We start from the raw sequence: 209,234 nt of genomic DNA, 5'->3' as shown, positions 1-209,234 counted from the left end.
GAACTAGAGACCTGAGACCCGGTAAGAAGAAAACAGAGCCTAGTGCCTTGAAAGTTGATTCTCTCACTCAAACCCTAGAAATTTGGATTCAACAAGCAGATAAAAAATTTTTGATGTTTGGGGAGTAGTGGGTCATACTCAGAAACTAGAGGCTCATTTTTATTTTTTTTATTATTTTTTAATCAATTTATTTCTTTTCTTTTCTTTATTTTTGGCTGAGTTGTGCCTTTGTTACTGCACGCGGGCTTTCTCTAGTTGCAGCGAGCGGGGGCTACTCTTTGTTGTGGTGCGCGGGCTTCACATTGCGGTGGCTTCTCTTGTCGCGGAGCATGGGCTCTACGCGTGCAAGCTTCATTAGTTGTGGCTCGTGGGCTCTAAAGCACATCCTCAGTAGTTGTGGCACACAGGCTTAGTTGCTCTGCAGCATGTGGGATCTTCTCCGACCAGGGCTCGAACCCATGTCTCCTGCATTGGCGGGTGGATTCTTAACCACTGTGCCACCAGGGAAGCCCTAGAGGCTTTTATTTTTTTTTAATTTATTTTATTTTTGGCTGCATTGGGTCTTCGTTGCTGCGCGCGGGCTCTCTCCAGTTGCGGCGAGCAGGGGCTACTCCCCGTTGCGGTGCGCAGGCCTCTCATTGTGGTGGCTTCTCTTGTTGCAGAGCATAGGATCTAGGCCCGCGGGCTTCAGTAGTTGTGGTTTGCAGGCTCTAGAGCACAGACTCAGCAGCTGTGGCGCACGGGCCCAGTTGCTCCGCAGCATGTGGGAATCTTCCCGGACCAGGGCTCGAACCCGTGTCCCCTGCATTGGCAGGTGGACTCCTAACCATTGCGCCACCAGGGAAGCCCCGAGGCTCATTTTTAATAAGGGTATTTGACCAGGTCTTTGTGCCCCAGGAGTATTCTCCCAAACTTGAATAGAGACCTGAGATTCAGTACAGAGGAGACAAGGTCCTGTTACCCATGATTGGTTCCTAAACACCAGATATCCAACAAGCAGAATAGAATAGGCTTTGCTGAGTTGAGAGAAGTAGCCCATATTGGAAACTTAAAGTCCTTCTACCGAAGAACAGACAAGGCCTTAGTCTTAGAATAGTTGCCAATACTTGAAGCCTAGAGGCATGAGATCCAACAAGCAGAGGTGACCAGTCTTTGTGTATTCTGGTTTGTCCCTCCACTGTGAACCTAGACTTTGGTGCCAATAAGAGAGGAGGTCAGCCCTGGGCACCCAGTGAGTAGTTGTCTATGCTTTGAACCTAGAGACTTTAAATCCAGCAAGTATAGATAATTATACTTGAAATCTTGACCGACATCTTGTTCTGTGGCGGCTCCATCAATCTATAGTGATGCTATTAGCTGGGAATGCCTGGGGCACTCACCTGGGCCCATACCGCTTGGGGCAGCCCCACAGACATTTCCCTGATGATATAGTTGGACTGGCCCTTGTGGTTTTTATTACAATCGCAAGATGCACCTCAGCAACAAACACCAGAAAACTTTGAAAAAGCTAGTTTTATTACTCATAGGTCCTGGAGGGTACACTGCATGCCTGGGGCCATATAGCAAGGTTACAGATAGAGAGAAAGTACATACACATGTGGGGTTCTGCCCAGGGTTTCATGGGTTCACTATCGGTGAATTTAAAACATAAGAGCAAGGATTAAAGTGCAAGAAGGGAAAATCAGGGTTGGTCAGTTATCTAGGTCACCATGGGCTTTCTATAATGGGAACTTCATGGGTGGGCTGGCTCTTTATCGAGTTCGGTAGCTGGCAATATGTTTATTCAAGATGGACGTCTTTGAAATGGATGACTGCAATCAAAAGCTTAATATCAGGCACTTACATTACATTCAAAAAAGCTGATTGTCAGGCACTTACACTACACATCTGGGATCTAACAAGCAGTGGAAACAAGCTTTAAAGCTCTGAAAATAAGTGTACATACTGGGAACCCAGAGATGTTTATCCAAAAAGCAGTGGCCTTGCTGACCTGGGAGTAGTTTCCTATACTCGGAAGCAAAACCTGGGATCCAACAAGCAGAAGACACAAGGAGAAGTGGTCGTATTTGGAACACAGAGAACTGTTATGCAATAATCAGTGCCTTGGGTGCCCTGAAGGGAGTGGCCTCCCTGCATCTCACAGTCACAGGAAATGAGGTCTTAGTGCCTGGGGGATTAGTTTCATACTTGAATCCTAACAATTTAGGATCTGACAAACTGTGAAGATATGGCTTTGGAACCCCTGAAATAGGCATACATACTTAGAACCTAGAGATGTATCGATATAAGCCAACAAAGAAGGAATAACGCCCACTTGGAACCTAGAGATCTTGAATATAAAAGTAGAGAGATGAGGCCTTGTTGCTTTGGGAGTTTCATGTTTCACTTCTTCATGTTCTGGAGACCTTTGAATAGTGAAGCAGTAAGGAAAAGGCCAGGGTAACTGGAAGTAATTGCCCATTCTCACAGTATATATCTTTGTTTTCTACCCAGCACAGGATTTAATGTCTTGGTGTCCTGGGTGAGGTTGCCCATTGCCAGAACCTAGACCCTCTGGATCTATCGCAAAGAGGAAATAAGGCTTTCTTGCCTAAGGAATGCTGGTCCAGAAGTGGACCCCAGTGATTTCAAGAAGAGCAGAAGTGGTACTGGAGCCCTAGCTGTTTGCTATAGATTGAATATTTGCATCCCCCACCCCAAATTCATGTGTTGAAATGAATTCAAATCTCTAGGTTTTGAGAAAACGCAGTTACTCCTGGATCATAAAGGCCTTGTTTCCTCTGGGTGTTTAATCTCAGGTTATAGGTTCTGAGTATGAGAAACTATCCCCATTGCCCAGTGTGATGTTACTAGCATATGGGGCCTTTGGGAGGTGCTTGGGTTATGGGGTTGGAGCCCTCATGAATGAGATTAGTACTTTAATGAAAGAGACCCCACAGAGCTCCCTAACCCCTCCCCCCATATAAGGATACAGCAGAAAGAGAGCCAGCTGACTTAGAGGAGGTGGACCGTCACCTGACACCCAATCTGCCAGCACCCTGGTCTTGGACTTCTACCCTCCAGACTGTGAGAAATGAAAATCTGACAACTATAAGCCATCCAGTTTATACTAGCAGAGGATGTTTGCTACAGTAGGCTGAACGGAGTAAGACACATTATTGCCCATATTCAGAACCTAGGAAACTTGGATCCAAGAAGCAAAGGCAACAAAGCCATGACGCTGCGGCAGTAATTGCTCTTCCTCAGAACCTAGAAATATTGGATCCAACAAAAGAGGAGACAAGGCTCTGTTGTCCAGAGAAGAGTTGCCAATAGTTGGATCCTGGACATTAGATAAATAACAAGCAAAGAAGACAAGATTTGGTGTCCTGGGAACACTTGCTCACACTCACAACCTATAACTTGGGGTTCAATAAACAGAAGAAACAAGCCCGTTATGTCTTGGGAGTAATTGCCCATACTCAAAACCCAGAGGATTGAAATAGCACAAGCAGAGGAAAAATGGTTTTCTTGTCCATTACAGAGAGTAGTATTCAAACTCTGAACCTAGAGATCTGGATTCCAAGAAGCAGAGGAGTCAACGCCTTCTTGCTCTATAGTAGCTGCTCTTTCTTAGAACCTGGAGACCTGGAAACCAAAAGGGAGAAGAGACAACGTCGTAGTGCTTTGAGTAGTTTCTCCTGCTTGGAACCTAGAAAACTAGGAGCCAAGAAGCCTTTATCTCTTGGAGTAATTGCTCATACATGTAACCTGGAAACTGAGATGCAAACAACTAAGAAAGGGTCTATGCAACCTGCAGAAGTGGAATTTAGACAACCCCCTGCACACGCACACAGGAAACCACATTTTTTTGTAGGGATTTGAGACTTGTAGACTAGAAAAATTCTGCCTGGTGCAGAAAAAAAAAAAAACTGTTTTAGCATTTAATGAAAAAAAAGTTTAAAATCTCATCTAAGAATTTTTAAATATAGAACTACATAGTTTTGAGGTTTGAAACTGACACTGTCTTCATGGCCTGGAAAACTGAAAGTCAGGCACTTGTCCCATATAAACAGCACCTTTGGGAGGCTGGCGGAGCCAAACCTAAGTCCTCTGTGGAGGAACACATACTATGAATTCATTCATTCATGAATTCATTCATCCTCCACAGAAAATATGGAGGATAGAGGAACAAATAAAATTTTATCACAAAGAAACTAGCGAACTTCATTAGTTATCTATTGCTGCATAACAAATTACCACAAACTTAGAGGCTTAAAAAATGTTTATTATCTCAGAGTTTCTGTAGGTAAAGACTCAATGTGGCTTAGCTGGGTCCTCTGCTTAGGGTCTCACAAGGCTGAAATCAAGATGTTGATTGAGGCTCTTTTTAACATTAAAAAACTCATCTACTTGGAATATATTTGGCTATACGTTATGATAAATGGATCCAATTTAATGTTTTCTATATGGTCACCCAGTTGTCCTCAACCTATCTATTAACATTTTCCACCAGACAATAGTTTAGGCAGTTCTGATCAAGTTTACAGCTTGCCAGTTCTGTGTGTAAAATGAGTAAATAGTTTTTCTGAGTGAGACTTGAGTTCCTCCTGCTTTTAAAATTAGATATTTAGTTTATCTATTCAAGTACCTTTTTTGAGTCTACTTCCCTGACTTTAGTTGATTTCTGGTATGGGAGAGGCTATTACTGCAAACACACAAGAGAAAAAAAAAGAAAGAGGAAAGAAAGAAAAGAAAGAAAGAAAGAAAGGAAGAAAGGAAGGAAGGAAGGAGAAAAGAAAAAGACATACAGGAAGATATATAGATAGAAATAGATGATAGATGACAGATAGATAGATAGATAGATAAAGAAACTGTCCTGAGAGATGCCTGCTTGCAAAGTTTTCCCTTGGCTGGCCTCTGGGAACTTGGATTTAGTCAGGCCTCTCACAACTCCATTATTATCTTTTTCCCTGATAAGAGTGGTTCACCATGCCTAAACTGTACAAACAATATGGTTCATGCTGAACACTTGCTTTTCTGTAGGGAGTCTTGAATTTTGGTGTGTAACTGACCACAGAGAAAACCTCTGGACTCCTAGGCTCAGGCAAGTTTTCCTGGCAGATAGCATTTCATACATATTGTCACAGCTTATTGAAGGAATTAAGCACATGCTGTGTGACTTCTTTAGAAAAGAACTCTTGGAAGCTCACTCCTGGTTTCCTCCAGACCTCGACCCATGTACCTTTTCCCTTTGCTGATTTTGTTTTGCATTCTTTCAAAGTCATCAGTATGACTATATGTTGAGTCCTATGAATCTTCCTAGTGAATCATCAAACCTCTGAGTGGCCTTGGGAACCCCTGACACAGATGCTTAATAAGAATATAGAATCAATGAAAGAAGAACTCAGATGTTGGATAACAAGACAACAGATACAATGAAAAAGAAAGTTTCAGAGCTAAGGAAATAAACAGAACATCATCTATTAGTGGTTTTAGACATAGATGATATATAGTGAGATAATTAAGAAAACAACAGATAAAATACTATTCAGCATAAGGATAATTGGTGTCTTTAAAATAGAGAATTTACCTGATGGAACCTAAGAAGAGAAGGGGTAGTTAGGGGATATTTAAAAACACAGTGGTAGAAAATTGCCTGAAAGAAGGAAAAACAATCTACAAAAAAAGGATATACTGTGGACTAGGAAGGATGATATAGATTGAGCAATTCTGTAGTATGTCCTGATTGTGTTATTGAGCTTCAAGGATAAATAATTCTGGAGGCACCAAGCAGAAGAAAGAGAGGTGAAATAAAAGAGAGCCTCTACTACTACCTATTTACTTAAAACATTTGAAGCAAACAGCAAAATAATAGGATTAGATAGAGTTGGAAGAATGAATGCATGGATTTTTAAAAAATATTATTCTCTGTACTTTTATGTACATTTGAAATACTTTATGATGAAGAAAAACAACAGATTTTTCAATCTTTCTTGATTTTTCATTTGCATTTCTCGTTTGCATCACTGACCATGAGGGACCAATGCCCCCGCCTGAAGCTGAGCTCGCTCTGCCTCTCCTGTATGTGAGTAAAGTGTTCCATCCAGTGCCTGTGTGAGTCGTGTCTCTCTTGGCAACCCTGATATCTACAAACCATGGAGAGAGTAGACATCCTGAGACTGCTACTCTTGGTGGCAGGCATTCTTATGCTATTTGCTATCCTCCATGCAGTAGGACTTTTCCCCGGGAGTGGTAACAGGTGTCATTTGCTTGACAAATCCATTTCCACACATGCTCACACACTCACGTTTTTTTCCTTGTGAAATTAAAAAAATCAAATCTGCAACATAATTATTTCTCCTGTAAACACATTAGTAGTTGTCTGTAATAGATAAAGATATTAATGTAATCACAATTACATTATATAATGTAATACCATGCCCAACAAAATTAACAGTCATTCCTCAACATTATTTATACCCTATTTGTTTTCAATTTCCCCTGACTGTGGCCTCAGACTTTTAAATAACATTGAATGTCAGAAGACAATGGGACAATGCCTGCAAAGTTTTAGGAAAATAAAGTATGGTCTGGAAATATTAGACTTGTCCATTTTGTACTTCAGGCAAACTTTCTATAAATAAAAAAAGCTCAAAGATTATAGCACCCATGGTTGTTTTTTATTTATTTATTTATTAATTAATTTATTTTTGGCTGTGTTGGGTCTTACTTTCTGTGCAAGGACTTTCTCTAGTTGCGGCGAGCGGGGGCCACTCTTCATCGCGGTGTGCGGGCCTATCACTATCGCAGCCTCTCTTGCTGTGGAGCACAGGCTCTAGATGCGCAGGCTCAGTAGTTGTGGCTCACGGGCCCAGTTGCTCCACGGCATGTGGGATCTTCCCAGACCAGGGCTCGAACCCGTGTCCCCTGCATTGGCAGGCAGATTCTCAACCACTGCGCCACCAGGGACGCCCTGGTTGTTTATTTTTAATATACACTCATTGAAAAATTTCCAGTGAATTAAAGATGAATGGGAAAACTTGGTAAAAGGATGATATGAAGAACAAACCCACTTTTCATATGTGTTTAAGATAACACAAATATAGAGGCATGAATACAGAGTAGTCTCTAAATGTTATATGCCTCGACATATAAAACATTTTCAAGGCACTGGAAAGTAAGCTGATTTCCTCACTTCTCATTGCAGGGAGTCACCTGATACTGTCTAAATTTGAAACATGGAGTTAAGAGAAACGTAATAACTCCCACCTCTTAATGTTTTTTACTTACTTTAATTATAGTGGCATCATTTAGGAACTAATATCTCATGGTAAAATTGTAGTTATCTCAGCTTTGGTAGTTAGTTTCATTTCAGTTTTTTATATGTTATATCCAAGTAATATATATGTGCCTTCCCATCTGATAAAATGTCTATCCTCTTACCCATATACCCATTTACTGGAAAAATGTCTGGAGTGGAGTTCTTAATGGTAATAATAATTACTTTAGTGTGATGAAATTTGGGGTGATGTCTTATATTCTTTGGCATTTACTGAATTTATTGTGTTTTTTAAAAAAACTGAGCATACCTTTTTTGCCAAAAGCACTTTAGTCTTTTTTTTAATTTTTTTACTAGCATTATTAGAAAAGTAAAACATTATGATTATGTTGGCAATGCTGTTGCTGCTGTGTCCACCTGCTTGCTTCTGCTGAGGTTTATGATAGAAGTTATTGCTTATGTTTCCAGAAAACATCATTGATGTTCATAAGTATATTTAAAAAGAATAAGCAACCGTTTCACACCTACTAGGATGGCTATTAAAAAAAGACAAGGGGAAAATAACAAGTATTGGTGAGAATTTGGAGAAATTGGAACCCTCGTGTATTACTGGTGAGAACATAAAATGGTGCAGTGGCTGTGGAAAAGTTTGGCAGTTCCTCAAAATCTAAACATAGAATTTACCATATGACTCAGCAATTCCACTCTTAGGTCTATATCCCAAAGAATTTAAGTCAGAGCCTCCAATAGATACTTTCACACCAACGGTCATTGCAACATTCGCAACAGACAAAAGGTGGAAACTGGGCTTCCCTGGTGGCGCAGTGGTTGGGAGTCCGCTTGCGGGTGCGGGGGACGCGGGTTCGTGCCCCGGTCCGGGAAGATCCCACATGCCGCAGAGCGGCTGGGCCCGTGGGCTATGGCCGCTGGGCCTGCGCGTCCGAAGCCTGCGCGTCCGGAGCCTGTGCTCCGCAACGGGAGAGGCCACAGCGGTGAGGGGCCCGCGTACAGCAAAAAAAAAAAAAAAAAAAAAAAAATGGTGGGAACTACATAAGTGTCCATTAAAAGATGCCTAGATAAAAAAAATGTTGGAGAGAGACCTTCAAGATGGCGGAGAAGTAAAACGTTGGGCTCACCTTCCTCCTCACAAATACATCAGAAATGAATCTACATGTGGAACAACTCCTACAGAACACCTACTGAATGCTGGGAGAAGACCTCAGACTTTCCAAAAGGCAAGAAAATCTCCACGTACCTGGGTTGGGCAAAAGAAAAAAGGAAAAACAGAGACAAAAGAATAGGGACAGGACCTGCACCAGAGGGAGGGAGCTGTGAAGGAGGAAAAGTTTCCACACACTAGGAAGCCCCTTCACTGGTGGGGTGAAGTGGGGGAAAGCTTCAGAGCCACAGAGGAAAGCGCAGCAACAGGGGTGCGGGGGGCAAAGCAGAGAGATTCCCGCACAGAGGATCGGTGCCAACCAGCACTCACCAGCCTGAGAGGCTCGTCTGCTCACCCGCCGGGGCGGGTGGGGGCTGGGAGCTGAGGCTCGGGCTTTGGAGGTCAGATCCCAGGGAGAGGACTGGGGTTGGCTGCTTGAACACAGCCTGAAGGGGGATAGTGCGCCACAGCCAGCTGGGAGAGAGTCCGGGAACAAGTCTGGACCTGCCTAAGAGGCAAGAGGCCATTGTTTCGGGGTGTGCAAGGAAAGGAGATCCCTTCCCCACGTGCCCACAGAAGGTAGAGCACCGCCTAAGCGAGCTCCAGAGACAGGTGCAAGCCACGGCTATTAGCTCAGACCCCAAAGACGGGCATGAACTGTTAACGCTGCTGCCACTGCCACCGAGAATTCTGTGTGCAAGCACAGGTCACTATCCACACCCACCCTAGGAGCCTGTGCAGCCCGCCACTGCCAGGGTCCTGTGATCCACGGACAAGTTCCCCGGGAGAACACAGGGCACGCCTCAGGCTGTTGCAATGTCGCACTGGCCTCTGCCACTCCAGGCTCAACCCACATTCCAATTATGACTACTGTACCCCTCCCTCTCCCTGGCCTGAGTGCGCAAGAGAGCCCTAATCAGCTGCTAATTCCCTGTCTCGGCAGGGAACAGACTCCTGAGGGTGGCCTACATGCAGAGGCAGGGCCAAATCCAAAACTGAAACCCAGGAGTTGTGTGAACAGAGAAGAGAAAGGGAAATTTCTCTGTGCAGACTCAGGAGCAGCAGATTATATCCCCACAATCAACTCCATAAACCCTGCATCTGAAGAATACCTGAATAGACAATGAATCATCCCAAAACTGAGGCAGTGGACTTTGGGAGCAACTGTAGACTTGGGGTTTGCTTTCTGTGTCTCATTGGTTTCTGGTTTTATGTTTATCTTAGTTTAGTTTTTAGCGTTTATTATCATTGGTGGATTTGTTTATTGGTTTGGTTGCCCTCCTCTTTTTTTTTATGTTTAATTGTAATTTTTTTTTGAGTTTTTTTCCCTTTTTCTCTTTTTGTGAGCGTGTACGTGTATGCTTCTTTGTGTGATTTTGTCTGTTTAGGTTTGCTTTTACCATTTATCCTAGGGTTCTCCGTTTTTTTTGTTTTCTTCCTTTTCTTCTGAGCTGTGTGGCTGGCAGGGTCTTGGTGATCTGGCCAAGTGTTAAGCCTGAGCCTCTGAGGTAGGAGTGCCAAGTCTAGGACGTTGGACCACCAGAAACCTCCTGGCCCCACGTAATATCAATCGGCGAGAGCTCTCCCAGAGATCATTGGCTCAACGTTAAGACCCAGCTGCACCCAACGGTCAGCAAGCTCCAGTACTGGATACCTCATGGCAAACAACTAGCAAGACAGGAATACAACCCCACTCATTAGTAGAGAGGGCGCCTAAAATTATACTGAGTTCACAGACACCCCAAAACACACCACCGGGTGTGGTCCTGCCCACCAGAAAGACAAGATCCAGCCCCACCCACCAGAACACAGGTACCAGTCCCCTCCACCAGGAAGCCTACACAAGACACTGAATCAATCTCATCCACTGGAGGCAGACACCAAAAATAACAGGAACTATGAACATGCAGCCTTCAAAAAGGAGACCCCAAACACAGTAAGTTAAACAAAATGAGATGACAGAAATATGCAACAGATGAAGGAGCAAGGTAAAAACCACCAGACCAAACAAATGAAGAGGAAACAGGCTGTCTACCTGAAAAAGAATTCAGAATAATGACAGTAAAGATGATCCAAAGTCTTGGAAATAGAATGGAGATAATACAAGAAACCTTTAACAAGGACCTAGAAGAAATAAAGAGCAAACAAACAATGATGAACAACACAATAAATGAAATAAAAAATACTCTAGAAGGAATCAATAACAGAAAAACTGAGGCAGAAGAATGGATAAGTAACCTGGAAGATAAAATAGTGGAAATAACTGCTGCAGAGCAGAATAAAGAAAAAAGAATGAAAAGAATTGGGGACAGTCTCAGAGACCACTGGGACAACATTAAACACACCAACATTCAAATTATAGGGGTCCCAGAAAAAGAAGAGAAAAAGAAAGGGTCTGAGAAATATTTGAAGAGATTATGGTTGAAAACTTCTCTAACATGGGAAAGGAAATAGTCAATGAAGCCCAGGAAGCACAGAGAGTCCCATACAGGATAAATCCAAGGAGCAACACGTCAAGCCACATATTAATCAAACTATCAAAAATTAAATACAAAGAAAAAATATTAAAAGCAGCAAAGGGAAAGCAACAAATAACATAGAAGGGAAACCCCATAAGGTTAACAGCTGATCTTTCAGCAGAAACTCTGCAAGCCAGAAGGAAGTGGCAGGACATATTTAAAGTGACAAAAGGGAAAAACCTACAACAAAGATTACTCTACCCAGAAAGGATCTCATTCAGATTTGATGGAGAAATTAAAACCTTTACAGACAAGCAAAAGTTAAGAGAATTCAGCACCACCAAACCAGCCTTACAACAAATGGTAAAGGAACTTCTCTAGGCAGGAAACACAAGAGAAGGAAAAGACCTACCATAACAAACCCAAAACAAGTAAGAAAATGGTAATAGGAACACACATATGGATAATCACCTTAAATGTAGATGGATTAATTGCTCCAACCAAAAGACACAGACTCGCTAAATGGATAAAAAAACAAGACCACTATATACGCTGTCTACAAGAGACCAAACTCAGACCTAGGGACACATACAGACCGAAAGTGAGGGGATGGAAAAAGATATTCCATGCAAATGGAAATCAAAAGAAAGCTGGAGTAGCAATTCTCATATCAGACAAAATAGACTTTAAAATAAAGACTATTACAAGAGACAAAGAAGGACACAACATAATGATCAAGACGAAGATATAACAATTGTAAATATTTATGCACCCAACCAAGGAGCACCTCAATACATAAAGCAAAAGCTAACAGCCATGAAAGGGGAAATCAACAGTAACACAATAATGGTAGGGGACTTTCAACCCCACTTTCACCAACGGACAGATCATTCAAAATGAAAATAAATAAGGAAACACAAGCTTTAAAAGACACATTAGACCAGATAGACTTAATTGATATTTATAGGACATTCCATCCAAAAACAACAGAATACACTTTCTTCTCAAGTGCTCCTGGAACATTCTCCAGGATAGACCATATCTTGGGTCACAAATCAAGTGTTGGTAAATTGAAGAATATTGAAATCGTATCAAGTATCTTTTTCGACCACAGTGCTATGAGACTGGATATCAATTACAGGAAAAAAAATTGTAAAAACTACAAACACATGGACACTAAACAATACGCTATCAAATAACCAAGAGATCACTGAAGAAATCAAAGAGGAAATCAAAAAATACCTGGAAACAAATGACAATGAAAACACGGGGACCCAAAACCTATGGGATGCAGCAAAAGCAGTTCTAAGAGGGAGGTTTATAGCAATACAATCCTACCTCAAGAAACAAGAAAAATCTCAAATAAACAGCCTAACCTTACACCTGAAGCAATTAGAGAAAGAACAACAAAAAAAAAACCCCAAAGTTAGCAGAAGGAAAGAAATCATAAAGATCAGATAAGAATAAATGAAAAAGAAATGAAGGAAACAATAGCAAAGATCAATAAAAGTAAAAGCTGGTTCTTTGAGAAGATAAACAAAACTGATAAACCATTAGCCAGACTCATCAAGAAAAAAAGGGAGAAGATTCAAATCAATAGAATAAGAAATGAAAAAGGAGAAGTAACAACTGACACTGCAGAAATGCAAAGGATCATGAGAGATTACTACAAGCAACTCTATGCCAATAAAATGGACACCCTGGAAGAAATGGACAAATTCTTAGAAAAGCACAACCTTCCAAGACTGAACCAGGAAGAAATAGAAAATATGAACAGAAAATACGACAAGGACTAAAATAGAAACTGTGATGAAAAATCTTACAACAGGGCTTCCCTGGTGGTGCAGTGGTTGAGAGTCCGCCTGCCGATGCAGGGGACACGGGTTCATGCCCCGGTCCGGGAAGATCCCACATGCCACGGAGCGGCTGGGCCCGTGAGCCATGGCCGCTGAGCCTGTGCGTCCAGAGCCTGTGCTCCTCAACGGGAGAGGCCACAACAGTTAGAGGTCCGTGTACCGCGAAAAAAAAAAATAATAATAAATGACTGTTTAAAAATCTTACAACAAAGAAAAGCCCAGGACCAGATGGCTTCACAGGTGAATTCTGTCAAACATTTAGAGAAGATCTAACACCTATCCTTCTCAAACTCTTCCAAAGTATAGCAGAGAGAGGAACACTCCCAAACTCATTCTACGAGACCACCATCACTCTGATACCAAAACCAAAGATGTCACAAAAAAAGAAGACTACAGGCCAATATCACTGATAAACATAGATGCAAAAATCCTCAACAAAATACTAGCCAACAGAATCCAACAGAACATTAAAAGGATCATACACCATGATCAAGTGGGGTTTATCCCAGGTATCCAAGGATTCTTCAATATATGCAAATCAATCAATGTGATACACCATATTAACAAACTGAAGGATAAAAACCATATGATAATCTCAATAGATGCAGAAAAAGCTTTTGACAAAATTCAACACCGCTTTATGATAAAAAGTCTCCAGAAAGTGGGCATAGAGGGAAACTACCTCAACATAAGGAAGGCCATATATGACAAACCCACAGCCAACATTGTTCTCGATGGTGAAAAACTGAAACCATTTCCCCTAAGATCAGGAAGATGACAAGGTTGCCCACTTTCACCACTATTATTCAACATAGTTTTGGAAGTTTTAGCCACGGCAATCGGAGAAGAAAAAGAAATAAAAGGAATCCAAATTGGAAAAGAAGGAGTAAAACTGTCACTGTTTGCAAATGACATGATACTATACATAGAGAATCCTAAAGATGCTACCAGAAAACTACTAGAGCTAACCAATGAATCTGATAAAGTAGCAGGATATAAAATTAATGCACAGAAATCTCTTTCATTCTTATACACTAACAATGAAAAATCTGAAAGAGAAATTAAGGAATCACTCCCATTTACAACTGCAACAAAAAGAATAAAATACCTAGGAATAAACCTTCCTAAGGAGACAAAAGACCTGTATGCAGAAAACTATAAAACACTGATGAAAGAAATTAAAGACGATACAGACAGATGGAGAGATATACCATGTTCTTGGATTGGAAGAATCAACATTGTGAAAATGACTATACTACCCACAGCAATCCACAGATTCAATGCAATCCCTATCAAACTACCAATGGCATTTTTCACAGAACTACAACAAAAAATTTTACAATTTGCATGGAAACAGAAACGACCCCAAATAGCCAAAGCCACCTTGAGAAAGAAAAACAGAGCTGGAGGAATCAGCCTCCCTGACTTCAGACTATACAACAAATCTACAGTAATCAAGACAGTACGGTACTGGCACAAAAACAAAAATATAGATCGATGGAACAGGATAGAAAGCCCAGAGATAAACCCACGCACATATGGTCACCTTATCTCTGACAAAGGAGGCAAGAATATACAATGGAGAAAAGACAGCCTCTTCAATAAGTGGTGCTGAGAAAACTGGACAGCTACATGTAAAGAATGAAATTAGAACACTTCCTAACACCATACACAAAAATAAACTCAAAATGGATTAAAGACCTAAATGTAAGGCCAGATACTATAAAACTCTTAGAGGAAAACATAGGCAGAACACTCTATGACATAAATCACAGCAAGATCCTTTTTGACCCACCTCCTAGAGAAATGGAAATAAGAACAAAAATAAACAAATGGGACCTAATGAAACTTCAAAGCTTTTGCACAGCAAAGGAAACCATAAACAAGACCAAAAGACAACCCTCAGAATGGGAGAAAATATTTGCAAATGAAGCAACGGACAAAGGATTAATCTCCACAATTTACAAGCAGCTCATGCAGCTCAATATCAAAAAAACAAACAACCCAATGCAAAAATGGGCAGAAGACCTAAATAGACATTTCTCCAAAGAAGATATACAGATTGCCAACAGACACATGAAAGGATGCTCAACATCATTAATTAGTAGAGAAATACAAAGAAAAACCACAATGAGGTATCACCTCACACTGGTCAGAATGGCCATCATCAAAAAATCTAAAAACAATAAATGCTGGAGAGGGTGTGGAGAAAAGGGAACCCTCTTGCACTGTTGGTGGGAATGTAAATTGATACAGCCACTATGGAGAACAGTATGGAAGTTCCTTAAAAAACTAACAATAGAATTACCATATGACCCAGCAATCCCACTAATGGGCATATACCCTGAGAAAACCATAATTCAAAAAGAGTCATGTACCAAAATGTTCACTGCAGCTCTATTTACAATAGCCAGGACATGGAACACCCTAAGTGTCCACTGACAGATGAATGGATAAAGAAGATGTGGCACATATATACAGTGGAATATTACTCTGCCATGAAAAGAAATGAAATTGAGATTTGCAGTGAGGTGGATAGACCTAGAGTCTGTCATACAGAGTGAAGTCAGAAAGAGAAAAACAAATACCATATGCTGACACATATATATGGAATCTAAAAAAACAAAATGGTTGTGATGAACCTAGGGGCAGGACAGGAATAAAGATGCAGATGTAGAGAATGGACTTGAGGACACAGGGAGGGGGAAGGGTAAGCAGGGATGAAGTCAGAGAGTAACACTGACATATATACACTGGCAAATGAAAAATAGCTAGCTAGTGGGAAGTAGCTGCCTAGCGCAGGGAGATCAGCTCGGTGCTTTGTGACCACCTAGAGGGGTGGGATAGGGAGGATGGGAGGGAGATGCAAGAGGGAGGAGATATGGGGATATATGTATACATATAGCTGATTCTTTTTGTGCTACAGCAGAAACTAACACAACATTGTAAAGCAGTTATACTCCAATAAAGTTGTTTTTTAAAAAAAAATATCGTACATTAGTCCTCCTTTATCTGCAGGCCATACCCTCCAAGAGCTCCAGTGGATGCCTGAAACCTCAAATAGTACAGAACTCTATATATAGTATTTTTTTTCCTATACATACAGATGAACATATATACCTATGACAATGTTTAATTTGTAAATTAGGCACAGCGAGAGATTAATAACAACACTGATAGAATAGAACAGTTATGACAATATAGTGTAATATAAGTTATGTGAATGTAGTCTCTCTCTAAATATCTTATTGTAAAAATTTAATGCCTCTTTCATCTTAACTAAGCACTTATCATGCACTGTGGCCATAACTTTTGCAGTCTGAGGTGTGACAGCGAAACTAGCACAAATCTTTTTTTCCTTCTTCACAGTTTATGGATAGAAGATTCTAAGTGTAGATCTTATTGACCTCAGAATACAATTTTTTTCTTTCCTTTCCTTATTAAGTTCAAAACTTTCACCTTTTCACTTAAAAGAAGCATTTTACAGCTTCTCCTTGGCATATCCAAATTGTCAGCATCACTACTCTTGTGCTTTGGGGCTGTTATTAAATAAAATAAGGGTTGCATGAACCCAAGCCCTGCGATAGCCAGTAGTCGATGTGATAACTGAGTTGCTACTAAGTGAATAAATGGACAGTATACAATGGGCAAAGGGATGATTCATGTCCCGGGCAGGATGGAATGAGATTTCATCATACTACTCAGAACAGCATGCAATTTAGTTTATGAATTGCTTATTTCTGGAATTTTCTATTAACATTTTTGAACCACATTGACTTTGGGTAACTGAAAACAAGGAAAGTGAAACCTTGCATAAAGGGGACTACTATATTTACATATAATGGAATATTACTGAACCATAAAAAGGAATGATGTTCTGACATACGCTACAATATGGATGAAGCTTGAAACATCATACTAAGTGACACGAGCCAGTCACAGAAGGACAAATATTGTGCAATTTCATTTATATGAAATATCTAGAATAGGCAAATTCATAGAGGCAGAAAGTAGGTTAGTGATTAGCAGAGACTAAGGGGTAGGAAAAATGGGAGATAACTGCTTTATGGGTATAGAGTTTCTGTTTGGAGTGATGGAATAGTTGTGGAAATAGACAGTGGTGAGGGTTGCACAACACTGTTAATGTAATTAATGCCACTGAATTGTACATTTAAAAATGGCTAAAATGGCAAGTTTTGTTATATATATGCTACCACAACAAAAAGAGAATAAGCAAAGGACTAGATTCATTCAGCATAAAAGTTTTCATACAGAAATAGTATTTGATTTTATATTGCTTCACAAACAGTGATGCATATAGGTATAGGTTGATATTCTTTAGTTTTTTCAAAATTTACGAAGATGTTCATCACGGCATCACTTATAATAGAAAAAAAAAAAAACTGGGAGCAACCTAACATCCAACGACAGCTGAACAGTTAGACAAATTACGGTAATTAACTTTATGGGAAATTACACCGTCATTAAAATAATCATTATGTAGCAACGTAAAAACTGATTATGATATATTAAATAAAAAGGATATTTTGTATATTGTCATTGCAATTGTACTTTAGGTGGGAAAACAATAACTATTAGGCTAGGGCTGTGGGATTGAGTAATTTTAAAATATTGTCCCATGTTTTCTGTAATTTCGGTATATTTTATTAAAAATAAATCAGTAAATTGGACGGGGCGATCACGAGCTCACTGCCCCGGTGCGGAGACAGATGACTTCCCTTCCTTCAGCGGTCCCATTCGAGTTTCCACAGCTGACGTGTCTTGGTTTCAGGCCCCAGGGGCGGCTGTCTGCGGGCCCCCGAACAGCTTTGTGAGGGACCATTATCCCAGAGAACGCTGCGTCTTGCTAGCGCTCTTCCAGTCCTAAATATCGCATGGGACACCCACCAAAACCCATCTGTTTACCTGAGAAGCAAACTTAACTGGGGGCCCTGTATTTGCACCGCCAAGCCTGCAGCTCGGCCTCTGCGCCCACCCACCTGCCACCTCACCCCACTCCTCGCCGCCGCCGCCTCTCCTAACGCGCTCCTCCCCCTCCTCCCCCCTCCCCCCCTCCCGGAGCCGGGGCTCCACCCCGCCCCTGCAGAACCCCGGTCCCCCGCACCCCAGTGGCTCTGGGCCGCGGAGCCGGCCCCCGCCTCCAGGCCCGGCGGGCGAGCGCGCAGGCGCGGAGGGCGGGAGCCGGCGGAATGGGGACTGCAGCGGCTGCAGCGGCGGCGGCCGGGGAGGGGGCGCGCAGCCCGAGCCCCGCCGCCGTGTCGCTCGGCCTGGGCGTGGCCGTGGTGTCGAGCCTGGTGAACGGGTCTACGTTCGTGCTGCAGAAGAAGGGCATCGTGCGCGCCAAGCGGCGAGGTAGGGCGGGCCGCGGCCCTGCTCGGGGTGGGGGCGGAGGCGTGGAGGGAGCAGCCGCCGGCCGTGGGGAGGGGAGCAGCCGCGGGGTGGGGTGTTCCGGTCGTCGCCGGAGTGGGGTCCGGAGACGGGGCGGGGCACCTCGGAGGGCCAGCTGCGCGGGCGCGAGGCCCCTAGACCACCCGCAGCGCAGGCGCGGACGCGGTCCTGTGCGCCAGAAGCGGCGCCACCGCGGCCGAGCCTAGTCCTCCAGCAGCTCCGGAGGCGGCCGGTGCGCCCTAAGCGGTGGTAGTTGTGTCGCCGCCACGGTTTTTCTCCCTTCCCAGCGCTGGCGAAGGCTTCTTCAGTTTTATAAGGTTTCTCCCGCTGACTTCTTTCCTCCCTCCCAGACCCAATCGCTTTGCAGCCGTGCATCCCACCGACCTCTGGTTGGCGCCCAGGCGTCCCTGTCACCCGCACCCACCGGCTGCTAGGGAAAGCTTCCTGTTTGCAGTATCCCCCGAATGGTCGGAGCCCAGTGCCTGCTCAGAAGGAGCGACGGGCCTCCCGCCTTTGCTGTGACTCTGGCCTGGGGTGCACTTGGAGGGCAGGACCTGCTGACTTCTCGCCCTGCAGTGGCCACACCAGTGCAGAAGTAAGAGCTGTGTGCTAGGCAGGCCGGGGTGGGACCTGCGGGCCAAGGAGGCGGTCGCTCTCAGGGTTGAGCGAGAGTTCTGACCTTTCCTGTGGCTTCTGTTCCTGGGGTCCTTATGACTACAAGTGATCTTCGGTGTGAAGAACACTCAAGGAAGATTAAAACCACCAAAAATGGGCCAACTGAGTATTCCCTGGGTGGATAAGCCACCAAACACCACTGCTTATCAATGTGGAAAGTGTTAAGATGTAGCAGAGTTCTTTGCCAGTGTTCTTCTGTAATAAGAGAGGCCTGAGACAGTTTACTGAACGCAAGATGTAGCATGCTTTGAAACTGAAAATCAACGTGTCCAGAAGGACTGAGAGAGTCTTGTGGTCGTTCTACAAGAATAGTGTTAGGGCTTCCCTGGTGGCGCAATGGTTGAGAGTCCGCCTGCCGACGCAGGGGACACGGGTTCGTGCCCCGGTCCGGGAAGATCCCACATGCCGCTGAGCGGCTGGGCCCGTGAGCCATGGCCACTGAGCCGGCACGTCCGGGACCTGTGCTCCGCAACGGGAGAGGCCACAACAGTGAGAGAGGCCCGCGTACCGCAAAAAAAAAAAAAAAAGGAGGAAACCGCCAGGTCATGGGTTTAAGATAAGTAAACTTATTTAATAGTTCAGATTCTATAATGCAAGTGAAACTCTCTTGAGTGTCCTGGATGATCAACCAGGAGTGAACTGAGGAAAGAGATAAAGGGGCCTACAATATTGAGTGAAAATATAAAATCATAGATATTTGTTAAAGAATTCAACTTCGAAGTGAAAACATTGCTGTCTGTACATAAAATCTAAATAAAACCAAGCGTGGTTTCCCTAGGATGCAGATGTATCTCTAAGGTAACAAATGGACATCTGGCAGTAGAGCACTTTTCAGGGAGCACATGTCAGTTTGAGGGGCTCCAGGGGTGGGTGACATGTTCGTCATGATTCAAAAATAAACAACACACGTGCCCTTGATAGGATAGGTACATGATCTCCAAAACCCATGACCCCAGTCTAACCATGAGAAAAACAGCACACAAACCTGAATTCAGGAACAGCCTACAAAATACCTGACCAGTCCTCCTGTCAAGGTCGTAAAGTCTGACAGACTGTCGTAGCCAGGAGGAGCCTGAGGACACATGGCCATAAGACATTAGGTAAAATCTAAGGAAACCTGAATATAGACTTCAGTTACCAGAAAACAATAATTATTGAGTAAAACTAAATTATTTCAGCTCAGCTTATGCGTTCAAGGGAATTAGTGACTAAGAAAATAAAAAACACAGCAACCTGAAAAAAAAAACATTATTCATGCTTTTATTTATACCTGCATACTATGTCCTTAAATAAATGAGTGAAAATGTGATATTCGCTGATTTCATACTTCTCCAGTTACTACCCACCACTACTAATTCAAGCTACCTGGCTTACTCATAATGGTGGAAGACAGACATACAGTCTTGTTTTGATAAATTTAGTTTTGATTTGTTCAACAGATATTCACAAAACTCTTATTATGTGCCAGGCACTGTTGTAGGTATTGAGGATGCATAGTTTTAGCATCTACTCCCCCGAAACCTTTTTCTACCTCTGCTAATAAGCAGCATAGTTGGCCGTTGTAAAATGACTGAAATGGGGGAGATCGGAGGAAAGAGGGGGTGGCTAAAAACTGGGGAGTCAAGTTCTTGTGCTAAGGGAGACCTGATGGTCTTACACTGTAAAAAGCTGTCTCACTGAAAGTTTCAGCTTTATTGCACTGCCATGCACCAGCATTTCTTTCAAGTCTCAGCTTCAGGAGAGCCAAGTTCTGGTCACAGCCCTTCCTTTGTGGGGGAGGAGTTGGGGTGCAGCTTTCTCTGTTACCAGCTTTCACTCTTGAAAGGACCTTCCCAATGAATGGAATATCATTCATGGAATGGAATGGATAGGCTAGGAGCACCATCCACAACACAGGCTCAAGGTGAACTGCCTCACTCCTGGTGTGGCTTTGAAAGACCCTGAAGATGGGAAGAGGGCAGGGGACACCTGGGGCCACAGGTCATTGATAGTATGTTTAGTGTTAGAGCCCACTTGAAGCAGAGCTTAGAAGAGAGAAACAAGGTGACCATCAAGTCTGAAGATAATTTGTTGAAAGCCAGTTGCAACATTAGAATTCTGTGCTGGTGAATAGGTGAGGATGTCCTGGGAGCCTCTTAACTGGGGGGGATGATGTCCTGCCCTCAGACAGACATTGCGGAGACAGCCTCAGGAAAGTCATAGAATTGCATAGATGAGTGACTCTATGTAGAATGTCCTAGGCCAGGAAGAACCACGATCTTTTTAAAATCCCTTTCATCAAAACTGGGAGATACCACCTAACACACATTAGGATGGCTATTGTTTAAAAAAAAAAAAAAGAAAAGAACAAGCATTGGTGAGGATGTTGAGAAATTGGAACCCTTGTGCACTGTTGGTGGGAATGTAAAATGGTGCAGCTGCTATGAAAAACAGTAGGGAGGTTCTTCAAAAAATTAAATGTAGAATTACCATATGGCCCAGCAATTCCACTTCTGAGTATGTATATCCAGAAGAAATGAAAGCAGGGACATGAACAGATATTGGCACACCCATGTTCATAGCAGCATTATTCACAGTAGAGAAAATGTGGAACAAATTGTGGTATATACGTTCAAAGGAATATTACTTAGTGTTAAAAAGGAAGGAAATTCTGACACATGCTACAACATGGATGAGCCTTGAGGACATTATGCTAAGTGAAATAAACCAGTCACAAAAGGACAAAGCTTGTATGATTCCACTCATATGAGGTACCTAGAATAGTCAAATTCACAGAGACAGAGAGTAGAATGGTGTTGCAGGGGGCTGTGAGGAGGGGGGATGGGAAGTTAGTGTTTAGTGGGCACAGAGTGTCTGTTTTGGAGGATGGGTTAGTTCTGGAGATGGATGGTGGTGATGATTGCACAGCAAGGTGAATGTACTTAATGCCATGGAACTGTACACTTAAAAATGGTTAAAATACTAAATATTATGATATATATTTTAACACCATAAAAAAAGTCCTTTTCAGATTTCATAGTCTCCTTCCTGAGAGGAGTACAGCCTAGTGGTGTAGTCACACTGTTAAGATGCTCGGAAGGTGAGTGAGTTGTCTTGTGAGAGTGGAAACTGGGATCCAAGCATCCCACCTGCCAGTCTCAAGCCTTCTGTACTGATTTTGAAGGGCATGTGCTCTCTGGTCATGGAATGTACATGTTTTCTCCTTGCCTCTCTTGCCGTTCCCAGGCACACACCTAGGTGCATGTACCCCCAAACCCAGAGCTGAGGCACACACATGTTATCTTCACCCCTGCAGCCCTTTGACTCTGTGGTTAGTTCCTCCAGCTTCTGTAAACCCTCCAGACCCTGACAGATGGGGTCAGCTTCCTCTCCTGCCGTGTGTCTTCTTGGTGCCTGTCTTCAACCCCTTCCTGCCCCTGAAACCTGTGGTATGATGGCTTGTTCACTTGTCTGTGCTCCGCCTGGATCCTGGCTCTTCAAGGCAGGGCACATGTCCTGTCCACTGGGAGGCATGTGGTGGACACTCAGTAATGCTATCTAATTGGCCATGAGTAACCCTGGAGTAAAGAGGGTAAAACCAAACCTCGTATTTTATTTCTGAGCTTTCTTCAAATTATTCAGAGCTGACCTCATTTACCTGTGGCCTCTACTAAGTAATAGAATCCAGAGTTACTGCTAGATCTGAAAATCTGTAACCCTGATATCTATCTAGCTCCAAGGGGAGATCGTTGATAAGGAACATGGTGAGAATAGGGTGAGTGTTAAGAGCATTTGAATGGCTCCACAGCCTGTACATATCTGGTTTACTTGATAGTATTTCCATGAGAAGAGAACATAAAGAAGGCTGCTACTTACAGAAGACTTAAGATATCCCTGACTCATGCATCTGTCATGTTCCATGGGCTGACTGGACTCAGATGGGCCCTGCTTCCTTGGGGTCTCCAGTGGGTTGCGGTCAGATGGTGGCTGGGGCTAGAGTCATCTCAGATGACTTCTTCATCACTTGTCTGGGATAGCTGAGACAGCAAGATGGTTCCTGAGCTGCCTCCCCCCACCACCTCTTTTCATCCCTCCATATACTCTCTTCACACGTGGCTACCGTGGGCTTCCTTACACCGTAGTGGTCTCAGGGAAGTCAGACCCCTTACATGGTGGATAGCTTCCCCTAGACCAAACCTTCCAAAGACTAAGGTGAGCGCCGAATGGATCCCTGTGCCCTAGCCTTGGAGGTCTGGCAATACCACTTCTGCCACATTCTGTTGGTGTACTCAGGGCCAGCCCAGGTCAACTGTGGGAGGGGATGGCATAGGGACATGGATCCCAGGAGGTGTGATACAGGAGAGGAAGTTGAGGCATGCACCCAATACAGGACTGGTTGCACTAGGATTTGAACCCAGCTTGGGCTGACTTTGAAGGTGGTTTTTCTCTGCTGCTCCCAGTGGGAAAGGTGGGGGGGAAGATACATAAATTCACCTATAGATAAGACTTTTCTAATGAGGGGCTTCACAGTCTATGTGGAAAAAGCTGGTACTCCGATACTGTTTTATGATAAATAAGTATAATAATACCCCAAACATTAAGTATAAATAATACCCCGAAACTAAGGCAAATAAGAATTTCTTATCATTTTCATGTGACAAATGTGGGAATAGATCACTAATATAAATTCCTACATGAAATACCTTTGGTGTTGATGAATTTCTGTTGGACAGAGTATATTTTTTCTTCAAAAATATTTATACATAAATAGTATAAACTATAATGTAATTTATATTTCCAGCCCTTTAAGTCCTTAATGAGTAACCAACCAGGCCTTTTTTTTAATTTTTTTTTTTGCGGTACGCGGGCCTCTCACTGTTGGGGCCTCTCCCGTGGCGGAGCACAGGCTCTGGATGCGCAGGCTCAGCGGCCATGGCTCACGGGCCCAGCCGCTCGGTGGCATGTGGGATCTTCCCGGACCGGGGCACGAACCCGTGTCCCCTGCATTGGCAGGCAGACTCTCAACCACTGCGCCACCAGGGAAGCCCCAGTCCTTTTTTTTAAAGAAAAATGTAGCCATGAGCGGCTAAAAAAGACCACTTTTCAAGAAGAATATGCTCAATCCCACACTCCCTAACCCCACACTCCCTAATGTTTCTGGGCCAGGAACCTGTGACAGTAAACTGACCCCTTTTAGATATTGCCTGGATCAGCCAGGGAGGGTGGGCAGGCAGAGGGTTTACCTTGCATGTTCATGCCCAGTCAGAGCTCTTTGGTATGATGTGGTTACTCAGCAGAGTATATCATGAATTCACAGAACCTGGGCATAGTCATGCTTTTAAAAGAGCATCTTCTTCTTGGTTATAGAAATATGGTCATTGTTTAAAATCTGGGAAGTACATACAATTACGAATAGGAAAATAAAAAGCATTCATCTCCTCACCTTCAGGTAACCACTGTTACAATTAGGGTGTATTTCTTCCTAGTCACATTCAATACTTATATTTCAAAATTGAATTTAAATGAATAAATCCTGTGTGCAAAAAATATATAACACATATGTAGGGTATAGAGAATAATAAAATAAATATCAAGGGTTTTTTTGTTTTGTTTATTTATTTATGGCTGTGTTGGGTCTTCGTTTCTGTGCGAGGGCTTTCTCTAGTTGCGGCAAGCGGGGGCCACTCTTCATCGCGGTGCGCGGGCCTCTCACTGTCGCGGCCTCTCTTGTTGCGGAGCACAGGCTCCAGATGCGCAGGCTCAGTAGTTGTGGCTCACGGGCCCAGTTGCTCTGCGGCACGTGGGATCTTCCCAGACCATGGCTCGAACCCGTGTCCCCTGCATTGGCAGGCAGACTCTCAACCACTGCACCACCAGGGAAGCCCTGGTGATTATTTATTTTATTATTTATTTTATTTTTGGCTGCGTCGGGTCTTAGTTGCCGCACGCCAGATCTTCGTTGCCGTGTGTGGGCTTCTCTTTAGTTGTGGCGTGAGGGTTTTCTCTCTCTAGTTATGGCACACACACTCCAGAGCACGTGGGCTCTGTAGTTTGTGTCACGCAGGCTCTCCAGTTGAGGTGCGCTGGCTCAATAGCTGTGGCACGAGGGCTTAATTGCCCTGTGGCATGTGGGATCTTAGTTCCCTTACCAGGGATTGAACCCACGTCCGTGGCCTTGGGAGGTAGATTCTTTACCACTGGACCACTGGGAAAGTCCCAGTTTGGTGAGTTTTGATAAATAAATATACCTGTGTAACCAACACCTCGGTGAAGAAATTGATTATTGCTGTCATCCTAGAAAGTTCTCTCGTGTTCTTTTTCATTCTGTCCTCCCTACACCAGAGGGTCTGCTTTCCTAGTATCCATCTGCATAGATTGAATTAGTTTTGCCTGTTCTTGAACTTCATATAAATGGAATCATATAGTATGTATTCTCTTATGTCTACTCTTCTTTCTTTCTTTCATCATGGTTTGAATATTCATCGTGATATATGTATCAGTCGTACTTACATTGCTAAGTAGTGTTCCATTGTTTGAATATACCACAATTTGCTTATCTATTCTGAAAATTTGGTTGTTTCCAAATTTTGACTGTTTGAGGAAAGCTGCAATGACAATTCTTACATAATTCTTTTTTGACTTAAAGTCTTCTTATCTTTGGGGTAAATACGTTGGAGCATTGCTGGATCATGCAGTGCTGGATCATGCAGTAGGTATATAATTAAATTTTAAGAAACTGCTGAACACTTTCTGACTACAGGTGTACCATTTTACCCTCCCATCAGGAATGAATGAGTGTTCCAGGTGCTCTATGTTCTCTCCAACATTTGGTGTTGTCATCTGTTTAATTTTAGCCATTCTGGTGAGTGTACAGTGGTATCTCATTGTGATTTTAATTTACATTCCCCTGATACCTAATGATATTGAGCATCTTTTGATGAGTTTATTGGCCATTTGTATACAGTCTTTTTGAGGTGTCTTTTCAAGACTTTTGCCCGTATTTTAGTGGATTATATCTTTTTATTATTGATAGTGTGCATTATATGTAACATGTATGTATAATCTGGATACAAGTCCTTTGGCAGATTTAGGAATTGCAAATATTTTCTCTGAGGCTTGTCTTTTCATTTTCTTAATGTTTCCTCTTGAAGAGCAGAAATTTTTAATTTTGATGAAGTCTAACTTATCATTTTTTTCCTTCTATGTGGTTAGTACTTTTTGATTTCTGCCAAAATAAAATCTTTGTTTCTCCTCAGGTCACAGTGGCATCCTCCTGTGTTTTCCTCTAGGAGTTTTATAGCTTTCGCTTTTACCTTTAGGTCTGTAAGCCATCTTGAGTTAATTTTTGTATATGAGTGAGGTATGAATCAAGGTTCAGTATTTTCCCTACTGGTATCCATTTGGTTCAGCATCGCTTGTTGAGGAAATTTCCCTACTGAATTATACTGTTGCTTTAGTCCATGATCTGACTGTACATGTGTGAGTCTATTTCTGAACTCTATTCTGTTTTATTGTATATGTCTATCCTTACACCAGTCTGTATTGATGATGTAGTTTTAAATCTTTTTTAAAAATCTTAAAAAATCTAATTTTTAAATCTTAAAATCAGATAGTATAAGTCATACAGTTTTGTTCTTCTTTTTCAAGATTGCCCAACTATTTCTTTAGGAAAATAAGTTCAGCATATCTAATAGCCAACATACAAAAGAACTTCAAGTACTAAATTCATTCATAAATTGGTGAATACCAAGTGCTCAGATTGAGTCTAATTAATGCCCTCATCTAGCTGTGTTGGTGTCAGGAAAGAAGTTTTCTTGATAGTTCTTTTTTAAGAACTCTGTAAAAACTATGTAGCATCTTTTTACACATTTTTTAAAGTTAAGGCATTAATTAATTTGTAAAGGACTTAGTGATCCACTCTTGCTTTGCTGTTAGGAGCAATTCTGTTGTTGCTGTACAGAGCACACACGAGTGGAAGCAGTTTTGCTGTGGTATAATCAGCAAGTAAATAAACTAGATGACTGCCTCTATTTTTGTGCTAGAAAGTCATATTTTAAGGACATTTCTGATACACATTTAAACCTAAATGGAAGGTTTTCAAAGCCACGAGTCCATGGTTGGACAACATCAATGCCAATTGATATTATCATCCTGACAAGTCTCTTTTGTATTTGCACAACACTTCTTTGTCTTGTAGTTCAGCTGTTATAAACAACCGTTCAACTCTCATCCAAGGTTTCCAGTATGAGGGGGAAAAAAATTCTAGACTTTAGATATTGCTACCTTTGCAACCCACACCTAGGAGTGGAGGGGAGGAGGCATGAGTATAGTCAAATAAACAAACAGAAAACCAGTGTTCTACAATTCTGAGGTTCCTTGTTCTTGCTAAGGCCAGAGAACTTGAAAAGTCCCAGGCATCAGCTGGGAAGAGGATGAGCATGGCCATAGGCTTGAACAGGTGCCTCCTGAGGGTGTCAGGTGAGTAACTTTAGGATTTTTAGGGACAGTGATGAAGGTGAAACTGTGAAGAAACCAAGTCATTTTAGGACATAAGAAAATAATATCTATGACAGGGCCAATGGCTAACATGGAATGCAGGTTCCTAGGAATTTCTGGCTGCAGGAGGATGGAACCTGGGGCAGCCAGCTCAGTGAAGATGCTAGGCACAGGTGGATGGGCAAGAAGAGCCATAGGCTACTTCCATGGGCACTGGGGATATTGCTGAGCTGGAGCCCTTGGGGGCCATGGAGAGCAGTATCACTTTGATCTACAGTTAGGGGTGTGGGGCAAGTATCCCGACAGAAAATCTTAACTTACGTAATGTCCATGGAAGCAGAAAAATTTTGCCTAATATTGGCTTAAAAGGTGAGGGTGATCGCAATACCTTTGGATTTCAGCAAACACAAACTCCTCCTGGGGAGTATGAGTGGGAGGACCCTAAACACTTGGAACTAACCTGTACCTTTTGACTAAAGGGAGACCAAAGGCTTGTTATTTCTCTAGCCCTGGCTACGAGGTATCCCAGGTTCTTCCCCATTTTAGTGACAGTCCATTTCAGACTGTCAAAAGCACGTGCTGTGTGGTAGTTAATGGTGTGGGGGAAACTATAGCAGTGAAAGAGGAGAGCTTCAGTGGGTCCCATTGTGCTGGCATCCTTGGACAAGCTTTCACTGCCCGAGTGTTGCCCACATTCTAGCTGCTGCTGTAGCAGTGATCCCGTGACTGCGTAAGCACTCACGACAAAACTGTATTCATCACAGTAAAAGGAATTGGCCTTTCCCTGCCCCCAGCATAGACCCCCAACAGAAAAGATTGTGACTGATTCCTTGATCTCAGAGTCCCTAAAATCTTTCGAATATTATATATAGAATTTTTGAAAAGCTGTTGAGTAAATTATTGTGTGCATCTGCTATAAAAACAAGCTTCAAGATCTAGAATGAAATGTGTTCACAGTTATTTTAAATAATAAGCAATAATATTTACTTATACACAAAAGAGAGCAGGAGTGGCCATGCTAGTATGAAACAGAACAGACTTTAAGGCAAAAATTGTTACTGTAGCCAAAGAAGGACATTTTTTTTTGGCTGCATTGTGTCTTCTTTGCTGCACGCGGGCTTTCTTTAGTTGTGGAGAGCGGGGACCACTCCTCGTTGCGGTGCACGGGCTTCTCATTGCTGTGGCTTCTCTTGTTGTGGAACACGGGCTCTAGGCATGCGGGCTTCAGTAGTTGTGGCTCGTGGGCTCTAGAGCGCAAGCTCAGTAGTTGTGGCACACGGGCTTAGTTGCTCCACAGCATGTGGGATCTTCCCGGACCAGGGCTCGAACCCGTGTCCCCTGCATTGGCAGGAAGATTCTCAACCACTGCGCCACCAAGGAAGCCCAAGAAGGACATTTTATAACAATGAAAAGGTCTACTATAAGTTTATACTTGATTTCCTTTGTTTTCTAAGCTTCTTTAGAATATAAAATAACAAAGTTAACATCTTTATTATAAGTTACAACAATATATTGTTGGGTTTGTAACATAAAAAATGTAACATATGTAACAATAATTAAATAAAGACCACTGATCTGTTCTTTGTATCTATAAATTTGGTTTTGTTGAAAATTTTTTTAATTGAAATATAGTTGATTTGCAATATTAGTTTCAGGTGTTCAGCAAAGTGATTCAGTTATTTATATGTATTTTTTCAGATTATTTTCCATCATAGGTTATTACAAGATATTGAATATTGTTCTCTGTGTTATACAGTAGATTCTTGTTGCTTTTCTATTTTATATATAGTAATGTGTATCTGTTAACCCCATACTCCTTATTTATCTGCCCCTCCCTTTCCCCTTTGGTAACCATAATTTTGTTTTCTGTGTCTGTGAGTCTTTTTCTGTTTTGTATATAGATTCATTTGCATTATTTTTAGAGTCCACATGTAAGTGTTATCATATAATGTTCGTCTTTGACTTAACTTCACTTAGTATGATATTCTCTAGGTCTATCTACATTGTTACAAATGGCAATATTTCATTCTTTTTAATGGCTGAGTAATGTTCCATTTTGTGTGTGTGTGTGTGTGTGTACACATACACGCACACACCCCATATCTTCTTTATCTGTTCATCTGTTGATAGACACTTAGGTTGCTTCCGTGTCTTGGTTATTGTAAATCATGCTGCTGTGAACATCAGGCTGCATGTATCTTTTCAGATTAGAGTTTTCATCTTTTCCCAAGATATAACCAAGAGTGGGATTGCTGGATCATATGATAGCTCTATTTTTAGTTCTTTAAGGAACCTCCATACTGTTTTCCATAGTGGCTGCACCAATTTATATCCCTACCAACAGTGTAGGAGAGTTCCCTTTTCTCCACACCCTCTCCAGTATTTATTATTTGTATACTTTTTGATGATAGCCATTCTGACAGGTGTGAGGCTCATTGTGGTTTTGATTTGCATTTCTCTAATAATTAGCAATGTTGAGTATCTTTTCATGTGTCTGTTGGCCACCTTTATGTCTTCTTTGGAGAAATGTCTATATAGATCTTCTGCCCATTTTTTGATTGGGTTGTTTGTTTTTTTGATATTGAGTTGCATAAGCTGTTTGTATATTTTGGAAATTAAGCCCTTGTTGGTTGTGTCATTTGCAAATATTTTCTCCCATTCCGTAGGTTGTCTTTTTGTTTCTTTGATGGTTTCCTTTGCTGTGCAAAAGTTTTTAAGTTTGATTAGGTACCATTTGTTTATTTTTGCTTTTATTTCTTTTGCCTTGGGAGTCTGATCTAAGAAAATATTGCTATGATTTATGTCAGAGAATGTTTTGCCTATGTTCTCTTTTAGGAGTTTTATGTCTTATATTTAGGTCTTTATGTCATTTTGAGTTTATGTTTGAACATGGTGTGAGGGAGTGTTTTAATTTCATTGATTTACGTGACGCTGTCCAGCTTTCCCAACACCACTTGCTGAAGAGAATGTCTTCTCCATTGTATATTCTTGCCTCCTTTGTTGAAGATTGATTGACCATAGGTATATAGGTTTATTTCTGGGCTGTCTATCTTGTTCCATTGATCTGTCTGTTTTTGTGCCAGTACCATGCTGTCTTAATTACTGTAGCTTTATAGTATTGTCTGAAGTCTGGGAGGATTATGCCTCCAGCTTAGTTCTTTTTCATCAGGATTGCTTTGACAATTCTGTGTCTTTTTTTTTTTTTTCAGATTCCACATGTAAGTAAAAGACATGCTCTAAAATAGCCACAGTGTGATTTAGCACATTTGGGAAATTGAACAAGGATTCTATACTAATAGTTGATCATTGTTCTGCAGTGTTCACTGCAGGGCATTCTTCAGCTCAGCTCTACTTTCTGATATGTAGGACATCATGGGCCACATTTGTATCAGACACACTCAGAGGGACATGGGACAGGAGCCACAGCCAGTGTCAGGCCCTCTCTGTTGGAGCCTGGTAGCAGAGGCAGAGCATGGTTTAGGGTCCCAGAGGCAGAACTGCAGCAGACAGTGTCACAGCTGCCCAGCCTTACAAGCCTCATGCCCTCCAGTATAAAGTCATAGAGGCAGGAATCCCGGTCCCTGAAAGAGCTGTTCCTATTCTCAGAGGTATTGCACTAGGGGAGCCCAACCTCCAGTCAGATGCCATTTGCCCATCAGAGGTCATTTTTACCTTACGTGCTGTCCCCTGGCCACATGGCTGTCAGCTTTATAGTCGCATTCTCATGCAGAAAGTGAAGGGGTTTTGTTACTCAATTATCTACAACAATCCATATTGAAGTTTTGCCAGTTGCCCCAATGTTGTCCTTTATAGCAGCCTTTTTTCCCATCTAACGTCATGTGTTTAGTCACATCTCTTTAGTTTCCTGTCATTTGCAACAGTACCTTTGTCTTTCATGACCTTGCCGATTTTGAAGCGTACAGGCCAGCTGATATGTGGACCATTTCACAATTTCCTCATGATTAGATTCAGGTGATGCAGTCTGGCAGGAGTACTGCAGATGTGATGTTGTGCCTTTCTCAATGCGCCCTCAGGAGGTGCAGGATTTGGTTTGTCCCACTGCTGATGGTGTCAACTTTGACCACTTAGCTAAGGTGATGTCCGTCAGGGTCTTAGAGTACTGTAAAGATAACTTTTTCTCTTTGTGATTAATAAAAAAACTGGTGGAGGTGATTCATGGAGGTTACGTGGCAATCCTGTCCCTCAACAAACTTTCATTCACTTATTTTAGTCTCGTTTGATGGTTCTTGCCTGAATCAGTTTTTACTGTGATGTTACCAAATGGTGCTATTTGAACTAGACCATTCCTTCCACTCTATCATTACTTATTGGTCTCATTTTCTTAAAAGTACTTTTTAAATACCTGTAGCTCTGCTCCTCAAAGAAGCAGCCTGGCTTCCTATGTTCATTATACCAAATTATTGCGAATTAAAACATCCAAATAGATTAGGTGTTTTAGTCTGAAGTGAAAAAATCCTGTTAGACTAGGAGCATTTTGACATACCTGCAGAAGGACAAAAGGAGAGATGGATGTGACGAAGAGACCTGCTCCCATCTCTGCCTGCCCTGGCATGCATTGGGGCATAAGAGGGTAATCCAAGAGAGTAAAAGGGAAACCACTGTGTACAATGTCCAATCATTGAGTGAGTGTAAGGGTCTGCTTTCAACCATTTTCACATGGTTGCAAAAAGAGCCATGTCACAAAGGTTCTACATTATGAACCTGTTTAAGTAGCAAGTCACAGAACCCTGTACTAGAAAAATTATCATATAAATGGGTTTCAGTAAATGCATGAGAGAATTGGACTTTGAAGGTCAAATCTCATTTGAAATCAACATATAAAAAGTTACTCCAAAGAATATTTGTCTCTAGATGATGTGTTGAGCCCCCCTCCCAAATAAAGTACAATTTATAAAGATTTTATTTGCTTGGGTCAGCTTGTGTTGATTGCAGAAAGTATTTTGCCACTTTTAATTGTTTCTCATGCTGCTCTTTATAGACTACTTTAAAGTTTCTTTGTAGGGTGAATAAAAGTATGGCATTCATTCTTTTCAATTTTAGTTTTATTTAAAAATTCCTCTTTTAAGTGTGTAGCTTGTAAACCTCTTGGTTTGTACTTTCCTGATGTTTTTGTCTCACTCTTTTACAGGTACCTCCTATTTAACAGACATTGTGTGGTGGGCAGGAACAATTGCAAGTAAGTACTCTTTGTGGTGAAGAGCTTGGTCTCCTTTTGTAAGATCAGTCATTTGTCTGTCAGGGTTGGATGGAGGGGGTGGGATGAGCTTAGCTTGTTCTTTGGAATAAGGACCGGGATGGTGGGAGACAGTGGAGGGTGAAGGCAGAGGATCCTGCTGCCTGCTGTTGGCCCTGAATTTTGTCCAGGTCAGACTGTCCTGGGTCTGAAGAAATTAAGCAGCTCCTGCTTCCTCATCTGTAGTTGGGCTGTGGGCATTTGGTGAGCTTGTGCCCCACACAACTAGTTTTACAAAGGAGTTTCTTCACTCAGCCTTAAATACCAGATCAGAGGTCATGTGTTATAATATAAAAATAATAAAATTAGAGTTCAGACCTTTACATATATAAAGAAAAATTCTGTTAGATATTTCAGATATATCTTGAGGTCTTTTTGTCACACATTGTCTTTTAGGCAAGAAATTTTCTAGTAGACATTGATTCATCGAAGAACTCATTTTTAAGCTCTGTCTGTCTATCTATCTGTCTGTCTATCTGTCTATCTCAGTGCAGCCCCAGGCACAGCCCTGTACAGGCAGTAGTGTTTCCACTTGATGTGCCAGCAGTCTGTCACTGGAATAGATCCCAGGCCACTTGAATGGACATGGAAAGCTCTACATGATCTATCTTAAAACAGGGATGTGTTAAGAAGAAAGTGGAAATATACTCTTGTACCCACTGTCAGTCACTGCTGGTTAGACTGGGAATTTCCATAGAGGGTTGAAACTAATTGGGCCAGTGATACTATGGGGCCTGCTCTCCTCTGCCCTCAGGACTCTTAATCATGCAAATGATGCCCCATATTTCCTTCCTCACCAGTAATGAGAAAGAAGTAGCCCTTTCAGAGCACAGTCTTGCAAAATTCAACTCTGTGATGAATGCTCAAAGAGATTTTTGTAATTGCAGTGATACCCTTGTGATTCTCTTGACAGTGGCTGTTGGCCAGATTGGAAACTTCCTGGCTTACACGGCGGTCCCCACAGTCCTGGTGACTCCTCTTGGTGCCCTTGGAGTGCCATTTGGGTGAGAGCTGGGATTCTGTGTTTTGCTTTTTAATGTGTAGTTTAGGTATAAGAAAACTTTTCATTTTAAATGTTTCTGTTAAAATAATAAAAGTAGAAGTGTAACTGAAGATATGTCTTCAGTATTGCATTCCATATGGTTTAATTTTTATCCCTTCAGATTTAGTTGTATGAATTATTAACCCTGTCTTAGACATTTGCTTCAGTATATTTCAAATCCTTACTTATTCATGGATACCAACATGATGTCATCACTCTCCTGGTCTTTGCTCTGGAAGACTTCCTAGAGACTGGAGTCTTCCTAGCTCCTTGGCAAGTGATTCTGAGAAATCAATAAGCAAAACTAGTCAGTTGGTGTTTTATTTGGGTCCCTAGCATCCCCTGCTGGATGCTGGGCAGTCCCCTATCTCAGGAGATTATGGAGGTTGGGACAAATGACACATGGGCTCCAGTGGGTTGTGTAAAAGGATTCACGACTCACAACAGTCAATAGCAAATGTATCACCCGAGGAGAATAGCTCTGGTTTGGTCTGGAGTAGAACAGGAGCAACGCGGGGCCTTGAGTTTTTATTGCAGTTACGAAGTGAGCCAGGTGGAGGTTCCCATGCTCAGTCTGAGGCTTACATGGTTTGAAATTTTAGTGCCAAGGGCCTGAGGGTGTGAGCTGTCCTTCTTATCAGGTTACCCGGATATGGGGCAAAAGGGAAAAGAGAGGACTGGGGACACGAAAGCAGCCAGCTACCACAAATGAGGTCTTTCTCTTTATTACACTTGGCTTACCTATGAAAATGATTTTATGAGACATTTATTAAATATATTAACACATAGCCTCTTGTGAACCTATTTATATTATTTTACCTTTGAAGAAATCATTAATAAACAGAGATAGAATAGAAGCGAAATAGCATCCAGGTTTCTAATTCATTGATCTATTGGTATTCTGCTATATTCCAGACAGAGCTCCAGATCCTTGCAGAGAAGTGTGTCTATGGTAGATGTATTTAATTGCGTACCTTAATGTCGCTTAGGCTTTAAGGTTCTGTGGCCTAAAAAGCACAAAAGCGTTTTCCACATGTGAACCTTTGAAAATGTGTTTGTAGTACATTGTTCTAATCCAAACATATGCTTAGTATCACGTGTGGCTTAACATCACTTTGCATTTTGGATGGCCCTGAAAAGCTTAGATTACATGAGTGGGGCTCTCATTGGGGAATCACCACTTCAGCTTCTCAGAGCCCAGCCTCACTCACCGTTTCCTGAAAAATAATCAGGCAAATAAACAACCCAACCATATGATGTTTGCACTTTAATGCACACATATTAAAATGCCTTGCTTCATTAATTTCCAAAGAACTGTCAATTCTTAAGGACTTTGATAATTCAAAGACTCCTCACTAGAAATGTTCACTGCTCTAGGTCTTCAGGAGACGTTTCCCAAAGAACCGTGTGAGATGGCATTCTGGATTAAAAAAATGCTTTCAACTCAGGATCCCAATAAGATGTTTTTTTAAAAATAAGAAAACAAATTAATTTGGAAAAAGTAAAGATATCAATATGTAGGTACATAGGTATATGTATATTTAAAAGAAGTTCTTTTTTTGTTAATGGGATGAGGTTGCTAGAATTACATAGAAACAGAAATGAAAAGAATGTGGCACTGGGAAAAAAGATGTCTAATATCAGTGAAATAGAATAGAGAGTTCCCAAATAGGTCCACTTTTCACTGCAGTGGTTTAATGTATGATAAAGTAATCATCACAACAAAGTACTTTTAAAAAGGCTTTTAAAAATGTTTTATTTGGAATTAATTTCCAAATTACAGAAAAATTATAAGGTTAAGAAAAATTAAAACAGCATCCACATACACCTCACCCAGATACATCGATTGTTGATGTTCTATCCCACTTGCTCCATCATTTCCTTTCTCTGTATCAGGGTTTTCCAACCTTGATGCTATCACCATTTGGGGCCAGATAATTCTTTGTTTTGGGGGGCTGGCCTGTGCTTTGTAGGGTGTTTAGCAGCATCCCTGGCCTCCACCCATCAGATACTGGTAGCTCCCTCTCCCCAAAATGTCTCTGGACATAAGCAAATGTCCCCTTGTGGGGCAAATCACCTTTGTTTGAGAAGCACTTTTCTATTATGAATGTGGTGCTTGTTTTGTTTTTTGGATTTTTTTTTTTGATCCATGTGACAATAGTTACATATATCATGATCCTTTACCCTTAAACACTTTGACTTGTATTTCCTAAGACGAGAGACATCCTTTCCATAACAATAGTATAATCATCAATTTTGATAAATTTAACATTATTATAATAAATGTATCTTTCTAATCTGCCTTCCCCATTCCAATTTTGTTAAGTGAACCATTATACCATTATTCTATACCATTATCCTTATACTGCCATCCTTTATATCATTATTTTTCCTTCTAGTGCAAGATGTAGTCTAGTATCTGCATTTAGTTGTCATATCTCCAGTTTAAAACAGAGGGTTTCTTTTCTTTTTTTTTTTTAATAAATAGTTTTGGGAAAACTGGTAAACAATTTTTAGGAACATCAGTTTAAATCCTAATCATAGCACCATCAAAATGTGATCTAAGTGAATTAAGCATTATGTACAGGATGGCCATCCAAGTGTGAAATAGAAACAAATACAACATTGAATCGTTTGTTGATATTACATTCAGTGCCTGATTTGTGTAATGACATTATTTGATATGTTGAGGTGTGTTATCTCACTCAGCAGTGCAGAGTATGCTATGTAAAGCTGAAGTGAACCCAGTGTGTTAACTGGCATCTCCACTAATACCTACCTGAGTATCTGTGGCATGTAGCTACAGATAGTTTATGTCTCTGATATTCATTGAACAAACCCGCATCTCTAGCACAAACCAGAGTAAGTCATACAGAGATTTTATCTGTAAAAAAGGAGAAAAAAAAGTTTAGCTATGTACCTAGAGTTTATGGTCCATGTGTAGGAAAACTTTTAATGTGTTTCAGATCTTAGAAGGTTAAGAAGTTTCAAACATTGGAAGCAATAAAAATGAAAAGGTTAATTTTCTACACTAAAAGATAAAATAAGAAGGATGTTTCTGTGTAATTCTAGCAACCTCATCCCATTAACAATGCAGGGTACACGGGTTCAAGCCCTGGTCTGGGAAGATCCCACATGCCGCAGAGCAACTAAGCCCGTGCGCCACAACTACTGAGCCTGCACTCCAGAGCCCACGAGCCACAACTCCTGAAGGCTGGGTGCCTAGAGCCCATGCTCTGCAACAAGAGAAGCCACCGCAATGAGAAGCCCACGCACCGCAACGAAGGGTAGCCCCCACTCACAACTAGAGAAAGCCCGCACACAGCAACAAAGACCTAACACAGCTAAAAATAAATAAATTAAATAAATAAATTTTTTAAATGTATATATATTAAAAAAAAGAATTTCTTAAATTGACCAAAATAATATGAAAACCCCAATAGATAAAATGACAAAGGGCAAAAAGTGTCACTTTATACATAGGAAAATAAATTTATTCCACTAATGTTAAACCTCATTTTCAATAAAATGCACATAAGCAAACAGATTTAATAAACACCATATGTGTGTGTGTGTGTGTATATACACACACACACACACACACACACACAAAGGAGGAAGAGGAAATAGAACTATATAAGAGTAACATTATTGTATCTCGCTGTAGTTAAGTTAGTATCAATTTGAAATGTATTCTCATAAGCCTTAGAGAAACCACAAGGAAAATAACTTAAAACAAGTATAGTGAAAAAAACATTAAGGGAATTAAAATGCCACACTGTAAAGATTCACTTAATGCAGAAGAAAGCAGTGAGAAATAGGGAAGAAGAAAAAGACGTGAAGCATAGAAAACAAAAAGTAAGACGGCAAACATAATCTAACTATATCAATAAAAACATTAAATGTCAGTGGATTAAACAATCCAATTAAAAGGCAAAGATTGTCAGGCAGGATGAAAAACAAGATCTAGCTATATTCTTTCTACTTCAGACATACTTGAGATTCAGAGATACAAATAGATTAAATGTAAAAGGAAGGAAAAACATATATTATGCAAATAGTAACCATAAGAAAGTTGGAGAGACTATGTATCAGACAAAATAGACTGTAAAACAAAACAAAACAAAAGTTACTAGAGATGAAGAGAGACATTTTATAATGACAAAAGGGGCAGTCCGTTAGGAAGACATAACAATTATAAACAAATAGGTACCTAAAAACAGAGATCCAAAATATATAAAAGAAAACCTGACAGAATGGAGAAATAGAAAGTTCAACAATAATAGTCACAGCCTTCAGTACCCCCCTTTCAATAATGGATAGAAAAGCTAGGCAAATGATCATGAAGGAAATAGAAGACTTGAATGACACTATATCCAAGTAGATAAAATAGACATCTTTAGAACACTCCACCTAACAATAGCAGAATTCATCTTCTTCCCAAGTGTACGTAGAACATACTTCAGGATAGACCATGTGGTAGGCCGTTAAAATCATCAATAAAGTTGAAAGGGTTGAAATCATTCTCTGACCACAGTGGAATGAAATTAGAAAGTAAAATCAGTGAACTTGGTGAAATTCACGAATATATGGAAATTAAATAACTTACTACTGAATGATCAATGATCTGAAAAGAAATCATGGGACTTCCCTGGTGGTCCAGTGGTTAAGAATTGGTCTTGCAATGCAGGGGACACCAGATCGATCCGTGGTTGGGGAACTAAGATCCCACGTGCCATGGGGCAACTAAGCCCACATGCTGCAACTAGAGAGTCCACGTGCCACAACTAGGGAGCCTGTGTGCTGCCACTACTGAGTCCGTGCACTCTGGAGCCTGTGTGCCACAACTAGAGAGCCCATGTGCCGCAACTAATGAGCCCGCATGCTCTGGAGCCCATGCACCACAACTAGAGAGAAGCCTCCATGTCAGAAGTAGAGAGAAGCCCACGCACCGCAACAAAGAGCCCGCGTGCTGCAACTAAGACCTGACACAACCAAAAAATAAATATTTAAAAAAAAAATCACAAGGGAAATTAGAAAATACTTTGAGATGAATAAAACTGAAGAAACAGCATGCCAAAGCATTTAGGATTCAGCTAAAGCAGTACACAGAGAGAAATTTATATTTTAAATGCCTACATTGAAAAAAAAAAGGAAAGATCTCAAAATAAACAACTTAACCTTCCATCTTAAGACACTGGAAAAAGAGGACAAACTCAAATAGAAGGAAGGAAATAATAAAGATTAGCACATAAATTAATGAAATAGAGAATAGAAAAACAATAGAGAAAATCAATAAAAGCAGTTAGTCCCTTGAAAATATCATCCAAAGTGATAAGACTTTAGCTGGACTGACAAAGCAAAAAAGAGAGAAAACTAAAAATACTAAAATCAGAAATGAAAGAGGAATATTACTACCAACTGTACAGAAATGAAAAGAATTATAGGCAAATATTATAAACAACTGTATGCCAACAAGTTAGATAATGTAGGTGAAATGGACACATTCCTAGAAAGACACAAACTAACAAAACTGTTTTGAGAAGAAATAGAAAATCTGAAAAGACCTATAACAAGTAAATAGATTGAATTAGTAAATAAAAAAATCTACATCAGGGAAAAGCTTAAGTAAAACTGGTGAATTCTACCAAACATTTAAAGAAGAATTAATAGCAATTCTTCACAAAGTCTTCCAAAAAATAGGAAGGGAGGGATTTCTTCTCAGCTCACTCTATGAAGTCAATGTTACCCTGGTAAGAAAACAAAACAGCGCGCAAGAAAACTACAAACCAGTTCTCTTACGAATATAGATGGATAAATCATCAACAAAATACTCTAATTGAATCCAGCAATATATAAAAGGGGTTATATACCATGGCCAAGTGGGATTTATCTTAGGAATGCAAGGTGTATTTAACATCAAAAATAAAATAATGTAATACACCACATCAATAGAATAAAGGGTGAACACTGCATCTCAACAGACACAGAACAATTATTTTATAAAATTCAACACCCCTTCATGGTGAAAACAGTCAATATGCTAGGAATAGAAGGTAACTTCCTAATCTTGCAAAGGATCTCTATGGAAAAGCCCCAGCTAACATCATACTTACTGGTTAAAGACGAGATGCTTTCCCCCTAAGATTAGGAACAAGACAAGATGTCCAATTTTTGCCACTTCTGTTCATAATGGTACTGGAGGTTCTACACAAAGCAGTTAGTCAAGCAAATGCATTAAAAGGCATCCAGATTGGAAAGGAAGAACTCAGCCTCCATCTCCCCACAATAATTAACAATTAGCTATCCATTAATGAAAACAGCTCTGGGAGAGCTCCGGAGTCCACTTGAGAAAATTTAGTGCTACAGTGGAACCAAAAACCTGAGAATAACTGCAAGAAAAAGAAGGAAGAAGACAGCTTCATTTTGACTGCATTATCCCTTCCCCCAAGTTGGGGTTGCTCAGTGCCATGAGGGAACTTCCCAGATAGGAAGAGTTCCCCTGGCCAGGAAAGGAAGAATGGAGGAAGTGACCAGTTTCCCCAAGACTTTCAGAGCACCACACGAAGCTCCCACCCAGATTGGCAAAACTGAAGTGTATTGAAATGGCTAGGAGCAAGGAAGAAAAGCAGGGGATACCAGTGGCAGCCATGCAGTGGGAGTGAGTGTGGTTCTCAGTGACCTGCTCTGCAGAAAAACTTAGCAGATTTCACCACCGTGGACCCCTGCATATTTCAGCAACTTTTGCCCTATAGGTATTCACGTTCACTGATGCCAGAAGCCCGAGTCCTTCCTTGCTCCGTTTCCCCACTCTCCGCCCCCTGCACTTGGGGAGCCTGGGAACCGCACGGGCAGCAAGCAGCCCTCTGTGGCCATGTGAGTGCAAGACAGCAGCCTACACCTCCACAGCTGACCCCGCCACAATGTGCTTCCTTGCAGCTAGTGCCTCCAGCTGTGCCTTTCCACACTGCAGGCCTCCACTGCAATGTGCAGTTTGGGAGCGGGTATCCTGGCAGCCACAGGAGAGCACTCCGGCCGCCAGCCTCCACAGCTACATGTTGGTCTGGATCAGGCCCTGTCTTCTGTCACTAGCCTGCCCTGCTGCATTGACCTGCCGCCAGCCACTTGAGCTATGCACTTGCACACCCCTGGCCCAACCCCTGTCACCAGCCTCCATTACACTGTGCATGGCTTGTGGGGCTGGGAAGTGTGCAGCTACCGCAGGGCCATGGTAGGAATCCCACAGCTGCTAGTGAGCTTATAGTTGGTCCCAGCCCTTGCTGCTTGCCTTGGCCCCTACCGCTGTCTGTGTGTCTGCAACTGGCAGGCACCATATAGGCACTTGAAACTATATAGGCACCTGCAGTTGGCCCTCAGAGCTGAGTGTGGCACATCATTGGCTCTGGCCACCATCTCTGCCTATCCTGGTGTCTAGCCACTTGACCCCAAGTGATACTATGGACCCCAGTACCCCTTGCGGCCACTATGGACCCTCAGCAGTACTCACCATGGAGCACACAGTTGATGACGATGTAGACCCTAGCAGCCTGAGCCAAAAGACATGCCCCACCGGACCTGGTGCCACCGTATGCGCCTGCTCTTGGTGCCCCGCACCACTGACCGAGGGCCACAGCGCACTCCAGCATGACCCCACCCCTAGGTGAAAGTCTTCCCTTACCCGTAAAGTCTGGAAAAGGTGACTGCTTCTTCAAATGTGCAGACATGCAAAGCTATAGGAATCATGAAGAATCAGGGAAACATGACTCCACCAAAAGAACCTCCAGTAACGCCCAAAGAAATAAAGATCCTGAATTTCCTGATAAAGAATTCATAATAACTGTTCCAAAGACTCTTAGCTACAAAAGAACACAGATAAACAATTTAATGATATCAGGAAGACAACATAAGACCAAAATGAGAAGTTTAATGAAGAGATAGAAGATGTAAAAAAAGAACCAAACAAATTTTGGAGCTGAAGAATGAAATGACAGAACTGAAGAATTCAGCACAGAGCTTTAACAGCAGACGACCAAACAGAAGAATCAGTGAGCTTGAAGGCAGATCAATTGAAAATATCCAATGTGAGGAACAAAAAGAAAAAAGAATGAAAAGGAATGAAGAAAGCTGGTGGGACTTTCATGACACCATTAAGAGAAACAATGTAGGCATCATTGGAATCCCAGGAGAAGAAGAGAGGAAGAAAGGAGTAGAAAGCTTATGTAAAGGAAATAATAGCTGAGAACCTGTCAAACCAGGGGAGAGATTTGGACATCCAAGTTCATGAAGCTCATAGGTTACCCTAAAATTTCAGTCCAAAATGATCTTGTCCAATACCCATTATAATAAAACTGTCTAAAATCAAAGACAGAGAATTTTAAAAGCAGCAAGAGAGAAAAAAATCATAGAAGGAAACACCCATAAGGCTATCAATGGATTTCTGAACAGAGACTTTGCAGTCCAGGAGAAAAGGGGATGATATGTTTGAAGTGCTGAATGGAAGAAACTACCAAGAATACTATACCCCGCAAAGTTGCCCTTCAGAAATGAAGGCAAGAAAAAGACTTTCCCATGGGCTTCCCTGGTGGCGCAGTGGTTGAGAGTCCACCTGCTGATGTGGGGGACATGGGTTCGTGCCCTGGTCCGGGAGGATCCCACATGCCACGGAGCAGCTGGGACCATGAGCCATGGCCACTGGGCCTGCACGTCTGGAGCCTGTGCTCTGCAACGGGAGAGGCCACAACAGTGAGAGGCCCGCGTACCGCAAAAAAAAAAAAAAAAAAAAAGATTCCGGTGACATTTTTTCACAGAAATAGAACAAACAATCCTGAAATTTGTATGGATCCATAAAAGACAAAGATAGACAAAGCAATCTGGAGAAAGAACAAAGCTAGAGGCATCAAGCTTCCTGAGTTCAAACTATATTGTAAGCTATAGTAATCCAAACGGTATTTATTTATTTATTTATATATGGCTGTGTTGGGTCTTCGTTGCTGCATGCTGGCTTTCTCTAGTTGCGGCGAGCGGGGGCTACTCTTCATTGCGGTGCGTGGGCTTCTCATTGCGGTGGTTTCTCTTGCTGCTGAGCACAGGCTCTAGAAGGTAGGCTCAGTAGTTGTGGTGCACAGGCTTCGTTTCTCTGCAGCATGTGGGATCTTCCCGGACCAGGGATCGAACCAGTGTCCTCTGCATTGGCAGGCAGTTTCTTAACCACTGCGCCACCAGGGAAGTCCCAACAGTATGATATTGGCATAAAATCAGACACGTAGATGAATGGAGCAGAATAGAGAACCCAGAAACAAACCCACACATATATGGTCAATTAATTTAAGACAAAAGTGTCAAGAATATAATGGAGAAACGATAGTCTGTTCCATAAAACTGGTCAGGCCACATGTAAAAGAGTGAAGCTGGATCACTATCTTACACTGTACACAAAAATCAACTCAAAACAGATTAAAGACTTGAACATAAGACCTGAAACTAGGGCTTCCCTGGTGGTGCAGTGGTTGAGAGTTCGCCTGCCGATGCAGGGAACACGGGTTCGTGCCCCGGTCCGGGAAGATCCCACATGCCACGGAGCGGCTGGGCCTGTGAGCCATGGCCGCTGAGCCTGCGCGTCCGGAGCCTGTGCTCCGCAAGGGGAGAGGCCACAACAATGAGAGGCCTGCGTACCGCAAAAAAAAAAAAAAAAAAAAAAAAAAGACCTGAAACAATAAAACTCCTAGAAGATAAACATAAGGAGTAAGCTCTTTGATATTGGTCTTGGCAATTTTTTTGATCTGACATCAAAAACAAAGGCAACAAATGCAAAAATAAATAAGTGGGACTACATCAGACCAAAAAGCTTCTACACAGGGACTTCCCTGGTGGTCCAGTGGTTAAGACTTTACCTTCCAATGCAGAAAGTGTGGGTTCAATCCCTGGTCAGGGAGCTAGGGTCCCACATACCTCACAGCCAAAAAACCAAAACATAAAACAGAAGTAATATTGTAGCAAATTCAATAAAGACTTTAAAATAAAAAAAAATCTTTAAAAAAATCAATAAAAACCTTCTGCACAGCAATGGAAACCACCAACAAAATACAAGGACAATTTATAGGATGAGAAAAATATGTACAAATCATAGATCTGGTAAGGGGTTAATCTCCAAATTATATAAAAAAATCTTACAACTCAATAGCAAAAAAAATCACAATCTGATTAAAACATGGACAGAGGAACTGAAGAAACGTTTTTCCAAAGAAGACATACAGGTGCCCAATAGGTACATGAAAAGACGCACAACATCATTAGTCATGGGGGAAATTCATATCAAAACCACAATGAGATATCACCTCGTACCTGTTAGAATGGCTGTCATAAAAAATAAACAAGAGATAAGTGTTGGCAAGGGTGTGGAGAAAAGGGAACCCTTGTGCACTCCTTGTGTACTGTTTCCTTCTTCATCTGTCAGTGGACACTTGAGTTGCCTCCACAGTTTAGCTATTGTGCATCATGCTGCTGTGAACTTGAGTATACAAATTTCTCTTCAAGACCTTGCTGTCAATTCTGCAGCGCATTTTTTGTTTGTTTACTATTACTATAAGTTTATTAAGATAGTCTATTGACTCTCTCTTGGCATTAAATTTCTTTCCCCCTCTTTCCATTGCCTTTTATCACGCTGCTTCTCACCCCACCCTCCCACCTCTGCTGTACCCCCAACCCCTCCAGTGAGGATGCTGCTCCTCTGTGCTGTCGTGGCCCTGATGCCGACATGTAACTTGTGCCTCCACCTCAGGCCAACTCTCCAGATAGATGTGCGATTAGTTCTGTAGATCATTTAACTTAGGGGGTGGCCACCTTTTTCTGTAAAGGGCCAGATGGTAAATATTTTAGGCTTTGTGGGCCATGCGGCCTCTGTTGCAGCTGCTCGCCTCTACCATCATAGTGGAAAGTAGCCAGAGACCAGACTAACTGTGTGGACACGGCTGTGCTCCAGTAAGATGTTATTCACAGAAACAGGTGAAGGGCTGGATTGGGCCTTCAGCCATAGTCTGTGGACTCCTGATTTAACTCAAAGAGATTTTATATGCTTTTCGTTTAATCTCAGATCAGAAGGTAGCAGGCTTTAGTTACTGCAGCCCAGGAAAAGTGAGAGGAGAAAGGTTTTGAGCCTAGACAGCTGGTGGATTTCCTGCTGGGGAAGCCTGTTAGGTAGATGGCCCCTATTCCAGCCGCCCGGGGGTCATCCATTCTCAGCCACAGAGGGGAGGCAAGGACTAGTTCTCCATGAGGAACATACTCAGGAGGTAAGCGGTTGCCCATGTCTTTATCTGGTGTGTCCTTAAATGACATGGCACTCTATTGACCATGTGTCTAGCGTCTCTAAACTGGATGCCCTAACATCTGCCCTGCATGCCTGTGCCGCACACGCCTCGTTCTGGACAGTCCGGTCCCGAGTCACCTTGCCTTGGCTCACGTGTCCGCTGGCATGCGCACCTCTCTCCTCGGGAGTTTTCCTGCTCAGGCATGCGTTTCAAACCTAAACCAACCGATCCAGAGCTCACATCCCAACCACCTCCTTTTTTGGACTCTCACACTCCTGCCCACTACCCACCTGCGCTGATCCCCCAGGACCAAGTCATAGACAGCTAGGGACAGCCCGTGCCCAAGCGCCACTGAGCTCTTCCCTCTGGCCAGTGCTAAACTGCTTGCACTGCCTTACACACCCCTTCCCCCGGAGACCACAGTGAAGTGAAGGCTCTTGCTACAGCCCTCCGCAACCCGCCAGCGCCTCCTGACCAACGCTAGCGCTTCCCTGTGCCGTCCTGCGTAAGACGCTACGGCCCTCAGCTCGGAGACCTTGAGCAATAAACTGTCTTTTTCAATGGCAGTTGTTTCCTGATCTATTGGCCTTAGCATCCCTCAAGTTTTCTGTTACACACTGTTTTATAGCAGGGCTGTTTAATTTGTACTCTAGTATAAGACCAAGAGTGCAATAAGAGGTGAGTTGGCCTCGCGGTGCGGGATTACCCTGCCCCTTTCTTCCATATTTGTGGCAGCCCTCTCCCCCGGCATAGGCCCACCCGTTGTTCCTGGCTGACTCCAGCCCACCTCTTATTCTCGGAGCCGCCCACTCCTTTGTTGCCACCTCTCCGTGCAGCTGTGTGGAGCCCCCCAGTTTAACATCCAGTTCTGTATTATTATATCCTGTATGGTTTCTTTCAGGCATGTTGCTTATTTTCCCAGCTACACTGATGGGTCTCCTTGGGGACCAGGCTATCCAGGGCCAGGGACACAAAGCGCTGTAAGGGAAAGATGGAAGCTTTGACCTCTCCATGGCTTCACCTCTTGTTAGCTTTGTGGCCTTGGTTTCAGTGCTGATCTTTTCTGAGGTTTGGTTTCCTTATCTGTGAAATGAGGATGAATGGAAATAGTCCTGTATATATATATTGGTATCTGGGTCTGGTGTGCCCTCCCCGTACCAGTCTTAAGATTACAGATGTTTTATGAGGAATGCTTTTTTTTTTTTTGCATTAAATAAGTAATGTGACCACATTTTAAAAGTTTCCATATTAGAGAAGAGAAAAGTAATCACCCATACTCCTTGTACCATAATTCAATTACTATTAGCATTTTGATTTTTTCTTATTTGTGCATTTTCTCACTTAATTTATTTTAACTTAAGTGTTCTGATCATGAATTACTTGTAATTATTTATTTTAACGATGTTCATATCCTGCTTTCCTACTTAACATAGTTTTTTTGGACTGTGTACTTTTAAAAATATGGAGGCAATATTTTAATTTTTGATCAATCATAAAACTTAGTTTCCTACCCTGGTATATTTCATATCTACTGAAATAATAGAGTGGTATGAGTTAATAGTATCATTATGTACTGGCTCTGCATGGAATTGGCATGACGATCCTATTTGTACTGAAATAGCAACTTCAATAAATTCCTAATCTTTGTACACTTAAAAACTAATTTGAAAATAAAATGTGACGGTAAAGAAGATGTAGCTTTAATAACATGTGCAGTTAGAAGAAACAGGTCGGTCAGATAGTTTGATTTAATCATATCTTATTTTAAAATTGAAGGTCCATTTTAGCTTCTTACCTTCTGAAAGAAAAGCTCAACATCTTGGGCAAGTTGGGGTGTCTACTAAGCTGTGCGGGTTCTGTCGTGCTGATTATCCACTCCCCGAAATCTGAGAGTGTGACCACTCAGGCCGAGCTGGAGGAGAAGCTGACCAACCCAGGTAACTCAGAGCTGTGGTGCCAGAGAGCTTGCCGCCTCCGGCGCGGTTCTCCCGGCTGGAGCTGTACCCTCCGCCCCGCTGTGGTCTGTCCTCTAGGCCCTTGATTCCTCTTTGCTCACCACTGTCTGCTGCTGCCCCCCAGGGCTGCCCTGCTGCCGTGGCCCCTTTGCTGCATCCTGGGATCTGGACCTTGTGCATGGACGCCGTCCCCCACCCCGCATCTGTGCGCCCATTCTGCGGGATCGGCCCCAGGCTGCTCCTCTCAGGACCACCATGTGTCCAGGCCTCCATGCTTCCCTCTGAACTGAAGCTCTCAGAGAGCCGAGGTCTGATTTAATTCATCTTTAGAGCCCCCGCAGAGCCCTGTACTTTTTTTTTTTTTTGGTATCTACTTTTGACATAATTTCTTTTTTTTTCATAACTGCAATCACCACCACCCCTTCCCCCCTGATGAGAGAAAACCCAAAGTACTGCACACTCAGGCCCAGCTGCTTTTTCTTTTCTTCTTCTTCTTCTTTTTTTTTTTTATTAATTAATTAATTTATTTTTGCCTGTGTTGGGTCTTCGTTTCTGTGCAAGGGCTTTCTCTAGTTGCGGCAAGCGGGGGCCACTCTTCATCGCGGTGCGCGGGCCTCTCACTGTCGCGGAGCACAGGCTCCAGACGCGCAGGCTCAGTAGTTGTGGCTCACGGGCCCAGTTGCTCTGCAGCATGTGGGATCTTCCCAGACCATGGCTCGAACCCGTGTCCCCTGCATTGGCAGGCAGACTCTCAACCACTGTGCCCCCAGCTGCTTTTTATGAAATAAAGCCTGCGCACTTGCGTTCAAGCTACTTCTGATTTTTCCGCAAACACAGCGCACACTTTGGCAGTATTTTATGTTTGCGCATGCTGCTCTCTGCCCTCCACTACCCCTTGCCCAGTTTATAGGTCAGGCTCCCAGGCAGCTTTCAGCTGTAGTATCTTCCTGAATCTTCCCTTGCAGCAGAGCTCCATAGTCTTTTTCTTATCCTTGAGGAACAGGGGCTCCCACCACCTGCTTGCTGATACACATGTCCAGGCTGTTCCCAGCCCTCAGGCCCAGTGCCTGGCACCCCCTTTACAATCTGGAAATGAAGTTCATGGAAAATACAACTCCTTGTACATATAATAGCAGTCAACATAATGCCCTAAGAACAGTACTTTGGAATAAAATGGAATGCTCAGGTACAACTATAGGAGAAGACATATTAAAGCCCGCAGACACCACACCGTGTGTGCTGTGAATCTGGCAGGTGCAAAACAGACCGATGTGGAGGTGTTGTGTTATTGACTCAAACACTAAGGATTTTGCCATCAGCAATGGGATCTTCTTTTTTGTTTTTGTTTTTTTTTTTTTTGGCTATGCCAGGTGGCCTGCCAGATCTCAGTTCCCTGACCAGAGATTGAACCTGGGCCCCGCCAGCAAAAGCCCGGAATCCTAACCACTAGACCACCAGGGAACTCCCAGCAATGGGATCTTCTGAAATGGAGTATAACTCTTGAAGTTCTGAAAAATTCAATGTATATTAAGTCCTTGCCAAATTACTCTGTTTTACACATAAAACAGGTTCTAGCTCTGATTATTATAAATATTTTCCACTTTCCTGTCCAAGGTGACATTCCGAAGTCATCAGGAGAACAGGATGATTTTTCATTGTGTGGGGCCGTCTGCACATCGCAGGACCCCTGGCCTCTGCCCACTGTGTGCAACCCCCAGTCACTGCAACAGCCAGAAACACCCCTACAGCTTCCCTGTGTGTCCTTTGAGACCCTGCGTGACTCTCTTTCTCTCCCACCCCACACGTAGGAGCACTCTCTGCCTAGGGTTTGTTGAGTTGACCATCTTGTGAAATGGTTTTAAAAAAATTCTCAGGACTTCCCTGACAGTCCAGTGGTTGGAGCTCTGCACTTCTGCTGCCGGGGCACGGCTTCGATCCCTGGTAGGGGAAGTTCTGCGTGCCGGACAGTGTGGCCGAAAAAAAAATCTCAAAGCATCTGTGTAGACTTTTATTGTTATTAAAATGTTACTAATAGAGAGAAGACTTATTTACTGACATGTAATATATAGGAGCTATGAATGTTTGAATGGTGAAAGTGATGATGGGAATAACTTTTGTGGAGTGAGCTCAGGGGCTGTGGTAAAGCACATCCGGAGCGGTAGGGTGACAGCGGGGGCGGGGGCAGGTGGCGGAGCATGTGGCGAGGGCTGCTCTGCTTCGCCCCCGGGGTCACCGTGCGCCCTCTCGTTTCCAGTGTTCGTAGGCTATCTGTGCATCGTGCTGCTCATGCTGCTGCTGCTGATCTTCTGGATCGCACCGGCCCACGGGCCCACCAACATCATGGTCTACATCAGCATCTGCTCCTTGCTGGGGAGTTTCACCGTGCCTTCCACTAAGGGCATTGGGCTGGCAGCCCAAGACATCTTCCACAACAATCCGTCTAGTCGGCGTGCCCTCTGCCTGTGCCTGGTGCTCCTGGCCGTGCTTGGCTGCAGCATCATCATCCAGTTCAGGTACATCAACAAGGCCCTCGAGTGCTTCGACTCCTCTGTGTTTGGGGCCATCTACTACGTTGTGTTCACCACACTGGTCTTGCTGGCCTCGGCCATCCTCTTCCGGGAGTGGAGCAACGTGGGTCTGGTGGACTTCCTGGGCATGGCCTGCGGGTTCACCACTGTCTCCGTTGGGATTGTCCTTATACAGGTGTTCAAAGAGTTCAACTTCAACCTTGGGGAGATGAACAAATCTAATATGAAAACAGACTAGGATGTAACAGGGGGTTGGATGGCTTGAGGAACAGGAAATGGATGTGGCTTCTGGTCCTGATTTGTCGTGAAGTAGAAGAGACCGTAAATTGCTGGTGTTGGAGTTGCCTGTATATTAATGGATGGGCTGGTGGAGAGTGAGGATGTGTTGCTCAGCACTGGGGTGGGGGCCCAGCCTTCTGTACTCTGAAGTTGCTCAGTGGTTGCCTGGATGTCATCTCTCTCTGATGAGAGGAATCTTATGTTCATTGCCATTAACCTGGAAGCTTTCATGAATACTCTTTGCTTTTAAAACACGTCATCATTATTTAAATAGAATGGGCCTTTTCTGATTAGTCTTTGCAGGGGAACAGATATTCTTACTTAGAAGCTTACTTTGGAAATGGGAGAAATTGTTGTCTTGAAGTCTGACTCTACAGTAAATGTGTCTGTAGTTTTTTTAATTTTGCATTAAGCATGTATAACATTCAGGTGTCAGATCCAAATCAGAGGCATATACATTTAATTGGTTTTAATCCTCTGATGTGTTGACCCTCCTACCCCCAACTCCTAGACATTTTAATTGCAAACAGAGAGAGAAGAGTGAATGGAAATTATATACTGTTCCATTTGCAGGATGATTTTCAATAGCTCAAATCAATTTCAGTGCCTTTATTACTTGAACTATTCACTTAATTTGACTATTACTGTGTGTATGTTCTCTTAGATTAGAGTAATGCAGCCTCCTTGATTATACTTTAATATTTCACTCTTCAAAACATAAATGTTGAAAGCAGTTAGAAATTATAGTATATTCATTCACTGGAAGAGAGTCAAGACTAAGGGCACATTGGAGTAAATCAACCCTTTCAGCATGTAGTTATAGTTCAATTAAAGACAATTGACTTAAGTAGCATGAGGTATTTTATTTGCATTCAGTCTAATGTAACTGGGATCCAGTATTAAATATATTCATGTTCTCTTTCAGCAAGCATTGTGGCCATTAAGAAGAAATAAATTATTTAACTTGATAATAAGGCTGTTAAATGAGAGAGTAACTGTTCAATAGCACATATGAGTTCCCTGTAATTCAGGAACAAGTTAAAGGACACAATTAAGCTTAGGCTATATTCTACAAACTGGAACACACATAGTTTTCAAAAGAATTTCTAGCAAAAATGAAAACAATTTGTAGCCATCTCCCTGTTGTTTGAGATGGCAGAGCACCCTACAATTCCTCAGTCAAACTTCTGAAATGCAAAATATCCATTAATTATTCCAGTATTTGGATCAAAGAGGTCATTTGGCTATCTATAGTAACCTTGCATGTGTATTAAGTGGGAACAAAGCACAGAGTGATGCAGATATTCATCACGATATCATGTACTTCATTTGCAGTGGTTCTCCCACCCCTGCACCATGCGGCATGACGGATCTTAGTTCCCTGACCAGGGATCGAACCAGTGCCCACTGCAGTGGAAGCTTGGAGTCTTAACCACTGGACCACCAGGGAAGTCCCATGTGTACCGTTTTATCTAAATAGGAAGCTATGCCAAGTTGAAAGATGGGATTGGGTAAGGTAGATTTGGTGATACCCAATTAAATAATACCCAATTTAAATTACTAAGGAATGTCAATAGGAAAAAAAAAAGTGTTTTTTCGGACAAAAAGAACATTTCTAAAGACCTAAGGAATAGTTCCCTAAAGTGTTGAACAAAGAGACTAAACTAAATGAGGATAGTTTAACATAGAGAAAAAAACACCTTTATGAATTAAAAGTACATGTGATGATCATGGGTTGTCAAGTGATCTGTGAACTAACAGCAGCAAGAATATTTAAAAATTTTTAAAAATCTTATAGTAACTGATAGTTAATAAATGCTCAAAAAATGCATTACTCTTTTTATCAGCTCGTGAAGGTTTGTTTTTTATCATCAGTATTTTTAGGAATGCAGGCCTTAATTTATTGAACTGAACTTTCTGAAAGTATAATGCAGAAGTATAAATATACTTTTAGGCATAAAAATCATTTCTAGGTAAGGAGTATGAGATATTCAGAGAATACATGTGGCTATACAAGTATAATGAGAAAGTCCATGTGTCATATGGAAATTACCATTTTTTTGTTTACAGTTTACATGTGAAGCTTAGTTTATTTAAATTCATCTGTTGATGTTCCTGATTACAGTTAATCCATGATTATTCCATAGATACTTAGAGGTGATATTTTCTGGATTATCTCCCTATGATTTTTTTTAGAGTAAAATAGAATCTCAAAGTAGTAATAGTTTGTCTCCTCTTGAAGGTGGTAAGTCCCAGAACAGTTAGACTCTCCCAAGTTTACATCTGTTCAGCAAATTACCTTGGTAGGATACACAACTTCCCTTCCAGTGGAACACAGTTCATATCATCCATTGTATTCCAAAAGTGTGACTCTAGCCTGGAAGTCATTGACATGACCAGCAGTCTAACAGCCTAATTTTCAAGTTTAACATAGAGCGTTTAATATCTGACTTATAGTATTTATTTTACAGATTCATGTTTTTATAATTTGGAATTACAAAAAAAGATTTAAAAAGTAAAGCTTTGAAGGGTAGGGCCCAGAATGGGGATAGGTCTTATATTGGTCTTTCCAAAAGTAAATACATATAAAACATTTTCATTATTATGGTATTCTTTGGGTTTTATCTTCAATTAAAGCAAGCCTCCTCTAAAATCATATGTTTGTGATATGATATCCAGGCTTGCTCTGGATAGATACTTAAATAGGCCATTTCTCTCCTGTCTTACTTGGACAATGCCTTGTTTTCTCATCTGAATCTTTGCATTTAAAAAGATTGCTTCCTGTTCTGCTCAGTGATCAAGTGTAGGGCCTATTAAGGATTCTAACCCAAACCCAGCACGAAGACCACCCTGGGTGTTTTGCTGTTCTGCAGGACTGCTCCAACTCTGCAAAGAAGGATCCGGAGAGAAGGGCAGTCTGCTCCCTGTCACATGGGGAGCAAGAACTGCCCACGGCTGGACCTTCAGGGGGAATCATCACTCAGATGTTATTATGGTCTTTTCACATTAGAAAATTAGTGAAATACACTTTGCTGCTCTTGGTTCAGCAATAAGAAATATTCCTTCAAGTCCTACTTCTCAGGCCAATTTGATTTATGCAGTTTTATTTCCAGAGGTTCATTCCAGCTGTAGTAGATTGGTCTTCGGGTTTTTCTTTGGGTTCCACGTCTGATAGAAGAGAGCACTGTTGAAGTATGCAGTCACCTCTCACCTTCCTTCTTCGTCGACTGCTCAGCTCTTTGTAAATACTGCGCTCCCTTCTAGAGGCCAGTTTCTAGACATCCATAAAGTGCTCAAGATGCACTGTCTACACGCGTGGATGAGTCCACAGAGACTGAGGTGTTGATCACAGGCCACTGTCGTGCTGCCTAATTCTTGTTGGGAGATGACACCTCTCGTTTCTAAGCTGCTCAACTAACCCAGAAGAGCAGTTTACAGAGCTATGCCCATCACTCTTCTTTGATGCCTACTTGATCCTGACTTAGACTTCCTGGGACTGAGTAGGAACTTGGAAAGAGAAGAAGCTTTAGTTTAGATCTGTTCATTGACTGTCTGATTGGCTTCAGTGGTCTGAAGAAGTTGTCCTTAACTGTGTCTGACATCGCCGAAGTAGTTCACCTATCAAGCAGGATTAGATGGAAACTTGGTGTTCCACCTTCTCAGGGACCAAAAACGTAACATTAACTCCTTGGCATTGACCTTCCTCCCAAGGACATATCTGTGTTAGTTTTTCATATGTTTTACTCATATTCATAGCTAGAGGTCTGTTAGCTTGAGTTAGGAAGAGAAAAGATCAGTTTGCACACCAGTCACACCATAAAACAGTTTATCATATAAAATACCTCAACTATATGTATTCCTCACTTCCGCCTCACAGTTGAACTGGTGATGAATTTTAAGGTGATTTTTCACATCTGGCCAGATTCTTATACCTCCATCATATACTTGAAAAGATTAAGAATTTTAGGAATGGGAACAAGAATTTGGCCCAATATCTACTCATTTATTTTCGTACACATTTCTCACATGCTATTAAATGCAACAAAGAATTATATTTTAAGAAAATGTAACTCTGTGTTACATCAAAAACATATTGTCTAGTGAAAAGTTGATATTCAGTAGAACAATGATCATGTAAATAAGCATCTATTTCAAATGTACCCAATGTGATAAAAAGCATAGTCTAGGGCCCAGTGCATGAGCCGGGGAGGATTTATTTGTTCTTTTCTCTGTTTTTCCTGAATTGTGCAACTATAGGTGAGTCACTTAACCTTTCTGTGCCTCAGTTTCTCTACCTCTAAATGGTGGGATGGGTCTCCAAATCTGTGTTAGAGCACTCACATGTTTAGTTTGTGCTGGTAGCCTCAGACCAGAGCGCATGTGCAGGACTCCTTTGGAGCGATGCACCATGCATCCTGTCTGCTCAGGACCATGCTGTAGACACACAGCTTCGAGCACTGAGTAAGCAAAGGAAGCACTGGGTGTAAAGTCTGCATGATTCCATGAAGCTTTAATTTTCTTTTTTTTTTGTTTTAAAAGGCAGGGTTTTATATTTTCTGTTGTAAAATATGGAAATTAAGCAAGGACTTTAAAAACCTGCACTGAGAGATCACATTCTGATGGTGTGATGAGCTTCTCTGACATTCTGCAAAGGTTTATGTTCTGCAGAAGAATCAATGACTTGTGAACCAGATTGATTCTGTTGCGTTGAATTTGTAATGAATGATGCTGAACTTCCTGCTTCCAAGCGGCTCAACGCTGACCATGAACTACCTGACACCAGGTAAATGTCAGGAACTCCCAAACCACTAGTGCCAAAGGGTCACATTGAAAAGTACAGAATATTTCTTTTATTTGTCAGACTATAATAATTTGCTCCCCCCTGCCATGTCAGTGTTTTTGCAGTTTGGAAAAATTTAAGGGTACTGTTTTTCCAGTAGCATTCCTGAGTGTTTTTGCCTTTTTAAATGATAACTATTACTGTCTTGTAAAATGGAATATAATTGTGAAAGAGAGGAAGAAGACTAGATAAAAAAATGTAAAATGTTTGATTGGTTGCATAAAATTTTTTTCATGTAAATGTATCAGGGAAGCTTCCAATTAGCACACACACCCATTTGTCAATGACTAAGACTTGCTTATATTTTGCTTTATAGAAGTAGTCATAGCATGTTGTAATTGCCTTATGTAAATAAAAATGCTATTTATTAAGTTTTCCAATAATATTTATTAATCTGTATGTGTTTTAAAATAAAATAACTTATTTCTAGCTGAACACTCGTTGCTTTTTTGCCCTTTACATGAAATGCTTGTGTGGTCTCAGGTTCCATATCACCCTAATGCCTCAATCAAATGCTTCACATTTTCTTTGTAGAAACAAATAGCCCAGGTCTCCATCACAATGTAGAAAATGTCTACCCGAGCATATATTAGGGAGCAAATCTATGATGTGTGAAGGATTCACCATCCAGTGATTACCTTCTGATACAATGAAATGATGGTATTAAAGAAAACCAGCTATATTTTAATAACTTGTACATGTTTTTGAGGTGTATAACATGTTTTAAACACATGGAAAATATGAGAATCATAACACATTTTAATACTCCAAGTGTCATGAGAAATCTTGTCATTAATCTTTATTAGTGTCCTATAAGTAATTTTATTAAATGAAAAAAATATTTCATTTGAGAAAAAATATTTTTCCTTAGGCTCTATCCAAAAAGATTTGATGACTCACATTTTGATCAAAGTATACCTGTATAGAAGTCAGGAACAAACATTTTAAGAAACCACTAAATGTTTCTATGGATAACCCTTTCCACACAGGTTTCTGGGGTCATGAAATGTATAAGTGCCAAATTCTACAAAAACCTGCCTGGGTTGGTTACTATTAACAAAACTGTTAGTTGTATCTGCTAGCCAATCACAATACTGTTGAACCTGAGCTCTACATCTGGATCTGAGGAGTATAGAAAATCAGGCATGCTCCCTACCCTTTACTTCCTTTGTTGATGGGTCATGTCCCTGTCAGGTGGCCCTTAGGCATGACATTGTCAGCATCTTTGATGTAATATTAATCATACCATATTTTGAACCTCATATGGTAGGTAGTTTCAAAAAGGCTTTTTGTGTTGGAGAGCTGAGGCACAGTCAAGAAATAAAGAGAGGGCTTCCCTGGTGGCGCAGTGGTTGAGAGTCTGCCTGCCGATGCAGGGGACGCGGGTTCGTGCCCCTGTCCGGGAAGATCCCACATGCTGTGGAGCGGCTAGGCCTGTGAGCCATGGCTGCTGAGGCTGCGCGTCCGGAGCCTGTGCTCCGCAACGGGAGAGGCCACAACAGTGAGAGGCCCACATACCGAAAAAAAAAAAAAAAGAGTGACTTAATACAAGATTCCTTTATTCTTTCTCGTATGTCTATGGGTCAACAGCACAATTTTGTGGACCTCAACCAGCTTGGCCCAATGTCTGGTCTCTGAGTCAACTAGGTGGCTTTGTAAGTTGCTCTGCTCCACCTGGTCTCCTCCTCCAGCAAACTAGTCCAGGCTTCTTCTCATCATGATTTAGGCTGGGAACCACCACATTTTCTTGGCCAAAGGCAGTCCCAAGGCCAAGGCCAAGGCCAAGGCTGGAGTGGAACTGCAAAGCCACTCTGCAAAATGGGTGGGCACATGGATGAGTAGAGAATCAGAGCCATTTTTATCAATCTACCACATCATCAGAGACCAGCTTGCCAGCTATCAATAGTCAATGTAATTCCTTATTTGACCATGTCATCTAGCTAGAATTCAGCTGAGACCAAAAAAGTAAGCAAAAAAGTTCCTCCGGAGCCAGTTCTAAAAAGCACATCTGTCTGGTTGCCAAACTTACAGATTAAATTAGAAGCTGTATAGTTACCAAAACCAGACTGGTCAGGGGCTGTGCAGTCTAGAACGTTAACAGTCCAGTTTGAAAGGAGCAAATTATATCTGGCATTTTCTGGCTAAATAAACATAGACTTCATTTTAGAAAGATTCCCACCCAAAATGATTTAAATTTGGTATAATAGTGTTTCTGTATCTAGTCAAAAACTGGAAGAATATCCCCAGAGGACTTTTGCACCTGTAACAAAGGTATTACTGATTTATTAGCAGGTCTCACTGCAGATGTAGCTAGTTGCGCTTTCCGTTTCTAATAAATGAGCCCTCTGTCTTGGTCCTTTTTCGAGGAAATCATGATGATGGGTCCCAGGAACTTGCCACGTTCCAGAAGCAGCCAAGGCAGGACAGCTTAACAGTGGGTTTTCTGTGCATCTCATGAAAAATAAATCTCTGCTCCAAGTGTCGGGAGACCGGCTTTAACCAAACCACAAACTCTTCCAAAGAACTTAATCTATTCCCCGATTCGGTTAGTTAACGTTTGGGAAGAGAGGGCCTAACCCTGAGCCGAGCCCCGCCCCGCCCCCATCTCTTGGTCTCGCGCCTCCGCGTCCGCCAACCCGCCCCGGTCTACCGGCCTCGCTCTAGTCCCGCCCCTTGTCCTCTTGGAGCACCTTTCCCTAGGGGCTCTTAGGGACACCGCTTAAACTGCAGCTTCACATGTTAACCGCGCGTGGGAATTCACGGTACAAGGTACTTTGGCTTTGATCATTTGGTTGCCCAACAATACGTGGCAAAACGCTACCTCCTAAACCTTCTCTCTTTGGCCCGCCCCGCCGCCCTCCGCCAACCAGGACTTGGAAAACAGACTGGAACACAACCGGAAAGCGAGACGGGGGCGGAGCGTTTGCCGCGCCGCAGTGCGCGCGCGCGCGGCATCTCTTGCGTCACTCTGCCGCGCCCAGGTTCTTCTCGGCCGTGCCCCCTGGACCTGGTGGCGGAGGTGGAGGCCGGAGGTCGTCCGGAGCAAGTTCCCCTGGGCGCTCCCCCATGGAGGAAGAGGTGCGCACGGCTGCAGCCCCGGATGCTCGCACTTCCCACTGGACGGCGACGAAGGCGGTGGCCGCGCGTGCTCTGGAGGGGGTGGCCCGTGCGGCCTGTACGGGGGTGTGAGCGGAGGTGACCGTGGCCGGATAGTGGAGGGCAAGCCGCGCGCGGGGCGGGCCGGCCACCGGCGGTGAGGTCGCCACTTTCTTCCTTTCAGGCAAGCGCGAAGGGGCTGGGGGCAAGCCTGCCCATCTTGGGTCGGGAAGGACTCTTCAGGGGCGCCTTTCTTTTCCCTGGGGACCCCGAGCCGCGCGTGGTCTGAGATGGGGTTTCCCCCGTAACCTGCATCGAGGAATACCACCGTGCTTTGGATTGCCAGTAAATCCCACGGAAACCGGCCTGGCCCTGTCTGGGGCGCGTGTTCATTAAGTTCATTAAGATAGTTTCCTATTGTTGTGAGTTGGAAGATTGTTTCAGCTACTGCGGAGATATTAACTGACAGTTGAACAAGCCTTAGATGTCGCTGTAACGGTTTGAACATGGCTTGTTTAATTTCCTAACTTTTATAAACTCAGAGATTCCGCTCTCCCTCTCCATACAGCTGAACAAAACTCAGTATACCTTTGGTTTTGTGTTTGTCTCTTGAATCTCTTTACTAGATTTTTCATTTCATTTACTATAGACCGTGCTTTAGTTCTGTTTTTAGAAATTCTCTATATACTGCGAGTCCAGTTAGTACTTTTATTTTTTGTTAAAGTACTGTCAGTAAATGTGAGGGAATAGAGATCTTTGTTTCATACCAGTAAGCTGTCCGTTGAAGCAGTATGTTATGATCGGTTGAGTTGGTATTATGTTAGTTGGTAAGTAAAACGAGTATGGAGGGTAGTAGTCAAATTTTAAAAGTGTTCAGTAACTATTCATTCCTTTTGCCTATTTCTGTATTTTCTTCGTTCCAGGCTGGAGCTACTCTGCCAGGGCTTAAAACTTTAAATGAGAATAAAGGGTATTATTTACGAGGAAATGAGAGTGAATAAGTCATCTCTAACCTCTTCCAGCCTTGTTTTCATAAGAGAGACCATATTAAACGTACATGTAAGTTAAAGTTTTAATTTATAACTAATGTTGGAAATAGGGTTGGAAATTTAGGTTCTGTAGTATTTATAACTACTACTATTAGAAATAATTAGCCAAATGAGAGGTTGGAAAAAATTAAAGCAGTGTAAACCAAGTAGAAGTAAAGACTGAGAACTCTTAAGGTTTTATTATGATGTGGGCAGTCTATATAGAAGTTGAGTCCAGTGGACACTTAGGTTCCAGTTCAGGCTGTTTAACTTTCTGTGTGATCCTCCACATGTGATTTAACCTCAGAGAGGTTTGGTTTCTTTACCTGCAAGGTGGGGGTAATGATACCTTTTTCTTATTATTGTGTAGATTAGAATTAATGTGTTTCAATCACCAGGAGCAGTGCCTCTGTAGGCATTCAATAAGTGGTAGCTATTACTATTAGGGAGACATAATAATAAAAAACAATTACACTAGTTTTCAGGAAATTTCCATTGTATAAAAATACTCTGCTGTGGTATCCCACCTACCCTGGTTCAGTTAGTGTCAGCCACAGTGGCCTTTCTTTTCCAAGGAAACTGCATACTTGCTCATGCCTCAGTGCCTTTGCACTTCTTTCTCTGCTTTGTTCTTTTACTGTCTCTTTCAAGCCTTTACTCAGTGTTACCTTCTGCACTAGACCTCCTAACCAACTTAGTTAAAATAGAAGCCCCCCAACCCAACTCCCCAATGCCTTTAACGTGCTTTACTTTTCACCATAGCATTCACCGCCTTCCAATATTGTGTCCTTATTTACCAACAGAAGGTAAACTCCATGAGGGCAGGGTTTTGGTCTGTTGTATTCACTGCTGTATCCCTGTTCCTAGAACATAGTGTGTATTCATGTAAATATTTTTTGATTGAGTAAATGAGATAAGCATACCACTTGTCCATAGGGGGATATGAGTCATGTACATTAGTAATCATAATAAGGGCTAGAAAAGTGTCGAAAGAGAGGTTCAGATTAAAGGCTAGGGAATTCAGAAAAGATTGGCTTATGGAATTCAAGCAGGGCTTCATTGTGGAGGTGCTTTTTTGAAGCAGGTCCTTAAAGATGAAAGGGATAATGTAATAAAGTTATAGAGGAGTGAAAGGAATAGGTAAGAATGGCAGCAGTATGTTGGCTTAGGGTGGAACCAGGGTATGTGAAATACAGTATCGGGAAGTTAAGATTGAAAAGACAGGTTTGCAACAAATGGTGAAAGGTCTTAGTTACTGGCTTACAAAATTTGGAATTCTTTCTGTAAATAGTTGGGTAGCCATTCTAAGTTTGTAAGCAGGAGAATGAGACGACAGAGATGTGTTTTATAGAGCAGTGTGGTAGCATGATGTTTTTAAACTGGATTAGGGTCAGAAGAGACATGGAGATGCCAGGCCACATTTCAAAGGTAGAATCCATCTGGCATCCTTGGCCCTTGTATGCAGTTTGGGTAATGAAAATGGTGAAGCTGCAGTCAGAACATAAGGAGAGGCAGATTGGGTGTGAAGACAGTGACCTACACTGAGAGCCTGGTTTGAGCTGCCCCTTGCTTGTATTCCAGCTCGGGGACTAAAAGGAGACTCCAGTGGGAAAGGCTAAAGGCTGAGGAGACCTGGATTCTAGTCCTGGGTCTCCTACCCACCAACTGCATGAGAAGTTACTTAACATCTCTGTGCCTGTTTTCTCATCATGAGGCTCTTATCACATTTCTTTTCAAGCTTTTTCGAAAATGAAATGTCAGGAGTGCTGTGACAAGTTTAAAGCTGTAAATGTACTTCAGTTAGTATAATTTTTAAAGTTAGCTAACTTTGGTGATTGATGATAAGTCATTTTGCAAAGCAAAATTTTTTTGGGTTTTTTTTTTTTTTTTTTTTTTTTGGCCGTGCTGTGTGGCTTGTGGGGTCTTTCCCCTGCCAGGTATTGAACACAGGGCCATGGCAGGGAGAGCACCAAGTCCTAACCACTGGACCACCAGGGAACTTTGTTTTGGAACTCTAACTCCCAAGACAAATCTTAATTTAGGCCTTTTGTATAGGTGTTAGAATGCTAGTCCATGTTTTCCTGTTCCTTAAATTATGTGTTCTCCACGTTTTAGAAGGAGGTAGACCAATTTCATAATTATTTTCTTTGAGCTATATTAATTTCATTTTTGACATAATTGCATTTAATGGAAGTTAACAGTATAAGTATTCATAGATATTGGTGAAATCAGTAGTGAAAATTAAGTGTGTTAAAGTTTAGAAAGAACAAGCTGAAAATTCTAAGAGTCTGAGTGTGTTTAAAATTTGAATAGTTTATTTTCAGAATTCTCCCTTAGCTGTGGAATTCTTAAGGACAGGAACTTCTGGTCATCTTTATAACTCCAATGCCTGGCACATCGTAGCTACTCAGTGTATGTTTCTTGAACAGATGGCCACATATAAATAAACAGTAACAGCCAGGGGTAGGGGATTGGGACCTTCCACCTGAGACCCTTTAAGAGGTAACATGGGCAGGTTACCACCTGGAGCTCGTCATATCTGGTTTGGGAACCTAGATGAAGTGAAACTTAGCAAGTTTTCTTTTTTAGCTGTCTTTAAACCTGGCCCTGCCTCATAGCTAATCCTTAAGAAATAAAAAATAGTCTCTGTTTCAGGCTCTCTTGGCTATGATTGACCTTCAGTTACACAGAGTAGGAATAGAACATTACCAGGTCAGCGAATAGTGAAGCAACTATTCCTTTCAGGACATTCACACTGATGTCCTATTTTCTTTCCTTTTTTTTTTTTAATTGAACAAAAAGTAATATCTTTATATAAACTATTAATAGATCTCTAAATACAATATGGTTTTTAAAATGAAATTATGTATATATAGTTGTATTCATGAAGTACACTAATCAAAAGCTATACAACAACATTAACAGCAAATCCAAATACAAATGAAGATAGTCCTCAGAATATCATGTTTCACCGAGCATCAAAAACCACCCATCTTTTAGTCCTTTTCTTGTGCATTATTCTGTATCCACATTCTCTGCCTCAGACTGGATCCTGTAATTTTATTTCATTTTCTGTGTGACATTCTCCACAGGTATATATCACTGGCTGCTGCTTTGGGGGTTGAACGTCCTTCTGTGTGTCCATTGTTGTCCCCACATAGTGCGGAGGAACTTCTCTGCACTTCCAAGCAGATTCCGACTTGCCGCTGTGTCCACGGACGTCCTGTTTTCAAACTGTAAGTGAAATGAGATGATTCATTTACTTAGTTTAGTGGCTGAAGGCTGCTTTATAACTTGATGGCATGTAACTTTTATGTTACTTGGCACCCTTCCCCACCCACGTACACATCATTGTAGTTCAGTAAGTGAACGAACAAGCACAACAAGTAACCTTAATTCTAGAAAAGCTTATAAATCGTATTTGCCACTATAAATGAGTGCCTTTTGTGGAGAAACCACTACAAAGAACCAGTCATTGTCTTTAAGAAACTTAGAATTTATCTTTGAACATAGAACAGTAATTAAGAAATAAATTTTATGAAGCTGTCTGTAAATAAAATGAGTGCAAAGGAGAGAAAATGCCTGTGGGCTCTAGCTACTCGAGAAGTCTTTGTAGCATAGCTTGAAGTGTGACCTGGCCTGGAGTGAAGAGCAGCCTCTAAGTAGTGGAAAGGAGGATGGGAGGGCTGTAGTGTGGCTGGGCACTGATGACTTGTCTCAAGGGAGCCATGATCCTGTGTTGGGAAATGAAGTGGGCACGAGGGGTACAGCTCTCCAAAGCCACATGCATAATAAATGATTGAACCAACTGCTCAAAAAAGGCCTTCTGTCTACTTTTGTGTGTTTGAAATTTTCCACAATAAGTCAATAGCAATAAAAAAAAAGAGGGAAAAAGATTTTAAATAGCATCATGCAACTTTATGTAACAAGTGGAAAAAATTTATATGTAGACATAGTAAAGTTAAGAATAGTGAACTTTCAGTGATCTTTGGATAAAATGAGTAAGATTACATTATAAGGTATTGGTTTAATCACCTCTTCTTCACTTTGTTGGTTGGGGGTAGGGTGTGGATTCCCTCCCTTTGACACTGGACATGTGAGAGCAGTTTATTAGACAGCAGTTTATTAGTCACTTTTACTCATCGAGGAGGAGGACACCGCATACCACACAGGGCCACACGGGGGCTGCAGAGAAAGAACCAGGGAATGTGGAGGCAGGCTTTGTAGTGCAAGAGGTTGAGGGGCCCCTTGGTTCCTGCAGGAGGATGTGATTAGCTGGTTTTAATAATTCTGCAGTCTGTCAAGGCAGTGAAGCCCACTACTCAAGGATAAGCAGGAAATGTGCCTGGTCCCCATGATAAGTAGAGTTGTTTGGCTTCGGGACCTAGCCATGAAAGCAGAGTGGGGGAGGGCAGGAACTTGTGGTCAGGTCATCCCAGTTTTACCAGGTGTCAAGGCAGCACAATATATTGGGTCTTAATTTTAGACCTTACACCACTAACTTGCATTTAGTGAAATTTAACATTAAATGTTAGTAAATATTAGTAAATTAGTAGTTACACATTTGGCATTTGAAGGTCAGGTTTATATAATTAAAGTCTGAATTTGTATTTGTGAGGCTATCATTATACTGGGATTGGAATTACAGATAAACCTGACTTGTTTCTGGATATCATCCTTGCAGATAACAAAGTTCCATCTTATTGATTCCAGAACATTCAGACTATAATTTGGCTTGTTCTGTTCAGACCTTCAAAAGGGAGATTTTTGAAGATTTAAGTAGTTATTTCCTCAGTAGAACTTGTATGAATCATAATTACGAACATTGTTCCATGAACGTAACGGTTGAAGGAGGAGGTTTCATTAAAGTTAGGTGACTCTTGCTCATTAGAAGGATATACCTGCCAAGTGGGCTGACGTGTTTGGTAGCCAGGTTTCTTTACTCCCATTTTCCAGCCGTTATTACTATTATCTTTGCATGTTCACTTGTATGTGGTACTATGACTTCCCAGTATACTTTGACAACTTTTTACAGTTCTTCAGTTTATAGTCTATAAGATAGTGGTTACATTTTAGGATGCTGATATGAGTGATGCAGTGGTTTTCTGTCTACTAATGACCACTCATGAATAGCCAACTTTATTTTTTAGGACCAATTATATGATTCCAAACATGTATTGAGACATGAGACTGCCAGATAGCTGAGTACACAGGATAAAAAAAGGTGACTCGTGCAGGAGCCCAGGAGCTGGCATTCTGCTGAGGGTGACTGGGCCATAAACGTGGATAAACCAGTTGTTCACGGTGTGGTGGGAACCTGTAAGCACTTATTTTTGTTATAATTTTTTTTTTCTTTTGGTGATAGAGCAGTTTAATTGTAGATTTGAAATTTATCTTTCATTTTTGTACTTTTACTTATTGATAAGAAGTAGAAGTAAAGGAATTGATTCAAACTAAGCCACCAGATTTGAAAAACTATAGCATATTTGCAGAGAGCTTCATTCCTTTGTGTTTAAGTATATTGTCAAATCTTTGGTATTCAATTACAGTAAGTACCGTTTTTAAGATGTTTTTTCATACCTGGAAGTTTAGTGTCAAAAGTTTTGTTCGTTTGTTTTGAGGTATAATTAACCTGTAACACTATGTTAGTTCTGAGTGTACAACATAGTGATTTGATATTTCTATATGTTACAGAAATGATCACCATAATAAGCCTAATTACCATCTATCACCGTGCAAAGATATTACATTGTTATTGACTGTATTCCCCATAGTGTACCTTTCATCCCGGTTTCATTTATTTTGTAACTGGAAGTTTGTACCCCTTAATCTCCCTCACCTATTTCTCTTATCCCCCAACCCCCTGTTATAATCTGTCGCTTGTCTGTCTCCCCATTGAAGTCTAAAAGCTATTACCATTTTATCCAGAGAGCTTATCATAATGCTTAGTGCACATAGTATATGTTCAGTAAAAGCTGTTTGAGTGGATGGATAAGGTAATTGAGGGGCTAGGTAGATAGGAAGTTAAGTTCCTTTTATGAAAAGCCTGAGTCCCATAACCTGAAGAATGGAAACATTTGGCTAGTTAGTGAGGGTTAATGACTAAGGATCCTGACTGAGTTGCAGATTAGTTCTGGGATTCAGTTGTTGAATTGTGGGACTAAAAATCTCAGGACATACCAGAAAGTTGGACTGGCAGTTAGTTATAACCAATCATAAATCTTGCAGCTAAGTAAATGTTTTTACCTCCACTTTCTACACTTTGCTTTAGTTTGTTTGTCAGCAGAGTTCTGAGTTTTGGCTATTTGGAAAAAGAATTGCAGTCTTTGGTATGCCACTGCATCCTTTCTGGCCTTATGACTCAAGTCCTCTAGGTCCCATGGCCCTCATGTTCTCTAAAAAGTCCACCAGTACTATACATACACCCTGGCAAACATTTGTCTGTTAGAATCATCATCCTCTGCTCACAAAATAATGTGACATCTGCCTTCTCCTTACACACCCCCAAATAGGCTAAATAAGAAATAAATTACCAAATACTTATGTCTACATAGATTTCTAAGAAGAAAATATATGAGTGAGAAAATTTTTTCTCTGTATAGATTATTCAAAAAGGACACATTTGTGAAATTGGTAAATGTATTTGCAGACTAGATTTGTATGTTTTTATGCCTGACTTTCATTCTGTAGAAGTTTTTTTTCTTTTTTGGTGAAACTAACTTTTAAAATATGTATTTATTTATTTATTTATTTTACTTATTTAACTTTTGGCCACACTGCGCTGCATGCAGAATCTTAGTTCCCCGACCAGGGATTGAACCTGTACCCCCTGCAGTGGGAGCACAGAGTCATAACCACTGGACTGGCAGGGAAGTCCCTAGAAGGTTTTGTCTTAAAAGCAAAGTTTTGTTACTATGGACTATCCAGCTAAGACTGGAAACATTTTAAAAATATGAAACCACAGTTTATAAAATCAATTTAAATGTTTTATTTTTAATTTTTTCCCCAGTTTTATTGTTATAGCTGATATGTAACACTGTATTAGTTTAAGGTGTACCAGATAATGTATATATTACAAAATGATTACCACATTAAGTTTGGTTAACATTCATTACCACACAAGAGTTACACATTTTTTTTCTTGTGATGAGAACTTTTAAGATCTACTGCCTTAGCCATGTTCGAATATACAATACGGTATTATTAACTATGTTACTGTGCTGTACATTACATCCCCATGACTTATTTATCTTGTAACTGGAAGGTTGTACCTTTTAACCACCTTCACTCCTACCCCCTACCTGCTAACTCTGGGAGCTCTCTGTTTCTATTAGTTCAGTTTTTGTTTTGGTTTTTTTTTGGTCACACCGCATGGCATGTGGGATCTTAATTCCCCAACCAGGGATCAAACCCTCTCCCCCTGCAGTGGAAGTTTGGAGTCTTAACCACTGAACCGCTAGGGAAGTCCCTGTGAGTTCAGTTTTTAAGTATGGTTTTATATCAAGATCCCATCTTTCGCCATAATTGGAAGAAATATAATTAGATTAGCACTAAATACAAATGGTAAATATATTGATGTTAATTAATAGTACCAATAGAAATGTTATTATTTTATGAAAAGAGAAGGAGTAAAATTTTGAATTGTATATGGTCATGCATCCTGTCATTCTGTGAAAAATCTCATTTTCTTTTGCATCATTTAGATTTGAAGACTGCATCATCCTGCCTCCAGCACCAGCAGTTTCTCTGTTCTTGATCAATGTGATTCACAGGAATTTTTAAAGTAACAAACGAAATGAGCCAGGGCCGTGGAAAATATGACTTTTATATTGGTCTGGGATTGGCTATGAGCTCCAGCATTTTCATTGGAGGGAGTTTCATTTTGAAAAAAAAAGGCCTTCTGCGACTTGCCAGAAAAGGCTCCATGAGAGCAGGTAGGTTATTTATGCCCTATGTGACTTTGAAATGACATCAGTGTATGCTTATGTACTTGGGTTCTTTGACTGTAGAAGACCATATCTTCATTCCTAGTGACTATATTTAAAACTTTGAACTGTGCAAGAGTTGTAAATGTTTATAGAGAATCATTTTTGTAATGAGAAAAATAAAAAGTAAGAAGATGTCAAAATAAGTTAACTACTCGCTCTTGGAGTTATTATCAAAGTGGGAGTAGGGACCAATGCCCAATTAGCATCCAGCCTTTCCTTTAAATTTTGATCTGACTGCAGAGAAGGAAATGAAGGTATGTGGATAGAATCAGAATCCTATTGAAGGCTAGGATCTTTTGTCTATGATAGTAAAAGTTTAACTTTTCCTTAGACATTTTTTCTGATGATCTCCAGTTGGCAGGAAGGAAAGAGAGGGCTTCCTAAGGTTGAAGTGTACTCAGTTGCGTGAAATTCTGATGGGTGGTGTAGGTTGATCCCCAGAAATTACTGATAAGTCACGAGACCCTGGGGGATGCCCAGTGTGATTGAACCCCCCTGACTTCGTCTGGTGCATCATAACAGCTCTCAGAATTATTTTGCATTCTGGTCATGTTCTGTCATTCAGCCTCTGCCCCAGTTCTGACCTCATAGGAAAACCTGCTTTGGCAGTAAAAAATGTTACCTCTTCTTTTCTGTGCCATCTCTATGGCCAAACCTAATTAAACTCTCTTAAAACATTGGCCTCTATTAGATTTAGTGCAGAGAGGAGAAAGTATTGGCATATGCTGCTTGAACAAGTGTATCCTCATTCCTAAGGCAGGTACTCATTGCCCATGTGGATACGCTTGTCGAGGGGTTCATTCACTTTGGCTTTTTCTTTTGAACAACGGCTTAAGTACTGATTGCTTTCGGATCTTATTAGTTTAGACTGGAGGAAAGTCAAGTAAAAAGGCAGCATGAGCATCCTGGAAGCCCCACACTGTGAGCAGTGCTCAGTCTTTTTATGTCTGGTCAATATAGGACCCCTTTCTCCAAGGTTACTACCTCATAAGTGGGGCTCACCCACACCTAAGTGGCTTGTCCACTATCTGATTCATTTGAAGTTGGGCTACTTCTTATAGGTTCAGTTTCTTTATTTATTGAAACTGAGTTCACAAAACAAAAGAATGAAGTATGAACTGAATTTGCGTCACTCACATTCACATCCTCACATTCCCTTTTCTAAGATAATCATAAAAATATTATCTAAGAAATCCTGTATGTAATCATGATGAAATCTTTATTCAATGTAGTAATAATTAGCAAATGATACTTTAAAATCTGTCATTACTAATAGTTGTCATAAATTTATTGAAGTCTGGCACTCTTCCAAAGAGGTGAAATATGTTTTCATTCACAGGTCAAGGTGGCCATGCATATCTTAAAGAATGGTTGTGGTGGGCTGGACTGCTATCAAGTATGTATAGAGGACATTTCAAGAAAATATTATAGCTGTATATTGAAATATTTACATATACTATTACAGCCTCATATTACCAGCAGTTTTAAAACTTTAAATAAATTCTGTTTTTGTAAATGAACAAAACACAAAATATGTAAAATTTAAGCCTGTAAAAGTCATTTTGCAGTTTAATAGCTTATTTAATTTGAATGAGAAGACATTTACTTAATTTGAATGAGAAGACATTTACTTGATTAAAACATGTCTGATATATATATGTATTTTTTAAAATTATGCTCAGTTTAAAAAGGTAATTTTGAAAGTGAAAGATCATAGAACACATCCTGTTTTTAATTCCTGTCCCTCCATTAATTTTCATTCTAAATTGGAAATGAGATATGCATTTGAGAAGACTGTCCATGCTTATTTTGATGATTACCTTTTAAAGGGTACATGGAAAAAGTGATCCTTAAGACACTAAGCCTTCAAAGTATTCAAGATTAAATTATGTAAACTTTTTTCTAAGTTTAAGGGCAGTTGAAATAAGAAAGAGACTGATTTGACTATTCATTCAGCAAATATTTCTTGATCAGTTTTTGTATGCCAGTTGTTCTAGGTGCTGGAGATATAGCAAACAGAATACACAAACAAAAAAATTCTTAACCACATGAGACTTTACATTCTACATGGACAACAAAATAAACAAGATAAAATGTGTATTAGTGATAAATGTTAACACTTGCTAGAAGTAAAGTAGGGAAGGGATGTAATAAAGTGAAGGATGGATAGGTTTAGATTTTAGTTAGGGGGCCAGGGCAGCCCTCCCTGGAAAGATAATATTTGAGTAAAAGACATAAAGGAATTGAGGAAGCTGGCCATATGGATATTTGGGGGAAGAACATTTTAAGCAGGAGGAAGTAATAAATATGAAGGCCATGAGGCAGGACCATGCCTGGCCTTTTAAAGTGTGGTAGGCAGAATCCAAGATAGCCCACAAAGATCCTCATCCCCTGGTGGTCACATCTTTCTATGATCCCCTTTCACATTGAATTAGTGCTGACCTGGTGTGATCAAAGAATACAATGGAATTGATGATGTGACTGAGTTATCAGAGGCGTTAAGGTTTGCCTTGATGATTGTATTGGTCATTCTGAAGCCAGCTACTGTGCTGGGGGACAGTCAGGCAGCCTGAGGAGAGGTCCCCAGTCTATAACCAGTTACTGACTTACCAGTCATGTGAGTAAGTTATCTTGGAACTGGGTCCTCCAGATTGTAGCAAGGTACAGGTTGCAGATCGTATCTTGACTGCAACCTCTTGAAAAACCCTGAGTGGGAAGTACCTACTGATCAACAGAAACTATGAGAAACCGTTAAGTCTTGACCAACAGAAAACATGGCTTTTGTTGTTTTAAGCTGCCAGTTTTGGGGGGTGCTTTGTTATACAGTACTGGATTACTAAAACCTCAGGAAACATTAAAGAGGCAAGAATAGTAAGGGAGTGGATATGCAGGGAAGCAGTAGGGGTAAGTTTAGAGAAGTAATAAGGGCCTAGATCATGTGGGGCTTTGTAGGTTATAGAAAGGACTTTGACTTTTATGTTTGATGGGGAGTCATTGGAGGCTTGAGTTAAGAGGTAACCTGATCGGACTCAGGTTTTAATAGGAACTCTCAGGCTGCTGTGTTGAGGCACAGACTGCATAGGTGCAAAAGCAGAGAAACCTTGTAAGAAGCTATTGAAATAATTAGGTAAGAGGTTGTGATGGCATGGACCCAGAGTAATAGCAGTGAGTATGGTGAGAAGTGGTAGAATTCTGGATGTGTTTTGAAGCTAAAACTAATAAGATTTGCTGAAAATAAGTTAAAAGTCTGGACAGGATATAAAAAAGCATCCTCTTAAAAGCATTAAAGAGCTAACATGTTAGTGAAGAATTAGCTAGCCTAGATCAGGGAAAAGCATAGAGCTCAGGATAAGCTGGAGATACTTCTGCCCTAGAGGTAATCGCAGACTCCAGAGCAGGCAGTTGAAAGAGAGAACTTGTGAACTGGACTAATAAGGGTCAGTTAGGTGATGCCACCTGGGGAGTCTGGGTGGTGGATATATAGCTGTCATTTATATTTTATTCTGTTTTTCTGAAAATTTGAAGTGTTGTATTATTCTTTAAACTTTTGAAAAAATCTTTTAAAATGGGTGGTATATTTAAATCCAGATATATCAATAACTACTGTACACGAAATGCCCCAGTTAAAAGGCAAAGATTATTCTACTGGAATTATAAAAACAAATAACAAACAAAAACAACTACATGCCTTTTACAAGGGCCACTGAAAAACATGAGATACAGAACGGCTGAAAGGGAAGGATGGGAAAACATCCCTGAAAAAAGTTGAGATTTCTGTTATTGATATTAGAAAAAGTATAATTCAAAGCAAAAAACAATACTAGAGACAGAGGATTATTTCTTAAGACAAAGGGTTCAACTCAGGAAGTTTAACAGTTCTAACTTTATTTAATAATATGGCCTTACATACAAAGCAGCAGTTGACAGAATAGCAAGGAGAAATAGACAAATCCAAAATCATACAGTGAGATTTTAATGTAACACTCTGAGCAGTTGATGGGGAAAGCAGAGTAAAATCTTAAGGTGATAGAAAATTTGAACAGCAGATTTAACACACTTAAGTCACTGAACTCAGCAACTTAAGATCTACATTCTTTTTAAGTGCATATGGAATATTGATGCACATGGACTGTTTGCAGGACCATAAAGCCAGTCTTTAATTTTTCAAAGGATTTGATGAAGTCTTTTCACAGATCATTATATTAGAAATAGTAACAAAAAGATATTGTGAAAAACACGTGTGGAAACTTAGAAATATGCTTTATGTAACCCATGGTTCAAAGAAGTCAGAATGGAAATTAGAAAATATTTTTAAAATATGTTTAATTTAGAAAATACTTCAATATGTTGATACAAAGTACAGAATATCATAATTTGTGGAATATAACTGAAGTAATTAGAGTAAAATTTATGGTTTCAAATAAATATAATTGAAAATGAGAAAGGTGAGGCATCTAGTTCAAGAAAATAGAAAAAGAATGGCAGAATAAACCCCAAAATGTAGAAGGAAATAAAGAGAAAAGCTGAAATTATTTAAATAGAAAACAGGGCATTAAAGCAAATATTTGGGTCTGTGATCAGGATAATGAACTTGGTAAACCTTGAAACTGATCAAGAAAAGGAGAAGGTAGAATAGCTAGGTGATGTAATTAGGGTTTTCTAGGTATTAACAGGATGTTATGAAAAATTTATTCCAGTTGATAAAAAAACGTAGACAGAATATCTTGAAAAGTAAAATTTATCAACACTCATGAGGAAATAGAAAACTGGAATACTCCTCTAACTTAACACAGTTGAATCTATAATTTTAAAACCTACGCATATGGGACTTCCCTGGTGGTCCAGTGGTAAAGAATCCGCCTTCCAAAGCAGGGGATGTGGGTTTGATCCCTGGTCAGGGAACTAAGATCCCACATGCCACGGGGCAACTAAGCCTGTGCACCTCAACTACTGAGCCTGCACGCCTCAACTAGGAGCCTGCGTGCCACGACTATAGAACCCACATGCCACAGCTAGAGAGAAAACCTGCATGTCACAACTAGAGAGCCCACACACTGCAATGAAAGATCCCGCATGCCACAACTAAGACCAAACGCAGCCAAAAAAAATACCTTTGCATATACTAAACCTTGGGCCCAGATGGTTTCATTGGTAAATTTTTCAGTCATTTAAAGAAGAAATGATTGTAGTCTTGAGAAATTTCCTAATAATAGAAAAAGCAGTATATATTCCTTCACTCTTCTTAAAAAGCTAGCATAATTCTAATGCCAAAAGCTGATTAGGACAGGATAAGAAAGGAAAAATCAAGTCTAGTCTCATTCACGAACATATATGTAAAAATTACAAATAAAATGGTATAGCATGAACAAGTTAGATTTATTCTGTTGATGCAAAGTTGGCATAGTACTGGAAAACCAATCACTGTAATTTACCATGTTAAATTGAAGGAGAAAAATTATTTCAGTAAAATTCAGCTATTCATGACTATAAAGAAACCACTTCAAATTAATAATTTAAGTGAATTTCCTTAATATGATATAGGATTTCTAAGACAAAACCCCAAAAAAAAAAAAAAAAAAACGCTAACAAAAGAAAGCCAAAACCAACAATTGCCCAGTAAACACAAAAATGGGGAAATATTGAAGACTTAACTTTTTGGAACTGGGAACAAGCAAATAACCTCTCATCACTTTTTCAATATTTTACTGGAATTTCTAGCCAATGCAGAAAGTCAAGGGGAGAAAATAGGATTAGAAAGGAACATATAAACTGTTGTTATTTGCTGATTATATGATTGTGGGTATAAGAATTCCAAAGAACATACAGATGAGTTGTAAATTTAAAATTTAGCAAGGTTGTTGGATACAAAGTTAGTATACAAAACTTAGCTGTGTTTCTATATATCAGCAACAATTAGAAAATGAAATGTTAAAATGTTACCATCAGCATATAATTTTAAGAAACAGGAATTAGTTATAAATCTAACAAAAGATGGTAAAGATTCCCACAGAGGAAATGAAAACATTACTGAGACGAATAGTAGAGGGATATGTCATTTTCATGGATTGAAAGATTCAACAATACAACAATAGTTTTGTATTTGTATTCAACAAATACAACAATAGTTGTAAGTGTAAAATTGTCGTTTCTCTCCATGCTCATATATGGATTAATGCTATTCCATTTGAAACTAGGTTGTTAGGTGGTACATGATAATTGATTTTAAATTTTGTGTGGAAATACAGAAGTCTAAGAAAAGCAAAGATACTCTTTAAGAAGAAAAGGTGAAAGGACTTGTTCTATTGGATATCAAGACTTAATGAAGTTACACTAATTAAGTCAGGATGGTATTATAACAAGATAGATACATGAGCCAATAGAATAGGTCCATGGGCAGTATATTTATGACAGAGGTGGTATTGAAATAGGGAAGTGTACTTTTCAGTAAATATTGCTGTAACAATCCATCTGGAAAAGAAAATAGGGTTCCTACTTCACTCTGTATAAAGATCAACTCCAGGTGGTTTATAAGCTTAAACATGAAAGCAGAACACTAAAGGATTTAGAGGATAAAGAATTTTGAGACAGATTTCTTGTACAAGTTGTATGAAGCACTAACCATAAAGGAAGATATTTTAAAATTTGACATTGAAATTAAGAACTTTTTTAAAAAAATAAATTTATTTATTTATTTTTGGCTGCGTTGGGTCTTCGTTGCTGTGCGCAGGCTTTCTCTAGTGCGGCGAGCGGGGGCTGCTCTTCATTGTGGTGCACAGGCTTCTCGTTGCGGTGGCTTCTCTTGTGGAGCACAGGCTCTAGGCGAGTGGGCTTCAGTCGTTGTGGCACGTGGGCTGAGTAGTTGGGGCGCGCGAGCTCAGTAGTCAGGGTGCACGGGCTTAGTTGCTCCATGGCATGGGGAATCTTCCTGGACCAGGGCTTTGAACCCGTGTCCCCTGCACTGGCAGGTGGATTCTTAACCACTGCGCCACCAGGGAAGCCCCAAGATCTTTTTTCTTTTCTTTTTTTTAAATAAATTTATTTTATTATTTTATTTTTTGGCTGTGTTGGGTTTTTGTTGCTGCGTGCAGGCTTTTCTCTGGTTGCGGTGAGCGGGGGCTACTCTTTGTTGCAGTGCGCAGGCTTCTCATCGTGGTGGCTTCTCTTGTTGCGGAGCATGGGCTCTAGGCGCATGGGCTTCAGTAGTTGTGGTGCGTGGGCTTCAGTAGTTGTGGCACACGGGCTCTAGAGCGCAGGCTCAGTAGTTGTGGCGCACGGGCTTAGTTGCTCCATGGCATGTGGGATCTTCCCAGACCAGGGCTCGAACTCGTGTCCGCTGGATTGGCAGGTGGATTCTTAACCACTGTGCCACCAGGGAAGCCCCCAAGAACTTTTTTGATTACAAGAGTTTAAGAGAATAAAAAAAAGCAGGTCATGGTATAAAAAAAAAATGCTTTTAACCAACAAAAGATTTGTGTTCAAAATATATAAAGAATTACCTAGAATCAATAAGAGAAAACAAATAGCTTAATAGACAGGGAAAAACCTTGAACAGCTACTTCACTAAAAGATTTCACTTGGCCAATAAATATGAAAAGGGAAAATGCAAATTGAAAGCATAATAAAATAATCCCATTTCCCATTAACAGATTAGCCAACTTTAAAATCTGACAATACTAAATGTTGGGGAGAGTGAGAGACAAAGGATATTTGGCATAACCATTTTGAAAATAGTAGCCAAGAGTGATCGTTTTATGAGATCACATGTCCCTCTCCTGCTAAAATTCCCCAGTGGCTTTTCAGCTCAGTTAAAATCCATTGTGAGACTCTCCCTGGCTTCTCTCCCCCTGGCTCACTTTGCTGGAGCCACCCTGGCTTCCTTGCTGTTCAGACATGCCAGACATTGTCTTGAGTCAAAGTTCTGTACTTGCTCTTCTCCCTGCTTGGGATGTCTGTCCCCCTTCCCCATACCCATAGCTGCTGGTAAATCCCTCACTCCATATCAGATTGGTCAGAATTACCTATCAGAGCATCTTTGCCTGGCACCATGTCCTGCCCGTCACCAGCTCTCCATTCCTTTCCCTTGCTTTGTTTTCTTCATAGCACACTTAAATACTTGACATATGTGTTTTGTCTGTTTTCCCTCACTAAAATGTAACTCTTAGGAGGGTGGTATCTTTATTTTGCTCTCTGATGTATTTCCTGATGCTAGAACAGCATCTGGCACATAGTAGGAACCTAAGAATACCTTTTGAATGTAAGAGTTGGGTTTTAAAAAAGAAAAGAGCTAGTGAAAAAGACTTGGGAGAAGTGCTTTCGTATCATTTTTAGCTGATTTGTGTTTGTTGTCATAGGATGTAAATATCTATTAAAATTTTTAATTTAAACACCTATATAAACATAAATTAGATGTCTTCCATTGAAATTATAGATTTGTATTGTTTCTAATGGGTTTGAACTCTATTCTAATGTTGCTAATTTACAGGAGAACCCTTGTGAATAGATGGGAGAAAATACAGAAATTACTAGATATGATTCAAATAGTATGTTAAAAAATAAATGTAAATAAAATGCAGGCATTTCCGTTTTGACTAGATATGTTCCTATCTGAGAGTTTTCTCTTGTTGTCTGTCTCCAAGTGGGAGCTGGCGAGGTGGCCAACTTTGCTGCGTATGCCTTTGCACCAGCCACCCTAGTGACTCCGTTAGGGGCACTCAGTGTCCTAGTGAGGTAAGGACCCTACTCATCACATGTAGAAACAACAGCTAGGGTTTCAGCCTTCAGCCTGTGAAGTTTTCAGTACCATCTAACCACACATGGTCTGCATAATTTATGTTTAAGCAACGTGGAGAACTTTTTATGCTGCGTAGTAATTTGCTTTTGAAATGTTACCCTCTGTGCGGAGGCAAGCTATCAAGTTGTGGGAGAAGATGCTTTTATTCTGTGTCTTGCTTGTGTTCAAAGTCAGCACTAGTTCTACTTTAATTTCAGTTTTTTAAAACTCCAAGTTGCACTTGTTACAATATTTATCATTTGATACATGTATACTTTGGTAGGTGGTGGTTGGTGATGAATAGATTGTACCTTCTACAGAAAATCATTGATTGGGGCATGGTTGAAGACTGGCCCAGGATCCTTGTTTGGAAGGAGCAGTACAAGACTTGTCCTGTTTCTGTTATTTTAATCATTAGCGCAAACAGCTAAGCCCATATTGAAGTCTGGATTTTGGCTACTATTCCCAAAGTTGGTTGGTTGATAGGTATTTTTATTTTTAAAGATAGTACTTTATAAATCAATGTAGTATGCAAATTATATAATTTTCAAGATACTATATATTATACATAATATATAAAGATATAAGATGTTATGTATTATATATAATAAATAAAGATATATTATGGCATGTGTCTTTTATCCTTAATTTTTGTATATTATGCCATTATTATATTTATAGGTTTATATTTTTTAAAGATTTTGATAAAACTAGTTATAAATTATTAAAACTTGATAATATAATAGGCAAATTACATAGAATTAAATGAAAATGTACAAAGGATGCATCAACCAGTAGGGATAAATTAAAGTTGAGCAAATATTAAGCATTGGTTTGGACATAGATTCTTAAATAGAATATACATTTGTACCATAGCTCTGTTTATTATAAATTTCACATTGATGTACTACAGTAGAAAGATGGTAACTATACTGGTTTAGTGTATGATGAAACAGGTGGTTCCCAGAAACTTTCGTTTTATGATTGAATTTGCATTTTCTTTACTTTGGCTGAAAGCCAGAATCTTTATACGCTCACAGTGTTTTAGTTTGAGTTCATTAGTTTAAATTCTGAGTTGTGTTGATATTTAAAAATGAGAAAAGTAGCTGATTATTTTAATATTCTCCACCTTCTCCCCATTTTAGTGCTATTCTTTCTTCATACTTTCTAAATGAAAGACTTAACCTTCATGGAAAAATTGGATGTTTGCTGAGTATTCTGGGATCTACAGTTATGGTTATTCATGCTCCAAAAGAAGAGGAGATTGAGACTTTAAATGAAATGTCTCACAAGCTAGGAGATCCAGGTAAAAAAAAAGAAAAGCTTTATTGGTCTTACTGTATTTTACTTTTCAACATAGTTTTTATTGAATCAAAATTTTATGTGCATATGAAGAGGCCAGTTGTCCTACAAGGCTTATCAGGGAAATTGCAGTCATTTTCTTCCCCTGGCAGCCCCTCCGCCCTTGTTTCTTTTGTTCTTTAACTTGGTATCTCTAAATCAGGGGTCCCCAACCCCCAGGCCGTGGACTGGTACCAGGCCGAGGCCTGTTAGGAACTGGGCCGCCCGGTAGGAGGTGAGCAGCAAATGAGCAAAGCTTCACCTGCCCCTGCCGCCGCCCATTGCTTGCATTACTGCCTGAACCATCCCCCACCCCCACCACCAGTCTTCCACAAAACCAGCCTCTGGTGCCAAAAGGGTCGGGGACTGCTGCTCTAAATAACATGCTATATTGCTACTACTTCCTTGCCTTTAGGCATTATTATATCTATTACCAGTTGTATCTATTTAGTTTTGTTTAAATGATTTGTTTTACATTATTGTCACTACATAACTTTTATTCTCAGCTTGGACATACAGTACATTATGATTACTTTTCCCTTCCTTTCTTGTGACTTCTGATTTTCCTGAACTAATAATGATCTTATTTGCTTAGTTTTCTACAAATTTATCAGTCCATTCTGAAATTTTTCCCCTGTGATCTAATTCTACTCTCAGTAATTTCAGACATATTTGGTGTTCCTGCAGTGTCATCTCTTATGGAACTCTCTCTCTAAGAGCCTTGTTTGGCCTCAATTTAGACTGATGTCTTGAGGCCACTAGCAGAGTCAACATCCTGGGTTCCTTCACCAGCATCCTGGGGGATCCCTTTCACTTTTGCTTTTTCGTGGATCTCTTATCTCCCAAATCCTGGGTTTGCACCCTCATTTTGCTGGAGCCACTCTTGTAGGAGACAAGAGAGGCACACAAGAGAGACTTTTTGAGACCCTGCATATATCAAGATGTCTTTAATCTACCATGACCTTATTATCTTCTCACTTCCAGTATTGCTGCTGAGAAATCAAACACAATTGATTTTTTTTTTTTATTTTTGGTTACCTGACCAGGGATTGAACCTGGGTCCTTGGCAGTGAAAGCATGGAGTCCTAACCACTGGACCGCCTGGGAATTCCTGATTCTTTATCTTTTATATGAGACTGATCTTTGGAAACATGTAGGGATGTCCTCTTTGCCCTCATTGTCTGACATTTCCCAGTAATGTGCCTAGATGCGGGTTAATTTTTATCCATTGTGTTAGGTACTTGATGTATCTTTTTTAATTTAAAAAATCATGCCTTACGCTAGAAGCAATTGAAATACTTCTTTGATACTCTTCTTTTTGTGAAATTCTTCTTATTCTTCTTGTTGATTGGACCTCCTGAACTAGACCATCAATTTTCTTACATATTTTTTCCCCATTTTGCCTTTTTACTGTCTTTTGGGGAGATTTCCTCAAATCTTCCAACCCTTCTTTTGAGTTTTTAGTTCTGCTATTGTATTTTTAATTCCAAGAGCTTGGCTTTGTACTTTGATTCCTTTTTTTTTTTTTTTTTTTTTGGTGGCAAAAAACACATAACAAATTCACCCTCCCACCAGTTTCCAGATGTACAGTACAGTATTGTCAGCCACATGCATGGTATGGTGCATCAGGTCCCTGGAGAGTCCTAGGTATTTTAAAGTCTTTATCTGAAAATTTTAATATTTGTGGGCCTCTTTCTATGGTCTGTTTTTTCTTTTGTTTTCAGTCATTTAGTTTTGTCTTTGGACAGTTTCAGTTGAATGCTGGCCATAGTGTATTAAAAAGTGTAAAGGCTCTAAATGATGTTTTCTTCCTTCAGAGAGAATTTAAATTTCTTTGGGTAGGCAGATAAGAGTAAGCAGATGACCTTCAACCTGTAAGCTGGGGCTAGTTTTTTTCCATTTTGCCATTATTCTTGGTCAGAGCCCTTCTGGCTCCCAACTGATAGGCTAGGACTCTCCAGCTTGGCGAGCTGTGGATTGCCAGTGCCTTGTCTCGGCAGCCCAAGACAAGGCGGGCCTCTCTGCTAGTCCTTTGGCCTCCTCACCAGGCTGTCCACTTGGCCCCTCTGACTAGGCGTGTACAGCTCTGTGCCCACAGACACCACACAGAAAATTCGCGGGCGCCTCTTCAGTTCCCTCCTTTCTGGAATCTTGGCCTGTTTTGTCCCAGCTACTTAGCCTAAAATTCCCACTTTTTCTTTTTTTTTTACCTCCTCTGCTGAAACATCCATAAGCCCCAGGTTACCACTCTGCTGGCCTTCGTGCCTATCCTCACTCCTGCTCTAGGTTTGGTGTTTGCCCTGAGGGAACAAGCAGAGGTGTTGGTGCAACCTCAGAGTACTTTCTCTCCAGATTTTGACTGCTTTGATTCCTCTCATATTTCATCTTTGTCTGTCTGAGGAAATTAATGGTAGTTTTTATTGATTTGGGGGGGATGGTAATTTGTCTAATTTGAAGTTTCCTTCTAGACAGAATTAGAGGAGTAAAAAGGTTAAATGACTGTTGTCTGTTTCCTCATCTTAAAATGCAGATGACAGCGTCTGTACTGCAGTGTAATTGTCAGTTGAATGAGTTAATCGGTGCAAATTGCTGAGACAAGTGCCTGGCCCATGGTGCTACACAATCATTACTATTATCATGCTGGGTTCAATTCTCCATATCCAACCTGAACCCTGACAGTTATTTTCATGTTCTCTTACTGATTTGTTTTTTACCCCAGTGGTTGTCCCTAGATATTTTTAAAATTTACTCATTTTAGACAAATGTTGTTTAGCATCTATAAATCGTTGAGCATTCAAGGTCATCTCATGATTTCTCTCCACTAGTTTCTGATTCTGTCTTTGGAGTTAGAGCACCCCAGTGGGTGGGAAGTAGTACAATATTCTAGGATAGACAGCTGTGAATCAGCCTGATGCCGTTTTCTGTAAGTTTGACCCTTTAACAACACAAGGGTTAGGAGCACCCGAGAAAACCCACTTATAGTCCATCCTCCACACCTGAGGTTCCACAGCCACAGATTCAGCCCTCAGATTGTGTAGGACTGCAGTATGTATTAGAAAAAAAATCCACATATAATTGGATCCACGCAGCTCAATCCCATGTTGATCAAGGGATATCTGTATAATTATGAGGCCTAAGATGCTACTTTAAAAATGTTACATGCATAGTAATTTGTGAATATGAAGCATAGTTTAATCTTCCAGTGTGTACTTCTAACTAAATTTTTATGAATGTGCTTTTTTGCTGGGGCAGCAAAAGAAAGCTGATTTTTATGTTAAGGCCACTTCTTTCTCCTTCCTATTGAGGACTTAAATATTTGACTTTGCCTCCTCCAGGTTTTGTGGTCTTTGCAACACTTGTGGTCATTGTGTCCTTGATATTAATCTTTGTGGTGGGACCTCGCCATGGACAGACAAACATTCTTGTGTATATCACAATCTGCTCTGTAATTGGAGCGTTTTCAGTCTCCTGTGTTAAGGGCCTGGGCATTGCTATCAAAGAGCTGTTTGCTGGAAAGCCTGTGCTGCGACATCCCCTGGCCTGGATTCTGCTGCTGAGCCTTATAGTCTGTGTGAGCACACAGATTAATTACCTGAACAGGGCCCTGGACATATTCAACACTTCCATCGTGACTCCAATATATTATGTATTCTTTACAACATCGGTTTTAACTTGCTCAGCTATTCTTTTTAAGGAGTGGCAAGATATGCCTGTTGATGATGTCATTGGTACTCTGAGTGGCTTCTTTACAATCATTGTGGGAATATTCTTATTGCATGCCTTTAAAGACGTCAACTTTAGTCTCGCAAGTCTGCCTGTGTCTTTTAGGAAAGATGAAAAAGTAATGAATGGCAGTCTCTGTAATATGTATGAAGTTCTTAATAATAATGAAGAGAGCTTAACCTGTGGAATTGAACAACACACTGCTGAAAATATCTCCCGAAGAAATGGAAATCTGACAGCTTTTTAATAAGAAAGATGTAATTAAAAGGTTAATCTATAATTGTGTTATAAAGTGAACTTGAGTATCAGAATGTGTCTGAAAAAGCATTGTTCTCAAATAATGTTCTCTAGAGACAATCTTTTTTAAGGTTTCACTAATCTGGACCAAGAAATTACTTTTCTTATATTTAAATGATGGTAGCTCACTAAAATGACCTCAGTACATGGCCACTTTCTTTTAACATTGTATTATTATAGAGGCATTTTAAATTTTCCTTCACCAAAATCTAAATGACTAATGACAGTTTTAAGTCTATAAAAATGCTTTATTTTTTCATTGGTGATGAAACTCTGAAATGTGTATTTGTCATGCCCACTCTATCAATTCTTGACCATTTTAAGGCTTTTTGATTTAAAAAAACAAATTAACTCAATACCTTATCCTGTAATTTACCTTACCTGTAAAAATGACTCCCGTTTGATGAATTATTTTAATTTTGAAATGTTAATTTAAGAGACTCCTAGATTATTAAATGAAGGAAACTCTTTTACAACAAAAACAAAAAAGGTAGGAAATCACCACACTGAAATACTTCTCAGGCAGTGAGTTGTCACCGTGAACATCTGATGGCCTTCCTAGATGGCACCTTGTTAATAAACCAGCGTACCCTTTGTCGGACTACAGCCTGGCTGGTTTTATTCTTCAGTTACTCAGTAATCCCTTGATGCCTGGAACCTTGATTACCATTTTTACATCAGCTCTTGTACTTTTCCATATATTTTCATAAGGAGTTATATTGTCATTTAGCTCTTCTAACAACTCTGGGAAATGAAGTCAGAAGACTAGGGTAATTTCTTAAATTTAGCTCATATTGAAATAAAAAGACAAATTGAAACGAAGTTCTTTTCTAAGTCTGAATGCTCAGAATAAACAGGATATTTGTAAAATATGGTTTCCTTGTACCACATATTTTACTTTGCTTTGTTTGGACCACTATATATTTTGGTTTTTTAAAAAATGTCCATAAAAAAAAAGTTTACAGAAAACTTCAAAAATATGCAAAAAAGGTAGAGTACTATAATTAATTCTATGCAGCTTCAAAACCTGTCACTGATTGATTGGCCTCAAAAATACTGACAACTAATTTGGGTCAGTATCTGGGTTGGGCTTGTTTCCATTCTGCTGCTCCTGCCCAAGGCCCCACAGCTTGGCCCACTGTGTAAGTAGCCACCACAGGAGCCTCACTGTTCACTGGCTTTATCAGGGCAAAGCTGACAGTTTTCAAGTTTCATGAAATAAATTCCATTTTCCCAGTATTGTATCATTGACCCTCTAAGGAGCCTTTGTAGACATTTTTTTCTAACTGCCTCTCTCCATGTAATTTTAACACCACAGATATAACTCTATATTTGTTTATGTACTGTATCTATATCTGTGCTTTGTATACAATAGATAAAAACCAATTTTCACTCCCTTGGGTGTGATATTGCCCTCATTGAGAATGCACAGGTTATTAGTAATAAATTCTTAATTATTTAACATCTTACAGCACTTGAAATTTTTATTTGGTTATTAAGTCTTATAAAAAACTCAGTAGTGTAAATTATTTAAATTTACTCATTAAACTTAAGTTTTCATCATATTCTATACTTTCATTACAGGGTGAGCACAGCTGCTACCTCTTAATCTGCAGCAGAATGCTGGCCCCAGGGTTATTATTTCACATTACAGTTATGTTTTATGTAACTCAAGGTTAAGCAGTACAACAGAATAGTTCACAGACTATATTTGGTGCCATGGATGATGCACCTGGACTTTTTGGTATTAACGTTTTTAAAGCCATATGGAAGCATTACTATCAATCATGATCTTGTCCCTTCTCCCAAGGCTGCAGGTAACCTAGACTCCTGGCCTGGTTTGTGCACTCGAGTGAGGAGAGAGAGTACCTTGCCCAAGCCAGGGCTCATAGGGAGGGTCACAGTAAATGAACACAAACAGGTTTCATTAGTTTTATTTCTGTAACCTTTAAATCATACCTCACAAATTAGATTTTGTCACAACTGGATTTAGCAGAAGCAGAGAAATCAAGTTCACTATTTTCTGAAACACTGACACAAAAAGGGGAAAAAAACAAATGACTTAGAAAAGGTTTTCATAAAAAAACTGGAAAAATCCCTAAACAAAAGCTAAATAATCATTAAGTTTAATTCTAATTGGTAATGGGTTTTATCACAATTAGCTGGTAATTAAGGTTCTTGCTTAAGTTCACAAGTCTTTCCCTAAATGTTACGGATCCTTTGTTAAAGGATAAATGGATGAACTCAGCAGCACTTCATAACATAGCTAGCTGTTGGAACATTCCATAGAAAAATGGAAAATAATTTTGTAAGGACATGATGGCAACCCTCAGCAGCCAAATCCTCCGACTTTCCAATTACCAAAAGTATATACAATTTTAGTGTAGAAAAATAAGTCAACTTTATAAAATTAAGCTTTTAGATTGAAAACACCCCCTTTAACAGGCACAGAGATACTGAAAAATAGTTCCTAAAAATCTAACTAGCTTATGGAAAGAAAAACATGCCCTTATAGTTCTTAAATGCAGTCAGTACTGGGACTCTTCAAAAACAGGTGATACACATGCCCTCAGCTGCTGGCCAGAGACTGGTGGATAGGTGGCTGAAAGCAGCGAACGTGTTCCACAGGCGTGCTCTCTCCATCGCCGGACTTCAAGTACTTGTCCAAGATAGTGATAATCTCATCATTTAGAATCTGGAACTTGCGGATTCTCTCCACCATCTTCTTCAAAGGCTACGTACAACAGTTAAAATTAGGATGTTTTACTAATAACAGTTACACATTTATTCTTCATGTGTCAAAATGTCAGAATTTTCATATTTTCTCAGAAAAATTATAGCAAGCTACTGACACGTACCATCTCATTAATGTAACTATTGGACCGATGAATATATTTTGCAACATTTCTCTGTTGGTTTCATGCTACTAACTGTAGATTCATTTGTGAAACTTAAAGACCTATTTATTCAACAAACAGGTATTAAGAACCTATAGGACACCTCCTAAAAGCCAGGAATGTAAAGATGAAGATAATATGGACAATGGGGAAAGACCAGTAAACTAGTAATAACACAAGTTTTAAATATTTCCAGTTATTGTGGACAGGATGCTTTGACAGACCTTCATGCTATAATAGAACCAGATAAAAAAAAACCACAAGCACTGCTGGTTCTGTCTATGCAGGAAGTAAAGCAAAAGCCAGGACTTCCTCAGGGATAGATGCCACCAGCAGCAGTGGGATGAGGAGACAGGCTGGGCAGTAAGCAAGGTGGACTACACCTGGAGACTCTCCACGAAGCCTGGACCTCTCATTAGGCTAAAGTCGTCCCAAGTTGGTAATAATTCTGGGAGATGAACAGTAAATGAAAATCCTAGGGAAAAACCCTATCAAACAAGAGCTGCCAAATAAATAAAATCCAACACACGGGGACTTCCCTGGTGGTCCAGTGGTAAAGAATCTGCCTTCCAATGCAGGGGACGCTGGTTTGATCCCTGGTCAGGGAACTAAGATCCCACATGCAGCGGGACAACTAAGCCCGCACACCACAACTACTACAGAGCCCGCGCACCTCAACTAGAGAGTCTGCATGCCTCAAATTACAGAGCCCATGTGCTCTGGACCCTGCGCGCCACAACTAGGGAGAGAAAACCCACGTGCCACAACTAGAGAGAAATCTGCGTGCCGCAACGAAGAGCCTGTGTGCCGCAGTGAGATCCCGCGTGCTGCAAAGATCCCGCGTGCCGCAACTAAGACCTGATGCAGACAAAAAGAAAAAAAAGTCCAACACTGGAACATTTCAGAGTTTTAGATACCCCTCGAGGCCTCAGATACTAGAACTAAAAAAGAATATAAGATACATGAAATGTGTAAAGAAATAAAAATTGGAAAAAAATTCCATGAAGAAGATAAAATTATCAATTACTACCAAGATTTGAAGAAGAAGCAAATCAACATTTTAAATATAAACTAATGACTTTCAAAAGTAAAAGCACAGCAGGTCAGACTGAGCTGAAGTGAGTTAGTTAAACGAAGACAGTACTCTGGGTACAGCCCAGAGAGCCAAGGAAAAGGAAATGGACACCTCAGTTCTCCAACTGTAAGGAACTGAATTGAGCCAACCACCTGAATGAGTCTGGAAGCAGATCCATGACCAGAGGCTCCAGAAGGGAGCACAGCCCTACAGACACACTGATAGTGGCCTTGTGAAACTGTAAATGGAGGACCCAGCTGAATTGTGCTGTACCCGACTTCTGACCTTGAAAACTGTGAGATATTAAGTGGAGACCAGATAAGTCCATCTGACACGTGTCTAACTGAAGTCCCAAAATGGAAGAAAAACTAAAATATTTGAAAAGATAATGGCAGAGTATTTTCTGGAATTCAATTACAAAGAATCCATAAAACACAAAAAGATCTTTAAAAAAGCCCCAAACACACTTTAACTACAACGAAGGGAGCCAGAAGACTTGAAGGGTATGCCAATAATCTGAAACTGCAGATCTTACAAGGCTCTATAATTTGAAGTAGGTCTACATACCTTGAAAACAGAAGGAAAATGGAACCATTAGTATTTCAGTACCAGACTCTTTTACTTACTAATTCTATTTAGATTCATTTGGGGAGTGAAAAGAATGCTTCAGTTGTCCTGGCGTGAGAAACATTTCCAGAAAAACGACTTACAATAACTAGAAAGTATCTTTTTTTGTGAAACTTCCACATACCACGTTTTTGATAATTTCATCCTTGCCATCATGTTTTTGGACTTTGAGTAGATGGTAGCAAAAATCCAGTACAGCAAAGCGCCGCTGCTGCCCAAGAAGCACAATGATCATACAGCCAGCCCAGTGGAGCCCGTCGCCAAAACACTGCCTGGGGACAAGAAGCAGTAGGTAGGATGAGTGATCAGGTTCCAGCGACCAGACCACCTGCGTGCCCCGCCTGGAATGCTGAGCAGAGGTGTGCCCCCGGTAAACACCTCTTTGGGCTTCCTCTGGCAAACTGTGGCTCCTCCATGAAGAATGAGTTCATGAAGTTGCGGCCCTCCTATCTAGCAAAATGTACACCTGACCTGCACAAGTTTCCATGAGTTCAGAGAACTCCAGAAGCCCCGCCCTGAGGCACTTGCTGGGCCTCAGGCAAGAGCCCCCACTTGAGCAGCTTTATAGCAGCTCAGCAATTTGGGGGTCCGTTTCCAGAGGAAGGTGGTCCCCCGTGTTAGCCCGGCACCAGGTTCTCTCCCCCACCTCGCCCCGAGCACACGCGCTTACTCGACTGTAAACTCGTGTGTTCCCACAGGAATGCAGTAGACAAACTGCATGGCGCTCCACAGTCTGTGAAACTCGACACAGTCATCCACGTGCATGACCCCATTGCTGGGCAGGGGCCCACGCCAGATGGGGTCGTCCAGAAAGGTCCGGATCCGAGTCAGGATGACTTCAAACATAGACAGGCCACAGCAGAGGCGCTCCTTCGTCAGCAAGTCCCCCTCTCTTGCTATTGCAATTTGCTGTAGGAAGGACAAAATGTCACGGGCATGGCAGGAGGCTAGAGTGCTGAAACTGAAGTACTCCAGTTTTGTTTTTGACCCACTGGAAACTGTCCCAGCTTGCAGAAGAGGGTTTTTAGAAATAAGTACCAACAAAATAAATACGTCAGCTATTACCCGTATGTCTTACCACACTAAACGTATTCCAGAGTTGAGAACTGTCCAGTACAGCTGTTCTTAACGGGGAGTGATTTGTCTCCAGAGGACATCTGGCAATGTGTGGAGACATTTTTGGTTGACACAGCTTGGGGTGGGTCTAGTGGCATCTAGTGGGTAGAGGCCAGGGATCCTGCTAAATGTCCTACAATTCATAGGATAGTCCCCACAACACAGAATTATCTCGTCCAAAATGGCGACAGTGCTGAGGTTGAGAGACTCTGATGTAGCTGGTCTAAGTTCACGGAACTCCTCCTTGCTTTCTGTTATTAAAAACCTACGAGAAGGCCTTCTTCGTGAAGGGACGGACAACAAAAACAGCGACGTTTTCTGTGTCTGTCTCACGTGCCAGGTGATGTTCTAAGTCCCTTTCACGTGTTAGCTCATTCAAACTTCCCGGCCACCCTGTGACAAGGTCCTGTTACGAGCCCCACTTGAGACACTGGGGCCTGAGCAGCTGAGCGGGCTCGTCCCCCCTCATGACGCTTCAGGGCTGGGTCTCACCCAGAGCCCGTGCTCTCAAGCCCCAACCCCGGTAGTGGCCTAATGTGTGGGCCCAGCTCACGGCAGTGACAGCAGCCCCAACATGCATTACCTGAGGGGTTCCCAGTCTTTCGATTAGAGGGACAAGATGCAGTGGGGCGTACTTTGATTCTAGTCTTTTCATTTTGGCATCAAGTCTCTCTCCCTCTGCAGTGGAAAAAAATATTTTATACTCTATTCCTTTGTATGAATAACAACTGCACAAGTTTAATTTTGTCAAAACAAACAAACAAAAACCAACCAAATGAAAAATGTTTAACGTTATACATGTAGGTTCTCTTTGAAAATTCTTTTATGGAACTGGCTCATTTGCTATTTTAACTCAGAGAATTGATTTTCTGTTCAATATTCACTTTTAAAAACTTACTGAAAAATCCAAATATAATCAAAAACAGCACAGTACAGTGAATCCTCTGTGCCCATCCGCTGCAACAATCATGAGATGGCACTCTTCTTTCATAGATACCCAACACCTCTCCTTCCGTGCTATTCTGAAGCACATCGAGGACACAGCATTTCAGCCCTAAATACTTCCGTTATTTGATACTCATTTAACAACATTATGTTACCAATTACCCCAGGTTATGACTGAACAGGCACGAAACTCAAACAAAGCTGGCCTGTAACTAAAGAGAACTCTCTGGCCACACAGACATGCATCCCTGCCCTGGTCAGAGGGCTGGCTCACCTTTCACGTGGACTCTTGGTAAGATGTTCTGGAAAGGGGCTGCATGCAGGAGGTCACATACTTCTTCTAAAGACTAGAACAAAGAAAAAGAAGGCTGTGTTATGAAGCTTATCTCACAGCAAAAATGGACAAAGAAATCAGGCGCTGAAAACAAGGCACATCTTTGGCATTTAGTGTAAATTAAACACTGCAAACAGCACTGCCCAACAGGAGTCTGGGATGATGGAAATGTCCCCTAGCTGTGCTGTTAAGGTAGTTACCAGCCACATGTGGCAATTAAGTACTTGGAATGTGGCTAAGGAACTGAATTTTCATTTTTACTTACTTTTGACTAATTTAAACAGAGACATGAGTAAACCCAGCACTGAACATGGCCTTCGTATTTACAGTTTTGCAGCCCTCCGTGCAGAGATAGGAAGGAGGTGCTTCCTGTGTAAACAGCGCAGAAGGCAGAAGGAAGGGGCAGCGTCAGCGATTCCCCACAGAGCCGAAAACAAGGTTCTGAGCAGTCGCTCTGAACCTGTTGTTGGATCACCAACTCCTTTAAAGAGGCAATAAAACCCCACGCTGCGCTTCCCTGGTGGCGCAGTGGTTGAGAGTCTGCCTGCCGATGCAGGGGACACGGGTTCGTGCCCCGGTCTGGGAAGATCCCACATGCTGCGGAGCAGCTAGGCCCGTGAGCCATGGCCGCTGAGCCTGCGCGTCCAGAGCCTGTGCTCCACAACGGGAGAGGCCACGACAATGAGAGTACCGCAAAAAAAAAAAACAAAAAAAACCGCCATGCTACACAAGACCTCCAGAACAATGCAATGCAGGGAGAAAGTTTACTTCCAATGTCACAGGGGTTGCAGAACTCCTAAAAGCCCAGCGTGAACCCAAAGATGGGCAAGAACAGGGCGCCCTTCCCGAGTCCGAGGGCCCTTAAACGAGGGAAAGCGCCTTAGACCGCGGTGCGTTCACCGCAGGGCAAAAAGGCAGAAGACGAGAACGGGCTCTCATGCCTCCTATGCTACACCCATCCTGAAACCTTAATAAAACAAATTGTTAAAGAAATGATTATCAGAGAGTCAAAACATACTAACTGATGAGAGTTTCCCTTCTGAGGATCTCCCCAAAGATGAAAGCAAGGCTAAGACCAAGAGGAGGAAGAGAAGGCTTTCTGTACCCATCAAGTGAGGGTCCCATTGTCACCTAACGTAGGCCCGGTGCAGCAGCCAATCAGCCACCCCTGCTCCTCCAGAACCCCCCAGAAGGAGGCTGACCTCCACCCCGTCTCCTGTGCCCAAGTCCAGCAACAACACGAGTTCTTCACGCAGCACACACGTGACGGGAGCCCCTCTAGGCCAGAGCACACAGGACCTGGTCCCCAGGCCCCCTGCACTAGGAGAAGGCGTGGTGGCCGAAAGAGGACACGCTTAAAGAAGGAAGGCGTCAGACGGCGACGGCACAGCATGCAAACACAGCATGGGGGCAATGTCCGTGGAGTGCCATGCAGCTAAGAGAGGCTGAGGAACGTCACCACTTACTGATGTGGAGTGATCTCCAAAATATATTTACTGTCAAGTGAAAAAAGCCAAGTGGAGACGGGCGATCAGCCCATCTGCACCAAGAGAGGGTTGGAGGGCACCTGTAAGGTGACTAACTGCAAGAAAGTGGCCGGGCCAATGGATGGGGGATGGGAAACTTTGATGAGGGAAGAGAGCTGCTGGGTGGAACGGCTGGGGCAGAGCCACACAGATGGAGGGCTCTATAGGTGGTAAAAGCAGCTGCCTGCTGGCAACACCACTTTTAGAGGGACCACTTGGCTATCAGTACAGCTTCCAGGTGTCACTGACAATGAACTCAAATTTCTGCACCCAAACCAAGCCAGAGAAAGAGGGAGAATGGCTATAAAATCCAGTATTAAAAACAAACAAGCAGGGCTTCCCTGGTGGCACAGTGGTTGAGAATCCGCCTGCCAATGCAGGGGACACAGGTTCGAGCCCTGGTCCAGGAAGATCCCCCATGCTGCGGAGCAATCAAGTCTGTGCGCCACAACTACTGAGCCTGTGCTCTAGAGCCCACAAGCCACAACTACTGAGCCTGTGCTCTAGAGCCCGTGCACCGCAACGAAGAGTAGCCCCCACTCCCTGCAACTAGAGAAAGCCTGCGCGCAGCAATGGAGACCCAACGCAGCCAAAAATAAATAAGTAAATTTATTTTTAAAAACCCCAAAAAACAAGCAATCTAAAACTATTCTGAAACAAAAAGTTCAGTAAACACACACATACACATATAAGCTAAGAAGAATTATATCACCAAAAATTTCAGGTTGGGCTTAAAGAGCAGAATTTAAAGAACAAAACAAAAACCCCTTCTTCAGAAAGGTAGACCTATCTATCCAATGCAGAGGTTCAGAGTAAGATCAACATTGTTGGTTACTGAACCAACTTGGTGCCAGCTGGGGCCACCAATACCCTGGGGGCCTCACCACAGGCTCAGTGCCCCCTGCAGCTGGGTGACGGTTACCCCACTTTTCTAATGTGACAATTTCAAGAACACATCTATGCTTAACATCTCCATTTATATTAATGGGAGTCCACACAAATGCCAAACACAGTTCATTACCACTTTCCTTGGAGACACCAAAACAACCACCAAGGAGAGATCAGTGTCTGGAATCTGGGTTTGATGAGATGGAGTGAGAAAATGCATCTTTCACCTTACAGAGTCCCACCCTGGTACTGGAAAACACCACCCCTTATTTCCAAAAGGACAAACGCAAGACCACAAAATTCCAGTCTGGAGCAGGGCCTGGGAGCAGATTTGCCCAACACAAGGAGTGTGGCTTCTTGCCACTGCCATAAGGTGCACTGACAGGTGAGGGGGGAAGGAGGAAGCAAAGGGTGACAGTGCACAGAGGGCAGGAGGGGGTGGGGACAGAGATTCCTGCAGGTAGAGCCACCGTGTCCAGGGGCCACTCATGGGCCATGGAATCTGCAGTGAAAAGAAAATGGCACTCAACTGAGTTGTAGATGACCTTTTTATTTATTGTTTCAGAAACATCCGTCCACTCATAAGCCAAAGTTTGCTTTAAGATCAACTGACTTAATGTCTTTCCTAGATGCCCAGCACTGTGCTTGTCACTCAAGGGAGCCCAGTACAGGGTGTAAACTTGAGACCCAGGCCCTGGTCTCAGAAGGGAAGAGACACGGGATTTGTGTCACCTGGGTGCCGAGGCCCAGCACTCACCTGGCTCCTGAGACCTGGAAGGTCCAGCCACTGCTGAGGTTGGTCCCCCAGAACTGCAGGGGGCCATCCAGAGTGCTGGACGCCTGAGAAGGGCGGGGGTGTGGTGCTTTGAGAGTGCTGGACGCCTCAGAAGGGCTGCACTGGTGTCCAGGTATAGACAATAGGAATTACTGAAGGGTCTGGGCAGGGAAGGATCACATCAGTTCCAGATTTCTCTTTCCCTAAGTTTCTAACACAGGATCACACTCCTTCCAGAAGCCAACAAATGTCCAAGTGTTCCCTTTATGTGTGTGTTTCAGGAAAAGTCACTCATGAAGGGAATTTTCCTATATTAAATCTTTAAAATTCATGGTGAGTGATTACTATTTAAAGGAATTTTCCCTAACTTATCTGTTTGTTAAAAATTCACATGGAAATACATGTGAAAGATAAAAGATTCGGTTCTCTCTCAGCTGTTCCTAGAGTGAGGCTGCCCTGGACACCAGCTCTTCAGGGAGCCGCCCGCCGGCCCTGCACCACCATTCCTGCTGCAGGGGAGGTGGGCTGGGCTGAGTCACAGCTAGTGGGACAGTGAGGGGCTGGGAGTTGCCCATCTCTGGCACCACATGGAAAGGGTCTCCAGGGAGCAGAGTAGCAGAGGGGAAGCCAGAAGATGCGGGTCCTGACCGGAGGCTGTACCCTGTACCCAACCTTGGGCTCCCTGACATGAGAGCCAACATATTTTCTTTTTTGTGTACCTGGGTGTAAGAGGGCCAGTCCAGTGGCTCAGTCCCTACAGGCCTGGCAGTCTGACTGCCACGCCCTGCACAGTGTACGGGCACCTCAGCCCCGGTCACTGCAAAACACGACCTTGCCTCTGCCAAGCTGCCAGGGCCCCGGAGACAAGAGACTGCTTTAAGAAGTAACAGAGGAGCTCCCCAGACGGAGCCAGAAATGCAAAACAATTCCCATCCAAATGCCAATATGCTTTTTCAATGCATTTGGCAAGCCGATTCTAATACTTTCAGAGCAGAGCAAAGATCCACAAAGAGGGAGCATGTGCTTGAAGAAGAAAAAGGTTAGGAGCACGTCCTGTCAGGTGTCAAGACTTAAGTTACAGCTACCATGAGTAAGACGTTTTAGAAGCCACGGACAGACACACAGACCGGTGGAATGAGGAAGAAAGCCAAGAAACAGACCAGCACATCCACAAAAAGCTGAAGGATGACAGAGTGACACTGCTGACCAGCAAAGAAAGGAGTCTTCCTTCGGCCACTGGAGGAGGGACAACTGGTTACCCCACAGAGGAAAAAAGAACCTCATCCACATCTCACTACACACAAATACCAACTCCAGAAGGATTATAAACTAAAGAGAAGCAACACCTAAAACCTTTAGAAGAAAATATGAAAGAATATTTTTATGACCCCTAGGTAGGAAAGGACTTCTTTGAAGAGATACAAAAAGTGCTAACCATTAGGGAAAAAAAAAAAACAGACTACATTCAAATTAAGAGTATCAGTTTACCAAACATCACCACTGTTAGAGTGGAAAGACAAGCCAAAAACAGGGGGAGGTATTTGCATTTAAGTGTAACATACAGAAGATACACAAATTGTAGTAAAATGGACAAAAGATACAAACGGAGCATTTAACAGGACGGGAAGAGGCCAGCACCAGGGAAGACAGCCGGTTCTCTAGTCCTGAGGGAAAGGCAGAGTGAGGCCACCAAGAGTCCGTGCTACACTCACGAAGGCTCTCAGTGCAGAACTGTCAGGTGACATGGTCTACAGGGGACAGAGGGAGAGGCTAAATGACACCACCAGGAGGCAATCAGTGGAGAAAGTGGGTGTCCCATGTGTGCTTTCCTAGTGGTGGTGGGCTCCTGGTGTTTGCTTTATTATGCTGTCCACTGCAGTAGGCATGGGGCACATGCAACTATTTCAATGTAAAACAAAATTCAGCAAAATTTAAAAATCAGTTCTTCACACGGAGCCACGCTTTGAGGGCTCCGCAGCCTCAGCTGTGGAACTTCCCATCATACACAGTTCCCCTGGGCAGCAGTGCTTTTACCTTATGTGTATATCACATATGTTAATTTAGATGCAGCAAATACTATATAATAAAACATTCTTAAATGATGAACTGCATTGTATTTCTGTTTTCCAGTTGTAGAGAACAAATTCACATTAAAGTCTAAACAGTCATGAGAAAAGATCGGTGCTTTACGATACTTGCTCCCCTTCCGCCACTAAATAACCCCACCGAATCAAGCGTCTAAAGCTCGGCCTGATCTATCACCCGTGGGGAGGGGGGCTTGGCGGGACGTGGGGCGGGGCACTCACCAGGCTCTGCTCTATGAGCAGGCAGAAGAGGATGGCGTTGCCTACCTCCCGTAGGTTCTGGAAGCACACCGTCTTCAGCTCTGCATACTCAACAATGTCCTTTAACTGGTGGTGGAAGAACTCCAGGATGCCTGTGGTGGCATAGAATGAGTGTGGGGCTGGGGGTGGCTGGAGGGGAGGGAGCCCCACAGGGAGCAGCCTGGGGTTCACGGCCGGGAGCACTGAGCATTCTCCCACTGCCATCGTGCCCACAGGGACATGGCCGCACGTCTCCTGACCCCAGCACCTTCCCTGCACTGGTGGTTTGTCCACCACCTGAGTGCGGGGCCTCAGCTCCAAAGCCTCTTTCTCTGTCAACCCTGTCCAGGCATGGCTTGTTTTACTGTGCTTCGCAGATACTGTTTTTTACAAATTGGAGATCTGTGGCAGCCCTGCATCAAGCAAGTCTATAGGTGCCGTTTTCCCAACAGCGTCTCCTCACTTCATGTCTCTGTGTCACATTTTGGTAATTCTTGAAATATTTGAACTTTTTCATTATTATTGTAGTTGTTACAGTGATCTGGGATCAGTGATCTTTGATGTTACTATTGCAAAAAGATCACAACTTGCTAAAGGCTCAGACGATGGTTAGCATTTTTTAGCAATGAAGTGTTTTTAATTAAGATATGTATGTTTCATAAGGCATGGTGTCATTGCACACTTAATAGACTACAGTACAGCGTAAACATAACTTTATATGCACCAGGAAATTAAAAAAATTCATGTGGCTTGCTTTATGGCAATATTCACTTGACTGCGGTTATCTGGAACCAAACCTGCAATATCTCCAAGGTCTGCCTGTATCTTCAGAGGAGGCATCACGTCGCAGTAAATGAGAAAGACCACAGTCATCTCCAGCAGAGGTAGAAAAGGTATTTGGTAAAATTCAGTATCCCTTCACAGGCACAGAAGGGAATGTACTTAGCCTGATAAAGGACATCTACAAAAACCCTGTAGCTAGCTAGTGTCACACTCAGTGGTGAATCTGCACACCTTCTCCCTGAGCTCCAGAGCAAGACACACATTTCACCACTGTCCTGGAGGCCGTGGATGTTGTAATAAGGCCGGAAAAGGCACAAGGCATAAAGTCTGGAAAGAACTCAATCTATCCATTCAATGCTGATACAGTCAAAAATCCCCAAGCTGACTCCAGAACTTATAGTCTCACAGAAGACCTAGAACAGCCTCAACAACCCTGAGGAGAACAAACTCAGAAACTTAAATGACTTCAAACCCCTCATTCCGAGAGGTCAGGCCCCGAATGCCGTTCGGCACAGACCCCACAGCCTTGCCTGCCTGAGAGGCCATCCTTTCCTCTCTGCGGTCCACCCCAAAACGGGCACGAGAGAGCAGGGGTGCTCCCAGCAGCATGGCACTATCCACACGGTGGTGCCAGGCCAGCTGGGCGAGGACGTTCAGAGAGCAGCCCTGAAGTCCACAGCTCTGCCCCAGACCAGCTTTGGATTTGGCCTAAATGGCTTGTCTTTGACATTTAAAATATCCACCTTTAAAATATCCGGCTCTAGTCAGGATCTGAGCAACAGTTTTATTATCCCAATGTTACTCATCTGTTTTCTGAGATCCTCCGAAGCCAGGCCAGACCAACGGTTAGGTCCCTTCCCAGGGGCCAAATGGGTCATCTCACTGTCTCCTTAAACACCAATAGCCCTGGGCGGTGCCAGCGACCTCTGGGGGCTCAGCCACACCAGCCGACTACCCATCAGAACAGTCTCTCATGGGTGACCCACGTGTGGGCCCAAGTCACTTGGTAAGATAGCTGCCCAGCTTTTAAGAAAGTAGTAACGAATATGAGACAAAAGGCAGTTTTGTTACGAGATAAGGGTTCCTGTAGTCCAATTTTATCACGAACGATGCTTTCTGAGGTCACGAAGGCTGTTCACATGGAGAGCCCCAAATCCGCTCTGGTCAGGCCATGCAGGTCTGTCTGGCACCCCAAAGGGCACATCTGCCCGAGGGCCCTACGGTCAGCCAGCCAATGAGACAGGCTCTCAATTAGAGGGAGGCTGCCAGGCAGAAAGACAGACGGGCTGCGCTGTAAGGGGAAGCAGCACCCCTGCATGGGGCTGCCTCTGAGGCCTCTGGGCAGTTGGACCTGGCAGTGGAGCTCCCTGCCCCTCCCTGGTCAGCGATCTTCAAGATCCTGGTGTTGTAGGAGAGCCAAGGTGCACAGGGTTCACAGCCCTCACTCCCCACCCAGCATTCCCACCCCAAATGGCAACTCCTACACACCCTCCTGCACACGTGCTCCTGGTTGAAAGGCTGGCTGGTTTTTTCTGCTGGAAACAATCAGGCTCTGTTGGGCTCCCCACCTCCTCCCACCCGGGGAAGGCAGATCTGATCCTTATCAGTAATTTCCGACTTGATTTCCCTTACTGGGGCCTATGGCTGACACTGTCCCTCCCTGTGCACCCCAGGGAGACGCTGTGCTCACCAGGGGAGCCGTACTCGTGCCGCGGCAGCCGGCAGACCTTGGGCATCACCTCCATCAGCGTCTTCACGTACTGTAGAATTGTGCCTTGCAGCTGTGAGAGATGGGCTGTGTCAGCCACCAGCCACACCACCACGCAGGCTGTGGGTGTGACGGGCACTTCTGAAAAGGAGTCTGTTAGTCAAATGCACAGTAACGACCTGGGACTTTGGCTGGAGGGGAAATCTCACGCATGGAGACTGATGTGAGAGATGGAATGGAAAGCCCCTCCCCACACAGGAATTGTGTGCAGAATCTTTCCCACCACCACCACCCACCCCCCTGCCCGGGGAAGGAAGCCCACCGAGGGAAACATACCAGGCTCTTGACCACCTTCAGCAGCTCTTCCATGACCACTGCGATGCCCTGGTAGCCGAGCAGCCGGCAGATGACCTGGAAGTGTGGAGGCCCCACAAAGTTCCGGTAGCTGCCGTAGATGCTTGAGTAGGCCAGGTTCAAAGCCTGGGGACAGAGAAGGCCAGCGCTTGATGGAAGTTGCAGGGTTTTCAACGTAGCCCCACGCACAGGTGAAGATGAAGAATCCCTACGTAAAGTGCATTAGCACACAGTGCCCTCAGGTGGAGGCATCCAGAGAACCTGTTGGACTGCCCTTTATTGGTATAATCTATGTTTCCAACTTGAAGACATAAAAACCAAGCTTGCTAAAACAGAAAGAAGAATACAAAACCACTTGGTTCTTCAACATTTATTAAACTGCCAGTCCTACAGAAGACATTCTGAGGTTCTGGAATGAGAAATGAATGTATCTCAGGGCCTCACTGCTGCCCCCATGTTACTGCTCCCAGTCTCCTGAGGGAGACACCAAGGATAGACTCTGATGAGGCAGTGGGGTATGCAGGGAGTGGGGGACAGCAGCCCCTGCAGGGGGGGCAGGCGAGAAAGGTAGTCAGGGTGGTTTCTTGTCAGACGGGACCTCCAAGCTTGTCTAAGGACACAGACGTCTGCACACCTATCAGGGAGACTCCCAATGTAAGCATCCAGTGCTACGTGTTTCCCTCTCAGCACTTCTTTAGCTACACCCCGTAAATTTTGATATATTTGCATTTCATTTAGGTCAATGTCTTTTTAAAAACTTTCCCTTGAGACTTCCCCTTGCCCTAAGGATCATTTGAAATGTGTTAATTTCTGATTTTCTTATCTCTTTGTTACTGATTTCTAGCTTGAGATCACTGTGGTCAGATAACACACTCTATAATATATCAGTTCTTTGAATTTTGTTGATGTTGTTTTATGGCCCAGGGTATGATCTATCTTGGAGAATGCTCCATGGGTACTTGAAAAGAATGTATGTTCCGCTGTTGTTGGACGAAGTGTTCTACACACGTCAATAACATCCTATTGGTTGATGGCGTTCATTCTTTTTTGTTGCTGATTTTCTGTGTACTTATTCTTTCGATTACCAAGTGAAAGGAATGTTGACTTCCCCAACTATAACTGTGGAGTTGTTCATTTCTCCTTTCACTTATGTCAGTTTTTGCTTCAAGTATTTTGAAACTCTGTTGTTGGGTGCATAAACATTTAGGATTGCTATATTTTCTTGGTGGCTTGACTTTTTTATCATTATGTAATGTCCCTCCCTCTTTGTCCCTGGTAATATTCTTTGCTCTGAAATCTGCTTTATCCTATACTCAGTCACTCTGCTTTCTTCTGATTGTTTGTGTGATACATCTTTTTCCATCCTTTTACATTTAACCTACATACATCATCGACTTGAAGTGAGTTTCTTATACAGTCATATTTTTTAATCCACTGTCAATCCCTCTGCCTTTTTAACTGTCTTTAGACCACTTACATTTAATACATTTACATGTAATGTAATTATGATTTTTAAGTTAGTCTCTGTTTCATTCTTCCTGTCTTCCTGTGGGTCATTTAAACATTTTTTAGAATTCTGTTGTGATTTAACTGTGGTATTTTTGAAAGTATCTCTTTGCACAGGCCTTTCAGTGATGTTCCCGGTCTTACATTATACGTTATGTAAGTTATCACAACCTACTGTTATCAACATGTTACTACTTTGAGTGAAATGTACCACTCTCACCTGCTTTTAGGTCCCTATAACCTTCCCCCTTCCCCTTTTATAATTGTCTTAAATATTTCCTCTATGTACACAGAGAACCACATCAGGACAGCAAGGATTCTGAAGAACTGGCAGAAGTCTAGTTGCTCAGCTCTGAATGAATATCCTCAGGAGGGCTGCTTGCAATTCCTGGGAACTCAGCCCTTGAAATGTTGCCTATGTTGCTGATTGATACAGTTGTTTTCTACACTTGGGACACTTAACAATGCTGTACGAGCTTGTCTAGGTTGTTTGTACAAATAGTGATTTATGGCAAGCCCCTCCTTTCCTTCTGGGGATTCTGAGGTTGCAGTAACTTGTGGCTGTGTCTATGCCCCTAGCCCTGGACCCAGGTGTTCCTGTGAGCTTCTCTTTCCTGGGCAGGATCACCCTGTACGTCCCATGCGACCCCCATGAGGGACCACTGGAAGCCCGCACCTGCTTCCATAACCACCAGATGCATCTTTCCCCCTTGCTGATCCTGCTTTGTGTCCTTTAGCTGTAATAAACTGCAGCTGTGAATGAATGAATCCTTCTGGAGAATCACCAAGTGTGCAGGTGGTCCTGGGACCATCAACACAGAAAGTCTGAGTCCAAACCAATGATCAAATGCAAGATTCACCAAGGTGGAAACACTGCCAAATGCCTGTCTCACATTCATCCCTACAACCCTATCAGACTTGGAAAGACCATATCTTGATTGTGGGCTCAGACACAACCTGCCCCCTGCCATCCCCCCTCAAAGCACCAACTGTGCTTTATGATTATTTTTTAATCCAGAGAAGGAAGGCCTTATTACTTGTAGCAAGAGAACACTTGCTTTCCCAAAGCAGCGTCCCTAAACTGTGCTTTAAATGCTGGGATTCTGGGACTTCACTGGTGGCACAGTGGTTAAGAATCTGCCTGCCCATGGGTTTGATCCCTGGTCTGGGAAGATCCCACATGCTGCGGAGCAACTAAGCCCATGCACCACAACTATTGAGCCTGCGCTCTAGAGCCCGCAAGCCACAACTACTGAAGCCCATGTGCCTAGAGCCCATGCTCTGCAACAAGAGAAGCCACCACAATGAGAAGCCCACGCACCACAACGAAGAGTAGCCCCTGCTCACTGTAACTAGAGAAAGCCCACACGCAGCAACAAAGACCCAACACAGCCCAAAAAAAAAAAAAAAAAATGCTGGGATTCTGGGTGAGGTTTTTGCTTGATAATAAGTTCTAATGCTTGCAAAACATGAAAATCATTAGTAAAATTAAATGGCCTCATGTTACAAGTGGGAAAATTCACTCCCAAAGCCACCCTCACATGCTCGGGGCCTGGGGCTCAATGACACCTAGTCCCCGGCCCCCCAGTGAGTGTCTGGCTTCCTGGAGACCTCACTCACCCCAAAGATGGCACATCCCAGGGACAACACAACCGGAGCAACATGCCTACTCAGAGGAAGGGGAGGAGGAACTACCTCTGGAGAGGGCAAAATTACAAATCCTACACTATAAAACACGCAGACTCAGACAAGGGGAGCCTCACAGCTCAAGTCAAGAAACACTGCTGACCACGCCTGATGCAGAGACTGGGGCCTCGCCCGGAAACCAGTGGACGAGGGCTCCAGACTCACTAGTCATGTGCCCTGGGTTCTCTAATGCCCTCAACACTGTGCATCTTCAACTGTGAAGTAGGGACAACCTTACTTACCTTATAGGAAAGAGAACATCAGTGATGTACTCAAGAGAGTGTTCACTCGGAATGGTGATACCAGGAACCAACAGGGTAACGCCACAAATGGGCACTCATCTAAGTCGATTTTATTACCATAAGATGCTAGCCCTCACTCATCACTCCTAACAAAAGAATGGATTGGATTTTTGAATCGGATTCCTGTGTATTCCATACTCTCATAGGTACGAACACCCTAACCGCACAGCAGCACACTGAAGTGCAGCTGACACGTCTGAATGCTCACAAGGAACAGGGTGGCTCAACTCTGACAGCACAATGTTCTGGCATTCTGCCTTTCTTTGATCCTCAAAAAAGTATCATATGAGATGAATAGTCAGCATCAGTGTTTCTCACGCAAACTTTTGTTAGACTTCTGTTAGGAGTCCAAATGATCTAACAAAAAAATACTGGTTTAGGTTTTAAGAATAAAAATGACATGAACAATTTCTCAAAGAGGCTGAAATCCATAAGTTTAAGTTCAGTCACAGCTGGTCGCTTTAAAAAGAACAATCTAATCTTTTTTTTCTGAGATGGGCACCTACTTTGCAGATGCAGATGCACCTGCCTCCTTTTTAGCACAGAATGCTTGTCTTTTTTTTTTTTTTTTTTTTTGTGGTACGCGGGCCTCTCACTGTTGTGGCCTCTCCTGTTGAGGAGCACAGGCTCCGGACACGCAGGCTCAGCGGCCATGGCTCACGGGCCCAGCTGCTCCGCGGGGCCCGAACATGTGGGGCACGAACCTGTGTCCCCTGCATCGGCAGGCGGACTCTCAACCACTGCGCCACCAGGGAAGCCCCCGCTTGTCTTTTTCTTATTAAATTGTAAGAGTACTTTAAATACTGACAACACTAACCTTTAGCAATGCCCTTGCTGCTGCACATCCAGCCATGTCAGCCGGGAAACCTGCCTCATCTCATGGGATGGTGGGTGTCCTGTGGTTCCTGGATGTCAGCTGTTTTCCGCATGCCCCTTCCCACCTCAGCTCCTCCCTTTAAGGTGTCACAGCTGGACAGGCCACCCTGCCCCTCCATCACAGATGTGGCCCCCACCCACAAGCCTCTTCCACAAACTTTTCTGGCTTGATATTTTTACACCTTTAAATCTTCCAAGAGTCTCACAGCTGACACCCACCACATGGCCAGAAGGTGTCCCAGCACTACATTACTTTTCAGAAGGGTGCTAACTGAAGGAAACAATAACATTTTATATGTGGCATGATACATTCAAATTATTGAAACTACACTGATTCAAATTAAACTTCAAAATACGCTTCGCTATGAACTTAAAAATCGTAATACAAACACAGAAGAACCTACCTTTGATCCATGCAAATACTGGGGTTGTGCATTTGGCTGTTTATCTCTTTGAAATTCTTGAGAAAATGGTAATACCGTCCGAACAAATCTAAACAAGAAAGATTAAAAAAAAAGAAAGAAAACCAAAAATTTAATGGTAGTTCTTTAAAATTCAGGACTTTTCCATTACTCATCAATTAAATCTTCCTCCCAATTAATCATCACATAGGAAAATTCTGGGAAATCAAAACCCATACTAGGAATGAGCTATAAACACTCTGAAGTATCATAAATGTATCCGAAGTTCAGGAACAGAGTGAGGACACCGGAGGCCCTTCTAGCACATAAAAAGAGTCTCCAAACTTGGCACTAGGACCATTTCATTCAGTCTTTTGAAAAGAGGTGATGCAGGCACTTGGGCCTTGCTGGGCCTCTGGACACAGCAATGATGGCAGGGACAGGAGTGGGAAGGCAGATTCGGACAGTGATGTGGTCACTCAGGTCACTGGGTACAAACTGACAGAAGATGAGTCTGTAAACACACTTGCAGAGCCACGAGACTGTGGCTTCATAACAGATTAAGAGCAACTAAAACTCAAATGCTTGGATCTTAAAGCAGAAATGTCAAAATCGACTCACACTTTCAAATCAGAAGCGTTCATTTAAACATATAAAACTTTTTACAAAGAAGCATGATAAAATTCATGGATTTGCTAATTATTAAATTCAAAAAACTTGATTAACACATATTGCACTTTAATAAATAAAAAAGGATGTAACTGTCAAAACACCACTTGTGCATGAAACAAATGTTTGCATCTGAGGAGAGGACAGCCGCCTGTGGAGCTGATCACATTTACATGGAAACATCACGTTGCTGAGTGGCTGGGTTCTGTCGTTATCCTTTTTTTTTTTTTTTTTTTTTTTTTTGCGGTACACGGGCCTCTCACCGTTGTGGCCTCTCCCATTGCAGAGCACAGGCTCCAGACGCGCAGGCTCAGCGGCCATGGCTCACGGGCCCAGCCGCTCCATGGCATGTGGGATCCTCCCAGACTGGGGCACGAACCCGTGTCCCCTGCATCGGCAGGTGGACTCTCAACCACTGCGCCACCAGGGAAGCCCCAAGGAACCGTTTTTAAAGTCTCAGATTATCTCCCTATATATTACTTATAAATTTCAAACAGAAAAATGGAAACACGCCAGTGGAGAAACTTGGCAGCCACTACCCTAACCAAGGGACGGATGGCCAGTGATGGGAAAACCTTGTGGTACATTGCACTGAGGACATACCCTCCTCAGTGGTCTTCCTGCCAAAGAGGCCCGACTCTGATCCCAACTGCTGGCTTACTTCGAGGGCTATCGCGCTGTCACAATTAGTAGCTGTACAGATTAAATTTAAGTCACAGGCCACCCCATGCGACTTCCCAGAGTCACCAGGCATAAATCACTAATCGGAAATAAGCAGCAAAATAAGTAGATACGCCAAGCAACAAACGGAGTTCTGGTTTCCCCGCAAGCAGCTCTCAGAAAACCCTCAGGCATGGAATTAAGATACTGAGTGGCATAATTTTGTCTGTCTTCTCAGGTTTCCACATGCAACGTGGACATACGAAACGCTACTTTAAAATGTCTTTTCCAGATAATGAAGCTCTAAGGGTTCCACTGAAAGACCTGTTAAAAATACAGGAGCAATGGCTTTTGCCAATGCTATCAAGAGGTGGAGGCCTCCAGCGCTGCTGCTCTGGTGAAGACTGCATCTCGTGCAGCCAGGGCTCCCTCTGAATTGCACCTCAGGTTTCTGGGCCCAAGGAGACTGAGGTCACTTCACGCTGGCCTCTGCCAGCACACGTGCCCGAGGTCACAGCTCCAATGCATGGGAAACTGGGTTCCCGTGCAATCAATCGCACAGCCCGTTGGAGGCAAAGCCACCTACCAGCGCCGTGTGGGCAGTGGGGAGCACGCACTATCAGGCGAGGGCAGCCATCTGCTTGCTGCCCTTCAGGGTGGACCTCGTGCTGGACAGGCTAAGGGGACCCAGGGCAGAGGTGCCTCTCGTCAGTTTACACACCTGATGCCATAGTGTCTGTCAGGCCATGCAAGTGACACGGCCTGGAGGTGTTCCACTCCTGCTAAGGTTGCTGGGCCACACGGCACCAACTTCCTGACCTGAGTCCTGGCAACTTCGTCTCTGACAAGACTCCTGCTGCCAGTAGGACAGGTAGCCTAGGATGGCGGGTTGTTCCCTAGCATCGGCCCCGATCAGGGAAGGGCACCCACGTGAGTCCAGCTTGGCAGGCAGGGCCTCGAAATAGACCTCTTTCCCTAACTGCACACTCACGACTCATCATGCCTGGAGCATCTTTCAGAAAACATAGTGATTCAACAGAAAGGTTTACAGCACATGCTGAGTTTTCATCACCATGTAGATTTCAGCTCCCTCCCACCCCACCCCCCTTGCAGTCCTTCCATGGGGCTCCTGTTGTTTTTGAGCCCTCGACCCACCGGGCTGTCACCAAGATGACCAGAACAGGCAGATGCTGAACACACGCAGTGCAGCTGGCACAAAGGGGGCCCAGGGAGCATCTTCAACTGTTCCTTTTGCAAGATCTCTGAGAATCCCTTAAAGGGCGACAAAATGCTAGATAATCAAAAATGCAACCTAAAATAACACAAGAAAATCACGACTCCTCGTGTTGCCTGATTCTACCACCTCCACAGCCCTGCCCAATGCCCCCCGCCCCCGGAACATATTTTCTCAACTTGCCAATAATGGGGTTCGGCTGCATTTCACCTTTAGAGACGCCAGTTCTAAGCACTAGGCAAAATGATTTAAGGGACATAACAAATTAACTCCAAAAGTTCTAAACGGACCGACCAAAGCACAGAAAATCTTGCCATGACTTAGGTTTTCAGAAACACGACAAGCACGTATGTACACACAGAATGCCCCCATCATGACATATGATGTGAAAAAAGAATGTGTACTTAACAGTATGCCTAACAACATCCATTTCTGCAAAACAAAAAATACACATGTATATTCGACCGTATGGCAAAAACTCTAGAAGATAGACATTTTATAAGGGAAATCTCTAGGGATTTAATTATTTTCCCCATGTACCTATTCCACATATATATATATATATATATATATACACACATACACATCCACACGATTTCTAGCTTTTCTACAATTATGATGCATTACTGATGCAATAAAAATATTTTTTCAGTTAATTCCAACTCTAAAACAACTTGAAAAATACCTGTTTCAAGAACCTGGGCACTTAGAAGGGAGTTTACAGGGATGAGTAGTCTCTAAAGTTTGGTTCCGGTGGATTGTGCCCAGCCAGGCCCAGGGCCCCCTGACCCAAGAAGGGCAACCAGGGCTCCTTCACCTGTGGTTCTTGTGGCCATGGCCATGTACCCTCTGCTGCTGCATGGGGCTGAGCTGATGGGCCTAATGGCACACCTCCATGTACCAGCAACAGGCCTGTATTTCCCACAAGGAAACCAACCCTGGGGTCCCAAACAGACTATGGCAATAGCAGGTATGATCAGGCCACAGGAGGGCCTCCCTTCTGCCCTCGGGGTCGAAGCTCAGCACCCCTGGATCAAGACACAAAAATCTAGGCCTAAAAGACAGTAGTGATCAAGCCAACACATGGTAGGATGTTCAGATGCAGTAGTGAAGCAAAGGAAAAGCAAAAGACATTTACTTTTAAAAGGTGGTCATAGGACTTCCCTGGTGGCACAGTGGTTAAGAATCCGCCTGCCAATGCAGGGGACACAGGTTTGATCCCTGGTCCAGGAAGATCCCACATGCTGTGGAGCAACTAAAGCTGTGCACCACAACTACTGAGCCTGTGCTCTAGAGCCCACGAGCCACAACTACTGAAGCCTGCGTGCCTAGAGCCTGTGCTCTGCAACAAGAGAAGCCACCGCAACTAGAGAAAGCCCGTGCACAGCAACAAAGATCCAACACGGCCAAAAATAAATAAATAAATTTATAAGAAATAAAAATAAAAAGTGGTCATAACACTCACATACACACGGTCTCTCACACACACCCTCATTCATACTCACCCCCATTTCTCACACTCACAAGCACACACACACATTTCCTCTCTGGCATGTGCTGACACAGCAGGAGTGAAGCTCAGCGCAGAGAGGACAGGCCTCAGGCAGGCAGTTGCCAGAGTGTGGAGGTGACACAGAGCCATCCCAGGACCTTGGCTGTACCACAAGACTGCACCACATAACCCTGAAGCCAGCAGCCATGCCACCCTTCCAGCGGGCCACTTTGTGTTGTTCAACATAGTAAAATGGTAGGTGCGTGGAGGGCGGCTAACTGGCAGACCCTCACATGGCCCGACATCCCAGAATGGAAGCATGAAAAGTAGAGTCACCCAGCACATTCCAACGTCAGTAGACATTAAAAGTATGGAGGTGGTACAGACCCAGCAGCTGCTGTCCACAAGTACCAGATTTGGCCCTGAGCCCCAAGGGAGTGCCCTGGATAGGAACCCTGGCCCCGCACTTGGTCTGCACATGAAAGCCATGACCATACACCCAAGGGCTGGCCCAGGGCTGCACTTGCAAATGGAGGAGACCAGGAGGGCCTGAGTATCCTGGACATGGGAAAAGATGGGCCCTGAGACCATCCTGTTTCGATGCCCATTGGAAGGGGCATCCAGAGCCATCTGTGAGGTAGCATGCTCACCGGTTGGTAGAGCCATTGTAGCAGTAGTTGGGCAGGAAGTCGTAGTTGAGCTCCCAGAAGACGTGGAGGGTGATTCTCCCGTAGGGCGCTGACACATTGTGGTTGGCCTCCCGGAACATGGCATCAAAGCTGTCCAGAGTCAGGTACCTGCTCAGCAGCCTGTGGGTCATGCGGTTGATTTCCAAGAGGCCATCCAGCTCCTGTGGGACCACAAAGACAGGGGCGTGAGGACAGAGCTGGGCCTGGCATGGCAGCCTCCATCCTCTACGTGGGTAGCGCCATGGTGGTGGGCCGGGAGCGGGCAGAGGAGGACGTGGACGGCGAGGGGCTGCACTGAGAGGGGGCCAGTGAGCTAGGCCAAGAACGCACGTGGTGGCGGTCTGGCAGGTGACACAAGCTTACTTCTCACACCTAAATTCGTGTCCTCTCCACTGCTCTTAAAATGCCCCTCCTTTCCATGGTTGCCCCCGAATGGCCACTGTCCATTCTCTACTGCAATTACCTCCCACTGTCCGCTGCTGGCCTCCAAACCCCTCACAGGGCAGAGAACACTGGGATGTGTCCACCCCCACCCGACGGCACACAGTGTGTCCTCAGGTGTTAGCCTTAATTAGCTTTCCTAACGCACCTGAAGTTACTCAAAAGCATTGCTGTGCAGCAGAACTGGCAAGCATGTTCAGAGGTGGCCTTCCAGGCTCTCACACTGACTGTTCATAAACCTGCCCAGGTCTGTACTATCCCCTGAGGCAGCCACTGGCCCCATATGGCAACAAGAATGTGGCTGGTCCAAACTGAGATGCGCCATATGTGTGAGATGCACAGATTTCAGAAACTGAACATGAAAACAAATGTAAGATATCCACGTCAATAGAGTTCTTATAATGATTATATGTTGAATTGTTAATTTTTGGATATATTGGGTAAATAAAGTAGATTACTAAAATTAATTCCTCCAATTTCTTTCTCCTTTTCTAATGTGACTACGAGTAAATTTAAAATGGTCTCTGGGCAGAAGCAAGAACTACAATCCTGCAGCCTGTTGAACAAAAAACACATTCACAGAAAGACAGACAAAATGAAAAGGCAGAGGACTATGTACCAGACGAAGGAACAAGATAAAACCCCAGAAAAACAACTAAATGAAGTGGAGATAGGCAACCTTCCAGAAAAAGAATTCAGAATAATGAGAGTAAAGATGATCCAGGACCTCAGAAAAAGAATGGAGGCAAAGATCCAGAAGATGCAAGAAATGTTTAAAAAAGACCTAAGAAGAATTAAAGAACCAACAAATAGAGATGAACAATACAATAACTGAAATGAAAAATACACTAGAAGGCATCAATAGCAGAATAACTGAGGCAGAAGAACGGATAAGTGGCCTGGAAGACAGAATGGTGGAATTCACTGCTGCAGAACAGAATAAAGAAAAAAAAAATGAAAAGAAATGAAGACAGACTAAGAGACCTCTGGGACAACATTAAACGCACCAATATTCACATTATAGGGGTCCCGGAAGGAGAAGAGAGAAAGAGAAAGGAACCGAGAAAATATGTGAAGAAATTATAGTCGAAAAATTCCCTAATGTGGGAAAGGAAATAGCTACCCAAGTCCAAGAAGCGCAGAGAGTCCCAGGCAGGATAAACACAAAGAAAAACATGCCGAGACACACAGTAATCAAATTGACAAAAATTAAAGACAAGGAAAAATTATTAAAAGCAACAAGGGAAAAACGACAAATAGCATAAAAGGGAACTACCATAAGGTTAACAGCTGATTTCTCAGCAGAAACTCTACAAGCCAGAAGGGAGTGGCACGATATATTTAAAGTGATAAAAGGGAAGAACCTACAACCAAGATTACTCTACCCAGCAAGGATCTCATTCAGATTTGACAGAGAAATCAAAAGCTTTACAGACAAGCAAAAGTGAACAGAATTCAGTACCACGAAGCCAGCTCTACAACAAATGCTAAAGGAACTTCTCTAAGTGGTAAACGCAAGAGAAGAAAAGGACCTACAAAAACAAACCCAAAACAATTAAAGAAATTGGTAATAGGAACATACATACTGAAAATTACCTTAAATGTGAATGGGTTAAATGCTCCAAGCAAAAGACACAGGCTTGCTGAATGGATTTAAAAACAAGATCCATATATATGCTGTCTACAAGAGACCCACTTCAGACCTAGGGACACATACAGACTGAAAGTGAGGGGATGGAAAAAGATATTCCATGCAAATGGAAACCAAAAGAAAGCTGGGGTAGCAATACTCAAATCAGATAAAATAGACTTTAAAATAAAGAATGTTACAAGAGACAAGGAAGGACACTACATAATGATCAAGGGATCAATCCAAGAAGAAGATATAACAATTATAAATATTTATGCACCCAACAGAGGAGCACCTCAATACATAAGGCAAATGCTAACAGCTATAGAAGAGGAAATCGACAGTAACACAATAATAGCGGGGGACTTTAACACCTCACTTACACCAATGGACAGATCATCCAGACATAAAGTTAATAAGGAAACATAAGCTTTAAATGACACAACAGACCAGATAGATTTAATTGATATTTATGGGACATTCCATCCAAAAACAGCAGATTACACTTTCTTCTCAAGTGCACATGGAACATTCTCCAGGACAGATCACATCTTGGGTCACAAATCAAGCCTCAGTAAATTTAAGAAAATTGAAATCATATTAAGCATCTTTTCCAACCACAACACTATGAGATTAGAAATAAATTACACGGGAAAAAAACATAAAAAACACAAACACATGGAGGCTAAACAATATGCTACTAAATAACAAAGAGATCACTGAAGAAGTCAAAGAGGAAATCAAAAAATACCTAGAAACAAATGACAACAAAAACACGATAATCCAAAACCTATGGGATGCAGCAAAAGCGTTTCTAAGAGGGAAGTTTGTAGCAATACAACCCTACCTCAAGAAACAAGAAAAATCTCAAATAAACAATCTAATCTCATACCTAAAGGAACTAGAGAAAGAACAAACAAAACCCAAAGTTAGTAGAAGGAAAGAAATCATAAAGATCAGAGCAGAAATAAATGAAATAGAAACAAAGAAAACAATAGCAAAGATCAATAAAACTAAAAGCTAGGGAAAAGAAAAAAAGGTCTCTGGCTTGCATTCTATTTATAGTGGTCAAAACCTCAACCAAATCACATTAAGACCAAGGGCAATGAAACACCATGCCCCAGCCCAAGCCAGGCTGAAGGAAGAGCCACTGTGGGCTCTGTGGCCACAGACAGCCTGGATTCTGAGGCAGGAGAGGTGGGCCCAGCAGACACCTGCCCCCCACCTGCTTCTCTAGGAACAACAGTCTTCCTGAAGTTCTCACAAGCTCATTACCATTTGCCTGCAGCCATTATTCTTGGAAGATAGATTTGGCACGAAATCCTTAAGTTGCATCTCCTTCCCTGCTGGCAAAGGTCTGAGGACAATTGGATTTTCTTTCCCTGATCACTCTGCTTAGATACCCAGAGGGTTTTTCCTTTTCCTTGAAAGTCCAATACTACAATGTTAACTACAGTGTTCTTTGGTGTTGGCCACTTTAGGTCGTCTTCCCATGTATGCAATATTTGCTTCTAATATGTATTTATACTGTTTTTTATTTCATCAAAGTTTTCTTTAAGTAGCTTTTTTTTTTTTTTTTTTTTTTTGCGGTACGCAGGCCTCTCCCGTTGCGGAGCACAGGCTCCGGACGCGCAGGCTCAGCGGCCATGGCTCACAGGCCCAGCCGCTCCGCGGCATGTGGGATCTTACCAGACCGGGGCACGAACCCGTATCCCCTGCATCAGCAGGCGGACTCCCAACCACTGCACCACCAGGGAAGCCCTCAAGTAGCATTTTTAATGTTTGTTCCATCTCATTGCTTTGGTTTTTGTCTTCAGGGGCCTCTATGATATGTATGTTGAATCTTCACCGTCCATCATCTCCATGATCTTCTCTCAAATCCTTTCTGTCTGTCTTCATTTCCTTTTAATTTTTAAAATGTTCCTCCTTTCATTCTTTTGCCATATCTTTTGCCATAGTGAGGTGTAACTATTTGTTCTTTGAAGTCAATTTAGAATTGTGCATATGAAGAGCAGATGCCCAGGTAGGCCCAGCTCAGTGAGTGCACACCTTTTGAGTTCTATGCAAAAAATTAACCTACCATCAGGTCAATTTATCAATAATGACAAAAGTAGAAGTAGCTCCAACCCCCCAAATCTGCTGAGTCTGAGAAAAAGGAGAGCACTTACAACTATTGATGTCAGGTCTTCACTCTCAAATCGCCCTATTGCCAGTTCCAGGGATTTGTACATGGCGGTGGAGACGCGCTGGGTAATCAGACGATTGAGGTCTATGGACCTGCCCAGGAGCTGGGCACAGAGAGTGGAAAGCATGAACATTAAAAAACAACTAAGCAAGAGAATACGGATCTATCCCAGGAAACTGATTCCAAAAGATAAGACAGACAAATAATGTACAAAATTTAGATGACAGTATGATCAAATACCCTACTTTCCTAGAGCTGAAATTCTGTAAGTCAAAGCTATAAAAGGACTCTTATAGTGTACTTACACTTACATCACAGACAGAAAACCCCAAGCCTCCCCAGAGATCCTGGAGAGCCTGGGTCTGGCACTTAGCGTACCCCTTGTAACGGGTTCAGGGCCACCTCCCAGCACAGAGCGGCCTGCATGTGCCTTACCCTCACCGTGTCACAAGGATGAGTAGGAGAAAACTACTCCATCTCTACTGCAGAGTCCTAACAACATGTGCATACCTCAGGATCATTTCAATAACATAAAAATACAGGCAAAACCCTGGTGAAAATGTCCCAAAATGTGAATGGTGGTTATTTGTAGATAGAATTACATGAGATTTCCCTACAGTTTTCTGTATTTTCCTTTTGGTGATGTATATATGTTATTTTTAAAGAAACAAAAAAAAACAAGCACTGTATTATTACTCTCTGTGCTGGCCAAGAAGCAGTTCCTCCCCACCACTCTGAGCTGACTAGAGTCCACATCTTCTTTCTTTTAAGCTCTGTCTTTTGGGCTCCTGGAGAGGAGTTGTGCTTGGGCCAGGCCTCCTGGGAACTGTGCAGGGCAGCCTTCCCTTGTGTGTCAGGTTATGCAAGAGAAACTGCTTATCTTTAAAACCTCAGCTCTTTACATGGATGGTCCCACAGCCACATACATACTGACATCTATTAAAACCTGAGGAGCTCTAAGAAAACCCCACTATTTCCACTGCTGGTTCCATGCCTCACCGTGCCCAGGAAAGGCCTGGCTCACCTGCACGTGCCTCTGCTTGAGCAGCGTCTCATAGCGATTAGATGGCGGGAGATGGATTGTTGCACCCTGATTCTTGCATTCTGATCGTAACCGTTTGTCAAGAAGCAAACTAGCATGGACAGAAGAAAGGACAATTTCTCACGTGCTGTGAATTTTAATGGAAATGTCAGATCAAGTTGCCCAAGATTTTGTACCCAAATTACAAACACATACTCACCTTCCTGCCATAACCTTATAATATGCAAATATCTGGTCAGCCAGCTTATAAACAAATTGGTCAAAGCAGAGATTCACCTAAAGGAAAGGAAAGGAAAGCGTGCATTAAATTTTGCTTCCCTAGGGAATTCCCTGGTGGTCCAGTGGTAAGGACTCTGCACTTTCATTGCCAAGGGCCTGGGTTCAATCCCTGATCAGGGAACTCAGATCCCCCAAGCTGTGTGGTACGGCACGCCCCCCACCCCCCAAAAATGCTTCCCTAAACCAAGATCAAATAACAGAACTTAAAAAAAAATTTTTTTTTTTGATCCAGCAATTCCACTTCTAGGTATTTAAATGGAGACACTAACTCAAAATGATATCTGTACCCCAGGGTTCCTGCAGCACAACAGCCAAGACATGGAAACAACCTGTGTCCACTGATGGTTAAATGGATAAAGAAGGTATCTACACACACACACACACACACACACATACACACACACACATATGGAATATTACTCAGCCATAAAAGAGAAGGAAACCCTGCCATTTTCGACAACATAGATGGACCTTGAGGGTGCTATGCTAAGTGAAATAAGACAAATACTGCACGATCTCACTTATATGTGGAATCTAAAAAAAACCCAAAAACAAACCCATAAATACAAGAACAGATTGGTGGCTGCAGAGGTGGAGCATGGGAGAACTGGGTGAAGGGGGTCAAAAGGTACAAACTTCCAGTTATAAAATAAATAAGTTCTGGGGATTGAATTAAAAAACAAAACAAAACCGCAAAACCCCAACCCTTTGTCAAGGCAACTAAAACAGGCTCTTATGAGAAAACAGAAACATCTTTACTGTCCAACAATAGCAGATTAAATCCATTTCAGTGGGACCAGGAGTGACCACCACACCACCACTGAAAATTATGTCAGAACCTTACTTACTGATGGAGAAAAATGCTCCAATTCTCTTAAATACAATGGAATATAAGAAAGTCTCTGTTCTTCACGTGCTCCCAGGGGCTATCGTGCACTGCATCTGGGGGCAGCTCCTGACTCCAGGCTGTATGTCCCAAGAGCCGCTGCCCGTGGCCTCCTCTGGGCTCCCAACGTCAGTCAGAGTTGCAGGGTGGACACAGTCTGTGACTTCACCCTCAAAACTGTATCCTCACTTGCAAATGAGGCTAGCACGTACCCCCCGGAACTGGGATGAGGATACCCTGTGCTCAGAGCGGAGTTGCTCCAGGACCCACGGGTCTCTGTCCCAGCCCACCCTGCCTCACCCAGGAGCCCACGACATCTCCCCCAAAGAAGCACTTCCTGTGGTTTTTATGAGGATATGGGGAAGGAGACCCAGATGTATAATGTAATCTGCTGAGGTTAAATTCTCTTACATCTTGAGCTAGAAAATAAGATTTTTCTCCTTAGCTGCATGTACACAGACTTAATAATTCCACTTGTAGGAATTTGTCCTCAAGAATAATCCAATACAACTAAAAAGATACGTGCAAGGAAGTTCATCAAAGCATTATTTATAATTAAAAGTAAAAAGCTAAAACTAGAGAAATTAAATAGAGGTTGGTTCAGTGCATCTCTTCTGTACAAGGCCCCTGCTCTAGACTGTGTTCATGAAAGAAACAGGCAAGATATGCAGTGTTCATGCCATGCAGTCACGTGAAAAGGATGTCCCCCAACAGCTGATGTTTTAAGACCGCAATCATCCTGTGTGGATGCACAGAAAAAAGTGCAGATAGAAGGGTTCAACCCAAAATGTTTATTTCAAAGTTCATTCCATTGTTTGAACCTCCTTGTATTAAAAAGAAAGGTTGTTCCCTCTAACACTCAGAGGAAAAAGGAAAATTTTAAAAGTCTATTAAAAGTGCCTGGGCCCTCACCTCTGCCTCGATTTCGTCATAGAGAAACTGCTTGTTGAACCTGGTGAGGGCATAGTGGGCGCTATCGTTGTACAGGTCCAGCGAGTAGAGGACGTACCTGCAGAGTGGGAGAGAGGTCAGGCCAACCGCCCACACGGGGTTTCTCGGCTCTCACACCCTGCCCTCCACGGGAAATGTAACCCTCACTGTCTTCCTCTCTCATGAGGAAAAATAATCTCTTACTTCAAATGCCAAACTCGGCTTCTGTGAGGGCCCTAACAGAGGCCCCAGCAAGCTGGCCAGACCCTTGGCAGGACATGCCTGGCTCAGCCATGCCCAGGGTGCCTGCTGGGTCCACGAGGGCCTCCTGCAACTTCATCTTCTCAGCTATCGCGTTTCAAAGATTTTCACCCCACTCTGCAGTATTTTTAATAACCACAAGAATGAGTCATTTTCTTATTTTTAAGAATAAACTGTCGACTTAAAAAGAAAAACATACAAAGGTCCTGGGCCCCAGAGCTGACCCTGAGCACACCTGGTGTGGCCAAAGCCCCTCTCTCCCTGGACAAATGGTGGTAGCCGACGGTCTCCAGAAGTAAGGTCCCTCTGAGGGCTTGAGGCACGTAAGCAGAGGGCCCAATGTGGCCCTAGAGGCGCACACACGCTCATCAAGGCCTCTAACGCTACGGAACAGACACCACGGCTGCTGCAGAGTGAGGGAAGGCCGCCCTCCTGACGTGCACAGGCAAGGACGGTGGCGGGAGGACCCGCTAGGCAGGGCCCCAATATGCTCACTACACGACACCCCGTTTGCTATTACTTTCCCTCCATGGACTTCATATTTTCAAAATCTCTGGCCCCCTGCCCTGACCCTGAGCTTCAAACTCTAAACAAAGATGTTCAATGAACATTTCCTCTCCCAAATCCATCTGAGTCGGAGGCCACGCCACACACTACATGCCAGGCCACCTCTCCCCTTGCCAAGTTCCCGGGCCTCCCAGCACCTGGACACAGTGGACTTAATTAGCTGTACTGCCTCAGCTCTGGATTCCAGTCTGAAGCCAAGACACCTGTTCCTTGTATTGATATCTTAAGTCTCACCCCAAGAATTACGACTTCAGGGAATTCCCTGGTGGCGCAGTGGTTAAGAATCCACCTGCCAATGCAGGCGACACGGGTTCGATCCCTGGTCCAGGAAGATCCCATGTGCCACAGAGCAACTAAGCCCGTGTGCTGCAACTACTAAGCCTGCGCTCTAGAGCCCACGAGCCACAACTACTGAGCCCACGAGCCACAACTACTGAGCCCGCAAGCCACAACTACTGAAGCCCACGCGCCTAGAGCCCGCATTCTGCAACAAGAGAAGCCACCGCACCACAACGAAGAGTAGACCCCGCTCGTCACAACTAGAGAAAGCCCACGCACAGTGACGGAGACCCAACGTAGCCAAAAATAAATAAATTAAAAAAAAAAAAAAAAAAAGAATTACGACCTCAAATGAAGTGCTGAGAACAGTCACCCCTCCCCCACCTCCCGGCTCCCAAATGCCACCAAGGGCCTCAATCACACAGACAGGAGGCTGGGACAGGCTTCCAGGACACTCACTCCATCATCGATGCTTCCTTGGTCTCCAGGATGTGGTCTGTCAGGATCCAGGGCATGGACATCTCGATGGGGAACTGGATCCTCCTGCCCATGGTCAGCTCCAGGAAGAACTCTCGGAACCACAACTGCGAAAGGTCACAGCACTGCTGGAGCGTCTCTTAAGGAATTCAAATAACACCACATTAATATTACGCAAGCAGAGAAGACTGCACAGGACAATGCGAGGGGGCGCGTGCCAGGCTCTCAGCCCTGAGCTGCGGAGAGTGCACATGAGCAGGGAGGGGTCACGTGTGCCTTGCACAGTGTGGCCACAGGCAAAGCCACCTGGACATGCTGATTCTCACTCACAAACAGAGCAGAGTCAGCGTCCAGCCCCACGGGCCCAGCACGGACACCACCGCCCACCAACGGGAGCTGGTCAACACTGCGTGCCTTCTGGTGGGATTTATTTTATACGGGATACAGACACAGCATTACAGGCACACTTGGTGCAGGTCTATCTAATGCAAAACAGATTGAAAAAAAAATGTTTCCATCCTTTTATGAAGAGAAAAACAAAAGCCTTACTATTACTCTAAACCTGCAGCACTTGCAGCCAAGATAGAGGCCTCCCACCCTGGATAATGGCTGCAGCACAGAAATAAACGTGGACGGCTCCACGATGACAAAGGGCATCCACACGTGCCCCGGTCACCCTAGGACGGGCTGTGCACGTCAGGTCACCTGCCACCTTCCACACATTGCAGTCATGGGCGGCTTCTGATATTTATCACCACCTGCGTCTCGAGCCAGGTGACAGTCACATTGGCCTGCGTTGCTGACCCAGTTCAGGTTACAAAGACTTTGCGTCCAGGTCACTGGGCCAGCCCCGGGCCCACAGGCCTCACCCTTCTAAGGGCCATGCCACATGGAGGGAACCCCCAGCCGGCCGTGCATTTAAAGCAACAGGTGAGGGAATGTCATGAGGGTGGCAACTTGTGTCACTGCCTGGGTGCGTGAAGGGACCACAGCAGGGGCGACCAGGCAGGCGGAAGCATTCTAGATGGTGTTAGTGGTGTTAGAACATGCTGGGCCGGACACTGGTCAGCAGTAGCTCTTACCACTGAAATTTATCAAGTGGGTGTAGAAGAATGACTCGCGATGAAATTTTTCTATGTCCAATATGGTGGGCCCCTCGAGGCTACTTCTCAAGGTTTTCTTGGAACCACTTTTGTCTGCAATGAGGGACTCTAGCATGGTTCTCACCATGTAAAGCTGCATTATCCAAGGAAACATTTGTGGGGGAGAAAATATACATGGCACATTAGTTACGACAAACGCAGATAAACCATGAGGGGGACTGCCCCGTGGACACCGTGCCGGCTCGCAGGGGCGGCGCCCATCCACGAGGCCAAGTCGCTGCTGCTTGGGACAAAGAACTTGGAGCAGAACCCTTCGCCTCGGGCCGTAAATACCAACAAGAAAAACAAACAATGTCTTACCACCAAAGGTTAATAGAGGCGGATAGGTGTAGGACTGCCTCAGAAACGCGTTAACCACATGCAAGAGCCTTTCCGTGCCCACAGACTTGAGCTGCCTGAGCAGCTCAGCAGAGCTCAAGGACTCCGCCATGGTGCGCACCAGGTAGAGCTAGACACGGACAGACGGGAGAGCGGAGACAGCGTTAGTCACACGCAGCACAGGGCAGGGACAGACACGCGGACAAGTGAGGAGGGCGCCAGCGTGCTGGCAGACAGGGGATGGACAGACCCCGGACGGCACCCTCCCTGGGCAGCAATGACTTCCTCCCAGGTACCCCAGAGGTTTCATACAGTCAGCAACATGCTCTGCTGGTAATTCTCTGAAAGACTGACAGAAGCGATTCTAAAAGCCCCCAACACAGAGATGATGAGTAAGAAGTACAACGTCCCAAAACAGGAGGGGAAAAGCCAAAGGGCATAGTAAATCAGGTATAAGGGTCAGAGAAAAGCTGCCTGGGGGCAGGAGGGAGCTGAGTTTGCCAGGAGAGGGCGCAGCAGAGGTAGCTGAAGACCACAGACACACCAAAGCTATGTTTTTAAATTTCCAAAAATTTTATCTTTAGGAATGATCATTTTTAGAGCCAACATAAAAATTATAACCATACATTTAGACACCCACCAGGCAACACAGCATAAATACAGACACACAGACTTTCACCCACATTTTTGGGATAGGAGTCGATGCAGTCAAAGTTCTGCATGCAAATAACCAAACCCAAGAATCACAGGGTGTCTGCACCCCAGAGTCACTTGGGCAAGGAATAAAGGAGCAAAAAAGACACAGGCAGTACTTTATCTGCCCAAGCAGACAGCGGTGAGGTCATTTCACTCCCAGCCCCCCTACCACCCCCCAGCTCAGGGTCAGCCCACTCAGGGGAACAGGCAGTGACAGGGGATCGGGGAACAAGAACCTGGGTGCTAGAGGGTCCCACGGCGCGCCGTGGCACTTTAATGTCAAAGCCGCTCTTGGGGTCCTTCTCGCCCCGCAGGGCCGGGTCGTTGAAGGGCTCGTGCCCTGTCTCCCAGTCACACACGGTCTTCCTGATGGCCTGCAGGACACTAAACCGCCCGTCAAGCTGTCAGGGCAGATGCAGTGCTGACAGGCTCGGCACCTTTACAGTCACAGCATCGCTTCGCCTCTCACACAGACAACTCTCACACATGAATCCCTCCGGAGGCAGCGGGGAGACGTGGTAATGGACCAGTTCAACGTGAAACTTTAAAAATAGATCGTTTTCTTGGGGACATTACTACCCTCAGAGGATCTAATGTATTGCATTTTGTATCAATTAGCCCAGACGTGATGTTTTATTTCCTAAACACTGAGACATACTCAGGGCAGCAAGAGGACAGACCCCAAACATCACCCAGAGCTGAAACTCAACCTCCCTGCGAGTCATCCCATTTTCTAACTTGAATTTGAAGTCACCAGCACAATACTGGGTACTTTGCCCATGTCCCCAACTCACTTGGACATCGGGATGCCCCCACTCCCAACAGGGCTCCACCATTCGGAGTCTTCCACAGCGCCACCCTCAGGGCAGACGCCACACCCACACGCCCATCCTAATCACCTCACGGGGAAAGCTCTAGCTAAATCCAGAGTTACTCTAAGGCTACGCTGCCCATTTCCCACGTGGTGAGGCTCCATCACAGTAAGCGTGAGCAAAACCAAGGCACTACTGAAAATATGAAAACCTTTACTAAGCCCTCCAGGAGACAGAACAAAAACTGGGAAACCTCACAGTGTAAGATCTTATTAATGCTAAAGTCATACCGTATCAGGTGACAATTATATAAAGCAACAAAATGAAATCAGTACATGTGTAAGCCCCTGTGAGCTTCATTTTAGGTAAATGTCTCTGAAAGAAAACTTTATCTAAAAGGCTAAACATTCATAGAAAACTAGCTCAAGATTGCTACAGGAACTCTGCAATATACATGTACTGGGTTGGCCAAAAAGTTCGTTCGGGTTTTTCTGTAGCCTCTTACAGAGAAACCTGAACAAACTTTTTGGCCAATGCAATAGTTTTTGACTCATTTGTAAGACAGGCGAGAAGGAACAGAAGCAAAAATACTGAAGAAATGGGAGATGAGATTCTGGGTTGTGTGTCCCTACAGGCCTGGTGAACAGAACTGCCAGACAGATTTTGAGACACCCCCAGGCCCCAGATAAGCACCCCCTTGTCCCTGGGTCTCCAGACTGCCTGGACCTTCTGTAGTTGATTTATTGTGGGTTGCTCAGGTTAATAATTGGACCCACTGCATTACATTTAGAGGAAATTCACCCAAAGGGTGCCTGGAGGTTGAATATAAATGCACTTTATGAAAATGTTAACTCTACAGCTGTTCAAACCTAAGCTGATCCTTCAGTTTTGGATGACCGTGCAGCGAGTGTGTGCAGCAGCGCTGACCTCTGGATGACGTTTTTCTTCTTCTTGATGGCCTGCCTGAGCGGCTCCCTGAGGGTGACCTGGGAGAAGTCCTGCAGCGCGGCGTAGACAGTGTGGCGGATGGCATGGTTGAACACGCTCTCCATCCTGCCCATCAGCACCTGCAAGCCTTTGATCATGGCGATCACCTGAAGGGGCACGGACACATGATCTTCAGTGTGCTGGAGGGTCACAGCTGAGCTCCATGGGCCTGACACATGCCAGGAGACTGCCTCCCCCAAGCACCGGGCCTCTCCCTGGCCTCCTGTGTTTCTGCTCTGCACCTGCAGCTGTCCCTGTTCCTAGGTCTGATCCCATCAGACCATGAGTGCCTCGAGGGCAGGGACAGATCTGCTTGGCCTGGAGCCAACATGGGGATTTGGTAACTGACTCAAAATACTGCTGAATGCCTTAGGGTGCACCTCTCTGTGAAAGACTTCAACAAAACAGAAAAAGATTCAGGAAAGCAAATTTGTTATTATCTGGACAGGAAGAAAGAAGTTACAAGCTTGTAACCCAAATCCCATCTTTAAACCAGCGGTCCCCAACCTTTTTGGCACCAGGGACCGGTGTCATGGAAGACAGTTTTTCTGAGGATGGGGTGGGGGGGAAGGTTTCGGGATGATTCAAGTGCATTACATTTATTGTGCTCTTTATTTCTATTATTATTACATTGTACTATATAATGAAATAATTATACAACTCACCATAATGCAGAACCAGTGGGAGCCCTGAGCTTGTTTCCCTGCAACTAGATGGTCCCATATGGGGGTGATGGGAGACAGTGATACCCGAACTGTGTTGCTTATGTCCAGTCTACTCCGTAAGATGCAGCTTAATTGTCACTTGCCACTCACTGATAGGGTTTTGATACGTGTCTGCAAGCAATTGATTTATTATGGTCTCTGTGCAGTCAAACCTCTCTGCTAATGATAATCTGTATTTGCAGCTGCTCCCCAGTGCTAGCATCACTGCCTCGGCTCTACCTCAGATCATCAGGCATTAGATTCTCATAATGAGCGCACAACCTAGATCCCTCACATGCACAGTTCACAGTAGGGTCCGCGCTCCTATGAGAATCTAATGCCACCGCTGATCTGACAGGAAGCAGAGCTCAGGCAGGAATGCGAGCGATGGGGAGAGGCTGTAAATACAGATGAAGCTTCGCTCGCTCACCTGCCGCTCACCTCCTGCTGTGTGGCCAGGGGGTTGGGGACCCCTGTGTTAAACAATAATGGCACAGTGAATTAATATGCATAAAAAGGTCAGAAGAAAATGCACTGAACTGCTTAAAGTTCATTTTTGTGATGGCATCAGAGACATGATCCTGTCCTCATCTCACATGTGTGTTTTCTCTGTTTGCTTTGAGGATTTATATGATGAATCTGGGTTGCTTTTCAAATGAGAAAAAAAAGGGAACTTTTCTATTTAAAACAACAAATTCTCCAACTGAAGTTGAATTGAATTCAAATTCACAGCAATCTGAATGAAAATGAAATTACTATATATTCAAACTTATGGGATGTAGGAAAAGGTGTGCTGAAAGGTAAATTTGGAACTTTGGATGCATATATTAGAAAACAGAAAAGCCTAAAGATAATAATAACCTAATACTGATCACCAATTTATAAAAAGGAAAAACAAAATAACCCTCTTCAAAAGTAGAGGGAAATGATTATCTGAAAGCAAACATTAATGAAATAGAAAACAAGCATATAATAGAGGGTGATCAACTAAGATAAAGCTGTTTTATAAACAAACAAATGCTCAGCAAGACTGATCAAGAAAAAACAGACAGATAAGGCATGAATTACAAGCATTACAAATAAAGAGGGGACACTACCACACGATTTACAAATATTAAGAGATTATGAGACTATACTGGAATAGGATAAACATACAGATCAGTGGAACAGAATTAAGAGTCCAGAAATAAACCCTCACATTTATAGTCAATTAATTTTCAAGAAGGGTGTGAAAATAATTCAATGGGTTAATATTATCGTTTCAACAAATAGTATTGGTACAACTGAATATCCACATGCAAAAGAATGAAGCTGGACTCCTGTGTAGGAAAGGGTCAACTCAGCAGGCCTGGGATGACCAAACCCTGCACGTTCCCAGGAAAGGTCTGGCCCTTGGTTGGCTCCTAGGAACCAACTCTGAGCCACTGGAATACTCAGCCTGAAGAATGTCTGTGTGCCTGAGGCTTTGGGCCATTGCAATAGCAGTTTCACCAGATATTTTATGCTAACAATGTGATTTATAGCAAACAGCTGTTTTTGCTCTGGATCTGGAGTCTGAGTAGCTGAGGTCAATCGTGCATGTGCTACATGCCTACATTACTGACCCTCAATAAAATTCCTGGACACCAAGGCTCAGGTGAGCTTCCCTGGTTGGCAGCATTTTGCATCTGTTATCACCCATCACTGCCAGGAGAATTAAGCACATCCCCTGCAGTTCCAATAGGAGGGGGACACTGGAATTTGCACCTGGTTTCTCCTGGACTTCACCCAGGTGTCTTTTCCCTTTGCAGATTTTAATTTGTGTCCTTTTGCTATAATAAATCATAACCTTGAATAGAACAGCTACTTAGTCCTGTGAGTCCTTCTAGCAAATCTAGCCTGAGGGTGGTCTTGGGAACCCCTGACAGAACACCCTACCTCACACCATAAAAAAATTAACTCAAAATGGATCACACCTCAAATATATGAGGCAAAACATAGGAATAAATCTTTGTGACTTAGGTTAGGCAGTTAAGCACAAGTAACCAAAGGAAAAATTGAAAAACTGAACTTTATCAAAATTAAAGACTTTTATGCTTCAAAAGACCCCATGAAGAAAGTAAAAAGTTAATGGGAGAAAATACTGCAAATCATATGTCTGATAAGAACTGGTATCTAGAATATATAGAGAACGCAATAATAAAAAGACAACTAATTCAATTAAAAAATGGGCAAAGGATCTGAACAGACATTTCTCCAAAGATATACAAACTATCAATAAGCACAGAAAATATGCTCAACAGCATTAGTTGTTATAAAAATGCAAATCAAAACCACAATGAGATATTACTTCATATCTAGTAGGATAGCTGGAATCAAAGGACAGATAGCAGGGGTTGGCAAGGAGCTGGAGAAAGTGGGACCCTCTAGCACTGCTGGTAGGAATGTAAAGTAGTGCTACCACTTTGCAAACTACCTGGTAGTTTCTCAAAATGTTAAACACAGAGATACCATATGACCCAGCAATTCTACTCCTAGGTGTATCACCAGAAGGAACGAAAACAAGTCCACACAAAAATCTATACACAAAAGTTCATAGCAGCATTACTCAAAAGTGAAAAACGAAAACAATCCAAGTATCCATCAGCTAATATGGATAAATAAAATGTGACATATACATACAATGGAATATGATTTGGCAATGAAAAGAACGAAATACTGATACATGTGTGAACTTGAAAATATTATGTTAAGTGAACGAAGCCAATCACAGCCACGTATTGTATGAAATGCCCAGAATAAGCAAATCTACAGAGTCAGACGGTAGACGGGTAGCTGCCGCGGGATGAAGAAAGGGGAGAATGGGGGTAGGGGGGTGACTACCAATGGGCTCCTTTTTGAGGCGACAAAAATGTTCCAAATTTGATTGTGATTGCACAATTCTGTGAATAGGTATCCCCGAAGCACTGGATTTTACACTTTAAATGGGTGAACTGTATGGTATGCGGGGGGAAAAAGCTGTTACCAATAAGATGAGAACTTACTATAAAAAACTGTGTAAAAAATTTAGAAAGATTCTTAGAAAACCTTTGAAAATACAACTTACCAAAACTGATACAAGAAGAAACAGAAAATCTGAATACCCCTACATATAACAAAGACATTGAAAGTTTCAAAAACCATGCCATAAAGGAAAAGCTTCACCAATAAATCCTAGAAAACATTTAAGGAAAAAAATAACATCTTACACAAACCACTACAGACAACAGAAAAGAAGGAAGTGCTGTGAGCCATTTTACAAAGCCAGCATCCAAAAACTAGAGTGGAAGGTGATAAAAAAGCAATGTTACCCACTCCTCAGGTGTGGGCTAAGCACAGTGACTTCCTCCCCAAAAGCGCCCTATGAAAGGGGGCGATGGCCGGTGTGGGTAACCTCAGCCAGGTGACCAAGGGCAACACCAGCAATGATGAACCACAGTGACAGCATGTACCTCTCATGTGAGGTGATGAAAACAGCCCTGTGGTCCTCCTTCGCAAAAACTACAACCCCAGTCTAATCAAGAAAAAAACATCAGATAGGGCTTCCCTGGTGGCACAGTGGTTGAGAGTCCGCCTGCCGATGCAGGGGACACAGGTTCGTGCCCCGGTCTGGGAGGATCCCACATGCCGCGGAGCGGCTGGGCCCGTGAGCCATGGCCGCTGAGCCTGCGCGTCCGGATCCTGTGCTCCACAGTGGGAGGGGCCACAACAGTGAGAGGCCCGCGTACCACAAAAAAAAAAAAAATCAGATAAATTCCAATTGAGGGACATTCTAAAAACACCTGACTAGCACTTCTCAAAACCGTCAAGGTCATCACAAACAAGGAAAGTCTGAGACACTGTTGTGACCTAGAAGAGCCAAAGGACACAAGATTGACTATATGTGATGTAGGATCCTGGATCAGAGGAAGAACGTTATAGAAAAGTGAGGAAATATGAATAAAACAAGGGCTTTAGCTAATAATAATGTATTGATACTGGCTTATTAAAAATGTAACAATACTAATGTAAGATGTTAGTAATAAGTGAAAATGGGTGTGGGGTATATGGGAATTCACTGTACTACCTTTGCAATTTTTCTGTAAATCTAAAAGTGTTCTAAAATGAAACACTGAAAGAAAAAAGAATTATCAAAAGCCACTCTTACTCATGAACCTTAATGCAAAATCCAAATCAAAATATTAACAACTTATATCCAGCAATATATAAAGAGGATAATATATCATGATCAAGTTGAGTTTAAACCAGGAATGCAAGGCTACTTAACATCAAACCAGATCCAAAAAATCCTATCAGTGTAAATCTACCACATTAATGGAATAAAAAAGTCATAAAACTATCTCAACGGATGCAGAAGTGTTTTATAAAACTAATATAAAATCCATGATAAAATCTCTTAGCAAACAAGGAATAGAAGGCCACTTTTCTGATCTGAGGAAGGGTGGCTATAAGGAACCTACAGCAAATATATCATACGGTGAGATGCTGAAAGCTTTCCCTTTGAGATGAGAAACAAGACAAAGATGCCTGGAGCCTCCTTCTATTTAATGAGTAGGGATCCTACCCAGTGTGATTAAAAAAAAAAAAAAAAATAGAAGGGGGAGAAATAAAACTGTCATCATTTCCAGATGATATGATTATATAAGTAGAAAATCCAAAAGAATATATGGGTAATTTATTATAATTAATAAGTGAGTTTAGACAAGTTGGTGGATACAAGGAAAATACAAAAAATAATTCTGATTTTAAACATCAGTGATAAACATTTAGAAAAAAATTAAAATACACCATCAAATATCAAATACCTAGAAATAAAGCCAACAAAAGGTGTGAAAAAGTTTTACAGATGAAAAGAGATCTTAGAGAATCTTAACAAATGGAGGGACATACCAGATTCATAAAAGACTTAATTTTATAAATTTGTCATTCTTCCTAAAATGATCTATAGGTTTATTCATATCCTCATAAAAAATTCTAACAGGTTTCACTGGGACATGGAAAGGTGATTCTAAAATGTTTATGAAAATACAAAGAGCAAGAATAGCTAAGGAACTCTTGAAGACAGAAAGACCTGCTTTACCAGACACATGATTAACTATTGTGATTAACACAGGGGTGTTAGGAAAGGACAGACAAACTGACCAATGGATTAGAACATGAGCAGAAACACACCTGCCCAGGTATGGTCACCTGACTCACAACAGAGGCGGCAAGAAGAGCAGTTGGGAGGGTTGGTGGGGACATTTCAGATCCAAATGTGAAAGCAGAATAAGACATCCAGAAGACAACATAGGAGACATCTTCATGACCTTGGGGTATGCAAAGATTCCTTAAATAAGGCAGGAAATGTACAGCTACAAAATCTACATCCAAACACTGGATGGCAGAGCAATTAAGAACTATTCATCCAAAGGGTCCTAATGACAGTGCAAAGCTGGGGACCACACAGCTGTGAAAGGGGCTCTTCTCCCTCAGACACCCAGGTCCTGGCTCACTCCTCTTGTGTGTGGCCATAAAGAAGCTGCTGCAGCTCCCAGGCTCTCACTCAGAACATACCCCGACTGCCCCAGGGGAGTGTCCACACAGAGACCGGGAACCCACAACCTATTTTACTCTCTGTTTTGACAACTGTGACAGATGCAAAGGGCCGCCCTACACAGATACAATGACATCAGATAAGCAGTTCATTCATGTTTTTGCCTTTGCTTTGTAAAGGGAAGACAGTTTCAGGCCAGAGTCAAAGAAGGAAGAGAAAGCAGACAAAGCACACCTCCACCAGGGCGAACTTCTCCTCGCTGGTGTAGTTGTAGCGGGTGGCACGTTCATACTCCTCGGCGTTGTCAGGGCAGTCCTTGTTGGAGTACTTGTCCGTTGGGTGCACAAGTTTCCACGAATACTGGTGTGGTCAAAAAGAGGGGAGACAGCCACACTGAATGCGAAATGCTTAACTGCTGGTCTGACTCACAGGACCATCACCAAAGCTACCTAAGGTCAGCCTTCTATTGTTCACTGAGTCTGAAAGTCACACAGCGGCATGTGTGCTTGCACACACATGCATACTATACATGCACACATGGGCACATGCACACTACATGTGCACACACACACAGACACCACACACACGCATACACAGTCCATCTCCATAAAACTGCAAAATCTTCTGGCAATGTGACTTCAGGTTCAAGTAATACATCAGAAACTTAAGACATACATGAGGTAAAAAGGCCTGGATATTTTATGTGGAATATCTAAGACTATAAGCGTTTCATCTCCATTTCTAAAAGAATCAGCCTTTCAAACAATCAGGTACCCATCCAAATATAATCATCCTTATCTGAGCAAAATAAACAACAAAAGGGAAAATCCTCTATGACTTACGGGTATCCAAATCTTTCTATGCATCAGAAACCACTTTACTAATCCTAAACAAAAGAAACTGATGGCTAGAAATACACAGAGAGTGCTGTTTTAAAAAAATGAGCATTAAAAATCATCATAACAATACAAATTTAATTCTATCAATATGTTTTAAAAGATAAGGCCCTTTATTTGTAATATATGTAAATGAAGTGTACACTGAGCCGTCTTAGAAACATTTAAATTAATATATACTCTTATTTCTAGTGCCAAAGATAAAAAGCCAATTTGTTCTCGATCCAAAGACCAAAGTTAATGCAGAAAAAATATAATTTAGTCAAGTTTGGGAAGAAAAGCACTTCTAACCAAGTAGGGAGTACATTTCCAAATAAAAGTGAGAGTGCCCACCACTTCCATCACATGAGCACTCCACTGGGACAGCAGCTGCAAGCCCTGCAGCGCCAGGTCAAAGAGCTTCCGGTACTCAGCATCCGTCTTCTGAGCCTCCTGGCGGCCTGAGCCTGTGACCACCTAGAGAAGACAGAGCATCAAGAAGTCACAAACGTCCAAGAAACCACCTATCAAACCCAATCTAGAAGCCTACCCCAAATGCACACTCACAAAGTAGAAAATGATATGAGCACAAGACTCTTCCGTGCATCAAAAGGCAGAGCAACTGCAGAGCCCGCGTGATGGGCACACGTAGCTCAAAACACAGAGAAAGGCCACCACCGCCTGCGCTGGAGGGGTTTGCAGACCTGGTCCTTCCTGAAACATGCGCACAGCATGTTTCTAACTTAGCTAATAAAGGAAAACGTGCGCATATGTGTATTTGCTTATATCAAATAATGAAAACTTAGATTTAAGAATGTTTATCTACAGGCCAGGAAAGCAGAGGGTAGAGAGGAAGGCAGACTTCTCTGAACATACCTCCTCTGACAGATCTGACTTTAGAACCACATAAACAGTTTATATATTATGATATAAAATTGAATTGGGGGAAAAAGCAATCCCCCAAACTCAAACGCAAAATGAAACAATGAACTGAGCTGTGTAGGACTGAATTGGCCTTGTGACCACACAGAGGAACCATGTAGTGTAAGTGCCTAACATTAAGGTTTTGGTTGCCAAGTCATCCATTTCAAAGACATCCATCTTGAATAAACATATTGCCAGCTACCCAAGTAGATAAAGAGCCAGCCCACCCATGAAGTTCCCCTTCTAGAAAGCCCATGGTGACCTAGATAACTGCCAACAGGATTTTCTCCTCCCACACCTTCATCCCTGCTCTTATGTTTTAAATTCACCAACAGTGAACCCGTGAAACCCTAGGCACCCCACCCTCAGCCCTGACAAAGGCAGAGCCCCAGGTCTGTGCTCCCTCCCTCTCTACCTATGACCTCGCTTTGGGGCTCTGGGTGTGCTGTGTACCCTCTAGGACCTGTGAGTAATCAAACTTGTTTTTCTCAAAGTTCCTTGATGGTCACTGCAGAGAGTATGTGGCAATCGTGAGGACCACAAGGGCCAGTCCAGCCACAACACTGGCTCTGGTGTGGGCTGGAGGTGGGGTGTCTGTGGGGACTGCCAAGAGGAGTACAGGTCCAGGCATCACTATCTGTAGGCTGAGACCAACACAAAACAAACCACTTCAGTGACTTTGAAAAATAACGATTTGATGTAACATCCCTAGAGGAAGAAATCTAAGGACAAAATTAACTGCAAAATAAATCTGAAGGGCTTCCCTGGTGGCGCAGTGGTTCAGAGTCCGCCTGCCGATGCAGGGGATGCAGGTTCATGCCCCGGTCCGGGAAGATCCCACATGCCGCGGAGGGGCTGGGCCCGTGAGCCATGGCCGCTGAGCCTTCACGTCCGGAGCCTGTGCTCCGCAACTGGAGAGGTCATGGCAGTGAGAGGCCCGCGTACCGCAAAAAAAAAACAATAATAATAAAATAAAAATCTGAATTTCTAGTAATTGTTATTAGCAGTGCCAGTACTGCTATTTTCAGTGCCAGTACTTCTATTTTAAGACTGCTGAGGGTATACTGAGACATATAATCTGACCCCAGTCAAAATATGCTGGGTTTCCCTGGTGGCGCAGTGGTTGGGAGTCTGCCTGCCGATGCAGGGGACGCGGGTTCGTGCCCCGGTCTGGGAAGATCCCACATGCCGCGGAGCGGCTGGGCCCGTGAGCCATGGCCGCTGGGCCTGCACGTCCGGAGCCTGTGCTCCGCATCGGGAGAGGCCACAACATGAGAGGCCCGTGTACCGCAAAAAAAAAAAAAAAAAGCAGAAGTCTTTAAGAATGAGGACTTTCACCATGGGAGAAAAAAGAAAAAGGCAGAAGGAAACTGAAGTAGACTGACTAGAAAACAGTACTCCAAAAGCTGGTTTGTTTCTTTAGATATGCTAGGGAATCAATTATTTTAACACATGATGCATAAAGCAAAGGAATCCAGCTCTGGAAGGCGCAAGGAGCTGAGAGGACCACCAAGCTGAGGCCTGGTGAAGTCTCACATCAGGGCAGGGGATGCAGCCGTCCACATCCCAGAGAGTCAGCTGGACCCCCCAGCAGCCCTCAGCATGGCCACCGAGAGGCCAAATAGGCCGGGACAGTGGGAGCTGACTATGACCAGGGCCCTGAGCCGGCAGCGTACAGACACACAGGGGACAGAAATCATGATAAATGACACCAGAGGGAATGAGGGAGATGGCTGGGACAGGCATGTCAACCAACTGCAGTGTATGGAACTTATTTGGGTCCTGAGGCACACAAACCTGGAAAAATACACCACTAATGATAATGAGCAAACGGGAAATCTGAACAATGACCCACTATTTAATATTAGGGAATACATTTGTTGGTTTTTTAGGTGGGATGGTATTATGGTTATATGTTAAAAAGGGCCCTTATCTTATAGAGACACATGGGAAATACTTTCAGAGAGAGTGCTATGTTATCTTGGATTGCTTCAAGCTAACCCAGACCGAGGCACAGGGTTGGAGGAATAATTGAAAAGGGGCAGGTGATTAAGCTCAGCGTGGCACCTGAGGGGCCAGAACTGGTCTCCCCCTTTGTATGCTTGAAAATTTACGTAATGGAGAAATTGAAAAACAAACAAACAAACAAAATTTATACCCAGAACCTGGCTCTGGTCGCTGTTAGAAACTGAACAGATCTGGGGGCTCTTGAGGACTCAGGGTCTGTGCACACCTGCACTGACATTCTCATGAACTATTCAAACCCAGCCGCTGTCCCTGCTCAGTACAAATCCTTACCCTCTAGTCAAAAGAAACTGAGCAAACAACTTGAAAATAAAATTAAAAAGATAACTCCATTTACAATAGGATCAAAAGGAATAAAACACTTAGGAATAAATGTAACAGAATAAGTACAAAGCTTGTACTCTGAAAATGATAAAACATTTTTGAAAGATATCAAAGAAGGACTAAACAAATGGGAAGACATCCCCCATGTTCATGGATTGGAGGTCTCAATCTTGTTAAGATGGCAATACTCCCCAAACTGATATACAGATTCAGTGCAATCCCTATTAAAATTCCAGATGCCTTATTCTGTAGAAATTGACAGGTTGATCCTAAGATTCATAAGGAAATGCAAAGGATCCACAAATAATCTTGACAAAGATGACAAAACAATCTTTAAAAAGAAGAACAAAGCTGTAGGGCTTCTATTATCTGGTTTTAAGATTTACTATAAAACTGTAAAATCAAGACAGTGTGGTAGTGGCATAAGGACTGACAAAAGGTCAATGGAACAGAACTGAGAGCCCAGAAATATAGCCTCAGGAGTAGAATCAATTGATTCCCCCCATCACCCAGTTTTACTGAGAAATAACTGACACACTGACACTCAACTTTGTATTAGTTTAAGGTGTACAATGATTTGATATGCATATATTGTGAAATGATTATACAGTAAGTTAACATTCACCAACTCACATGGTTACAATTTTTTTTCTTGTGATGAGAACTTCTAAGATTTACTCTCCTAGGAATTTTCAAATATGCAATACCGTATTGTTAACTGTAGTCACCATGCTGTATATTACATCCCCAGAAATTATTTATCTTATAACTGAAAGTTTGTACCTTTTGACCATCTTCACCCATTTCTCCCACCTCTTGCCTCTGGCACCCACCAATCTGTTCTCTGTAGCCATGAGTTTGGTTTTTTTTAGATTCCACATAAAGTGATATTAAATAGTATTTGGCTTTCTCTGTCTGACTTATTTCACTTAGTATAATGCCCTTTAAGGTCCATCCATGTTGTCACAAATGCCAGGATTTTGTTCTTTTTAAGATTTTTTTGATGTGGACCATTTTTAAAGTCTTTATTGAATTTGTTACAATATTGCTTCTCTTTTATGTTTGGGTTTTTTTTGGGCCACAAAGCATGTGGGATCTTAGCTCCCTGACCAGGGATCAAACCTGCACCCCCGTCATTGGAAGGCGAAGTCTTAACGACTGGACCACTAGGGAAGTCCCAGGATTTCCTTCTTTTGTATGGCTGAATAATATTCCATTGCATACTGTATGCCACATTTTCTTTATCCATTCATCTGTCTATAGACACTTAGGCTGTTTCTTTGCTTTGGCTCTTGTAAATAATGTTATAATGAATATGGAGGTGTACAGTCAGTTGATTTCTGTTGAGGGTGCCTTCAGTGGGGAAAGAATGGAATTTCAAAAACAGTACTGGGGGGCTTCCCTGGTGGCACGGTGGTTGAGAGTCCGCCTGCCGATGCAGGGGACACGGGTTCGTGCCCCGGTCCGGGAAGACCCCACGTGCCGCGGAGCGGCTGGGCCCGTGAGCCATGGCCGCTGAGCCTGCGCGTACGGAGCCTGTGCTCCGCAACGGGAGAGGCCACAGCAGTGAGAGGCCTGCGTACCGTGAAAAAAAAAAAAAAAAAAGTAACTTAAAATGGATCATAGATCTAACTATAAGAGCTAAAACTACAAATCTCTTAGAAGAAAACAAGGAGTAAATCTTTGTGACTTGGGTTAGGTAATGGTTTCTTCATTATGACCAAATGCACAAACAACCAAAGGAAAAATAGATAAAATTGGACCACATCACAAATAAAAAATTGTGCTTCAAAGGACACCATCAAGACAGCAAAAAGACACAGGAGAAAATATTTGAAAATCACATAACAGATAAGGGATAGAATATAAGAACTCACACAACTCTACAATAAAAAGAAGGTAAATAACCCAATTTAAAAATGGGCAAATGACTTCAAGAGACACTTTTAAAAACTGGCCAATGAGCATATGAAAAGATACTCAGTTTCATTAGTCATTAAGGAAATGCAAATCCAAACCACAACCAGATACCACTTCACATTCACTAGGATGGCCAGAATCAAAAAAACAGACAGCAACAAGTGCTGGCAAGGATGTGGGGACATCAGACACTCACAGACTGCTGGTGGGTGTAACATAGTGCAACCACCTTGAAAACAGCCTGGCAGTTCCTCAAAATGTTCAACACAGAGGTGCCATAAGACTCAGCAATTCCATTCCTAGATAGCTACCCAAGAGAAATGAAACCTTATGTTCACACAACACTTGTACGTGGATGTTCACAGTAGCATTATTTGTAACCCACTGTCCATCAGTCAACAGCAGATGAACAAACCAACAAAATGTGGTGTGTCCAAGCAGTGGAGTATTATTCAGCCATAAAATTATTATAAATATTATAAATAAGCCATAAAATTACTGATACATGCTATAACATGGATGAACCTTTAAAATACTATGTCAAATGATAAAAGCCAGTCACCAAGGAGCACATATTATGATTCCATTTATATAAAGTCCAGTAGGCAAATCCATAGATAGAAAGTAGACTGCCACGTGCTAGAAGGAAGGGGAATGGGGAGTGACTGCTATGGGTGCAGAGTTGCTCTGGGAGATGATGAAAATGTTCAGCAATGGACTAAAAACCTTTGAATTGTATAATTTAAATCAGAGAATTGTCTGGTATGTGGATTATGTCTTCATAAATCTGTTTAAAAATAAACTGTGCAAAGCTTTTAAAGGTGGATCTCTTTTCTCTTATTAAAATCATCATCTATGGGCTTCCCTGGTGGTGCAGTGGTTGAGAATCTGCCTGCTAATGCAGGGGACACGGGTTCGAGCCCTGGTCTGGGAGGATCCCACATGCCGCGGAGCAACTGGGCCCGTGAGCCACAACTACTGAGCCTGCGCGTCTGGAGCCTGTGCTCCGCAACAAGAGAGGCCACGATAGTGAGAGGCCCGCGCACCGCGATGAAGAGTGGCCCCCGCTTGCCACAACTAGAGAAAGCCCTCGCACAGAAACGAAGACCCAACACAGCAACAATAAATAAATTAATAAACTCCTACCCCCAACATCTTCTTTAAAAAAAAAAACAACGCGCATATGCCCTTTTTTAAAAAACAAAAAACCATCATCTGATTATAAAAGCACAACAGCAGACACCAGAAGGCACACAGGAACCATGCACGCTGTCAAGGGCTCCTATTTGGAAAGGTAGAAGCCAGCTCTCTGTGTTGTTTGAGAACATCTCAGGAACTCAGTTTACAACTAAATCATGAAGTCCTGGGGACCGGCCCCCACCTCTACTCTTCGGGCTGCACTGGCCTCCGCAGAGGGGTGAGCTAACGTTCCTCATGGGGAGTCGGCTGCCCACATGGGGTCTGCAAGGAGGCGATGTGCCCCAAGCATTGGGGCTGTCTTTCAGTCATCTTGGTTACACGATGACAAGTGCTTGGGGGTGAGGGATAGAGTGCACATTGTCCTGCAATGAGCAGGACCAACAGATTGTTCCCCCCAAATGTAATGGGCCTCCCGAGAACCCCGAGGTACCGCGATCTCGGAAACCAGGCCTGCGTATGTGGCCCCAAGTCCCCGGGTCCCTCTAGACCACCTGCAGCACCCACGCCACTGACCACCGCCCTGACCCTGACCTCAGTGCCCGGTCCACTAAGACATGAGAAACGACACTCCCGCTGCCGCTCCCCCTCGCTCAGACCCCCGTGCCACCCACCCCATGCGCAAGCAGCAATGGCCTGGAGCCAGGCTTGGGGCAGGTGTGGGGAACATGACCGGCCCAAGCAAGGACACAGAGAGTCCAGCTGCAAAGCTGGAAGGAATGAACAAAGCCCACGGCCGAAGAGACCCCACTTCCTCCAACACGCAACTCCAGGTCTCCTCTGGGCACTCGACGCATCTGCCCACCGACTCGGAGGCTCCTGCACTTTCTCCCTCTAGACACGAAAGGGGTGCAAGTCAGAACCACCCCTTCTGTTCCTGACGTCCTCCACTCTCCCCACCCCTCTCCTAGCAGCTTGGAACCATGGAACTACACTAGGAAATGCACTTAATTCATGGTCTCACCTCAGTCCTCAGCCCCGTGTTAACGTTTTTCTGAAAAAAGAAGATGCTTTCTTGTACAGCTGAACAGATCCAAACAAACTCCATTATATTTGCCCTGCCTCATCCATTATTATCAGTGCTTTTTAAGCACGCAGTGCTAAACTACGTTTCTCAAAGCGATCAATGGTAGTATTTGGGCGCAGAGAATACAAGGGCCACACCAGACCCCATGTCCCCAGGTGCGCTTTGCAGGCAGAGGCCACTCACCTCGCTGTTGCTATAGCGCGCCAGCTCCGAGATGAAGCGCATGTGGTCCTCCCGGATCTGTACCATCTGCTCGCAGATGTTGTACTGTGGGCTGCTGCTGGAGGACGTGCACGTCCATCTGGTGGTAAAGGGGAAGCATGCGTTACCTGACAGGCGACTGGCTGAGGGCACATGCACAGCAGGCCCACCTACCACCCCGGGAGCCCCGCTGCAGCCAAGAGGTAGAGGTGCAGAGGAAACGTGGAATTCTCCGCATGGAAACAGAGCCGGGCCTGCCTCATCTCCCTGTGTCAGGGCTGCGTCCTACCTTCTCATGTCTGTATTCTGGAAAAGGAACCGTAATTTCTCCTTAATCGGCAAACTACTTTCCACAAAGCTGAGAGGTATTGCTGAATTCAGGACACTGCAACACTCTTGCAGGGCCCCTTGACAGATTACTGCAGAGTAGGCAGGAACTAATATTTCCTTATTACTCACATATGAAAACATAGCTATAGTACAAAACAAGTCAGCCAAGGACTCAGGGACAAAAGTTATCCTTAATGAGAGAGTTGAAACTTGGAAATTAGACAGTGTTGCTATAGCTAACCATGTGCACAACACAACATTTCAGCAGCAAACGGATACAGTCAATGTGGTGGAAAAATGTGTATCAAGAATTAAATCTGGGCTTCCCTGGTGGCGCAGTGGTTGGGAGTCCGCCTGCCGATGCGGGGGACGTGGATTCATGCCCCGGTCCAGGAGGATCCCACATGCCGTGGAGCGGCTGGGCCCGTGAGCCGTGGCCACTGGGCCTGTGCGTCCGGAGCCTGTGCTCCGCAACGGGAGAGGCCACAGCAGTGAGAGGCCCGCGTACCACAAAAAAAAAAAGAAAAAAAAATTAAATCTGTTGGACTTCTTGGGCAGAAAGCATGGGCCTTGCTTTGGGCTCAGAGCGGTTCCCTCAGTTCCCTCGCACTCAGCACCAACTCACACCATGTTTTAACAAGTTGGTCCCCTTTGCTAGAAGGGAAGGATTCAGATTACCAGTTTTCAAGGTGATCAGTACACTATCTCAAGCAGCGTCACTTTTTAACTTTCTGATTTTACTACAGGATTACGTGATTACGGCATGAGCAAAGGCAGCTCCCTGAGTGTGCAGTAAGCACACAAGGCCCAGGCCCTCTGCCAGGGTCCACCTTAAACACACTGGCCTCCCCTGCATGCCCCAGAGAGCATGTCCACCTCAGGAGAGGCAAGAAGCCCAGAGCCCGATGCCAACATGTGCCCACTCTGCGCCCACCCCCTGTGGCCAGACAAAGGTGCTACGCCATTGGGCTGAGCTCTTGGAGCTGATTGTTGCACGCTCAGGCACCTGCCTTGGTGGCTGCGAAACACAGCATCTAATTGGTAATAATGGCCATCGACTTACAACAGAGCATATTAAAAATAAAGTATGCAAAACTCCTTGTTTCCTGATTCTCTTACTGATTTTACAATTACGTATGATCTGGATCTGACTGTGTTTGTTAGGGTAGGAGGTGAGTTGTACATTGTTAACTTAAACTCAGGCATTTCCATTTATACCATGGAAATCAGCACACCCTCCAAATGAGAGCCCAAGTTGATGATGAAGTGAAGAGAGATTAGTGAATGTAATTTATAGGAAGGTGATCACATATCAGATTTAATGGCAGATGTGTTAGGAAACAAGCTGGCACAGAGGGTGGCAAACTACATACAACGTGGGCCCAATGCGAGTACCTTTTGCATGGCCATAGAGCCATACAAAATGGTTTTTACAGTTTTAAAGAGTCGTTTAGAAACAACAACAAAAAAAAAAGAGTATGTGACACATGTGGCCAGAAAGGCCTAATGTGTTTACAATTTGGTCTTCACAGAAAAAGACTGTTTACCTTTGAGTAGCCAGATTGAGGTGCAACTGTATTTTTCAAAACCATGGCTGAATGGAGACCACGTGTTTGGCAAAAGTCAACTAAAGCATCCTATGAAACTCAAGTGGATATGTGGAAGCTACAATAAAAAGTACTGTGTATTTATTATCATTTCTAACTGTGAGCTGCAGATGTTTTACGACAGGGATTGGCCATCTTTCTCAGGACAGGTCCAGAAAGCAAATGCTATAGGATTTGGGGGCTACATGGTCTCTGTCACACATCAGCCACAGAGCCATCATCTTAAAAAAAACTCTTTAAAACTGTAAAGACCATTCTCAACCACAGAGACCTTGGGCCTGGCCTGGTTGGGCCCTTGGGTGATAGCTCTGTACCCTCTGTAAGTTACACGTGAATATCCAGCCGCTCCCCAGCAGGCTGCTGTTAAGCTTTTATAAGCACCCAGAGCATTTGGTTATACTTCCGTACTTGTGGCCAGCACTAACAGAACTCTTTGGGATGATGGAAAAGTTCTATATCTGTGCTGACCAAAACTATTAAATATTTGAAATGTGGCTATCCCACTAAGGAAATAAATTGCATTTGTAAATGAATTTAAATGTAAACATCCACTCATGGAAAAGGCTACCATATCACGCATTCGGTTCCACGTGGTTGAAAATGTCAAAGGTGGCATCTCTGGATAGATAAGTGGAGTGTTAGGAACCACAGTGAGAACGCTGCAGAATGCTCTAACTGGACAGCTCACTCTGCCTACCGAGATTTATTTTCCTCATAGTGGGCGCTGGTCTTGATATATCTTGCCAGTTCTATTTGCATGTCCCCGAACAGCGGAACCACCTGGAGCTGCTGTATTCAAAGAATAAAAAAAAACCCAGGGTCATTAAATATGTTTAGTCACCAAATACAATCGCAAGAAGAATGAATAATGCTAATAATTACTGTGGGTTGAATGTTATCTCTGCAAATCACTTACTGCAAAAAAGTTGTAAACAACTTCTACGTTCACTTTAAGAAGAACAAAATAAAAAACCAACTCTCATAAAACCAATTAAATATTAAAATTAGGGCTTCCCTAGTGGCACAGTGGTCAGGAGTCCGCCTGACGATGCAGGGTACATGGGTTTGTGCCCCGGTCCGGGAGGATCCCACATGCCGCGGAGCAGCTGGGGCCGTGAGCCATGGCCGCTGAGCCTGCGCGTCCGGAGCCTGTGCTCCGCAACGGGAGAGACCACAACAGTGAGAGGCCCGCATACCGCAAAAAAAAAAAAAAAAAAATTAAAATTAACCTACCTTGTTGCTAGATCCATGGTCATTAAAAAAAAAAAAAAAAAAAAATCAACTGTATTTCTATATACTAGGAACTATTAGAAAACAAAAATCTAAAGAGAAAAAAATTACAATAGCATCAAAAAATAAAAAGTATATATTATTAAATCCAACAAAATATGTGCAAGACTTCTAGATAAAAACAATACCAAGAATTCTAGAGAAATTTTTAAAATTCTAAGGGAATACAGAAATACATTAGGTTCATGTATATTGGAAGACATGGTATTTTAAAAATATCAATTCTCCCTAAATTGATCTATAGATTCAACGGAATCACAAACAATATTCCAAGAGGAAAAATGGTTTATGGGTTTTCTGTGTGTATGTGTAAATCAGCAAGTCAATTCTAAAACGTATTTCAAAAGATGGAGGGACAATACTCAAGACAATTGTGAAGAACGTAACTTGAAGACTGGTAAGTAGACCTGCTGGAAACCTACAGCAACTAAAGCCAGCATGGCCCTGGAGCGCAGGTGCAGACCAGTGGGGCAGAGCAGAGAACTTAAGGCAGAGTCACACACATACAGACACCTGCTTTATGACACAGGTGACTCCTCAGAGCAATGGAGGGGAAACGGTCTTTGCAATAATTGGACAGAGTCAACTGGATATCTAGAACAGGAAAAAAAAATCCAAAAATATCAACCCCCTGCCTCACAGCATACACATGGCCAGTTCCAGGGGCATTATAGATCTAGATGGAAAAGAAATGGTGATGCTTCTAGAAGGTATCACAAAAGAAAATTGTCGAGAGTCTGCTTTATCAAAGATTTCTTAAAGTGGACATCAAAGATTGATATATTGGACCACATTAAAATTAAGAACCCCAGTTCACCAAAGACTCTTTAAGAAAGTGAAAAAAAAGAGCCACATAGGGGAAATGCATGTATTTTAGAACACATGTATCTGACAAAGGACACATACCCAGAATACATAAAGAACTACAAATCAATAGGGGAAAAAAAGAATGAGAGACTTGAAAGGACACTTCACAAAGAGAACACACAAAAGACTAATAATACCGTGAAAAGCCATCAGGGAAACATCAAGTAAACCACAAGGAAACAGTAGCCAATAAAATCACAAGGATATACATACACACCCTTCAGGATGCCCCCCTCCTCCCCCAAAAATGACAGAGCCAAGTGATGGCCATGATGTAGAATCACCGCTGGTGGTGATGCAAGTCAGCACAGCCATGTGGGAGAGTTGTGAGGCTGTATCTACTACACTGAAAATGTTCATTCTATTGGATGAATACCCAATCCACCACTGGGTATTCATCCAACAGAAATGTGCATAGATGTGCACGAATCAGAGCAGCACTGTTCGGACAAGCCAAAATCCAGAAACAATCTCATGTTCATCACGACAGAATGGATAAATAAATTGCAGTTTAGTCATTAAATGCATTGCTACACCACAATGAAAATGTAAAAACTACAATTGCAGGCTCCCACAGGGATGATCTGACAAAGTGAATGGGGGCAGTCAGACACAAAAGAGTACACATGGCACCATTCTGTTAGACAAGGTTCAAACCCAGGCAAATCTGGTACAGGGTAGGAGACAGTCTACCTCCACCTACCCACCCACCTGCCACCACTGCATTTCCCAGCACAGAACAAAGCCACAGAGGTTGACCTCCTAAAGCTCAAACTGCATACACTTCAATAAAAAGGTTTACCTAGAAACTGTAACTCACCTTGAAGTACTTGTCGATTTTGGATAAGTTTATTCTTTTCTTGGCATCTAGTTTATAAATGTTGCTGACACTCCCATCCATCAAGTACAGACCAAACCCCATGACCTGCAAATCACAAAATGGCACATAAAGCTCAGACCTGCAAGTTTAATTACCCATAAACACTTATACTGCTACAGTTCATAACTTAGAAATGACAATTCATTCTTCTTTCAAAAACACTTTTTAAAAAAATTTAAGTATAGTTGACCTACAATCTATGTTAGTTTCAGGAGCACAACATAGTGATTTGATATTTCTACACATTAAGAAATGATCACTACGATAAGTCTAGTTACCATCTGTCACCACGCAAAGACATTACAATATTAATGACTATATTTCCAATGGAGTACATTCATCCTAGTGACTCATTTATTTTGTAGCTGGAAGTCTATACCTCTTAATCTCACCTATTTCATTCATCACCACCCCGCAATAACCCCACTAGGAACCTCCTGCTTATTCTCCGTATCTATGAGTCTGTTTCTATTTTATGTTTGTTCGTTTGTTTTGTTTTTTAGATTCCACATATAAGTGCAATCATATGGTACTTGTCTTTCTCTGACTTATTTCACTTAGCATAATACCCTCTAGGTCCATTCATGTTATCACAAATGGCAAGATTTCATTCTTTTTTTAGGGCTGAACAGTATTCCATTATTTATTTATTTATTTATTTATATAAAATCTTCCTATGCATCTATCAATGTTACACTTTGGTTGCTTTTGTGTCTTGACTATTGTTAACAATGCTGCTGCAATGAACACTGGTGTGCATATATCTTTTTCTTTTCTTCACATAAATATCCAGAAGTGGAATTGCTGGATCCTATGGTAATTGTAGGAGAACCAGCATACTGTTTTCTAGTGGCTGCAGCAATTTACATTCCCACCAGGGTTCACCAGGGATCCTTCTCCACATCCTCGCCAGCACTTTGTCTTCTTTGGAAAAAATGCCGATTTAGATCCTCTGCCCATTTTTAAACTGAATTTTTTTTTTATATTGAGTTGTACAAGTTCTTCGTATATCTTGGATATTAACGTTTTACTGAATATACTGTTTGCAAATGTCTTCTCCATTCAGTAGGTGACCTTTTCATTTTGATAGTTTCCTTCACTGTGCAAAAGCTTTTTAGTTTGATGTAGTCCCATTTGTTTATTTGCACCTTTGTTTCCCTTTCCTGAGGAGACAGATCCAAAATATATGTTTTCTTCTAGAAGTTTTATGGTTTCAGGTCTTAACGTTTAAATCTTTAACCCATTTTGAGTTTATTTTTGTATATGGTGTGAGAGAGTAGTCCAGGTTGATCCTTTTGCAAGTAGCCGTTCAGTTTTACCAATACCACTTATTGAAGAGGCTCTCTTTTCCCTGTCACATGTTCTTGACTCCTTTGTCATGGACTAAGTGCCCATTTAAGTGTGGGTTTATTTCTGAGCTCTCTGTTCCACTGATCTATGTGTCTGTTTTTGTGCCATACCTTCCTGTTTTGATTACTGTAGCTTTGTGGTATAGTTTGAAATCAGGGAATGTGATACCTCCAGTTTTGTTCTTCTTTCTCAAGATTTGTTTTGACGATTTGGGGTCTTTTTGGTTTCCATACAAATGATAGAATTATTTGTTCTAGTTCCGTGAAAAATGCCATTGGTATTTTGTTAGGGGTTGCACCAAAACTGTAGATTGCCTTGGGTAGTATGGTCATTTTAACAATGTTAATTTTTCCAATCCCCAAAACACAACAGATATTTCCATCTGCCATTTTATTAATTGTTTCCTGCGGTTTTTTTTAGAGTTCCTTTTTGTCCCTTTCTTCTTCTTTTGCTCTCTTCCCTCGTGATTTGATGACTATCTTTAGTTTTATGTTTAGATTCCTTTCTCTTTTTTGTGTATCTATTATAAATTTTTTTTAATAAATTTTTGATTGTGGTCATTATGAAGTTTATATATATGTGTGTATATATATATATATGGCTATATATGATCATATATATATATGATTAAGTTATGATCTCAAGTTCAGACTCATTCTAATAACCCTGCATTTTTACTCCCCACCAACGCTTAATGTTTCTGACATCGTATTTTATATCTTTTGTGTATCCCTTAACTACTTATTGTGAATATAGATGATTTTACTACTTTTGTCTTTTAACCTTGCTACTAGCTTTGTAAGTAGTTGATCTACTACCTCTACTGTATATTTGCCTTTACCAATGAGATTTTTCTTTTCGTCATTTTAATATTTCTAGTTCTGGTAAAAAGCATTTTTAAAAGTCCCTCAGAAATTAATAGCTATCCCTTCACGTGAAGCTATTTTATGTCATTTTTTGTGTCCTCTTCCAGGTGCATACATCAGCTCCACCTCTCATCAAGCACAAGGCAATACTAAATGTGGATTTCCATAAGCACTTATGACCAGGGGGCTCTTGCACCAGGTAGGTGCAAACAGAATGTTTCCACTGCCACAAAGCACTCCACTGGACAGTGTCCTCTTGCTCTGATCCCTCCGTGCTGCTCTCCAGCAGGAAAGAAGTATTGGAGATGGGCCCACTTGCACAGAGGGCTTTGGGTCAGCAGGACACCCAGAACAGGGTCCCCCGGAGCTGCCCTCCATGAAGGTAGAGAGCAGAGTGAAGAGAATGGCAGAAGCATCTTCTCAGAGTTACTCAGTTTTCCTGGGTCTCTCCCATGTACAAGTTATTAAACTTTTGTTTGAAAAAAAAAAAAAAACCTCCTTCTCATCTTCCCAGTGAGAAACATCATTGAAAACCTCCCCGATTTGAAACAGAATAATAATGAGAAATATGGTAAATGGCATGTTTCTTGACCAACAAAAGTCTACTATAATCATGGTGACACAGTATACTAAATTTCTAGGAATTACATCCTTACCACGTAGAATCTGGTATAACCTCTGCTACAGGCTTTATACTGAGAAAGGCCCTTGACCAGGGACTCCTCACCCACGAGCACCTTCTCCAGGGATGGGCATGTAATCTACCTGGCACTGGGGTCAAGCTTGGAACACACTCACGGGAATGCATCAAGGACTTGTAGGGCAAACTGCATGTAGGGTGGAGGGTGCTATATATGCATGTGCACGCACGCGCACGCGCACACACACACACACACACACACACACACACACACACACACACAAGCATGAGAGAAAAGGTTGGCCAAATGATCATAAAGTGCAGCCTATTCACGAAAGCAGGGCTGCCCCTATCTCATGGTGCTGTTGGCAGCCTACCCTCAACACACGTACTTTGAGAAGCATGTGTTTCTCACTGGGCGTCAAGTACATCCTGTTCTCATAGCAGTCCACACACAGATTCACAATGTCTGCTAAGAGCTCTTCATAGCCAGAAATCACTTCGAGCTGCTGCTGCAGAGACTGAAACACAGAGTGAGACACCTGTGTCACTGACCGCTCTCCGCCCCTCAGCCCCCCAGTGATGCGCCCCATTAGCCAGAGCGGCAAGAGTGTGAATTACTTGTGTGATCTTGTTGTGGTTGGCCAGGAACATGGACAGATTCTGTGATTCCTGGATGGACTGTGGATCTGCCATTTTACGTAAAAACTGAGCAGCCCTATGAAAAGGGGGGAAAAAAAGGGTTAATCAACCAACATGCTTAATGACTTTAAAGAAAAACAGCATGGGAATATCAAAATTATTTTACCCTCGCTACAGTTATCTGTAGAAATGTGCATCTTACATGCCGTTACAATTTCAGCCTTCTCCAGCTTCTCCCCTGAACTCCAGGTAAGTCTCTTTGCAACCTGGATAGCTCATGACCCTACTGTCCATAGCTGATGGACTTCCTCAGAGATGTGGCAGCACTTCTCACAGGCCTTCCTGAAGGGCACCTATACATGGGCCTCTCCCCTGGGCTCCCTGTCCCCAAGTGTGAGAAAGGATGACACTCCCTCTGCTGAGTGACAAAGATGGCCAACACTGTTTAGGTTCTCTGCTGGGAAACTTTTGGGCAGCCAAACCTCCCAACAGTCAGGGACCACACCACGTATAGTTCTGGTGCCAAAGGTCTGAGACAGAATCCTGATTCCACCACCAATTTGCAGCTCCATCTTGGACAAACCTAAAGATCCGGTACCAAGTCTAACATGAGGGCTGGGTTTTCCCACACCACCAAGCAATTCTCTAGCACCAGTTGCCAGTGGTGTTACAATTCTGACACTGCCTGAAGATAGCATCAGACCCCACAGATTAAGAGCTCAGTCCCACAAGACTGCCACGTCATCCCCCCACTTCAGACACCAGCTGGAGGTCCACGTTGTCACTGTGCTCCTGGCCAACCAGGTACAGATTGGCAGTCCCAACAACCCCTTCTTTGGGTTCGATTAATTTGTTAGAGCAGCTCACAGAACTGAGAAGACATTTTATATACTAGATTAACAATTCATTATGAAAGGATATAACTCAGAACAGACAAATGGAAGAGATACATATGGGGACGGGGGGGGTGGGGCTTCCATGCCCTCTCCAAGCACCACTCCCCCCGAAACCTCCACATGTTCACCAACCTGGAAGCTCTCCGAACCCTGTCCTTTGGGGTTTTTATGGAGGATTCCTCACATAAACATGCTTGGTTAGATCACTGGGCAATGGCAATGGATTCAACCTCTAACCCCTCTCTCCTCCCTGAGATCAGGAGGGTAGATCTGAAAGTTCCAACCCTGTAGTTACAGGGTTGATTCTGCTGGTGACCAGCCCCCATCCTTAGGGTAACTAGAGGCTTTCCAAAGTCACCACACATAACAAAAGAAACTTTCTTGATTTTATCATGGGAAATTCTAAGGGTTTTAGGAGTTCAGTGTCAGAAATGGGGATGAATACATATTTCTTATTATAAATCAATATCACACCTCCTGAACTCTCCTGACTCTCACCATACCTGTGAAAAACAATAGCTATACAACCTACCCAATGGGGCTGACAAGGGAACGGTGGACACAGAAGGACCTGTACACTGAGGTCCAACAAATCCTGTGCAACACAGGCTGAGTCTCTAGTTTTTGCAAAGAGGGTGAAAGCACATATGAGGATTCTGCACACCTAGGGCTTCCCCAAAAAAGTTTAGCGGAAACTGCCCACATAAGGACCTGTCGTGCAACCTAGAACCTCTGGGGTTTTACTAAAGAAAAGCTTTCATGGCAAAGACTGGTAACCTACCCCAACTGTCATTTCCTTCCCTTTCCTTCCCTTCCCTTCCCTTCCATTCCCTTTATTCAGAATAAACCCTGAATTTCTGTGGTGCAGTAATGTGCCTCATTCTCATCTCCACGCTGTGACCAACTGCTGAGCCATGAGATGTAATGCAAAACTTTGTAAGGCACTTGAAAGTTTACTTATAAGGAATATTGTGGGCCCTTCAATGCTCCTTCCTTCCTGCTGACTGGAATACAGAGATGACAGCTAGAGCTCAAGCAGCCATCCTGGGCCACAAGGCAACAAATGACGACAGCAGGAGCTCTGGTTCCTCAACACTATGGAACCCCGTCAGCTGCAGACCACCTACGTCAGAACTTTTCAGGTGAGAAATAATCTGCAATCTTGCTTACTTCTTAAGTTTTAAAAAATTATATACAGTGAAACAATATTAACTGATATGTTTACATTCTTTTTTAAAGTGTTCACTTTACTGTATTGATTTGAGTGGGTGTTGAAGCTGCAGGAGTGGAAACTAAGGAAGGGACCAAGAATACCTGCTTTTATTTTCCTTAAGCCTCACCATGACTATATGGGTTATCTGGCATTTACACTCAGGAAAGGTTGTAACTACCAGCTGGGTGCACATAAAATGTGTTCTGAGTGTTGAGTGTGGGAGTGTGAGGGCTAGGGAGAAGTGGAGGTTATTGTCTGGGAAAGTAAACCAACCAACAGGGGATACCAAACATAGGTCACAGGAAGAGGCTGCTGGAAGGGTGAGGGGTGCCCAGGCCCTCTTCTGTGCTTAGGGGAGCCTAGGGGGTAGCAAACACGCTGGGCAACTTCTGAATGGGGTGCCCGGGGGCCTTCCACAGAGCAGCCGTATCTTTAAAGTATTTTCCAGACTGGGCTTTGAAATAAAGGTGCTGCTGCTAAGAGACAGAGGGAGAAAAGAAACCTTTTTAAAATTTAAAACCCCTGGGGCTGTCCACCTCCCCATTTCCCTGATAGAGTCAGGAAGGCTGAGAAAGCTGCTCCAAATCACCCGACAAGTGATTTGTGCCATTAGGAGCAGCAGTTGTTCTCCTGAGCTGGGAAGTTCCGAAGCCCCGACACTCCACCAAGAGTCACACGCACTTGGAATCCCACAAAACTGGCATCAAATGGAGACAACTCCAGACTTTCCTACCGGAGCGGAGTTGACAGGACAATTCAAAAGATTTTGTCGTTCTGAAGATTTAGGCTTCCGTGCAGAGCTAACTCTAGGTGATGAATGGAACGCCTGAACTTATTTCACACGAATGAGGCTTAAAGTCTGGGAGATCTAGCTCAACTTCCAGTGCCATCCCCTCCTCAAATCTGTTTCATGCCTCATCTCAAGTCGACTTCATTTTACAGACACAGCAATAGGTGCACGATTTTAAGTACGTGTTGGGGTTCATGGTAGGCCGCCCCCAAATATGCCACTGTGGCATACTGAATTATTCAGAATTAAAGTTACTTAAGAAACAGCCACAGCAAGGCATTCTGACCTCCTCTGTGCCCCTGAAAGCAGGAAACAAACCTCCCACATGAAAGGTCCCCTCCCTGCACCAGGAGGTCGGGAGACATCGTCATCACAAGAGACGGGGCGTTCAAGGCTGAGAAGGCCGTGTGAGCTAACCTTCCAACCTCCTCACTCACTGGCCACCCCAACTCAAACTTCTTTGTCTTGTTAATTCTTCACAAATTTTTTTTTCTTTGTTTCAAAGGTATAAACGCTGGGAATTCCCTGGCAGTCCGGTGGCACTCCCACTACAGGGGGCTCGCGTTCCATCCCTGGTCGGGGAACTAAGATCCCACACGCTGCCAGGTGTGGCCAAAAAAAAAAACAAAAAACAAAGGTATAAACACTGCCTCCTTTGGTCACTTCTTTGGGTCTCATATCTTGGGACCCCCATACTCATGAAATGAAATTATATTTGTTTTTCTCCTATTAATCACTGTTTTCTTAAAGGCGGTACTCAGGCAAGAACCTAGAAGGGCAGAGGAAAAATTCTTTTTCTTCCCCTACAAATGAAACCACAGCCTATTCAGACACAAAATAAAATCTCTTCTAATTTAATTTTATAGCTAAGATTCCTTGTCTAGCAAAGGAAACAGAAGTCAGCATCTCATTCCAGCCAACATGTTTTAACAGTCCCAGGCAGACTTTCTAGAGAGTCAGTTAGAGGATAGCAGCTCCGCTCTACCTGCCACCAACACACTCAGTGTCGCAGCTGCAGCGCCGAGCCGTGCCCACCTTTTCCAATTCTCTTCTCCAGAAGCTGTCCACATTCGAAAAGAAAACCGCTCTGGAGGACAACTGGTCTGGGGAGCCCTGTGGGTGCCGGGGCCAGCTGTGCCCACTGCGGTGACGGTGCCCGCCTGCCGGGGATGCCCACCAGCCAGCCAGCGACGAGCAGCGGCGGCCCCATCAGGCGTGGAGCCTCCAGCCCCCTGGACAAGACGCTCAGCGCCTCAGCGCCCACGCACCACCGCCCCCATACAGGCTCAGAGCACATCACTGCTGTCTGGGCTGAGAGTCCAGGGCCCGCCCCCACCCCCGCCCCGCCCCGCCCCCAAAGCCTACAAGAACGCCTCGCAGCGCTGGCGGTCCGCCCAGGAGAACACTTCCGCGGACGAGACTGGCCCTCCTGGGCACTGCACCCCGCACGCGAGTGCGCTCGGGAACCCGGCCCTGAGTCCCAGGCACGCTCATCACCTCTTGTAGGCTGAGTGGTCATTCTTCACACTGCACTTCATGTTCTTCAGCTCGTCCAGCACGGCAAACATGTTGATGAACTTGCCCAGGGTGATCAGGTAGGCTTCAGACACGAAGTCCTTCCTTCTCTCCGCGTGACACAGGCGCCTCACCTCCCCACAAAAACGCTCGATGGCGTTTCTCTGTGCAGAGGAAGCAGGGGCAGAAACGCGGCTTTCAGGGACGGGCCAACCCCAAGCCCAGCTCCAAGCACAGGGTCCAGAGTCACGTTACTCGCTGATGAAACACCCAACCAGGGGTGCATGTTTACAGCTCGGGTAAAGAGACATATTTCTAGAAAGTGATTTCCACGAGCCTTTGCTCTGTAACAATCATCATCAACTTTGCACTTTACCAACTATGTCCCCAAAGTAAAAGAATTTTGTTGATTATTCCAGCAAAGTTACTGAGCAAAATGCTCCAATAGAATGTCTGTTAAGCAGACTGCTTTAGCTTTTAGAGTTGAAAAAGGGGGTGGGAGGAGTTCCACTTGACAATTGTTAAGATAAGACAAAAATTCATCACCTAAGAAGTTCTATCTTCTCCCTTTGCTAAAGGATTCTATAATAAAAACTTTCACACATTTCTAAACTATGTCTTTAAAAAAGCCAGCAAGTCCCTCCCTGTGGCCACTCTGTTTAACCCAAGGGCCAGAAGGAGCCAAGGCCAGGGCGAAGCCCACCAGAGTGGACAGTGGGGAGAAAACACCCCAAAACCAGATGAATCGAAAGTGTAAGCCTGTAAGCGTACTGACAGAAAGCAGTCTTCCTGCAGGAACTACAAATTCACTCTCGAGGGGAGAAGAGAAGTGAAACCCAGAAGCAGCATTTATTCTGAAAGGGCCAGTAACGCTTTGGACTGTCTAAGGCTTAGTTCCCTTTGGTCTCAGAGCTATTGTGATCGCTTGAATTTACACGCACTTTGTTTATTTGGTAGATGGTGCCACCATCTCATTCCTCTGCTCTAAACCCCTAGGATTATTCCACTGTTTTACCTGGAAGTACATAAAATTCATCAGTTTTGTGACCTCAGGCTCAAGGACCTCCACGGTTTTCTCATAAATTTCCACTCTGTTAGGCTGTTCGTTACATTTCACCTGGGAGAAAACAAACATGACATAGAGAGGCTTCAACCCTGAGAGGATGTGGGGAGTGCCCTGGGATGGAGCAGGCCAGAGGTGGGGCGGGGTCTGACTGGGCAGGGACGACTGGAAAGGATGAGGGTGTGGCCAGTGGGGGGGTGGGGTCCGGCTGGGATGGGGCACCTGCGGGATGGCCCGAGAGCAGCTCCTCCAGGTGTACAGCATGACGGCGTACTCTTGGCCTTCCTCCAGCATCTCGTTCTGCAAGGGTACACGGGGCAAATCAAAGGCAAGCAAAACAATCATAAAAAAGGAGATGCCAAATCGCCAACAGCTAGAGCCATAAACCATGGTGACCATGGTGGAGAGGCCAGGAGGACCCTCCCTTTGAGGGACAGAAAAGCACCAGGACCTGTGTGCCAAGAGACAGCTGCTAAGATACTGGTGACACTGCACACCACCCCAAACACCCCCATGGCTTCTGCAGGCTGAAGAGGGGTATCAGCGACATGCAGCCACCTCTGCCCAGGGGCAGCACAGCCCAGGGCACCTGCCGTAGCCGCTACACCTCAGCCCCACTCAGCCCCAAGCCACCTACTGGCAGTGCAGATCTGAAGCTGGGGACATGGGAAGCGTGCAGTGCAGCTGAACGCACATGGGGTCCTCACAGCCGCTCCACCAAGCCACACAGAGCCTCCTGGCCCCGAAGGAAGACTAACACACTCTGCTGGGCCAGGGCGGGGAGGGAAAGCACTTAAAATCCAGGGAGAGTATCCATGGGAAGAGGACTGCCATCATTTCAAAACTGCTTTCGTGTCTACTCCTTCTTTCACGTTATTTCCTTTGGTAAAAATGGCAAAAATTGCACAGATGTCCCTGAAAGTGTTGACTACAGTTTGGTAATGTTTTTAAGATGCTTTAAAATGCTCACAACGTTTGACCTAGTAACTTCACTTCTACAAATCTAGCCAGTGAGAATGATGATGTATTTAGGAAGATGTTCATCACAGCATTTTTTACTAGAAGAAATGAAGGCAAACTAAGTAAACATAGTTAAATTTTGCAAATTAGTTAAAATTTGCAAAAATAGTTAAATTTTGAACACTTAAAAAATGGACTAGACAGCCATTAAAAATTACTTCATCTGGTGCGTTTTAATGACATGTTAAAATGTTCATGAAATCATTAAAGTACATAATTATAATAACAATGCAATTCATTTATGCAATCTAAATCCCATATGGGTGTGTACCTGGTATGCTTGAGTACAAGTACAAAAGAGGGAGAATGGGTTCCCTCAAAATGCTGACAAAGTTTTTCTCTGGGCCACAGAAGCCAGGTTTTCAGAAAGAGCATATATTGTCCTTATAATTTTAAAAAAAAAGGTGCTTTAAAAAAACATAAAACACTTCATTCACTTTCTTCTCTTCTTCCTCACTATGTATCCTATCAGGATAATACCAAAGTGACATTTGCTATTCAGACATGCCATCCCCCCAGAGGAAACTGCGCAGAGTTACCATGCTAGAATGGACGGTCGCTTGTTCAATGTATCTTGCAATGCCAGTGACAAATGCATTTCTGTCTTCAAAATTAGTGTTGAAATTTGGCTGCAAGAAAGAAGAAAACCATCAAGTAGAGGTCAGCACCACAGGCCACGCATCCCACGGCCGCCCAGCACCCACCTGGTAGAGCAGTGAGGATGGCGGGGGCTCGATGCAGGGCTGCTGGTCGGGCAGAGGCAGCTCTTCCAACAGGTCCACGTTGGACAGCGCATCCTCCAGCGTCACCTGGGCTGCCATCCTGCCCTAGGACAAAACACAGAGTCCCCCCAGACCATGAGGAAGGGCAGGGGCACCCTGCCAATCCTTCCAGGGTGGGGTGCTTAGCACCCTGCTCCCCTGTGCCCTCTCCTCAGGGAGCTGGGGATGCTGGAGGGGTCTCGGCCCATCCCTGGGGTCTGGCATCTCTCTCTAGGCTCACCAGCAGGGGAGTCACAATACAGCCTCTGCTGGTCGTGGAGTAGGGCGCATGGGCCAAAACACGTGCCATCACCCCCTGCCACCTTACCACCTCAGGGCCACCATCCTGGAGGGCTCTCCGTGAGGGACTGGCAACCCCTCACTGAGCTGGAGGTGGGAACAGCTCCTCCAGTACCATGTCTGCCTCCAGGGGCCGATGGTGCTTCCCTGCCAGTGGCGCTTCCCAGGTGCGTCCTCCAAGCAGGGCCACACAATAGGGACAGAGATGGATGAGGCCAGAGCCCTGCCTCCAGGAATACAGGGCAGCCTGCAGCGCCCATTGAGGTGAGGGCCGGCGGCCAAGGGGAGGAAATAGGGAAGGACTATTGGCAGAGGCCTGAGAGCCTGGACTCTGCAGCTGCCAGACAGAAGCACAGCAACAGAGACGGAGTTCACCTGCCACGCCTACGCCAGCTCCAGGAGAGAGGAGTCAGCTCACTCCAGCTTGCCTCCGCTGAGTGCTGCTGTGACCCTGGACAGGACTCAGGGACGAGCTCTGACTGCAGACGGGCACACCAAGCAGCTCCGCCCCTGGCAGGATCCTGGGGTAGCTCTGACCTCAGACAGGTTGCGTGGGGCAGCTACATGGGAAGCTACGTTCATTCTGAGATGGAAAGAGCAGCAAGCGGGCTGGACAAGAACACTGAAGGAAGAAGCACCCAGTTGCTCCACCTATAGCAACTGGGCCCCAGGCAAGGCATGGGCGTGGAAGTGTACGGCAGGGCAGGCTTCCAAAGCCCGGGCATACTGGTTAGAGGACCAACAAGGGAACCCCAGGCCCCTGGAAAGCCCCAAGGCCAGTGTGGAGAGGAAGAAGCTTGGAAGAGCAAGCCCCCAAAGTTGCTCATGAATGTCAGGCCCACCCCCAGGCTGCGTGGATCTGATCCTGACACCCCAAGCCCTGAGACCACGGCCAGGTCCCAGACAGCCACAGGAGGCACACACAGGCCAGATCCAATGGCACGGCTGAGGCTCCAAAGAACTGACACGGAACCGTAACCCAGAGAGGGCAGGTCAGAACTGCACCTAAATCAAACGAGGTTGTTTGCCTCGTTTGGAAATGGAAATGGAAACACCGACATTTTCCTAGGATTTAAGCAAGACCCAGAGTCTCATACTATAATATCCAAAATGTCCAGCTGCAATCCAAACTACTCAGCAAAGAACCAGTAGTGTCTTAACCCCTCTTGGAAAAGATGAGCAACAGATACCAATACCAAAATAACAGATGCTACAACTATCTACCAGACTTAAAGCACCTACTATAAAAATGCTCTAAACAAACAGCACTCCTGAACTGAACAAAAAAACTGAAAGACAGCAAATAAATAAATAAAGATATAAAGAACCAAATGGAAATTCAGAACTAAAAAATACAATACTGAAATTTTAAAAACTCCCCATATGAGCTTAAAAGCAGAGGAAAGATTCAGTGAACTTGAAGATAGAGCAATGGAAATGATCTAATCTGAATGACAGAGAGAAAAAAGACTGAAAAGAATGAAGAGCTTTGAGGACGTTTGGGACAAGAGAAAAAGTCTAACAGTCTCATCAGAGTGCAAGAAAGGGAGCAAAGTGGGCATGGCTGGAAAAACAGCTGAAAACATGACCGAAAACTTTGCAAATGTGGCAAAACTTTGATCTGCAGATTCAAGAAGCTCAACAGACCCCAAACAAGATAAACTAAAGAAATCCCTACCCAGACACATCACAGTCACACTGCTGAAAAATAGACAATGAAGAAAATATCTTAAAAAGAGCCCGAGAAAAGTGGCTCATGACCTAGAGACCACGTTCGACCTCTCCCCAGAAACCAGGGGGACCTAAAGAAGTAGAAGACACTTTTTAGGTTGAAAAAGAAGTGTCATGAAGATGAAATAAGGACATTATCAGATGAAGGAAAATCAAAAGGATTCATAGACAGCAGGTGAACACAAGTTCAGAAGGAAATGATACCAGAAGGAAACTTGGGACATAAAAAGCAAAAGCAAGAGAAAGGGTAAACAGTGAGTAAACAGAGTAGACAGCTTCCTCTAGAGGTCTTTAAAAGATGTTTGGTGGCTGAAAGCAAAAATGAAAATATTGTCTGATGGAGTATTCACTGTATAGAAACGTAATATATAAGAGAACTATGGGCTTCCCTGGTGGCGCAGTGGTTGGGTGCCTGCCTGCCGATGCAGGGGACAACGGGTTCGTGCCCCGGTCCGGGAGGATCCCACATGCTGCGGAGCGGCTGGGCCCGTGGGCCATGGCCGCTAAGCCTGCGCGTCCGGAGCCTGTGCTCCGCAATGGGAGAGGCCACAACAGTGAGAGGCCCGCGTACCGCAAAAAAACAAAAACAAAAACATAATGACATAGGTAGGCTGACAGTAAAAGGGGGAAAGAGAAACTGTGCAAGAAAAGGAAGCTGGACTACTTGAGTGTCAGACAAAGCCAACTTCAGAGCAGGAAGTTACCAGGGATAAAGACTGGGGCTGCATAACGACAGAAGGTCATTCAGCAAGGAGACAGAACCACGCTCAGGGTGGATGCACTAACAAGAGAGTGCAAACCAGGCAAACGCTGATGGCACCAAAAGGAGAAGTAACTCCACCCTGGAGACAACAACAGCTCTCAGCCAGCAACAGGAGATCAGCAGGACACACAGGACAGACACGAAGGGAGCGACGGGGCCTGACGGCGGTTCACAGAACACCCCTCCCGACAGCACGGTGCTAACTACGAATTTTAAATGTAGCAGATATTTTTCAAAATAATGAAAACTTTTTCCTTCCATTACCAACTTCCTTCTATCATCACAACTTCCTGTTCCACATGCTCAAGAAAAGACACACGCCCAGGACAGGGGATGCATAGCGCCATGTCCTCAACCTGGTCACTGCCTTGCAGAGCCAGTGCGGGGCCCCAGTGGTGCCCACACACGGCACCTCAAAGCTGATGGCCTCCAAGGGGCCAGGCTGCCCTGCAATGATCTTGCGGCCCCTCAGGGCTGCTTGGCCTCACCTCTGTGCCTCCCACCCCCGCGGGTCAACGAGAAAAACTGGTCGGGCCAACCACCCTGGGACAGCCACACAGCTCACGTGACAGGCCGCCCTGGCTGTCTGCCCAGTGCCTGCGGGACGCCCTCCCTCCCCCACCTCTGCCCAGGACAGTCCAGGAGAACCCAGGTACGGAACTGGTGCAGGAGGGTTGCAGAAAGCCTCCGTGACACACTTGGGTCACATCCTAGGAAAAATGTCAAATGTTCAACTTATTTCCAATCAATGTGTAAGGATATTTTTCTTTGTTGTGTTTTATACATACAGTGGAATATTATCTGGTCTTAATAAGGAAGGAAATTCTGACACATGCTACAACATGAATGAACCCTGAAGACACGCTAAGGGAAATAAGCTAGTCACAAGCAGACAAATACTGCACGATTCCACTCACATGAGAGGAGCTAAATTCACAGAAGGAAAGTAAAACGGTGGTTACCAAGGGGTTGGAGGGGCGGGGACTGGGGAGTTACTGTCTAATGGGCATAGAGTTCCAGTTCGGGAAGATGGGGCAAGTTCTGGAGATGGACGGTGGTGATGGTTGCACAACAGTGTGAATGTTTCAAATGGCAAATTTTATATGTTATGTATATTTTACTACAATTAAAAAATTAGGAGTGGGCTTCTCTGGTGGCGCAGTGGTTGAGAGTCTGTCTGCCGATGCAGGGGACATGGGTTCGTGCCCCGGTCCCAGAAGATCCCACATGCCGCGGAGCAACTGGGCCCATGAGCCATGGCCGCTGAGCCTGCGTGTCCGGAGCCTGTGCTCCGCAACGGGAGAGGCCGCAACAGTGAGAGGCCCGCGTACAGCAAAAAAAAAAAAAAAAAATTAGGAGCAAAAAATTAGCAATATTTATTGTAGATAAATCAGAAAATACATAAAGGTAAAAGAAATTATCCATAATCCCCTGATTTCTCACAGAAACAAGATGATAGAAACTGTTTTGTAAGCTACTTTTCCCTTCCAACTTCCAAAAAACGTTGACGTTGAACATTCTTTCATAGCATCTTTTAAGCTTCATGTGGACTACGGGTCAAGGCCCTGCCGTCACTCACGGAGGCTCTCTCTTATTTGCTGCATTTTCCTCCCCATGTTTTTCGGTCAGGAACACCCTCTACAAACACCCAATTCCAGGGCCACGGGCACCCCCGCGACTCTCCAACCTGTGCATCTTCCACAAATGCACGTCTGCCCGGCCTCTGCCTCACCTGTTGAGGAAACCTGGAACTGCCCGTTCCGAGTTCAAGTCCCCAGTCTCCATCTCGCCTTCTTCTTTGACAGCTCAGAATTCCCTTTAAATCCATTTACTTTTCTCTATCTCTAACGGCCGCCCCTCATCAGGGGTGGCCCACGCTCCCTCCCTGTGCCTGCTGCCACCCAGACCCAGAGCCTCGCCGGCCCCTCCTCCCAGCCTCACGTCGGGCCCACTGGGGTTCCTTCCCAGCACGACACAGGGGCCTTGTGTGTCTGGTCACTGCAAGGCCCTGGGGCAGAGCCTCAACTACATCTGAAGGACCCACATGCCTTTGCAGCGGGCTTCCACTGGTGCCAAAGCCCAAGAGCGTAACTAAAGTAACACATTTGGAACGCACTCAAACCTGCCCGTGCTGCCATGCGGGAGCTTACGGTTTAACAACTTGATTACATTTCTGTCTCCTCTGGCTCAGCTCAAAGGAGCTCATACGGCTCCACAGCTTGGGGCCTGGTCACAGCAGGGTGGCATGTGACCACAGGCACAGAGGGGAGGCCACGTGAGGACACGGCGAGAAGGCGGCCGTCTGCAAGCCAAGGAGAGGCGCCTCGGAGGGAAGCAGCCCTGCCGACACCTTGATCTCAGACTTCCAGCCTCCAGCACTGTGAGGGAGTCTGCCTAAGCTGCCCAGACTAACACAGCCAAGGTCGGGTAGAGCAGAATCTCCCAGACAGGGTCCCTACACCCTTCTGCTGACTGGCCACGAAAACCATCCCCATGCTGGTGTTTTTTCTGATCATAAAACAATACAGGCTCGATGCAGAAAAAGACTGCTGAGAGCAAAAACCAGCTGACCCACTCGGGCCTCAGTCTGAAAGTACCAGCATCAGCACTTCTGGTCTGTGACCGCCCCCAACACCCATCCTTCCTCCCCCTGGGGGTGAAACAACTGCAAACAGACGTTGTCCACCCAACAACATAAAAGCCAGGCTTTTTCTTCCTTGACTGATTCCCTTCAGCAGCAGTTCCTAACCCTGTTTCTGATCCCTACGGCTTGTCAAGTTATCAAAATGAATTTAAATATGTCAGCGGAACTTTCTTTTAACAAGCTATGAACAAATTTATTTTGCAAGTTTACGAGTTTTTAAAATAAAGATTTCAAAAAATGACACACTGGGACATCCCTGGAGGTCCAGTGGTTAAGACTCCGCGCTCCCACTGCAGGGGGCACGGGTTCGATCCCTGGTAGGGGGAACTAAGATCCTGTATGCCGCACGGTGCAGCCAAAAAAAAAAAGACATGCTGATCTCACTTTGCTGCTGCTGGAGTGTCCCTGACTAAGGGATCCCCAGGGCTCAGGGGACACGCATACTCTGGACAGTTCCTCAGCAACTTCCCCACAGGTAGGGTGAGCGAGGGGGAAGCCAGAGCTCTGAGCTGGTAGCACTTCACCCGCCCTGTGCACCACCACCCACCCTGCTTGTTCCTTTAACGGGCAGTGTCCTGGGGCCCCAGGGCAGGGCCCTAGCACTCAAACGGTGGGCCCACGCCTGTGAGCTGGAGAGGCGGAGAGTTGGCGAGCTTCCCCGGTAGGGCCGAGATGCAGGGATGCTGTGCTGTGACATACCGCAACACTCATAGCCAGCGAGACCCCGGGGCCCAGCTGCTTCCTCCTCCTATGCTCCCCGGCCCCTGCCCTTGGGTGAGGGGCTCCCAGGGTCCAGGGGCCTCTTCTGACTCAGCTGACACACCATCCTGCAACCGAAACTCAGGCTCAGTTCTGTGCAGGGCAGGGTCTTTGAAATCCTGCCTCCGTAAGGGGACCTCCCGTCTCCTGCCATGACATGGACCCCTTCATGGAGGGGCACCCAACCCCACTCCACCCAGGACCAGCACCTAGACAATGCTTCTGGCGTAGCTCACAAGCAGAGCGAGCTGGGGGCACCCTTCCTGAACTTGGAGCCGATGTGTGACCAGAGCCAAGGCCCAAGGAAGACACCCTTTGAACCTCAGGTGGCCACCACAGGCAGGCATCAGAGAACCCCAAGTGGGCTCAGGGGACCACAGATGGGGGTCAGGCAACCTCAGGTGGGCAGGAGGTCAAGGTTCCCAGTGCCGGGCTAGAGACCCCATGGCTGCTGCCCCCCTTTCTCCCCAACGTGGCACCGTCCACCCCTCAGCCTAGATCACCCTACAACTTCCCAACAAGTCATCCGCACAGTCACCCTCAGGGTGGGGTCGTCACACTCTGACAGATGATCAGGGCAATGCACAGAGCCGCACAGCCACAGAGCAGGGCAGAGCCAACGTGACCCCAGCGCCAGGCGCCGTGTGCACCTGGGCCGAGGACACAGGCAGATTACAGCGGTAGAGAAGCCGGCCAGGCCTGAGGGCAGGAGAGGGGCAGCGAGAGCCCGAACCCCAGAGCAGCTGTTGGGGTCGAGAGAACAGCGCTGGGAATGGGGAAGGGCTGCGGTGAACAGCCCAGGGAGAAGGTAGGTTGGTTTCTGTGAATCACAGCAGCCACCACACAATTCAAAACCGAGAACAGCAGATAACAGGACTTTTGTTGTTGAATGAGAATATGATCTGATCGTTTTCCCTGTTTCTGTGCAGGACGAAAGGGAAGCCTCCTCTGTTTGCCGGCAGTTCAGTTAAAAGGTAATAATAGACAACGAGTCCTTACATAATTCAACAATTTTAAAAAATAAAAAAAGAACACTTAGGCTAGGCTGCAGAGAATTAATAGAAATTAAAGCGGAGAGACTAATTTTCAACCTGGTAGCATGGGTGGCACCAAGAGATTAAAAGGAAAAGAGAAAAAAAGTATGTGTGTGTGTGTGTGTGTGTTTGTTTTCAATAACCCAAGATCACTGGGAGAACACAGGCTCCCCATCAAAACACTGGCTGCAGAGACAAGATGAAACAAAAGCGCAAGACAAGAAAGGTACCTTGGGAGACAGACATCAAAGGTGAGGCGCAAGGACAGATGGTGGGGGTAGTGAGGAGGGGCGCCCTCAGGAGTCCACGGTCCAGACTCCCTGTGAAGGCCCCAGAGAGTGCAGTGTCTGGAGGCATCCACTCCTGAAGGGTCCAGGCCTGGTTCAGACCCTTGATGCACCTCTGCCAACCACACACAAGGCCTCCTCCAGGCCCAGACAACCTCAGTTCGCACTGCCTGTGGGGACCAGCCTGGTACAGGACATGGGCCACGGAGGGGGGCCTTGTGTTTTGCCAGGTTAGAGGATAAACTTCTATCACCGTGGAGATGTATTTATTTTCTATGACCATCTATACCTCTAGTACTGCTCTGGAAACAAAAAACAGCTAAAACACTTTCTGGCTGAATAACTTGCATGTATTTGGAAGAGAACATTCATCTATCAGCGGTTAAGGTAAAAACAAAGAGCAAGAATAAATAAATAGCAAAAAGGAAAAAATAAATAGCAAAAAGGATGGAGCCCAGTGGTGAAGGGACATCAGCTCGAGGAGGGCAACCATTTAGAAGGCTGGGTTAAAAACACTAAGAGAAACAGCTCAAAACAAGCAGTTAAGCAAGCAAACTCGGTTTCTGGTTACTTCTGCTCCCAAAAGCAGCTGAATTTAAATCTTCCACAAATCAAGCATTTAAATCCAACTGGTCTTACACACCCATGAAAGAACTTGGCACACAGTTTCAGAGAATCTATCACTTTCGTCAAGGCAAGGTCTTAATTTACTGTCCATGAAAACAGAAATGAAATGAGAACTGTTACACTAGGTATGTGCCTATTAATAAACAGTAGGCTTCCAGGGGCTGGGAACCAGACTGGGGGCGGGGGTAGGATGTGGACCCAGCTCATAAATGGGACTAAAAATTGACCCCGAGGCCCTGGAGGGTCAGGCAGCAGGAGCTGGCAACTGGATGCCCCGAGAAAGGGCTGAAGCAGGGGGATGCCAACCCATGGGCCAGGAACTGGAGACCAGGGGGCATGCTGGGCCAGACAGACAGGGCAGGGCGGGCAGGAGGCTGTGTGAGCGCCACACACAGGTAGGGAGGGCGTCCAGCACAGACGGGGCCCGGGGTCAGACGCAAAGCTAAGTGAGGGTGCATCCCAGCCAAGAGCCAGCAAGCAGGCATTCTGCACAGGCCCGGTAAGCTTTAAAATAGAACTGCCAAGGCAGCTCGACACCAAGGTTGCAAAACATGGCAAAACCACAGGAGGGAAAATGCAGAACTCGTGGTTCAGATGCCCATCCAGATGTCCTGACTGTGGCACCACAGTGACAGCACTGCCTGTGTGTCGATGCCACCCTTCAAGCCCACGTGACCTGAGCCACGAGGGTGTTGGGTCTCTTCAGCATCTCCAAACTTGTAATATTTTTTACTTTACAACTAGACAGTATTTCACTTGTCAAACCCCACAGCATAACCAAACCACAACAAACTACGAAATGTTTCTGCTAACATGCACAGGACGCACATTGATTTTCTTCCTCTTCTATATATACAAATAACAGTAGTTCCCAGAAAAGTACAAACATCCAATTTTTTGTGCAATCTGTTCACATGTAAAATAAATCATCTGAGGAAGAGAAGCATACTTTATTCAACTGTGCCCTTCTCTCTCGCATTTTAAAACAACATGTTTTTCCAACTCCAGCCTCTTTCCCCAGATCAAGTGGGATGGGGAGAGAGAATGGGGTTGCTATGATCTCTAGGCAAAAACTTCAAAATTAAAAAGCAAACACCATCTTCTGCCCAGCTTTACTACTGAAGAAATGCAAACTGCACAAAAATTTTAGATTCCATTCTCGAAAGCAGCACTGGTCTCTTCTGCAATTACCTCAAAACAATTGCTGCATCAACAGAAAAACAAAAATCGAGTTTGCTTGAAAATCATGACAATAGGTGAAGTGTGAGACAGAGCCCGCAGAGGAGTCTTGAGCCTGTCAGCCCCTCCCTCCTGACACTGCTCTCCTGTGCCCTCAGCCTCAGTCTGCAGACCTGACAGGGTCTTCCCAAGACACAGCGGTGTCTCTGCCTCCTGAACGTCTCCTCCCCGGGCGACCTGCCCGGCCTCTTCCCAACCCAGAGCTCCTATGCCACCTTCAAGCCTGCCACGCTCCTTTTTCATTCCTTTTAAACTAGGACTCTGATCCTGTTGCTCTCCTGCTTATATGCTTACAGCTGTGGTTCTCAAACCATGTTCCCTGGAACTCCGGGGTGCCCCACGATGGCAAGGCAGAGTAGCCCCGTGTTTATCTATTTTACGAACTGGGATGCCTCCTGAGATTTGTATGAAAAATGAACCTGATGCAAATATAAATCAATCAACAAAAGACGGAAATGGACCTAGGAGGCCAGAGTAAAGTCGCAATCCCTCGCAGTGTGCAGCGCCCACACGGGCCCAGCCTGACACCTCTGCGCTGCGCCCTGCCACTCCCGCCACCCCCTGGGGAACGGAAATGCTCCACAGCTGGCGCAGCCACGCACCAAGCACACAGGTGAGCCCCACAGAGCTGGACGCACTGCTGTGGGATGGAGGTTGGGATGGGGTGGGTTCTCCTGGGGTGGCGGGGGGGGGCTTGTTTTCCCCCAAGGTCTGGGATCCCTATGGTCTACTAATGCCTGACCATTTCTTTGTGACTCCGGTGGTCTTCATCTTTCACACAAAATCCAGTGCATGTTTAAGACACGAGGGGAGATGACAGTAGCAGCTCAGCGTGTTCCTTCTAGGATGGAGCCAAGCTCGGCGGTCTCTGGCACTGGGGGGTGGTCACACCATGGAGAGGGTGCCACCAACCTCCCGACTAGGCTGGGGGCTCTCCATCCACCGTGACACCGGGGCCGCTTCCTGCCCCAGAAAGAAGGAGAGTGAGCCTGCACACAGGCCTGCCAGGGGCAGACACTTCCCCAGCTCACCGCAGGGAAGGCCTGGGCCCCCGCACACAGACCTGGACGCTGCCTGCCCAGGCTCCATGACCAGCGCCACCCCATACCGGAAGGTGGCCTCATCCTTGCTTACACAGCCTCATAAATGCTCACCAAGAACTCCGACCCAGCAGCCCTTCTAAGCCTTCCCTTCATGTGAGCCTTTTAACAAATTTTTACCTTCTAGAGAAAAGCCTAAGATGACCGTATCTGGGCAGAAAGGTCCAGTATAACCGGTCCTCTGTATCCACAGATGCAAAACCTGGGGATACGGTAGACTGACTGTATTCATGGTACAACTTCCATCTCATATAAGTGACTTGAGCATCTGTGGATTTTGGTATCCACGGGAGCTCCTGGAACCAACCCCCGGCGGATAGCGAGGGACGACGGTGTTTCCAGATGACTTCCTCGGCAGCACGTCACAGGAGGGGATTCTTAAATCGCATGAATGTCTTCACAGCTGCAGGAGATGATCCATCAATCCTACTTCTGGCCATTTATCCAAAGGAAACAAAATCACTAATTCAAAAAGATATCTGCACCCCATATTCACTGTAGTATTATTTACAGTAGCCAAGACACGTATTATGCTAAGTGAAATACGTTAGGCAGAGCAAGACAAATACTGTATTAACTCACTTGTATGTGGAATCTTAACAAGAAAGGGAGGAAGGAAGGAAGGAAGGCAGGGAGGGAGGGAGGGAGGGAGGGAGGGAGGGAGGAAGGAAAGGAGGGAGGGAGGGAGGGAGGGAGGAAGGAAGGAAGGAGGGAAGGCAGGGAGGGAGGGAGGGATGGGAGGCAGGGAGGGAGGGAGGGAGGAAGGAAGGAAGGAAGGAAGGCAGGGAGGGAGGGAGGGAGGGAGGGATGGGAGGGAGGGAGGGAGGGAGGGAGGGAGGGGGGAGGGAGGAAGGAAAGGAGGGAGGGAGGGAAGGGAGGGAGGAAGGAAGGAAGGAGGGAAAGGAGGGAGGGAGGGAAGGGAGGGAGGAAGGAAGGAAGGAGGGAAGGCAGGGAGGGAGGGAGGGATGGGAGGCAGGGAGGGAGGGAGGGAGGGAGGGAGGAAGGAAGGAAACAAAACTCATAGATAGAGAATAGCTTGGTGGTGTGAGAGGCAGGGAGTGAGAGAACTGGGTAAAGGTGGTCAAAAGGTACAAACTCCCAGTTATAAAATAAATAAGTCATGGGGATGTAATGTACAGCATGGTGACTACAGTAAATAACACTGTATTGCATATTTGAAGGTAGCTAAGAAAACAGATCTTAAAAGTTCTCATCACAAGAGAAAAATTTTTTTGTGACTATGTAAAGTGATGGATGTTAACCAGACATGCTGTGGTGATCGTTTCACAATATATCCAGATATCAAATCATTATATCTGAAACTAACATAATGTATGTCAATTATTTCTCAATTTTTAAAAAGTTACAGGTGGATTCAGGTGAGGTGCCCTCCCACAGGGTCCCACAGACACCAGCATGGCACCTCATCACAACATCCAGGGATCACTTGCATTTTTACAATTTAATAAGTGGAACCGCATCTAAATGTTCTTTTAATTTGCATTACTTTTATTCTTATTAAAGTTGAACAAATTTTTATACAGTAACCCTTTTTTTTCTTTCTTTTGTGACTTGCCAGCTTGGTTTGTTTTCTTGTTATTTTGTCCTTTGAAATCTCGGTATTTTCCTCATCAATGTCAAGTACTCAACTATACCTCTTTATTAAAGACATTAAAACTGTGTGAAAGTTGCTACAAAAAATTTTCCCAGGTCACACTACTTGCCTTCTTATGTCACTTACTTTTTTCTTTGAAACCTCAGTTTAAAATTTTTACCATATCAACTTTTCAGCCTTTTGCCTTTGGAATTCCCTCTTTCACTTATAAATGTACCAAGTAGGAAGAACTGTGCCAGCCCCACCCAAGTAGGAAGAACTGTGCCAGCCCCAACCAGGGAAGGGAGCAGTTTCTAATGCACAGCTCCCGCCTGAGCAAACTGCTGACCCTCTGTCAGAAGTCAAACAATCGCCCATCTGAGAAACAGTTCTGAGGCAGCAGGTAATCTCAAAGAATTAACTTAAAAGTAATATTGAGATCCATAAAAAGTTCAGCAACTGATTGATGTTAGGAATTTTTTTGTTGGACCTCAGATGCATAATAGTTCCTAGACCCTGGCCCGTTCTCACCTTGTTATGTTAAAATGATGCCATAAAGACAGGTGAACCACCTGTCCACAACAAAAGCCAGGGTCCTGCCTGTGATATACAGCAAATTCCACCTGGGCATCAATCCCCTGCCTTCTTTTGTACAAGCTGCACCTCATCTACACATATTCTCAAAAAGGCACTTTTAAAAATCAGTCTTTATAAAAGGGATATTATGCTATCAATATACGTAATTGCCTGACTCACTTTTTTCACTGCTATTACTAAGAGGCATCCACACACTGTCACATGCTGCTCTGAAGTGCTGTTTTGACAGATGCGTACTATTCCACTGAGCGAATGAACCAGTCTGTGTGCTGTCTCCTGAAGCTCCCTATAACGGGGTGTTTCCTACTGTAAACTGTGAGGAAAATTCTTGCACATTAATATGTGCAATGGATTCTCTAGGACAGGGATTAGCAAACATTTTCTATAAAGGGCCAGGGTTGGTCATTGTTCTGTGGGTATGTAAGAGAATATCCTTATCCTTAGGAAATACACACAGGCACTGGGGGATGAAGGGCCTCAAATTGATGTAAAAGAGTTTTGTTGTGTGTTCTTTGTATTATTTTTATTTTTGCAATTTTTGTAAGGTTGAAATTATTTAAAAAGAGTAAAAAATGGAATATCTCTCTGAAAACTTTTTGTGAACATAAGGGAAAGGGAATGAAAAACGTTGAAAACAGATGCGTCCGTGACTGCAGGTGTTTCGGTGAGCCTCACTGCTGTGGCGCAGAGCAGGTTACACACCTGCATCCACCACAGAGTGAAACGCATCTTTCCGATCAGATCAACTGCCTTGGAAATCCCTGTTGTCTGCCCAGAGTCCTGCACTCCTAAAGAAAGCTTCTGACAGACCTATCGGAGATCTGGGCCAGGGACCACGCGTCCTCAGGCAAATCAGCCCTCATCAGTGATCATTTTCGTTCTATAATCAAATGCTTCAGACCACTGCAGAATGGTGGGCTTTGTTTAAAATATATATACACTCCAAATGTTTAGCTTCAATTACTTAATAATTTTACACTTCCCAGATTTTTAGGATCTGAAGAAACCAGCTTACACAAAATAGCGAGAGGTCTTTAAAAACACAAAACCATTTCCACCTCTGGCCCAGAAAAAAGCAGCAAAACTCCAAGAGCATTTATGTTTTTAAGTAGAACTCCTCTCTCGGAGACAGGTACTGAATGAAGTGTTTGTTTATGACTCAGGTGAGACAGTGCTCCTGGGACTTGCTTCACAACAGCAGTGTGGGCAGGGGTTACAGGTGAGCCCAGACCACTGTTGAGGGTTCATACACTATTCAATATTTTCCGTGCTTCTGCACATTAAGGAATTGCCCACAACGAACAGTTTAATATACACATATGTGAGATTTCAGGTTTCAGGCTGAGCTAAAATGTGTAATCACTGCCTTGTCAGTGATTGGGGGTTAGGCAGCAGCTAGTAGCTCTGCCTGTAGACACCGGGCCCTAAGGCCACCTATTTAAAGTTCCTTCCTGAATAGTTCTAATTGTCTACATCTTTTTTTCCCCCCCTGTGGTAATTAAAAAGTCATCAAGAGGTAAGAGTTTTTGCAAACAAACATTTTCAGGCTACTACAAAGCTGATAGGGTGAGTACACGCATACCTCAGCAATACTGCAGGTTCAGTTACAGACCATCACAATAAAGCAAATAAAGGTTTTTGGTTTCCCAGACCATATAAAGTTATGTTTACACTATACTGTAGTCTATTAAGTGTGCAATAGCATTATTTCTTAAAAACAAGGTACAGGGCTTCCCTAGTGGCACAGTGGTTGAGAGTCCGCCTGCCGATGCAGGGGACACGGGTTCGTGCCCCGGTCCGGGAAGATCCCACATGCCGTGGAGCAGCTAGGCCCGTGAGCCATGGCCACTGAGCCTGCGCGTGTGCTCCGCAATGGGAGAGGCCACAACAGTGAGAGGTCCGCGTACCGCAAAAAAAAAAAAAAACACAATGTACAGACTTGGTCTAAGTAACAGTGGCAAATACACAAAAGTGCTTAATAACTACTAGCTAGTGTTTTTATTATCATTCTCTACTATGTGATTGATTCATGCTGCTGCTGCCCCAAATGTCCCATATCCCTTTTGCCACCATTCAAACTCTGCCATGCTTTTAGGTAAATAGTAGAATATTTTTATTTAACATTGTGCACAAGAAATTCAAGACTGTATTTTTGACAGTGGTATTTGTCAAGACTGGAAATTCACTGTATTTTAGTATTGCTTTTGAGTTGGAAATAATGTGTGATAGCAGAGACGACAGGCCAAGAGTCCCATAGGAATGTCAACCAGGAGTATTTGATGACAATACTGGAGGGAAAACAATAAGGGTGCTAGAAATGTGTTTTGAAAAGCATGCCATTGTGGTAATGTAAAAGCGGCTCAGAATTACTTGGCATCGAGAGACTAAATAATGGCTATCAACTCTTCAAAAAACAAATACAATGTGCATACCTTAATTAATTAAAATGTTGTTGCTAAAAAATGCTAACCATCATCTGAGCCTGCAGCAAGTCATAGTAATATCAAAGATCACTGACCATAGATCACCATACCAAATATAAAAATAATTTAAAAGTTTAAAATATTGCAAGAATTACCAACATGTGACACAAAGACATGAAGTTAGCAAATGCTGAAGGAAAAATGGCACCAACAGACTTGCTTGATGTAGGGTTACCACAAACTTTCAATTTGTAAAAAATGTACTATCTGTGAAGTGCAAGAAAGCAAAGAGCAATTAAATGATGTCTGCCTGTGCTTTATTCAGAGTACCATAAAATCCTGAAAGTGGGCTCCTGCTGCCCAGCACCCCAGGGGTATGAGCTGGCTGTAACTGAAATGGACAATCACTAGAGATCGGCGCAAATGCTCTCTCACACCTTGTCCTGACTTGGTGGAGCTGAGTGCCGTGGGCACCTGCATGTTTAATGCCCGGCCCACACACACCCCTTGATTCTGAGGTTGGAGTCTCTGGCCCACACTTTGAGAAAACGTTTTAGGGCAGTAGTCTCCGACACAGGGTGGACCATATAATCCTTTGAAGCGATAGAAGAAAACGCTGGAGTGTCTGTATTTCTGCCTCACGAGGACGAGGAACTAAGCCTCCCTGATAGCTACACATCTTCTCCCGCCTCCTTGCCAGGTCCTCAAGGAGCAGCAAGAACCAATGGCTCACAGGCACCTCATCACTGTAACTAAATGAACTGCTAGGGGCTGAACTGCGTCCCCCTTCCAGGTCCCAACTCTTAGTACCTCAGACTGACTACATTTGGAGATGTACAGAGGTAATTAGTAAAATGAGGTCATAGGGTGGGTCCTAATCCAATGTGACTGGTGCCCTTTACGAGAAGGGGAGATCAGGACACACACAGGCACAGAAGGAAGACCATGTGAAGACACAGTGGGAAAGTGGCCATCTACACGCCAAGGACAGAGGCCTCAGAAAGAACCAACGCTGCTGACACCCTGATCTTGGACTTCCAGCCTCCAGAACCGCAAGGAAATAAATATCCGCTGTTTAAGCCCCTCAGTCTGTGGTACCTTGATGCAGGAGCCCTAGCTAACATACAAACCTTTCAAAAGGGTTCGTTCCTGCAAAGATGCCAGGCACGCAGAAAGGCAGGAGGACCTGCGGCCCCAAGCAAGCGCAGGCCCACTACAGTTCACCAGCCTGGCCCCAAGCGTGTGGCATGGGGAGTTCTACAACTGGCACAAGGCCGCCACAACCAACCGGCAAATTCAGGGCTGCCTCCCGCATCTTTTCAAGCTCTCTAGCTATTACAGACTGTGCGCACTTCATGCCTTATCCAGCGCGTGTGGACAGAGACACCCACCAGGGCACACGCAAGGAGACCTTTTAGGGATGAAGTGAGCAGTCGACAATGACTGGGCCCTGAAATGCTGCGATTCCCAAAATCACCTCTGCCCTTGTGGTGTGTGTGTGTGTGTGTGTGTGTGTGTGTGTGTGTGTGTGTGTGGACGGGGGGGCGGGGGGGGAGCTAACAAAGAAGCAGATAAAAGATGAAAGGAGAAATACTGATAAGTGTACATAATTAACTTCTTCAAGCAACCTGAGGCGCTTGGAAGCTGGGAAGCATCAGCTCGGGCTGCCGCTGGGACCGTGGTGCGTTGGGTGGGCGCTGCCCTCCCCCACCCCTTCCTGGGAGCTGCTGGCTGAGGGGACAGAAGGGGCAGAAGGCCGGGAAAAGGCAGGGAACCGGCCGGCTGTAAGGCCCGGAGAGCCGTGCAGGAGTGTGAAAGCAGCCTGGCCCGACCGCGGCTAGGGGACCTGTGATGGACGGCGACGCGCGTCGCCCCAGCAGGCGGAAGCTGGGCCCTCGGGGAGAGCCGGGGGGCGGAGGGGGGGGGACTGTCCAGCGGGCTGCACGCCCCCAGTCGCTGTAAAGCCAATCACAGGCTGCGGAGGCACAGAGTTCCCTAAACACGCCCGCGCAAAACACAACGGGGGCTAACTCTGCCGAAATGCACTCGACCTTCGGGAAAAGGGAGAACTCGAGCCTTTCACGCTTGGAGTCCGCAGGAAGGGCACGCACGGCTGTGTCTCCGCACGACGCGCCGAGGCCCACAGCGCCGCAGCACCCGGGCTGCCTCTGCCCCAGTCTGGGGGGACCCCTAGGCTGAGTCACACCCCAGAGGCCCTATAATACAGCACATTTTCCCTCCTGCCTTGACCTCAAGGCAGAATCAAGACAACTGAGAGTTCCAGGAGCTTCTCAAGAGCCCTTCCAGAGTCAACACAGAATTGCAGGCCAGAAAGTCACATCTTCCATGGCAGCTGCCCCAGACCTCGGCCATCCTGGCAGAGGCTTCCCGGAGTGAACTAACTCTGCTGTATCCACCTCTGGTCTACCTGGGGCCATCTGTGGCCACTGAGAGGGTCACAGCCTCTCAGTGCTTGTGTGCAAGGTCTGGCAGTGACATGTGGAAGGATGTGTTCCCTCTTCCTGGTGGAGGGAGGGTAGGCAGGGTTGATTCTTCCCTGGCTCAGCTGGCAGTTCCAGAGGGCAGGGATCCCCCCCAAATCCCTTTCCACCCTTTGCATGGGGCTTACCTTGAAGCCAATCTTTGTTGGAGGAGGCAACTACCTAAAATGCAAATTAAAATACAAAAGAAAAACTACCCCCTATGATGATTAATTCTATGTGTCACCTTGACTATGCTATGGTATAATCCAGTTTTTGGTCAAACATTGGTCTAGATGTTGCTGTGCAGGTATTTCTTAGGTGTGATTTACGATTAAATGGGCACACTCTGAGTAAAGCCGATGACCCTCCATGGTGTGGGTGGGCCTCTTCCAAACAGTTGAAGACCTTAAGAGAAAAAACCGAGGTCCTCTTTGGATTTGAATTCTGCCCCCAGAGGGCCTTTGGACTCAAGCTGCAACATCAACTCTTCCTGGGTCTCAGCCTGCCTACTCTGAATTCAGAATTGCCAGCCTCCATGGTCACGTGAGCCAATTCCTTAAAATAAATCTCTCTCTATATATAAACAAACCCTATTGGTTCTGTTTCTCTGGAGAATCCTGACTAATACACACACCCCCACCTCAATCAAAGCAAAGGAAGAAACCCAACTTGCATGTACAAAACCCTTATCAGTGTGGTCTCCAGGGCAGGAGCAAAACTTTACTCTCCAGAATCTGTGAAATTATCATGCACGTGCACAGGTCTGCTTGATTTAACACACTTAGTTATTCCATGACCCCTGGGGACAGACAACCCCAATCAGTCAAGAGTCCAGGTGGTTTTAAAGCTCATTGGTTTTATGCAGACTGGTCCTTCCAAGCAGCATTTGTGGAAAAAGACGAAAATTCTTTCAAATGAACAGCTTGAGTAGGTCAAGCTTTAGATAGGGATTTAAATATAATGCAAACCCTCATCACCACTTCTGACTTGGGGCGGTGTGGTTCTTCAGAGCAAAGTGTACCTTCTTCTGTGAGTATCTTCAAGGATGAATCATCGCCCACCCTCCCCCTGCCACCCCAGTCCTGGCCAGGACAACACAGGCACAAGGAATGGCCATGCTAGCTCTGAACGTAAAATTCTGGCTGTCAAATCAGGTTCCAAGATGAAACTCACTGCTCTCTAGGCATTGGTTTTTCTCTCCTGTGGAACAAAACTCCCCCGAGAGAGTGAAGAACAGGGCCTGACAACCTTGGCGAGTGAAGTATCTGAGATATAAATACAAATCACAAATATGCTTGTTTCAAAAGTCACAGTAGCTATCACTGTCCATTTGTCTTATTCACAACTAAAAAATGTGAAAGCCACAGTTCAAGGCCTGTGATTTCTGTCCCCACAGCCTTGTGTGGAGGTGAGGCAGTCATGAAGTTGGATGGGGGCACAGCCAGGTAAATGAATGCTCAACGAGCTTCTGCTGAAGAGCACAAGTGCACACCAGGCTCAGACCAACACAAAGGTAAAAAACACATCCCTATGTTCTTGAGACCATGTTCTGAGAGGGCTTTAACACAGTAAGTTCATATAAATGCAAATCTTATCCCTGGAGTGCTCTGAAATCTTATTAGATAGCCTGAATTCAGGCCAGAGTTGCCATGTTTAAGCCCCATTCATGGTGCTATGTTCTCTACTGGCTCCTACAGAGTGTAAGCTCTGTCCCTACGCCCCTCACTTATAGCCAAAGGGTCTCCAGATATAAAAAGAACAAATAACAAAATGGCAAATGTAAATCCTACCATATAAGTTATCTGCATTATGTGTAAATGGAATAGATAATCAAAAGGCAGACATTGATAGAATGGATTAAAAAAACATGCTGTGAGACAAATTTTAAATTCAAAGATACAGGGAGGGTGAAACGAAAAGGATGGGAAAAGATATAACGTGCAAAGAGAAACCAAAAGTGGCCAGAAGTAGCTATACTAATATTAGATAAATATTAGACAAAATAGACTTGAAAACAAAAATTGTCACTAGAAACATTATGACAAAATGGTCACTCCACCAGTGAGATGTAACAACTATTAACATATTCACCTGATGAAACAACCTCAGAATACATGAAACCACAGAGAACATGATCTTATATGTAGAAAATCCTAAAAAACCACAAAAAAACCTGTTACAGCTAATAAATGAATTAAGCAAAGCTGCAGGATACAAAAGCAACACATAAAAATCAGCTGCATTTCTATACATTAGCAATGAATATTCCAAAAAGAATATTAAGAAAACAATTCCATTTACAATAGCATCAAAAAGAAAAAAAAACTTAAGCATAAATTTAGGAACTTCCCTGGTGGTCCAGTGGTAAAGAATCCACCTTCCAAAGCAGGGGACACGGTTTTGAGCCCTGGTTGGGGAACTAAGATCCCACATGCCGCGGGGCAACTAAGCCTGGGCGCCACAACTATTGAGCTCGTGGGCCTCGACAAGAGAGCCCATGTGCTGCAAACTACAGAGCCCAGGGTCTCCGGAGCCCGTGAGCCGCAACTAGAGAAAGAAAACCCACACGCTACAATGAAGACCCGACGCAACCAAAAAAAAAAAAGAATAAATTTAACCAAGGAGGTGAATGATTCATACACTAAAAATTACAAAACACAGACTTCCCTGGTGGTCCAGTGGTTAAGACTCTGCGCTCCCAATGCAGGGGGCCTGGGTTCGATCCCTGGTCAGGGAACTAGGTCCCGCATGCATGCCGCAACGAAGATCTGCATGCCGCAAATAAGACCCGGTGCAGCCAAAATAAATAAATAAAATAAATAAATTTTAAAAATCACAAAACACTGCTGAAAGAAATTAAAGACACAAACGGAAAGATATTCCATGTTCATGAACTGGAAGACTTAATATTATTAAGATGACAATATAGGGAATTCCCTGGCAGTCCAGTGTTTAGGACTCCACACTCTCACTGCCATGGGCCTGGGTTTGATCCCTAGTCAGGGAACTAAGATCCTGCAAGCCACACGAGGCAGCCAAAAAAAAAAAAAAAAAAAAAAAAAAGATAGAAAATTTACAATATAATCCAAAGCCATCTACTGATTCAATGTAACCTCCTTCAAAATTCCAAAAGCATTTTTTGCAAAAACAGAAAAACCCACCTTGATTAACATGGAATCTCAAAAGACCCAGAATAGCAAAAACAATCTTGAAAAAGAACAACAAAGCTGGAGGTCTCACATTTACTGATTTCAAAACTTACTATAAAGCTACAGTAATCAAAATAGTGTGGTACTGGCATAAAGACTGACACATTGACCAATGAAACAATAAAGAGCCCAGAAATAAACCCTTGTATATATGGTCAAATGATTTTGAACAAGGGTGTCAAGACCATTCACTGAAGAAAGGACAGTCTTTTTAACAAATGGTGCTGGGAAAACTTGATATCCACATGCAAAAGAATTAAATTGGACCATCACCTTATACTATATATGCAAAATTAACTCAAATGAACCAAAAAGCTAAACAGAAGAGCTAAAATTATAAAACTCTTAGAAGAAAACATGAGAAAATCTTCATGACACTGGATTTGGCAATGATTTCTTGGATATGACACCAAAAGCACTAGCAACAAAAGAAAAAGTAGATAAAGTGGACATGAAAATTAAAAACCTTTGTGCACCCAAGGACAAGAGAATGAAAAGATAACCCACAGAATGGGAGAAAATATTTGCAAATCATATATCTGATAAGGGATTGTTATCCAAGATATATAAAGAATTCCTACAACTCAACACTAAAAAACACAAACAACATGATTAAAAAATGGACAAAGGATTTGAATAGACATTTCTGTAAAGAAGATACACAAATGGCAAATAAGTACATGAAGAGATGATTGACACCATTAAGTATTAGGGAAATGCAAATCAAAACCAGAATGAGATACTACTTCACACCCATTAGGGTGGTTATTATTAAAAAAAAAAAAAAAACACCAGAAAATAACAAGTGTTGGTGAGGATGTGAAGAAACTGGAACCCTTGTGCATTGTTGGCGCACATAAAGGCTGGCGAAGCTGCTATGGAAAACAGTATGACAACTGCTCAAAGAAATTAAACATTGAATTACCATGTTCATAGCAATGCTTAATTGGTGTCTGGAATAGTCATGTTCATAGACAGGAAGTAGAATGGTTGCTACCAAGAGCTGGAGGAATAAGGGAATGGGGAGTTAGTGTTTAAGTGGGTGCAGACACAGACATAGAAAACAAACTTATGGTTACCAAAGGAGAAGTGGGGGGAGGGATAAATTGGGAATTTGAGATTAACAGATACTATTATATATAAAATAGATTAACAAGGACCTACTGTATAACACAGGGAACTATATTCAATATCTTATAATAACCTATAATGGAAAAGATCTGAAAAAGAACAGATGTGTGTATGTATGTATATGTATGTGTATATATATGTGTATATATACAAAACGGAATCACTTTGCTGTACACCTGAAACGTACATCAACCATACTTCAAGAAAATAAAGAAATAAATAAGTGCAGAGGTTCAGTTTGGGATGAAGAAAAAGTTTAGGGGATGGATAGTGGTAATGGCTGTACAACTTAATGCTACTAAACTGTACACTTAAAATTGTTAAAATGGTAAATTTTGGGTTATTTATATTTTATTATAGTAAAAACAAATCAGGCAAGGTGATTTCCCTAATTTATTTTTGAATCATTTTTTTCAGATATTCCAGTTTATTTTCCCCTTCATATAAATTTTAGAGTCAGTTTGTCTTTTATCTATAAAAACATCCTCCTGGGCTTCCCTGGTGGCGCAAGTGGTTGCGAGTTCGCCTGCCGATGCAGGGGACACGGGTTCATGCCCCGGTCCGGAGGATCCCACATGCCGCGGAGCAGCTGGGCCCGTGAGCCATGGTCGCTGGGCCTGCGCGTCCGGAGCCTGTGCTCCGCAACGGGAGAGGCCACAACACTGAGAGGCCCACATACCACACACACACACAAAAAAAACATCCTCCTGAGACTTCTAATAAACAAAAATATCTTATGACCCAGCAAGAACACTTCTAGATTTCTATCCAAAAGACATTATAACATATGCCCACGTAAAGACTTGTACATGAGTCTTCATAGCAGCAGTTATTCATAACAGGAAAAAATGGATCTAATGAATGGTTAAACAAAACGTGATATATCCATACAATGGAATACAATGCAACAAAAAGGAATGAAATGCTGGTACATACTAGAACAGGGATAAACTCCAAAAACATTATGCTAAGTGAAGGAAGCCACACATAAAGCCCACAAATTGTACACTTTCGTTTATGTTAAATGTCCAGAAACGGCAAATCTATAAAAGAAAGCAAATTAGTGATTAGCTGGAATAGGGCCTACGAATGGGGATTAACTGTGAAAAGTCATGAGCAATCTTACTGGGGTGAGATCTGTATGTTCCAAAACTGGGTTATGGTGCTGCTGCCCAACTCCGTAAATCTACTAAAAATCACTGCCCACTTGAAGTAGGTAAATTTTATAGTATGTACATTATACATCAATAAAGTTAAAATATTTTTTTGCTGCAGTATTTGATTGGAATTGTGTTAAATCTATAGATCAATTTGGAGAGAACTGACATCTTTACTATGTTGAGTGTTCCAACCCATGACCACAATGTGCCTCTCCATTTATTTACATGATCTTTGATTCATTCATCAGCATTTTGTAGTTTTCAGCATATAGATCCTGCATGTGGTTTATTAAATTTATATGTAAGTATTTGATTTTTTGAAGCTGCTGAAAATGGTATTTTTTAAAATTTCACTTTCTAATTGCACATTGCTTGTATATAGAATAAGACTGACTTACATGTGTTGACTGCATTTTGTGACCTTGTTAAACTTCACCTACTAGTTCTAATAGTTTTTTCATAGACTCCTTGGATTTTCTATGTAGATACCATCTGCAAAAAGGGACAATTTTGTTTTCTCTTTCCAATCTGACTTTTATTTATTTTTCTGACCTTACTGCCCTGGCTAAAATAAAGTTTTTAAATTACATAGATGTGGTTAACCCATGCTATACTTATTTTGGTTGCAAAAACAATGAGTAGCTAGGACTGGTTAGTTATATAAAAGCTTTAGAAAACATAGCACGAATAGTAACAGCCCCTTATACAGTACATTTCCTATATATATTACACCTCATTTGATCTTCATCACAACCTAATAGGTGCTTTTCCCATGATACCAAAGAAGGAAAATGGTCGAAGGTAGTCCAAGCAACATACCCACCGGGGCTCAGGTGAACACATAGCAGACATCAACAACAGTCAAAGCAGTAGATTTGCCAAGACCCAACTTGATCACACCTGCCAAAATGTATCTTTCTTCCCACTGGCTAGTGGGCAACCCCAGGCACTGACTGAGCTGACCCCTCTATAAACCGGTGCTAGTGAAACGCAGATCAAAAGCCAGGACACAGACTGTCACACAGACTGAGGGAACACCGGCCCACCTGGGAGTGGAGGCAGGTGCTCCTGGAGTGGTACCTGAGCAAGCACAGTGCCTTCAAAAAATCGCAGGTAAGTGATTCAATAGGTGTGAGGGTCAGGTCCTAGGGTCTAACATTTTGCAGAAGGCATTACTGACAGCTTCTTTCTAATTTCTTTTTTTTTTGCGGTACACGGGCCTCTCACTGTTGTGGCCTCTCCCGTTGCGGAGCACAGGCTCCGGATGCGCAGGCTCAGCGGCCATGGCTCACGGGCCCAGCCGCTCCGCAGCACTTGGGATTCTCCCGGACCGGGGCACGAACCCGTGTCCCCTGCATCGGCAGGCGGACTCTCAACCACTGCGCCACCAAGGAAGCCCGTGCTTCTTTCTAACTTTTAACTTATGAGTGTGCAGTCAGACGGCTGGATTCAAAGTCTGGCTCTGCCACTTACCAGGCATGTCACTTTAGGCACATACTTCACCTCTTGGTCAGTTTCCTCATCCATAAAGTGGGAGTAATAATTGCACCCACCTCTGAGGGTCGTGAGAATAATTAGTATGTAGAGCACTCAGGAGTTAGCAAACTACAGCCCGTGGTCTGCTTCTACAAGCAAAGTCCTACTGGGGCACAGCCATACTCATTCACTACAGGCTGTCTGTGCCGACTTCTGCTGCAACAGTGCAACTGGGGAGGCTGTGACAGAGACCATACGGCCTGCAAAGCTGTAAGTAATCACTATCTGGACCTTTACAGGAAAAGTAGCCCTGGCTTAGAACGATGCTGGAGCAAAGTAAGTACTCAAGGAATGTTAGCTATTATTTAGACCCTAATTTACTTCCAGAACGATAAACTTGAGTATATACATAAAGATATACACACAAGCATTGACTATGGGGGTGACAAACGTAAAATAACAATGTCAATTAACAGGTGGTTGATTAAATAAATTGTAATGCAGCTACACTATATACAGTCATTAAAAGGAATGAAGGCTATCCATGTGTATATATACTGTATGTGCCAACATGTTAAGATTTCCAACATCTTTAAATAATCCGAGATCATTAAGTGAAAAGGTATGATGCTACATGCAGTCTCTCATTATGTTACAAAAAGAACACACACAAACAAAACCTATGTGTATGCACAGAAAAGGCTACCTACCAAGATAGAAGTACTGAGGGAATTTCACTTTTAGTATATGTAGCTGAGTACTGTTTGAATTTTTTAATAAGCTGAAGTTCTGTAATTTTTCTCATGACTCAAAAGTGTTATTTGAATGGCTCAGGTTGTACCCTAGTGGTACAAGTTCTAAACTTTAATGTCTTTACCCCAGGGACAAACTAGAGTATGGATGAATCGCAAACGCATTATGCTAAGTGAACTAACCAGACTCAAAAACTACATATGACATTCTGGAAAAAGCAAAACTGTAGGAATGGAGAACAGATCAGGGGTCAGGAGTTGGGAATGGGGGTGCCTACAAAGGGACAGGAAGAAGGAGTTCAGCGGGGTGATAAAACTGTTCTGTATCTTGACTGTGGTGGGAGTCACACTACACTAAGCATTTGTTAAAACTCACTGAACTGTACCCCACAAAGTGAATCTTACTATGTGTAAACTTAAAAATAAATTTAAGTAAACACACATACAAAACAAAAACACTTGGGGGATAACTCTTCTTTGGGCGACCTATGAGCACACAAATGTATGTATTAATACAGGAAATGTCTGCCACCACATTTCCCTGGTTCGCCTCTGGCACAGAGATGATGCCTCTGCGCGAAGGCAGCGTTGGCACCACCTTCCTAACTGAATTCCCACAAACGCAAACCTGCCGTGGCCCTGAATGTTTTCTTCGAGCTCCGTGCGTGTAGATCTGCGCTTTACTCGGAAAACCTCGAAGGGCCTTCAGGGAGAAGGGACGGCAGGCACCGGCGCGCACCGTCACAGGCCAGCGCCCCAGCCGAGCGGCCCGGGCAGGATCTTCCAGCACGAGCCCAGAGCCGCTGCAGCCGCTGGTGAGCTGTCAAGAACAGCAACCTGAGCTAGGCAAGGGGAATCACTGCTGATTCAATCACGGATCATTGACGGAATCACGTCGATAACGGCCAAGAAATACCACCCGGCTCACCAGCTTCGGCCAAGCACTGTGCGGCGAGGCGCACAGCACCCTCCTCTCCTGTAAAGGGAAACTCCCAGGTCTCCCACAGAAGCGCAGACCGTCCAACACGGGGCTTCATAAGCAACGCTATCCTGCCGTTCAGACCTGACACTAGAGTGGACGTGGTCCGGACACCTCTCTCGGCTTAGAAAACGCTCCTTAAGCCCCATTGCCAAATTACTCTTCCGCCCTTTTCTCCCGCCCACCAAGCGCTGAGAATTAGGAGCACGCATTTCAGGCTTGAAATAGACAATTTAGTCTGGCTATACTGAACCGCGCTGCCCAAGTAACAATCTCGGCTCCTTAACAAAGCCCCAAACTCCTCTCTCCAAGAATCTGCAAAATGGTCTCGCTCGGCCAGAGTCTCCCTCCTTCCCTCAGAGAGGGGCACAAAGCACGACCTCAGCGTAAACCGCCTGCTCCTTGCTTTCCAACAATAACTGGAAAACCCCAATGTACCCCGTCCCCACTGGAGTTTCGCCACGTGCCGGGGGCGCTGGGGCAGGGGTCCGCGACTCCCGGGCCGGAGCGCGGTGGCCAGGGCCATCCTGGGAGGCGGTGCAGCCGGGGAGGCCGCGCGGCCGAGGTCCAAGTCCCGGCCGCTCGCGGGGCCCCGGCCCGGCACCGCCGCCTTCCAGCTCCCTCCCGGCCGGGTTTCGAGCGAGGTCCCGATCCCACCTGGGCGGCGGGGTGGGGCGGAAGCGGCAGCGTTCCTCACCTTGGTCCGCGGCGGCGGCTCTGGGGTCCCGGGCGGGCCCTGGGAGTCTCCCGGCCGAATGAGTCACCGAGGCGGGTCGGGAATGCTCCAGGAAACACCCGGCCTCCTCCCCTTCCTCCCGGGGCGGGGGCTCTCCCGGCTCGGCCCCTTCCTCCCAGCGCTCCTCCCTCCGCGCTCCTTCTCCAGTCCAGTCCATCCGCTCCTCCATGCCTAGCTCCCTCCCCCGACCCCGCAGTCCGGCAGTATGCCGGGCCGCGCTCCTCTCCGGCCGCACAAAATGCTCCCCAGGGAGAGAGCCTCCAGGGCCACCTGCCGGCTTCGGCGACCTCAGCTCTACCTGGGACCGCGGGGGCGGTGGGAGGGGGGGCGCTTCCCCGTGGAAGCTGCCCGCTTTGGGCCGTAAAAAGAGCGGGGGGTGCGCACCCTGTCCCGGGGCTCCACAGGGTCAGGGCGGCGGGTGAGATGAGCTGCAGAAAGGACTTGGGGGGACACCGAGGCGGGCTGGCCTGGCGCCCCACAGCCAGGGAGGAGGTGCGTACACCTGCGCTCCGCGGGCTGGAGACGGGTGCGACTGGGACACGCCGCCGGAACCGAGCCAGCTGGGAGAAAATGACCCGGTATGGCCCCTGCAGTGATCGCATCTCCCCTCTGAGCCGGGGGCAAGGGCGTGCGCAGGCTTGTGGGAATGGCTGACAAGAAGTCTTGACGAACTAGCCCCAAAACACAATCTTGAGAGGCCAAATAACACGTCTTATGGAATCGCCGAGTGGAGTGAGCTTGTCACAAACATGCTTAGGAGAAAAATTTCCCTAAACTACACTCTCCCCGCCCCCCGCCGAGTTGTAAGGGAGAGCAATAAAGATGGGCAGCGGGTACTGAAAATCACAAGAAGTTTGATTACCTCCTGGCTGTCCCCCAGATGATTCAAAAAGTTGCAGAAAATGGATCCTGACTAAACCAGAATCTATCAGTTGTCTAAATATTCAGAGACCACTTTTTCTAGAAGCTCCTGGAGGTCCCTCACACTCCTGCAAAACATGGGTTTTTAGTGACTTTCTGGTTCCCAGCCAGCCCACACATTTTCAATCAGCAGAAATATTGCATCTCTCTGCCCAGGGCTGAGTCTCAAAGTTAGATTCCGAAGGGTTGGGGTTTTTTGTTTATTTTTGTTTGTTTTCCTGTTTTTTTAATACTGTAGATAAAGTGCTGAAATACAAATTCAAGGTATATTATGATAATTTTTAAATATCATAATCCCTAGAGCAATTAATAAAAATAAGCAATTAAAAAATATCCGGGCTTCCCTGGTGGCGCAGTGGTTAAGAATCCGCCTGCCAATGCAGGGGACACAGGTTCGAGCCCTGAGCCGGGAAGATCCCACATGCTGTAGAGCAACTAAGCCCATGCACCACAACTACTCAGCCTGCGCTCTAGAGCCCTCGAGTCACAGATACTGAAGCCCACGCGCCTAGAGCCCACCGCAAGAGAACAAGAGAAGCCACCGCAGTGAAAAGCTTGCGCACTGTAACGAAGAGTAGCCCCCACTCGGGGCAACTAGAGAAAGCCCATGGACAAGCAAGCAAGACCCAACACAGCCAAAAAAAAAAAAAAAAAAATCCAAGAGAGGAAATAAAATGGAATGCTAAGATATAAATCTGAAGAAAGCAGCAAAGGAGGAGCAAAAAGCACACAGGACAAACAGTAATGAAAAGCAAGCTGTTAGGCTTAAATCCAACCATATTAGTAATTACATTAAATGTAAATGAACTAAACACTCCAAAGAAATTGTCACATTGGATAAAAACAAAACCTAAATATAAGGCTGTTTAAAAGAGACATACTTTAAATATAAGGACACGAAGTGGTTGAAATTTTAAAAGATGAAAAAACATCTACCATGCTTATGCCAATCATGAGAAAGTTGGGGTGACTATATTAATATCAAAGTAGATCTCAAGGGACTTCCCTGGAGGTCCAGTGGCTAAGACTCTGCACTCCCAGTGCAGGGGGGCGGGTTTGATCCCTGGTCAGGGAACTAGATCCCACATGCCACAACTAAGAGTTCGCATGCCACAACTAAAGATCCCGCATGCCACAAGGAAAATCCTTGTGAGCCGCAACTGAGACACGGTGCAGCCAAATAAATAAATAAATGAATAAATAAATAAATATTCAAAGTAGACCTCAAGACAAGGAGTGTGACCAGAAATTAAAAGGGACATTTGGTAAACATAAATGGGTCAATTAATTCAGAAAAAAGTGACAATTTTTAGTGTGTATAGAACCAAATAAGCTTTGAAATACTTTGCAAAAATTGATAGAACCAGAAGAAGAAATAGGCAAATGCACAGTCATAATTAGAGATTTAACACCCCTCTCTTAGTAATCGATAGAACAGGCAGACACCAAAATAAGTAAAGATGCAGAAAAAAGTTAAAAGCAATTGACTATTTGCCCTTAACCCTCACAAAACAAAATACATAATACGTTGTATTTGATGAAAGATGTTTAAAATCTTTATACTGAATCCTCAAGGTATTACTGAGAAGAATTAAATTTTTCAAGTATCATGCACAAAATATAACATATGTTAGGAAGTAAAACAAGTCTCAATAGATTTCAAAGGGTTGAAATCATACAGAACTTTCTCTGATCACCACGAAATTGAACTGAAGTAACAAAAGATAACTTTTTAAATGCCCAAATATTAGAGAACTAAATAATACACATCTAAATATTCCTTTGATCAAAGAAGAAATCACAATGGAAACTGGAAAATATGTTGAACTAATGAAATAATGAAAAAATAACATCAAAATTTGTGAGATGCAGCTAAATGAATGCTCAAAGAGAAAGTTAGTACACCAAATACATATAGCAGAAACAAGAAAAGTTTAAAATCAATTATCTAAACTTCTACCTCAAAAATGTTAGAAAAACAGAAGCAAATTAAATCCAAAGAAAGTACAAGTGAAGAAATAATAAAGATAAGAACAGAGGTCAGGGACTTCCCTGGTGGTCCAGTGGGTAAGACTCTGTTCTCCCAATGCAGGGGGCCTAGGTTCGATCCCTGGTCAAGGAACTAGATCCCACACGCATGCTGCAACTAAGAGTTCACATGCCACAACTAAGAAGCCCGCATGCTGCAACTAAGACCCAGTGCAGCCTAAATAAATAAATATTAAAAAAAACCCAGAGGTTAATGAACTAGAAAACAGATGAACAAATAAGAAAATCCACCCCTTCCCCCAGGAATAAATTAGGAGTTTGGAATTAACAGATACACACTACTACATATAAAATAGATAAACAACAAGGACTTACTGTATAGCACAGGGAACTATATTCAATATCTTACAATAACCTATAAGGGAAAAAAATCTGAAAAAGAATATATAGAGAGAGAGATAGATAACTCAATCACTTTGCTGTACACCTGAAACTAACATAATATTGTAAATCAACTATACTTCAAAAAAAAGAAAAATAGAAAGAGAATCCCTCCCTCCCCGCAAACACTGGCTTTTTAAAAAAAGTAATAGAATTGTTACACCCTAGCAAAAGTGTTTTTAGAAAAACATAAATTACCAACAACAGAAATAAAAAGGGTGATACCAATAGTTTCTTACCAAAATAAAAGGGTATAAAAAGTATTGTATGAATAACTTCATAGCAATAAATGTACTTATTCAGAAGAAATAGATTTCCTGAAAAATATGACTTTCCAAAAATGACACAAGAAAAAAATCGAAAATCTGAATAGTCCTATATTGGTAGAAGAAAAAAGTTGAATCTGTAATTTAAAACCGTCCTATAAAGAAAATCTCCAAGGTTATATAGCTTCACTGGTGAATTCTATAAAACATTTAAGGAAGAAGTAATACCAATTTTACAAAGCCACAGTAATTAAAATAGCATAGTCTTGGCTAAGGATGCACAAATAAATCAATGGAACAGAATAGTAAGAAATAATCCCTGCTATAGACTGAATGTTTGTGTCTTCCCAAAATTCATGTGTTGAAACCTAACCCCCAATGGGTTGGTATTTAGAAGTGGGGGCTTTGGAAGGTGATTAGGTAATGAGAATAGAGCCCTCACAAATGGGACTAGAGCACATAGAAAAGAGACTCCAGAGAGAGCCTTCATCTCTTCCACTATGTGAGGTTACAGGTCCATGAAGCAGGAACTGGGCTCTCACTAGACACCAAATCTGCCAGCACCTTGCTCTTGGACTTCCCAGCCTCCAGACTCTGTGAGAAATAAACTTCTATAGTTTATAAGCCACCCAGTCTATGGTATTCTGTTATAGCAGCCCAAACAGACTAAGATAAGCCCACACCTCTACAGTCCGTTGATTTTTAATAAAGATGCCAAAGTAATTCAATGGAGAAAGGGAAGTCTTTTTTTAATGGTGCTAAGTAATTGCATAACTATGTGGAAAAAACTGACCCCTTTGCCCACATCATACACAAAAATTAATTTGATATGGATCATAGACCTAAATGTGAAAGCTAAAGTTTCTAGAAGGAAACATAGAGAATAATTTCACAACCTTAGGGTAGAGGTAGGAAAAGATGTCTTAGAACAGAAAATGTATTAACCTCTTTGGTCAGTACATTTAGAAAGAAAATGATAAATGATTTGGTCAAAAATTTTAAACTTCTCGGGCTTCCCTGGTGGCTCAGTGGTTGAGCGTCCGCCTGCTCATGCAGGGGACACGGGTTTGTGCCCCGGTCCGGGAGGATCCCACATGCCACGGAGCGGCTGGGCCCATGAGCCGTGGCCGCTGAGCCTGCGTGTCCGGAGCCTGTGCTTCGCAACGGGAGAGGCCACAGCGGTGAGAGGCCCGCGTACCCCCCCCAAAAAAAAAAATTTTAAACTTCTCATCTAAAGACAATGTTAAGAGAGTGAAATGCCAGACTGGAAGACAGTCTTGCTACACAGATAACTGACAAACGACTTGTATCCACAATATACAAAGAACCCCTACACATCAACAATAAAATGCCAACCCAATAAAAATAGGACACTTCAAAGAAGAAACTACTTTGGAAGTCTCTTATCAAGTTAGATATACATATATGTTATGGTACAGTAACCCTACTTCTATGTATTTACCTAAGAGAAATGAAAATTATCTCTACAAAAAGACTTGTACATGAATATTCTAATGAACTTCATTCATAATAGCAAAAAACTAAAAACAACTCAAGGTATATAATTAGGAAAGTAGATAAACAAATTGTGGTATATTCATACAATGGAACATTAGTAATAAAAAGGAAGGAATGACTGATCCAAGTAATATCACAAAATAGATGAATCTCAAAATTATCATGTAATTTTACCAGGTACAAAAGATGATATCGGTTGATGTGAGGAAGAAAGAAGAGTAGGAAGCTCCAGGCCCTCATTTCCCCACAGAAACACCAAGTAAATATCATACCGACCTAAGTAGTTTTGTGAGAACTTTAGAAACCAGTTAAGGATCTGCAGCAGCCAACTGAATGCACAACCAAGAAACAGCCGCACTCAAAACATTCCAAACGAAAATTTTGTGGCATTTTTGATCACCCTTGCCCACCCCCACCCAGGCATACCTCAGAGAGAGGAAGTCAATTCCCGATCCCTCCCTTACGGCGGAAGGAAGTTGTCTACACTGTTCTGACTTCTCTGGGGGCTATTGGAGGGTCTGTTTTTTCTCCCCTGACTCAGAGTGCTGACACGAATGGTGGATTAGTTTGGGTATCAGATTGGAAGCTGATGATAGCAGTGTGGTGCAGGGCGCAGTGGAGAGCCTCAGGGGGATTTCTGACCTGTGGGCACCTGGGGGCAAGAGACTGTGGGTGGAGGAATACAATAGAACACTCAAGTCCCTGAGAAGAAGAAGGGTGAGACTCTTAGGGACATAAGATATTTTGAAAAGCAGCTGTGTATATAGAGGAATTAGGGGGGAAAGCACACACACAGGCCCAAGGAAGATGTATACCACCTGAGAAGACCCTGAGCCCTCATGATGCACTGATTAGGGGACTGACACCTGCACAGAGTAAGGCCGCAAAGACTGGGAGAGGTATCTGATTGTCAAATGCCCAGTTTTCAACAAATGCATGACCCATTCAAAGAAACAAAATAAATCTCCAGAAAATGACCCTAAAGAAAGGCTTCAAATTCACCTAACACTTTGAAACAATTGTCTTAGTGATTAAGCTTGATAACCTAAATAGGAACACATACAGAGAACTAAAGGAAATCAAGAAATCAATATATGAACAAAATGAAAATATCTACAAGAGAGAGAAATTATAGAGATCCAGTTTCTGATCTAGCATATCAGGAGCTTGAAAGTTGTCCCTGTGTCCTAACAAGTAAAAAACTAAATGGACCAAAAATCAACAACTCTTCTTAGATCCATTAGAGAAGTGAGGCCACAGGGCAAATTGCTGACCCATAAATCAGAGAGACACACAAGTAGATCCAGAGAATCAGAACTCACCAAAGCAGAAACCCATGAATAGAAACTTCTGTGGGAGCTAGTATCAGGGTAAGCATCCTAAACTGAAACTGATGAATTGTTGGAGGCTCAGTGTGGAAAAGTCTGAGTGTTTAAAACTCCAGAAGGGACCATTCTTAGATGGGTGTGTTACCGAGTCCGAGCTCACTCTGCTCACCACCCAACAGGCCAATACGTGCCAATAAATTGGGAGACGAGGTGTTGAGGTAAGGAATACGAGTTTAATTTGAAAGCCAGCAGACCGAGAAGAGCGTAGACTAATGTCTCAAAAAAACATCTTATCAGGGTTTGGATGCCAGTTTTTTTTATAGAACAGAGAGGGGGAGGAGATGAAGAAGTAAAGGGAAAAATCCATAAGATTTTCAAATGTCCCGTGGAATGGCCAGCCTCGGGGAGGGGATGTGTTAGTTTCTTCTTTCTTGCAGCCATCCACAGGTGGACAGGGTCAGGATGCTTCCCTGAACAAAGGCACTTTGGTTTAACATTCAGGCAGAGGGGCAGGGTTCCCTGAGGCAGGCCATTGTGTATAGACAGTATCCTTTTAGTGAACAAAAGCAACAGGAAGCAAAGGTTAAAGTACAAGAAACAGATCCAACGTGTGGTCAGATTTGACTCGTCCCTGTTACAGGTGTGCTTGTGATTTTGTGTGTTTGATCTCCAGGAGCCTTACCAGTTACTTATAGTAAGGATTAGAGAAAAAAATTGCCTTGTGATTACAACAGAGAGAGGGGAAAAGGAACCATTTTGAAATATGCCAGAGCAGTCTGTTCTTAAAGCCTGCCCTCAAGAGAACTACCTCAACAAAGCGTAACTTATTGGAGCTTTGTCAGAGCATAACCAACCTGAATGAAGGGAAATAATGCCAGCCCCTCTAGCCATCCTGTCCCACATAAAGGAGGGGGAAAGCTGTGAAGTTCACAGCTCAGGGGTACAGTCTCCCTAAAAGACTGAGAACTAATATTTCATGGTCTATGGAATGCTACCCATCCCTCCACACCTTACCACCACATCTGTAAATGCTTATTTACCACAGATTGTTTTATCCAGTACAACATTTTTGTCTTTCAACAAAAATTACAAGGTATACTATGAGAAATAAAATATTGCCTGCCACATCAGTAAACACGATGTCACCGTCCTCAGCGACTGCAACCCTCCATGAGCTGGGGAAGGAAACGCAGAATACCTGCCGTGTAGCAGCCATCAGACGGCAGCCACTCCCTTCCGAGGTGCATATCAACGAAATGATTTCAGTAATCCCAGAGTCTTGCATCTTCCCATACATAGAAAAGTGATAAATTCCTTAACTTGATCTATCTCGTTTTCTTTAATTAACAATAATCTTTTGATGTTCAGACCACCTGCCCTTTGTTGCAAAACTCCTATATATTCTAGCTCCCGCCTTGCCTCATCAGAGCACTTTTCTCAGGGTTACTTGAGATGCTGCCTCCTGGACTTGAAGTCCTCAGTTAGTCCACAAAAGAAAGCATAATACTCAACTTTTAGGCTGTGTGTGTGTATATATATATATATATATATATATATACTTTTAGTCAACAACTAAAAGGCAAAAAAAAAAAAAAAAAACAGTTTGAAGAGACCGAGCAAGCATCAGAACCAGACTCAGATATGGCAAGAATGTTGGAATTATCAGATTAGGAATTTTTTTTTAAACTATGATTAATATGCTAAAGGAACATTGTTAAAGTACTCTATTTCCTTTCCTTATTTGGTCAAAAACCATTTGACCATGTATGTGAGGGTTTATTTACGAACTTTTTATTCTATTCCACTGGTCTGTATGTCTGTCTTTATGCCAGTACCACAGTGTTGTGATTACTGTATGTCATAATTACTGTAGCTTTATAATAATTTTTTGAAATCAATTGGACCTGAAGAAATATACAGAACACTCCAATTAACAACAGCAGAATACACATTTTTCTCAAGTGAACAGGAAACATTCTCCAGGATAAACCACTTTCACCACTTCTGTTCACCATAGTACTGGAAGACCTACCCAGAGCAGTTAGGCAAGAAAAAAAAAAAAAACATCCAAAACAAAAAGGAAGAAGTAAAATTATCTGTTTGTAGATGACATGATCTTACATGTAGGAAACCTAAAGATCCCATTAAAAAAACTGTTAGAAGTAATAAAACAATTCAGCAAAGTTGCAAGATACAACGTTAACACATTAAAAAGTCAGGTGCATTTACATACACTAAAAATGAACAATCCGGAAAGGAAATTAAGAAAGCAATTCCATTTACAATAACATCGAAAAGAACAAGATACTTAGGAATAAACTAAATGAAGAAGGCAAAGTCTTGTACACTTAAAACCACAAGACTTTGCTAAAAGAAATTAAACAAGGAACAAATATATGAAAAGACATCTCATGTTCATGAATTGGAAGACAATTTTTTTCAGTTTTATTGAGATATAACTGACATACAGCTCTATGTAAGTTTAAGGTGTACCTCATAATGGCTTAAAATGCATGCACTGCAAAATTATTACCACAGTAAGTATAGTTAATATCCATCTCTTCATATAGTTGCCAAGAAAAAAATGTCCTTGTGATAGAACTTTTAGGATCTACTCTCAAATATAGTTAACAGCAGTGTTAACTATAGTCATGCTGTACACTACATCCCCAGTACTGATTTATCTTATAACTAGAAGATTGTACCTTTTGACCCTCTTCATCTAATTGCTCTACATCCAAGCCTCTGCCTCTAGTAACCACAAATCTGATTTTTTTCTGTTTTGTTTGTTTTTGTTTTTTTTAGATTTCACATATAAGTGAGATCATAAAATATTTTGTCTTTCTCTTTCACTTAACATAATGACCTCAAGTTTTATCCATGTTGTTGCAAAGGGCAGGACTTCTTTCTTTTTTGTTGCTGAATAGTATCCATTTTATATATATATTATATATGTATTATATATATGTATATATACCAAATTTCCTTTATCCATTCATCTGTCGATGTACACTTAGGTTATTTCCATGTCTTGGCTATTGTCGATGTCTCTTTGACATACCGATTTTGTTTCCTCTGAATATGTACCCAAAAGCAGATTTGCTGAATAGTATGGTAGTTCTATTTTTAATTTTCTGAGGAACATCCATACTGTTTTCCATATTGGCTGAACCAGTTTACATTCCCATGAACAGTACACCAGGGTTTCCTTTTCTCTGAGTCCTCCCCAACATTTGTTATCTCGTCTTTTTTTTTTTTTTTTAAGATGTTGGGGGTAGGAGTTGTAGTAATTTATTTATTTATTTTTGTTGTGTTGGGTCTTCGTTTCTGTGCGAGGGCTTTCTCTAGTTGTGGCAAGCGGGGACCACTCTTCATCGCAGTGCGCGGGCCTCTCACTATCGCGGCCTCTCTTGTTGCGGAGCACAGGCTCCAGACGCGCAGGCTCAGTAGTTGTGGCTCACGGGCCCAGTTGCTCCGCGGCATGTGGGATCCTCCCAGACCAGGGCTCGATCCCATGTCCCCTGCATTAGCAGGCAGATTCTCAACCACTGCGCCACCAGGGAAGCCCATCTCTTGTCTTTCTGATGCTAGCCATTCTAACAGGTGTGAGATGATACCTAATTATGGTTTTGATTTGCGTTTCCCCGATGATTAGTGATGTTGAGCACCTTTTCAAGTACACGTTGGCCACTTGAATATTGTCTTTGGAAAAAGGTCTGGAAGACAATATTCTTAAGATGTCAATACTATCCAAAATGATCTGTAGCTTCATGCAATCCTTATCAAAAACCCAATGGTGTTTTTTGCAGAAATACAAAAATCCATCCTAAAATTAATATGAAATTTCAAGAGACCCTAAATAGCCAAAAAACCTTGAAAAAGCAGAACAAAACCAGAAGACTCAAACTTCCTGGTTCAAAACATTACAAAGCTTACAGTAATCACATCAGTGTGTTACTGGCATAAAGACAGACAGACAGACCAATGGGATAGAGTAGCGATCCCATAAATAAACCCTTACATATATGGTCAAATGATTTTTAACAAGATTGCAAGACCACTCAATGTGGAAAGGACAGTCTTTTCAACAAATGGTGTTGGAAAAACTGGATATCCACATGCAAAAGAGTGAAGTTGGACCATCACCTTAACCCATACACAAAAATTTACTCAAAATAGATCAAAGACCTGAATGTAAGAAAAAATACTATAAAACTTCTGGAAGAAAACATAAGAGAGAACTTCATGACATTGGATTTGGCAATGATTTCTTGGCTATGACACCAAAAACACAGGCAACAAAAAGAAAAAAAAAGATAAATTGGACTGACATCAAATTTTGAAACTTTTTTGCACTACAGGACACAATCAACATAGTGAAAAGGCAGCCCTTGGACTGGGAGAAAATATTTCTAAATCATATATCTAATAAGGGGTTAATATCCAAAATACATAAAGAACTTGCACAGCTCAACAACAAACAGCCCAGTTCAAAAATGGGCAAAGGACTCGAATAAATATTTCTCCAAAGAAAATAACAAATGGCTAATAAGCACATTAAAAGATGCTCAACATCGGTAATCACTAGGAAAATACTAATCAAAACTACAGTGAGTGTATAGCTGATTCACTTTGTTATAAAGCAGAAACTAACACACCATTGTAAAGCAATTATACTCCAATAAAGATGTTAAAAAAAACTACAATGAGATACTACCTCACATCAATTAGGATGGCTATTAATTAAAATTAATTAAAAAAACAGAAAATAACAAGTGCTGCTGAGGATGTGGAGAAATTAAAACCCTTGTGCCCTATAGGTGAGAATGTAAAATGATGCACATGCTGTGGATAACAGTACAGTGATGCCACAAAAGATGAAAAATAGAATCAACATATGATGTAGCAATTCCACTTTTGGGTATATGCCAAAAAGACTTGAAAACAGGGTCTCAAAGAAATATTTGTACACCCATGCTCATAATAGCATTGTTCACTATAGCCAAATGATGAAAGTAACCCAAGTGGCCATTGACAGATGAATGGATAGACAAAATGTGTTATATCTATACAATGGAATATTATTCAGCCTTAAAAAAGGAATGAAATTCTGACACATGCTACAACATGGATGAACCTTGAGAACCTTATGCTAAGTGAAATAAATCAGTCATAAAAGGACAAATACTATATGATTCCACTTCTATGTAGTACCTAGAATAGTCAAATACATAGAGATAGAAAGTAGAGGGTGGTTGCCAGGGGCTGTGAGGAGGGGGAAATGGGGAGTTATTATTTAATGGGTACAGAGTTTTAGTTTTGCAAATGAAAAGAGTTCTGTAGATGGACTATGGTGATGGTTGCATAACAATATGAATGTACCACTGAACTGCAGACTTAAAAATGGTTAAGATGGTAAATTTTATGTTATATGTATTTTATTACAATTTATTTATTTATTTATTTATTTATTTTTGTGGTATGCAGACCTCTCACTGTTGTGGCCTCTCCCGTTGCGGAGCACAGGCTCAGCGGCCATGGCTCACGGGCCCAGCCGCTCCGCAGCACTTGGGATTCTCCCGGACTGGGGCACGAACGCGTGTCCCCTGCATCAGCAGGTGGACTCTCAACCACTGCGCCACCAGGGAAGCCCCCACAGGTATTTTTGATGTTTGTTGGGGGGAAGGTGAGCTCCACGTCCTCTCACTCCACAGTCTCAACTCCCTCCTCCAGCTGATAAATTTTTTGAGAATCCCCTCTAGCTGATGTATCATTTCTCTCTTGCTGCTTTCAGGATTCTCTTTTTGTCCTTGATTTTCAACAATTGGATAATAATGTGTCTCTGTGTGCATCTCTTTGTGTTTATCCTTCTTGGATTCATTGAGCTTCTTGAAGGTGTAGGTTTTTGGGTTTGTTTTAATCAAATTTGGGAAGCTTTTGGCCATTGTTTCTTCAAATATTATTTCTGCCCCTTTGTCTCACTTCTTTTGCTGGGAGTTCCATTATCTGCATATCGATACACTTGGTGGTATCCCACAGGTCTCCTAGGCTTTTGCATTTTTCTTCTTTCTACTCACAGTGGGTGATTTATATCCATCTACCTTCAATTTTGCTTATCCTTTCTTCTGGGTGCTCAAATATCTATGAAATCCTCTAGTGAAATGTTCAGTTCAGTTATTGTATTTTTCAGGAAAAAGAAATTTGGAAGGGCCATTAGATTACAGTTTATTATAAAAGGATATACAGGAAATCCAGATGGAATAGATGTATAGGGCAAGGTATGGGGAGAGGGCACAGAGCTTCCATACCCTCTCTGAGCATGCTCTCTCCCTGAATCTCCACGTGTTCACCAATCCAGAAGCTCTCCAACCCTCTTCTTTTGGGTTTTTATAGTGGCTTCATCACAGTAGGCACAATTGCTTCTATACAAGACACTTTTTAAAAATAATTAATTAATTAATTTTTGGCTGCATTGGGTCTTTGTTGCTGTACATGGGCTTTCTAGTTGCGGTGAGCAGGGGCTACTCTTCATCACAGTGCTCGGAGTTCTTATTGCGGTGGCTTCTCTTGTTGCGGAGCATGGGCTCTAGGCGCACAGGCTTCAGTAGTTGTGGCACACAGGCTCAGTAGTTGTGGCACGCAGACTTAGTTGCTCCGCTGCATGTGGGATCTTCCCGGATCAGGGCTCGAACCCGTGTCCTCTGGATTGGCAAGCGGATTCTTAACCACTGCGCCACCAGGGAAGTCCCCAGCAGTAATCTTTTGATGTTCAACTACTTGTTTTTGTTTTTGTTTTTGCAAAAACTCTTATATATCCTGGCTCCTCTCTTACCTCTTCAGAACAGTCCCTCAGAGCATCTCGACCAGGGCTCAAACTCGTGTCCCCTGCATTGGCAGGCAGATTCTTAACCAATGCGCCACCAGGGAAGTCCACAAGACACTTCGAATGCGTTAATTTCCTCAAGAAATACTTTCTTCAGCTTTTCTTCCCAGGATTTAGGAAGAAATGGTATGGTATGGTATGGTATGCCTCATTTGTAATCTTTTGCCCCAGGTAGCTGTGTGTTGCTTTTTGTCTTACAATGTTTTTGAGGAATTCCTACTTCTTTTCTTCCCTGAGTAACTCTTTTCTAAATTCGGTAAAACAAAGGCAATTACCATATGTTGGTCCTTCAGGTAGCTGCAGATGTCTGGAAGAGGCAAACACAATTCTTTGTAAATAAGTTGTGCTCCCTCTGAAGCCAGGGACCACCAGGGTCCTGCACTGGGAACGTTACCTTCTGTCTTCAAAGTCACCAGCAAGTTGAGGAGGGGATGGGACAAGGACAAATAAAAATGTACAAAGCTTTCCCATCATTTTAAGTTGGCTTTATCTTGATTCAGTACTTGCTTGGTTGCTGTTAACCTTCAACTATTCCAGGGTTCTGACAAAGTAGAGTTCTTGCTTGTTTTTTCATGTTTTTGTTGGGGTAGGGCCCTTTGAGCTGCCTATTCCAGTTTTGTTCCCAGAATTATTTTTTAAAACAGCAAGAACCAAAATCAAAACAAAATAAAAAGTAAAGTGTGGTGGTGCTCATTTTTCTCTCTGGCTTTTATTGTGGTAGAAACTGCTAATGGCCATCAATACCTGCTTCACCTCTTTTCTGGTTAGTGTATGGATCACCTCCAGGATTAGCTGGGTGCATGTGTCCCTGGCCTGCTTATAGTTAGGTGTAGTTAGATACAAAGTTCTGGCCAATGTGACTTAAGCAGAAGTGGGTGTGCAGCTTCTGGAAGGTGTCTTTAAAGGGCTTGATATGCCAGCCTCCAGCACTTTCTTTCTCCTGCTGACTGACAAAATAACCCTCATGAAATATGAAATGAAACCTGGGGGTAGAGGGCCAAAAAGATAGAAAGAATCCTACAACTTTGTTGACTGAAAAAAAAACACAACCTAAAAGTTGAGAATCATGTTTTATTTGGGGCATTACTGAGGACTTACACTTGGGACACAGCCTCTCAGATGCTCTGAGGGACTATTCTGAAGAGGTAAGAGAGGAGCCAGGATATATAGGAGTTTTTGCAAAAACAAAAACAAAAACAAGTAGTTGAACATCAAAAGATTGCTGCTGGGGACTTCCCTGGTGGCACAGTGGTTAAGAATCCTCTTGCCAATCCAGAGGACACGGGTTCGAGCCCTGGTCCGGGAAGATCCCACATGCCGCGGAGCAACTAAGCCTGTGAGCCGCAACTACTGAAGCCCGCACGCCTAGAGCCCATGCTCCGCAATAAGAGAAGCCACCGCAATGAGAGGCCGGTGCACCGCAACAAAGACCCAACACAGCCAAACATAAATAAATAAATAAATAATAATAATCAAAAAGATTACTGGGACTTCCCTAATGGCCCAGTGGTTAAGTCTCTGTGCTTCCACTGCAGGGGACGTGGGTTCGATCCCTGGTTGGGGAAGTTCCCCATGCCACGGTGCAACTAACAACAACAACAACAAAACAAGATTACTGCTAATTATTAAAGAAAACCAGACATCATCAAGTTGATGAATTTAGCACTTTTCTATGTATGGGAAGATGCAAGAGTCTGAGCTCACTGAAATCATCCTTTTATATGCACCTTAACTATCTACTATCTTCTTCTTTCCCATCCTGAAATCCCGCAGGATGTGCCATTGGAAGCAGCTGCAGTGGCTGATGGCCCAAAACATACTTCGTTTACTGAAATGGCAGGCGACACTCTTTGTCCACAACTTTGTCACCAAGATGTTCCATACCTGAGCTGCACTAATTTCAGTGGTCTTTTGTTTTTCATTTTTGCAAGAGGGAGAAACAAACTTCTAATTTCTTTTTTTTTGAATTTTATTTATTTTTTTATACAGCAGGTTCTTATTAGTCGTGAATTTTATACACATCAGTGTATACATGTCAATCCTAATCAATTCATCCCACCACCACCACCCCCACCACCACCACTTTCCCCCCTTGGTTTCCATACGTTTGTTCTCTACATCTGTGTCTCAACTTCTGCCCCACAAACCGGTTCATCTGTACCATTTTTCTAGGTTCCACATACATGCGTTAATATACGATATTTCAAACTTCTAATTTCTATATGTCCTTGGAATTTTGAGGTTTCTATCATTTCTGTTGAATCTAATCCTGATACATTCCTCATTCTACACAGGAGAAAGTCCACACAACTTAGTCTGAATGTGGCAGAAATCTTCAGGGTTATGGATTATTTTACTCCAGTATATTTTCTAACTTATTATTGGTATATAGGAAAGCATTCTTACTAGTTTCAGAGCATTGTTCTCTCATTTTGAGGGGAGAGGGTTCTAGAAAGACAATTCGATTATCTTCAGATGATGATAATTTTGTCTCATTTCCAATATTAATTCTTTTTTTCTTATTTCATTAAGCAGAACCTTAATAATTTCTTAGCTGATCCCACCATTTCACAATGACAGGATCTCAGTAGTTGTATTTGTACACTCTGACCTCATATTTCTCGCCACCTTATCTCACATTTATTAAACCTGGGTGGACACCTGACCCAAGTTGTGTTCTCTTTCCTGTGTGTTCCTGAGGGATGACAACAGAGGTTCTTAAGGGAGACTTGGTGGGTGAGGCAGCAGTTATTTGTAGTTTACACGTGTCATATGTCGGACAGTTAACTCGAAGCAGTGGCAAGGCCTCCAATCACTGCCTTTCCTTGGATCCTCTGACGCATACAGCAATTCATATGTTTAGCTTCCTGAAGGAGGGCCCTAGGTTTGCAGGACAACCACACTGCCAAGTCAGAGGCAACAGAAATAGACATGGCTTTTAGTCTATCCAAAATGGGGTTTCTGGCATATGCTTGTGGAAACACAAGTTCTCCAGCTTGTTCTTTCCCTCACTTCATATCCATCTTCTCCTGCCCACTGGCCCTGTGGACAACACACTCCAGCATCAGATGCAGACCCAGCCTTATGGAGACTGAGAAGCCAGCTCCCACAACTGTGTAAGGTCAAATCTTTACAGAAAAATCCCTGTGACAAGTCCATATGTGATTATCCATATTTACACAAATAATATATATATTAGTGGTTCTGCTTCTTGGATTGAATCTTGACTGTTACGGGATTTGTTACTTAGGGAGGGATGCTGCTGTAACAAAACCCTAAAACGTGGGTGTGACTTTAAAACCAGGGTTTCACCTGTGTGTTAATGATAGCTTCAAGTGCCTGAAACACAGTGTTTCTGCAGACAAGGACTTTGAGGAAGTTGCTGGAGAGGGCTTAGAGTAAAGGGAGAAAAATATCATTGAAAACTGAAGGAGAAAATTTAACAATGCTGTTGCCTGCAGTTTTATGGAGAGAAGAAAATATATCTAATGAAGTGAGTAATTTAGCTAATGAGGTTTTCAAGCAAAGTATTGCTGATGCTGCCTGGTTTCTTCTTGACAGTTTTAGTAAAATGTGAGAGGAGAGTGATAACTTAGAAAAGATTTTTAAATAAAAAGGAGGCTGGGGACTTCCCTGGTGGTCCACTGGTAAAGAATCCGCCTTCCAATGCAGGAGACGCAGGTCCGCTCCCTGGTTGGGGAACTAAGATCCCACATGCCACGGGGCCAAAAAAAAGTAGCAGAAAAGACTTAAAAAAAGAAAAGGAGCCTGAATTAATGGTTTGAAGATGTTCAGTTTCTCCATGTGGCAAATGATGCTAAAATTAAAAAATGGCTGCTGTGCCAATATCAAATATAATTCACTGCCAAGACAACGTGGTCTGAAGATAAGGGGGAGGGTGCGACTATAAAATACTGTCTTAAGACTTCAGAAAACTCAAAAGTTGTGCCCCAGCTTATCCTCAGTCACATAGAGGACTAGATCAAGGGTGTGCCTCATAGACACTTTCAGACCATAGGGTCTCTAGTAAGTTTAAGGAGGCTACTCCTCAGGAGGAATCCAAGGAAGATAAGGGTTTACAGTTGACCCTTGAACAATGCAGGGGTTAGGGCACTGCCCCTCCACACAGTTGAAAATCCAAGTATAACTTAGAGTCAGCTCTCTGTATCCATGGTTCCACATCCACAGATTCAACCATCACATAGTAGTACTGTAGTGTTGTTACTGAGCATAGAAGCCAACACTATGGCACTGGCTTCTAAGAAAATAAAGAGCTTTTCTGTGAGGTCCACCAGCAAGGAGACAGGAGTCATGGCTCAAATCTGTCTCCCTGTTCTGGGGTTCAATTAAACTTTTATGAGTTAGGGGAAGAGGGTTGGTATGTGGAAATACTGGTGGGGCAGGATTCCATTGGAGGGCTTTGGAACTTTGGAACATTTATGGTAAAGTGTGGTAAAGGGGTTTCAGCACTGGATCTTCCTGGATAACAGACCCTTCACTTCTGAAAGGGCTCCAGTGTTGAGGTTCTGGTCGTGTCCCTGTTTTTTGGTTCCATGGGGGTGAAGGGTAAACTTTGGTTCTGGGTGTTATTTGAAGTCAAAATTTCTCCTCTGCAAATGCTTCAGCTGCATGATGGCAGTTTTGTCCTGTTGTCTCCGAAAAACAACTCAGTATCTTATTAGATAAAGGATAGGGTCAGTTTGAGCTGGTTCTGCAGTTATAAATCCCACCTTTTTGTTGTTCATTCTTCAGTCTTGAAGGATAGGGTGTGATGACAGCTCTAGTTGCTTCCTTCTGGTAAGGGGTACAGGTTTCGGTTTGAAGAATGAAATTGTTTTGCATTTAATTATAAATATTCATGAGTTCCAGGATGAGGCCAATGCTTTGGGTTTGGGCCTGTATGTTGAATGATCATCATATGGGTTGGGGTAGGGGGTCTAAGGATAGGAGGCACACATCAGATACAGAGTTTGACAAGAAGGAATATACATCCTAGTAAGCACAAAACAATGACACCTAGTTTAAATAATCCCTTAAATATAGACCTTATTTCTGATGCGACCCACGAAAAGATATTTCCTAAGAGGTCAGATCCAGGTTCTTGTGATGACATTTGTTGGAGCCTAGTTGCCTGTTGTCTAATTTTACCTGAGTGGGTTTTAACTTTTGAGGTATTAATATATACACAACAGGAGCTATTGACCACTACACATATGCTTCCTTGTTCTGCTAAAATATAATCTAAAGCAATTCTATTGTCTAGTACTGTTCTGACTAAAGAATCTAGAGCCCTTTGCTGGAAGGTTTACAAAGACAAAACCTAAAAAAATTTCATAAGTTGTTTACCAAAAATTAGGATTGGAGTTGGCAAGGAGTAAGGCTTGTTAAGCAAGGATTGGTTAGGGTCTAAAATGGTTTCATAGTTTTCCGCACAGTTTTATATCTCATCAGAACAAAGAATATCAAACATGGCAGGGGTACACTTTTTCAAGGTTTCAAAAAGACAAATCAGCATGTACAGTCAGTATGGCCTTGGAACCTGGCAAGGGAGGCTTATCATTGGCGTACTAGCATTGGCATCCCAGGAAGGGAGGCATTTATCTCTATCTTCAAAACAGTCATTCTTTACTCTGGACAGCCCACCCTTTTCTTTAATGATTAAAACAGATGTGCAATGGGTGTTTGATACGTCACCAACCAGGCTGTTCTAGTTAGCATAAAATTCAAATTAAACCATGTATAAGTCAGAATGATTTCCCCATTTCAACATGGTGAAAACTTCTTCCATTGTTTCTCCCATTTGGTCACAAATCTTTTGATAGAAAGCACTCATGATCAAAATATTTGTCCGTTGACTCGAGGGTGCTTGCTGCCTGCCCTGAGTCCATAATGTCCCTCAGTGCTAGGCCTCTTTTTTATTTATAGATAGATAGCTAGAAAACTAATTGGGGGAAACTAATTGGACATAGTGAACAAGCACAGAGGTTTATACTAATAGGGAAACATTATATATTTTCTCAATTATATCTAATTGTCACACAAACATTGTACATGTACTTTTAGCAGTAAGCATAAAACAAGTGGCAATACATGTCATGAGTAGTTATACTCTGTGACAACTTCACTAAAGAATTTTGTTTCCATCCTGAACACTGGGGCAAAAGTATACTTAGAATAATAAATTTCAATTTTGATAGGGAGACAAACATTTGGTAAACAGTTCAATTGAACTGGTAGGATGGGTCTTACAGACCTGGTCTGCATTCTTGGGTCAACTGTCTACCAATGCTGTTGTCTTCTTCTCATCCTGGTGTGGGTGTCATTTCTCCTCTGTTTGAGCATTGTTTTAAGGTGAGTTTGAGGTCAGTAGTCCTCTCTATTCATCAGTCTGGGGCAGAGGCCCTTTTTTTTTTTTAAATAAACACCATGCATTCACTACATTACTTTTATTTATTAAAATATATATTTATTTACTTTATTTCCTTTTATTATTTTTTTGGCTGCGTCGGGTCTTATTTGCGGCACGTGGGGTCTTCATTGAGGAATGCGGGATCTTTCATTGAGGCACGGGCTCGTCATTGTGGCACGTGAGCTTCTCTCTAGCTGTGGCATGGGGATTTTCTCTCTCTAGTTGTGGTGCGTGGGTTCCAGAGTGTGTGGGCTCTGTAGTTGTGGCGTGCAGACTTAGTTGCCCCGCAGCATGTGGGATCTTAGCTCCCCAACCAGGTATCGAACCTGCGTCTCCTGCCTTGGAAGGCAGATTCTTTACCACTGGACCACCAGGGAAGTCCCCAGAGGCCCTTTTTAAGTGGGAAATTTGAATTCAAGAGTTATTTCCCTTCAGTTTCGCTGTGCATGAGATACCTGATAAAGGTCCTTCCATCTAAGTTGGAGACAGTCCTTTAAGTGGTGTCTTTTCCAGTATGCATAATCTCGTGGTTGTAGGTCATGGGGCATCTGACCTTCATTCAAATATAGATTAATATGATAAGCTTCAGAAACAAACTTCGAATGTCCTTTTAATAATTCAATTAAACTTTACCATGACGTAACATACCATCAAGGAACCATCTAGGAAGTGAGTCTTAGGCAGTATATACTGAACCTCAAAGACCATTAACAACAGCACCAGAACTTAATATCCATTGAAACCATAAACTTTTCTCTCTAAAATTACCCTAATTTCTTACCAGATATAGCCAAATTGAGGCTAATTTGTTTGTAAAATAATTCTGATTTCAATAATCTTGTCCTGATTATTTACATAAGTGTAATTTATCATATAGGCTCTTTTGAATTGGCTTTGCTGGAACTTTTCATAAGAAATCTCAAACTGAACTTAAAAAAATTTTTTTATTGGAGTATAGTTGATTTAAAATGTTGTGTTAATTTCTGCAAAGTGAATCAGTTATACATATACACATATTCACTCTTTTAAAAATTCTTTTCCAAGGGACCTCCCTGGTGGTTAAGACTCCATGCTCCCAATGCAGGGGACCCGGGTTCGATCCCTGGTCAGGGAACTAGATCCCGCATGCTGCAATTAAGATCCCGCATGCCACAACGAAGATCCCACGTGCCGAAACTAAGACCTGGGAGCAGCCAAATAAATAAAAAATTTTTTTTTTTTTTTTTTTTTTTTCGGTACGCGGGCCTCTCACTGTTGGGGCCTCTTCTGTTGCGGAGCGCAGGCTCCGGCCGCACAGGCTCAGCGGCCATGGCTCACCGGCCCAGCCGCTCCGCGGCATGTGGGATCTTCCCGGACCGGGGCACGAACCCGTGTCCGCTGCATCGGCAGGCGGACTCTCAACCACTGCGCCACCAGGGAAGCCCTAAATAAATATTTTTTAAAAAATCTTTTCCCATATAGGTCATTACAGAGTATTGAGAAGAGTTCCCTGTGCTATACAGTAGGTCCTTATTAGTTATCTATTTTATATATCGTAGTGTGTATATGTCAATCCCAGTCTCCGAATTTATCCCTCCCTCCCCGCTTTCCCCCTTGGTAACCAAAAGTTTGTTTTCTATGTCTGTGACTCTATTTCTGTTTTGTAAATAAGTTCATTTTTACCATTCTTTTAGATTCCACATATAAGCAATATCATATGTTTATCTTTGTCTGACTTACTTCACTCAGTATGACAATCTCTAGGTCCATCCATGTTGCTGCAAATGACATTATTTCATTCTTTTTATGGCTAAGTGATATTCCATTGCATATATGTACCATATATTCTTTATCCATTCCTCTGTTGATGGACATTTAGGTTGCTTCCATGCCCTGGCTATTGTAAATAGTGCTGCTATGAACACTGGAGTGCATATATCTTTTTTTAAAATAACTTTATTTATTTTATTTTTGGCTGCATTGGGTCTTCGTGGTTGGGTCTTCATTGCTGCGCGCGGGCTTTCTCTAGTTGCGGTGAGCAGGTGCTACTCTTCGATGTGGTGTGTAGGCTTCTCATTGCAGTGGCTTCTCTTGTTGCAGAGCTCTGGCTTTAGGTGCGCAGGCTTCAGTAGTTGTGGTACGCGGGCTCAGTAGTTGTGGCTTGCGGGCTTTAGAGTGCGGGCTCAGTAGTTGTGGTGCACAGGCTTAGTTGCTCCACAGCATGTGGGATCTTCCTGGACCAGGGCTCGAACCCATGTCCCCTACACTGGCAGGCAGATTCTTAACCACTGCACCACCAGGGAAGCCCACATATATCTTTTTGAATTATGGTTTTCTCAGGGTATATGCCCAGGAGTGGGATTGCCAGATCATATGGTAGCTCTATTTTTAGTTTTTTAAGGAACCTGCATACTGTTCTCCATAATGGTTGTACCAATTTACATTTCCACCAACAGTGTAGGAGGGTTCCCTCAAATTGAACTTTTGAAAGGCCTCTCAGGGCCAGGAAAGTGATACCAAGGGCTTGCTATCAGATTCTGCTTGCATAGCTATAGATTTGTGTGAATTCCTCTCTTCTCAAGGTCCCCCAAAGATCTTGAGATTCTCGCACCTCTCAGGAGGTGGCTTTCCTTATTCACCTGATAAGGCTGCTGGGAACCTAAGAGTTTCCAATTTCTGGAGGAATCATCTAGAGAGAAAAGATAAATGTTTTAGTTGTGCTCACGCAGGTATAATTTACCAGGTTGCTATAAGTCATACCTAGTGTAAGGGGAAAGTTTACTTATATTTGGCAAACCGATTAAAAAAAGCTAGTAATATTTCAGACCAAAACCCCTCATAAGAATTATAGCCATATTCATCAGTTCACTCAGTCCTATGTAACTAATCCTTGATCTTGAGCATTTATTAACAGTTTTATGAAGCATCAGGATTTCCATTAGAATGTTTAAATTTCTTATCCAGTTCAGGAGTATGACCTGAAAGTTATCAGAAACCTGTACTTGTCAAAAAAGTCCTTTCTATGGTCTTCCTATAGCTGAGGCATTTTTTTTTGCAAAAGCATCAGAATGAAACAATAACTGTCTATGGATGACAAAAGATTTTAAAAAGCATGGTTAAATACCTGATTACAATGCAACTGACAAGGAAATTTGGTTATTTTTGTGACATACAATATTAAAATAATGTAACATTATATGAGGACACATTCAAATCTTGTAAATTTCACATAATTTCTAGAACATTTATATTAATGACATTTATGCATACAAAATAACCTAAGAAGGTTTATCACCACTCATTTGACAATGCTTCCCATGTAATTTAACAAACCAAATAAACCTAATTAGTTTAACATCTCTCTTGCGTTATGCGGTCCTCTCACTGTTGTGGCCTCTCCCGTTGCAGAGCACAGGCTCCGGACGCGCAGGCTCAGCGACCATGGCTCACGGGCCCAGCCGCTCCGCGGCATGTGGGATCTTCCCGGCCCAGGGCACGAATCCGTGTCCCCTGCATCGGCAGGCAGACTCTCAACCACTGCGCCACCAGGGAAGCCCCTAACATCTCTCTTGATAAAGAGAGAAAACAAATCTCTTGTGGTGTTCCAGAGGCCCTCTGGAAAACTTCAAAGTTAGCTAGAGGTCACATGAACTTCATTTAGAATTTGATCTTTGGGAAGTTTGTCAGAAATATCAAAAAGCTTTTAAAACACTTGGTCAAATAGGATCATAGGTCAATGTGAATCAATACTTATGCACTTAAACAAGTGACAAAAAAAGGTTTCAAAAGAAAATACAGAGAGTTACAACAGATTACTTAAAAGGTAAAGAAAATTTACAATCTGTTATCAAAAGCAGATTAATATTCCAAGGAAACTTTGTCCTCTCAACAGAGAGAGAAAACCAAATTCGAATTTTGCACCAGCTTACTTTTAATATTAAAATTCATTCACTCAGTTACATTCATTTTAATCTTAGCCATTTAACTTTATTTAGCAAAACTCTAAAGTTTTAAGTTACCAAATATCTGGAGTGGCTATTTTTAAGTAGACATTCTTATAACATGATTGTTCCTAGAGTTCACCTAAAAGCTCTTATCTCATTTACATTTAATTTACTTATAAAAATATCATCATACTAAGGTTTTTTCTTGCTGACAAATTTTAGTAACAGAAATAACAGGATCTTATTTGACTTCTAGTAAACCTAGGTACACTAGAAGTATTATATTTAATATTGATGACTCTAAAGACATGTCTGTATTAATTAAATCAACAAACTAATTTTAATTACCAAATATTAATTTTATACGGAATATTTCCCAGATCACATAAACCTGACAGGGGTACATTCCTTCAAGGCTCCAGGAGAGATGTATAGTTACAGATTAGCATGTACACAGAGAGCCAGCGTGGGCCTGGTGTCTGAGAAGGGAAATATTTCCAAAGGAGTACTAGCATTGGTGTCACAGGAAAGAAGGCGTTTCTCCCCATCGTTAAAGAGGACATTCTAAACAATCTGGATCATGCATTCTTTTCTTTAATGGTTAAAGCAGATATACAATGTATGTTTGACAGGTCATAAATCAGGCTGTTCTAGTTGTGTTTTACATTCTATGCGTTTGGGCAAATGTATTCATCACTGTAGTAACATGCAGAATCGTTTCACTACTCTAAAAATTGTCTGTTCTCTGCCTATTCATTTATATCCCCCCCAACCCCTGATCTTTTTACTGTCTCCATAGTTTTGCCTTTTCCAGAATATCGTATACAGTTGACCCTTGAACAACATGGGTTTGAACTGCATAGGTCCACTTATACGCAGAATTTTTTCAATAAATACAGTAGTGCATGTACTACTGCATATATTGATTGAATTCATGGATGTGGAACTTTGGATATGGAGGGCTGACTGTGAAGTTAAGCATGGATTTTCAACAGCCCAGGGAAAGGGTGGGGGGTGGTTGGCACCCTTAACCCCTGTGCTGTTCAGGGGTGAAATGTAGTTGGAATCATCCAGTTGCTCTTGCACCATTTGTTTAAAAGTTTCCTTTTTCCATTAAATTTTTTGGCATCTTAGTAAAAAAAGAAAATCAGTAGACTATATAGGTATAAGTATTTCTGGACTCTATTCTCTCCATTAATCTATCTATCCTTTTGCCAGTACCACATTAATCTTTTTTTTTTTTTTGGCCACACAGCATGCGGGACCTTGGTTCCCTGACCAGGGATTGAACCCGTGCCCCCTGCAGTGGAAGCGCAGAGTCCTAAACACTGGACTGCCAGGGAAGTCCCAGTACCACACTAGTCTTGATTACTGCAGCTCTAGAGAAAGTCTTGAAATCAGGTAAAGTCCTCTAACGCTGTTCCTGTCCTTCAAAATTGCTTTAGTTATTCTAGGTCATTTGCATATTCATCTAAATTTTACAGTCAGCCTGTCATCTACAAAATGCCTGCTGGAATTAATGTGGATTGTGCTGATTCCATGGATCAGTTGGGAGGAACTGACATCTTAATCATATAGAATATTTTAATTAATATATGTGGTATATCTTTTCATTTTGGTCTTTAATCTCTCTGAGTAATGCTATAGTTTTCAATTTAGAGGTCTTATATATCTTGTGTCAAATGCATTCCTAGAAAGTTTATGTTTCCAATGTTTTATTTCATGATCTTGTTTCTTCCACTACATCATTATAAAAATTTCAAACATACAAGACAGTTGAAAGAATTTTCCAGTGAGCACTCATTATACCTACCACCTAGACCCTATAAACACTTTACTATATTTGCTTATTCATATTTTAAAATTTCACTTTACAATTATTAGATAGAAATATTTTTATATTGACCTTGAATCCTTTGAACTTATTAAATTCACTTTATAGTTCCAGTAGTTTGAAATTCCTTTACATTTTCTACATACACAATCATGTCATTTGTGAATAAAGACAATTTTTACGTCTTACTTTCCAATCTTTGTGACTTTTATTTCTTTTTCCTAATTATTGCACTGGCTAGGACCTTTAGCATGATATTGTACGGAAGTGTTGAAAGCATACATATTTGCCTTGTTCCGAACCTTAGGGGTAAAGCACCTACTCTTTCCCCATTAATCATGGTTTTTTTTTTTTTTTTTTTTTTAAAGATGCTCCTCATTAGGTGGAGGAATACTTTTTTATTCCTAGTTTATTGAGAGCTTTTATCATGAATGGTCATGGCTTTTTTCAAATACATTTCTATGTCTATTGAGGTGATAAGATGATTTTTGCCCTTTATGTTGTTAATATGGTGAATTACATTGTTTGATTTTCAAATGTTGAACCAACTCTGGTGGTGAACTTGATTTGCTTAAGGATTTGATTTCATTAGGGAATTTTGGGTCTAAATTTCATGAGGGATATTTTTCTGTAATTTTATTTTCTTGCAATTCTTTGTAAATTTTTATCAGCGTTTTGTTGAACTCATAAAATGTTTTTTCTTATTTATTCCCTTATGCCTTTATCCTACTCATTATCTAGCTTCAAATTTCTTTTGGCTTAATTTGCTTTCTTTTCTCTCCAGCTTTTTTTTTGTGTGTGTGTGTGTTATGCGGGCCTCTCACTGCTGTGGCCTCTCCCATTGCGGAGCACAGGCTCCGGACGCGCAGGCTCAGCGGCCATGGTTCACGGGCCCAGCCGCTCCGCGGCATGTGGGATCCTCCCGGACCAGGGCACGAACTCGTGTCCCCTGCATCGGCAGGCGGACTCTCAACCACTGCGCCACCAGGGAAGCCCTCTCCAGCTTTTTTGAGTCTAACCAAATGGGTCTTGAACTTAACCACCTTTTCTTCTGGAAGTATCTTTCAAAGTCCTTGTTCAGTGCTTTTGACTGTCAGCTGTTGATTTACTTCTTCACTCTTTGAGGTCTTGTCATACACATGCATGTCAATCAAGTATGTGAGAGGAGTTTAATACAGATTATAGGGCTCCCCTTCAGGGTTTGAGCCTTCCCAGCAGTCCTGGAGTCCAAGCCAGTGAGACTTCAGCTTTCCAGCTGAGCTCTGTCTGTTCATCCTGGAGTGCTGTGTATCCTGGGGTGCTCTTAGAGAAGCCCTTGTAAATGTGGGTTTCAAATAATGTGGTTTCCTTCTCTAAATACCCCGAATTTTCTGCTTTTGTTCATTCTCTAATACCTTTTTAAAAAACATTTTGTCCAGAGTTTATTATTGGCATAAATTTTAGTCTAATAATGCTCTACTCTGCCGTCACTGGAACAAGCAATCTTACTCAATACTTTAAAGATGTTGTTCCAGTTTCTCTTAGTTGCCTTGATTCATATATGTCAGTATCACTCTTATCATTGTTACCCTGTATGTAATGTATTTCTTTTCCTCAGGCTGCCTTTTAGGATTTTATCTTTTGTTTTTAGCAGTTTGACTATGATGGACCCAGGTATGGTTTTGTTTGTCTTTATCTAACTTGAGATTCATTCACCTTCTTGGATCTACGGGTTCATGTTTTTCATCAAATCTGGAAAACTTTAGGCCATTCTTTTTTTTTTTGGTGTGTGTGTGTGTGTGTGTGTGTGTGTGCGCGCACACACTAATTTAACCATACAAATATTCATTTATACAGTACGGAAAAACCTCTTCACCTTCATCTCCTCCCAGGCACCATGAGGCCCCACCACAGACACCCAGCCACCGTCCACCCAGGTGGAGGAGGCAGCTACTGCTGCTCCAGGTTTACTCAAGGAAGCAAAGAAAAGGCCAGGCAGGGAGTCAGCTTGCATTTCTGGGCCCTGGCAACCCTGACACCCTCTCCTGCTGGGGCTCACATTGAATTTGGGGAGGCATTTATTCTTATGTCCACTTCCCACCTTGGCCACCGTCAGGCCACACCAGCTGTCATGGTGAGGTTCTCTTTTGGCTGGAAGGGTCTTTGATGGACATAAGGTTACAGCCAGTCCTTGCTGGGGGAAGAGAAGGCTGTTTCTTGCAGAAAAATGCCCTGAATTCAACTGTCCCCGTGGAGAACAGAATAAAATCATGCACGCGTGCACACACATCCACACACACCTCACTCTGTGCACACAGATAGGCTCTTCTCAAGCCTGAGCCCCTCTGCCTCCCCCACTGGGCTCAGGTCCTTAAGGGTGGTGCCTGCCTCACCTCGTGTGTGCCAAACACTGATGGTCCTGCCCAGAGGCAGCCTGCCATTTGGGAAAGAGTCCGAGGAACTGAGACTACCGCGGTTGAGAGGGTAGCCTCTGCCGCCCCACTAGGCAGGGGAGAAGAGGGGTTCTAGGACTTGCTCAGAACCCAAACCAGCAAGAAGAGGCAGGATGAATGGTACTAAGAGCCTCCAGGCCCTGGGAGGACCACAGACTCTTTCCAGCCCTACTCCATGGCTTGCACTTGCTCTGGCCTCTGCAAGGAGCTCACCTCTCCAAAGATGTGTACAGAAAGGGTTTGCTCTTGAGAGGGAAGCCAACATGCTTGGGACAATTACCTTGCTGGGTAAGATTGCCTAAAAGCAAGAGGAGGAGCAGGGTCCTTGTGGCAGGGCCAGAGCCACTGACGGTGACCACGAAGCCACTGCTGAATAACGGGCAAGGGGAAGCGGCACCCAGTGTGAAGATGTGATGCTTTGAGGGCTATCAAGTGAGGAGAACAGCTTGGCATGTATGGGTTCCAGGGCAGCAGTCTGGGCCCAACAAACACAAGGCAATCGTGAACCTCTTTGGCTTGGAGCTGTGGCGGTGTGGGCACCTTGCAGGGACTCCCCTCTGCTGTTGGAAATGGGGTGCTCTTTGTGTGCAAAGAAAGTAGGTGCTCCAGTGTGAGCCCTAGTCCAGCCCCAGCCCCAAGGGCACTGCCCTCTCAGCAGGCTGGCTCCACCCTCCCCCAGGCAGGGCTTCTTCAGGGGACCAATGTTTATTCCCCCTTTTATGTGGGGGGAGGTGCGGAGGCAAAGGGGGGATTTCATACAAGCTTTTCTCTCACAGTCAAGCTCTGAAAAAACAACAGTCCTAGAAAAGGATGAGGAGGAACAAACGACACACATTTTTGGAACTCAGACACCCAGATAGAGACAGACAGGCACCCCACACCCAGGCTTGCTTGTGCCACACTCCCGGGGCGGGTGGGGTGTGGTAACAGGCAGGCGACCCTGCAACTGCACCCTAGATCCATGTCCCCGGGCACCAAACCAACCAGGGCTTGGCCATTATTCCTTTTTTGTTTTTAATATTTATTTATTTATTTGGCCGTGCACGGCCTTAGTTGCGGCACACGGGATCTTTTATTTGCAGCATGCAGGATCTAGTTCCCTGACCAGGGATGGAACCCAGGCCCCCTGCATTGGGAGCACGGTGTCTTAACAACTGGACCACCAGGGAAGTCCCTCAGCCATTATTTCTTAACATATTTTTCTGGCACATTCTGTCTTTTCCTTCTGGGTCATCAATTACATGTATGTTAGATTATATAATATTATCACACAAAATTAGTGATACTTTTTCATTCCCAATTTTTCTCTTTCTTCCTGTAATTTTTAGTAATGTCTTCAAGTTTATTAACCTTTTTGTCTTCGGTCTCAGCAGATTTGCTGATAAATCCATCTAATAAATTTTAAAATTTCGGGAGGTATATTTTAGTTTTTTTTTTAGACTTCCCATTTCTCTACTTGAAATACCTGTCTTCTTCACCATGTATGTCATCTGTTCCTGCAAATTCTTCAACACAATCATAAAATTATTTCAAAGTACTTGCCTGGTAATTTAATAACTGAATTAACTGTGGGTGTGCTTCTATTGACTATGTTTTTCCTTGATTATGGGTCCCATTTTGTTATATATGGTGATAGTTACACATCTTCTAAGTTTTAAAATGGTAATCTAGATAGTCTATAAAAAGAACATTGGACACTGTAGTATAATATTGCTTTATTTAATTTCCTAGAGAATGCAACTCTGTCCTTGTGATACTGTGTTTTATAATAAGAAATATATATTTGGTCTTTATCCCTGCTCCTGACAAAGAGCTCCTAAAATCCTTAGGATTTCCTGTGATGAGAGCAACAAAGGTGTCTTTTATTTTTTAGTACCACTGTAAACATTTTGTCTGGACTTTATCAATACTGGTAAAAATATTAGTCAGATATGCACTACTCTGCCATCATTAGAACCTGCAGTCTTTCTCAACACTTTAAAGACATTTTTCCAGTTTCCTTTCGTTAATGAGGTGACTTTTTGAAAGCCCCTAGCCTAGGTAACCTAAGGATGACAGTTTGTCACCAGAGGAACCAACCATGTGATTAGAGGGGAGAGCGGCTGGAGACTTGAGTTCATCACCAATGGCCAATAATTTAATCAATCACGTCTATGTAATGAAGCCTCCATAAAAACCTAAAAAGGATGGCCTTCAGAGTGCTTCCGGGTTAGTGAACACATGGAGATGCAGGGAGAGTGTTGCGCTCAGAGAGCATGGAAGCTCCGCACCCTTTCCCCATGCATTGCCCTATGCACCTCTTCCATCTGGCTGCTGCTAAATTATATTAGTTCATAATAAACTGGTAATCTAGTACGTAAAATGTTTCTCTGAGTTCTGTGAGCCATCCTAGCAAATCAAACCCAAGGAGGGGGTCGTGGGCACCTCCGATTTACAGCCGATCAGTCAGAAGAGCAGGCGACAACCCGGACTTGTGATTGGCATCTGAAGTGGGGTACACAGCAGTACGGTAGGACTGAGCCCTTAACCTGATCTGACACTATCTGCAGGTGGATAATGTCAGAACTGAGTTGAATTATGACAGCGAGTTGGTGTCAGAATTGTAGTGTGGGGAAAAACACACACATCAGAATGGGAGTGTCAGAATCTTGAGTCCTATATTTGGTGACAGGGAAGGATTCTACAGATTCCTCCTAGGTTTGAACTGAATTGCAGCTGAGCTGCACTAATCATATTGAACCTGTGGTTCCCAATCTCTAGCCTCTAATACCACCGCCTCTTTAATCCTGTGAATATCTGAACTAGGAGGGGTTGGGCTGCAGTTTCAGATACTTTTGGTCCACATTTGGATTTGGCTTTGACAGGGCTCCAGAATACGATCACTCCGAGAAGGCACAGGACTACTACACTCCCAGCTTTTTATCTACTGCCACCTTCTCAGCAAAATCTGAGCAGGACTGGGGGAAAAAATTCTTGGGGTAAGTGACTGATCTTTCATTCGCAGCTTTCACATTCCAATCCATCCTACCAGACCACATTGCTTGTCAAAGACTCAACTGGTTTCTTCTCAACTGTATATTCTCTCCATCTACGGCACATGAAGTCCTACTGCAAACTCACACCTGCACCAGTGGAAGTATGTAGGGCATTTTCTGAGATAGAGAATTTGGATCAGGTCTCAGATCAATCTCTGATAAAAGTGAATAAGCGTAGGTAAATTATATCTCAGTATTTGAAAAAGGCCGGAACTCTAGGTACCTTAACTAAATACTCAGTCTTCTTGCAACTATGTGTGACATGTAGGACAGATGCTTGCCCTCTGCTTCCTCTCTTCCTCTGTGGGCTGAAAAGTAGACAGAGGGCTGCCAGCTGTCCTTGGCTATTCAAACAAGGGCAACATCATTGGCAATAAGAAGCCAGAAGGGACCTCTGTCCTCAACCTCATGGTGTAGAACCACTCGGCCACCTTGAACCCCACTTGGACCTCTGCACTATCACGGGAGAGAAATGAACTTCTCTTTCCTCATGGAAATGTGTTCTGGTCTCTTTGTTACAGAAGTTGAGCCTATGTTCTAACTCAGTGGTCTTCAAACATTTTCTCTTAACTTTGCAAAGGCTATAGGTTCTGCTCTATTGGTTTATCACAAATGCTTTCAATACGTCTTCATTAAATTTTTAAAGCTACACATTACCTATGCAATTTATGCCAAATATCCCCAAGTTTAACGTAATTGCAAAACCAGTCCTCATTGGCAAAACCATTCTCTGACTGAAGTAATGAGCTAAGTCAGATTACTTCCTATCAGAAAATGTCTGACTTCATTTTTAAATTTCATAGGTGTTAGCCCAGGCCAACCATGTCACTTCTGAATCCTAATTCTAGGATCGGTAGATTCCCTTAAATTTTTCATGCCCATGAAATACCTGGAGAGTCTTCATGTACCCCAGGGTACAAAAACTCCAATTGGAAGGCCACTGCCGAGTAGAGTAGCACACACAGTTTTAGCCCTGTCAGTGGCACCAGCTCCTGTCCACAGGGGCTCCTCCTGGACTCCCCTCTCCACCCAACTACCTCTCCAAGCCTGTCTCCTGACATGCCCCTTGCTCTCTGTGCACTAGCCACACAGGTCTTGCTTTGTCATGGACACCCCAGGCTCATTCTTCCCATCCCCACCTTTTACATGACTGATAAGACATGACTTTCAAATGTCACCTCTCAAGGAGGCTTTCCTGGATCCGTTCACATGGGAAATCATTCCCAAGTTGATCTTACACATTATATTTTACATCAAGATAAATTCTAGATGGAACAAACAGTTAAATATAAAAATGAAAACTTAAAAGTTCCTAAGGGAAATAATGTGAAATTTTATAAAATCTTGGAGTGGAAAGGACCTTTCTTAAATTTCATTTATTTATTTTTTTGCGGTACGTGGGCCTCTCACTGTTGTGGCCTCTCCCGTTGAGGAGCACAGGCTCCGGACACGCAGGCCCAGCGGCCACGGCCCACGGGCCCAGCCGCTCCGCGGCATGTGGGATCCTCCCGGCCCAGGGCACGAACCCGTGTCCCCTGCATCGGCAGGCGGACTCTCAACCACTGCGCCACCAGGGAAGCCCTTGATCTCCATTTTGTTTAGTTTTTTTTCTTGTTCCAAGGATGGGAATGATGACTTCCAAGCTCCTAACATGCCCAACTGGAAAACCATAAGATTAAAGGTCCAAACAGAACCAGAAGAAAAATTAAGTAAAAGAGATCCCATCTATTCCACACAGAGGAGAAGGCGATTTAATGTACATCACAGCATTAACTTTCCTACACAAACTAGTTAAGGAGCAGTTCTTACTTAGAGTTAGTGTAAAAGTCCTTTATTTAGATGACTCAAGAATCACCTCATGAGTGTAGCTGATGTGCTGGTGCACTGCCAGCACACAGCTGCAGTGTCGCTGCTCCTGGGGTGGCCTCAGCTGGAGAGGTCATGCTTGCCCTAGGGACCCACAACCAAGGACTGATGAAGGTGGGGGATAGAAGCCTATTGTCTCAGCCCTGCAGGGCTGGCTTTTCTCTCCAGCCAGTTCATCGCCCTTTCCCTTCCTCCCACTGGGCACTCTGCATCTTGGAGGCTCCTTCCCAAAGAAACCAACTGGTGACACTTTGTGAAGTCTATTCTTACCCCAATTTAAACTTTGCTAATCTTCCCTTGGAAACTCTTAAAGTCATGAGAAA

The 209,234-nt window shown here is 43.3% G+C and overlaps 3 protein-coding genes and 1 pseudogene across 8 annotated transcripts; 2 read left to right on the top strand and 2 right to left on the bottom strand.

The window, feature by feature from the left end:
- The first annotated feature begins 17,828 nt into the window (after positions 1-17,828).
- On the top strand, positions 17,829-54,933 carry NIPA1 (NIPA magnesium transporter 1). 3 transcript variants are annotated; one of them, XM_033400211.2, is made up of 6 exons: positions 17,967-18,108; positions 18,495-18,739; positions 32,444-32,491; positions 33,462-33,552; positions 46,673-46,833; positions 49,106-54,933. In XM_033400211.2, coding segments are annotated over exons 3-6 (765 nt in total). In that variant the 5' UTR covers positions 17,967-18,108; positions 18,495-18,739; positions 32,444-32,490; the 3' UTR covers positions 49,618-54,933. The 3 variants fall into 3 exon arrangements, with proteins under 3 accessions (XP_004276935.1, XP_033256102.1, XP_049568537.1); XM_004276887.4 differs by lacking the exon at positions 18,495-18,739 and having other exon boundaries at positions 17,829-18,108; XM_049712580.1 differs by lacking the exons at positions 17,967-18,108; positions 18,495-18,739 and adding an exon at positions 18,237-18,376.
- A 6,642-nt stretch (positions 54,934-61,575) lies between these two features.
- On the bottom strand, positions 61,576-61,767 carry LOC117195505 (DNA-directed RNA polymerases I, II, and III subunit RPABC4-like; annotated as a pseudogene).
- On the top strand, positions 61,719-82,210 carry NIPA2 (NIPA magnesium transporter 2). The gene is made up of 6 exons (XM_033400213.1): positions 61,719-61,858; positions 66,326-66,556; positions 67,950-68,006; positions 75,247-75,337; positions 76,526-76,686; positions 80,057-82,210. The coding sequence occupies exons 2-6, from the start codon at positions 66,418-66,420 to the stop codon at positions 80,689-80,691; spliced, it is 1,083 nt and encodes a 360-aa protein (XP_033256104.1). The 5' UTR covers positions 61,719-61,858; positions 66,326-66,417; the 3' UTR covers positions 80,692-82,210.
- A 449-nt stretch (positions 82,211-82,659) lies between these two features.
- Positions 82,660-176,143, bottom strand: CYFIP1 (cytoplasmic FMR1 interacting protein 1). Of its 4 annotated transcripts, none has more exons than XM_012535595.3 (31): positions 176,028-176,143; positions 148,986-149,108; positions 148,821-148,910; positions 147,484-147,561; positions 147,214-147,315; positions 146,181-146,362; positions 141,764-141,860; positions 141,535-141,663; positions 138,227-138,331; positions 135,947-136,038; positions 133,295-133,412; positions 126,049-126,171; positions 125,054-125,179; positions 118,502-118,668; positions 116,999-117,146; positions 115,668-115,821; positions 114,568-114,724; positions 112,984-113,080; positions 111,106-111,182; positions 110,889-110,997; positions 109,848-109,967; positions 105,570-105,769; positions 100,868-100,955; positions 96,076-96,219; positions 95,722-95,812; positions 93,231-93,361; positions 87,676-87,748; positions 87,040-87,134; positions 86,011-86,249; positions 85,465-85,612; positions 82,660-83,475 (listed from the first exon to the last, which is right to left on the bottom strand). In XM_012535595.3, exons 2-31 carry the CDS (start codon positions 149,100-149,102, stop codon positions 83,311-83,313), a joined length of 3,762 nt encoding a protein of 1,253 aa, XP_012391049.1. In that variant the 5' UTR covers positions 149,103-149,108; positions 176,028-176,143; the 3' UTR covers positions 82,660-83,310. The 4 variants fall into 4 exon arrangements, with proteins under 4 accessions (XP_012391049.1, XP_049568532.1, XP_049568531.1 ...); XM_049712575.1 differs by having other exon boundaries at positions 135,947-136,035; positions 148,986-149,103; positions 176,028-176,053; XM_049712574.1 differs by having other exon boundaries at positions 148,986-149,103; positions 176,028-176,051.
- Between the last annotated feature and the right edge of the window lie 33,091 nt (positions 176,144-209,234).

This window comes from Orcinus orca, chromosome 7 (assembly GCF_937001465.1).
Source record: "Orcinus orca chromosome 7, mOrcOrc1.1, whole genome shotgun sequence".
Classification (NCBI taxonomy): Eukaryota; Metazoa; Chordata; class Mammalia; order Artiodactyla; family Delphinidae; genus Orcinus; species Orcinus orca.
The sequence above is the reverse complement of the archived record's forward strand: the minus strand, read 5'-3'. Positions and strand labels throughout refer to the sequence as shown.

What these genes read in the sequence shown, in the direction of transcription:
- NIPA2 (XM_033400213.1), top strand. Translation starts at nt 66,418, where the DNA reads ATGAGCCAGGGCCGTGGAAAATATGACTTTTATATTGGTCTGGGATTG. An exon ending in GCACTCAGTGTCCTAGTGAG is followed by an intron (nt 75,338 to 76,525) that starts GTAAGGACCCTA and finishes TCCCCATTTTAG; the next exon opens with TGCTATTCTTTCTTCATACT. An exon ending in TCACAAGCTAGGAGATCCAG is followed by an intron (nt 76,687 to 80,056) that starts GTAAAAAAAAAG and finishes TGCCTCCTCCAG; the next exon opens with GTTTTGTGGTCTTTGCAACA.
- CYFIP1 (XM_012535595.3), bottom strand. Translation starts at nt 149,102, where the DNA reads ATGGCAGCCCAGGTGACGCTGGAGGATGCGCTGTCCAACGTGGACCTG. An exon ending in AGAAACACATGCTTCTCAAA is followed by an intron (nt 138,332 to 141,534) that starts GTACGTGTGTTG and finishes TGTGATTTGCAG; the next exon opens with GTCATGGGGTTTGGTCTGTA. An exon ending in TCAAGCAGAGGCACGTGCAG is followed by an intron (nt 109,968 to 110,888) that starts GTGAGCCAGGCC and finishes CTCTGTGCCCAG; the next exon opens with CTCCTGGGCAGGTCCATAGA.
- NIPA1 (XM_004276887.4), top strand. Translation starts at nt 17,946, where the DNA reads ATGGGGACTGCAGCGGCTGCAGCGGCGGCGGCCGGGGAGGGGGCGCGC. An exon ending in CGTGCGCGCCAAGCGGCGAG is followed by an intron (nt 18,109 to 32,443) that starts GTAGGGCGGGCC and finishes ACTCTTTTACAG; the next exon opens with GTACCTCCTATTTAACAGAC. An exon ending in GCCCTTGGAGTGCCATTTGG is followed by an intron (nt 33,553 to 46,672) that starts GTGAGAGCTGGG and finishes TTAAAATTGAAG; the next exon opens with GTCCATTTTAGCTTCTTACC.